The sequence below is a fragment of the Momordica charantia genome (assembly GCF_013281855.1).
Source record: "Momordica charantia cultivar OHB3-1 chromosome 8 unlocalized genomic scaffold, Mcharantia_2.0 BLBB01000008.1, whole genome shotgun sequence".
NCBI lineage: Eukaryota > Viridiplantae > Streptophyta > Magnoliopsida > Cucurbitales > Cucurbitaceae > Momordica > Momordica charantia.
Window position 1 is genome coordinate 8,962,564 of NW_028275166.1, and position 278,386 is coordinate 9,240,949.

Genomic DNA, 278,386 nt, shown 5'->3' on the forward strand with positions numbered 1-278,386 from the left:
TTATTTTTAATATAAGAAAAATCGTTATCAAGTGAAGTTTTCATTGTCATCTGATTTATCAAATATTTGAAGATATCTCCTTTTAAGATTTTCTTGTTTGATTGAACAGTCGATAGGGAAAATATTTCTTGATGTAACAAATAGTCCTTTCTTTTTAAATACCCCTCGGCCGACCTGATGCCTATTTAACCTAAATAAATCAAAATTAAATATATTTTTTCTTGAAAGATGTAAACCTTAGACAACCATAGGAAAAGGTTTGATAATCATTCATACATAAAAAAAAAAAAAGTAGATTAATATTTTAGTTCATATCATTCTAATTTTTGTTTATTTTAATCTCTATATTTTTAAAATGTCTGTTTTAGTTCATGTATTTTTAATTTTTATATGTTTTAATTGGTGTACTTTTAAAACATTCAGTTAAATTTGAAGAGATATCGTTTTGGTCACCTCATTTTACATTTATCTCGTTTTTTCGATCACTCAATATATTTCTTGAAATGTAGCTATAATTTTTATTAAAAGGTTTATGTTATGCATATCATTTGCGTTAAAACTTTGCAAACATTAACTAAAATGATCACTTTGTAAAAGTTACTTGAAGCAAAACGAATATTTTGAAAGTTCATAGATTAACATAAAGCAAATATGAAAGTAGAACGAACAAAATAATTAAAAAAAATATGTATCGGAGTCAAAATAGTATCTTTAACCCTTGGGAATTTAATACGTTTTAAAAAATATATATATATATATTTAAAAAAGAAAAATAATATTTCAATTGTATCCCTTTACTTAGTTCAAGAAAGTCAATTTCGATTTTAAAATTTCAAGCCCAACAAAATATTAAGAATTAGAAACAATATCCATAAAAATAGTTTGGTTGAACAACCAACAACTAACCATATAGTTCCTCAAAACAAAATGAAATTAAGAAATTGGATTGGAGTGATACTTTTTTTAGAAAATTACATACAAATACGAGGAAAGTAAATTGTTTGATATTATTTCAGTTGTTGTACTCTCAATTTTAACTTAGTTTGAAAATTGTAATTTCAAAACATCTATTTTGTCCTTATACTTTCAACTTTGATTTATTTTTATTAACGTACTTTCAAAATGTCTATTTTAGTAACAATTTTGGTATATTTATTTTCATTTTTGTTTCATTTTTTCCAATCACAATTTTAACATGACATTTCACTTGTTAAATTTTTTTCAAATGTAGCCATAAATTTGTAATAATTAATTTTGATTGTGTATAAGATTTACGTACGACGACAAAGAATGAACCAAAAACAAAAAACATGGGGAAAAAATTACCCAAGTTCTATCTAACTATTTGAGCCAGGTTGAATCCGACTGCATTTATAAAGAAATAAATAACAATACTTCCTTATTAATCTGGCAGTAAGAAATCCGCTACTAGTCGTCGTTAAAACTTTTACGGGTGTTAATTGATTTGAAATAAAGAAAACGATCTACGATCTCTCCCCCTCTTTGCCCTCTCATATTTGTAAAAAAAAATAAGGCTGTTTGTTCAATGATATGAAAACAAATGATTCAATGAAAAAAATAGAGTTCTATTTATGTTTTCAATATTTTCGAATATGATTTTGGTAGATTTGGAAATTGAATATCAATCTTAAAAACTGTTTGAAAGGTGTTTAATAATATATTTGTATACCGTGCATTTAGTTCAATCTAATATATTATTAATTAATTTATTAACATATATTATAAATTTTGGATCACATCATAAAAAAAACAGTTTTGAAAAACAAACCTGTCAAAAGTATATTCATTAAATCTGAAAATAATAAACATAATTTAGATGGTCTACCAAACATGTCCTCAACGACCGAGCTTGGAAAATTGAAGTGGGCTAGCCAGGAGCAAAATATGGGTGTGGCATGTGTATATGTGTTTGATAAAATTAGGGGGAAAAGAGGGGAAAAGAGCGTTGACAACGGTATTCCAAGTATATATCTCAAATATCTTTTGTCTGCTTATTTGCTTTTGGTTTTACTTAAAAGGTCCAATACCAATTAAGATAATTATTTTCTCTTATATACTATGAATCACTTTTTTGTTTAACTAATGTGAAACTTTATTTACATTCGTTCCGATTCCGGAGGCATGAGTGATGGTTGAGACTCGGAGGGTTCAAAACATGTTGTGTGTTTCTGAATTCTGATCAATGATCATATCCACAAGTATCACTTCCTCTGCTTTCCTCTCTCTCTCCACGTGCTCTCTCTCTCTCTCTATATATTCTGTTTTTGCAGCAGAGATGTGGCTGTTTCTGTACTCTCACACTCACCATCTTCAACAGTCCCTCCCACTCTTTTGCCGTTGAAATATGGACCGTTCGGTCAGTTCTTTTTTATTGCAACGAATATAAGATAGATGTTCGCTAGTTAACACGAGAGTAATTCTTCAAATATTGACGGGTTGTAGATGGTAACTGTGTTGTCTAATTACCCACCTCAAAAGAAATAGTTGTACCAAACACAACGGTTAAAATTCTTTCATAACTGCTTTTAGCCCTTGCAATCACAATCCCAACCGGGTTCGAATATCCAAATAAGTATTATAATCTCATACTTCTTATATTTGTTTAGGCCTCCTCTAATAATTTATCTATTTTGGGGGTTCTTTTTCTTTTGGCAAAGAGAATGGCATAAATGTAATTAAATGTGGATGTGAGGTTTATTATAGCCTACTGTGTTGACATTTTGATATTATGTTAAATAAAAATATATACGAGATTTTGGTAATCCATACCAACTTCAACCAAACAGAAGTAGTTTGGAAAACAGAGCCCATTGGCCATTTACAAAGAAAATGCCAAAACAGAACAAAACATTTGAGATCTGTCATACAATTGGTTAAAAATGTTTCTTTATATATCCTACACTTCAAGCTTTAATATATACATTTAAATAAAATTATAATGGATGGATAGTCCATCCATTGGTTGAAATCATCAAGCTGCTAACAGCATTTTGAAAAGTACTTTTCAAACAGCTCCTATTTTAAAACCTGAAATAGGTATTTAATCTTTAATTTGTTTTGAATGAACAATGCAGGATTGTTTTCAAGAGCAACACTTATCATAGGTAAAGATCTTAGATCTAAATGAATTGTTCATTTTGGAGTTTTTTTTATACTATAAAGATCGATGACATTTCTACACACTAAATCTCAGTCATTCTATTTTCAGATATCACATTCTCATTCCTACGAACCTCTTCGTTCCTTCTCAAATGTTTCAAGACGTATCTTAGAATTTGACCTACAACTGACATGGAGGCCTCTTTCGAGGTCACAATGTATGCTAACGACATTACATAGTATGGTATGCTTTTATGAGACATTAATTGGGAATATTAAGAGCAACAATCAGCACATACCAAAGTCCAATGGCCAGCCTACTAGTAATCAAAGAACATACTGTAACTTACCTTCCTTCAACAAATCAGTCCCATCAATACAGCTCAAATGACAAAGACTAGTTAATAAAAAGAATCCATTAAAGATTCAAATCTCTCCACTCTACTTGATATATCAACGACATCGACAACAACGAAAACGATAATATAAAAGATTATTCAACATACCAAAGTCGATCACTCCACTGTGTTGGAAAGACGGCATCAGACTACACACTGGGAATTTGAGTGAAGAAGTAGCAAATCTACACAACAGATTTCAAAGCAAGGGAAAAGGAAGAGGGTGTTTCTACATGCAAAAATATTCAGAGGTAAGCAGGCTACATTCAATATGACTGTTCTTTACATAAAACTACAGTGATAAATTATGAAAAACATCCCAATGTAATTTCTGAGAGTGACAATGAATCAATTGAAAAAAAATAATTTGGCATACTGCAAGATTTAACAGCTCCTTCCCACCGAAACTTTTAGAAGTTAACTAAAAAACTACATTTGTTAATCTTGAACCTAGTGGAAGAGAAGATATTGAGCAGCAATTTCAGTGTTTTTGTAGGGGAAACTACAATCAGAATTTCTCTCCTTAGTTCAACCCGACAAAATGTAGAACAGAACCAAATCTCCTCTCTTTTAGAAGAAACGAAAGGGTTATAAAGGAAATGAAAGGTAGAATTATGGGTTGAAAGAAGAGAAGAAAAAGCAATGTTGCCCACCTGAGGAACATAAACAACTTGCTTCCTTGCAGAATTTTTGGCAACAGCAGTTATAGACGTATGCACCAGATACCATAGGCATATCGAACTCGATGAATGAGCTTCCATGATTAAGGATCGATGAGAAAGGAAAGAACTTTTACTGACAGAAGTCAAAAAGGTTAAGCAAGTGATGTCATTTGATGCTCACCCCCACCTTATGCATAATACATGTACAAGCTGTTTGCGGCAGCACAGGCGATTGAATCTTCAGCCGGATGCCATGCTAGATGCAGCAGCTTAGTTGTGAAATCAAAGGGATTGCCATTTGCATCAACCCCTGTGCTCTCAGATCCTCCTGATTTCAATGTTTAACGATGTAGGAATATAAGAAAATATGACAAAAGGAGAGGAATGAGCTTCTAGTATAGAAGGGCTCTGAATAATTTAGTCCATCAGAAGAAATAAAGGAAACGAAATTGTGGAGAACCTACCTCGTCTGACAACTCTTGTAAAGCTACTACTAAGTGATCTCGAAGGTCTCGAAGGGGTCTGCACTTGTCTCCTACTAGCCAATACCAGTAATGACATACTTACTATAAGTATTACAAAAATCTCATAGAACTCAGAGTTTGTGAATATGCCACTTGATTGAAATACCTAGTTGGATTTTTGCTGGCTTCCAAAGTCGTTGCTTCAGTACTTCCCGGGGAACAACCAAAAACTCGAAATAAATTGCTGGGATCACATCAATAACACACATATTCATGGTAGGGATTATTGGGAGGGGTGAAAAAAGTCTGAACATACATACGTGCATAGATAAACTTCGAAATGACACAGACCTGTAGGAACCTGTAGTTACACGCGATCCATCACCACTCAGACAACACTCAAACTTGTCAAAGATCGAATCGTTTTCATATAAATCACAAAGCTGCATATGGTCATAAGAAAGTGCATTTAGTCAAGTCCAATAAAGTTGTATAAATTTTTAGCTATAAGTTTTGCCTGAATAAAGAGATCTTACCTTGGGTCTTAAATATTCATGAACTTGGAAGGTTGCAACCGGACCAGTATCCATGTTGATGTCCCATAACTGAAAAAGACAAAAAAACAGGCTGGAGTTGCAAGGAATATGTCATAAGGAAAGCAAACTTCCAATAACAAGAAATTTGAGGCAGAAAAAGGAAGAAAAATGAATGATTCAAAGAGCCGAAGGCAGGAAAAATGTTAGTATGGTATATAACTTAAAGGAATGTCATAACTTTTATCATGTTTACTTAGTCTATGTGATAGCTCATATGATGCTATACGTCATTTAGGAGCATTTTTTTCTATTCGATTTGCAACTTTGTTAACCATATGGTCAAACAACACATTATTCTCAGGCACTTCATATTCATGTATATTAATACATTATTGAGAATTTTATATACACGGTTAGAAAGAATCATCACTATGACACTTCACATTCAAATCTTAGGATGGCACTATCAAATAGTTCATGGCCTTTTAATTGAAACAGAATTGATCGATAGTTATATATACATACAAACCTTAAGAGTCATGTAATCACGACTTAATATATATCTTCCGTTCTTTCCAAATTTAACATCTGAGATGGAAGCAATTATCTCTGTGAAAAATGATCTAGAACCAGGAGCCTCTGGTTCCTCAAATCTGTAAGCAAAATACACTATTTAATCATTACAAGTTCATGTAAGTATCATACCCTACCCCCGCAAACAAATCAACCAAAAATAAATTGAAAAAAAAAAGAAAGAAAAGTTTGTTCATAGTAAGAAGATATGTACGCAAAAAAAGATACAAGCGGGGGGTGGGGACACCTACAATTTGGCATGGGAATCACATAATGCTGACTGCCGCAAATCAACTAGGCGAATTGAGCCTTTTGAACTGCTATATGCCAGCATGTTACAATGTGTAGGGTGAAACTCAGCAGATGTAATCACCTCTGTAAAAAGATGCATGTACATAAAATATAAAACAAAGGTGAAGAACTCATACGCATGCATCTTATTCATGAAAATTCATATTCCATGAGTAAACCAAATAAGCATGGATATTATAGAAGAAAATTTTCACTGGTTCTCTAGCACACTATATAGTGAAACTGTGTACTACATCCAAAGCTATTCATCCACGGTTTTATGTCCCCCCCTTGAATGGGTGTGATGATGTGCAGGAGAAATCTCTTGTAATTCTGTTTTATAGTTTTGATTTTCTGTTTTTTTTTTCTTGTTTGCATTGCTCCTTTATTAGGGGCGTTCTTTGTAGGCCCTAAAGAAAGGCACACTAGTGAAATTGGAAAACTGGCATAAGATATAAGAGCTTCTTAATGGCCCTTCCTGTAAACATTTTTCCAAGGACATATTCCACTCATGTCATCACAGAGCTCATGACTAAAGAGAAACTAGCACTATAAATTCTAAATAATAAATCCAACACAAAATATCATAAATATCATTATGCAGAAGCAAGCCACAAGGAAAACAAAAATGGGCTTACCAGTTAAATCCTCCATGTTAGCAGGCTTCACATCAACAATGTTAAAACTTTGATTGCTAATTTCCATGTTCCAAAGATTTATCCGTAGATCATCAGCCGATATAAAAGTTTCACCATCACTATAAAATAGGTAGGATGTGTGAATACAATAGATATATGCATAATTATTAAAACATCAAATACCATTAAAAAAAAAACAGCAGGTTCATAATCTGATTGCTACTGTGATACATGATACTTTAGAACCTTCAAATCCTACATCAATCAAGGGAGGGGAAAAGATAAGAAGAGTAGCAGCTTAGTCCTTGTACAACATTTAAACATGTATCCAAACGTCTGGTAGTACCTGTTATTCGAGATAGAGTTGATATGATAATCGTGAGCATGAGCATATACTCTTCGACATCTAGCAAGAAGGCTTGTCTCGTGGCTAGTTAACTAATTTCACCAAGAACAAAAATATTATTATTAGTTGATAAGATTAACAAGGAAAAGGAAAATGAATAGCAATCACAATCACGAGTGTCAAACAATAATGTAACAAAGGAAAAGGGTAAATGAAGTGCACACAAAAAAACTCTCGGCTTTCTTCAGAAGTACACAAAACAAACCTTTAGTTTTAAAAATGCAAATCAATCTTAATGATTATATTGCATAACAGAATTTGGGAGATGTAGTTTGGTCAATCAAACATCCAATTAGAGTCACAAATGACAACAAATTTATTCAACCAGTTGCTGTTTCCAGATCTCTAATAATTAAAATTTTGGGAATAGTGTGAGGTCATGGCAGGGGACACATCCCTTGTCCCGGTCCGTAAAAAATTGGAAGAAAAATTTCTCCCATCCCCAACCTTGTCTACCTCTTGAACAAAGATTTTCTACAATGATTGTGGCAGGTGCATTCATGGCCCCACCCCCATCATGATTTTTGCCACCCATATCCAATTTTCAACTGTAACTTCTCAGTGAGATACAAACATAAAATTGATTGAAAACTTGAAAATGGTAAGATGCACATTTTTTGCATTTTGTCCTTTCAGCTATCTTTCACCACTACGACGGTACAAGAAGTTAAAAAAAGAGTCACAACTCGAAATGTGGAAATGCCCAGTCCAAAACCAAGAGAACACAAGCAACTACCACTTGTAGACGTAGTGACGAAATGGCCCCCAATAGGTCATTGCTGGGATGATTATGTAATCCATCACAGGATCCTCCATTTGGAAGATGTGGCATAGGACTGCTTGAAATACTTGAACTAGCTATACATCCATTTCCAACGGCTTTGGAAGGGTCCACATTCATGTTGGATATTTTCTTGATCTTCTTTTCTTGCACCTGGTCAAACATCAAAGAAAGAAGCCAGATTGAATAACGAATGATACACTTGCATAAAAAGTTTAATGACCTACAGAAATTTTCTACTATTCCATGACTTTGTGATAGGGCTAAAAATAAAAATTACTGCACTACACCCTTTTCCAGTTGACATGAGATGAGACTAATATGAGAGAATATAGTCATACCAAACAGTACAAAAAAAATGTAGCAAGAACACTAGAAAACAAATATATATATATATATATATATAGCGTTTCTATTTTCAGCTGTTCTTTTAAATTTTGAATTACTTATTATATTAGGTTTCTTAATTAGAAACTGATTCCTGTTCTGGAAACCAAGTCCTTAGTTTGGCATTAGTGCTTGCTCAAAAGTCAAAACTTAGGTATAACTACTGACCACCAACTAACTGATATTTGCAAGGAAGTAGTTCACTATCATATATATACGACGTCAGTTTCATACCTTCCAAAACTTAATGGTTTTATCATTAGTAGACAATAGAAAGAGGGCTCCATTGGCTGTTTGGCACCATCTGATTTTGTTAATTTTCTCCTCAATTTCCAAGCTCTTGAGATAGTCAAACTAAAAAAAATGCAGCCATGGTATGAGTACTAGAATAATAATATCAAAGCTATTAATCTGAAAAGTAAATAATTTTGCAGATATAGCAGAAGAGAAAGATTGCCTCGGGTTCATGGCTCTGGAACTCTGTTTTATAACGGAACTCAGGATGCCTACTAACTGAATGATCCATTTTCTCCAAGTCCTTTCTCATTCCTCCATGCTACAAAGACAATATATGAAACTTCCATAACCAAGAGACTAGAACTAATTCTTGATAGTGAACGCACAAACAAAATCAACAGAGGTCAAAAAGAACTAACATCTTTTCTATCTGTCCTCTCAAAAAGAACCACTCTACCACCTCGATCGCCAGTAGCAAGATGGTCGCCAGTTTGATCAAACTCAATGGCTGAAATAATATCAACTGCAGAGAAGCAACCATGTAGGGAAAATTAAGACTCATGTGGCTCTTAAAATACTACAGGAATTATGGCAATACTGCATGTCTACGCTTATGCTCTCAGCCAGAATCTACATCAAAGCCCATGTGCTCACCCACAACAACTACACGATTATAATTCCACTGATTTTGTCTATTATTTCCTGATTGTAATATCAATTTACAAGGCACAAAATCAACAATCTGTATGAGTTTACAAGCCTCAATTCGTCGAGCAGGCTAAACCAAAATCTAAACGGAGAGGGGAGAGCCACATTACCAGACCTTGTAAATAGCCCAATCCTAGTTTTCATGATGTTAGGCAGGGAAATATTAAGGTTATTTCCAACTATCACCCCCGTGAATAAACTTATTTCTATACTAAAAGAGCTGACGCCGATACTTCAATGCATGCAATATAAGCACTAACTTTGAACACAGCTGCAACCGTAACTTGCCGGATTAAGTTTCGTACTACTAAAATAAATCGACAAAGAACTAATGCTGCATAATCTACGAAAGGTACAAACTCCATATGGAACTCAAAACTATTCTGCAACTGAAACCCGCTTTACTCCCATATCGAACCCAAAATACCGCACAACAAATTACACTAACTCGACAACCCACAAGATGGAACGTGAATTACTCGGAACCAACCTGAAATAGATCAAAGATATGAAAACAAACCCTAACTACAACTGATGCAGTGTATACCGATTGGATCCAACAAACAAACCATAATGGCATGCTCAACAACAGTACAATGTGAAAAATACCTTCCTGTACTTCTTCGCCGGCGGTACGTTCACCAAACACCTGCGAGAATTTCCACTCGAGAGGCTGCGAGGAGGCCGCCGGAGCTGCCACGACTTCATCGCCACCTTTCATATCTCCGGGAGACTAATCCAACTCACCCAGATACAGAAGGGAAGAGGGGGACAATCCACCAAATCCAATCACAGCATCAACCGATCGCTCTGGGTATACATCATCACAGCTTCAAAAACTCATCAGAAAAACAAAACCCCAGAAAACAAAAAAGGCGAAAAAATGATCCGCTAGATTCCCGATTCAGCCATAGCGAGCATGGAAATGCGCAGACTCTGTTGGAGAAAGTTGAAGCACTGTGTGCCGAATTCGCTCTCCCAGTGGGTGGGAATCTAGAGCATATAGTAGAAAAATTATGAGGAAAATTTATGGGATTAGAACAGTGTATGAGCAAACCGTTCCTTCGGTTTGTAGAACCATAGAGACACTCTCCTTCTGTGTAGCTCTTCAATTCAATAGCCAAGTTTCTTTTTTCTTATTTTTTCTTTTCATCTTCCCTTTTTTTAATTTCTGTTCTGTATAATCTTCGAGGGACATGATAAAGTGACCAGCACGTGCGAGATGGCTGCCCTCGAGGGATTTTTGTTATCTTTTAATTTTAAAATCTGCTATTCTTTTTTCAAATTAGGGAATTTTGTTTTCATTCCCGTGTTATATATATATATATATTTTTAATCTAACAGTAAACTATGTTTAGGTTGACGACTCCAAATTTTTTTATTATGGATATAGCATTGAGCTCGCACATATATATTTATTTTAAAATAAACTTAAGATTGAGAATGATAAATATAATTTCTTACTATGTTTCTAATCCAAAATTTTAATTATCCATGCATCATCGAACACACACATAGATTTATTTGTTTTATGAGTTTAACAATACGTAGATGTATGAATTTTAATCTTCAACTTTTTAATCGATACTATATGTCTTAATTGGTCTAAATTGGCGTTACATTTTTTTTAAATTTAAATCATTACTCAATAAAAATATGATTTATTCCTTTTGTTTTCATGTTAATATTTATAGGATTGATTGCAACACATGCTTCTTATTTGTTTTTTTTATGCAATTTTTGTAAATATAATCTTTTTTAAGTACAAATATAGGGATGAGATTCAAACTCACAGTTGATAAGTGTATTAATAATTTGAGTTATGTTTAAGTAGGTGCTTTTATAAATACTATTTATAGATTATTGTTTAATAACGCATTGCAATTGCTATAATTATTTTTTTAAAATTAATATTCACCTATCCTATTACCACTGAAAACAAACACTTATAGGTTCATATCTAACATCTAAAAAAATAAAAAATATATATTCTATCTCTTATAGCAACTAATGAGAATTTCAAATTTAAAAGTGATGGATATATAAAAATAAATTGAAACAAGCTACAATTTTTGACAAATATTATTATATGTACATAGTCTAGGCTTGACTTGAGAAATTTGAGTCAATGTGAGATGATTTTTTAAAGAAAAATCTTGAAAGGGTATTATTAAAAAATCATTTTTTCTATAAAGTGATTTTTTTAATTAATGGACTATTAAATGATTTCTAGAAATGGTGCTTTAAAAGATAATTTATAATGATATAAGAAAAGTTCTATGTTTTTTTTTATCGATATGTATTTAAAAGTAGATTACATTTTATATTGTTTATAAAAAGTACTATAAGAAGAAAATAATAGAAATTATTTGTTGAGTCATAACCTCATTTTATTAAATTAAATTAAATTAAGTTTTGATGGTATTTAGTGACGAATAAAACTTCTTTGGAAAAAACAACTTTGGAAATTATTCACTTTGGAAAAAAGGTATGGCACAACATTTGTTTAAACAATTGTACTTTATTAAAAACAACTCAAAAATAAAACTTCTTTCAATACATAAAATTACGAGATTTTTAATTTTTTTTTCATTTCCACTCATATTTAGAAGGACCAGTTTGTCTAGGCCCCTTTAATAACCTTCTATTTAAAAATAAACCTAGATAATTATTTATGTTTTTTTTTTATTTTTTAGAAACATTCTAAAAATTTATTGAAATTTTGGAAACAATTTTTCATTGGGTATTAGAACCATGCAATTCTATTTTTCTTTATAAAAAATGAGAGAAAATAAAAACAATAAACAAAAACGTTATCAAACGAGCCATAACATTTTAATTTGTCGTTTTCTGTTTGGTGACGGGAAATACATACGATATTATGAAGTTTGAATCTATTTCTCTCAATTTACTCTAATCCTTTTACATCAATGAGACATCAATGATAGTTTGGTTTTTTTTTTTCTTATACTTTCAAAATATGCATTTTGATCCTTATATTTAACTTTTGTTCATATCAAACGGTTCGTTTTAGTCTAGGTACATTTCAAACAATTTAGTGAATAACGTATTGTGCTAAAATTTATGATCAAACTAAACGAGTTAAAATTGAAAATGAATGGATCAAAATGACCAATTTTAAAAAGTACAGAGACAAAAATGAAAATTTCAAAAGCACATAGACTAGAGAACCAAATTTGAAAGTATCATGACCAAAATAAACGTTTTTAGAGTATAGAAATCAAAATGAAACAAAGCTGAAAAACACAGCAATTAAGAAAGTATTTAAATAAATTTAAAAAAAAAACCCCTCAGAGAAGGTGGTCTAAAATAGAGGAAACCGAATGGCCCATTTTCCAATATTTTGTTGGGCCATCTGTAAGTTCTTCTATATATGGGCCTGGCTGTATTAAAAGGCTTGCAAGCCATTAATCACTCGAATCACATCATTTTCTTCAGGTTCATTTTTTTCAAGGGAGTGCAACATGTACTCGGCTGAAACTCGATAATTGGATAGCTACACTGTAGAGTTTCAGGAGGAATAACTATATTTGCTAATATGAGCATAGTTCAAGTGAATAAGACACATTAGTAACATCCCGAAGGTCGAATCTCCCAATCCCACAGTTGTTGAACTAAAAAAAACCATATTGCCTTTTCGAGAGACCTAGAAAGGAAAAACAACGCTCTATGTATTATCAGACTCACTCGTCTTTTCTCCTTCCTTCCAGTCGAGGTTTAAACTCTCGTAGTTGACAGAAGAGAATGTCTCAAAGCAAAATTGATAGTACTACAAAAATTAGCTCGACGATTAAAACATGATAAGCTTAACGTTAAACGTTAAAACGTCCTCATTTTCTTGAGACATGGGGAATATTGTCCTTCCCTAACGAGGTTTGGGTATCTCTACATGCATTCAAAGTAGGCATGTAAAATTTAAAGGTGATTTTAGGAATTTGGGTGTTTCAATTTAGGTTTTAAGAAGTTAAAATTGAGTGCATTTTGGAATCGTGAGTGATGAGAGAATCTTTGATTCGACTCTGCCAAAATTTCCATTTCTCCACAGCCTTTTCTTTTTGGGTTTGGCTTGGAATCAAATCATCCACCAGTTTCTACCTCTGTTTCTGAGCCCACACAGAGATATCAAAGGGAAAAAAAAAAGCTATGGAAAGCAAAGGAAAATGGCCCCTGCCTCTGCTGATTTTCATATTGATATGCAGTCTCATACTCTATTCTACTTTTAAAAATTAGGTTTGTTTTCTCACAATTTATTTGGTATCTTTTTCACGTTTTTTCGATACCAAATTTTAATAACAAAAACATATTTATGGAAAATATTGTCTTTTAGTTTTCAAATTTTAGCTGAGATTTTGAAAACGAATATATAGGTAGAAGTAGAACTAGCGATTATAAACTTAATTTTTAAAAACGACCACGTTGTTATCAAATAAGACCTAAACTTTTAATTTTGTGTCTAACAGGTCCTTAAACTTTTAAATTCTCTAAAAAGTTCTTAAACTTTCAATTTTGTGTTTAATAAATCTACATATTTAAAGCTTTTTCAAATTAAATGATGACTTAATATTAAGTCATGTGTATAAAAAGATCACAAACTTTCAATTTTGTATCTAATAGATTTGTGAACTTAAAAAAATATTAAATAATTCAATGGCATATTAGACACAAAATTGAACTTTCAGGCTTGTATCTAATAGGTCATTGAATTTTAGAAGTGTCTAATACGTATTTGAACTTTCAATTTTGTTGTAACTAAAATGTAATTGAAATATGTAGCAGAAATTGCTTACCGCAAGTGTACGGGTCAAGCTTTAATAAAGTGGTAAGTCAAATACCGATATCGTCCTCTGGATTGGGTTTCTAGATCACTTAAGTACCACAAATACAATCGCTCAATTTTATTTAGAGAATCAAAATCAAATTGGAGAATATAATCAAAGGAAATAAACAAGCAATAACAAAGATAAAAACAATGGGGAGAAAGGTCTAGGGAATTGATTTCACCTATTGAATATATGAACCAACTCCTTACTTAATCAAGATTGAACGAATTATTAATTCTATAGGCCAAGAACTCTCAAATCTCAATTGCCTCTCCCGAGCGCAAGCTAATTCTCCTTACCAATTATGAAACCAATATCCCTATCTAGTTTCTATAACAAGTAAAGACTTTATTGAACAAGTCTTTTAACGACCTCTAAAGAACTTCTAAATCTCCCGATCTTAAAACCCCTTTAGTTATGCATTCCAGTTCTAACTCTAAACCACCTCTCCCGAGCGTAAGATTTCAAGTCTAAAATCAATCAATCTATGGCCAGTAGATTCAAGGCATGAAGCGTAGAGAAGCATAAATAGAACATTCATAAACATTCAATCAAGAAAACTAAACAATCAATGCATAAAGTTCAATGGCTACATCAATCCCTAAGATAAGAGGTTTAGCATTTCATATTCAATGTAAAATAATAAAATCACAATGAGAAGTCCATAACAAAACTAGAAAAATCAAGAGAAAGGAGAAGAAACTATGTTCGGCGTGTCAATCTTCCGTCCCCGAAGCGACATCCATGATCCTGAGCCTTGAAAATCACTTTCCTAAGCTCTCCAATGGTCTCCTTGCCCTCCAAATTGACCAAAAAGGCAAACTGCCAAAAAACCTCTCCCAAACTCTCCCCTTTCGATGGCTGCACAACCCTATTTTTATAAAAAGTTGTCGCGGCAGCGCCGTTGCGCTATATACAGGGTCATGACGCTACACTATTCACAAACACGAAATTTAAACTTTGGAGCGTCGTGGCACTCTAGGCTAGCGCCGTGGCGCTATTTCCTCGGGTTTTTAGCTCCAAATCTTGTTGTTATTCCATATATTGGTCACTTTAATTCCGATTTTTCTCTCATTTTGATCCAAATATGTCTCGTTTCCTCCCGATGCTTTATTTCTGCAAAATATATCTTATGTGCTTAAATTTGTCATGAAGAAACGAAAACTAACAAATAATTTCAATATAAATCTCATGAAATGTAGCTCACAAAGTATGCTATCAAAATACTCCAAACTTTTTCAAATTAAAGAATCTATTAGACATAATATTGAATTTAGAGTCTAATAAGTCTCAAAATTTTCAAATTTTTGTAAATAATAGGTTATTGGAATATTCGAAACTTTTTCATAACTAATAGGTTATTGAAATATTCGAAATTTTTTGAAATTAAACGATCTATTAGATATAATATTGAATTTCGTGTTAGTGAATTTTATAAAATATCAAATAGGTCAATGACATACTAAACACAAAATTGAGATTATACGAACCTATTAGATACTTTTTAAAATTCAACGATCTATTAGACATAAATTTCAAAGTTAAAGAACCTATTATACACTTTTTAAAATTTAGGTATCTATTAGACACAAGTACGAAAGTATAAGAAATTAAACTTGTATGTTAACATGATTGACTTACACATTTAGTCTTCAAACTTTTACAGTCGTGTTCGGTAGGTTTCTAAATTTTTAAAAAATATTTAGTAAGTTTAAAAGTGTGTCTAAAAGATTTATACACTTTCAAAAGTATTTATTAAGTCTTCAAACGAACTAGTTTGTGTTTAATAGATCTATAAGCTTAAATTTCAATTTTATACGTAATAGATCTTGACCAATTCTTATTATTATTATTTTTTTAATTTATGGACAACAAAATTGAAAAGTTGGGGTTCTACTAAGACACAAATTTAAGAAAACAATGAAGAGTAGGCTATGGACCTATAAGAAGTACACAAATTTAAAAATTTAAAGCCTATTAGATACAATCTTAAATCGTTGATCAATTAAACTTATAATTTAATCACATATATATAAATTTGGTCTTTAAACTTTCACCCTGATCTAATAGGTCTTTGTTGAGTTAAACTCACGATCTTTTAATCGAAAATAGGTACTTTAATCAATTGAATTATGTTTAAATTGATTTATCTACTAGGCCTTTGAATGGTAGAAGTCCGTTGATATAAATAATTAAACTTTCGATTTTGTCTCGAATATTTTTAGATGGCAAGTGATTGAAGTTGTAATTTTATATGGACCCAAGTCCAAGGCTTCCCCAAGTCCATTATTGAGGTGGGGAAAAGCTGTAATTTGATGAGGCAAAAAACAAAGCATGCAGTTGCAGCTGCCTTCTAAATGGGTCAATGCCGTACACTAATGGAGCTTGGTTTTTGTCTCCTCTCTCTCTCTCATTCTTCTTCTTCTTCTTTCTTCTTTGGATTCATACCCATTATCCATGATTCCTTCACTTCTTCTTCATTTCCTTGCTCATGATTTTCTCTCTCCCATGGAAGGGAAAAAATAAAACACAAATTCTCCGTCGTACTCAGGGTCGTAGCTGGTGGTCTCCTAACTTGAATATAGCTCAACAGTTAAAGACATTACTAACTTTCTTGATAAGTTGGAGATTCGAATTTCTACCTCTCACCACTATAATGCTTATGGTTGAAAAAATACTTTTGTTTCTTATACTTCGATTGAAGTAATGATTTAGTCTATCTAGTTTAAAATTTGTAACGATTTAGTTTTTGGTGTGATTTAATAAGGTTTTTTATATATGTAGATTGTCGAACTGAAGAGAGACCAACACATGTTTATAAATTACAAGGATCGAATCGCTAGATGATAAAAATCGACATTTAATTTCGATGAGATACGTTAGGGTCTAAATCATTACAAAATTTAACCTAAATTGTTGCATACTAAAATTTATGGATTTAATTTGTTATTCATTTGAAAGTAAAAAAAAAAACTAAATCATTCCAAATTAAAATTCAGGAACTAAATCATTATTTCAATCAAAATATTTACACCAATGCTATTTATAAAAAATATATATATACTTCTAATTTGATGCTGTGTAAGACTGATCTCACCCCGGGGTAAAAGCCAAATATAATATATATTTTTATAGGATCTAGAACCAATAATTTTATGAAAATTACTATGGAGAAAGAAATGAATCTAGGAAAGTAATTATGCAAAGTAAAATTTAAAAAGTTTGGACAAATTGAGGTTTTAAAATTATTTTTCATCATCAAAATTTTCCAACCCTACATGCCTATATATTGGTCCTGTCGCACGTCGTCCTGTCCTGTATGATTTCTTCTACATGTCGCAAGATTCTAACCTAATCTATGAGAATACCTCAATATATATTTAATGTCTTCAATATGAAGATGTTTTATCTTTTATAATGTCGTAAAATGTCCAATAATTCAGTCCTAGATAAAAATATAGACACACGTCGATGAATTGTTATTTTCACTTGTAAATACATGAACGAAACTAAGAAAAACTTGATAATTATGATATTGAAGATATTTTGAAAAAGGGGATAATGGGAAGGCTATATATGGATGATAAAATAAGAGAAAAAGTTGAAATTTGAGGGATTGTAGGGTAGGGAGATTTATTGTGAGAAATTTAGAAAATGACTTTTTGATTGGTTTCACATCCATTTACATCCTCACCTACCAAAACCCCAAATCCATTTTCTTTCCCATTTTGATGGTTTAATTAATTAAAATGTTCCCTTTAAATTTTAATTAACTCAAAAAGGACCACAAAAGAAGGAATCTATATCTTCCCTTCAATGCCAAAATGACAACTATTAGAACTGCTACATCAACTTATATGATTGACCATGGTGTGATGCCCATTAGGCTCTTTATTATTTCCATTTATTTTAATTTATTATTCGGTCAATGTTCTTCGACACTATTTCTATACGTTTTTATTTTGATTTTTAAACTTTTATAAAAATTCATTTGATTTGTTATGAATGTTTGGTCACGAGTGAAAGACTCCAACAACCTTTATATAAGAATGGAAGGTTGGAATCCTTACTCTAACCTCTAGTGGTAGAGTTATAATGATGAAGACTATGAATAAATTCTACTTAAAATTTAGGGGCTAAAATATAAAGTTTCAAAGTATACCAACAAAGATGAAATAAGTGTGAAAATTTAAGAAACCAAACGTATGTTTTTTGGTTTTCTCTGTAATTGATTTGTAAAAGTATATTAATTTTTAAATCTATTTAACTTTTTTGAAAATGTAGTTATCCCTTTTTGAATTTTTATAACCGGAAGATTTTGTTATGAAAATTAGAATAAAGGCAGACTTAGATATCATATGTTGCTATTACAAACTACTGCAGAGTTCTTCAAAACTGGAAATAAATATAAATGACGTAAGAAAACAACATTATAGGGATTTGAACGGGTCATGATCTTCTGCTCCGATATCATATTAAATAAGAATAAACCAGTTTAGATTGATAGATTAGATAAATTTAATTGATTTATTGGATATCTTTAAGAGGATTGATTCTGAAATCTATTTAATTTTATAGCTAAGATTTTATTTTGGAAATTACCATACATTGTAAAAAGGTTTAAGAACTATAAAATATTTGATTCTTCAATTTTTAGTTACCCAAATAAATACAAAGAGACGCAGCTGAAATCGTTTCTTATTTTAAAAATCTGAGGAAGATCCCACTTGATCTATGCCAGGGACTATTTGGGGAAGTAGAAATTGACATGAGAAATGGTCTTTTTTACTTGTTTAATCTCCTGAACAAAAAATTAGTAAAAATGTGCTTTAAAATTGTTTGGGCAAATATTCTATTTTCTTAAAATAATTAAAATATTCCTCCTCGGAAATTTTTTTTCTCAAAAACACATGTTTTTTTTAGTACAATATGTTGGGGAGAAGATTCAAACTTATATGCCAATTACCGTTGAATTATGCTGGCTTTGGCCCTAAAAACACATGTTGATGAACATTAATGTTAGAATCTAATAGATTCTGGAAGACAAATATATAGGTTAATTAATTTACGTATTCTATTATTCAGAAAGTTTAAAATGTCCATATTGAAATGATAGAAATTATATATATTTTTTTATATATTTGTCTTTTTTTTTATGATCCTACGTAGATGTTGATTCACTTCTTGATGTTAAACTCATAATATATGGAATGTTAATGAAAATGTCGACATATCGATAGAGAATTAATACCCGTTATGGTTCTTAGATTAACATGACTATTTCATAACTCATTGCATAATTGAAAATTATTTTTATTATTGACCATTTAATAGAATTATATTCAATCAATTATTTATCGTAACATTTTCTCTTCTTATTTTTCTTTTACGTACAACATTTTCTATAGGAATCAATGACTTAAATACACGCTAATCATATTAATATTTTGTTTAAATCTCTTAATTTTTAGGTTTACTATATTTTGGTCTCTAGCATTTTGCTTGTTTATTCAGTTGGTGTATTAAACTTAAAAAGCAAATAATCATTTTGGTATGTCTATTGAAGAAATAATTCTTTTTGTTAATTACTATTTACTCTATCGTTTATTATCTACTCGCCCCATTATTTGCTTTAGCCAACTTTACGTGGATCGACACAATTATTGAAAGTCTGTTTGGTAACGTTTCCACTCCTTGTTTTTCATTTCTAATTTTATTAGGAAACCAAAGCATTTGGTAACTATTTATATTTATTGTTTCTCAATTTATTTAGAAACTTTATCAAAATTGTATAAATATTTTGGAACAACCAAACACAAGTTTCTGGTTACTTGTTCCTATTTCTAATTTGTTCCAAATCATACATAAAAATATTATTTTATCATTTTTTTAATCCATGGGTGTAGAGTCATCTCATTCTACTGTTATTTATTAAAAACGAGGAAACATAAATAAGAAATAAGAACGTTATCAAACAAGTCCTAAGTTATTTAAATTTCTTTTAAGGGGTAGTAATTTAAAATCCTAGCTCCCACGTATGTTGTAATCTAGAATTTTGGCCCTTTTTTTTTCAAATGCCTCCTATTGATGTAATGTCTGGATGAGGTGTGCTAAGTCTTAGGCGACGACTTACAAACAAAACGTTGCACTAGTGTCGTGCTTGATCACGTACACTATGAAGTCAAAGTTAGTACGTAATCGTATATCTCTGAGAGGAATGAAGCTTGATTTTTATAGGGAAGCTTTGGGAAGCGTGACACTACTATTTCGACGCGTCGTACATGGTGTCAGCTAATCTTTCGATAATGGCATTTTTCTCAAGTCGGAAGTGTGTTTTCAAGCAAGTGTTCTACATGGCATGCTCTAATTCTACTTAACAATAACTTTAATACATGTCCATGTTAGTACATTCATATACATATTTGAGAAGTCACGTTACTCATATGCTACACGACAAATTAACTGCAACAATAAAAAAGTATACCTTTTCTTAAGTTCATTGTGAGAGTCCAAACATCAAAATAAAGAAATCCAAACTAAAATTGAATTCAAACCTTAATATTTAGAAAAGTTATTTCATCATAGTCTAGGAAGAGAGAGGACATGGGTTGGGAATGAAAATGTGGAAGAAGGGTGTAGAAGAAGAGCAGTACAAATCACAGAGATTTGATTCCAATTTTCAATTATTAGCCTTGGGCAAAATAATTCTTCACACAGAAACCACACTCTCCAACTCTATATTAACATAGTTTCATACTAAATTACAAATTTTCACAGCTCCCAATACCTCCAATTTCAAAATATTCCAATTCTTTCCTTGTTTAATTACTTGAATGAATCCCAAATTTGCTAAGATTTCGTGGATATATAAGTAGAATATAGTATTTTCACTGGTGCGACGGGCAACAACTTTGGTTTAAAATAGACAATATCTCATACTATTATAGACGTTTGGGGAGGATTGTTATTGTTGGAGGTCAATTATCACCTGCCACATGTTGACATCTAGAAACAACCAACTACGATGATCAGATAATTATGAAAACATTCATGAAACAATTTTAGGCAGTTCGACAGTAGAAGTTGAGTTGAGCCATATCTCACATACCGACTGATCCTTGTCATGTACAAGCCGACCTTGAAGAGCACCAAATAGGCGCAAAGCAACAAACATGTTCTCCAACAAGACGCCATAATCCTAGGTGGTTGGAGAGCCGTTGAAGTGTTATCGGAAGCTCCCTTAGAAGCGTGCTAACACTACCTCTAACACAAGGTACGTGAGACAATATTTTCTCTACAGTATTGATCAGATTGTGTACTAATTTGAGTGTCGGAGTGCAAATTTTGTTTTGTATATCCTTCGTATGTCGGTAATAAAATTCCGAACTTCACGATCGAGCTTGATCGCTGTCTTGATCAAAAAGTTATATTAACACGTTGGTAGCAAATATAGTTTAAAAATTTTGAAAACTTGAATTAGTTGAGTTTAAAAAAATTGTTTGGTTCAATAAATTTGAGAGCTATACGCGTTGTTTAAGACAATAGATTTTTAAATATGATATTTTAATATCTAAATATCTAAATTTTTAAACTTTTGATTCGATTAATATACTTCGATTAGTATATTGTTTCAAATGCATGTACAAACATAGTCAAATTTTGTAGGCAAACAAAAGACATGTCATGCAAAAATTTTTACTAAATAATTTATGAAAAATTCACGGTAACGAAAAAAACTTAACAAAAAAAAACTATAAGCTAAGACAAAACATGCCTACAATTAACGATAATGCCAAAAATACAATTAAGTCATTAAATATAATAATTATTCTAATTAAGATAATTTTATAAAATTCTGGGTGTGTTTGATTAATTAAACAGAAAAAAGAAAAAGAGAAGATGAGTTTGGACATATGTGTCATCAATTTTAATGCACGCCGATGTCGTTGAATAATACAGTGTTTTATTTGATTATTAAAAGAAATTAAAAATAAGCGAGACGATTTGTCGGCTTTCTGACGCTCCGTCTCGCACAAACCACGCATCAATCAATTTTACAGATTTTCAACGTTGATTTGATTTTTTTATTTATAATAAGCGAATTAAAAAAGTATATTAATCTTAAATTTTAAAATCTTATTTAGTTTATTTTAAGTTTTAACTAATTAACTTTGAATTTTCCGAAAAAATCAATTTAGTTCTTGCTATTAATCATTTAAATAAAATATTATATTTTGATACATGCATATATTTTTTTTTCATTTACCTGATCAATTCATGTATGTACAAGTGTGTAAAGTCATGTGTTACAGGTCTTATATTTTCTAACGAATTCAGAGTATTTTTATTTGATTAACATAAAATTAGTGGCAAGGATTAGAATAATTTTATATGTAATGTTTATGGGTAGAATATAATATTTAAAAGGTAAAATACTAAGATGAAATACCTATAAAAAATGAGGATGAAATAGGATTCAAAAACTAAATTGGTTTAAAATTTACTACATATTTGAATGTTGGATTGAATTTGTTGGTATGTATATGCTTATATATATTTAATTGTCTACTACTATCATTTAACATGTCAAATTATCACTTATCAGTTTAATTTGTTGGGATTGGTGGAGCCAAACCACAATCGAATCGATGAAGATTTGATGAACAATGAATGGTGAAATGCATGAGAACTATATATAGGCATGCTAGTTGAGGAGGCATCGTAGGTTGCAAGAATCAGAGCATTGAGATGCTAAGGACGATGTCTCAACGTTGTCACAAGGGAGGTGCGTAGCATTGAGACGCTATAAACAATGTCTCAACACTCCAGTGCAAGTTATTATAAAATTACCTTCGTTTTGCTTAAGTTTTCAGCAGCTGTGAGGATTCAATATCATTATGGGGTAAAGAAGGATCAAAAATCATTAAAAAAAACTTTCGGAAAATTGAGAAGAATTTTGTGGCGTTAAGAGGCGACGACTCGGGGTGTTAGCAACACACAAAATATGGCAGATCAAAATCATTGTTTGGGATAATTAGTTCTCGATTACTTTGTGAGTTCTTTTATTCATGTACCTAAGCACAATGTTAAATACTTAGAAGCAAGAATGCTTTTGTTGGAACCTCTAGAAGGTGTACCGTAGGGAGATATTGTGAGTGCTTGTATCAAATTCTCATATAATGGAACCCGCATCTGAGTCGAAGACTGGACGTAACCAATTAGAGTGAATCAATATAAATCTGTTGTGTCATTTATTGCTTTACCTATATTTCTGTTTGTGTTGTGTGATCGACTTTAATTGACTAGCTATAGTTATAGAGAGAAACATTGTGCGGAGCGCCTAATTTCCCAATACAGTCAACATGCCACTGTTAATAACTAATGATTTGACTTATAATGTTGGAAGTTAAGAAGCAAACTTGTCACTTTTACTTGCATAATACCACTTTATTGTTAGTTATTCCATGTGAGATAAATTTTAAATGATATATACTCGTGAGTCATAAAGTCTGTGTAACTTGAAAATTAAGAAGTCGTATTTTGTTAGGTTGATTTGCTTATGGTCTCATTGTTACAGGTTTACTAATCACATACACTACACACCTGGACTTGTGAAACCTATATTTGGTTTATATAACAAAAAGCTCATAAACCAATCATATATTATATAAATTTGTATTCATACGACTCATTCATTTGTGCAATTTAGTTCAACTGTTAGGTTGGTGGCTTGATCCTAATCATCAAGTAAGCTCTTTTAAAAGTCAAAATCGAAAATACATTGTTGAACATAGAAATTAAGTACGACAAACTAGCTGTGCTATCTCTATAGATAGCATTTTGTTGCTGGTAATAGCCCCAAGGTGTTATAGAGTGACCCAACACCTAGAATATTGCCTGCGCTACGAACGTAGAATGAATTAGGGTAATTTATAAACACAAATCTTATATTCTTTTATGGTGCGCATAAGCATTGCATGGTGATTAAGGGCTTATAAGATAGATTTTATGAGAAGAAAAAATGGTGAGTAAATACTCGGGAAGACTTTTATGAGCTCATATGTAATCTCCATCAATTGTTAAAACATAGGCTACATTGGGTAGACCGATACAAATTCAATATAGTCTTTATCAAATTTATTTCTAATTGTGTCATTTTATGTGTCACACATATAAAAATATAGATTTTAGATCCGTTAAACTTTCAAATTCCCAATATAATATGTATTACATGCACTTAAACTTTCAAACCTTTAAGCTAAGTAAAGGTAGATTTATTTAAAATCATAGCAACCTCTCTTGAATTTAAGATATATCAATATAAAAATTGTGTTAAGATAAGATGTGAAATATATATATAATGAATATCGTCCATAAGAATAAAAATATAAATACATTGTATAATAAAAAATATAAAATATAAAATATATTTAATTCATTAAACAAGTATAAACATGCATGAAAACGTGCGTTGTATTCCATAGTCGGTTGATAATAATAATAAGATTAACCACTAACTATAATTAATAATATAACAAAACAAAAAAATGCATTATTTATTTATTTTTGTCTTCTGGCCATAATAAGACGAAATAAATAATATAAACTTGATTTAACAAAATAAAATTTAAACTTTGGAAGAAAAACGAAATAAATAATAATAGAAAAAAAAACTTTCGGAGGTTCGAAAGCTGCGACACGATCCGGGATACGTGGCACCGAAGCCGAGGACGTCAGCCGCCAAAAACGCCGTCGTCTGGTCACTGCAGCCGCAGAAGAAGCAGCTGCTACAGTGACCCTACCGTGAGGTAAATCCCGTCACCGTCTTCTGACGCGGCGATGAACGGAGGAAGGTAACGCGCCGCGCCGCGAGCGTGAGCCGTGAAGACGGAAGACGTTGACGGCGTCGGGTGGGCGAAACGGTGACAGGTGGACACGTGGGTGGCGACGGATGGGCGATGGGACAGTTGACGACGACTGCTAACGGCGAGTGGACCCCACGTGGGGGCCATGGCGCTTGGGGACAGTGTCGGGGGGTGGGCATTTTTTTCTGTTCTTTGTTTAAATGCTTTACTAGGGATTGTGGTTGAGTTCACGTTTTTGCATTAATGACAAGTTTCAAAATTGAAACTGGGTTTTCAGATGTCTTGGATAAAGAGCCCTCTATCTTTGCTGTATTTACGATTTTGGGTCTTTCAACTTTCTTTTAAAAAATTCGAACCTAAAAGCAGCGTTGTTTGGTATGGAGTGGTCTGGGTCGGTTTTTTAGTTCTTCCCGATGCTGAAAATGGAGACCGATTTACAAACCAACGGTTTACCTGCATGAATTGGTGCCGATTGAATCAATTGTCAGTTTGGCCGATTGGTTTGTCGGAAAACCAATAATGCTATTTTTCTTTTCAATTCCGTTTTTTTAGTTTATCTTCATCTTTTTCATTATTTCCATTCAATTTGTCCAGAATTTGAATGAGGGTCGAGGGGTTTTCGAAACGTAGAGGAAATTTGAGGAGGAGAAGAGCGGGAGGGGTATATTATTGTCCGTCCGTCGATCGAATTTAGGGTTGCATGATTGTCAACCGACAATTGAAACGGCAAACCAAGGAACCGACCAACCAACCTCGGTTCTGATCGGTCCGAGCAGTTTTTCGAATCTCTTTGCTCACCTGTACCTAAAAGTTCCAAATCTAATAATATCGATGGAAATGTTGAAATCTTAATTTTAAGTCAATAGATTCATAAAATGTAAATATTGATAAAAATTACTAGAAAAATCATCAAAATAAAACAACTCACAGCAAATAAATATTTCACACTTTTTAAATCTAATATCGAGTCGAAACGACTTAGCTACCATAATCGCATTCAATTGAAGTAACTTGATAGGAGATCATTACGACCTTTTTCCTTTCTTTTTTTTTAAACTCCAAAGCACTTTGGCTCAAACATTTATGCAAAATATATATTATCAAGTCACACTTTTCCCAATATACCTAATAATCATACACTATGGTACGGCCACATGAAAAGTGGATCAATTCAAATAAGATCATTCCATCCATCCACCTTTTTTTCCTCCAAACCATACTCTATATTTTTGTTTCATCAACCAACCCTTTAATTCAAATCAAGTATTTTAAAAAATAAAGTTCATGTTCATGGGCCCCATTTATTTCTTCCAAGTATATTCTTCTTTTTTTTTCAAATTATAATATTCTAGCGCCCTTGAGACAACGAACACAAAAATTGGGAAGGTTAATTCTGTAATTACGATTAAAATGGAGGGCCTTTTTGAAAATGGGCAAACTAGAACTTGATTGGGCAAGTTGCAGAGGAAACTGATTGAGCAGCAGGCTGATGAAGCACAGAGACATGCTTGCATCTGCACAGTTTGTGCTAATCTTTGGATTTATTCAACCTCTTTCCCACCCCTCTTTTTGTTTCCTTCAAAATTTCACTTTTTGAATTAAAAACAGCTCTGTAATTTGTTAATGATGTTGGATTTGGCTAACCCCATTGAGAAAAAATTAATCTTTCTCCACTGTTACATGTAAAACTATCTAGAATCATATGATGTGAAAGTTTTATTGGCATAAAATGTGATGAAAGTTTGTGATTTATGAATCTTATTGATGATTTTGACGCAACTTTGAAGTTAAATTTCTCTATCCTCAATCCACTCTCTCTCCAACAGACACACCACAAAGCTGATCGATTGTTCTTTTCACTCAAACAGTTTCTCTCTCTTCCCCACCCTCTCTCTCTCTCTCTCTCTGAAGAAACTTTTGTACTCATTATCTCAAAAAAGGTTTTCAGGAGCGAGGGTTGGGTTGGATGATGGTGGTTGGCAAAAAACGAGAGAGAAATTAAGAAAAAAGAAGAAGAAAGAAAGAAAAAAGAAAACCCAATTATGTTTTTGTTTTCATAATTTGGCGCTTACTCTGATTACCCTTACAAAATTCAATCTATCCTCTCTTTTCGGACCCGTTTCGGCTTCTTCCTGCGGCTCTGGCTGGCTTGACGTGAAAGAAGAAGGAGACCCATCAGAGGAAAGTGGGGGAAAAAAAATTCAGAGGTCCTCGCTAAGATTTGGATAACAAGTTGTTTCTGGGTTTTGTTTTGTGAGCAGCTTTCGCTCTGTTTCCTTGAAGATTTCAGGGTTTTCAATCGGTGGGTCGATCGAAAAACTGTGTGCATTTTAGTGAAATGTTGAATGCTATACTTAGTCCTTTTACTGACATTGGATCTTTGTGATTTTTGTTCCCCCTACATTTTTCTTTTCTATCTCTAGGTAGCTTTTGGATTTGATCAGATTTGGCTCCGGACATTGTTGTCGCTGGTCGTTTCGATGAAGCTTTATTTGAGGCTGATTGATTTCATTTTTCATCTGGGTTCTGTCTCAACTGATTCATTCACCTCTCATTCACTACCCATCAACAAGAGCGAGCTGGGTTCTGTCGTGTCACTGACTCCAATCCTTTTTTAAGAATCTTTTTCCGGAATTTCTTCAAATCCCTGTAGACCGAGGGCCATTTTTGGTGATTTGAAAGCTCAGGGGAGGTGCTTAGCTTCGAAATGGATAGAGAAATCTAATCTGCATGTGCATCTCTTTCCTTGTTTTCTTTACAATTTGTTGCCAATTATCTCCTGATTCTCTCTGTTCTTAAGTTTCACAAGGGTTAATGAAGTTTTTCGGTATCAGAATGTCCTAGATTATGCTCTGAAACACTGATTAAGATAAAATGACAACGTGGTGATGGTAATATATATAAATTGGTGTGAAAAGGGTCGTGTCATTGTAGGCTCGGGATTAACTGGACTGAATTGTGAGCATGTCGGTCGTGAACATAACTTGAATCCAACATTGTGGGACAGATCAATAATGCACATGTTTCTGGATTTGGTCCTTAGCCATGTCTTTGAGCAGCAGCAGTGGCGATATCTGCTTCTTGGAGTTTGAGAGTTGACTTTCTTAGAGCGTAGGAAATTTTCGACTAATCGACGTGGTAATGAGTCGGGAGCAGAAGCGGGGGAAGCAGGACAAAGGTTCTGATGATGTCCAGAAGGTGATTGTTGCAGTGAAGGCTTCCAAAGAAATTCCAAAAACTGCTCTGGTTTGGGCGTTGACTCATGTTGTTCAACTTGGAGATTGCATAACTCTGCTGGTTGTTGTCCCTTCTCAAAGCTCTGGTATGCTTTTTTGTTTCCCTTTCCCTCATTTTGATTTGTGCAAATACTTATGCATTTAGTGATGATCCAAACTTGATTTCCTCTTATGTTTTTCATGTCCCTGTTCTTGGTCAGTCATTTGTTCATCTTCCCGAACCGGTTCTGCCATTAACCAGTCTTCTTGAAAATGTTGTCGCTAAGTTTCTGCTTTTTATCAAACATGCTTCCAGATCTTACACTCTGGTTGTGGAGGCTGTTCTAGTTTCATGGGATTTTGAAATGTTCCAAATGATTGTTAAAAAATGCAGAAGGAAAGTTCCAAACGGGAAGATGAGATAGGGCCCCTACAATTGTTTACTGGGCTTCATTTTCATTACTCAATTAGCAGATTACTAACAGCACCATGTCCTTCAGGTAGAAAATTCTGGGGTTTCCCGAGATTTGCTGGGGACTGCGCAAGTGGTCACAAGAAAGCTCACTCTGGAACAAGCTCAGAGCAGAAATGCGATATTACCGATTCCTGCTCGCAGATGATCCTGCAGCTTCATGATGTTTATGATCCAAATAAGGTAATAACCTTAAGCTTCCTCTTGGTGTTTTTCTCATGTTCAAAGAGTTAATTCTCCAATTGGATGACTCATTTCTTGAAATGAAACTTTTTCTTTTGCAGATAAATGTGAAAATCAAAATTGTCTCGGGGTCGCCCAGTGGGGCCGTTGCTGCTGAGGCTAAGAGAGCTCAAGCTAGCTGGGTTGTGTTAGACAAGTAATTTTCTATTTTGCTCTCTTCTAAGTTTTCTCGAATCTTATTTTTTGCTTTTATGTTTTGGGGTTTTTTCTTTCTCTTTTTGCTACAATGTGTAATGTAATTCTCAAATTGTTCCAGGCAGCTCAAACACGAGGAGAAATGTTGTATGGAGGAGTTACAATGCAACATTGTCGTAATGAAGCGATCACAGCCGAAAGTTCTTCGCTTGAACCTGGTTGGCTCTCCTAAGAAGGAATCAGAAGTGACCTCTCCATTACCTTCTGATATAGATGAAGGGTCTGAAAGCCATCAAAAAGAAAATAACGATCCTCTGGATTTTATTCGGGGACCAGTTGTGACGCCGAATAGCAGTCCAGAGCTGGGTACACCTTTTACCACCACCGAAGCTGGAACATCGTCTGTGTCAAGCTCAGATCCTGGAACTTCACCATTTTTCAACTCTGAAATGAATGGAGACACAAAGAAAGAGGAGCTGTTTGTTATCAAGGAAAATAAAGAACTTGATGCTGCCAGTTCAGATTCAGATAGTGAAAATTTATCGGTATCTTCAGCGAGTTTAAGGTTCCAACCATGGATGACGGAGTTTCTAAGTTCTCACCTTCAATCCTCACAACATATAAGTGGAAGGTCACAGAGATGTGATGACAGGAATCAAGTATCAACAAGAAAATCTTTTCTACCAAAGTCTTCAAAACTCGAAAGAGAATCTAGTATTGGAATTTCAAGCCATAGAAGCGACAATGACTTCCACGGGGACGTACGAGATGCGGTTTCGTTGTCAAGGAACACGCCACCAGGCCCCCCTCCATTATGTTCAATATGTCAACACAAGGCACCAGTTTTTGGAAAGCCTCCGAGGTGGTTCAGCTATGCCGAGCTGGAGCTCGCTACTGGTGGATTTTCACAAGCCAACTTTTTGGCAGAAGGAGGATATGGATCTGTTCACAGAGGGGTACTACCGGACGGGCAGGTGGTTGCTGTCAAGCAGCACAAATTAGCTAGTTCTCAGGGAGACCTTGAATTTTGTTCAGAAGTTGAAGTTCTTAGCTGTGCACAACATCGAAATGTCGTGATGTTGATCGGCTTCTGTATAGAGGAGAAAAGAAGGTTGCTGGTTTATGAATACATCTGCAATGGCTCATTGGATTCTCATTTATATGGTAATCTTTTGACCTCAACCACTTGAAAATGCACTCATTCAGTTATTGCTATACAATGCACATTTCTATTGATACAAATTACATTTCAAAGCAATGGAGTCTCTTTTTAGGGTCTTATTATTAGTACACAGATGCAATGGAAGAACCCCCACATTTGCCCATCTTTGTTTTTTCCCTACCTAACAGTTCTTTATTTTGATTTTTTTGTTAAATTCTTTTGTGAGTAAGTTTTGTGATGCATATTCAGGACGCCAACAGGAGCCCTTGGAATGGTCTGCACGGCAAAAGATTGCCGTGGGAGCTGCGAGGGGGCTACGATATCTACATGAAGAATGTAGAGTGGGTTGCATTGTTCACCGGGATATGCGACCGAACAACATTCTTATTACCCATGATTTTGAACCACTGGTATGACAATTCCCCATCTTGGCTAACATCTGTAAAATACTTCTCATGGTATTCATGGATCCATCCTCCAGCAGTCAAATGTCATTTTCTTTTCCAACTTTGTGGTTTTCCTGTTTAGCTTAATACATCATAAACTACAGTACAGCCCACAGCCTACGAAATTTTGGAATTGATCAAGGTTTTTCTCTTTTTCATCAATGTCTGAGTTTCATTCTTTTTCTACAAGGTTGGAGATTTTGGCCTCGCGAGGTGGCAGCCCGATGGAGATACGGGTGTCGAAACAAGAGTTATTGGAACATTTGGGTAGACATCTGATCATATCTCATACCTTCCCTCTAACATGCCTCGTCCACATATCCGATTGACTAAGTTATTGTTCTATGGTGTAGGTATTTGGCTCCAGAGTATGCTCAGAGTGGCCAAATCACAGAAAAAGCTGATGTTTACTCCTTTGGGGTGGTACTGGTGGAGCTAATCACCGGACGAAAAGCCGTGGACCTTAGTCGGCCGAAAGGTCAACAGTGCCTCACTGAATGGGTAGGATAACTTCTCTGACATTCACATTCTTACCCAGTTAACGACATAGAAGCTATACCGTTGCTAACTGCTCATACTTGCTTTATGAATTAGGCGCGCCCATTGTTGGATGAACTGCTCATTGATGAACTCATTGATCCAAGGTTGGGAAATAGCTTTGCAGAGCATGAAGTGTACTGTATGCTGCACGCTGCATCGTTATGCATCCGAAGAGATCCTAACGCAAGGCCACGAATGTCGCAGGTGAGACACCACATCTAAAACCATCTAATTAGACACGACATTGACACACTTAGCACTCTTTTTTGTTCCCCGTAGGATTGTTCGGCGGATCGATAGGCTAGAATGGAAACTGCTGGGTATATTTTGAAAGATATTATGTTTCTAGTCAGTAGAGAACTTGTAGTTTTAGTAGTTGAATACAGTAGAAAACAAAGTGTCAAAATGTTTGTTAGTGAAACAAGTGAAGGGGAGTACTGGTCCCCTTGGTGACAACTAATAAAGTGGCCAATTAGATGCAAATTTCCCATCCCCCTATTTTGTATTGTTTCAAAAAGGAAAAAAAGATAAGGGAATACTGAAACTTGTGAGTAATCTGCATCTTGATTTGGAGGCATCAAATATGATGGACCACATCTTCTCAAGACTCACCATTCATTTCCATATTAACTGTCAAGGTTTTACGGATTCTGGAGGGCGACCTTGTCGTGGATGCTAATTACTTGTCGACTCCCGGGTACGACGTGGGAAATCGGAGCGGTCGGATATGGACAGAGCAGCAGCAGCAGCAAAACTACAGTGGCTCCTTATCAGATGAGACCCAAGAGAGATTCAATGAGAAGGTTTGTGTTGAGAGTTTAAGAGCAGGTTATTGGGAAAGGGACAAGACAAGGAGGAGCTCAAGTGGAAGTGATTTGTAAAGTGCTTCCTTTAGTATGCTGAATTTGTACTTCCCCAATTGATTTTTTTGGGTAAATTCTTTTTTCTTTTCCTCATTATATGCTTTTGTTTGTTTTGTGTATAGTAGTAGTAATAGTGGTCAGTGGAGAATAGAGGGCTTTTTTTTTTTTTTTGGTATTTTTTGTAGGAAAGTAGTGTAGTAGTAAAGCCTGTATGATCATTTCCTAACTTCAAATCTGAAGATGCTTTTATTTTTTTTCCAAATCAAGGAAGCTGTTCTTGAGGTATTCACGGGCGCGTCTCACCTCCCATTTCAATCTCCATCTTTGATTCACGTCAGAAATTTGTGGAGATCAGGTTCTCTGCTACTAGTTAGTTTTCGCTTATTATTTTAAATAATTTTTAATTAAATGCTTAATTCTCAATAATAAATCTCTATTTACCTGATTAATTCATGACATTTAAAGGACCACTTAACAATAACAAAAGCATAATGATATTTCATCTTATTTCTATGAGATATGTGTATTTTTTAAAAAGGAGGTGGAACAAGGCCGAGCCCAAAATATCCTCCATCCTCATTCCATGAGAATTCTCTATCCCGTTCAAGATAGATCTCCGTGGAGAAAATGAATTCTTTTAGTCTCAACTTTCTCCTTTTATCTTAGAAGTCCAAAATCAACTAGTTCTTGCTAATTGCATGTTATTAGTACGTTCTTATGCTTGTTTGGTTGTATTTTATAATGTTTGCATGATTTCGAGTTCGAGATCACTTTACTTTGCATTACTTTGTATTGGAGTGCTCAACTTTCCGAAAGACTTCAAACTAAAAACTTCCTAACATTTCACTGTTTTCTTTTCTTTTCTTTTTTTAATAAAACAGAACATTTTCTTCAAAAGTAGATAGAAAATACAAATTAAAATAGTTAAGAATTAAAATGAAGGGTAGCAATAATTGCTAACCATTCAATTTGAACGGCAGAGGAGATGGGAGAAGGCCTCAATGATTAATAGCCATACAATTAAATCAAACTTCGATAATCGTGAAGAGTTAGACGATGTAACTTGCAATATGATCCACATTAATTTATATTATATTTTTTTATTTTAAAAAAAGCAAATATGATATGTATATTTTAGTTGTCAGTAATGATGCCCCTTTACGCTCATGTTACTCCATTTTTAATTTATGATACCATGTTTTGAGAGCCTCACTATTATTTTAAAAAGAAATTCTTAAAGATATTTTGCACTCGATTCTATTTCAGGGAAGAGATCCCTCGTCTTCTTGAGAAACATGTACGATTAACAATAATTGTATTTTTTTTCCATTCAACGAGCAGAGAGATCTGAGCTTTTGATTTTGGAGAGATAAGTAATTTATTAACGAGTTGAATTATGCTCTGTGGACAATGATAATAAGACATATTATTGAATGTAAGAATTCTGTATATACAATCATGTGATATAACAAGATGTCATAAAGTTTCGTTAAAAAACACATTTGGTCCCTATGTTTTTAGTGAAGTAACACTTTAGTTATTGTATTTTCAAATTGGTAACAATTTAGTCCTTAAATGTAATATGTAACAATCTAGTCCTCATAGCTTAAAATTTGTAACAGTTTAATCCTTGTTATGAAAAAACTCATCAAAGTTAAGTGTGATTTTTGTATCACATAAGTGGGTATGTATTTGGGTGTAAGGATCTGCAAGTCCTCTTAATTTTCTATTTATAGAGAATTCATATACTTGATGAACGACTTGGAAGGTAGAGTTTGATAAGAACAAGGATCTTCAGTAACTTTCATGGTAAACATTGTCGAATAGACTTTTCTCTTAGTATATATACCTTATCTAGTAAAGCACAAAACAAAATAGTAGTCTTCTCTTTCCTTATTCAAACAATTTTCTTTTTTGTTATTTTTTATTTGGTTTTTATCTACTACCTATATAAGAAACTTTATTAAATCTTAAAAAAAAAAGAGTTCACATAGAGATTAAATTATAGCCAATCCGAGAGGACGTGAAACTTAGAAACTATAGTTGTTAGGAACTAAATTGGTTGATTTTTAAAAAACTAAATACAGGGAGGGATGGATGTTTGGACAAAGTCACCTTGAACTAAATCATATCTAAATGATATATATAATTGTTTAGATATTGCATCCACTACTAATACAAAATTATAAATCTTAATTAAACAAATGATAGGTTTATCTTAATTGCATTGTTATTAACATTTTTCTAAACAAGAAAATTCTGCAAAGGAGAGAGAGTCTTATTAGGCCCCCTTGTTATTTCCGCCATTAATGACCAAAATACAATTTTTTTTAAATATATTTGTCTAAAATATGGGGAGCATAAAGATCATCGCCCTTTTTTGCAAACTGAGGAAGAGACAATCAACTGGTAAAACTTTCTCATAAAAACTTGAAATTAAAAACTTAATATAGACCTATATGTTTTGTTTTGTTTACCAATCTTTGAACTTTTTTGGGAGCATAAAAGAAAAGGTATGAGCGGAGATTTGAACTTGGACTTTAGAAAAAGAAGGGGTTATACATACTATTTAAAGTCTATGTGTAAATTAGTAAAAATCTAGATTTAGATTGAATAATTAAGGTTAAATTAAAGTTGTTTAATAGAAATATAAAACTAACCATAGAAATGAATAACAAATATTTATACAAAGTTGATAGGTGAGGCAAATAGAATATTTGACAAGAATATAAAATTGAAATCTAAATCACTGAAATTGAGATTTTAAGAGTTATTATATTGTTACAGAATGAGAATTAAAGTATTAAACCAAAAGTGATGGAAAAAAAAAAGTTAAATTTATTCATCAAATATATTAAAATGAAGAAAACAAAAAGGTTAGTTGCATGACTCCATAAACTGAATTGTAATTAGAGTGAATAAAAGGAGATATAGTTGGGTTATCCAATTCAACATTGAAATCACAAATCAAAATCAAGCGAAAAAAAAGAGTCAACAATTACAACTCAACATAAACTGTCACCAGAGAGAATCAGAAAAGAAAAATGAAAAAGAAAAGAAAGAAAGAAAGAGAAACCCTATTTTGATCACAAAAATGAAAAATTAAGTGGAATTGGAAAGCAGAAATCGAACAGAACGGAACAGAACTACATGATTTCATCAATTTTCAATTGGAAAAGAAATCGAAGAAGAAGAAGATGGAATAACCTCTACAAATCAAGATGAAGATGCAGTAGCAGTAGTTGCGATTACGATCACGATCCAGGCACAATCAATCCAGCAGCTTCTTCGTCCAAGTAAAGATTCTCCGTCTTCCTCACGGCGGCGTGCGCGACCACGAGGACGGCACCAATCAGCAGCGCGATCACAATGTTGAGCGTGGCGTTTGTCAAGAACAAGAATCCGATGGTGAGGAGCGACAGAATCAGGAGAACGATCCAATCTTCAATCACGCGGCCGACGAGAATCAGAGGCTCGTCGCGGAGGAAGTAGAGGAAGAGCCATAGGGCCATCATGATGGCGAGGACGATTAGGGAAATCGGATGCCAGAGGAGGCTGAAGAACAGAATCACGAGGAAGACGATGGCGTAATTCATACGGAAGTAAGAGAGATTGGTTCTGATCCGAGCGAGAGTGTCGTGGAGGTTGGAAGGGAGAGTGAAGGAGCGGTAATCGGCCATGAGCCTCCATGGGCGGCGGTGGCCGAGGCCGTCTTTGAAGCGCTGTTTGGCGCGGGAGATGTACTCGAGGTTGGCGGCGACGCCGGGAGAGGAGGAGGAGGAGGAAGTCGGAATGGTGCCGTAGTTGGTCATCGTCGCCGGAGCCGGAGAAGGGTTTTGACTGGTTTTGGGGGAATTTGGAATTGACAGAGAAGAGGAAAATGATTGGGGGATCTGAAGCAGAGTCGGACGGCAGAAGAGGGCAATAAATTGCCGAAGTGGATCCCAGTTATTAAAACTCTATTTTTTATTATTATAAATTAAAAATCAATATAATACATATATAATTATTTACCAATGAAAATTCACGGTGTGAGCGAAAAAAAGTAATTATCATGTTCAAAAAAACAAAGTAATTATCATGTCATAAGCTTCTTGTCGGCTAATTTGAGTGAAGGGTACAATTATAAATGGTTAAAACGTAAGAGATTGAATTAATAATTTTTTTTTTGAATTTTATGTCGTAAATATGAGTTTGAAATTTAAAGAGTGGTTTCATGGGGCTAATGGTTAACCACTATCTTGAAATTTAATTAATGTTATAGTTGGTTAGTTTAAAAGTATTTAATGTTTAGAAATTAAAATATGGTTAGTTTAAAATTATTTAATGTTTAGAAATTAAAATATATACTTAAATAAGATTAAATGTTAAGAAACGGTAAAATAATAGTAATTTAATCGATATCGATTGCTGTATTAGATTGGAATTGATTTGAAGCCTTAGAGGTAAGTGTACAAGAATTTTAACCATTTTTAAGTGCATAGAAAAAGTTGATTATTTGTGAATTTAAATAGGAATCTTATTATAAAATTTGATTAAGAGCAATTTCAAAATTAACCTTAAGAATTTAAGACAAACTTTTAAATAAGTGTGTATATATACACTACTTTTTTTTAGACAATTTTTTATAACAACTATTTTTGTTAACTTTTATCGAATAATTTAAAATAAATAAAATATAATTTATGATTTAAATAATTGTCCTTTAACCAATCTTAAAATTAATATATATATATTTTATATCGAGCTTGAAATTAAATATCAACTAGTCATTATAACTAAATTACACGAGTTTAATATTAATTTACCAAACATTGTGACATAATTTTTTCATTTTTAGAACTGGAATTTGCTAGACACTAATATACTTCGTATTACTATAATTGTCAAAAATTATTTAATAAGCTTATTAAGCCACAACAACCTGAAAATAAATCTTAAATTGGTTAAAACTCGACTACTGATAGCTTAGAATGAATAAACTAAGCTCTGACTTGTAAAAATTTAGATCACAATCAATTTAGTAATCAATGTCATTATATGTTTTTTTTTTCTTTTTGAGAAATATAATATGAAACATATGGTTTTTAAAAGAAGTTGGTTGCTTAACGGTTGTGAAAAGCCCTCGTGGCATTGAGACGTGGCTTAAGCAACAAAAAATGTCAAAGAAACTTATCATATATTTTGCTCCTAAAATTTTTAATTTTCTTTTAGAATAATTACTCTATATATTTTAATTGATTTATATATTAAAAAAGTCGAATTGATTCCTGGAAATTTATTATCAAATGGCATTAGCTTATTTTAGAACATTTCTTATCTGTTTTGAATATGATTGATTACTTGATTTGTTTTTTTTTTTTTAATTTAAATTCAATTGATTTAATATTGTTATATTATTGTCGAAACTAATTAATTCAAATTGCTTAAATAACTTCAATTATTTGAATTTATTTTGTAGTTGAAAGACTTTGAAGATTCAAATTAGTGGCTCCTTTTCTCCCTCACTCGAAAAAATTATTTCCACTGCATTTTTTATTAGGAATTTAGACGACTAATTAAAATATTAAGAACTGCATTTGATAATCTTTTTTATTTAAAATGGTATACTTATATATTAATTTTTTTTGTTCAGTTTTAAACATTATACTTTTCATATATATTTTGTTATCACTTTATTTTCCATATTTATACTTAACTATATCATTGCAAATTCTTTTCCTTACTTTTTAGAAGTTCTTTTAATCCATGTAAATAGTATACGATGACTTAATAATTTGGATAGAAATTTTAACGTTGATAAAAAAAAAACATAAAATCCCAGCATGACTTGAGTCAACCCAAAGACAGTAGACGCAAGATGCACACAGCCCTATCTCTCCCAATACCAAATGCATTATGTGTTTACGGAAGACTCCTATTCTCCCAAGTCCCAATTTTCATGAAAACAGACTTGAACATTCTAAATGGTAAACTGTTAGACGAAACTGACAAACTAACGTTTTATTTGCTTAACATAATTCAATTTTTGTGGAATTTCTTCTTTTATCATCGATTCAACTTTGATTCGACCCTATGACTGAGTCAAATCGAAACTGATTACACCTCCGGAAGAATCCATCCAAAATAATTGGGAGAAAAGGGTATCTTCATAATTTGCCGTAAAACAAATCAATAATTTCACATGCTAAGAAAGTGCTGAAAAAGTATGGACCATCACAAAAACCAACTTTTGGGCATAAGATTGAGGAGAGTCCATAGAGGCATCTGATGGAGGTGAGCATAGGTGATTCCCTCCTCTATTAGATCCAACCACTATTTGAAACAAGATATGGGTTGGAATCTAGTGCGGACAAGACCACACTAACCTTGGTGGGGACTCAAAGGGCAATTATAATAAGAAGACGGCAAAGAAGAGCCCAAGAAAGCCAGCAAGAAGCTTAGCCAATGTTTGGGATATTACAAGAAAATTTGGACAAACCCTTTTTTCTTCTTTCTAAAGATCCCAATGTTGGAATATCATTGATTTCAATTTGGATCAAGAAAAAACTTTTTTTTTTTTGGTAGTTTTGATTACTTTTTATGGTTAATCACTTTGGAATTAGATTTGTTTGGCACAAAGTTGTATGTTTTGATGATATGGTTTTTGCAACAAATCTAATAACTTTGGCGCAATATTATGGGTATTAAAATGATTGAATTACATAGTAGTTTTTATCTTTTGATTATGGTTTATTCGACATTTATGTCATTTAGGGTTCGTTTGATAACCATTTCGTTTTCGATTTTTGGTTTTTAATTTTTAGTTTTTCAAAAATCATTTTGAAATTCTAGATAAATTTAAAAAAAAAAAAAACTAGTTTTCAAAAACAGGTTTCGGTTTTTCAAAATCCGATTTTTTCTTCTAATACTCAACTTTTTTTTTCCTTTCTCATATTTATCTCTAAAAACTTTTTCCCTCTAAAATTTTTTTTCTTTCTAAATTTCTCCCTACAAAATTTATTTTTCTCTCTCTCAAATTTTAATATTTTGAATATTTATTATTATTGGGCTCTCCAAAATTTTAATCTCTTAGTATTTTTATTTTTTATTTTTTTTCCAACAGATCAGTTTCATTCCTCCCTCTAAAAATTTAATATTTTTCTAAACTTTTTTCTCTCTAAAATTTCGTCCTTTATAACTTTTGTTTCTCTTCCTAATCTATTTTTTTCTTCTGAAAATTATATATTTTTTTCTCGTTCAATTAACTTTTATTTATGTATGTATTTATTTATTTAAAAATTATATTTTGAATCTTGTTTTTATCTTTAAATTTTTTTCCACTATAATTTTTTTCTTTCTTTCTATTTTTTATTTAAAATGTCTATTCCTCTTGAATCTTACTTTTTTCTCTAAAAATTTTCTCTTTTTGTTTTTAACTTTTCTTTCAATAATTTTTTTTTTCTAAATCTTTTTATTTATCTCTCTAGAATTTATCTTCCAAAGGTTTATTTATATATCCTTAAACTTGTATTTTCATGTCTCTACATTAGGGATGAAAAAAATTTCTGTAGAGTCGGGCCTCGAAAATAAAAAATGTATGTCCCGATCCCATCATCGATTCCATTTTTTAAATAATTAATATATATTATTACACTTTTTTTATTTTTTAAATTCTAAAAATAATTAAAAAGAATTATAAAATCGATAATTTTTCTCGAGAACATTTTTAAAATGGGCAGGGTAAGTCACATTGGTTGAAAAAAAAACATAAATTTGGGATTGATTTTAAGGTGTTATCTTGATTGAAAAACAAAAAAGTAACCAAAAAGAAAAAGACAGAAAAACTAGGGTCGAATGCAACGGACTTGTCTATTGATTTCATGTGACACGTTTTCAAGTGCTACAACACAACTTGATATATTCCACTTTTGTTAATATAATTTTTACGGATATATCGACATTTTCGTCTTATTACAAGAAAGTCGATAAAAATATGAGAAATAACATCAAAATGTCACTGATATATGCATAATATTAATATTAATTATTTTTAACTAATTTAGAAATAGAAAAATGTTTATTCGTTAATTTAAATATTTTTTACGATTTTTTAAATTTTTCTAACTTTTACAGAAATACCTATCGACATCAATATTTTATCGATATTTCCATCAACTTGAGAACTCGACATTTCCATCGACATCGACATTTAAAACTTTGATTATTAGTGAGAGCAAATGAAAAAAGCTTCATGTGTAGAAGAGCGAGGTAAGAAGTAGCATGTAGATAGAGATGTTACTTTTTCGTCTAGGGTGAGGACGGGGGACATTTTACCCCACCCTTTTTTTTTTTTAGTTTTCAACAAAACTCTAATTAAGAAAAAAAAAACTCTAATGAGGCTCTCTTAATTCTACCCAACCTCTTTATAGTTTCCTTAGATTTTTCCTTCCCTCCCTCATTTTTCATTTCCTCTCTCTTAGCTCCCATGCTCACACTCTCATTCGTCACTCTCAAACTTTGACGAAATTTAACAACTTTCTTTTCCAAATGCGGATTACTCATGGAAATTTAACTATTCAATTTCCAAATGAAAATGAAGTTTTAGATCAAAAGAATTAACTTTTCTCTTGAAAAAAAATAAATGGAGAACAATTTTTGTGGGAAAGAAAATTCCGACTTCGATCTCTACAAAATTTCATGATTAATTTTACGAGGGCGAGTATGGAAACCAAACACTCCGTACATGTAGCTTATAGCTCCTCAAGTATACGTCAAAAAGAAAAGTGTCATTTGTACAAAAAAAAATTAGTTGGCCCTTTTCTGAAAATATCGGCACATGTTTTTGGAAATATAGTCCTTGTTGTTTTGTTTTTCAAAATATATAACTTAATGGGGAAAATACCAAATGGAAATAAACAACTTTCCCGACTTCCCATGTTGCATTCTTATTGTTTCCTTTCAATTATTATATATTCTAGAAAAAAATTCATTTTTTCCTTTTCACTCTTCATATGTCAAACATTTTTAATTTTTTTTTTCGTTTTTCTGTTTCTAATTTAAATATTCTCACTAAAATTATTATATTTTGAATTATATCTAACTCTTACTTTTCAAATCGAATCTTGTCCGGCCTTTTTATTTTCTTGTGCTCATGAGATGAAATAAGGTGGGGACATAAGAATTGGAAATGTGAACGATTCTTTCCTTTAATCTTGATCTTATATTAAAAAAGAACAAGATAATATTAATAATAAATAATCATTACTAAATAATGATTCTTGAAAAGTTCAAATAGAAACTTTTTCCATGACCAAAAGTTGGAGTTGTTTTATGAATTTAATCACGAGAAACTTTATGATCATATCAAATCAATATGGTAGAAATTCTCAACAAATCATCTTTCAGTATTGCCATTTAAAAATGGCCATTTTATTTTGTATGAAGATTTTAGGAGTTTACAAAGCCCAACTTGGCTAAAATTGGACCTAAAATATTGGGCTTGGACACTTTAGTAATTATCCAATATAGAACCCATCCCATTACAGAATTTAGAGACGCTTCAAAGTAGCAAAAAATTAATAAGAATTTTAAAAAAAATAACTTTTTTTTTCAATTTTTCAAAAGCAGTAAAATCAGAATGTGGAAGAAAATAAAAATCTAATATATTTTTAACGAACATGGAATCCAAACAATGATATACTTGATTTAATACACTAGAAGGATAAAATTGGAATAACTAAAAAAAATAAAAATTAAATTTCAAATATTTTGTCAGTACAACTCAAACGTTGTGCAATATTTTCAAACATAGCAAATATTTTTACTATCCATTACAAATTCCAAAACCTAATCTATATGTCTTTTCATTAAAAGCAATATTCAATATTGCTCCATGATATATTTCTTTGTTCAAATTAATTTAATTGTAGTTTTATCAATAAATAATAATCTTGTAAAAATATTAAAAATTAAAAAGTGGCAGGAAATAATTGATGCTAAAGACAATTACATAAACCAACCACTTGTTTGATCTGATAAGAAAGACAAATAGAATTTGTGTACACAAGCACCAATTTGGTAAATGTGATATCATACAAAGACATGTATGAAAATTTCCCACTAATTATTTCTTTCATTAAGCAAAAATGTCAGAAATGAATGATCAAAGGAAGCATTGCACCACAAGCAATGGTGTCATATCAAAATTATTGATAGTAGCTTCCAAGGGGAAAAATAAAACAAGGTTAAAAAAATACATTTGGTCCATGTATTTTAATTGAATGACAGATTTCTGAACTTTAATTTATAACGATTTAGTCCATGTATTTTCGACTTGGTAACAATTTAGCCCTTGAATTTAATATGTAATAATGCAGTTTCTCCCTGTAATTTAAAGTTTGTAACGATTTAGTCCCTACAGTAGAAAATTTTGTTAAGTTTAATAAGGATTCTAATATATGTTGATCGATAAACTAATAAAGGACCAAATGTATTTAAAAATTACAAAGACTAAATCGTTATATAATAAAAATTAACACTTAATTTTGATGAAATTTTTCATGGTAGGAACTAAATCATTACAAATTTTAGATTCCAAGAAGTAAATGGTTTACCTACTAAGATTCAACAGCTAAATTGTTACTAATTTGAAAGTATAGAAAGTAAATTGTTACAAGCTAGAGTTCAAGAACTAGATGTTATTTCAGTGAAAATACAAAGACGAAACGTATTCTTTTAACATAAAACAAACTCTTCTTTGTTTCAGAAATGTTTGCGAGTAGAACGGTAAAAATAAGTCATGTAAACATAAGTTGAAAATGGAAAAAAGTGACCAGCTAGTAAATAAGACAGAACATTATTTATATTTCCATGTTTTTCAGGGGAAGGAATGGAAATGTGATTGGAGTTGAAGAGACTTGGGCTTGAAGCATAAAATAGTGGAGCAGAGAGTTACCTCTAAGATTGACATGGAAAATTCCACAAGTTTTTCCAACTGCCAAACAGACCCTTTGCATTGAATTCCAAGCTAGCTCTCCTAGTCCTTGCTTATGTAATTGCAACACCTGATATGTAGCAGCTGACTTATATCCAACCTTATATAAGAGACTATGCAGTATACAACTCATTCCTGGATAAAAACTTGTCATTTTCTCCCCTTCTTTTCCATTCATTCTCCGCAAGAAAATTGTTTTGAGTTATGGAAATGGAGGGAAAGCAGATGTTCTTCCACGGCACGCTTGAAGTTACCGTCTTCCATGCGACAGCATACACACCACCATCGCCTCTGGATGTAAGTTCTGGATCATAAGAATGTAACCACAGTTTTTCAGTAAATAGCAGACAAAAAGTTATTAAATAATAACATAGAGAGTGATCAAAACAGCTCTTTTTTTTGCACGGTCTTACCTTTGTTTTGCTCTGTTTTGCAGTGCTTATTTTCAGGAGGAAGGCGAACCTATGTGACTGTCAAGATAGATAACAAAGAGGTTGCCCAGACGAGCCATGAATACGACCGTGTTTGGAACCAGACATTCCAAATTCTTTGTGCGTATCCATCAACTTCTACAGTCACCATTACAATGAAAACATCTCGTTCTGTCTTGGGTAAATTCCACATCCAAGCCCAACAGATTTTGAAAGAAGCAAGTTTCATGAATGGTTTCTTCCCGCTTACTATGGAAAATGGGAAGCCTAGCCCGGAGCTCAGACTTCGATTCATGCTATGGTTTAAACCGGCTGTATACGAATTAAGCTGGAAAAAGATGCTAGGAAATGGAGAGTACAAAGGGCTGAGGAATGCAACATTTCCTCTAAGGTCCAATTGTCATGTGACTCTATATCAAGATGCTCACCACCTCCCTACTTTTCAACCTCCGTTTCACAGTTCGAGTTCACCAAGAAGGCTATGGGAAGATGTATACAAGGCCATAGATAATGCAAAGCATTTGATTTACATTGCAGGCTGGTCCTTCAATCCAAAGATGTTGCTGGTAAATTGAAGCAATCGAATCGTTTTCGTAATCAGCAACTTCTTTTCCTCTACTTTTTGCAGTTGTAAACGGCTAACACACTTCTGCTAATTAGGTAAGGGATTCTCAGACTGACATACCATATGCTTTAGGAGTAAAGCTTGGTGAGCTGTTGAAGCAGAAGGCAGAGGAAGGTGTAGCTGTGAGGATAATGATATGGGACGATGCAACATCCCTTCCCATCATCAAGAATGCCGGGATAATGAAAACACGTGACGAAGATGCTTGGGCATATTTCTCACATTCGAAAGTTATATGTAGGTTGTGCCCCAAATTACACCCTATGGCCCCACCAATTTTCTCTCACCATCAGAAAACCATAACTGTAGATGCTCAAGCACACATAAATGCACGAAACAGGGAGATTATGAGTTTCATTGGGGGTTTAGATCTTTGTGATGGTCGCTATGATACCGAACAACACTCGTTGTTCCACACTTTGAATATGGAATCCCACTGCGGTGATTTCTATCAGACAAGTATATCAGGTGCCAAGCTTCAAAAAGGAGGGCCAAGAGAGCCATGGCATGATGTTCACGCTTGTGTAACAGGTGAGGCTGCTTGGGATATATTAACAAACTTCGAGCAACGATGGACTAAGCAATCAGACGCTTCACTCTTAGTCCCCACGAGCATCTTATTAAATCTGATGCCCCAGCTTGAAACAAACACCAACCCACAAAATGATTGGAACGTGCAAGTTTTTCGATCTATTGACCACTTGTCTGCCAGCCAAGTGTTCAGAAACTTGACGGTTGAACGAACCATCCACGAAGCTTATGTTGAAGCCATCAGGCGAGCAGAGAGATTTATTTACATCGAAAACCAATATTTCATAGGAGGGTGCCACTTGTGGGACAAAGATCAGCATTGCGGATGCACGAATTTGATACCGATCGAAATTGCACTCAAGGTGGCTAATAAGATCAAGGCAAGGGAGAGATTTGCAGTTTATATAGTGATACCAATGTGGCCAGAAGGACCTCCAGAGAGTGAATCAGTTGCGGAAATGCTACATTGGACTAGGCAGACAATGAAAATGATGTATAAACTTATTGGAGAAGCCATCCAAGAAACTGGGGAGAAGGCCCACCCAAGAGACTACTTGAATTTCTTTTGCCTTGCAAACAGAGAAGAAGAGGGAGAATGGGACTTTGTTCCACCGCACAGTCCTGAACGAGCAACTCAGTACTGGAATGCCCAACAACATAGGAGGTTCATGGTCTATGTCCATTCCAAGGTCATGATAGGTAAGACTTTAATTGTTCTGAATCTCATTTCTAGAGGACATTTTAACAAACATAAACATAGAAATAAATGTTGAATTGATAATCCATAAATAGTGATAGGTAGAACTAAGACTCTATTTGATGATGGTTTAATTTTTAGTTTTTCATTTCTAAAAACTATGCTCGTTTCCTTACAATTTCTTTGTATCCTTTTTACACTTAGACACCTTTGAATTATTAGACGAATTTAAAAAATAAAAATAAATTTTATGAATCTAATTTCAGAGAGGCATTTTAACAAACATGTAGGGAACATTTCAACAAACATAAACATCAAAACAAATATTGAATTGATAAACCATAAACAGCGATAGGTGAGACTAGTGTTCAGAATCTCATTTCTAAGGGGCATTTTAACGAACATAAACATCGAGACAAATATCGATTTGATGTCCATAAATAGTGATGTGGGGTGCAATAATTATTGAAGTTGCACTGATTTGAAGCAAAAAATGACGAAGAATTAGGAGCTAACCATGAACATGTTGGTGTTTGCATTGTAGTGGACGATTTGTACATTCTGATCGGATCGGCAAACGTAAACCAGAGATCCATGGACGGAGGGCGAGACACAGAAATTGCAATCGGATGCTTCCAACAGGAAAAAGATGCAGAAGAGATGCCAAATGGAAGAGACATTTCTACATTCCGATTGTCGCTTTGGTATGAACATACGCGACGCTTCGAAGAACTGTTCTTAAACCCCGAAACCTTGGATTGCGTTCAAAGGGTTCGTTCAATAGCAGACGAATCGTGGAGAATTTACAGCGGAGAAGAAGCTGCAGACATGGAAGGGGTTCACCTCGTGGCATACCCTGTGAAGGTGAATCAGGAGGGATCGGTGGAGGATTTGGAAGAAAACGGAGGCCATTTTCCTGACACCAAATGCCCCATTAAAGGAAGAAGATCGATGCTCTTGCCGCCCATTTTCACGACCTAGTTTTAATGGAGACGTGAATGGCAATGGGCTAACTTTGAATTTCCCCTGAATTTGTTCCTCCCTGAATGAGAATACCCAAGTGGGGAATTGGAGTTTGGAGGGAAAAGTTCAAATCTTTTCTATTTATTCATTTATATTGCAAAATAAATCAAGCCAATTCATTTGATCACAAAAATTTAGATCATCATTAAAACTCTATTATATGATTTAAGAAAACCTCAATATATTTTAATAAAAAAATCCTGTCACTTTTGAATGGTATCACTAATTCTCAATATATATCAATCGAGTATAACTTAACTGGTTAAAACATCTATATTTCTAGCTTCATGTGTTGTACTTGAAAAATAAAAAAATCCTCAATATATCAGGTATCTTTGAGAAACTTTAATTTGTTTTATATTATTGAAATGTTCCATTTATTCACTACATTATAAGTATAAAATATATGACATTTTTTTAGCATTTATAATATGAAATTATGGTGAATGTTAAGAAACGTTTTGAATATATATGTGGATAATACGTGGATCCCTCTATTATAAAGACTGGACATAGTTTTTTTTGTTCAATGTTGTGATCACTCCCCAAAATGGATTATCAAAATGTTCCTTATCACGTAATCATCCAAACACAAGAATGCAAAAGTAGAATAATGCTCCCGACTTAAAAGATCATTTAACAATAATCTCTTACAAGATCAAGCAATGCCATGGAAGATTTTCATCTTAACTAACATTGATAAGTGCAAGTCAAATATCTTTTGAAAAATACTTAGATTCTGATGCGTAGGTGATCCTCCATTTTTTGTTGATCACTATTAAATTTTTGATAAATAAGAAAGAGAAATGAAAAAAACATATGAAATTGTTAAAAAATAATGTGCCAAATTTTCTAGACGGGGATCATCAATTTCCAATAAATGATTATTTAACAAGCTGAATAAATGATGTGATTTTTAAATTGGAGAGTAGATGGTATTTTAGAAATTAATTCCTTAAGGTAGGTGACTATCATGGAGTTTGAACACCCATTCCCTCTCATTTTACCCTAGCTTCTTTGGACCAATGAGCTACCCACGATAGTTTAAATTAATTCTTAAAACACGATTTCGTTAAATATATATCACTTTTTAAAATCGAGAGTAAAATATATGTTGAGATGAAGAATCCATGCAAAAAGGATAACTACTACAACGATTCCGTTATATCATTCTAGCAACAACCTAAATCACTATAAGAAATTTTCTCAATACATTTTCAATAAACGGTCGTTGAATCATTGCGAAAGGCAACCTTGCAACAGTTTATATATAACTGTTGTGTGATGTATAGTATGAGAAATCCCAGTAATTCTTTGAAATATAGAATAGATAACTTTTAAATATATGGAATAGATAACATTTTTAATATAAGTGTAGAAGGAAATAGGAAAAAGACGAGATTTTTTTGTTGAATATATATATTATTGGTTCTTTCTTAAGATTCCACCTCTAATACTAATATTATCCCTACTAAAAATAGTCAATCTAGGCCAGAAAAATCAAGATAAAGAAAAGAGAAGAATCCTATGGAAAAACTTGGACCTTGTTGTACAATATGAAGACATTTTTCCATGGCGACAAATAAGAACATTAAAGTGGCCACACCCACACGTTTGCATTTTGACCAAAAAAATGTTCTTTCTTTTGTCTGTCCCAATTATTTCTTTGTCATTTTTTTTTTTGGTTGAGAAGTGATCAAAATGTTCAAAATTGGATGAAAACTTGTTCAAGAGTCACCCTCCCTTCTCTTCAACCAAACTGCCATTCTCTTCTTCATTCTAACTGTTGGGAAGCTGATAACAGTGTCTTTCTCAGCCACCCACCTAATCAAATTAAAATTAAGAAGATCAATATATGATCATAAATAAACTATGGATATATAAATAAATAAACATACACACACATATGTTTATGTTAAAAAAATAAATAAATGTTACGTATTCTTTTTTCAAATCATTGATCTTTGGGGATAGTAAAGATAAAACTTGGTTCCTCACTAGTAAGGAGCAACCGTGTCCTTTCTATCATTGAATATTTGATAATTAAAAGAAAGAAATGTAAAAATAAATAATATTCAATAATGGTAAAGACAAAGTTGCTCCTTACTAATGAGGAGCCAAGTTTTATCCTAATTGAACTACGACCCCTTTTATGTGAGGACAAAATTTCCCTCCTGAAGATTTAGGAGGAAGCTCCTCCTGAATTCATGCTTGGTCCACTAACATATAAACAAATGGATTTTTGAATTCTATATAATTCCTATGTCATCCACCTGTCTATATGCTACTAGACCACATAGAAATTCAGGAAGATCTTCCTTTTGAATCGGAGGGAAGTTTTTTCCTCTACGTGAGATGATATTGTCCTATTGAGAAATAGAAAACAAAATCTCACCTTTATGGGAATAACTACATATTAGAGATAGATATATAAATCTTATATACCCACAATTCCTAAAGGTATTGATGGTTTCGATCCTCACCCTACAAAACTATTGAACTCCTAAAGTGTTGATAGTTTCGACCCTCACCCTACAAAATTATTGAACTCAATATATATATACACAGAACATTCTCTCAAACAAATTAAAAGTAAGGAAGTTTCTTTCAAACAAAACCCTAATCTGGTACATAATTAACCAAGTTTCCTTTCAAACAAAACTGAAACTCCTAATCATATGTATCGAAGTTATGTGTAACGAAACTCTCTTCTCAAACGAAACCTAATTATATGTGTTGCAAGAAGTTACATGAGGAAGAAACTCCTCTCTCTGTCCTCTGCCACCTGCACGTGTGAAGAAAATGACATGTCTCCCCTTGCACGTGTGTGTAGAGACAGAGAAAAGAAAAAGGACAGCAGAAGACAGAGAGAAGGATTCATGTAAGATTCAGATCCAACCAATTTAATTTGGTCTGAGTCCAACATCTCTTTAGGATTTTCCAATCAATCAGTCAAACATATGTGGTCGAAGCAACTAGGAAAAAAAAAAAGATTGCAATGTTTTTTTGACCATTCAATTCAACTCAAAGCTGACCCACAATAATAATAATTCCTACAAATTCTTCTTCTTCTTTTTTTTTTTTTTTTGATGTAAATTTCAGCACTCCATTATTATTTCATGAGTTTCTTCTTTTTTTTTTTCCAGAAAAAAGTTATCACTTGATTGCTCCCCTTTTCTCATGCATGATTTATTGTCTTTTGGCCAATTTCCACATTAGTTTTAGACATTATATTGATTGCTTCTGACCCACTTTGGAAATTTTGCTGAAAACCCTAATGATTTTGCTTAGAACCCTAATTTCAGTGAGTAGAAATTAATGGTTGACTTGAAAGCATGACTAGATATAATTTGTAAGGGGGGAAGTTGTTCGATAATAAATTGGATGTTTAGAAAAGAATGGACTTTTTAAAACTCTTTTTTGTTACTTAATTTGCCCTATATTTTCAAAATAATTGATTTGAACCAATGCATTAGAAGAAATAAAAAAAATAGTTAGTAGAAACAGAAACCCTAAAGACAAAGTTGTTCAGGTATGTATAAAATATTAAATTTACGATACCATAGTGAACTCGAACACAAGACCTCATATTAGCAGATGATACTACAAGACCTTGTGTCCTCACCACTATGCCATCCCAGTGACGAAAATGCATACGAATATATGAATAACGTGTGTGTTTGTTACCTGAATTCAGTGACAAAATGGTGTAAGAAAATGGAAGCTTCAAGTCTGGCCAATTCAAGCCCAGGGCACAACCTTAGCCCCCCTCCAAAAGGAGTGAAGTTGGGGTTATTTGAGTCTTTATCCTGAAAATCCACCATTGATTTTGTCCCTTAACCACAGAAAATAATGCTATGAACCAAAAATGGAAATTAGGGCAATTAGGGCTTACTTGCCACCTCCATGGATTGAAATGGTAAGGGCTTTCAAAGTGGTTTTCATCGAGATGAACTGACCTAAAATATAAAAGGATACACCACCCTTTAGGTATTAAATACCCTTTTATCTCGATGTCCTTCATGGCCTTTCTCATCACTCCCGTTATAATGTTTCCCATCCTTAGCGTCTCCATTATAACCTAAATATTGCCAAATAAACATCTTCCATTATTATCGTTGCAATACGTTGCAATACATTGATATGATATTATTTAGTTTGAACCTGAACTCAAGTATAATTTGTCCCTATACCCATACATATGCAAGGAATCATTGTTTGGTGGAAGTTGCGTCCCATGTGGCATGACCAAGACCTCAAGGTTATTCCTTGAGGCTCCAAGCCACCCAAACTATCCTTTGGGGACTGTTATAATTTATTTATAATCATCATCGATCTTACATTTTGTGTAAATGGTAATGACAAGTAATCGTTCCACTTGGATGACTCCCCAAGCTGAGTTTTCTGTCTTTTCAACTCCATGTTTTCTTCCTGCCCATGAAAAATGATCAATCAAAAAGAAGAAAAGAAGCTAAAATAAGAGATGGTTGGGTTTAGAGATTCCACTACAAGATAAAAATTATAAAGTTATTGTTTTTTTTTTACCGTTGAAATGTCCTTATAAGACAAGAAAAGAATCATTGTTGGGCACATTCCACATTCATGAATATATCCGTCTGTCTTTCACATGATCTTTTAATAATAATTTACGTAATTTTATTTTTCTAACCTTTTTGTAAAAATAAGAGTATCATGAAAAAGAAAGAAGGAAAAAAAAAGATATCATCATAATTATTGGGGAGTGGAGAGAGAGAGCTATTTCTCTATTATTGATGTGGCTGTCACCCAAATGTCAGAAACAATCGCTATCAAATAAAACACGCTAATTATACATGGAGAAAGCAAAAATACTAATTAAAATCAAATTCAAACATTCCCATTTCTATATTTGGACAAATAAAATAGGAGGGAGAAATATCTTATACTCCATTCCTAACTTTTTTTCAATATCGGTGAGTGTCTGGACCAGCTTACACGTACCTCGACTAATCGTATATGTCTGATACTATAACATTTGATGTCGAAAAATATATAGGAATTAATTCTTAAGAAACGTCGATCATTATGTGGTTTAAACTAATTCTCTATCAATTCACCCTAGCCCCTTTTGTAAATATCGATATTATTTACCTTTCAAAAGGTCATAGCTCTTTATTAAACTCAAAAACAGATTTAAAAAAAAACAAACCTTCTATAAGCGTTATCAAGTGTTAAAAGGTGAGACTTTTATAATAAACACATTAGTACAAGATTGAAAGTTCAAATCTTCACCCAAACGTGTATATTCTAAAAAGGGATCACTTAATTCATCGACGTAATAAAACGTAACGATAGAATGCGATTGACGTACCCTTAATTGTTGAAGTGCGGCGGGGCAATCAGAAAGGTATTTTATGGCCAAAGTCATAAGGATTGGGACTGAATCTTGGCCTGGAATCATCATATCAATGACATTCTCAGCTATTAAATCATCTGTAATTTCATGGCTTCCATCATTCAGCAGAACATCCACAACATCTTTTGGGACCTTGTTATTATTATTCAAACTCTCACTCATCTTTTGCTTTCTTCTGGCTTGTATTATTTCTTCCACAAACTTAACCATTTTCCTTTTGGCCTGAGGACAAAAATTTTGAGCCAAAAAATGATTGATGTTGTGAAGACAAGTTTTAAGAGAACAAAATTGAAGGCAAAACCAATGAAACTGGCCTGTAATGATGTGTAGAGTCTGCTTCCTGGGATGTTAATTGGGAGAGCCATAAGGCCAGCAATGAATTCTTTGAACTGTTTCTTGAGAAATTCCATTTCTTCTCCAGGGTCCAAACTGATCAGTGTCTTCACTAGAACTTCAAAGGCAATCTGAAAAAAAGTTTAAAAAATTAAGGCTATGGGCTTTTGAAAAGATTTGACCAATGATTATGTTTATGAATGTTAATTAGTTCTTGGACAATATGATTCAGAACAAAATTATTGTCACCCCCATGTTTCAAATGAAAAAGCAAAATTTGCCCTCTATCGAAAACAAATTGGGTTGCTAAGAAAATAATAAGATTTAATTTCAACAGCCGAATAAAATAGCGAATCAAGAACATTAGTAGATAAGACATCTATTATCGGTTATTAGATTTTACGGTACCCTACATTGATAGAACTCAAAAAAAAAAAAAGTCAAATAAGGCTCGTAATTACGTTGATAGAACTCAAACAAAAGGTTATAACCATTTTGTTTTTAGTATTCTATTTTTGAAAATTAAGCTTATAAACATTATTTTCACCGGTGCGTTTCTTTGTTTTGTAATCTACTTTTTAAAACTTTCTCAAAATCTAAGATAAATTAAAAAAAATAGTTTTAAAACTTGTTTCTATTTTTTCTAATTTAGGTCACAATTCAAATGTATTTTTGAAAACATAAAAACTTACCAAAAATTGTGAAGAAGCCAAAATAGTTATTAAAAATAGAAAACTAAAAACAAAATGGTTATCAAACGATGTTAAATTTGAATACTTCTGCTTCACCCATAGACTAAAGATACATGCATAAGACTCAATACGAGGACGAAATGACGTTATTTAAGATCCAAAAACTTAAGCGGATAGATTATAGAAAATTAAATTAGTAAATTAAATTAGTATTAGAGAGATTTCAGAAGGTACACTTTTGGCTTCATCTTGTATGTGGATAGGATTGTGTTGACATGTAGTAGTCCAAATAGAGATAGAATTTTGAAGATATTTGTGCATGTGTTTGGTTAATTGAGCTTTGAGATGAGATGACTTGAAGAAAGCTCCAATAAGGCCATGAATTCTCCTATGCAAGCTGCCATTGATGAGCAAAATTGAAGACTTCCCCATCAACTCTGTCAAAGATTTTGGATAACATGGCACAAAAGTCCTTGCATCACTTTGCAGAATAAACCTACTCACTTCACCATCAGTTGAAACTATTGTTGGACTTCCAAATATGTGTGACTTGAAAACCTTCCCATACCTGTAAAACACACACTCGAAATAACAAACGTTAAGAATTTGAGTATCGACTTAAGTTTTTAGGTTCAGAGGTGATTTAAAATATCTATAAAGTCATGATACCAGAATGGAAGGAAGCATGAACTCCTAATTCTCAAACATAGAGGCAGGTAGAATCCCAACAACGAAAATCTTTTTGTCCATTTAGCGACGAAACATGCTTCCATCACTTTAGTGACAAAATATTTCGTCGACACAACGACGTAAACGTGCTTTCGTCGCTTTTTTGTTGCTGGAGTACGATTGCGACACCGCTCCAGCAACCAAGCCTATGTCAAAACCATTTCTTCGCTGGCTGAGTCCAACGACGAAAATATTTCATCGCCAAAGGGCATTTTTCTTGCAGTGAAAGAGAACTCACCAGCAGCGACGTCTATCCATGAAGCTTTCGGGGCGGTGGGAGTAAGCGGAAGAAACGAACTGGAGGGTTTCGCCGATGAAGGGGAGACCAAGGGAGCCCGAAGGAAGCGAAGGGATGGAGTTTGAAGCTGGTGAATTGGGCTTAAAGGTGAGGAGGAAGATTATGATTAATGTGGAAGATATGAGAGCTGCAGCTGTGATGAGCTGCACAAAAATCAACAAAGAATCCATTTTTGGATGAAGCTTTTACTCTGTATTTTTGTTTGGGATTTGCAATACTACTGTGAACCTTTTGATCTCTCTCTCTCTCTTTTTTTTTCTCTCTGTGGGGTTTTATATATAAATATGAAGAATCATATGATCACCACTCTTCAACTTTTTTATCAATTTTTTTTTCTCTTTTTTGGGTGATTTTGCATATGAATTTGCATGGGTTTTGGGCACGCGGGGAGAGAGAGAGAGATCAGAGATTATTTAATCTCACATTCACATGAAGGCACGAGAAGCCGCCCAAGCTGCCACTACAAATGGAGTACTTATCGACCCAACTTTATGTTCTTCTTTTTATATATATATATCTTAACTTTGGTGCTTTATTACATATATATATATATATAAGGTTTAGTTAATCATAATTAGGGTTTTGTTATGCAGAGTTATTGTTGGTCAAATCTTGCACGTCTTTTTTTTACTAGCTGAGTATTTATTTTGATGACCAATAAGAATATAACTCATCGGTAAATGATAATCTACTCATTTCGGGGAGATCATCTATTCTTTTCGTGGAGATTAAATATTTTTTACTCTATTAATAATATAAAGTAGAGATAATTAAATTTTCAAATAATAATAATCTAGGGATCCAAAAAGTTAATAAAGTATATACATTAACACACTCATTTTTTCTCTTGAGAGATGATGCTTTGGGATAGTGGTCTATATAGTATATGTGAGGAAAATTTGTCATCCGTTAAACATGTTTTGAGCCAATAATCAATCACTAGAGTGAAACTTAATCGCCCTTCTATCTTTTCTTTCCATTTAATTTATTCTATTTCTAGAATAAGTATCTTTAATGTTGAATCAAGAAATTGACCAAGTCCCAGAACGTCGGTTCGAATTGGATGAGTTGGACAGTGAACTCCGAATATCATGTAGGAGACCTGCAAAACAGAGTGAGCACTCCGATGCTAAAGTCAGTGAAAGTCCGAACTAAATTGAGAGAGAATGGAAATGTTTGCGTACCTTCAAATGAACGGAATGGTTGATCTATTTATAGGCAAAGACCCCAACAGTGTTCCCGACAAGGCTTCAACGGCTCTTTAAGGTTACCGTGAAATGCGACGTGTTGTCGTGGAGTGTGTCGGAGGCGTGACCGAGCTGAGGTAAGCCAGTCGGCTCAACCAATAACATGGGAACGCGATCTCTAACAAGCTTGTTCGGCTCGGCCACAGAAGGGATTCGGCTCAGTCTGGTGGATGAGCCGAGATGTGCAGACTTGGGTGGTTCTCTGCGACATCCATGAGCCACGTGTCATATTTTACATCCACGCATCGCCTGCCACATGTATGCTGAAATCTACCCCAACATTTAACTTTTTAGTGATGGTTATATATATATATATATATTAGAACGTACTAGTTAGTAGTTATAAATAAAAATATTGAGTAGTAGTTTATATTCTTCTCCTTTGGAATAAAAGTATAAGGGTGTGTTTGGGAGTGATGGTGGTCGGAGGAGTGATTTTGAAAAAAAAGATTTAAAAATAATTGATTTTTTTCAAAATCACCACCTAAGTGATACCTTAAAATCAATTTTAATTGTATGTTTTTACAAAATCAATTTTTTAATTTGTCAAGCATTATTAATGGAAATGAAAGTGAGTTTGATAATGACAAAAACTAGAACTCTCATGTTAAAAGTTTCATATTTTCACCTTCATAAATAAAAAAAAAGGTGGTTTAAGAAAAGATTTCTTTTCTCATTTTATGTTCAAAAACTAAAAGTACAATTTTTTTATTGAAAGAAAAACCTTATCAAAAGAGTTTTTTCTTTATCTGTGGTCTAAAATAAATTCTCGGAGAGGTGGCAAGTTCCTATGATAAATAGTCTCTCTTTCTCTGTCAACCTTTTTATTTTTTCTAAAAAAAGATACTCAACCAATATATTGGACATGGGAGGAAGATATAAAAGGGGAGGCTAGATGAAAGTACTCCGAAGAGAGATTGGATTTCGAAGACCATGTCAAATATGCTAATACCTTGATACCTTTCTAAATATGAAAACCTGATTTAGAGGCATTTGAAAAGAGTCCATGATTTCTTTCCAACCAAATGAACCATAATAAAGAAAACCACTGCATTACCCCAAAGCATATTGCACCGGTGGGAGGAGATAGCACCTCCTTGATGACATCCTCAATGTATTCGTGGAGTGAGAGAGACGCCGAACACATCAAGGAGGCGATTCCGAAGAGAGACTTTAAACAGAGTAGTGTAATAATAGATGGTCCAAAAGTCTCATCAAAATTAGCAATAAATAGTGCATTTATCCATCTGAATATAGCTCAACTATCTTATGTACGTATAGTTCGAATAAAAAAAGAAAGAAGAAGGTCTCTCTAGAGGTTGCATGTGCCACTCTATGACTATGTGATGGGAAATAAAAGGTATTTTTCTATATAAAAATAAAGAGAAATTTGGACATCATTGCCCATAAAATGTTTTGTATCCAACCCATTTCCCTAGCACATTCAAAGATCTCCCTTTGACCCTTTCCTTGACTTATGCTCATTTTTATGACCAATATTTCACATTCTCTCTCTCTTCTTCTTCTTTTTTTAAAGAAAAAAAAAACTATTTTCAAGAACTTATTGGGTATGTATATTTAAGTCTCTAAATGCATATTGTTTGGCAGATATCATGATCATGTCATCAAAACTCTCTTTGGACCTCATCTCCTTTCTCTCTCCAATTTGTTTGTTTCATTTTAAAAAGTTTCTTTCATATCTTTGAGAATCTCATAGAAAGCTTGGGAAAATGCTTCTTTATTGGCCTCAAAAGGAGCCTACAGCTCTGGGGAATGGGATGATTTTTTATTATTGATGCATTACTTTGTATAAACTATAAACATATAATACACATTAATTAACTTAGAGCCTATCATTTGACTTTGCATTACATTAGTGAAAGCTGTCATGCTTTTGGCTGAGAAGATACCTATTGACTCTAGATTTTTCCTAAATTCTCGAGAAGATACCTATTGACTCTAGATTTTTCCCTCTATAAATAGAAGGAAAATACTTAGAGGAACGCTATAAATCTACTCTTTGCTAATATATTAGAGGTAAATTTGAAAATTCAAAGACATATTAAACACTTTTTAAAGTTTGAGGACTAAATTACGAGGGGAAAAGATGGAAAAAAAAGATGACTTTAAAAAAAATCATTCTCTCTCCCAACAGTACCTATTAAGCTATTCAAATCTTGCACTTGGGTGTTTAGGCAAAATCTTAGCAAAACAAAAGACAGAACATGTTCTGTTCAGTGTCTGAAAAATGAATATCATATAAGTAATGAAAGGGCTGGTTTTTAATAGGTAACTTTGTAAAAGGTTTATCAACATTCCAAGTTCCAATGAGCCTTTAACTTCAAACTAAATTTGCAACAGAAGCAAAGCAAAGCAAATAGGAACAACACTTGCTGACTAAGTTTCCTCTTAAATATATAATTTCTCTTTTGCTTTTTGATTTCTGTTCAACAAAAATGATGCTACTTTTTCAAGTCAAATTTTTCCACATCTTGTTAATCTAATAAACATGTAAATCCCATTTATATTCCATGAAACTTTTGAACCGATTAAAATATAGGTTAAAAAATACTTTTAGACCCTAATTAGAGTAACGATTTAGTCCCTATGTTTTTAAATTGAGATTAAAATTTGTAACAATATAATCCCTGCTATAAAAACTCATTAAAATTAGGTGTCAATTTTTATCATAAAACGTTTCAATCTTTGTTATTTACAAATACGTTAGGTCCTTCATCTTATTTCAAAAAAAAAAAAAAAAACAAAAGTTCTCATCTATTTGTCAATCTACATACATAAGAAATTTGATTAGATCTTAACAAAAATTCTTCAACAATGACTAAATTGTTACAAAATTCAAACTACAAAAACTGGATTTTGTTATATACTATTAAAGTTCAGAAAATAAATTGTTGTCGGGCTAAATCATTATAAACCAAAGTCAAAAAATATATTTTAACCTAAAATATAAAAGAAAGCGAACAGAAACTCTAATTCTAAAGCTAGGAGATGAGGCCGACAAGAGAGTAAAAGAGGGAGAAAAAATGATGAATTTGGTCGACCAAATTCCTGTTTTGTAAACCAATTTCAGAGCTTTTAGTTCATTGAAACCAGAAGTTGAGGCATCAGACAGGCCCTTCTCTCATGTCAATCTCTTATCTTTCTTCACGTTTATCATAATTTTTCTCTCCTTTCTGGTGGGTTTGAGAGTAAACATGAGCCATTCTTCTCTGTTTCAAATTCAAATTATTGCATAAATCACTGATTGTGTTGGTCCAAAACATAGATTAGCTGTTTCCTGAGTTTCTTAATGATATGATGATGCCATCCACTGTTAGAAATCTTTGACAATGTCTCATAGAGAGGTCAGAAATAATTAGGAGATTTACTTTCTAACACACTAGAAAATATCATAAATACAGTACTACTACTGCAGGCAGCATATTTAAACAATTCGTCTCCTAAATACACGTCGACTCGAACATTTTTCGTTTGGGAGAAAAATGAAAAACTTTCTTGTACATCAAAATCCCAGAGAACTGTCACCTTCTTCCTGTCATGTGTTAGTAAGAGTGCCAGTAGATGGATCTGTTCAAAGGGTTAACTGGTAATATTGCGCATGCCTACTTTTGCAATGGCAACGCAGTGCATAAGTAGCTATATCAAGCATGTGATTGCAGGAATAATAATTGTTTGAAGTCATGGAGTTTCAAAATCAGCTCCATGGCCGTCCACCACCATAACCCCTCCCACGATCTCGAAATCCACCATGACCTGATTAACAAACAGATGAATTGTGGATAAACAAAAAGAACATTCATCGACAGGCAGAGATGTGTTTGTGAACTCCAAAAGAGGCTTCTTGATTATCCATACTTGATATTTTGAAATATTGGCAGCAATAGGAACAAGAGTACCAATTCACTTGCATTGAGAAAAGAAAACTAACCTGAGGGGGGAGGAGGCGCACCACGCCCCATTGCTGCCAGTTCAGGACTAACTTTCTGTCCAGCTTCTTCAAGAATCGATATAAGTTCTTTTGCGAATCTGGCATTAGCAGCAGTGAAGAAAGTGTATGCAGTTCCTTTTGCTCCAGCTCTTCCCGTTCTACCAATCCGGTGAACGTAATCCTCAAGAGATCCAGGAAAGTCATAATTTATTACATATTTCACGTCCTTCACATCTGCAATCAAATGACATTACTAGAAAATAATAAAAGAGAGCTATAATGGTTCATCAAAAGCTTCAGCTACAAATTTATATGACAAAACACTCAATGCCTTACACAATTCAAATGCATCCAGGTCCATGCAAATCTAGAGTGGTGTAGCATTTAGCCCTAATAAGCATGTATATTCGTTTAATTTCATATATAAGAGCAAACTTGGTATGAATGAAAAATAAAAACAAAACAAGAAGGGAGATAAAGCATCTGGTAGGTTACCCATTACCCCAAGTTCTCATATTTTATCAAGTTTTTTGTTGGGAATAAACTGCATATTTGTTTTCGCCTTTTGAGGTGATTAAATTCCCCTTCAGTCTCTTACCCTTGCCTTCATCTGGCTTTTTGACTCCCGTGCTATTGCTCTCGTCTACTGTCATGCAGGTTCCTCCTCCTTTAATTTTAATTTCTACAGGAGCCTTTACATAGGGTGAGTTGGCTTCCCTTCTTCAGATCCTTCGGGATTGTGCTTACTACCTTGATGGAGAACAAAAAGGTGTGATGCTTGCACCCTTTTGAAATACTCTCCTGCTCTTTTTGCTTCTTCTCCCTCATCTAAATGCTTTTTTTTTTTGTGAGATTGTAAAAAGTGAAGTTGTTGAAGAAACTGAGGTCCTTTACTAGGCAGCTCCTTGAGGAATTAATACCATCGACTTCATCCAGAGTCATGTTTTATTCGTCTTCTTCCTTGATGCTTCCATAATGCTTCACTCTTAATAAGCAAGTGGTTGAGCATCATAGCCACTAATTACCATAATGTACTTTCTCCTATCATATATCGACCGGTTTCTATCATCCTAGTAGCCAATTTTGCACCTTCCCTCACAGAACAATCTTCATCAGATTTTAGAGATGTGTTCTGTTCATAAATGATATTGTTAAATATGTTGGAGTTTCTGTTGAGTCCTCCTAGGGGTAGAAGCGAGTTAAACTTTTCGATGTATTGGTTATCTGCAAGTTACTAAGTCAGATAGGAACAGGCACATGTTTCAGGATCGTGTTGAGACTTGAGAGAGAGTTTGGAGTGTTAGGCAGTTCAACACTCCCCTTTGGATTTTTAACTTCTTCCTTATTTTGAGATGTTACTCTGCTTCTGATTGCAGATAACTGGGATCATAAATGTACATTTAAGGTTGTTTTTATCGGTGCCCTTGTCTTTAGTTCTTATTGTTCCTAATGAGTTCTTTCTCAAAACAAATGCATGAGTAGATATCCAATAAGTACTTAAGCCAAGTTGAAAGACGCCTTAAAATTATCACATACCTAAACCACGAGCAGCAACATCTGTAGCTGTCATTATAGGACTCTTGCCAGATCGAAATTCTGAGAGGACCCAATCCCTTTCTGCTTGACTCTTATCACCATGAATTGAAAGTGCAGGCCAACCATCCATGCGAAGCTGTCGTGTAATTTGGTCACATCCTTTCTTGGTATCCATAAAGATCAGGATTCGACTCCCATCCATGATATCCTCTAGCAATTTCACCAATCTGGAAAACTAGTCAGTACCAGTTACTTCTCATCATAGCCTGACAGACTTTTGGGAAATTATGACCTCATCCCAAAAATAAAAAAAAAAAGAATGAACAAACACAAGCACACAAACTACTCTCACTTGTTATATTTCTGATTTTCCGAGACAATATCAACATGTTGGCGTATGGCATGATTAGCTTTCAGATCTGGAGAACCAATGATGACCTGTGCAAATTAAATAATAAATTCAATTACTGTATATGGAATACTAAAGACCTCCTCATACCCCCACCCCCCCCCCCCAAGGGAAAAAATAGAAACATGAATATATCTTGGACATTACCATCCACAGCTGTTGTCCTGAAAAATAAAACTTCATTTCATGGTAGAGTTCTTTTTATATAGAAAAAACCGTAAAAAAAAAAAAGAATATTGGCATGCTACGGAAAGAGGAGTTAGAGTAAATGAACCTCACTTCCTTCTTAGAAAGTACAAGGTAAATCTTGCAACATATACTATATTTATGTCTCCTAAGAAGAATTGTGGGTTAAAGAGTCTTTACCTTGTATGGATTGTAAAGAAACTGCCTTGCCAGTTGTTCCACTTCTTTCGGCCAGGTAGCACTCCAGTACAAAGTTTGTCGATCAGGCCGAATCTGTATTGAATATAAAATAGCATTTAAGAAAATTTGAACAAATAAGCACAATACAATTTAATGTCACCACCAACTAACCCATAAAAAATGAGCACAAGTAAAGCCACCCAAAACACACATAAATGCCTGGCTCAATGGCTGGCTATCAACCAGGACTGCACCACAAGCCAAGAAAATATAACTCAGTTTTAACAAATTGTCTAGACAGCCGATTCTTTATAGTCTGCAAATTATCATACTGAAATTCTGAACCTAATTCAGGAAATCTTCTAACTTATGTCGCAAAGGAATTGAGATTAGGAAGAAAAAATAAAAAGAAGGAAGAAGAAGAAGAAGAAGGTAGGTTATAACTAATACATTTTTCAATGGATATCAACAGTCCGGACAAAATCGTTAAAATGTATATTGAACAACATCAATTGATAAAACAACTGGTAATTATACAGTAGAATAACAGCCAAACAAAAGATTGTAAGACAACGGAGGAAATAAATGCATTAATCAAGTTGCAAAACAGCCAAAAACTGAGGTTTTAGAGCAAATCAAAGATCCCACACTACCAGAAAGTTACAATTTTTTACTCGATATTTTCTGGAACTTTTACCTTAGATATATCAAACCTATGAAAAAGAATTACATACACTAATGAGAGTAATGTAATTACATCTAGAGTACAGAACTTAAACCTGTGAAACAATTTTTCGTATTTGAGGATCAAATCCCATATCTAGCATTCGATCAGCCTCGTCCAGTACAAGGTAAGTAACCCTTCGCAAGTTTGTATGATGTGACTCCATCATATCAATCAGCCTTCCCGGTGTAGCAATTACAATTTCAACTCCTGGTATTATTAATTTAAGACGGCATGATTCATCTTGCTATCATGAACAACAATATTGAAAAGAGGAACAAACACAATAAATAATTACATTGAGTAGTAGTCATAAAGATTCAGGGGGCAAAGAATAATCAATTAATCAATGATTGAATGTACTGTAATTGAACTTCAACGACCCACCTGTCTACTTGAAACTGTTCTTGTAGGTCCATTTTAAAAAGGAAAAGAAGCTACTGTGGTTGAACTTCATAAAGCCTTCTTATGGGTCACTTGAACTGTCCTTGTGGGTCATCATTTTAAAAAGGAAAAGAAGCTACTGTGGTTGAACTTCATAAAGCCTTCTCATGGGTCACTCGGCAAGAAGGAATCAAAGAATCTTCATAGAAATTAACTGTCTTTTGATCGGTTTTTTGATGCGATAGTTTATAAGGTAGTTTTTTAGTATAAATGTTTCCCTATGTTGCATCATAGTTTTCTACTATTTTATCCAATTGAAGAATTTTTTTGTGACTCCCTTGGATAGAGTTTCTCCTTCTTTTATAATTTCATACTATCGATAAAACTGTTTCTTATAAAAAAAGACAATTGAACATAAGAAGAAAATGTTCATTGACAACTCAAACTTTTGTTAGGATAAGAGTATGGACATCTTGAACTTAATTCACCATTTACCTTTCTGAAGATCACGCACTTGAGGTCCTTTGGGAACGCCACCATATATGCATGTGTTCTTGATCTTCGATGATGCACCAAATTTTGTAGCTTCTTGTTGTATTTGAACTGCAAGTTCACGAGTAGGAGCTAAAACTAACACAATTGGACCATCTCCTGGAGCTGGGAAATATTATAAAACAAAAATAAGCAGTTGGTTTTGACACAATGACCCAATTAAACATTTAATAATCTGCACATTATTTCCTTACAAAGGATTGGTTGGGCATTGACATGGACAATTGCAGGCAAAAGGTATGCAAGGGTCTTCCCTGACCCCGTTTCAGCAATACCAATGAGATCTCGACCTTTTAGAGCCATTGGCCATCCTTGGGATTGAATAGGAGTAGGTTCGGCGAAGCCAGCTTTAGCAATTTCTTGCATGACATAATCTGGTACGCATAATATGATCAAAATCTTAATAAGCAACCATTATAAAGAAAAGTTGTTCAAATAAGCATTAGTTTAGCACATGTCAAGAATGATGAACTTTAAAATAAGATTGAAATTTGAACAATAAATGAATTTTTTTTTTATAAGAAACCGAACTTTTCATTGAGACTAATGAAAACAAAACCCAGCCAGAAACAAGGGCAAACAAAAACAATAGCCCAGAAAAGGAAGCCAGGCTAAAGAAATAATGTGGCAGAATTTCAGAATTGCTAATATGAGAAGTCAAAGTTTAGTTTGAACAAAAATAGTTCTTTCTCGAGAAAAATACCAGGAAATCCAACATCACGGAAAGACTTGACTGGTTTTGGAACATCGCGACCTTCTATAGTAATTTCCCTCCTTTGTCGATACTCCTCAACCTCTCTCTCTGTCATTGCTGCCACTGATGGTGCCTCGACGTAGAAGTTCTTCTCAAAAGGAGGCAATCCATCTAAATCCACCTTTCTTGGGGCCTCAGAAGCATAATAATCACTCTTGCTAGACGAGGACCGCACTGAACTGCTATAGCCTGTAGACCCACCAAAACCTGAATCACTGCAGCAGCCAAAAAAAATGTTAAGAGACAGAGCCACATGATTTAAGAAAAGAAATAAAGTACCACCAATGCGGTTGGGTTCGTCCTAAGAAGTATAGGAAGGACAACACATCATTTGCCAACAAGAATACTAAGCTACACTCACAAAAAGACAACATTTTAAATAGGCTTATTTAAAAATGTATTGGTATGTAAAATCATATTTTAATTAGCAATTGTGGAACCAAAAGAAATGTGATTTTGATTATTGGGATGATATTGTGAAAAGTTGGCATATTCTGGCCAGGAAAAATATGGAGGAGATTTAAGTTAGGGAGTTTATTGATCTTTTGAAGCTGCTGGACATGAATGAAGAAGGTGACGACTAGGGATCCTAACTCTTCGGGCTCCTTTACAGTCAAAACAAAAACAAAACTTCGGTTGGAAAATAAAATTTATAAACAATTATCCAAATACGTTTCCACTCCAAATGAGACGAAAAAACCCAAAAATAGCTTTTAAACACAACTCTTGAACAGTGCCAAGTATCTTCAGTATAGTCGTAGTCTGAGAACGAAGAAGACGACTGTCTGTTTGAATGAATTAAAGACCTTCTTTACGAATTGTGGCTAGAGCTAAATAATATCCTCCAGAAGATAACCCGAGTTTTACAAGAAATAGTGGCACTACACTAGCAAACATTTTGGCATCATCTTGGAGCATGCCAAAATCCCTTATAACTACTAATCTTCTGTAATTAATCCCAGTGGATGTTATTGGTTTCCAAAATTGTACTCTTCGTATATTCAATGAAAACCCTTTTCGTAATACTGCTCAATTAGATATGATGTAAGAAACTCTTGGCAGCTAAACGAGAAAGCCCTCATTGTCGTGAAAATCCAAGTACAAAACAAGTAAGCTCGCGATACCTAGAAGCACTACAAAACTTAAAATTCATAGAAACCGAAACAAACCCCGCATTCCATCAAAGTTTCCAATACGTCGAAAGCAATTGCATCGAAAAACAGAGGACGAACAACGCAAGGGAGGAGAGTTACCTTCTACGGTCGCGGTAAGAAGTGGGGTCGGAGGAGCGGCCGTCGTAGCGACTCATGGCGCCGGAGGTTGCCGGAAAGAAGGTGACGGAGTGGAAATTCAAGGGTTTTAGAGGCGGGCTCCGTTCAGGAAACACGAGAAAACGAACAACGGAGAGCTCTCTCTGCAGTCTCTGCCCTTCGCTCGATCGAGCTTTGCTAATCCTACGGCTGGCTGTTCTTTTTGAGCTCACGCCGCCTATTAAAGGATGACACGTATTATGCCCCGGATCAAATAACTCCTAAATTTGCATTTGTTTAAAAAATATTCGTCATTTCAAAATAATAATTAATTTGGCCTATTAATTACGACAATAAATTAACTTTTCACTTTTTTCTTTATTTGATAATTAACTTTTCTAATGTGAAAAAAAAAACGAACTTCTAAGTTCGGGAGATGTATCAATTTAGTTGTAAATATTTAATTTCCTAAATTTGTATCCGTGTTGAAATATTTTTTTTTTATTTATAAAATAAAACAAGCATGATTCTTCAATTAATAGTATTTTTAAAATGTCAAAACGAACCTAGCTAATAATTGACATATATCTCTAACCAATAGATTGTGAATTCGATCCTCACCCTACATATTTTACTAAATAGTACTTCTAAAGTTCACTTCTTTCCCATGCTACGAGTGAGAGGGAAAATGTAAAGGCTATCATTAGAGCAGTCCAATGGAGGCTTACCAAATCCATGCGAAAAAGAAATTCGGATACAACAGCATTGATGAAACAATCCAAAAAATCAAAATATAACAAATAATGTTATCATACAATAGACCCTCTTGGTGAGTATCGTTAAAGTTTAATGAATTGTAAAATATAGGCTTAATACAAGAATTAGGGAAATTTATTTGATGGTTGATTATGTGACTTGGTTGAGTTTAATTTTTTTTTTTTTTGCATGTCTTTTAATTTTTCAATGAAAATTAGCAAGATGTGGGAGATTTTTAAATTGTTTTTCTTTTCTTTTATTATTATTTTTTTAATTTTGGATTTGATGAAATTACAAAACTTACAAAACCAGGTCCACGACTCGGCCCAGCCATTGAAGCTATGGCCCTAAATAATGAAGGCCCATCTTGCAAGTATTTGAGCCCACTAGGCCCATTAGACGCGGCTCTTAAACCCCTCGGAAACCCAGGTTCCGATTATCAAGGAGACAAAATGCTAACTTTATCGGCGACTTCGACGAGCGTGGTGGCTTCGTGGGATACTCAGCAGAGGCTTTCGTATAATCCCAATGCCCCGAGAAGGCCCGGCAAGAAACCCAGTACTCTCGCTCTCTCGCCGACCTCCCAAGCCACCGGAAACGTTACCTTAGCTGCCCCAAATGTCCGGCCGGACCAAATTGTCTCCGACCTCCTCAAGCGTCGCAGTCCCAGCCCAATTGAAGGTAAATTCATGGTGGGTTTTCTGATTTCTTTTATGGGTTTTTGGTTTTCTGCTTGAAAGTTTGAGGTTTCTTCTGTTTCGTTGATGGGAGAGTTGGGGTGTTGGAGAATTCAAGTTTTCATTGTAGTTTATGCAATATGTTCTTTGGTGTTTGGAAATAATAATTGAACTCGAAAATTGGTTGACTTGGGGCTATTGAAAAATGGGTGCAATTCAATCGAGAAACCTGTTAGCTGAAGGCCCGTTGGTTGGATTAGAAAAGTTTAATTGGTACAGCTTAGCTTGAATTTTTTCACTTTCCTAACTTGGCTTTTTATATTATGGAACACATTAGAGACATTTGGAAGCAAGTCATTCTCGTTGTTTCAACTTTCAGATCCTTTTCATTGAATTTGAGATGTGTTAATCGTTTTCTATTGTATTTACTTACAGGCAAACCAGTGGAGCCGGAGGGTCTCTATTTGGGATGTGAGCAGTGGTTGCCAAATCCACCTAAGGTTCAGAAACCTCGATCCGTGTTCAATGCAGCATCATTAGCATATATTGGTGATTGCATCTACGAGGTGCGTTTCGGGCTCTTAAACTTTTTGGAATTGATATCCTTTTGGAATGTAATGTTTGTATTTGATGTCTGGAGTCTGCAAGCATTATATTGAAATAGATAGCAACTTCCATGTCTAGAATAATGTACTATATGAATTGTGAAGTTTGGTTGTCTTCTATGTCTTACCCTGACCGTTTCTGAAATATGCAGCTATATGCTCGCAGGCACTTTCTGTTTCCTCCATTGAATATTGAAGAATACAATGACCGTGTGATGGCTGTCGTTCGTTGTGAAGCACAGGTATGTCAAGTCTTGCTTAAGTTAATCTTGAATTGAAGAAATAATACTCCAACACTGTAACAATTTTGTATTTTTATATTTATTGTTCTGTATAACCCGTCCTAGTTAACTGTAAATTGTTAGGTTAGCTTTGACTAATGTCCATGGTTCTCGATTCCTCGTCAGTCCCCCCACCCTCCATCTAGAAAGTAGAAGACTGGCAATGTTCTGCTCCGACTTCTCCTAATTTGTTAATAATCGAACCATGTTTTTATTCTATGGATGTCGAGTGTATGGCCACATAGTGTTTCCTCATATCAGCACCTTTACGTAAGATCTCTGTATTCATGTTGATTTTGTTATATTTCAGGATATTCTACTCCAGAAACTTCTTAATGATAATTTCTTAACAGAGGCAGAGAGGTCGGTTGAGTATTTGAGCATTTCATTGGTTTCCTTCATTTGGAATTTTACTGCATAGAACTCTTTATCAGTGAGAAGTTGGGAATTTAATTGCCACGTAAATCCACATTCATGTATATGCTATGTAGCTATGATTTTCTTTTCCCTGATTTGTTTGGTCTTGTAAATTTTCATGTAGGGACATCCTTCGCTGGGGAAAAAACGTTGGTTCCTCCAAAACACGTACAAAGAAGCGTGCTGGTGCAGCAGTTTATAATAGGGCGTCTTCTCTAGAAACTTTAGTTAGTCTCCTCTGGCTCTAACTTCTTCTTTTGTAATAACGTTGCTATTTCATCAAACAAAATGTTTGAAACTGATTCTTTGTACTGTCTGTAGATTGGTTACCTTTACCTGAACAATGTTAAACGGTTGGACGAAATCATGCAAAAGCTCGGCTTCTCAACGGATTCATCCTTGCAATTGATTTCAGAGGAATCAAATAGTAAGTATAATTATAAGAAATACAACCCCCTTCCATGTCTATCTGTGATTACCACTGGTTTAGTTCATCCTAACGAATAAGCAATTAAAATATTAAACTAAAGATGACCTGTTGTATGTTCACATTCCATTGGCAATTTATTACCAAAATTTGCTGGCGACCTTATAATGTTTTCTACTTGAAATTTGGCTCAGGATAAAGGAAGTACACTGATTTGTATCCTTTCTAATCTCAACCCCACATCGTGTTTTTTCCATTAGGCAACCAACTGGGTAAGTTAGGAGACAATGACAAGAGCTGATAATCGTTGAGCGGAACCATGGGACTACACTAATACTTCTAAATGGATTAGTCCATCAGCGTCTATACAGTTTATCAGAAATTGATTTTTGTGGCTGCTGGCTCTGCTTGATCTGTGTACATCTTACACCATTCTTTCCAGTTCGTAAAGCTCCGTGCAGATAGGCATGTTAGTTAGTTGACATTTGTGGTTCTTAGTTGCCTATTACTTGTACTTTGTGGGAGTTGTGTAAATTATCTTTTCAAACTCTCTTGTTATTACATCCCTCTTACCATTTTGTATTCTGGCGATGTCTCCAACTTCTATCTGCAGCAACGTAGCATGGAAATACAGATATTTGAAGAGATATTTGGCTCAAGATAAAGGATGTAATCCAGTATAAACGACGCGGTTATAAAACTTCAGTTTGGTTTGGTTTGTGTGCGTTGTTTTGGCACGAGATTATGATTCCTAAAAAGTGCCACTTTAGCTTGAGTTTGAAGAGGCAAAAAGGAAGAATAAAGTTGAGGTGAAATTACCATATTAGGACTGCTTCACAGCATGAGAAGCCCAACATGGTCCAAACAGAGCAGAAATGAAATCAGCAGAAAGCCCAAGAGAAAGGAGAAACCCACCCCTTATTCGACATCTTAAACCTAGCCTAGAAATCTTAAGTCGGGGATAGATATGGAAGAATCGTGCAGCCTAAGTTTGAATAGTTTGTGTTTGAGGTTCAGGTTTGTATAGCGTATTTGGACTGCTTCGCAGCTTGAGAAGCCCAACATGGTCCATACAGAGCAGAAACGAAATCAGCAGAAAGCTCGATAAAGGAGAAACCCACCACTCGGAGGGCGTTTGGCACACAGATTCGACATTTTTTCAGCTTTTTTTTTTTTTTTTTTTTGGTGGAGGGTTGAGTTTTGATTATGGCTCAAGTCGATACCAGAAAGAAGATAACAGAGAATGAGTGATAAAAAAAGGTCGGTTTGTTTGATGGCTCTGATTTGATGAGTCAAGTAGGCCAAACAATGGCCAACAGTTTTGGATATGGCTTCATGAGTATGTGGCAATCCCATCCCAATTTGCCCTTCATTTCATACACTTCTCTTTCACTCATAAAACAAATATGGGAATTTCAATTGGAATTGAGTTCAAAGCTTTCCCATGCTGAAGAGAGGAACTGCCAAAAAATATAAATCAATTGACATATTTGATTATTCAAAATCAAACCTATCGAATCTACTCAACTCAATCAAGTCCATTAATTTTTTTTAAATTTTGATATGCACCCTTGCGATGAGGTGGTCCATTAAATAATTTCCACAAAAATAAAACAAATCTAAAGAATTAAAAATATTATTCCTAACTGTATACTTTCTTTTTTCTTTTTCTAGTAAAACAAATTAGAGGCACGGGAGTTTGAATCTCTGACATTAGGAGAAGGAGTAGATGTAAATTAGTTATGTTCATGCTGGTTTCTTTTTTCTTTTTCTAAATGAAAAACAACATGATTATCACAAAACTCTTCATGATTTTTGATTTGGTACAAAAACATCGAGCATCGTGAATGAAATTAGTATCGAAAATGAGAAGAGAAAAATTAGAGTTGATATCTCAAAATTCTAGGCCACCCATGTCCTTTCATTTTGCAACAATATGGATGAGAATATATGTGTCATCCTCATCCTTTACAATAGTGAAACATATTTCCAACCATCACACACCCTCCTCTTATCTTCCTTTGAATCCTCAAACATAACTTTCAAAACTATTGAGAATATTAAAGCAAACAATCAACTATATTTTTGTAGCTTTAATGCACTTTTTGACACAAAAAAAAAATGCATGGATATGTGAAGGGTTTTTTTTTTTTTTTTTTTTTTTGGTTTGGACCCCCAAAGTGAAAGTGACTAGAAAAGGGCAAAAAGTCACAAATTTTAGAACATGGGTTTGGTCCCATTTCCTTCAACTTACCAAATTTCTTCTAGAATTTGTATCTTTCCTTTGTCATTGACACGTTGGTATATACGTACATCTTTATGGGCGAGTCCAAATTAGAGTATACTTTTCAATATACTCTTCTTCTTGAATTAGAAGAATTGACGTAGGTCAAGAGAATTATTAAGGAGTTTTGCTGGTTGATTATATACTAAAACCAAATCAACAGAAAGTGATCGCATAAGAAAGTAAGTACAAGTCACATGGGGATGGCGTAGTGGCAAAAATCTTGAACCTTATTCTATCAGCTACCCTGAGCTATTGAATTCGAGCCTTTTGCTGGTCACCATTTTGCTCAGTCCAAACAACGAGTCTTGGTTATAGGGATCAAATGCGTAAGGCACACCAAATCATTTTTGGGAAACAAAAAAAAAGTATAAACTTCTTCTTATTAATAAAGAGTCAAGTTACACCCCATTACAAAAGGACAAAAGATTCGGTTTCTCGTGTGTTTGAGAATACTTTTTAGAAGATGTCAAAAGCACTTTTGCCAAAATCAAAAATACATCCTACTAAAATTCTTCGTCTTCGGAAGTAATCCAAGTGCTTAATATGTTAGAAAAATTATACCAAACTAGTAGTGTTTTCAAATGAAAGACTTTTCCGACGACTACCTTTTATTAAAAAAAATTAACCAAGCATTTTCTAAAAACATATTACATTAGTCGATACTACTTTTAACATCTTAAAAAAATTCTCACAAACATATGAACAAGTTTTTGTGTTTATGAAAAAGATTTACGTAGTAAATAATAACACTAAACTTTTTAATCATTACATACAAAAAAAAAAAAAAAAAGTTTGATAGAAACCCAACGCCAACCTTTTTCAAGCAATTAGGATAAGATAACTTCATAACAATATTACATAATGCTATGGAATGCTTTGAATTGACATCAAAATCATTAAAGTGATTCATTTTTATTTCTTTCAAAATGGATATTCTCGTGGTGGAGTAGGAGTCAGCTTACGTGAGCCATTCGGATAACTTTTGGATAATTAAATTTAAACGCTCTAATTAATCCATTAATGCTTTTTTTTTTTTTATATGCCTATGATTATGACCCTTTCTAATTGACGTTTAAACCAACCTTTTTTTTCTCTCATCATTTTTCTTCTTCTTTTTGTTATGGTTTGTTTTTGGCTAATGAATGAGGTTTGTTAGGAAGATATATAAGAGTTAGTTAGATATTGATGGGTACTAGTCATTTCTTAATTTGATAGTTATTTTCGTGGAAAGAAAAAAAAAATCTCATTTTCTTTTCTTTAAGTATTTCTCTCTTTTAGTTGTCAAAAAAATTTAATTGTGGTTAATTAGTACCTAAATATTATCCTTTTCGAATACTCTATTTTGCCTATTAGAATATAATTCAAATAATTGGGTACTAGTGTCTCATCTCATGAGTGGTAGACTTTTTTTTTTTTTTTTAATGATTTTGTAAATTTATAGTCTTGTTTATATAGACTTTATTGTCTACTCCCTCATAGGAGACTCTCTTTTAAGTTTTTTAGATGCAAATCAATTTCTTCTATAACTTTTCTTTTTTTTTTTCATAAACTACAAAGTACTTGCGTCCTTTGCTAAAGGTTGAGAGTACTTTGTCAAAAATAGACAAAATGTGCAATTAGAGATGATATGGATGTAATCTTCATACTTTTGTTATAAGGAAAAAAAAAAGAAATTTGATTGCGACACTCTAACCATCATTATTATATATAAATAAAATCCTGATGAAAAAAAAAAAAAAGAAAAAAAGCTCATGCCTACGTTTGAGTGTAATAATTTAAGACTACCTGAAAAACAAACATCGTCCTTTTTCTTAACTACTCGTTAGATTTTCAAGATTCTTATTAACACACATAATAAATAATTAAATAATTCTTCTGATCAACTCTCTTTTCATCTTGATTCGTAGGTGCATTGAATTCCTTGTCTCATGATTTGAAACTCAATGCAATCACAGTTTCTTATGTTTCAACAACACTGTTGTGTGATTTTAGTAATTCCTTCTTTCTTTGCCCAAACTTTTGTGGGTCTCAATTCTCCTTCTTCCCCCACAAGGAGGGGGAGAAAATTAAGATAATACCCAAAGAAATCATTAAAAAAAACAATTTTTCCTTTTTTCCTTTTTTAATTCTTATTTTTTTAAAAAAAAATACACTTGAAGATGGGCCTAGAGCTGAGCCCACATAAAAGAGAAGCCAACATGGCCCACCAAATCCAAGTTTATAATTCATGGGATGGGGACTTCAATAGCAACTCTAATTTTGGTTGTGGCAAACTCATCCAAACTCCAAGCCAAAAGATAAGCCCTTCCTTCTCTTATTCACACACCCGTTTTTCATGGAGCCTTCTCAGTTCTTCCCTGGGTCCCACTGATTCCTTTTGCTGATGTGTCATGCTGATCTGTTTGCATTATTAGACTTTGGACCCCACTTTTCTTGCTGATGTGTTATTTCCCCGTGCTTATCAACTAGCCTATAGGCCAATAATCAAAATAGCATCCAACTTAAAAATAAAATAAAAATGATTTTTGCAATTTTTTAATTTATTCTGTTATGGTTCTAATACTTCAAATAGTTGCGAAGTGAAAGCAAAACATTTCACGTAATAAGCATTAGATTAGAATCATGTTTCTTCTATCGTGATACGACTAATAGAATTGGCTAAATTAATGGATTGATCATGGGGAAACTCCTCATCCTACTCTCCAAGGATGGTAAAAGAACAAAAAAGGATTAGATAAGATTCCTTGAGAATTTAATAATAACTGAGGGAGATGAAATTAAAAAGAAAAATTGAAACGAAATTAATTTATATTGGATTGGGAAATGGATTGAGGCTTACAGAAGTCCAGTATGGAGAGAGGGAGAGGGAGGAAATTTTACGGCCCATGGGCCAGTGGTCTGTGGGGACCACAAATAAAAAGTGCATTTATTATTATTATTATTATTTATACTACGATTATATTTTTATTTTTATGTTTTAAATAAGGAGAGAAAAGAAAAAATGAGCTGGCTTTGAAATTGTTTTCAACAAATTAAAGTGTTTCGATAATGATGGGATTGACATATGGGCTGCGTGTTCCCACCTAAACCACTGTAATTCACCCACACAATCCCTCCAATTTATGATTAATCTATAAATATGAAAAAAAAATCTGAAAAAAAAAAGAAAAATATTTTTTCAAAACTCCATTTTATTTGTTCAACCATCATAGTTCAAGTTCAACACAGTCAAAAGTTATCTAATGTTATCTCGGTTTAAAAATGGCCCCTTTTTTTTAGTACAACATTGTGGAGGTGGGAATTCGAACTCATGACCTTCTGATCATGAATATGTGTCTTAATCATTTGAGTTATATTTGGTTTGGCAAAATGACTTTAAGTCTCTCTATTTTTTTTATTGAATGATTTCGTTATCGAATTTTAATTTGTAACAACTTAGTATTTATACTTAAATTAGTAACAATTTAGTCTTTAAACTTTAATATGTAGTAATTGAGCGTTTGTAATGATTTAGTTTCTATCGTGTAAAATGTTTTATATTTAATAAGATTTATTTAACGAGTGACCAAATCTATTTATAAATTACAAAAACTAAAATATTATACAGTAAAAATCAATACTTAAATTTGATAAGATTTTATTGATGATAGAGACTAAATTGTTGCAATACTAAACTATACAGACTAAATTGTTACAACGACTAAAAGTATCTATCTATTATCTTTTTGAGTCGTCAAAACTTATAAAATTAACTATGACCAATTTGAGTAATACGTGTTGGTTCCATGTTATAAAATACGAACTTGAATCTTTTATTATTTTTTAATTCCACCATTATTTTCTAATTTCGTGAAACTGTGGCAAACAAAAAAAAAAAAGAAACAACCACCACCCTCACTTCTCTTGATCTACTTTAGATTCTACCTTTGTATATTAGAAAAATAAAAAATCATTAAATTTCTACAGTCTGAAGAGGGAATTTTGAATAAATAAAATATGTATCTTGCATAAATATAAAATTCGAGATCTACTACAATTTTTTTTTATCTCTATACAGGAATAGTTTTTATTTTATTTATTAGAAAGTCCTAAACATAGATTAAACTGTGATTCAGAGATTAGGTATCTTAATTGATTAATAAAATTTGTGGTTGACAATGCAATATCGTGTGAGGAAAATAATAATTATAATAATGTGTATGAATCAGATGGTTGCACTGGCATCTACCCTATCAAATGGCATTGACTTTTTCCACATGATATTGGAATTTTTGGACCCATCAAATTAATTGAGATTTTGGTTTGTATTGAAATTTAGTTCCAAACTCTAATCACTTTCTAACTCTCCCATTATTATAACAACATTATCACCTTACATACTTAATCTAATCACTTTTGTTTGGTCATTGTGTGAAATTAGAGGCATGTTATATATGAAGCAAATGTTTTTAAATAGGCTTGTTACTTGATTTGATTTGATTCGTATAAATTTTGTTTTGAATTTTGTACTTTGGTTAAATTTTATAAAATAATATTTATCAGTAAAGAACAATATTAATTTTAAGGAGAAATTGACTCGCTACTTTGTTAATCTTAATTTTCTCCATTGGAGTTTAATTTGTTCACTGTAATAGCGAGGATTATTGGTAAAGATTTTTTTTTCCATCAAGGTTATAAAACTTTGATATTTTGTATTTGTCGAAAATGTGAGGCGATGAGTGATTATTAGAGACTCGATACAATGTTAGTGGCAAAATTCTTTATATGATCATATTACAGGTCCTATGGAACTCGCAAAAGTGGCGACACTGATCAAAGTCATACAGAAGGTATATGAAATTGGTCTTCGTTTGCTATGGGTGGAGGTCAATTAATTATTACTATATATGGAAACTTCTAGTTCATGATGAACGTATTGCAAATGAACTACAAATATTTATCAATTACTTCATAGACCAACAAACAGAGACGAGGTCTCATCGAAGACTTTATCTTCACTCCACGCATTTGTAATCTGTTGTCCATGAGCTCGTCTATCATGCTCGGAAAATAAATACTCACAATCTAGTAAGAGGGGTACCCACTATAGGTCCATGGTGTTGTCAACGAAGATCACTTAAAAAAACGAACTATAGTGTAACTGTAAATTCGAGCGTAGCATAATTGGATAAGGCATTATTATAATCTCAATGGTCAATTGTTCAATCTCCACCCTTGCTTGAACTATAAAAATTGATATAGTTTAACTATTAAAGGAGAAGAATATATAAATTAATGCGGGAAAATAATAACTATATATAGAGGATAATAAATAGTGTGACAATTTGACTATGCTTTGGATGCTAAATGTGTGATGGCTATTATTATTAATTAATGAAAGTTATGAGGACGTAGTAGGTTAGTAGGGTTTCATAAATGGACCACGCGCACATGGTTGTTGCCTCTCTCTAATCCCAACCAACAGAGACATGACTCCACGCGCTTACCCAAAAAAAAAAAAATCGAAACTTTTTTTTTCTTTTGAAACAAAATAAAAATCGAAACTAATCTTTATTTCTTCATCTCAATTTTCTCTCCATGGTTAGAACTTTAGGGCTCAAATTAAAATTTTGAAAATAAAGTTTGATTATTAATCTAAGACTATGGTACTTGGTTTTGTTAATTTTGATGTACGTACTATTAAAAAAATGATTATTTTAATTTTTTCTTTTGCAAAATTTTAACACAAAATTTCTATCTAACGTAAATTTTTAATACAAAGTTATAGAAATACTTCAATAAATTTATTGAGTGTAATGTTTATTGAAATTACGATGGAAAAAATGAGATTATATAATAACAATGAGATTACAATGTAAATTTTTTAAAATATGGAGATTAAAATAAAAAAGAAAGATTTAAATCAAATAGTTGATACGATCTTGAATTGTTCAGTAGAAAATTTAGATTTAGATTTGGGATTCATCGATTGAGTATCATACTTTTTTTTATTTAGTAAGAACATAACTGATAAAGAAAATAAGTTTAAATTAAGGTAGAAAACAAAAAGAAGTTATTAATCAACAAATTTAATTCTTAAAAAGTAAAAGCATTGTTGTGTCACTTGTTATGTAGTTTTGTTTATTATTATTTTGAAAAGAATAGTTCATACAATTTACAAATTACAATACAACGTCTGATTATATTTGATTTTTCAAATATCATACTTTAAAATTAATATGAATAAAATATAGTTTATTGCACAGGATAGAAATTTTAGTGACGGGAGGAAGACAGTGATTTGTGTGTAGGGTTTCACTTTTACTTTTGTGAATTAAATTAAATAAATTATAAATATGTTGCTAATTTAATGATAATAATAATAATATAAAAATCACCGCCAGCCGCCAGGCTGCTACCGTTTTCCTGTTCCGAGTCCAATCGGCAACTTGCACATGGAGAAATAAAAGCCATCTATTATTTGGGCTGTCAAGCCTCCTGCAAAATTCCCATAATATCCCCCATGATTTTCACCTTATATTACCTTTTTTTTTTTTTTTGGTAAAGAGCAATTTTATATACAGATCGACTAATTTCATGAGACATCAGACAATCATTTGACTCCTCCGAACCGTGCTGGATAGTCACTTATCACTAATGTGGACCATCAATCAAGAAGGAATTCGGAGAAAGTAATCGAGAATGCGATTCGAGCGTAGTAGGTCCGGACGCTACTATTCTATCTATTTATTCATTAAGTTCGAAGAAGATCTTAATCTATAGTATTTGGTTGTTAAGGGAACTTATATACTTTTTCAACTTTGGTTATCTATGTAATTTTAAAATGTTTATTTAAATTCATGTATTTTCAAAACATCTGTTTTTGTTCTATTCTTTTAAAAAAAATGACTATCTTGATTCATATTTGGATAACTTGAACATAAATTTGATATATAATAGTATTTATTTAATACAATTTTATGGCTACATATTTCAATAAATTTTGTGAGTGAAGTGATATCCTTAAATTGCAAATTGAAATAAATAAGATAAAATGAAAATAAATCGATAAACATAGTCACCTTTTAAAAGTATAGAGATTAAAAATTATTGTTCTATACGAACCAATATTATGAACTATAGTAAAACTACGCTACCAAAATAGTATTGAAATATTTTTTTATTACTAAATTTCTTCTTTAGTTAAATGTAATTTATGGCCATTTTTTAAGTTCATTCTTAGCTCTTTTTATTAAAAAACCCCTCATATTTTATTATTTTAAATATTTATTTATTTAGCTGAGTCTTTAACTTTATTAATACGGAGCATTAAAATTTATTTATAAATGGATGACATGACGATGAAAAAATATTTTATCAATTCAAGTATAAAATATTTTATGTTGTTATTGAATGAAAATGAAATTGGCATGTCTGTTCATAAAATTGAAAATTACCTCCTTCATATGTTTCGACTTGTTATAATTCGCTGATCTTAAATGATTTGTTGTTACGAAAAATGGAGTAATGGCTTCATTCAAAAAACACATTTTTTTTTCTAATTTCACGTCGCTTTCTTCTTTTAAATTTTGTTTATTAGAAAAACAAAATATATAGAACAAAATTGAAATTACACAAAGATTATAAATGAAATAAATAAATAAAACAACAACAATATCAAGGTAGTATTTATTTGATTTAAATCTCATTTTAATATATAAACTTTCATAATTATTCTATTTTAATCCTTAAATTTTCAAAATATCAATGTTCTCGAACTTTCAACTTTCAACTTTCAAAATAGAAGGTTAAAAAGCACTTGCGGTCCATTTACTTTTGCTAAAGTAATAATTTAGTCACTGAACTTTAGCTTGTAACGATTTAGTCTATGTACTTTCAGATTGGTAACAATTTAATCCTTGAACTTTAATATGTAATAATTTAGTCATCGTAATTTAAAGTTGGTAACGATTTAGTCATTATTTTGTTAAATTTTTTATATATATAGATTGACAAACTAAAGAGGGACCAAATATGTTTAAAATTACAAAGATTAAATTATTATATGATAAAACTTGACACTTAATTTTAATAAAAAATTTTACAATAGACGTTAAATTGTTACAAATTTTAAAGGACAAAGACTAAATCATTACAAACTAAGATTCATGGACTAAATTGTTATTTTAAAATATCTATTTCAGTTTCCAAAATTTAGAAACCGAATTATTATCTTTATTTTCTTTTGAACAAGGCCGTATATAAAATAAACAAAATGTTAAGCGATAAAACAATAATAATAATTCGATAAGGACTAAAAATATTATACTTTGAAAGTTGAATAACTAAAAGAAATATTTTAAAAGTTTAAATTAATTTGTTTAGTTGGAAAAGACATAAAAAAGAAAGAAAAACGAAAAACCGGGGGACATGTTTCAGACGGCACGGGGAGGATCCGTGGTTTGGAATGTTTAGAAGACGGTGAAATTTGATGGGAGCGCCGGCCGCCGCAGGCCAGTTTTTAAGGGGCTGTTTGGGAATTGTGAAAAAGAAAAAACTTTTAAAAATCCGGTGGCTCGAACTGGGACCCACAATTTTCATGCGCACTACTGACTTTCTTCGTTACCAAGGAAAATATTCTAACTAATTTAAAAAATGTCACCTATGATTTAAGAATTTAGTCCATAAGCTTTAGTTTATAATGATTGAAATTATATATTTTTAAGTTGGTAAGAATTGAGTACTTATAATTTAATACTGTAACGATTTTGTGTTTATCATGAAACTTTTTTTTTAAGTTTCTAATAAATTAAAGAGGAATGAAATATATTTATAAATTAGAAAAATTAAATTGTTATATGACAAAATTTGACACTTAATCTTAATAAATTTTTTACGATAGGAACTAAATTGTTACAAATTTTAAACTACAAAGACTAAATCGATATAAGCTAAAGTTTAGAGACTAAATTGTTACTTTAGTGAAAGTACAAAAACTAAATGGTTACCAATTAAAGTTTAGAGACTAGATTGTTACTTTAGAATAAGTATACTGACCAAATGTATTTTTTAACCTTTATATTAAATTACAAGCTTAGTTTTCTCGTCTTGTGTTTAACAAAATTTTTTAATTTTAAAAATTGTAACTTTTAATTGTGTATTTAGTGGGACTCTAACCTTAACGCATATTAAATTTTGAACGGCAGATCTTTAATATGTTTGATTTTTTACTCTAAACTTAAAAAATGCATATTAAATTTGAGCAGCCAAACAGATCTTTAATAAGTTTGATATTTTTTAAAATTAATAGATCTATTAGATCTAGATTTTTCTTTTTCTTTTTGTCTAATAAGATCTTTAACTATTAATGTCTAATAACTTTGTGGACCTTAAAAAAATACCAGTTAGATGAAAGATATACTAAAATTGAAATTTTAGTGACATATTAGACACATAATTAAAATTTAAATGGCGTGTTAAATACTTTTTAAAGTTTATTAACCTATTAGATATAAACTTGAAAGTTTAGGGACTAAACTAGTAATTTTTTAATTTTTTTTCTTTATAGAAATAGTTAAGAATTGTTCACTCTAAATTTTAGGTGAAATCATCCATTTTGACCTTAAATTTTCCATTCTGCCCGCTTAAACTTTGAATTTGAATAAATATTATAATTAATAAAACACTTAAAATAAAGTAAAACAAACGCACAAACTCGGTCATAAAAGTACTATAATCTTGCCATAAATTCAAGCAAACAAAAACCTTCCAACTAACAACAAAATGGCTAAATTCAACTAATTAAAAGAATAATAATAATAGATAACCAACTGAGTGTATTAATTGGACAACTTATTCAAGTATAAGATTTGAATTGTCGTACTTATTCATTTTTAGAGTTAAACGGTTGAAATTAAAAGTTTAAAGTTAAAATGACTCATCAAGCTAAAGTCAACTGATGCTTAGTTTAATGGTTAGAACAACAGCCTCGTATTTATTGAATTTCACTAAAAAAAAGAATTATTTTATATGAAATTTAAATAATGTCTAAATGTTTAATTTTCCTTATATTGTTTTGCTAATTCTTTTTAAATACAACAAAAGTAAAGGGTGAGAATTTGAACCTCCAACCTCAAACAAAAAAGTTATATATTTTTACTGCTACGTTATATACGTTTATTGGTTCCTATTGACGTGAACTTATTTTACCCAATTCTCTCTCTATTTTATTCAACTTTGAGGTTGAATTAAAGTAAATAATTAATTTTTGAATTAAAGTAAATAATTAATTCAAACGCTACATATGAAAGATCATTGCAAAATATTTATAACCGAAAGTAACAGAAGTTTCCAACAATAACTCAATTAATAAAGGTTGGAAAATAGGAACTATGGAAAATTAGGCCATAGATTAATTATGAATGATTGAAAAATTAGGTTTCTTCACCAAATTGAATTGCTAAAGCCAAGTTTGTTTGAAGAGGCGTCCTAAATGATTGGTAGAGAAAAAAAAGGCACTAAACAACACCAAATATCTTCCTTCAAAGATATGCCTTCTTTTTATTTTTCTTTTTTTTTTCTCCATTGTGTGTTCATGTTCATACCAACACTTTATATTATATAATTTCTTTCCCCCCCTTTTTTAATTCTTTAAAGTAATTGATTCTTGTCTATCCTCACTCAACACTTGAATGACACGGACACTCTTTTTTATTCAAATATGTTTGTTTGGATATGATAGCTTTTTGGAGATATGTTTTTTTTTATAATAATTATTAAAAGGGTCTTTTAAAAAAATTTAAAACATAGTCTTATTTCTTGAAATTTACTTTTGTTTATGATTTCATCCATCAAATGTAACACACGTTATTTCAATATTTTAATGGGGTTAATATGTTCATATTTGTGAACTATATAATATACGCAAAATGTTAATTGACAACAAGATAGATTATATTGTATTTTATTATATTTTTACCTCAAAATTTAGTCGTAATTATAATTAAATATAAAATTTAAAATTTAGGAACCAAATTGAGAAGGAAGGCATGACCTCCAAAGACTATTGTTTTTAGTGAATTTTTCTAATGTTCCCATATTATTTTTGTTGCAAAACATAAATTGTCTATTTTAATTTTGCATTTTTTCTTTTGTGCGTGTGTGCTATCTTGACATGTCCGAGACAATGAACCTCTTTAACAACAAAAAAATACCAAAAATTTTGCCAAAAATAAAATAAAATAATCTTTTCAAATCGAGTACAGATTTCTGACGTCATAGATAACCGACCAAATAAAACTTTTATATATATGTAACTAAAATAAAAAAATCAATCGGGTCCACTATTTTTATTTTAAAAAATGATTCTTAATTAAAAAGAAACATAATTCTTAAAGAAAATAAAATGGTGAATAAAAGAGGACTTACATCATATGACAAAGTCAGTATGATATATAAATATAACTGATACAAATAAGTAAAATTTTTTTAAATAAATATAATATATATTTTAAAATTTAATCAAAATGAATAACGTGATGTCACTGATTTATATATTATCCAATTGATGTAAAAGTTAACATATATTAAACGTTATTTATAAGATAAGGGTATGGAATTGAGTTTGTCATCAAGTATGATTTGAAAAAGAAATGAAAAAATAAGACATGCAAAGGAATTTATTTATTAGATCATATCAAGGTTTTAAATATCGATGACGATGAAAATATCGATGTCTCAGTTTCATGGAAATATCAATAAAATGTCGATGCCGATGGATATTTCTATAAAAGTTAGAAAATTTTAAAAATCGTAAAAAAATATTTAAATTAATCAATAAACATTTTCCCATTTATAAATTAGTTAAAAATAATTAATGTTAATATTATATATATATATATATATATTGTTGATATTTTTCATATTTTGTCGATTTACTTGTACTATGATGGAAATGCCGATTCATCTCTTATGTCAACGTCGAACCCATAGAAACATGGATATGTCGATGGAAATGTCGACGAATCATAGATGATATCATCCATTTGTTCATTATGGTTTAGTTTAATTTTAATTTAATTTTATGATTGGATTAAAATTCACACATCATTCTTAAATCATTTTTCAATTATCTACTTAAAAACATACAATTTTTCTATATTATCTACTCGACCCTACATCTTAATATAGAGACACTAAAAAGAATTATAAGTTCATTTGGTCAGGATTAAAATAAAAAAAAGAAAGACGTGTTATGTATTTAATATGGTAACAACTTATAATATTAGAGAGACAAGATGTGAAATTTGATTAAATAAAAGTACCAGATTAAAAACTTTATGGAAACTAAGAACAAAAAAATAATAATATAATGAACTAAATTGAATCTTTTAGAATTTAAGGGATAAAATTGGTAATTTAACCTCTTTATAATATCTAAAATTCTAAATATGAAAACAAATAAATTTAATTAGGTGATGTAATTAAATTTTCTCTCTCGAGTCTTGCCCTTTCCGGCAAGTATCTCCCCTTCCACTCCCTTTTTTGAAAAGGCTTTTTTCTTTGATAAAAAGGTTCCTTAATCGTTACGCACTTAATGGAAGTGGGCATATATCATTTGTAACAAATTGTTTGGTGATAATCCGTTCTGAGTTTCCAATTTTTTTTTTAAAAAAAAAAGGAAAAAAGAAAAAATGATCATAACAAAAAAAAAGTTTAAATTTTATTTCGATGATGCACTTTAAAAATATTCATTTTAAGCCTGAATTTTTATCTAAACCTAGTCACAAAATCGAGTATGTAAACAAAAATATTCGGTGCCTAAAAAAGATGATAAGAATAATTGATATTTGAAAAATGTTGAGAGAGGAGTGTTCTCTTTGGGAGGGTAAAAAGGGAACATAAATACAACACCAATTCGGTTGTTACGAAATAGTTATTGCCATTCGAATTTATTAACGCAACTGCCAAATAAATATCCTTCTTCTCCTTCCATTTTGTCTTACTCGTGAACATGGTGAGTTAAACTATTCAAAGTGAGATAGGTGAGAAAAGACTTACATAAAGAAAACAAACACTCAGATGTTCACAGGTCCAAACTAAACTCTCAAGCTGAGGAATCAAATTGTGTATTGGGTTTAAAACAATGCTTTTATTTATAGGGTGAGAAGTAGCGTGGGTCTCACGTAACCATAAATCGTTCTAGTGTTTGTTACGCAATTACTGACAGTTGAACATCTAACCTTGGAATATGACTTTCTCTCAATCAACAATGATTTAACCGAGCTATCAAATTATCGTTGGTTGAGCTTCATAATTCGACCACTGATATTTTCGAGATAATGAAAAAGACCTGACACACCGATCGAATCTTATCTTTTGCCTGACGCCTTTAATCGAGACATGAAATATTCTAGAATTATTTACTAAGAGTAATTAAATAATCATTCCAAAGATAAAATATAAGGCGTGGTATGAAAATTAATATTAATTAGAATAAAGACGGCGAATAAATAGTAGATAATCAGATTTTTGGATTAGGTGACGTGGCAGTGGTTCAGGAGAAACCAAAGCGTGTAAATTTGAGTATTTGATGAAGAAGAACCGTGACGACAACCGACATGCTCCAAACGACAAACGTCAACAGAGATAATTGATTAAATTATCAAACTTCCCTTCAACTTTACTCTTATGAGTTTACTATTTACAAGTGGCATCATTCCATTGATCGAATTAATAATTAAACACTTACATGACACATAAAATTAAATTGTTACTAGTATTTGACACGGTGTCAACTGGGCGTTTTTACTGATCTTAGAAGGTTCACGATTTAGATCGTGTTCCTATTTTTACTATAAGGTTGAGTATCAAGTGTTGAAATAATGGTGTAAGTAAGCTGGTCGGATAGAATATTTATTTTGTAAAAATATAATTTGATTAATTCTTGCCAAATGGTGAACCACTTTGGACAACATTGAACAATTGTTATTTGAGCTCCGGCTAAGGATCATAGTCAAAAAAAAAAAAAAAAACAACTAGTACGTTCAATCGTCCAAGTTATGATATTATATGGACTTGAATCACTAGTCCTATGTTCCAAGTTATAATTTTTGGCCCGAATCACTATTCCTACATCTAAAAGGTTAGGAATGATGATATCCTCAAACAAACTTTTAACTAAACCTACCACTAGGTTTTATTAGGATTTTCTTTTAAACAAACTTTTACATATTTAAACAAACTAAGATTAATCTTCAAAGTATGTTTAAGGATAATTATGACCAATAAACAAAATTTAACGTTATAGATACAATAGTAATTATTTTAAATATTTTGAAAATACAATACGTAGTGGTTATTGAATCTTATTCAACCCATAATGTAACAATTAGTTTCAATAATTGTTGATTTATGTTCATGAACAATCCAATCCTAACAAAAAAAAATTACTAAAAATCTTATTGATATAATTAATTATGTGCTCATAATCCTACTCTTATGTATCTTAATCTTACCGTCAATCGCATTAAAAATGTGGCTAATAAAAAAAATAAGAATTTTAGCTCTAGTTAAAGTATTATTATTATGGGAAAATTGACAAAATAAGCTTCCTGTGAGCCCCTTTTAAATTTTTTAATCGCTCTTCTCAAAACAGAAGTTTTCTAGTCATGACACCTCCTTTGCCAAATGACCTCCCATGCCCCTCCTCACTCTACTACCAAAAGTTTTTAGTTTTCGTCTTTTCCTCCCTTATTTCTCTTTTTCTTTAATTCGTCTCCCTACCTCCATCTTCCTCATCTTCCTCCTTTTCCAGATTTTTTTCGAGTTTTTTCTTGTTTACTAAACCATAAAAAAAAAAAAACCTAAATCTCTCACCATTTTTTAAATAGCATAATTCTCGTGACCTTCAACAATCGTCGGCAACGGATGCATCAAAGCCGACGAAGGAGGTCGTTCGTCAAAGAAAGAGGCTCAGGAGAGGAAGAAAGTTACGATGAGATGGAGAAGGAGATAGAGAGAGAGATGAATAAGAGAAAGTTGAGAGAGAGAGAATTGAGCGAGAGAGAGAAAACGAGAGATGAGTGAGCGAGAGCGAGATTGAGCGAGAAACGATTTTAAAAATTGGAATGGAGAGACGAAATCTCAAATTTAAAATACTAAGCATTGAAGATTTTTTTAACTAAAATTTAAAATTATAAAATCGCATTAATTTTTAGTATATTTAAATTTGAAATTTAATTTAGATTTGTTTTCTTAATTGTTTTTTCCTATTTAATTATTTGAACGAATCATTTGAAAAATTAACATAAATCTCTCCTTTAATATCTCTCCTAATTTTGATTAGGATTAGAATTCAAATTTATAATTTAATTAGGTAGTCCTCTCTAATAGTAAATTTAAAATTTTATCTAATTAGGTGGAAGTATAAAAAAAAAATCATGTTTTTTCCTTAATCTCTTCCTCATAATATAAATCTGCTCCTTTAATCCTAAATTTAAAATTTAATTTAACTCAATTTGGTGGAGTAAAGAAAAAGAAAACAATCCATTTTTTCCTAACCATCCCATTTTTTTCGTTATTATCACCACTTCTTCACCGCTCTCTCGATCTCGCTCTCGTCTTTTCGCTCTGTCCTTCTCGATCTCACTCTATCGATGACGTCGCTCTCGCTTTGTCCCTCTCTCTTCTCTCCTCTCTCTCTTCTCCCCTCCCTCCTCGACGCATTTGGTTTCATGGAGAAGAAGATAGTCCGTACAGGAGGGACGTGCAAGAGATATAGAAGGAAAGTTTTTGAAATCTTGAAAATTTGATTTTAGAAGAGAGGGTGAAAGAGTTGGGAAAAATAATAAGGAAATTTTTATCTTACTTCATATGCAAATTATTCTCTCCCTCTTTCTCGCCGCCGGCAATGTTGTCATCGTTCAACAATGTCAACCGAGCGGGACCTCCACTCGTTGAATTCCTAGTGGAGATGCCAAAAACTGGTGTGTGTTGTGTAGAAATCATGGATAAGATCAAACAAATCTAAGAAATGGAGGAAAGAGGAGGGGAGATAGAAGAGAGATGGAGTCTGGAAGAGAAGAAAAAGTAAGGAGGGGTATGAAATGTCATTTGACAAAGTATGTGATGTCAGTGATTAGAAAATTTGTGTTTTGGAGGGGACGATTAGAAAACTTAAGAGGCACCTACAGAATGTTTATTTTGTCAATTTTCCCTATTATTATACCTATCAGAGCTATAAATTAAGTTAGTCAAAGTTGGCCAGAGATGGTAAACAATCTTCTGTCTGTAATTTATTTAGGTAGCTTTTATTTTCCCCTTATTACTCAGAGATTTTTACCAAAGTAATTTCATAACTTTTTCTTTTTTTCAATTTTTTTAAAATATAGTTATTGAATTTATATATTGATAAATGGTTCAAAAATATTTATTCCATAAAACTGTGATTCACTAGAACTTAGGAAAAAGAGAAAAAAAAGTTTAAATGACAATTTAGTCATGTATTTTCAAATCATTTTAGTTCTTGTATTTTTAAAAAATATATAATAAATTATTGAATTTTAAAATCTGGTCTATATGATCTTTGTAATTTTAAATGTTTTTAATAAGTCCACAAACTTTTACTTTTATGTCTATTTGGATATTTAAAGTTAATTCATTTAATTTTCAATCAATTATATTATTTCATAATTACTTTTATTTGACAGCATAAACCTTTTTTTTTGAGCGAAAGTAAACATCTTTTATTTTTTAGTACAATGTAAACATTATTAAGAAATTTACCATATTCTTAGTCCACCAAACTTACAGTTTTTATTAGCCCAAAAGGAAAAAAAATAAAAAAACTGGAAGAGTAACTTTAAAAACTATTTTTGGAGAGTTGAGAAAATAATTTATAATTTCCAAAGGTCCCAATTCACTTTCCATGATCTCACGCGCCATGATGGAGCGTGAACATCACACAAGTTCAACGGAGTTAATGGACCGGTAAAGTAGGAAAGAAACCGGCTGCATAGGGATTGAGTTAAAGAATCTTTGTAATGTTTAAAATTTAAATAAAAGAAAAAAGAAAAAAAATATAGAATCAATTTTCTTCACTCTCAGCCAAACACATCCTTCACATTTCATCAATTAAACATTTAAAATATTAATAACAAACTTTCAACTACTTTTTTTTTGTCTAAACAAATATTACTTTTTTTTTTTTTTGTAAAAACAGCCATACATAAAAATAGAATTTATTTTTTAAAATATGATATAACTAACAGTCAAATTTAAAAATTTATTATACGAAGCCAATGGTACGTAACTAATAATTTTATACTGTCTCTGATGTATAAGTAAAATTTGGATCTACTTCTAATGATTAGTAAGAAGTAGCCATATTGTTGCACTCTCCTTGAATAATTTTTAGATTAAATTACAAAAATATCCTTAAATTTTACTATTTGTTATAAAAACCTCGATCCCTTCAAAAGTTCCAATATTATCATTCATCTTTCATAAATGTTTTAAAAGTAATATTTCAACAAACTGTCATTCATATTTTGAACGAAAAATTGTACGATACAAAACCAACTCCCAATTTTACTATAAAATTTCTTTTTTTCTATTGTCAAGAAGGAGAAGTCAAAAAAAAAAGAAGAAAAAAATTGTCAAGAGTTTGTTGATCCATTCTCACCTCATGAAAATTTTTTCCCTTCTGTAATGTAACATAATTTGAAGTCAAAATTTTCAGTAGCAGTTAGGTGATTGGATGAAGCTCCGCGTCAGTGTGGGTATGGCCAAAGAAGAAAGGGTCCCACGAAGTCCTTCCTCCTCCATTCTCGAGTTTGTTTAAAAGCAGCTGCAGAGCATCTCCATTTTTTCGCAAAAGAGTCTTCCTTTTTTATTGCATAAACAAATTCAAAGCAAATCACGCAACCCCAACATCACACTCTCTCTTGTATTTTCCCACTTCCTCTTCAAAACCCCTCATTTTTTTTTCTTCTCAAGAGAGAGAGAGGTGGGAGAAAAGTGAGGTGAAAGTACTAAACAAAAGGTTCAGCCCCAGCTGGGTTTCTTTTGTTTTTCCTGCCACTGCCCCCTCCATCTCTAATCATACAAGCATAGAATAAAGGGCAACAAGGGGGAAGGAACAAGAATAACAAAAAGAACCCTCCATCTCCATTGCCTTTGGTTGGTTTAAGCTCTTTTTCACAGAGGGGGTGGTTGGGGTTATTGTTCTGTTCCATGGTGGAAATGGGGTTGGGGAAGCTCCAAATGTGGAATGTGATAGTGGTGATTTTCTGCTTATTTGGTGTTTTTTCTGTTGAGGCCTCTGTTTCCTATGATTCCAAGGCTATTATCATTAATGGGCAGAGGAGGATTCTCATTTCAGGATCCATTCACTACCCAAGAAGCACTCCTGAGGTATGTTTTGAATGTGCTTCATGGCGTGTGTTTGTATGGTTTTGTTTTTTTCCCCTTTTTTGTTATTGTTTCTGGTTTTTGGTGTGCTTTATTGGTGCCTTATTCAGATGGGCATTTTCATAGATTCTCTGGAAATATGACTATGTCTTTTCCCCCCTTGCATGTCTTGGTTTTTTCTGGGTTCCTTACACATTTTTGGAAATTTGATCTTTCTGGGCTGGTGCAGATGTGGCCAGATCTTATTCAGAAGGCTAAGGAGGGAGGTCTAGATGTGGTCGAGACCTATGTCTTCTGGAATGGGCATGAACCTTCACCTGGCAAAGTAATGGACGAATATATTTTCAGTAATTTTCTTCATGCTCTCACCCTTTTGGTAAATATAACTTAAGCACAATTTTCAAAATTCATCTTGCAGTACTACTTTGAGGGGAACTATGATCTGGTTAAGTTTGTCAAGCTGGTGCAGCAAGCTGGCCTTTATGCTCATCTCAGGATTGGTCCTTATGTTTGTGCTGAATGGAACTTTGGGTAATGCATCATTAGTAAATTTTCCTGTTTTCTTACTACTAGAAGTTGGGAAGAAGATAAAGGATAATAGATGTTCTTTCATTTATTTTATCAGTGGTTTCCCTGTATGGTTGAAGTACATTCCTGGTATCAGCTTCAGGACGGATAATGGGCCTTTCAAGGTAGGCGTTTCGTAGTCTTGAATTCGAAGTATCATTTTTGTATCGCCCCTGTTACATGCTTCTGATTTGGTTTATTTCTAAATCAATTTTCTACTTCTGATTTGGCACATTCAAGTTTCAAATGCAAAAGTTCACCACGAAAATTGTGGGTATGATGAAAGCAGAGAGGTTATATGAATCTCAGGGTGGTCCAATAATTTTATCTCAGGTAAGCAACAACAAAAGTCTCCACACTGAGAAGATAGATTCTCTTTTCTTTCTTCCACTTGATTTTCCTTAAAGTTGAAGTGACTCAGTAAAGCGAGGAAGCATCTTTCTTTTTCAATGTTTTCTACAGATTGAGAATGAATATGGACCAATGGAATATGAGCTCGGTGCACCAGGAAAAGCTTACACGAACTGGGCCGCACAAATGGCTCTGGGACTTGGTACCGGTGTCCCATGGGTCATGTGCAAGCAAGATGATGCCCCAGATCCTATTGTAAGTACTACCAGACCTTATGTTGATTGGAAATGGATTTAATAATCATTTTCCCTGCACATGGATCGTGTTTGTTGTTCTTCTGTCTGTTTGTTACATTATTGCATTACTTTATCTCCTTTAACATCTGTGAATACTTTTACAGCTTATCGATATGTAACTCCTCGTCATATTCTTCAATTTTCGTTAAGGGCAGAAAAAACATATGCTTCCATGTCTCCATCTATTAAAGATTCCTATGTCGCTTTACTAACACAGTAAACTGGAAAATTCAAAATGGAATGTACTTTGAACAAATTTTGGTGAAGTAATTGTGACGACAACACTGTTAATCATCATACTGTAAGGGGTGACTATTAAGCTTTTGTAAATTGTTTTATTACAGATTAACACCTGCAACGGTTTCTATTGCGATTATTTCTCCCCGAACAAAGCTTATAAACCCAAGATGTGGACAGAAGCCTGGACTGGATGGTGAGTTGTCTTGCTTGTATATCATCTGGTGCCCTTATAAATAATTTTCTACCTAATCATATTTGTTTCCTTTCCCTTTCTCCTTTTTCTTACAGGTTTACTCAGTTTGGAGGTGCAGTTCCTCATAGACCAGCAGAAGACATGGCCTTTGCAGTTGCGAGGTTCATTCAGAAGGGAGGATCATTCATTAACTACTATATGGTAAGTTCATTGTTGGTTGCATTTCCTAATTGAAAAGAATATGTTTGATCAGTCAACTGATTTTGACTCGTTCTTGTTCGTTTTCAAGTACCATGGCGGAACAAATTTTGGACGAACTGCTGGTGGTCCCTTCATTGCCACTAGTTATGATTACGATGCTCCTATTGATGAATATGGTAAGCTCAAAAGATTATATTCCTGTCTTTAGTGCTAAATCTTTATAAAGCTTTTGACTTTCTTATCTTGTATCATTTGCTGTGTTTGAAGAGTTGGTGCTTCAATACCTTCACCATTGGAAGAGGACAACTAAGATTTTATTAATCAATAACAAAGTAAAGTAATTTTTGTCCCCCATGTTGCACTTTTCGAATGTTTTACAAGTACGGTTTTGATAGTGACTGAACTGACTCCGAGCGGGACAGCCAATACGGATGACAAGGGGTTGGTCAAATGATGTTTGTGATTAGCCTACTTGCAAATATTTTATCTCTAAACCTCAGTCATATATCCACTTTTCTCCACAGAGGATTTTATTGTTGTGGAATATTGACCTGTTCTATTATATAATATGTAGGAATTGGTGACTTGTTCTTCCACCTTGCAACTTATAAAAGTTATTTTGTTCGGTCTCTATCATAGGTTGTATCCTAAAACTGTGTCAACCTAAACTTTGCAGGCTTATTGAGGCAACCTAAATGGGGTCATCTGAAAGATCTGCACAGAGCAATAAAACTTTGTGAGCCAGCTCTCGTGTCTGGAGACCCGATCGTGACACGACTTGGGAATTATCAAGAGGTGAACATTTTGATTTTTTCATCTGCTACTAGCCTACTTATACTTGATGAACCTGCAAAACTTAATCTCTGAATTCAATCTAATCATAGGCCCATGTATTCAAATCGAAATCTGGCGCTTGTGCTGCATTCCTTTCGAACTACAACCCAAGATCCTACGCAACGGTGTCTTTTGGTAACATGCACTACAACATTCCACCTTGGTCTATCAGCATTCTTCCGGACTGTAAAAATACAGTTTATAACACTGCAAGGGTATGGGGAAAAACTCTGAATTGTCTTTGCATTTGTGTTGGAAATGTATTCCAAGTAACATTCACCTTCTATTAATTCTGCATTAGATTTAGATTTTTGAATGAATGTTCAAATTCTTATGTCCAGGTCGGTGCCCAAACGGCGAGAATGAATATGTCCCCTGTTCCGATGCATGGAGGCTTCTCATGGCAGGCGTACAATGAAGAGCCAGACTCTTACAATGACAAAGCATTTACTACAGTTGGGTTGTTAGAGCAGATAAATACTACAAGGGATGCCACTGATTACTTGTGGTACTCGACAGAGTAAGTGAAGGATATTTGCATATTTCTTTCCCTTTTAACCTTTCCATCTCCATTCATTTCGATAACCATGACGGATTTCTATATTGAATAATCCATGTTTCTCCTTTTGCAGTGTTCATATTGATGCTAATGAAGGATTTTTGAGGAGTGGAAAGTATCCTGTTCTTACAATCTTGTCAGCTGGCCATGCTATGCACGTTTTCGTTAACGGTCAATTGTCAGGTGCACAAAATATCATTGGTTGAAAGTTCATATTTCTCATTATTTATATAACCTGGTAGATTTTGGAATGATTTTAAGTTCATCTTATATAATAGATAATACCAAACAGTGTGTGTGTAAAAGAATGGCTTTACTCCAAAATCAATGGAGATTGTCCTCTTGGAACCTCTAGAATTTACCTTTTCATAATTCATAATTCAAAAGCTGCTGGAACTCTATATTTCCTTGATATTTTTTAAGAACACAGCTTAAAGAACAAAATGAATTTTCAACTTAGTCTGATAACACATTTTTTTTATCTTAGTCTGAGAACACATTTTTTTTCCTGCCTTTTACAGGAACTGCATATGGAAGTTTAGATTTCCCAAAGCTTACATTTAGCAAGGGGGTGAACTTAAGGGCAGGGAACAACAGAATTGCACTTCTAAGTATTGCAGTCGGTCTCCCGGTAAGCTTTCGTCCTTCGAAACAGACTTATAATGCAATACAATGCTGTTCTTGGTTCCCCACTTGGTCAGTTACACGATGAAATAATATGATTGTATATTTTGCTTATTGACTTTTGATCTCTTGTGTATGAGTTCAGAATGTTGGTCCACATTTCGAGATGTGGAACGCTGGCGTTCTTGGCCCGGTTAATCTGAACGGTCTCAACGAGGGCAGAAGAGACTTGACCTGGCAGAAATGGACCTACAAGGTTTTTTTTCTTGTCCTGTACTTAACTGCCTGATGTCCCAGCATCAGAATGTTTAACATTTTACATCTTTGCTCATTCCCAATTAGATTGGTTTGGATGGAGAAGCAATGAGTCTTCATTCCCTCAGTGGAAGTTCCTCTGTTGAGTGGATCCAGGGATCGCTCGTTGCTCGGAGGCAACCGCTAACGTGGTTTAAGGTAACTTATATTTCAACATCCTCGTCTTTTATCCGCTAAGGTTGTTGGGGAATGTCGGTAACTGCATTTCCTCAACCGAAAGAGCTGATTTCTTCTGCTTAGGCTTTCAAATGCTGCAACTTACATATTTCTGATGTGTTTTTATTCAGACTACTTTCAATGCTCCTGCTGGTAATTCGCCCTTGGCGTTAGATATGAGTAGCATGGGGAAAGGACAAATATGGTTAAATGGCCAGAACATCGGGCGGTACTGGCCTGCTTACAAGGCATCTGGTTCTTGTGATTACTGTGATTACACTGGTACATATAATGAGAAGAAATGCTCAAGTAACTGCGGCGAGGCGTCTCAGAGATGGTAGGCAACAAAAGGTCCAAATTGAATTCTAAATTATACTTCTTTAGTTCTTCAAACATTGATAAAACTAACTACTCTTTGATCGTTGTTTTATTAGGTATCATGTTCCCCGTTCTTGGTTAAACCCGACAGGCAACCTGTTGGTTGTGTTTGAAGAATGGGGTGGAGACCCGAACGGAATCTCTCTGGTCAGAAGAGACGTAGACAGCGTATGTGTCGATATCAACGAGTGGCAACCAACTCTAATGAACTGGCAGATGCAAGCCTCAGGTAAAGTCAACAAGCCCCTGAGGCCAAAGGCTCATCTGTCCTGTGGCCCGGGCCAAAAGATTTCGTCGATCAAGTTCGCCAGCTTCGGAACCCCGGAAGGTGTATGCGGGAGTTTCCGGGAGGGAAGCTGCCATGCTCACCACTCATATGATGCTTTCCAAAGGGTAAGTAAAGTAACATTCGGCTCTCGTACACTCTAGTTTTCTTGTGGTAACTGAACATGAGGTTGTTGTTGCAGAACTGCATCGGACAGAACTTCTGCACGATAACGGTGGCGCCGGAGATGTTCGGGGGCGACCCGTGTCCAAACGTGATGAAGAAGCTCTCGGTGGAAGCCGTGTGCAGCTGATGAAGATATGGAAGTGTGGAATGAAAAGTGTAGAATGCAGGAAACACAGTGATTCATTTTGGGTGGATTCTCTTCTCTCCATTGGTGAAGTTGTACAAAATATACGACAGACTGATGGAAGAGAGGGATATGGAGATTGAGAATTATGAATGTGGAGAATTTATGTGTAAATAGTTAGCTGTTTTTAGTTGGCATTATAGAAATTAAGTTGGAAGAATGGGAAATTATTATTGGATTGGAAGTTTGTATGGGTCAAAGAAGCACATTGAGGTTTTGATTATTGAATCCATGTGCTTCTGTTTTTTCTTCTTTTAAAGTTGTTGATGAAATGGAAGCCTCTGGCTTCTGTTAAATTGTATTCTTGTCATTTTTAACTTCATGGGAAGTAAATTGTTCATCAATCTCTCTCTCTCTCTCTCTCTCTCTCTAACATCTCACTCTATTTCTCTCACATTCATTTAATTGTCGAATGTATTTTGAAAAAGTATTATCCTTTGAATCCTTTGTAGTAGGGGTGTTCACGGGGTGGGGACGGGAAACCTTCCTCGTCTTCGGCCCCATTTCAATTCCATCGTGCGAAAATTTATAATACATTTTTTTGGACTTAGGGAATTATTCCTCGGTTATTATTAAAATAATGTCTCAATTGAATAAGTTATAAAAGAAAATTTTGAATAAATGATTAATTTCCAGTGATGAATCCCCATTTATATGGTTAAATTCATATGGATGATCTTCAATTAGAAAAAAGTCGTTAGTCTAAATATTTATTTACAAATTATGATATATATGGGCAGTAGAGTCGAAGATGTATATAACCCGTAGGAAAAATGAACATTCCTAATTAGCTATCGCTAGAAAAAGGAATCTGCAAAAAAATTGATTTAAAACCAAAAAATATTTTAAAATGTCTTCTTAAGGGAAAAAAAAAAATTATTTCCCTTAAAACAAGTTCTGGTGCGAGCCCACGGCCCAGGGTAGACCGATTGTTCACAGTGGACGTATCTTTTGGGCTTCGGAAGTTAGTTTTGGGCCGTGAAAAGGCCCAATGCCTATTTTCGGAACAAATTTTTTTAAAACTGTCCCTTTATATCATATTCTCAAAATTTTTTTTTCGTCTTTCTTAAAAATCTCGCATTATCCATTTTTAGAAACAAATAATGAATTAAAAAAAGTTGTTAGTTTACGTTCTTCATGGGAAGCTGCTTTAGTAGGCTTTCACGTGTTTGGCTATTTTCGAAATACTTCGTGAATAAACTAAAGCATTTTTTATTCCAAGAATAAAACTTCTATATTTTTGGTACTTATGATAATAACACTTACTTTATTTGTCAAAAATTAAATTCATTTTTAAACTAATTCAGTTGTCGGTTCATTCTTCAACAGGCACGGGTCGGAGTTCTAGTCTCCTCCCACTTTGCATGGTCCTTACAGTGATATGCCTACTAAGGTGATAGGTAAACAATATGACCTTACCGATATCTCGATATCACTAATCCACAGTAGTCTTGCTCGAAAATGAAGAAATCGTCCGTTGGATTGGTCAACCAAGAAAGGTATGGTGAGAGACAAGCTTTGTTTGCTCCAATGATGATTTTTTTGATCTCATCCGTATTTCGATCCAAGAACCAAGAAGGTTTCAGTCTGGTTCCTAAACGAACATCTCTCCTACATTTGATCGCAACTAGGTACGATGTCTGATCATTTTTTGAATAGTAAGGGGCATGCCTCATTTATCGATTAGGGGTACCATTTCTTTTCTCTGTCTCGCTATACAAAACTTGATGTATAGTCTACATGGTCCCCTAGTTTCAACTACTCTTAATTCTAGTTAATCCAGTAATGCAAACAACCTTTATTCTCTGAAAATAGTTGATAGGACATTATAATTGTAGTTAAGAAATTATGTTATTTGTCATAGTGTTAGTAAAGAAAAGACAATTAAAATGGAGATCTTTTAATTTGGAGATGCTATATCATATAGAGACAAGAATTTATTAGTAGGCTGCCCAAAATTTAATGCTGGCTCTTCTTTGTGGACGAGAGTAGGTATATGTTGAATTTACTCACATTTGGGTCATGTTTGCTTCTCCCTGATTAAATGCATGGTTGGTGTGCACATACTAATAATTTATTTTCAGACATTTAGTATTTGATACGAGAGATTTCTCGTGCTCATAATTCCTACCTAAAAAATTAGGATTCTACGTTAGCTCTATTAGAAGATTTGTGAAGCTACAAACATGAATGTATAGGTCTTTTGGGAGATGACGTAGTGACAAGAACATGGAGTCTTGTGGTATCACTTACTAAGAAGTATATTATATATTTGAGTCCGGTGTGTTAAGGATCCCACATTTAAAAAGAGAGGGAACCTAACAATGGTTTATAATAGATATGAATTACTTCTTTCATTGTCAACTGGAAAATCAAGAAAAAAGAAAGAAAGAAATATTGTGTAGAAACCGAAAAACTATTGCCTATGTTTTTCATTGAAATTAATTAGAGTGGTTTTACATTTTTTTTTCTTTTTCGAAGAAGGTTTTACATATAGTTTGAGAATAAGTAGGTTGTTTTCTAATCAATAAATGGTCTGCCATCCACTCTACAAGTATTGGAAATATACTCTTCTTTATTAAATAAATTATCATGTTCTGATTTGATGTTTCAAATTGACATATCCCAAGAAAATAAACAACTTAGTCTTAGAAGGAGTTTCTGACCACTTCTGAAATACTTGAAACTATGAATGGGGTTCAAGGATTTTCTTTTTCTCCTTTCAAAGTGATACGTCGTAGACATCTCGACGTGTCCAGAACCTCGACATCGACGCAGAAGAAAAATGTCGTTTTTTCCCCAATGTCAAAGATATGTCGACGAAGTGTTGAGTAATGTCGTTTCTTTTTTTTACTTATAATCTATAAATTGATTTTTTTAATAATTTGAAAAGATATACTCACTAGTGGTGTCAAAGGATATTTCGGTTAAATAATTTGAAAATATATGTATAGTTTGTTTGGGTGAGACAACCTAGGAATTGATTTTTTCCTCAGCAAAAACGGTTTTTTTTACCTTTTGTGATGTTTTTTTTCCCAACAATTTTTACTGTTCATCAACATCACAAAAACCCCAAATTCTAGTAGTGTATGTTTCCATCTATCCTTTTATCTCTTATAAAAAGGCAACTAAATAAGTAAATCTAACGAAAAAAAATCAAATATTTTCTAAAACAAATTAAAGAGACTTCCGCATCCAAATTTGGCTCAAGATTATATGTTTATTTGAATTAAAAGAAAAAAATCAGGTATGGTATCAGTTAAATTATATCACCACTATTTGTATATAATAAATTTTATTTTTCAAATTTTATACCTATTTCACATATCTGGTTTAATTATTGAACTAAAGATTAGATTTGATTAGAAATTATTGATCAGTAACTTTAATTTACTAGTTCAAATAATTTACATGTAAGTATATACATGATTTTGTTATGACATTATCATCGTAACAACATTTTCATAGGTATATTATTGATATATTTAGATATGATGATCAACAATGATGATCTAATTAAGCTACAATTAAAGTTTTATTTACTAATTCAAAAAAATTTACATCAATATCCACAATTTCTATATTTTTTTTCTTCTGAAATATCTATCGCCATCGACATATCCATCAACATATCCGTAAAATCGGGACCTCGACATTTGCATCGACATCGACATTTTGAACCTTGCTTTCAAAGTATGGCTAGAAGTATTTTTTAAACGTGTAACTAAGTCGTTTTTTTTTTAAGAAAAGACGTGGTTAAGAAATCCAACCTCGAAAAAATCAAGGGACATAATAAAAATGATGAGATACATAAGTAAAAAGATTATGAAATGGAATTCCAGAAATATTAAGAACATCGTGACCCGACCTGACCCTAGTCGCGATTATTTGACCCTCTGATGAAAGCAAAATTATTCAAAATGTAGCTCCACTGTAATGAGTAGGTCTATTTGGATCATACTTAAAAGAGAGGGTAAAAGAAGGTGAATATTTTATATGGCATAAGCCAAACATGAGTGAAAATCAAAGGGAACTCATCGAAAAAGGAAAAAGGAGCATTAATATGAGAAATAATAATGAAAACAAGCACACTAAAATTTGATAAAACATATTAAATTGATTGCGTAGAATAAAAGGATTTACACAGAATTATTTCAAATAATAATTTTTTTTTTTTTTTTTTTTTTTTTGCTTGAGGAGTGATATTACAGCTGGATTTGGGGCACGACAGAGACGATTCTGATTTGGGGTTTTGAAGAAGTAAATGATGATAACCATAAATGTCAGATTTCTTTTATGGAGTTGTTGTGTTTACTGTAAGGAAGAGGGGAAACCAACCTGTAATTCTTAAATGGTGCCCAACAAATGAGCCCAACTAAACTCGAGAGAGAGATTGCAGATGGGTTACTTTACGCTACTTGCTGTATCGTGCATTACTTTATGCTTTAACAAGTTGAGTTATGTTAAAATTGACTTTAAGATAGGGAAAAATGTACTCGAGAGAGTTAGATTGCATAAAATTATTTTATGCTTTTTACATTGACTTTATGAGAGAAAATGTTACTTGGGAGGATGAGATGGCAGAAGAGTTACTTTATGCTACCTTTTATATCTTGCATATCAAGTTTACTTTAATTCATGTCGTGAGTGGTCAGTTGAACTATGTTCAGATTAACTTAACGAGAGGGAGAAGATTAATTACTTTAGGCTGCCCGCTACCTTGTAGAAAGATTATTTTATACCTTAATTAATTGGACTATGCTCAAATTGACTTGACGAGAGAGGCATTATTGATATAGATATCTACAATAAGCGAGGTGGAGATTTAACCCTAGAGGAGATTACTTTATGGTTAATTACAGTTAAATTATGTTCAAATTAGCTCAATCTTAACGGTCAGTTGGACTATATTTAGATTAACCTTTTTGTCGTGGTTATTAACTTTTTTTGTTTAAAAAAGTAGTACAATTTTGGGAGGATTGAATTAAGAAAGAAAGAATATTAAACCAACTTGACTTTACTAATTGAGTCAACTCAAAATCAAGAAATGGTTCCTTGTAAGCAATATTTGCCATTTTATTGAATAATTTAAAGTACAACTATACAAGGACATGAATTTAACATGTCATTCTATAAAAATACTCAACTTTTCATTCCATCACAGGAACAAATAGGAAAATTGAGATACCATTTATTCATTAGACATCACCTGATCTTAAATTAGATTCCAACTCGACGTGGGTAGATTTCTCACGTGAATTTAATTTTAATTTAAACTAAAAAAAAACTTTGCATAAATATATTATCATCTAATTCATATACCGCGTAAATCTACTTTTAACTCTTAACTATAAGAGTAAAGATGAAATATATTATAAGCTATATTAAGTTTTTAGGTTTATTGGTGACTTGTTCGAGACAGATTCCTTGATGAGCTGAAATGGTTGATCGAACGATCAGGATCTATTCTAATCCACCGTGGCAATCTTTTTTGCCACACAGTTTTTTGTTTGGAGTTCCAAGAAAACAGGTCTAGTTTCTTTTGTATATATACACACATGGGTGATATAAGGTTACAGCGAAGCCAACCAGAGGCAGCCACATAGTGTGCTCTGAAAGAAGCAAAACTTCTTCTGAGTCTTCATCTTCTTCCCCCAATGGCTTTTGTTGGGGCACAGAAATTCCATGCTATTATTCCCTTTCTGCTTCTTTGCCTCTCTTTCATCATCCTCTCTCCTTGTCAAGGTAAAGTTTCCCTTTTTATTTTTTTGGAAGAAGACAAAAGTCGAGCGGAGTGAAGAAGAAAGGAGAGGGGAGGCAATGGCCCCTCTTAGTTTGTCGTAGAATATTAAGAAAATCATATAAAAAGTTAAAGAATTTGAAAGTCTATTCATTCCTTATTGAGAAAGGTTAAATGTTTTTGCAGGGACAAACTCGTATTCAGAGTTCCGTTACCCGTTCATCAAACGGGCGAGCTCGTTTTCGTCGTTGTCATCGTCGACGTACTCATCCCGACGTGGGGAGAACGTTTACGACTACATAATAGTAGGGGGAGGCACAGCAGGGTGTCCCTTGGCAGCCACACTTTCCCAAAAGTTTAGTGTTCTATTACTTGAAAGAGGGGGAGTCCCTTTTGCCAATTCAAATGTCTCATTTTTGAAGAACTTCCATATAACTTTGGCAGACATTTCACCAACTTCTGCTTCCCAAGCCTTCATTTCTACAGATGGAGTTCTCAATGCTAGGGCTAGGGTTTTGGGTGGTGGCTCTTGCATTAATGCTGGTTTCTACACAAGAGCAAGCTGGAGGTACCATACCATTTTGAAACTCTAGATCTCTTGATTCATTCATTTCGAAAAAGTTTCGTGTTTGATCTTATAAAAATAATATTATTTTTTTAGTATAACGTGTTAGGATGAAAATAATTGAGTTATACTCACGATGACAGATAAAAATAATCTGTCTAGAGAAAGTTGCATAAAATTTAATTAGGTTCTAAATATGGAATCCAAGGAAAGAAAATGGCTAAAGATGCATTTATTTTAAACATGATCTCAAGTTATGTTGGTAGCGAAAATACCTAGTTTAGCTAGTTTTTGAACAAAAGCGCATTATTCTCAGATTTTTTTAAAATTAGTTTAAATACTATTTTAATTAGTCTTTAAACTTTATCTATTTTCTTTATTAATTATTGTTGATACTATATTGTTACATTAAATAAAGTGGACCCATCATTACTTGTTATAAGAAGCTTACTAAATTTGCATGTTTAAATAAAAAGATGCAAAAAAATACTTCTTTTTTGGGATATTATGTTTTCTAATTCTTCTTTCTTTCTTTTAATAGAGTTGGTTTTTTTTTTTCCTGTAAAGATACGAGTGGGGCTAGATTTCAAATCATGAATGGATATAGTTTAAGAATAACCATTGGCTGATAAATAAAGTTCATTAGAATTACCCTTAGAAAAAGAGAGTAAGAAAGAAAAAGAGTTCATTAGAATTAAGAAAACAATAAAAGAAAAATATTCAATACTACTCCCATCATATTACTACTTATTTGTAACTAGCCATGTATGCAGCCTTTTTACTTAAAAAAAAAATCTGGAAACTTAAACATAGTTCAATTAGTTGAATTAAATATCTTCGACGAAAAGATTAAAAGTTCAAATCTTCATTCTCACATATTTTTAAATTAAAAAAAAGTGAACCTCATTATTGTGGAACATAATTTAAGTTTTTTTTTTTCAACTTTTGAATAAAATATGTGGAGGTGGAGGTTCGAATTCACGACTTTTTGATCGGAGATAAATATCTTAACCAATTGAGCTAGGTTCAGGCTGGCAATGTCGGCTAAAATTATTTTTGTAAAAATACAAAAGAATAATGTAGAAACTTTGAGTATAGTAAGTGGAATTTTCAAACAAGTAATAGTGAAAACAAGGTCACACATTAATTACAATGCCATATATAGTACTATGAATTCAGAGCATTTATGATTCCATCTTCCCTTCTTAATGTCATAATACTTCATCCATTTGCAAAAGAAAGTGAGTTAGGTGGAGTTTGTGTGTGAGAATTTATAGAAAAGACTTTAAATATTTTGACCCACATAAATCTCTGGATAACGATTTTTAAAAATTTTTGTTTATAAATATTACATTACAAATACAGGCGCAGAGATTCAAGCCATGAAAAAATTTCTAATATGAACATTTTTTTATACTACTTTTAACTTATAATTTGCCAAATCAACCTTATTTAAGAATGATGTGATGTTTATAGAATAAAACAATATAATATTTAGTCATGTGTCATATTGTAAATGATAGGAGTATTATTTATGTAGAACAAAAAGTTTTCAAAATTAACTTAATGACTAAATCATGCATAAATTGCCGGATAACAAACTATTTTAGTTGAACATTAAGGGTCGAGGATTTCCTTTCTTATCTCTGTTTCATTCTTTTTATTGAAAAAGAAAATAGAAATGCATGTCTCCAATAACTATGAATTTAAGAATGATAAAACTATATTTTTATTTATGGCTTGGAACGAGAGCCAGAAACAAGAAATAAGAAACTTGTTTTTTTTTTCTAAAATTTATATATAATTTTGAAAATGTTTCTAAAAAAATGAGGAAAAAAAATAGTTATAGTTACTCAATAAAATTAGAAACAAGAAAAAAAAAGGGAACTTTAGCCATGAGTAGTTGGAACCTTTTATCCTTATTTATGATGTAACACTAACACTCTTGAAAAAACAAAATTTTAGTATATTTTTATCTGGGCTACACACATTTCTATGGGCCTAGAGCCAAGCCCATTTTAAATGTCAAACACTCATTTGCAGCCCAATAGAGGGCACGTAGCCCATCTCAAGTTCCAACCTAACATAAAGGCCTAAACAAAATTTTCCTTTTTAATTATATATATATTTTTCTTAAGTTCCAACCTTCAAACAAATTCAACCATCCATTTTGGAACTATGGTATGTCGACAATTTTTAAAAATAAATTTCTTATTTAAGGGATTAAATTGTCAAAGATATACGGATTAAATCCTTACAAACCAGCGGTGGGTGTTGGCACGGTGGCAAGAATCAAGTTCAAGCCTTCTTATATCCTCCTGAAGTAAACAAAAAAAAAAAAAAAACCCTTTCAAACTAAAGTTTATTCTATTTATTTCTTTATTATTATTATTTTTATCAAATTAAAAACGAATGTTATAGATATTTCACAAAAAAAGAAAAAGTTGATTAAATATTTGTATTTCGAAAACGTCATCCAGGTTCATAGAGAAAGTGGGATGGGACGCAAAGCTTGTGAATGAATCATACCCATGGGTTGAGAAGCAGATTGTTCACCTCCCCAAGCTCACGCCATGGCAGAGAGCTTTCAGAGACAGTCTTTTGGATGTCGGCGTCTCCCCTTTCAATGGCTTCACCTACGACCATCTCTACGGCACCAAATTTGGCGGCACCATCTTCGACCGTTTCGGCCGCCGCCACACCGCCGCCGAGCTTCTCGCCACCGCCGACCCCCACAAACTTACCGTCTTGGTTTATGCCACTGTCCAAAATATAGTGTTTGACACAACTGGTACGTTAAGCCACTGTGCACATAAACTGTTTGTCGAAATTTCTGTGAGAATGTCTTTCAGCACAAATTCTCTGTTTACAATTTTAACTGTTTGTGCACTCATTTTTTGAGTTAATTTGTCGATTTATAATTTGGGTTCCGAACGTTTAGTGGTATCTATTTAATTCATGTTGTAATGTCTTTGTACAGGGAAGAAACCGAAGGCAGTTGGAGTGATCTTTAAGGATGAAAATGGGAATAGACATCAAGCAGTTCTTAGAAACAGGGGGCAGAGTGAGGTTATATTGTCTTCTGGTGCAATTGGGACACCTCAAATGTTGCTGCTTAGTGGAATTGGGCCAAGAGCAGATCTTGAAAAGTTGAACATATCCGTGGTGCTTGACAGTGAGTTTGTTGGGAAAGGCATGGCTGATAACCCCATGAACACTGTCTTTGTTCCCACCAACAGACCCATTCAGAAATCACTTATACAGACTGTTGGGATTACTAAACTTGGTGTTTACATTGAATCTAGCAGCGGTTTCGGGCAGTCCTCGGATAGCATTCGATGCAATCATGGGATGATGTCAGCTGAAGTAAGCTACCCTTCTTATAAGCATCAGATTCATGATTTCATTATTTATGATAAAATGAGTTTTTGTTTGCTAGTTCTAGGTTCAATCATTCATATATTGACATGTACATTATCTTTGAGTAAGTATAGCCGTAGTTAGTGTCATATTTGAAAGTATTGCAATTTTTTGGAAAGAACAGGATGTCAAAAGCATAATGAACATAGAAAAATGTATGAAGTATTGCAATTTTTTTGAACCATATTCTGGGAAACACATGAAACAGCTACTTAAGTCATGAAAGCAATGATATATCATCATTTTCATGATGCACTGGCATTTGTGATGTAACTAGATTGGGCAACTATCCACCATTCCCCCAAAGCAAAGAACCTGGGAAGCCGTCCAAGCGTACATCAAAAGGAAGCGAGATTTACCTCAAGAAGCATTCCAGGGAGGTTTCATTCTTGAAAAGATTGCGGACCCCATATCAACAGGGCAGCTTACCTTGGCTAACACTAATGTTGATGACAACCCATCTGTGACCTTCAACTACTTTGGCCATCCCTACGATCTTCACCGGTGTGTCGATGGAATTCGCATGGCAGCAAAAGTTGTGCAGTCGAAACACTTCACAAAATACACAAAAAACACTAGGCAAAGCATTGAAAAGCTGCTTAATGCGACTGTGAAGGCCAACGTGAATCTCATTCCTAAGCATACTAATGACACCAAGTCTTTAGAGCAGTTCTGTAGAGACACTGTGATCTCGATTTGGCATTACCATGGAGGTTGCCATGTGGGCAAGGTAGTGAGCCCTGATTACAAGGTCCTTGGTGTTTCCCGACTCCGTGTTGTTGATGGATCGACCTTTAGCGAATCTCCTGGAACCAACCCTCAGGCCACTGTCATGATGATGGGAAGGTAAGGCTAAAAATTAGTCCGACTTTATTTGACTAAAATTGTTGATTGGTCTTAACAAAAACTAATAAAAACCAAAGTTAGACGTACACATGAAGAATTATGAAGTAGCAACTAGCTTATTTTGAGATGTCCTTATTCTGTAGGTACATGGGGCTGAAGATTTTGAAGGATAGACTGGGAAGGGCAGCTGGTATATAGGGATGCTTGACCTCTGGCGTGGCGGCTATCGCAGTGAGCACGTCTTGAGTGGCATCGTTGAAATGTAATTATATCTTTATCTCTTGCTATCTATCCACGTTGCTAAAATGCAGAATCTTGGCTTGCTTGCTTTGTGCAATGCATATAAGGTTTTGTTGTCCCATTTGAACTTCTAACATTCTGAGCCTACTTCAAGTTATCCTCTTCTGATATGTCATTAATTAATTTTTGTTTCTTCTCTGAAATCTTACATCTTCTAGGACATACATATTTGAACCATTTACCGTTATTTGTAACCATTTCGTTAAAAGAATTACGTCGTAGAATGATCTAGCTCTTCCCATCAAGCTAATCCAATCCTTATCTCCCATCATATCACAATAACCATTATTTAGAAGAATCAGCATGTCGATTGGTAGACTTGTTGACATGGGTTAATTCCACATCAATTTCATCTCCCTTCCCGACCAGACGAAGGAGATATGAATTCTATTCAGGCGGCCAAGCCCTTACCCTGTGTTCTCTCCAGGTCGGGTCGGAGGCGGAGATTTGATTAGAGACCAATCTGGTTAGAATGAAGAACAGTAAAAGATGGGTCATTTTCTTCCATCCCACCAATAAAAAAAAAACCAAATCAAATGCAAGAGACAAGAAGGAACTTTTTTGAAGCCTTGGTGGAACTATGGGAGTAGGTTTTGTAAATACCAAATAGACTAGAGTAGGAAAAGATATTCTTTTGATATCAGAGAATTTCCCCATATAAAAAGACAAGTGATTTTGGAACAGAAAGGCATTCCAGTGAAGACAATTTAAACAGACAATGCCACACAGAATCTTATCCAGGTTGGGATTTTGTTATCTTTTTTGTTATTTGTTTGTTTTTATGTACTTTTTGTAAGTAATGTAAAAAACAATGTACTTGTAGGAATATTGACATCAAAATAGGGTACTTTTACTTGGAAAGATAAACCAGTCTTTCCCAAAGGAACAATTTGTTTGAGAGTATTTATCTATCTAAAGGTTCTCTTTAGACAAATGTTTAAATACTATTTCAGTTCTCTCATTTTTACTTTAGTTTATTTTGGTTACTGTACTCTTAAAATTATCATTTTGGTTTTTATGTACTTTAAACTTTTGTTTATTTTATTATTTATACTTTTAAAATATTTATATTGGTATCTACTTTTAAAAAGTATCAATTTGGTTTCTATTAGTAAAATTTTAGCACACATTTTATACCCATCGAAATTCTTTAATACAAATTTATGGACACATTTTAAGAAATTTAGTGAGGGAAGTGTAATACTAAAATTAAAATAAAAAGACCAAAATGATTCATCTTAAAAGTAGATGGACCAAAATAGACGTTTCATAAGTCATAATGCCAAAATGAACAAAAATTGAAAGTACATAATCCAAAATAGATATTTTGAAAATATAGAGGTCAAAAGAATTAGTATAAAGACCAAAATAATATTTAAATTTACAGTAAATTTGGAATTACTTGGGTTTGTGTTGTGAAGTCACAAAGGACAAATCAATTTTAAATGATTCAACCCCTCAAACCAGGAACCATGTAAAGAGTAATCTATGAACTTTTTTTTAGTACAACATGTGAGGGTGGGAGATCGAATTCACAATCTTATATACCAATTACTGTTGATATATGCTCGACAACCTATATATTACTATGGGAATTCTTTAATTTAGGGGTTTTCTTTTAAAACTTAGTTAGCCAATAATAAAATACCAAGCTTTTAAAAGAAAGTCAATAATTTTATTTATCATTTTATGCAGCACATCCCTTGAAGTTTCAAAATTTGTGGACCTTGGAGAAAAGAAATACAGAAAATATCTTTCATTAATTGGTTTAGATCCGCACCAAGTGGTAGGTATGAGTATGTAACAGAAATTTTGAATTTATTAGGAATATATAAATGTTTACAAAATATTTATTAATTTAATTTTATATAAACAAACAAACTCGTATGAATTATTTGACCATTTACGAAATAATAAAACCAATGATTGCCAGACAGATAAGAATAAAGAAACAAACACCCCAACAGCCAATTTTAGGTGTAATGTCTTCACATTTTTTTAGTCTCAAACATTGTTTATAAAATTCTAAATCTTTTTTATTTTTCTTTCTTGTTTTAAAATACATTTCAAGTTTTCTTTCAACCTCTTGCCTTTTACCCTCTTGCATCATCTAGATTTTTTTAAGACCTTGTAATAAAAAGATTAGCAATTTCATATATATAAGTTTGACTTTTGAGAGGTTAATTTGAGTTCCTTTGACATGAAAACGTCTCATGGCTATTTGGGTAACTAAAGTTTTTTTTTTTTCCTTCGTCTATAGATTATGTAAACTATGTGCTATATTAAGTAGACCATAGCCTAAAATGTCAAATTCTTACTTAGTTAAAAACCCATCTAAAGAGAATGATTGAAATACAATTAAGCCAATTCTTAAATATTGTTAATCATAGTTATGCCTCCATTTAATGGACATGAGTTGTGACTGAAAAAGTGGGTCAACACCAACAAATGCTCACAATTAAATAACCATTTCTAAATTTCTTTTTTCCTTTTTTTTTCATTTCCCAGGGTGACAAAAGGAGCACTATTTAAAATGGGAATTTTCTTTTTATGGTATATAAATAAAATAGTTATTAAATTACAAATTTAGTCCTTCAACTTTTTAGTTGGTGTCTAATAAGTTTTTGAACTTTAAACAGGTTCTATACTTTTAATTGACATTTTCATAGTGCTCCTAGATTTGAATTAAAATAATGAATCATAGCACATGAAGCCATCTTTTCTTTTCTTTAGTCATGAAAAAATATAATTGGTCTGTAAACTTAAAAAATATCTAATAGGTCCTGAAATTTTTAATTTTGTATTTAAGGAGTTTATCGACCTAGCAAACATCTTTTAAAATCACGAACCTATGAGATACACAAAAATTTTATGGCCTTGGTAGACAATAGTTTCATGAATTTTAGAAGTAAAATAATTTATAGGCTAATTAAATACAAAATTGAAAGTTCATAATCTATTAGATACATGATTGAAACTACTTATTAAATATAGAATTGAAAGTTTCAAAATTTATTTAAAATAGTTGATGAATTCATATTCTAAAATTTAAATTTAATGTAAAAAGAAAAGAAGAAAAAGAGAATGGGAATCCAATTCCCATTTGGGGAAGAAAATCAAACAAAACGAGAAGAAAATCCAGAGGAGAGGGGAGGGTACAGCTGGAAATTGAGATTGATTGGACCTATTTTTTTTTTTCCACTTTCTCTCACGTGATTTGCACGCTCCGGTTTTCATGGGACCGAACCGGTGAGGTGGAGCCATCTGTATTGGTTGACTTTCCCTTTCATTTAAGCGCGTTTCCCATACTTAAATCCAACTCTCCCTCTCTCAAATTCTCTCTTTCAAAACTAACACCTATATACATAATTGAAAGAATAAAATTGCAAAAATTACCCATTAAACATGCGAAAGTGTTACAATTAAGTATTAAAAAATACACAAACCAGTATTGTTATAATCGAAACTTTGAACTAAGGGATCGTACAATTAAACTCAAAAATTTTACATTAGTATATTTCTACGTTTTCTTAAATCGAGTTGTCAGCTCAATATTAATTTGAAAACCGTATTTTTTCATGATTAATTTTGTAGTTGTAAAATTTTATAGAAAGAAATAAATTGGGTTAAATTGTAACCATCTCATAATTCGGGAGTCTGATTGTATCACATTAATTGCAATGAATTTATAAGCTTAAAGGATCATTTTCAAAAGTATTAAAACGAACAAATGAAAAATAAGAAATTATTATTGCATATGTTAGTTTATTTACTATAAGATGAATATAAAAAACAAGAAACAAATAAATGTTGATTATTTTTTCCTTAAGAAATATACATGTTGCTATATGATTGGTATTATACTAATATAAGTATTTATCTATTTTTCTCATTTGATATTTAAACTCGATACATATAATTTGGAACATAAACCTAAGTTGTACTAAATAAAAAAATGGAAAATGAAAAAAAAAAATGAAGGGTGGGGATGGAATATTTGGAGTGATTGGAAGGAAGGTTGAATTTGTAAGTAGACAGTAACGTTTTAACCAAAATCAGTCCAATAGGTTATTTCTTAATAAAAAAACAAAATATAAAATTAATTATAATTATCTTCTCAAATAAGTTTTATTTTTCAAGCAATACCTTTCTTTCTAGAGCTTTACTAGAAAAAAATGTTGTCTTTTTACAAAGATTGGTCGAAAGATTTTAAATAATGAAAAAAAAATATCCCACCTCGCCTTTAAAGAGAGAATATTTGAATTAAATTAAAAACACTCTTTTTCAATTATGTATATTTTAAAACCCAAACTAATAGTTATAGGTGACAATGGGACAACAATAATATAATTCTAATTAAAGAAAAAAATAATAACAATATAAGATCAAATCATTTTTCTAATTATTCTAGTTCATAAACGACTAGTCTATTTTAGTCATAAAATTTATATAGTTACAACATATGACCTTATCAACATCAACATATTAATATTTATATTTAAAATTATGTTATCTATTTATTACAAAAATAATGATTAGGGTCAAAATAAATATTTTCTAAAATTCAATGACTAAAATTAACATTTTGTAAGTTTAATGATTAAACTAGGATAAACCGCAAGCTTCTTTGATTTTAGAAATGAGTAAAATTGTATTCTCTAATCCTTACTACTCAACCGAAGAGCGAACAAGGTTCTATGGTCGGTCTATGACTCCTAGATATCAAAGACATTCTTAGAGTGATCTTTATGAGATCAAAATGATGGGATCCATTCATAAATTTTCCTTCCTTCCTTTCATTGCATTTCACTCAAAAGGATTGAAGGGAGGTATTTTCCTAAAAAAAAGTATTCAAACTAATATTATTTGACTGTAATAATAATAATAATAATAAATTTCCCTCTTTATTATATTTTTTTTAAAGAAAGGAAGTCATTTTTTCCATATTTCCAAATATGTCCACTTTATTTCTACAAATTACAGTCAGCCCCACTCCCCTCTGTCTCTTTTTCTGAAATTGGTTAAAGACAGAGTCCCCTCTTAAAAAGCTTCTTTAAATTCCGTTTGATCTCACAGAAATCTCCCAATTTACTGCAATTTCTCCTCAATCGTCTTCCGCCATGACGGACAGAGTCCACCCAAACACGGCGGCGGCGGCGACGGCGAACGGCGCTCCGGCGCCCAAGCCCGCTCCATTTCCGGCCACGAAGTCGCAGCTCTACGGAGCAAGTCGCCCTGCCTACCGCCCTCAGCCGCACCACCGCCGCCGCCGCAGCCGCAGTTGCTGCTGCTCCGTCTGCCTCTGGTTATCCCTAATCATCATCCTTCTAATTTTCCTCGTCGCCATTGCATCGGCGGTGGTTTACCTAATCTACCGTCCACAGCGGCCGTCCTTCACCGTCTCCGCCATGAAACTCTCCTATTTCAACATCACATCCTCTTCACTCCTCAATTCGAAGTTCGATGTCAACGTCACCGCCAGAAACCCTAACAAAAAGCTCGTGTTCACTTACAATCCGGTCTCGATTTCAGTATTCTCCAAGGAAATCGATGTCGGCGACGGATTATTGCCTGGATTCGTGCACGAAACGAAGAACACTACTCTGTTGAAGACCTCCATAATCAGCAGCCGTCAACAGCTCGATAGCTCGTCGGAGAGCACCTTGAAGAGTGCGATGAAGAGCAAGAAAGGTTTGCCGTTAGCGATTCAACTCGATACGAAGGTGAAATTGAAGATGGGAGCACTGAAAAGCCCTAAAATCGGTATTCGAGTTTCTTGCGACGGAATTTCAGTAAGCGTTCCCACCGGAAAATCGCCGGCCACCGCCACGACTTCCGGCGCGAAGTGTAAGGTTGATCTCAGAATAAAGATCTGGAAATGGACCATCTGAAAACAACACAGCAGAAGAACAATTGAAGAACAAGACGAAGGCGATGAAGAAAAGGAAGAAAAAAAGGTCTTTGGTTTTATTTTATTACCTTTTTTGTATTTTTTTTCCCGAAATTTAATTTTCGCCATCTTTGATTATATACTTTTTTTTTTAAATTTTTCGTAACTATATTTTTTTTTCTACTTTTTTGTCCAAATATATTTAGAATATTTTGTAAATGGAAGCAAGCCTGATGATTGAATTGTGCTTAAGAATTTTAATTTTTGCATAAACTCTGTTTTTATAGAAGTATTAGAAAAATTGTTCACAATGAATTATTATGATTGGATCTAGGTAGTATAATATATGATGATTATCTGATAAGTTGCAGGAAATTTTGGGTCATATAATAAAGTTTCTTTATTGTAATTAAATTATTTAATAAAGAAAATAAAAAGGGGTATAATAATATAATGATTGTTAAATGTTAGGTGATATGATGTAGTTGTTGGAAAATGCTGAATTAATTTGGCTGGCTTTATTATTTAATTTTAAGAACGTGTGCAAGGCTAGCTGTTTTTTCTTTTCCCTTTTTTCTTTTATTAATAATAATAATATGGCTGGCTGTTTTATTTATTTAATTCCTTTTGGAGTGACTTTGAGGGAGAATTCTAGAGAGAGAAGGGAGGGCATGTGATAATAAGAGATTTTTTGTTAGTACAATCTGTGGAGGGACGATTCGAACTCCATAATCTTTTGACCGTTGTTTTCTTTAGATTTGAAATAATTTAGCATATGAGTTATATAAATTTTGTTACATAAACTTAAAGTTTATGAATTTTTTAAAAAAACTATAAACTCATTTTTTTAAATGATTTGTTGGGTCTTTTTCTTTATCAATTAGATTCACATAAACTAATTCAAACCCGAACTTTTCGAGCTGGACTTAGGGTGTGTTTGAGAGAATCACTTTTGATACCGTTAAAATCACTTCAATTTTCATGAATCATGTTTGGTAAATTAATAATTAATTTTAGAAAAACATAAAATCACATAAAATTCATTTTTATGGTATTATTGGGTGGTGAATTTGGAAAATAAATTATTCTTAAATCTCTTTTTTCAAAATCATTTGTTATATTTGTTTTCTAAATTATTTACTTATATAATTCTTATTTTTAGTTTTTTAAATCACAAACTAAACTTTTAGTTGGTCTCAAGTAGTTGTATAAGTCTGTAATTTATTATTATTTTTATAAAATTGTAAACCCCTCTTTATATACATATATTCCCTTTGTGTGTGTTTTTTTTATTTCCCTCAATTTTGAATTATTGGTTACATCCTCGAAAATAAATTTGATTAAAACACGTCATCGATATATCTCAAAACTATTCATCTCATCTTTGGTACAAGACATGATTTGATAATTTCTTTGTAAGTACTAAAACACAATATCGTGAATTCAAATCGAGAAAATAATATGTTAATTTGTTTTTGAGTATAATATACAAGGATGGAGATTCAAATTAACAATCTTTTGATCATATTTTAACCAATTGAGTCGTATTCAAGTTGGCGTATAATATGTTAACTAATTGATGTATGCTCAAATCGAGCTGTAATAGTTTACGATAAGGTGTTAGAGAGAGAATATGAGAGAGAGGGAGAGGAAATTAAGGGGTAGATGCATGAGGAGGTAAAGAGAGTGGACTTAGCTTTCAAAATGAGTGGGTGGGCAAAGCTAAAAGAAAAGTCATAATCTTTATTTTGTTGTGTAATGGACTAATTAAATGAGGCAATTTTGTTGAGGGTGAGCTGTATATATTATATATAACATAAATACTTTACAAATATATTATTCTTAAAAAAAAATCAATTTGTGTCGGTGGAGAGATACTTTAATTTACTTTTTTTTTTTAGTTTTATTTTTTCTAGCTTTGAATTATTGTGGTTTTCCTTTGTTCAATCTGGTCCCACTCCCACTTGAAATTCTACAACAGAAATTACTCTCTCTCTCTTTTTTTTTACTCACCTTTATTTGCAAGTCCTTTTACTTGTACCTTATTAATTTACTTTTTGGCCAAATTCCAGTTTTACCCTTTTAAGGGGCATTTCTAGAAAGTTGGAATTTGTATAACTTGGTTTGATAATGATTTTGTTTTTTGTTTTATGTTTTTAAAAATTAAGTTTAAAAAACACCATTCTTGTTCGTGCATTTCTTTTCTTTGTTATAAACTTTTAAAAATTTGAGCCAAAATTTGAAAATTAAAAAGAAAAGAAGTATTTTAAATTCTATTTTTATTTTTTTTATTTCTTTTGCTTTTGAAATTTAGCTTAAGAATTTTTATGCATTTTTAAGAAAAATGAAAATATACCCGACAGCAAACAAGTATAATTTTGAAAAATAAAATACTAATAATTATCAAATGACACATTAGACTTTAAAATTTATAGGAATATGAGCTTAGAAGTTTTAGAAATTTATTTGATTTTTTATTTTCATTTTCCAAAAAATTATATGTCCATAAAATTCTGTTCAATATCAATATTAACGTTTCTAATACTAAATCTTTTTCTTACTTGATTTTTGAGCTAATTTTTAAAATGTCAATACTTACCCTAAAAAGTGAACTTATATACAATAACATATTTTAACAAAGGTCATCTAACAATTCTAGTCATTGACTTTATTTTATAATTATTTAAATATTATATTTTTAAAGTGAAAAAAATATTTAACCAATAATTTGTGTACTTTATTAGTGCAAAATTATACTTGACGTCCATTTCAAATATTTAATGCAGTACGATTGAAATTTCATTCAATAATTTCTCAAGAAAACATTCCATAATAATTCATTGCATACATAAGTAAAATTAAAACACTTTGTAACTCTAGCATTAAAATAATCTTCCATTTATTTTAGTTTCTTCTTATTATTATTTTTAATTTTACAAATAAAAATACTTTTCATATTAAAAAAGGGTGTGACGCATGTGCCTCAGTTGGCAAGGCATGTTGTATCTGCAACATCCAACATGCATGCATCATTACCATTCTTCATTCAATCACATGCATTAGATCTTCCTTTTATTTATTTATTTATATTTTATATCTGCGAGTGTTGTCGAGCAACAAATCAGAATTAATTTTTTTAAGATCGGTGATTATTATTGAATTTGAACTCATTTCTTTTTAATTTATCTTAAATCATTTTTGAAAATTTATTATGCTATTTGGAAAAAAAAACTGTCTTCCATTATTTTAACAATCATATATGAATTAGGATATCAACGAAATTAGGGACTAGTTCATTGATAGTTTTTTTAGAGATTATAATTACATAAAAAATTTAATCTACAAAATTTACATTTTTGTCATAAAATAATTGTAACTATCCACAATTTATCAATTTATCATTCTTTATTTACACCTAAATATTAATAAATAATTGAAATTAAAAATGGTTGATTTGGAAGGTTAGATTTTAATTCACTTATTTTATGTCAATTTATAGTTTTCAAAAATAAAAATACTCAAACAATCCTACCCAAATCCCAAAAATCCTTTTCATCTCATTCACTCGCCCGTTCCTTCTTCTGTTGGTTTCTTCTTCTTCCCAAAACACAATTTTTTCCGACCATTTACTCCGTTCACTCGTCAGTATCAGGCCATCATGTCAAGGTTCTCCGTTCTCGTCGTCGACCATTTACTCCGCTTATCCCGTAGCAGATCGTTTACTTCATTCTTGTCGCTGGCCACCCGTCAAGCTTCTCACCATTCTAAAGTCGAGGTTTGTTTCGTCTTCTTCTCACCATGATATATTTTCCATATCCATATATCTTTAAGATGATACTCATTCCTTTTACATGAACTAGTTTTGTACTATTTAACCCATTTCTGTAGAGTTTTCAAATTCGGTTTTGAACAATGCTCTCTTTCGAAACCCCATTCCTTTAGATGAACTAGTTTTGTACTGTTTAACTAATTTTTTTTCTATGCGGATATAGTTTATAGCTAGTTTAACTAGTTTAAAAATGCTACCTTTAGATGAACAATTTTTTGTACTATCTAGTTTAATTAGTTATCATCATCGAACAGTTCAGTTTTTTCGGAATCTATATTGTCAAAGAATCCATATATCATATAGGTGTATCTTATAATCAAGCATGTGTTAGGGTGTCTAAATTGATAGAGTAGGTTTTTTAAGCTTTTTTTTGTTAATTGTGATTTGATATAACCCTATCTAAGTTTATATGAGATTGAGTATTCAATAGTTATTGATTACTTATATCCGGATATGTGTAGTTTATATAAGTTTATGTGATTCATTGTTAGAATCCATATAAATGAATTAAATTTACCCAACCCATCAGCTTAAACTTTTGGGTTAAGTGGTGGTTTGTTCATTCTTTTGATGGTATCAGAGCGGGAGGTCCTATGTTCGAACCCCTGCGTTGTCGTTTCCGATTTAGAGATGCCCGGAGGACAAATTTGAATGGAGAAGTCCAAGCACTAAGAGGTGATTTTTAAAAATATTCCACACCATTGTTTTAATTTTGTACGGTACCAAGCACCATCAATTAATTTTGTTTTTTAATTTGCAAATTCAATTCTTTATGTTTATATTTAAATACCATTAAATCATCTCTCAATTAATGAGCCAACCTCGAGTTTAGTCTAAAAAAATGAGAGTATATTTAATATATAAGTAAAACTACACAGTTGGGTAAGTGAAACCTTTCCAAAATAAATATTTTCCATATCATTTTTATTCCAATTTTCAGATATGCAAATTAATTAAAGTATTAGTAATATTATTGGTGATATAATCAACCAGCTGTATGATTCAAAATAGAAAAATTTAATCGGAACATAGTTAAGACTTCAAAATAGAAAAAAATTAATCGGATAAAAAATAAAAAATGAAAAGAAGACTCACCAATTATTAAGTATTACAATATTAGTGGACTAATTATATGATTACAAAGCATATGTAAAATGAAAATACAAATTTAATGAATTTGCATAATTATCTCTGCAGAGATTTCGGCCCATTACTAAACGTAATGTTGTAATTTAAATTGCCAAACCGAGCAGAGTTCAAATGGTTAAGTATGACCAGAAGGTCATGAGTTCAAACCCCCACCCCCACAATGTTGTACTAAACAAAAAAAAATGTTGATCAGTCATCCATAAGCTACAAGTTGAAGTTCTTCAGCAAGCCGAAGAACTTGATCAACTTCATCTATATACCATAAATCAGTCCCTTACCAAATCAATGTGAGATTTTGTTTTCATTCTCCTTACAAACTAGACACTTAAAAACACAGAAACCACTATAACAAGGAGATAATTTTAATTACTTAGGGTACGTGTTAATATACATCGGTCATAAAGTTTAGGGTTTTTGGGCTCACGTTAGATCCGCCCCTACATATTGTTGTAGCGGAGATTCGAATCAATCAAATATATATACCTGAACAAATTTAACTATGCTCTGATTGGTTGTATAAACTTCATAACTATTTACTTTGTATTGATTTTATTAGGGTTTGTGCGAGAAACGCCCTTTACCAACTCATTAATTGACCTATTGTTTAATATAATATTAGAAGGGCAAATATAGTTAATTAGAAGGGTAATATTAGAGAGAGAGGGTAATATTAATAAATAAAAGAATATTCATGGTTTTAAATATCTGTCGACACGTTGATGACATATCCATGTTTTCATAGATTCGATATCGACATGAGTGGTAAATTGATATTTCCATCATAGTACAAGAAAATTGACAAAATATGAAAAATATAAACAGAATGCTACTAATATATACATAATATTAATATTAATTATTTTTAACTAATTCAGAAATATGAAAATGTGTATTTGTTAATTTTAATATTTTTTTACGATTTTTTTAAACTTTTATAGTCATCAACATCGACATTTATCGATATTTTCATTGATATTTCCATGAAATTGATACCTTGATATTTCCATCGACATCAATATTTAAAACCTTGAGAATATTATATAATAGAATATCAAGTTCTTCAAATTTGTAATTATCTAATCAGTAATAAAAAAAATTTTTAAAAGAAAGTTCTTATTTATTTTGTTACGAAATATCAATTACCAACATTTTTTATTTTTTTTTATTATTATTATTATTATTATTATTATTATTATTAAGAAATAAGCTCTTATAATCTCTCAAAATTTCATCACCATTGTTCAACGAGAAATTCAAATAAAAATAACTCCAATTAATGAATTTGTATTTATATTTGTGTATGCAGATGTTACAATCTCTAATGTATAATATTCTGATTAATTCTCTCAAATATAAACTTTAATTCAAGGGCTCGTGAACTTGTTCTTGAATCAACGGTTGATGCCTTCAACTTCTTGCTTGACGAAGGATCTTTTAAGTCTTCAACTTTGAGCTTGTTTGAAGACTTTGACTTGTTGATGAAGTTATTTGGGTTGTAGCTTGATGAAGACTTTGTGAAGTTTTCGACTTTGCCCTCGTGAAGTTCTTCGATTTTGCGTTGTTGAAGTTCTTCGATTTTGCATTGTTGAAGTTCTTTGGGCTTTGCACAGTTTGTGAAGTTCTTCAGCTTTGCAGTTTGTGAAGTTTTTCGGCTTAACAACTTGTGAAGTTATTCGACTTTGCAGCTTGTGGAGTTCTTTGGCTTTGCAGCTTGTGAAGTTCTTCGGCTTTGCAGATTGTGAAGTGCTTCGGCTTTGCAGCTTGTTGAAGTTATTCAGTCAATTGATGAAGAATTTTGCAGTTTGATGAAGTCTTAAAGTATTGTTGCTTGGGGAGGGAAGATCCAATGTTCTTGAAATCTCGTACTCCCCAATTCTTCTATCGCCTTCTACTTCATCTTCCCATCCCGTAAATGAGAGGTGACCTTTCTATTTATAGAGTTCTAGTGGGTCTTAGATGAGTCATAGGTTTAATGGGCAATGAGCTTGGACCCAATCTCTTTATGGGGTTTGATCAAATTAGTTAATTTTATCGGATGGTTATAAGAGAGACACGTAACATAATTTGATTCGTAGATTTTAAAATTAATTTAGAACACGTGTAAATTGATCCTAAATGTAATTTTAATTTTATGAGTGGCATTTCGTAATTAGTCAAAATTTCTCTGCCAACGACCATTAAAAATAAAAATGATGAGTTTAAAATATGAGGTAGAAATCATAAACGTGTAGTGAGAGGTTGCATAAATGGAATACCAAAAAATTAATGGGGTAAAATTGCAATATCGTGTGAGTTTAATTTGCTTGGAAGATTAACATGTGAGAATGCAAGAGATAATTAATATAATGCAAAGTTTGAACATAAAACTGAAAACTTTTATTAAAATGGAATATGAAAAGGGCAACAACTAATGTAAATAGCAAACCAATCTAAAGTTGGTTAACCTAACAAGGTCGATGAATATTACCATATTTGATGAGACCTGTCATGTCGAAGGAAAGAAGTAGGAGCGATGACACATAATCATAACAGGATTTCCAAATCGAGGGTTCATATGTAAATCCCAAAAAATCATCCTCACAAGTAGATAAATAGCTAGCAATTGGTGACAAGTCCGAACATAAATCTTCTTAAATATGTTCATTCAATAGTTTTTCCCTTAATATATATGTTAAAGAATCTTGGCTCATTTGATAGTCATCCAAGTACCCAATAAAAATCTGACGCGTTCAACCCACCACACTTTTGCTGTATACTTGATGGTAAAGATAAGAATGATTATCAATGACAGGCAGATAAAGTTTGATTAATAAATATGGTGAGAAGACCATGTTTGATTTGGAAATCTTCACGAACATCTAAATCCACCACATAGATGCAAAACTCTTTCATTTCTTCCATTTTGTTGCATGTTCCTTGGATGAAATCGTTGGCCACCTTCCTCTTCGAATACATTACATTGGCTGCGGGAGAACAAACAAGTAACATTGTGAAAATAAGGACAGGTGATGGATTCATCGTTTTTTTCTCTCAAAACTTTCTCTTCTACCATATGAAAAGCTTCAAGTGGTATAGTGTTGTGTATTTATACTGAAGATAATGAATCATAATTTTATTTGGAAAAAAGGTTTTCTTTATTCCCACTTGCATTAAAGAGAGTTTTTTTAAATATGAGCAGTGGGGTGATGGGATTCGAATTCATGATATGTTGATCAGAGACAAATACTAATTACGGTTGAACTAAGCTTAAGAGAGTTAGAGAGAAAACTAGTGAAGGAACACAATTCATATTTGATTTCGAATTTATCACAGATTTGATAGTTATTTAAATACTTGTGAGGATGCATACGGAATCAAGAAAGGGCGCCTTGAAGTTTCAAGCAAGGGTCGTCCTACCAAAGCCACTAAGACAAGAACATGTGATAGTAGAGATTTGAACCAACAATCTTTTAATTCGAGATATATTTATTTGAACAAATTTAACTCTAACTCTGCTCCCATGGGTTGCATAAACTTTATAATTATTTACTATTGATTTTGTTAGGGTTTGTGCTTCAACTCCCTCAACCTAGAAGTCTCACTAAGATGCCTTGATTCCCTTGTTTTTATTTTTAGTGAATATTACCAACTTCATTAATTGGTATCAAATGACCTATTGTTTTTTTTTTATTTTTGATGAATTCTTTTTTTATTTTTTTTTTGGAATAATAGAAGGGTAATATTAATATTAATAGATGACTATTACATAATAGAATACCAAGTACTTCAAATTTGTAATTATCTAATCAGTAATCAATTTTTTTTTTAAAAAAAGTTGTTATTAATTTAGTTCTAAATATCAGTTACTGGACAGATTTCAACCTATAAATTCCTATAACACTCTTTTTCTCGTACAACATGTGGGGTGGAGGGTCAAACTCACAACTTCTTAGTTTGAGATATATGTCAATTATCGTTGAACTATGCTCGCTTTGGTTATAGACTCCTACAACGCTCTTTTAATATGTCAAAATTTCATCACTATTAAAAATGATAAGTTTAAAATATGGAGTAGAAATCATAAACTTGGTGCTATTAAAAAAAAATAAAAATCATAAACCTGGTAGTGAGAGGTTGCATAAATGAAATACTAAATTAATGGGGTAAAATTACAATGTCGTCTGAGTTTAATTTACTTGGAAGATTAAGATGTGAAAATGCGATAAATATTTAATATAATACACAGGTTGAAATAGAGACAAAAAAAAAATAATAATAATAATAATAAATAAATAAAAAATAAGACTGAAAACTTTTATTAATATGGAATATAAAAAGGCAGCTACTAAAAATTTAAAATATTGCATAATAGCGAACCAATCTAAAGTTGGATTAAGCCTAACAAGGTCGATCGACGATATTACCACATTTGACGATATGTGACATGTCGAATGAAAGAAGTAGAAGTGATGACACATGATCATAGCGAGACTTCCAAATCGAGGATTCAGATGTAACTCCTACAAAACCATCCTCACAAGTAGATAAATAGCTAGCAACGGGTGACAAATCCAAACTCAAATCTGTAATATGCTCCTTCAATAATTTTTCCTTTAATATATATCTTAAAGAATCGGCAAAATTGACAAAATAAAGGTGCCTCTTAAGTTTTCTAATCGCCCTGCTGACATCACATACTTTGTCAAATGACATTTCATGCCCCTCCTTACTTTTTCTTCTTTTCCAGACTCCATCTTTCTTCTCTCTCCCCTCCTCTCTCCTCCATTTCTTAGATTTGATTGATCTTGTCCATGATTTCTACACAACACACACCAGTTTTTGGCGTCTCCGCTAGGAATTCAACGAGTGGAGGTCCCGTTCGGCTGCCGTCTGCTGCTTCCATCCCGAGCTCTTGCGCCTCCCTGGTGGCCTCTCCGACGACATTGTTGAACAAGAATAATTTGCATATGAAATAAGATAAAAATTTCCTTATTATTTTTCCCAACTCTTTCACCCTCTCTTCTAAAATCAAATTTTCAAGATTTCAAAAACTTTCCTTCTATATCTCTTGCACGTCCCTCTTGTCCGGACTATCTTCTTCTTCATGAAACCAAATGCGTCGAGGAGGGAGGGGAGACGAGAGAGTGGAGAGAAGAGAGAGGACAAAGCGAGAGCGACGTCATCGATAGAGTGAGATCGAGAAGAACAGAGCGAGATCGAGAAAGACGAGAGCGAGATCGAGAGAGAGAGATCTAGAGAGCGGTGAAGAAGTGGTGATAATAACGAAAAAAATGGGATGGTAAGGAAAAAAAGGGATTGTTTTTTTTTTCTTTACTCCACCAAATTGAGTTAAATTAAATTTTAAATTTATGATTAAAGGAGCAGATTTATATTATGAGGAAGAGATTAAGGGAAAAACAGGATTTTTCTTTATACTCCCACCTAATTAGATAAAATTTTAAATTTACTATTAAAGGAGGACTACTAATTAATTATAAATTTGAATTCTAATCCTCATCAAAATTAGGGGAGATATTAAATGAGAGATTTATGTTAATTTTTCAAATGATTCGTTCAAATAATTAAATAGGAAAAAAACAATTAAGAAAAACAAATCTAAATTAAATTTAAAATTTGAATATACTCCAATTTTTAAAATCGTTTCTCGCTCAATCTCGCTCTCGCTCACTCATCTCTCGTTTTCTCTCTCTCTCTCAACTTTCTCTTATTCAACTCTCTCTCTCTATCTCCTTCCCCATCCCTTCGTAACTTTCTTCCTCTCCTGAGCCTCTTTCTTTGACGAACGACCTCCCTCGTCGGCTTTGATGCATCCGTCGCGGGAATTATGGAGGCTGCTATTTAAAAAATGGTGAGAGATTTAGGTTTTTTTTTTAATGGTTTAGTAAACAAGAAAAAACTCATGCTTGCGGAAGACATGGAAAAGAGAAAGAAAGAAGAAAAAAATCTGGAAAAGGAGGAAGATGAAGGTAGGGAGAAGAAATAAAGAAAAAGAGAAATAAGGGAGGAAAATGACGAAAACTAAAAATGCAGTAGAGTAAGGAGGGGCATGTGACGTCAGCAATGACTAGAAAACTTGTGTTTTGAGAAGAACGATTAAAAAACTTAAAAGCTTATTTTGTCAATTTTCCCTAAAGAATTTTGGCTCATTTGATAGTCATACAAGCACCCAATAAAGACCTGATGCGTTCAACCTACCATAGTTCCACTGTTTACTTAAATGTAAAGGTAAGAATTATCAATGATGACATATAAACTTTGATTGACAAATATGGTGAGAAGATAAGTCATATTTGATTTCAAATCTTCACAAACATCAGAAACCACCACACAAATACAAAGCTCCTTCCATTCTTCAAATTTATTGCATGTATCTTGGATAAAATCATTTGCCACCTCCATTTTCGAATACATAACATCGGCAGCTACCGCACAAACAAATAACACTACAAAAACAAGAACAGGTGACATATTCATCTTTTTTTCTCTCTCAAAACTTGCTCTTCTAAAATATGAAAAGCTTTGGGTGGTATAGTATATTGCGCATTTATACCGAAGATAAATGAATCATTTTGTTTGGAAAAAAAGTTTTTTTTTAATTCTCATTTGCATTAAAGAGAGCTTTTTAGTAAGAGTGAAGATTCGAATTTGTCGGATTTTATAAGATGAATGCAAATAAAGTCTCACATTGATTAAGAAAGAGCATGATCCATGGTATATAGATGAGGCATTTTGGGTGAAACAAAAAGGAAAACTGCAAGAGTTATGCTAAAAGGAGACAATATAATACCATTGTGAAGATAAAGGTGTTATACAAACAGCATCTACTATATCACAGGAATATCAATGAACCCGATTATTGAAATTGTTAAGGATATCTGTTTTTTTTTTTTTATTTAGCTTCTTGGATGATTTCAACAACTGCTCCTGGTTCATGGTCATATCAGATGAATAAATAATCAACATTGAAAGCTACATTTATCGATATTTATCTAAAATCTACCCCATTCCCAATCCCAACACGACCATTTTCGTAAATACGGTTTCAATTATCCAAAAAAAAAAAAGAAATTTTACAATTAAGACTCCACTAAATGTTCTATGCTCTTTTAAGTAACCATCCCACCTAGAAATTAAAGCAAGTATAAATCTAACACCTCTCTTATTTAGCAAAAATGAAACAACCCAACCAGAAATTTTGTTGTTTCTTTCTGAAGTTTTTTAATTTTATATATATATATATTTAATTTTCTTCCATATTTATACTGTTCCTTCTTCACACGAAAACTCCTATTTGCAGGTGAATGAGTTTCTTGTTTCAGTCATTGTGATCACACATCCCACGAAATTACCTAATATGGCAATATCAATAATATTAATATAATATCAATAAATAAATAAAATGCATGAAAGGATGGTTATTTCTAAGAAAAAAAGAAGTGTGAAAGGAATTTGACAGAAGGAAGAAACTTAAAAAAAAAAAAATTACAAATTGGAATGGGGACTTCAATTTTCGTCGTCAAATTAATATTCTTCGCATCTTATTTAGTAAATTGTCAAATAAAAATGAAATATTTCATCTGCACCTATGAATGGGATGGAAACTTGGAGAAAAGAGAATGAAGTAATCAATGGAGTTATATATTCAAGACAAAAGAAACTTAATTAATTGTAGTTTTATTTTGTTGACAATTGTAAGATCCCTTCTTATTTACGCTACGGAAGACTTTAGATAAATTATATTATTTCAAACAAAATTAGAAAACTTTAACTTAATAAAAGAAACTGAATGATTATTCTTGAAAAAAAAACAAGATAATTTAAAATAGTCTCAATTCTATGTCAATATTATCTTGCTCTTCTACTCTAATTCTCTCGTTATCAAATAGTGATAAAAGAAATCTTCTTATTATCATCTATTAATGGGTTATTCCATATAATTTTTCAGTGAGCTCAAAATAATTCTTTTCTTATACTAATCAAGTAATTAATACAATAAAAGTAGTGTAACACATAAATAAGAGGAATATATCAAAAATTAAATTGGAACACAATAAAACTATAACGTGTGAAAGTAATATAAATCTAAGTGGGAGAAAAATTCGATTGTGAAATCAGAAAGTTAATTAATTACTAGATAATTTTTGAATTTAGTAGTCTACTTCGCTTCTTGAAATCTAAAATCTAATTTTTTTAGATTAAATACTTGTAACAGTTGATTGAAAATAAATAAGAACTCTTGCACAGAATAAAACATAAGACTGAAATAACAAAAACAACTTACTGTAAGTTAACAAGGGACTAACCTATTAGCTCAATTTTCTTGTTTGTTGAAATTTCTAAGTTAATTTTGGAAATTGAAAATTAGTACAATTATATTCCATTTCCATTTATTAGTAAATTCACTTCTTACAAGATTTTCTCCCATTGTGAATATATAGCAGTTCTACGTAAGGTTCTTCTCCTCAAATTCAATTCTAGTTTCAAACTTCCTTTCTTCTTCAAATTCAATCATTTCCATATGTCAGTCCAATTTCTTTCTTATTTCATACCGTTAGTTTTTATCTCTCTCCATATCGTGAGGAGTTCTCTCGGTGTCTTTTAACTTTTGGGACTATTGTGTCGCTGGATGGTATTCAAGATTTCATCCGAATTAGTGATACTATAGCTGCAGCACCCAACTTCAATGTGAGTAGATTTTATCAAATCGGGATCTATAGAGAACATGTTGAACTTCCGGCACAAAAAACATTTGTATAGTTGATTGGAGACATTGTTGATAATCGAAGCAATCACGCCGGTTTTTCGACTACCTCGTCTGCAACGTTAAGTGAGCTCTTAGCTAGCTATCTTCTTCCATTAACAGTCTGATTAAAATTACAAATCTTGAGGCTTCATCTTCACTGTGCAACACGTGGTAACCGTGTCATTTCATTTATTGAGAAGTGTCAGCTGGCTAGCTCTTGGGCCTGCAAAATTTTTAAATGTTAAGGACTCAACCGTAAAATTGGCAGCCCTCACATCTACAAATTAAATATGTCCATCATTATATTAGTAAATGAAAAACAGGTAATTTAATCAGAATATTAATGGAAGAAGATAGCTAGTTAAGGGCTTACTGAATGTTGCAGTGGAGGTAGTCAAAAAAACCGGGGCGTCATTGCTTCGATTATCGACAACAATAGTGGTAGAAGCATCGACTCCAATCAACAATACAGATGTTTTTTTGCGCCGGAACTTCGACATGTTCTCTGTAGATCCCAGATTTGATATGAATGTAAAATCTACTCGTATTGACGTTGGGTGCCGCAGCTATAGCATCTCTAATTCGGACAAAATCTCCAGTACCATCTAACGACACAGTGTAGCCCTAAAAGTTACCCAAGGAGAGAATTCCATGGAATGGAGAAAGAGAAAAAATGATAGTATGAAATAAGAAAGAAATTGGACTGATATATCGAAACGATTGAATTTGAAGAAAATACTTTTAACAAGAGAGGAAGTTTGAAAGTAGAATTGAATTTGAGGAGAAGAACCTATGTACAACTGCTATATTTATAATGGAAGAAAAAGCTTGAATTGAGTTTGAAGCAAAGAAGAAACTGTGTAGAAAGAAAATGCTAGAATTGAATTTGAAGGTGAGAGGAAACTACATACAACTCCTGTATTTATAATGGGAGAAAATCTTGTCGTATGAAGGTGAATTTATTAATAAATGGAAATGGAATATAATTGTAGTAATTTTCAATTTCCAAAATTAACTTAGAAATTTCAACAAACAAGAAAATTGAGCAAATAGTTTAGTCCCTCAGTTAAATACAATCACAATTAATTAAGTTCATATTCTGGATTGATTACTTAATTCTCTTTTCTCACAATTTAATATCTTCAAGTTTTCCTCCCATTAGGAATGACTTAACACAAAGAATATAATTAAGTAAACCAAGTTAATTTTTACCATTCATAGTGCAGAAGAAATATTTCATTTTTATTTGACAATTTACCAATTTGTAATTCTTTTTTCGTGGGACGTGTTAAAGTGGATTGAAGCAAGAAACTGATTCACCTGCAAATAAGAGTTTTCGTGTGAGGAAGGAACAGTATAAATATGGAAGAAAATTAAATTTTCTGGCTGGGTTGTTTCTTTTTTGCTAAAGAGAGGTGTTAGATTTATACTTGGCTTTAATTTCTAGGTGGGATGTTACTTAAAAGAGCATAGAACATTTAATGGAGTCCTAATTGTGAAATTTTCTTTTTTTTTTTATTAGATAAATATGATAAACGTAGCTTTCAATATTAATTATTTATTCGTCTGATGATCCTCAACAACACGGAGCAACTCTTGAGTTAGATCAGTAGGATTCCAGAAGCTAAATAGAAAAAAAGTATCCAAGCAATTTCAATAATCAGATTTATTAATATTTCTGTGTCAGTACTCAATTTGATAGAATTGTTTCATCTTAAAGGAGATCTTCTATAATTTCACACGTAAGCGATTATTTTTTAATTTTTCCCGTCATAGATAATAGTAAATTGATAACGAGAAAGAGAAGGGAATCACATATTTCATTAACAGACTAATCGATGTTGTGCTGCCCTCTAGAGAGAACTAATGTTAATGGTCTGGGATATGATAGCTTTGCTTAGTCCAGCGGGGCAGAAGAGGTAAAGAAGTTGTACTGATAAAAAGAAAAGTATTTCGATGTTTTTTTAATTTGATTAAGAATTTAAATATCTTCTTAAAAAAAATCTTAAGAAAACTGTAATCCAAACAAAGTTTTTAAAAACTTACTAGCTGCTCTCTTTTTCTATAGTACGTTTCTCTCATAATTGTCGTAGCTATAAAAAATAGTATAGTATTATAATTTAAATCTAGAAGAATATTATTCCTAAGAAACAAAAAAAATCAGAAGAATATGAATTATAAAAAGGGTATGAAAAATAACTCTACCTTTTTTTGCATTATAATATAATTAAAGTACAACTCAATAAATGGGTTTGAAAATTAAGTGATATAATTTAAGGTGAGAAGAAAATTTTGATGATAAAGTAACAAAATTAAGGTTATTACGAGTTTAATCCATAAACTTTGAGATTTGTCCCTTAAAAAGTATCTAAAAAGTCCATAAACATAAACTTATATATCTAAACTTTTAATTTTGTTTTTAATAGATTATACTTAATTTTTTATTTTATGCTTAATAAATCCTACACTAAAAAACATTTTTTAAAATTCACAAATTTTTTAAAAATGCGTTGAATAGGTCAATAACCTACATTAGACACAAACTTTAAAGTTCAAATATCTATTACAAATCTAGAAGTTTGAAGGACTAAACGTGTAATTAACCTAAAATTAATTATCAGACCAATGATTTCAAAAAAAAAAAAAATTATCAGATCAATTTTTTTTTTTTTTTTAAATAAGTCTAACCCCTAGGTGATATGTATTGATGGTTTCAGAAAAGGATATGTATCAGAACAATTGGGATTCCAATTGATTATAAATTTACATGAACTTATGCTTTTTTGAATTAAAAGCTTCTGAATATGGAAATGGAAAAAAACAGTGAGCCAACAAAAAGATAACATGTTACTCAAAAGCTTTAATTTTAATTATAAATGGAAGTGAACATGTCACCAAACTCACTACCAAGACCAACGTAACTTTAATCTATGTGTAAATCATCCACTAAAAAGTAACGATCCTATATTTGTATTAATGTGTAATTGTTTAGGTGAGTAGTTCAACCATTTTATTAATTTAGCATAATATTTTTGAGATTGGTTTCTATTTGGTCCTTAATTAAAATTTTACCAGGAATATTTTTAGTCCTTAAAGTTTGGAAAATGATTTTAAAGGATCTCTAGCCTCTTTTTGATCAACATTAAAAAACGCCGTGACATGTTCTAAAGAGCCCATGTGGTCTTTTCTTTTCTTTCTTCTTGGTTCTTTCTCAGTTATTTTTAAGTTTAGGCGTGTAATGATGCATACAATTTCTTTCTTTAAGCCATATAGGCAACAAATAAATTTTAATTATAATATTTTAAAGTAGGATAAAATAATTATTTAATTATTTGAAAATAAAGTTACAAATAAGAATATATTAAAAGAGCTTTGCATTTATGTGCTCGATTCGGATGTTCGTAATGGTCTGAAATCAAATTTGACTGGTCTTCTCACCATATTCGTCAACCAAACTTACTATGCTGTCATCGATAACAATTCATTCCTTTACTTTTCAATACAGAGTGGAAGTGTGGTGGGTCAGACGCGTGAGGTCTTTTTTCGTTGCTTGGATGACTATATAAACAGCCAAGATTCTTTAAGATATATTGTCAGGGAAAAATTATTGAAGGAACCCAATTTAGATTTAAATCCAGATTTGTCACCGATCTCCAGCTATTTAACTACTTGTGAGGATCATTTTGTGGGGTTTGCATAAGAACCATCCAATTGGAAGTCCCGCTATGATCATGTGTCGTCGCTCCTATTTCTTTCATTGGACATGTTTATGCAAGGATATGCACAACAATGTATTTCAGATTGCAGCTCGAACTCGGCCTCCGGACCGATCTGAATACTTGGGCGGACCTGCACAAAAAGGTGAGCATTCCGACGATCAAGTCAGTATAGGTCGGATTCCCAGTTTAGTTCGAGGTCAGAAATCATCGTACCTGATCGTGGAGTGAGGTCCTCTACTTATGGGTGGTAGTCCCGCTAATCTCGCGACAGTTACACCCGGTAATCTCGGGACCGTCAGTTACACCCAGTAATCTAGGGACTGACGGTTACACCCGATAATCACGCCGCTGACAGTAGCTCACATCGGCCCCTACCGAGCTTCCCGGTAGGTCGGACCTCAGGTTCACCTCGATCCTCATACTTAGCATCTGTCAACGCTAGTGGTGGTGATCTCGGCGGTCCGAGCTGGGCATGACTCATGAGTCATCTTGGAGCACCAATAGGGGTCCTCCACGTGTCCAGGGTATTCTCTTCCCCAAACATTGGCCCCCTCTCTGTCTGGTCCGATCTCGACCTGGCAGAGAAGTTCATTCGACTTGCTTTGGACGCGTGGCGACTTCCTATTCGTGGGAAAATATAACCGTTGCGGTAGATTTATCGTCGGAATATTCAAATATTCCGACGCTTCGGATCTTAGGGAGGATCCTAGCCGCTCGTTGATTACACGTGTACGATGGGGAAATTTTTCCGACGAGCTATAAATACCCCCAATCCTTCAGGTCATACCTTACGTTCCCTGAATTCTTGGAGTTCGATTTGAAGGTAGCTCGAACCCTTGGTAGGTCGGTCTCTTCCCTCACTTTCTCTTTCGAACGTAGTTGCCATGTCGTCCTCTTTTAGCAGCAACTTAGGATCCGATGAGGATTTAGCTCGTAGGTTAGAGTCCGAGCTCGAGGAAATAGAAAACTTTAGGTTCTCCGATGACGGGGAGGATATTGATGCCTCCACCTCGGGTCAGGGTTTGGAATACCCTTCTAGGATACCTGAGCACTACCTCGGATCCCTTCGTAGGGGGTTCGCTATCCCTGAGAACATCCTCCTTAGGATTCCGGAGGAGGGGGAGAGAGCTGACAATCCTCCAGAGGGATGGGTCACTCTCTACTTCAAAATGTTTGAGTACGGGCCTCAGACTTCCCCTTCACCCTTTCGTCCAAGAGTTTCTTTTCCGAACTGGGCTGGCTCCGGCTCAAGTGGCCCCCAATGGGTGGGGTGTCATTTTCGCTTTGGCCATCCTTTTTTGGCTACGAGCTCGGGATAGTGAAGAGGCCGAGCTGTTAGACGTAGACCAGCTCCTCGCGTGCTTCGAAGCGAAAAGGATAGCTAAGAAGCCTGGTCGGTTCTATATGTGCGCAAGGAAAGGCGCAGGCAGTATAGTTAAGGGGCCGACCTCCATCAAGGGATGGGTGAAGAAGTGGTTCTACGCTTCTGGGGAATGGCTTGCAAAGGACAAGTCAGGTCGTTCCTTCTTTGACGTTCCCACTAGGTTTGGGAACCTAGGTACGGAGTAGTTCTTACTTCTTGTGATAACTTTCTTTCTTGTTATTCAGGTCTGACTCAAATTTTGTCTTTGTGCAGTTTCAATCCGACCAGTCCCCGAGCTTACGCAAGCCTCCTTCGACACGCTGAAATATTACAAGGAGCGTTTTCTGAGGGGTAGGAAGGTCGGAACCTTGGTGACCGACAAGCTGCTGCTTGAGTCCGGCCTGCTAGATTACAATCCCGCAGTTCGTCCCATTGATTCCTCAAGGCCGAACTCCGAACTTGGTATGCCGAGCTTGCTTCCCTCCTTTTTCCTCTAACCTTGTGTTGACCCCTGTTTTTATTTTGCAGCCATGGTTTGCGGATTTGCAAGCAACGTGAAGCGCAAGTCCAAGGGCCGAGCCCATGCTCTTGAGGCCGCCCAGAGTTCGAAACCTGCCACCCCTGCTGTGGTAGGGCCAGCCTCGGAAGATCCAGCCCCAGTGATCGAGCTGGAGTCTTCTGGGGGTCCTTCGAGGGAGAAGCGCCCTAGGGATCAGACCGAGGCGGTGGACGTCTCGCCCTTGGGCGAGGAGGTGAGGGAGGAAGTCCCTCCAAAGCGAAGGAGGAAGAAGAAGAAGACCACCTCCCCCTTGGAGGTCGGAGCTCGTGGGGTCTTGCCTGCGAGCTTCGCAGATCGGGTGGACGGTCCTGAGGCCAGGATGGGCGGGACGTCCGATGTGACGACACGGTTCAGAGTTGAGCCGTCAAGTTCTGGGGTGAGGGACCAGGTGTCCCGCATCTCGGCCGCAAGTTTGGACCGCTGCCTAAGGAGGGCGTCCAAATTTGTAAGTGACCTAGGGTCCGTTCTGCAGAGGACCATCGACTACGCCGCTGAGGTAAGATTGGTGTTTTTGCTCAATTTACCTAACAGGTAGCTCGGTCTAACTTCTTATTTGTACCTTTTCTCAGGCGTTCGTTGCTTCCATTCAATCGGCTCTGGCCGTGAAGGCCGAGCTGGATGGGAGGGAAGTTCTGGCAGCGAGGGAGAAAGAGGAGTTCTCTGCTGCCTTGGAGGCTGCTTCCTCCGCCATGAAGGATGAGCTGCTGAAGGCTCACTCTGAGGTGGAAATTTTGAAGGCCGAGGTGGAGACCAAGGCCGAGCTGCTGAAGAAGGAAGAAGACAGACGCAAGGCCCAGCTCCGAGCTGCCCATGCTATCACCAAGGGCTTGGAGGAGGAGAAGTTCCAACTCCTCAAGGAGAAGGACGACATGCTCCAGGCGCTTGAAGCGAAAGAGGAGGAGCTGAAGCATGCGACTGCCGAGCTGGAGACGGTGAAGGAGCGTCTCAGCAATGGAGCCCTATTGGAGGAATCGTTTAGGCAACATCCTGACTTCGATGAATTTGCCAAAGACTTCTCTGACGCGGGCTTCAAGTTTCTCATGAAGGGCATTGCTTCCGACATGCCTGACCTTCAGATCGATCTCGGTGGTCTGAAGAAGAGGTATGCTGAGCAGTGGGCGTCTGGGCCTAGCGGCACCCCTGGCCCCCAAGCGTTGGTGGATAAGTACGTCAGAGATATGGACTCTGACTACTCCGACCTCGAAGAGGATCAGGTCGGCACCACTCAAGAGGGCGCTCCTCAAGCAGGCTCTTAGGCGACCACCCTTCAAGAGGCTTTTCGCTGTCTTTCTTCTCTTCTCTTTTGTTTTTTGTTTGTAAGTGTCAGGGCAGAGCTGCAAGGTCTATAAGCCTTGGCTCTGCTCTCCATTCAATAAAGAAGCTCCCATTTGTTTTTACTTTGTTGTTGGCAACATCTTTCCTTTCTTTGCTTTTTCTTTGAACTGCAGCCAATGTCACCTCGCACCTCTTACTTTTGAGGTCGCGCCTTCAATTAAAATAATTTGAAAGTTTGAATTTGAATCTCTGTCTAGCATTCAATCCATTGCACCAACTCGGGTGCGCGAGGACGTCTCCTTTCAGATCGGCCAATACGTACGTCCCAGGTCGGACTATGCCCTTGACCTCAAACGGGCCCTCCCAGGTCGGATCAAGGGCACCCACATGGGTTTGGACCCTCCTTAAGACCAGATGTCCGACCTGAAAGGTCCGAGGTCGAACGCGGGTGTTGTAATGTCTGGCCATTTTGCCCTGATATTCCGCCAGGCGTAGCTAGGTCATTGCTCTTCTTTCTTCCAACAAGTCGAGGTTGAGGAGCAGCTCTTCCTCATTTGCCGTAGGCTCGTAATGCTCTACTCTGTCAGATGGCATGCCGATCTCAACCGAGACTACAGCTTCGGAGCCGAAGGCCAGGGAGAACGGGGTCTCACCCGTCGATTCTCTTTGGGTGGTCCGGTACGACCATAGAACCTCTGGTAGCTCCTCGGGCCACCTGCCTTTCTTGGAGTCCAGTCTAAGTTTGATGCCTCGCTTGATGATCTTGTTGACTGCCTCCACCTGCCCATTTGCTTGCGGATGTGCGGGGGACGGGCTAAGGTGACTTATGCCAAGCTTGCTGCAAAAGTCTTTGAACTTGGCGTTGTCAAACTGCTTCCCATTGTCTGTCACAATGGCCTGCGGTATACCAAAGCGACATATGATATTTGTCCATACGAAGGACGTGACTCTGGATTCCGTTATGTGGGAGAGCGCCTCGGCCTCGGCCCACTTTGTGAAGTAATCCACAGCAACCACAACGAACTTGGTCTGGCCCTTGCCCAAAGGGAAAGGACCAATGATATCTACCCCCCACTGCGCGAATGGCCACGGGGCCGAGATGGGGGTGAGCAGCTCGGGAGGTTGGTGGATTATGGTTCCGTAGCGTTGGCAATTGATGCAAGTTCTAACGAACTTCTTGGCGTCCTGGCTGAGGGTCGGCCAATAGTATCTTTGTCGGATCACTTTGGCTGACAGCGACCGGACGCCTGAGTGATTGCCGCACACTCCTTCGTGGAGTTCTCTAAGGACGTACAGGCCCTCTTCAGGGGTTAGGCATCTCAATAGAGGCAGGGAAAAGCCGCGTCGGTCCAATGCTCCACCTCGGACCACGAACCGAGCTGCTCGCCTTGCCAACTTTCTGCGCTCCTTGGGGTCTTGTGGTGAGTTGCCCATAATGAAGTCCGCAATCGGGTCTATCCATGAGGACTCTGGAGCGTCGATCTCCATCAGATCTGGCTCTGAGATCGAGGGATTATCTAAGATCTCGACGGGGACCGACCTGGCCAGGTCGGTCTCGTACGCCGATGCTAACTTGGCCAAGGCGTCAGCATAAGAATTTTCTGCTCGGGGAACCCGGCTTACTTCGTAAGTTCGAAACTGGGCGAGGTACGATCTGACCTTGCTCAAATACTTCTCCATTCGGGAGTCTTTGGCTTGGTACTCTTCCTTGATCTGGCCCACAACCAGCTGGGAGTCGCTGAAGACCTTAACACAAGAGGCCCCCAATGCTCTAGCGATTCGCAGGCCGGCAATAAATGCTTCATACTCAGCCTCGTTGTTAGAAATCCGGAAGCCGAACCGCAAGGTATACTCAAATCGCTCGCCTCCTGGTCCGATCAAGAGGACCCCGGCCCCGCACCCCTTCTCGTTGGAGGATCCGTCGACATAGATTGTCCACGGTAGGTCGGACTCGCTCAGCTCGGAAGGTGGTGTGAGCTTGGCTATGAAATCTGCCGCTGCTTGTCCTTTCAACGCAGTTCTGGGTTCGAACTGGATGTCGTACTCACTTAGCTCCATTGCCCACTTCATCAGGCGTCCAGAAGCTTCTGGCTTATGGAAGATGTTTTTTAGGGGCAAGTTAGTGAGCACCACCACAGTATGGGCTTGGAAGTATGGTCTAAGCCGTCGGGCCGAGGTGACTAAAGCAAGAGCCAACTTTTCCATTTGAGGGTATCTGGTCTCGACTTCGGTCATAGCCTTGCTTGTGTAGTAGACCGGGTTTTGTCGCGCTTCCTCTTGCCTAATTAGAGCCGAGCTGACGGCGCTGTCAGACACTGCTAAGTACAATTGAAGCTTGTCCCCCGGCATGGGCTTGGCGAGCAAAGGTGCCGAACAGAGGTAGCTTTTCAACTGCTGAAATGCTTGCTCGCACTCCGCTGTCCATTCAAACGGCCCTTTCCTCCGTAGGACTTTGAAGAAAGGAAGTCACTTATCTGTCGATCTTGAAACAAACCGGTTCAGGGCCGCAACCCTGCCATTGAGGCACTGAAGCTGCTTCAGCGTTTTAGGTGTCTCCATCTCGAGCACAGCTTTAATCTTTTCGGGGTTGGCCTCGATTCCCCGGTTGTTCACCATGAAGCCAAGGAATTTTCCCGAAGAGACTCCAAAGGCACATTTAGCTAGGTTGAGCTTCATTTGATATGTCCTCAGAACCTCGAAGGCTTCGGTCAGATCGGAGAGATGCGACTTAGACTGCTTGCTCTTGACAAGCATGTCGTCCACATACACTTCCATATTTCGGCCGATCTGCTTGGCGAACATTTTGTTCACCATTCTCTGGTAGGTCGCTCCTGCGTTCTTTAACCCGAAGGGCATGACCTTGTAACAGTACAGACCTTGGTCTGTTATGAATGCGGTATGACCTTGATCTGAGACATGCATCTTGATTTGGTTGTACCCAGAGTAGGCGTCCATGAAGGTGAGCAGTTCGTGCCCGGCTGTGGCGTCCACGAGCTGATCAATCCTCGGCAGTGGGAAGCAATCTTTCGGGCATGCCTTATTTAATTTCGTAAAATCTACGCACATTCTCCACTTTCCGTTAGATTTTTTAACTAATACAACATTGGAGAGCCACTCGGGATACGAAATTTCTCTTATGTATTCAGCTTTCAAAAGTTTGCTAACTTCCTCAACAATTACATCACTCCGCTCCTTGTTTATAGGTCTTCTTTTTTGCTTTACAGGTCGGAATGACGGATCTATGCTGAGGCGATGCGTCATAATTTTCGGGTCAATGTCAGGCATGTCCTCATGGAACCACGCAAAGACATCCGAGTTGGATCTGAGGAAGTGGATTAGCTCCTCTCTGTCGGTGGCCCCCAGCTTGGTTCCTATGCTTACTTGCTTCTCGGGACTAAGGAGAGGAACAAGCTCGAGCTCCTCAGTGGGTGCGGCAAACTCCCTCCTCGGCAGGTCGGCCTTGAACTCGAGCGTCCCATCCCTATTGGCGAGAGTTTCAAGGGCGCAGACCGATGAGCCTTTGAGTGCGGAGGCATAACACTCCCTTGAAGCGGTCTGTTCTCCTCGGACCGTGCCCACGCCATTGGGGGTGGAATACTTCAAAACTTGATGAAGTGTCGAGGGAATGGCCCGAAATGAGTGGATGATGGGTCTCCCAAAGATGGCGTTATAGGCCGATCTACCGTCAATCACCACGAATTCGGCTATTTGGGTGACCCGAGTTTGGTCCTGCCCAAGCGTGACCGGCAAGTCGATGCAACCCTCTGGGATGACCGATTCTCCAGAGAACCCAACCAGCGGTGTCGGGCTTTTCTTCAATTACGACCTCGTCCATCCCAGGGCGAGGTAGGTCGGTAAGGACAGGATGTTAGCAGATGCGCCTCCGTCTACCAGCACCCTCCTGACCACCACATGATCAATTAAGGGAGCGATCACAAGTGCATCATTGTGGGGCAGGTGGACCTCCTTCAAGTCTGCACCGTCGAAGGTGATTGAGCAGGTCGGCCTCTGCTCCCTGATGATGCACACCTCGCGCCTGGCTGCACGAGCTAACTCCTTTCTTTTATGTCCGGACTGACCCCCGCTTGGCCCTCCGAAAATGGTATTGATGACCGCAGGTCGGTCAGTGCGCCGGGGCGGCGTCCTCGAACGCTTCTGCTCTTCCTTTTTCTCTGCCGAGCTGGTCCTGGGCTTTCCCACAAATTTCTTGAAGTAGCCATCTTGAATTAGATCCTCAATTTGGCGCTTCAACTCCCAGCAGTCCGACGTGTTATGGCCGTGCTCCCGATGGAAGCGGCAATACTTGTCCTTGCTGCGCCTCTCCGGGGCTCCCCGAAGCTTCTCAGGACGTTTGAGTAGTTTTTCCATTCTAGACTCCTCGATGTTCGTTAGGATCTCGGAAATTGGAATCGTGGTCGGGGTGAAGCTTTCGTAAGGTCGACTCCTGGTAGGTCCGTTCTCCGCCCTCCGATACTCAGCTCGGCTGCTGGAAAAGGATCCCTTGTCCTTGGACTTGGGATCTGCCTTTTCTATATCTTTTATACTTCTGCCCCGGCCGATCTTTCGTTCTGGTCGGCCGGTTTTGGTTCGGAGGAGCTCCTGTCCATCGATGACTTTCTTCGCCTTCTGAAGCACCTCGGCGAAGGTGTCCGGGGCCTCCTCTCCAAGTTTCACCGTGAGGGCCTCGTCGGCTAGACCGGTGAGAAAATAGCACATGGCCGAGTCATCGGAGCAGTGTGCGACCTTCAACTGCTCCTCCTGGAATCTGGTGACATATTCTCGCAGCGTCTCACCCTCCTTCTGTCTGATGGTGGCGAGATGGGTCGCTGTCTTTTTGTCATAATGCCGAGAAGAGAACTGGGCGAGGAACTCCCTTCTCAGCTGAGAGTAGGTCGAGATCGACCTGGATGGCAGTCTCCGATACCACAATCGCGCGCTGCCAGTAAGCGCGATCTGAAAGGCGCGACATTTGATTGCGTCTGATGCCGCTTGGAAATCCATGAGGCCTTCAAAGACCTCAACATAATCCTTGGGGTCTTTCGACCCATCATAAGGTTTCACGGTAGGAGCTTTGAACTTTGGAGGGATCGGTGCTTCCAAAACGTCCGAGGTGAAGGGCGATTCTACCAAGTCGCCATCGTTCAGTGAACCTTCTTTCTGCTCACATTTGGCCTTTAAGGCCTCCACCTGAGCGTCGAGCTGGCCCCTCAGCTGGTCGAACTCCTCCCTTGTAATCACTCCTGCAGGAGTTACTGGGTTGCGAGAGGATTCAGCCTGCTGGTTGGAGCTCCTGTGTGAGCGGGATGGTGACTGTCCTTTTCGGAGAGATGAGCCTCTCTTTCTGTTGAGGTGTTCACAGAGGTCTCCTCTCTGGCGAGTGTGTCCCTCGCTCTCGTTGTCTTCGGGATGTTCCTCCTCGACTGGGCCGAGGTGGGAACCCCTTTGCTCGCGTATGCCAACGCGCGTTACTCGGTTCTCAGATCGGGACCCTGCGCCTATATCATTTCGTTATACATTTCCTCCATGGACCGCATTTTCGTGCGCATTGCCTCCATTTCTCTCTGGAGTGCATCCAAGTTCTCACTTGTTGGGGCCGGGGCTGGACCCCGGGCGCCCTTCTTAGAGGTTCCACCTCGGCCACGGGTGGCCTTGGATGTCCTTGTGAGGTGCGCAGGTGGTAGGACAGGCGCGTTGATTCGTGCCGACCTGCGGAGGGGTTCTGTTGCTAGGCCGTCGTGACCTTGTCCCTCTACCACTGCTGCTTCGACCTCCCTCTGGTGGGCATCGCTGGCAGCTAGAGTCCTTCGATCTGCCGTATTGGTCGAGTTTGCTGGTTGAACCATTTTCGCTCGCGTATTGGTTTAAAAGGATTGGGATGACTTAGATTGTCGTTCCCACAGACGGCGCCAAATGTTTATGCAAGGATATGCACAACAATGTGTTTCAGATTGCAGCTCGAACTCGGCCTCCGGACCGATCTTAATACTTGGGCGGACTTGCACAAAAAGGTGAGCACTCCGACGATCAAGTCAGTATAGGTCGGATTCCCTGTTTAGTTCGAGGTCAGAAATCATCGTACCTGATCGTGGAGTGAGGTCCTCTACTTATGGGTGGTAGTCCCGCTAATCTCGCGGCGGTTACACCCGGTAATCTCGGGACCGACGGTTACACCCGATAATCACGCCGCTGACAGTAGCTCACATCGGCCCCTACCGAGCTTCCCGGTAGGTCGGACCTCGGCCAGGTTCACCTCGGCCCTCATACTTAGCATCTGTCAACGCTAGTGGTGGTGATCTCGGCGGTCCGAGCTGGGCATGACTCATGAGTCATCTTGGAGCACCAATAGGGGTCCTCCACGTGTCCAGGGTATTCTCTTCCCCAAACAGGACATGACAAATCTCATTAAATGTGGTCATATTGGTCAACCGTGTTAGGCTACCCTGCCTTGTTATGAACTTTAAATTGGTTTGCTATTATATGCAATAATTTACATTTTTAGTTGTTGCATTTTCTATTCCGTTTTAATTAATAAGAGTTTTGAGTTTTCTGTTGTGTGGCACCATTTCTCGACCTTGACATCTATATATACACTAAAAATCACTCTTTTTTTGTACCTATCATTTTTTCACATCTTAATCTTTCCAAACAAATGAAATTACTTCTAAATATATGGAAGAAATAAAGTTGGGAACAATTACCATATTTTAAAAATCGACGGTAATATACTAAATTTTGAGAAATATTCCTTTCTTTTAAATAATATTACATTATATTTCTAGTTCAATTTAACTATAATTCTTTAAAAGAAATAGAGATGTCGCAGACTTCCCTCTTCTAAAAGTGTTCAAGTAGTTAGCAATAATTAGTGATGTCTCTCCAAATTCATATTCAAATGTGTATTAAATATTATATATTCTTTTATAGTTACCTTCTCATATATATATGCCTTAAGGAATATTTTGCTTATTTGATAAGCACTACAAAGAATATATACCTTAAAGAATATTTAAGTGATTAATGATTAGATAATTACAAATTTGAAGAGCACTTGATCCATATTATATTATAATATCCTTTTATTTATTAAAGTATTACTATTACCCTTCTAATTAATTTAAAAAAGAAAATATTACCCTTCTAATAGTATATTAAACAATAGGTCATTTGGTACCATGAATGAATTTGGTAATATTAACTAGAAATTAAATAAAAACATGGGAAATCAAGGCGGGAAATGAGAAATTGTCTAAAAAATTATGTAAAGTTCGTGTTATTATCAAATTGTTTAGTCTTGAAACAGTTATTGAACAACTTAGTCCTACGTAAAGATTTATTCATCTTTTTTCATTCATTTTTAATTTTGTTTTCATTTTCTCTATTTTTTTACTCAGTTCAATTTCGTCTAATTTATTTTTTAAAATTGATTCGCTTTTCAACTATGTATCGCCTTTGACAATATAGTTGTATTTAAAGTACATGTTGAAATTAGAGTCTCTTTTATATATGTTCATCTTTTAACTTTTCTATCTATTCATTTTTAATATAATAAAACAGTAATATTAATTAATACTTAAACCAAAAAAGTAAAGAATAATAGTGCTCAAATTATACTTTCTAACATAATGTTTTATATAAATGACCACATAATAAGCCTAGCTAGGCCAGCACAATTAGTCAGCTAGTACTCTGCATGCAAACCAGTTCTAAAAGGTATACCAATTTATGGTAGTCATACAAATCCATAAATGAAGTTTAGTCATACAAATCCATAAATGAAGTTTTCAGTAGTAAATCTTGAGGTTTCATCTTCGTTGTGCAACATGTAGTAACCGAGCTATTTTACTTGTTGAGAACTGTCAACTCCCAAACCCATTTTGTTGTATTCGACATAAAACAGCAGGCTTATCGTTGTCCCTGACCATTCCATCCACCCTCTTAGTTCAACTACATCATTAACCCAACAAGTAGAAATCATAATAAATGGGGAGGAAACGGCAATGCAAGAGTTCGAATACACGACTTCTCGCTTTGATACTATCATAAGAATGAATAAACTACTACTCAACCTAAAAGTTTAAGCTAATGGATCGGATAAATTTAATTCATAATATATTAGATATCTAATAGAGTAGCTCCTCCATATTCGTCCGAGAGACACCGTCACTTGATACTTGCTTAACTATATCTCCGATCATATTGTTGTATTACGATTTTGGAAAGGTGAAGCAGCTTAGTTTCTGGTAATGCCCGAAGCTCATACATATATGTTACTGTCTTGGAATACGGTGAGCCCATCTCAAAAAATGAAGTCTCTGCTTCCATATATATGTCACACTCCTTGAAGAACTAGAACCAAAGATCATAATCGGATATTTCGATTTGGTTGTAATTGGTTGTGATTAATTTGCTTCTTTGATAAGCACCACAAAGACTGTCCATTTGGAATTTAATTGTAATTAAGGATATGAATCAATGATTATTTGAAGACAACGAGGAGGGTTTGGTTGATGACTATGCCGAGAACACCAATAAATCGAAACCTCTTACCATTTCTTCATTTTTGTTGTAGGCGTGTCTCAAACAACATTAATTCATCGTCAAAACGAACATAGCTCAGCGACGGTAATTGACATATATCTCAAACTAACAGGTTGTGAGTTCGAATCCCTCTCCAATATGTTGTACTAAAAAAAACAACAAAATTAATTCATCACTTTGATCCCTTATGTCAAAATTAAACTTAATCTTCTATGTTAATTTGCATGAACACTAATGGGTAGGGGCGGATGCACGTTGGTCCCAGAAGGGACTCGAGCCGTACTGACCGTTTTTTTTTCCGTAAATGTTTATCTAATTTTTTTTTATTCATGATTTTCCTATATTATTTTCCCTATTCAAATTTTCGTGAGTGGTGAAGAGGAAGAAAATCATAAATTATTTCAATTTTAAAAATGAAAACACAAAGATAAAAGATAAATTTTCTAATTTTGTATCTATAATTATTATTATATTATGTTTTAATTTTTACTAATGTTATTGTAGATTTAATTTGAAATCTAAATAGAGATGTTATTGATGGGTTATCATCTCGATAAATAAAAAGTAAGAGTAGTTTGGATAGATATTTTATATAATTAATTTAGAAAAATTTATGGACAAATCTTGGTATAATAACAAATAGTTGCTCAATATCGAGCGCCCCCAACAAAATTTCTGCATCCGCCACTGGTAATGGGTATAATTTGTATATATTATTTGATATAATTTCAAGATACACTACTACAAATTTTGATTTAGACCACGATTATATATTACACGATCTATTAGTAAAAGATCCTGAATGCTCGATTCCTATAATACATTCTAATATGATTATAACTAAAGAAAACGGTCTATATTTGTCATGCTCAATTTTTAGAGCATGATTAATGTCAACTTTAATCAATAATGCGAAGATATTTTATCCAATTATTAATTTGTTTGGAACTTTTTTTTGTTTATTAAATATCAATTTATATGTTTTATCTTTCTAGTTGTTCAGAATCCATTTAATAGTTAATAGATTTGGATATTAAATACATTTTTAATAAAAAGATTATTGTTTATAATAAGAATATTTTACTTTTGTATTCAAATAGTCAAATATATATATATATATATATATATTATTTCAAGTATGATAAAAACAATATTTTTATTTATGTTTTGGAACAAATTGGAAATGTGAATAAGAAAGAAAAAACTTGTTACGATGGTTTCCAGAATTTCTATATAATTTTGAGAATGTTCCTAAAAAATGGGAAACAAGAAACATTGGTTAGTTGCAAAATATCTAGATTTGTTAAGAAAATTGGAAACGAGAAACGGAAAAGGTATCAAATGGATCATAAGAAAATGTCATCTATATAAATATATACAACATTTATATACCCCGCCATGCTTTTCGTACAGTAGAAGAACAAGTTTTCCGAGGGAATCTGCCAACCTCTTGTCATTGTATGTTGATGACATGATTATTACTGGTGATGATTGTGATGAAATAGAATCTTTAAAGTCTGATCCCTCTTGTTGTTTTGTTATGAAAGACTTGAGCATGTTACATTACTTTCTTGGTATTGAGGTTGCTTATTCTCCAAAAAGTTATCTCTCATCTCAATCGAAGTATATAGCTTATTTGTTTGATCGTGCGCGTATCACTGACAACAAGACTGTTAATACTCCTCTAGAGTCCAATGCCCGATATTCTTCGTCGGATGGTGTTCCTTTGTTAGATTCCAGTTTGTATCGTACTATTGTTGGTAGCTTGGTCTATCTAATTGTGACTCGTCCAGACATTGCACATGCGGTTCATGTGGTTAGTCAGTTTGTCACTGCTCCTACTACATTTCATTGGTCTTGCTGTTCTTCGTATTCTCAGATGCCTTCGAGGCACTCAATTTTAAAGCCTTTTGCTCCCCTCCACGTTCTCTTTAGAGTTGTGTGCTTACTCTGATGCTGATTGGGTTGGTGATCTACAAATTGCTGATATGTTTACCAAGGCACACTCCGCTTCGCACTTTCGTTATTTATCTGACAAACTCTCAATGCTCATTGCTGTAGCATCGTGAGTTTCGGGGAAATGTTAGCATAAATATTTTTGTCATTATTATTATTTGTCTTTGAGGGTAGATTTGTCTTTTCATATTTAGGGTTAATGACCTATATAAGCATCATATTGTATTCCAAGTTCAAATTTTTTTTAATAAATCAAACCCTAATTTTATCTCCTTATGTTTTCAGGATCTATCCCCTATTCTTGTTTTTGTAATTTTATTTGTTTGTTCGGTCGTAGTCAATATTATAGATCCAAAGACAAAGGTGTCGAATGATTTTGTCCGAGATACATGTAAGAAAACTAAAGAATTGAAAGAGTTTTGCATTCCCGTGGTCAATTCAGATGCTTGTGAAGATTTGAAATCAAACTTGACTGGTCTTCTTATCATATATCCGTCCACCATACTTTTTATGTCGTTGATAATCAATATCTTTACAATCAAATTCATAAAGTAGACATGTGATGAGACAAACTTGTCAAGTTTTTATTGAATGTTTGAAGAATTATCAAATGAGCCTAGATTCTTTAGGATATATTTAATAGAAAAACGGTTGAAGGAACACCATTCATATTTGATTTGGGATATGATTTTGTGGGGTTTTTTATGGGATAGTTGCGGTCGCTCCTACTTCTTTGGATGGGCATGACAAATCTCATCAATTGTTAGGCTAGGAAACTTAGATTGGTTTTTTTTTTCCTTGATTTATTGTTATGCAATACTTTCACATTTTTTGTTGTTGCCCCTTCTTATCCATTTTAATAAATGTTTTGTGTTGTGTCACACCTTAGAAACCAAGTCAATCAAAAGCATAGTTTAAGTATATAAGACATTTAATTATTACCATAATAAAAGTCAATGGTCTAATCTTTTACTCTTGAATATTATCTCTTTCGTTTTACTCTGCAAACATATGGAGCGTGGCATCCAAGATTTGAGAGATAGGACAATTTTTTTTTCTTCTCCCAACTCTCTAAATTTAAATTGAATTTTCTCATAACAACGTCCTCAGATGGCATGAAAAAATTTATCAAAGCTAATATGTGCCTAACTTTAACACATTCAAGTTTTTGTTTCAAAAAAAAAAAAACACAGCCAAGTTTTATATTCATCAAACTTGAAATTTACAAGAAAAACATCAAAGTTCCAATGGAAAAAACGTTCATATATTTTATTGAAGATGACGTGTCTACCACCGTAATCATCAATAATCGAAGTAATTAGTTCAATATTGAAAATCCAACATGATTACTATGATAGAACCTTTCTAATCTTAAAATTGTGCGTTTATCCGACATGTCGTTTTTCTTCTTTATTCACGAAATTATAACAATGCCGACAATCAAGCGCGCGCCAATGTCGAATTTGTATAGTTTCAAAGCAAAACCCTAAACCCTTCGAAACTTGAATGACAGACCCCAAATCTTGCGCATTTTCAATTCATGCTGTATGCTTCTTCTTATCAGCGATTCAAATCAGCTTCCTTTTGTTTTCCCCAATCCTCAATCAATTTCCCCTTTCATTTTCGGTTCTATTTCAAATCCCATCTCTTCTCAATCACGTATGACGAGCTCCTTGATTCCTTTGATCATCTTCTTCGGCAATGTAGCGGGACTCAACATTGCAAACAAGTTCATTCTGCAACCGTTGTCACCGGCGCGTGTTGCTCGGCGTTCGTCGCCGCCCGGCTTGTATCCGTCTACGCCCGTTCTGGGCTTGTTTTCGATGCCCGGAAAGTGTTTGATACTGCGCCATTTGAAGGCTTGTCGAACTTGCTCTTATGGAATTCGATTATAAGAGCAAATGTCTCCCATGGGTACTGCGGAGAAGTGCTTCAACTTTATGGGAAAATGAGAAGATTAGGGGTTTTGGGGGATGGGTTTACTTTTCCTCTGGTTCTGAGGGCTTCTTCCAACTTGGGTAGTTTCAACTTGTGTAAGAATCTTCATTGCCATGTTGTGCAATTTGGATTCCAAAATCATTTGCATGTTGTGAATGAATTGATCGGAATGTATGCCAAGCTCGGACGAATGGGTGATGCCCAGAAAGTGTTTGATAAAATGCGCCTTAAAAGTGTAGTTTCTTGGAACACTATGGTTTCTGGTTTTGCCTATAATTATGATGTTGATGGTGCTTCTAGGATGTTCCTTAAAATGGAGTCAGAAGGGGTTGAACCGAACCCTGTAACTTGGACTTCGTTGTTGTCTAGTCATGCTCGGTGTGGTCATCTTGAAGGAACCATGGCCTTGTTTAGCAGGATGAGGATGAAAGGTATTGGTGCCACTGCTGAAATGCTTGCTGTGGTGTTATCTGTTTGTGCTGATTTAGCTACATTGGATAGGGGTCAGATGATTCATGGGTATATAATAAAGGGAGGTTTTGAAGATTATTTGTTCGCCAAAAACGCACTTATAACTGTATATGGAAAAGGAGGAGACATAAGAGATGCAGAGAAGTTATTTCATGAGATGGAAGTGAAGAATCTTGTGAGTTGGAACGCTCTCATTTCCTCCTATGCTGAATCTGGTTTATGTGACAAGGCTTTTGAAGTGTTTTCTCAGCTGGAGAAAATGGATGTCTATCCAGAGATGAAACCGAACGTCATAACTTGGAGTGCTGTCATTTGTGGATTTGCTTCCAAGGGACTAGGAGAAGAATCTTTGGAAGTTTTTCGTCAAATGCAGCTTGCAGATGTTAAAGCGAATTCAGTGACGATATCTAGTGTTTTTTCAGTTTGTGCAATGCTGGCAGCTCTGAATCTTGGTAGGGAAATGCATGGTCACGTGATTAGAGCTCTGATGGATGATAACATATTGGTAGGAAACGGATTGATTAACATGTATACGAAATGTGGAAATTTCAAGCCAGGTTGTTTAGTGTTCGAAAAACTTGAAAATCGAGATTTGATCTCATGGAACTCAATGATTGCAGGATATGGATTTCATGGACTTGGTAAAGATGCTCTTACAGCTTTTGATCAGATGATTAAATCTGGATTTATACCAGATGATGTCACCTTTATTGCTGCGCTATCTGCTTGTAGTCATGCTGGTCTTGTTGCTGAAGGCCGTTGGCTTTTTGATCAGATGCTACAAAACTTCAGGATCAAACCTCAGATGGAGCACTATGCGTGCATGGTCGATCTTCTCGGTCGTGCTGGTCTCATTGAAGAAGCAAGTAACATAGTCAAAGGCATGCCAATTCAACCCAATGCTTATGTCTGGAGTGCTCTTCTCAACTCTTGCAGAATGCACAAAGATACAGACATTGCAGAAGAGACTGCCCTACAAATTTCCAATCTGAATTCCGAGATCATAGGGAGCCATATGTTGCTCTCAAATATATTTGCTGCATGCTCTAGATGGGAGGATTCTGCAAGGGTGAGGATCTTGGCCAGGACGAAGGGCTTAATGATAGTTCCTGGGCGTAGCTGGATTGAGGTGAAGAAGAAGGTTTATATGTTCAAAGCAGGAAACTCAATAGAAGGTCTAGAGAAAGTTGATGAAATTCTTCATGATTTGGCTCTTCAGATAGAAGGTCATGATTTTGATGATAGTATTATTGAATAGAATGTTCAAGAAAAACATTACTGAAATCTTATGTTCTAAAGCTCTCTCAGTATGAATGAACATCAAAGAAATAGAAAGGGAAAACATGATATTACAGATTGATTTAGGAGAGATGGTGATATTCTTATGAATTTCTTTGGTGCATAGATTACCAGTGAAGTTTTATCTGTTCTAACCTTTAAAAACTCGATATTTTCACTCTTAAGATTTTGAAAGATCTTTAAATTAATGAAACTTAAAGGAATATGCACCATTCAACAAATAAGAAGATGAAAATAAGTAAAAACTTGAAGAAACTTGCACCAATCAATAGTCAATCCAAATTTAACATTTAAAGAAATGATAAACTGGAGAAAGCTTTCACTGTCATTAATTTTAGCTGTTAACTGTGAATAACTGTACAAGATAATTATAGGTAACTGAATTTCCAGAAAAAGTCGTGTCTGGTAGCACTTAAGAGAGTGGAGAAGATTGAATTCAACTGCGAATGATGAATCATCATGTTGGGAAATGCAGGAGCCTGATTACACATAAAATGCCCCTCCATGAAATTGCAAGACTCGGTGAATAGCTTTTTTGCATCTCTTCAAAACAGGTGATTTGTGCTAGCCAGGCCTGAAATAGTGTAGAACAGATCAGTCAGTGGAACAAGTTTGAGGGAAAGAACAGAAATGATACATTTCGTAAATGCAAGTTTCAATTCAAATGAATTGGAACCAAAATTGAAAAAGAGCACCCATGGCGTTGAATTATTGGAGGTTTTCAAAACAAGAGGTCAACTCTAACCATATACAAGTGTTCGACCTTATCAAGAAAATCTCTCATAAATGTAATTGTACATTCCTTTTTCTTGCATTCCAAAATGCAAAATCTGTTCGCGAAGAGTGAACTATGTATGCAGCAATTGCAAGTAACGCCTAAGAAATCCAAGAGCAATAAATATGGATCGATAAAGACAATCTAGGATGATCAGTAGTTTGCAGCTTTGAACCCCTTTTAGACGAGAAAAGGGTACATCGAACGGGAATAAGAAAGGGGATGGTACAAAATAGAGAACGCCCTTTTCTAACCGAACATAAGATAAATCCTATGTAGGTGGCTACCATGGTTTTAAACATACCCTCTAAACCATTTACTAAACCATTTACTATTTACATTGGTCCTTATTGACCACTAGCCACTAGACCAACTCACGATGGTTCAGAACATAAGAATTTATAAGACAGAATCCACAACAGACAGTAATCCATATGTTCTTTCACGTCATCATGAGGAGACACTAAACAATATATGATATAATGTTGTGAACGCACAAAATCTGGTCTTTCCATTGCTAAAGACAGAAAATTTGTACAATCAATCGAAGTTTTGGTATGTTTGGATTTCTTTGCTAAAAATCAGTTTTCAAATTCAACCCCAGAACTGAACCATTTAGCAGAATGATGACCATGAAAAAGAAAAAGAAAGCCAAAAATTTCAGACCATTGAGATAAACAGAAAGGAAACAGGGGATATATTTTGCAGTACATATAAGTTAAAGCATTACCCAATGAGGAATGGGTGAGAAGTGGCTAATGGTCACCCTTGACAAGCTCTTCAACAGAGTTCTTATACTTGCCAATTAGTTCCCTATTTGAATTGAGAATCATTAATTAGGACATCGATGAATAAGTATAATTTAATGCAAATCAAAGTTACAAAATGGTTACCACTATACCTTCGATGATTTAACAACTGTTTGTGTTCTTCCAGCTTTTTCTTCTGTCCATCTACTGTCTGCAACCAAAAAATGAAAAAATCCTCACTTTTTCAAAAATAAATCATATCATTAACAAAAACAATGTGCAAAAGAAGAGGAAAATGAGACATCTCTTTGTACCCTGGTGAGCTGCACAAAAGCAGTCCATAGGTTAATGGTGTGAACACGATACTAAAAGAGTTAACTGGTTACAATTTACATCCAACTTCATCTCTTTCCAAACAAGAGTTGTATGTCCTACTTGAACCTTTTTTCTTAGAAACCACCATCTCTAACATTTAGACATTAATGAAACAAAATTTCAAAAAATGAAAAACTGAGGTCAAATATCATCCCAAGTCGTGATGGTGCTTGAAGTAGTAATAAATATCTATACTTCAATAAGTTTGGTATATCTCATTTGCAATTACAGATTTTTTATATCAAACACATGGAGAATACATGTAGTAAAAGCGAAATGGAGTTCCAACTTACCATAGCCTTTGAGCTGAGTGATCCAGATATCGAGTTTAGTAGTTGCTGGCACTTTTCAAAATGGTTATTCAGATCGTTGACCTTCCAAAACGTTACAAGAATTACAGTATCGATTATTAGAGGGAACGATGGCATAATTGATCTTCGGGAAGAAAAAAAAAAGTTAAATCGATAATTATACCAATGCGTCCGATTGTTGATCTCTAGCTCCGTTCTCAATTGCATCCGCTAATTTCTCCACTAGCTTCAACACATGAAACATTCAAAAATACCAATGAATACAAAATACAGAGCTTATAGAACATTTGAAATTTAGGGTTTTCGTAGGCATCACGTGAAATAGATGAAAATGCGAGGCCAGAGATTGGTGTTGATGATATTGTTGCTGCTGCTGCTGCTGCTGCTGCTGCTGTTGCTGTTGCTGTTGAAGAAGCCGCTGCTGTTGCTGTTGCTGCTGTTGTTGAAAATGATACTGCTGTTGCTGTTGCTGCTGCTGGGGAAAATGTTGGGGTTGCAATTGCTGCTGGAATTGGGGCGAGGGTTGCTGCGGCTGGATTTGGGGCGAGGGCTGTTGCTGCTGAAATTGGGGGGAGGGCTGCTGCTGCTGAAACTGTTGGGGTTGCAATTGGGGCTGAAATTGCTGCTGTTGGTGGTGAAAGGGCTGTTGTTGCTGGAGAGAAAATTGCTGCTGTTGGAGATAGAGGGATTCCTGGTTGGAAAGATTAGAAGAGTTGCTGAGAGTGGGGATATTGGGGATCATGCTCCAGTTTCCACCTCCAGAGAAATCCATATCGCCCAAGATTCGAGGAATTTGAGAATTTGCCGGAGCTCCGTTCAGTTCTCCACGGACTCAGATCGACACACAAAACTCTGAGACGAATCGTCGGGTCCAGGAAAATGTCAGCAACTATTATTCTAATTTTAACCGATATCGACTCAAATCACCTTCAAAAGTTTATGGGAGGCTCAAATAACCCACCCATTCAAAATGTGCTCAAATGACCTAGGAAAAATGACAGTACTGTCCTTAGTTCAAAAAATCAAACTGTTTGCTCTCTTTTCTCTCCATTTTCGCTTCCGCTTTTTCTTGGCAATTCGTGTTGAAACAAAGTGAAAGAAATTGATTAATCATCGAGGTAAGTTTCGTTTCTTTTACATTGCTCCGTCGATTTGAATGGTTAGGGCTTCGTTTTTTGTGTGTTGAGGAGTTGAATGGTTTTTTTCCGTCGATTCTGTTTTCACGTGTGTAGATGAATGAATACATGAATGTTAATGCATCTATTAGGTATTTTTCCGTCGATTTCGTTGTCCGATTATAATTTTTTTCATTCCATGTTATTTGTTGATTTTCCTTTGTTATTGTTCTGTTGAAATTGAGGTCTGTGAGATGTTACGTTGATATAGTTCAGTTGTGTGGTGGCAGGTTGAAAAAGAAGAAGGAACGTCACTCTTGTTAATCCTCTGTTATTTTTCTCGGGTTCGACCTCGGGCGAGGTTCCGCCCGAGGTATTTGAAAAGACTCAACCTCGAGGTTACCTTGAGGTTGAGCCCGAGGTCGAACCCAAGAAAAATAACAGAGAGCACAAACTCTCGAGCGACTTTCAAATGTCAATCCTTGCTCGAGGTTTCTAAGCATCTGGAAAAGTCCTCGGGCGAGACTACACTCGGGAAATTTTTCAGAGGCCTACTAGAACCTCGAACAAGGTTTGAAATTTCTTCCAAACATCGCTCGAGGTTGAGTGTCTTTCAATTACCTCGGGCTCAACCTCGCCCGAGGTCATTCCCGAGAATTTTGACAGAAACTTAACAAACCTTGAGCGAAAGAACAAATTTCTTCAACCTCGCTCGAGGTCCATCTCACTTCGCGCGAGTTTGCCCTTCTTCTTCAACCTCCCACCACAAATATTTTAAATAAATCTCACATCCTCACACACAGAGACTAGAGACCTCAAAGTTGACATAATAATATACTCAAGAATCAAGAACAAGGAACACACAAACAGTAATCAGTTTTCCTATTTTTCAAAATATGAAATACACAAGAAACAAACTTAAATCTATGCAATGTAATTCTTGTATTCGTTCATCCAAACACCGGAAAACAGAATCGATGGAAAAATAAAACATTAAACTCCTCAACAGCGATGGAAATCGAAGCTCTAGCATTCAAATCAATGGAAAAGAACAAAAATTAACGGAGAAGGAGATGGAACGAAAGTGATTTCGAACGGAGAAGATGAAACAGAAGCGATTTTGAACAGAGAAGGAAAAGAGAAAGAGACGTCTGATAAATGGTTTGATTTTTTGAACAGAGGAGTAATAGTGTAATTTCATTTCTTTTTAAATTCAATTAAATATTAAACTGGGTCATCAAGCACATTTTGAAAGTGGAGGTTATTTGAGCATTCCAAAAACTCATGAAAGTCATTTGAGCCAATTTACCTAAATTCAGTGTGAAAAAAAAAATTAAAAACCACAGTTACAGAGTTTTTTTTTTCTTTTTTATTCGAACTCACTTGTGCTAGATATATATATTAATCGGTAGATATGTCCCAACAGATTTAGGTTAAAATCCATTTTTTATTTTAGAAATCTGATTTGTCTCTAAATTAAATTTTTTTTTTTACCCTCTTCTACAAGTTAAGTTTTTTTTTTTTTACCCTCTCATGTACGACTTGAAATTATGTTTTAATCAACTGAACTAAGCTCAACTATAATTGACACTTGTCTCTGATAAAAAAAATCTTCGAATCACCCCACCCTACTCAAAAAAAAAAAGAGAAAAAATCAAAGTTGAACGTCATAACCTATCTCTAACAAAAAAATTTCGCTAGTACAAATTTCATAGATGACAGAAAATTGAAACTGATAATTAGTTTTGATTTTATACATAGAAACATATAGAAAAATCAATTGTGAATTGGTCGACAAAATAAAAAAAAAAAAAAAAAGCAAATTTACATGAGAATCAAGAATCTATTTTTTAGCTCAGACAATTAAATGTTTATATTAGCTTTAACATAAGAATAACTTAACGGGTAAACATCTTACTCATTTTGCCAACATGAACTTAGAATAACGGTAATTGACATATGTCATCAAGAGTCATGAATTCGAATCTCCCACCCACTTGTTTTACTAAAAAAAAAAATTATTTTACTCATTTTCTAAAGGTCTAAAGTTCAATCCTTCATCTCTAATCACCAAATTGATTGTATTAAAAATAATTAATATTACATTTACTAACGGTATATACTACTTGTAAGTTTTAATTTCTAAAATGGATAATAATTTTTTTAAAAGTATACAAACGAAATTGATATTAATGACTAAATTTGTATTATAATCAAAATAAGTAAAAAGGAGGACAAATCTAAACCTCAAATTTAGTGGAGATTAGTAATATATTCTTCATGAATATAGCTTATATGTTCCTCCTAGATCCCTCAATGATCATAATAACTTTCACCCTTTCTGAAAAATGATAGTAAAAAACTCACTCTTGATACAATCCCAATTACAGATAGAACTCACTGTGGAATTTGATAAGTCCCCAAACGATTCAAGTATTTCATCATAAATTTCCCTGTTTCCACTTTCCATGGCTGCTTTAAGGCTATACCTTTAAAAGCTGAGATAAGTTTGACTTGGAAGAACCACAGCTGAAGTCTGGCTGATCAACAGAGTGTACAACAACCTCAGGATTTGGAGATTCTAACTCAACTATCACCTGTACCAGTAATAGTGTACTATTCAATGTGAGATTTTTAGTGCAAAAATAGGCCAATGGGCAACAGATAAACAAAATTGCGTATAGTTATCAAGTAAACTTGTTCCAGCTAGTTTCAAATCTCTTTTTACTTAGATAACCATTTTGTTTTTTGTTTCCTGCTTTTAAAAAGTAGATCGTAACAACTTATTTTTGTTTATCAAATTTGGCTAAGAACTTGAATGTGTTTTTAAAAAAGATGATAACATACAAAAGAAAATGTGGGGAATCGAGCATAATTTTCAAAAACAGAACTAAAAATGAAATGGGTCTGAAACGGGACCTTAGCTTTTAATTTCTAATTTCATACGGAACCTTCAATTAGTTAAATTTTTACTTTTGTGAAGATTTGTGAAAGCCTATGAGCACTCTATTGGATGCCGACTAGATAGAAGTTATTTTTTAAGTACCAGTTTTTCAATGCTTTTAAGTTGAATTTCGACATTTGTTGTCGAGTATTTTACATGCTTGATTTTTTAGGTAGGGTCAGATATTTTGTGGTTAGGTTTGAGCATTTTTTAACTTTTTGTTTGGTTAAAACATGATTTAGCAGGTTTATGAGCAATTTTGTAATAGAAATATACAAAAATTTCATACCAAAACATTCTTCCCAAGGCGAAGTATTGGAGCAGGAACATATAGGTTGCATTGTGGTCCTACTACCTGCAAAATCATCATTGATAAATGCTGGGATGAAAACGAAGCTTACACTATTTTAGTCATCCTAGAGATTTGATTGGACACAAAAAGGGACACTAGTTTACCGGCCAAAACCTTCCGAGATTAAATTCATTCACAAATGCAATCCCTTTAGTCCATCCAGCAAAGGATAGGAATGTATCTTTTCTGAGGTTCACTTTGTCTACATAAAAATAACCAGTGTAGAGTGTTGGTTCGCTCGAGAAGTTACCTGGAGAAGAATAACAAATAAACGTAAATTATATATAGGGTAAAATACATTTTTGGTCTTGAGATTTGGATTTGGTTTCTATTTAGTCCCTAAGTTTAAAAACCATTACTTTTTCTTTCTTTTTTTCTGATAACCGGGAGTCAGAGCTTTACTCCCCTATACCCGGAGGCACTCAAACCCGCCTCAAGGCTCGAACCCAGAAGACATCAAGAGTTTTTGGTATTAAGTTCACCCGAATGTTCAAACTTGAGACCTCTAAACCGGTATGACCAAGAGATCCCAAGTCCTTGCTAACAGCGCCGTCCCCTTGGGAGCTTAAAAACCATCACTTTTGGTCCCTGAGAATTAAATTCAATTTTTATTTTGTCCTAAGTTTTGAAAGTGACATACTTGATGCCTGAAATCTGAATTTAGTTTTAAATTAGTTCTCGAGGAGTTTGGTTTCGAATAGGTCCCTAAATTGAGTTGACCTAATGTGATTGTTAACACATGTCGACTAGACTTTTCCACTTAGGTAAAATAGAATGAAGAATGTCATTGATCAACTAACGGTCAACTTAACTTAGAGACTAGTTAGAAACTAACACCAATCTTTAGGGACCAATTAGAAACTAAATTCAAACTTCGATGACCAAACATGTAACTTTTAAAATTTCAAAGACCGAGTTGACACTAAATTTAAATCCCCCGGACCAAAAATGATGGTTTTATAAACTCAGGATAAAATAGCTTCCAAGTCCAGACCTCAGGGATCAAAAGTGAAACCTCGAAAAATGAAGCATATTTGAGATGAGGGGAAAAGAGTAAGCAAGGCACACGCAGAACATCAGATCAACCTTTATTTCTAATGCAGTTTTGTTTCATAAATCATACCGGACTTGACTTCTAACTCTCTGCGTGCTATGGTTTTGTGGAGTACAGAATGTGCAATCCGAGAGAAAGAATTGAATCTCGGAATCTCATTCAGGTTGTTGAAAGGAATTGAGAACATTTTCCATCCATATAGAATTCGGTCGTCCAAGTAAACAGATGATAAGATGCCCTGAAAGAGCAAGCAAGAAAGACCAGTCATAAAATAAAAACCAAAGAAAAATAAAAGGATTGCCTGTTTCTCCTCCTTGCTCAGGAGCAACTGTGCTAAATAAGACCATAACCCAGGTACAAAGTTCATCTCTTAGTTAGTTTACCTTCCTGTCAAACAAGTAGCGTCCATAGTTTATGCGACCCATATTCTCAACCTAAAGAACGTATCAATTAATACCGTACATTAGATGAATAACAAAATCAGAATTTAAAGATGAGCTAGGAAAAAGATTATCAATAACTACCCTTTCGTCCTGAATATAGAACCATAGATTATCTTTACTATAATAATAGCCAATTTCATTGAATCACTTTGTTAGAATAGGCATTAGGATCTATTCATTCATTTAATGATTTTTTAAAATAATAATGCAAAGATTTGAGCGTAGGATTTTCTTAGTTCATATTGAAGTAAATCACGACTAATGTCAAAATTTTAGCTATTGGTAGGGTAAATTTAGTCATTTGCATTAATTCTTAACAATGGCATGACAAGAATAGGATCAAGAACAACTAAGCGCAATTCTTCATGTTTGCCCATCAAGCAATTTATAGTCTACAATAACTCTTAACAATGGCATAACAACGATAGAATAGACAACAATTCAGCCCAAATTGCTCATGTTTGCCAAAAAAAAAAAAAAGTGTCAGAGGTAGGTGAGACGCTGGTACCAAAATATATAAGGTATTTGCATCGCATCTCGTATTTGGCAGGTTAAGTCGTCGGTTTGACCATCTTTCAATAATTCCGGCAGGAGTTGGCCTTGCACCATTGTTTTTAGAAGAGCAAGAGAAGAACACTTGTGCTCGATCATGAATCTGCAAATTCTTGTAGATAAGTCGGTCTAGTACAAGCTACTGGTTATTCATGAATTTCAAACTACTGAATCAAGAAGTTTATATCAAAACTAGTGCTCTAGTTAGAAAAGAAGCAATTCAAGCAAAGTTTCTAAAAAATCAAAATAAAGCAGAAATGCTTGAATAGTTCTGCACCTCTGGTATAAATAAAATGTGTCCATCTCCATTATCCTTGGCCGCATATTCAGTTGCATATAACAGAAATCCAAAACTCTGAACAAACAAAAAACATTTAGCTTCTAAGCATTAGGCATTTCAACAACCTTGAGCCATTCAAGACAGGAGTGGCACATTCCAACCTACCTGATCAACAGATTCCATTGGCAGTGGTTCTTCAGATGTAGCCACATCAAGTGGATCTATCATATGAATCATATCAAACAAGAATGCACTTTTCTGCAAGTGAATCGGTCCATAACCTATCTTTTCAATATTAGAAGGAACCGAAGGAAGTAATGCTCCACTGTAGTGCTGTATAACCCTTCGAATTGCTAAAATCATTAAATCACTGGAAGTTAGAAATTTGAAACAGCAAGAGAGTAATACTGTCAGGAACCTAACAATCTTGTAAAAGGGTATCATCGACAAATAATTCCTATAAATATGCAGCTTGAAGTGGAAATGATATGATTATTGAACTTCTACTCCTTCCATGTCACTCATCTAAAAATTAACAAAATGCGAGGATAAATAAATAAAGCATAAGTTTGTTTAAATCTAAATCCAAGCACTTCTTTTTTTGTAGAACAAGAAACTATTTCATTGATATATGAAATATGATAACAAAAGGGGCCCAAATTGGGCTACAAAAAAGCTCTCTAATTAGATAAGAGAGAGGCAAAACTATAGTGATGAAATATAGGGGAGCATTTACACCAAGATATCACTAAGAAAACTATGGAATCAAATAAGAGATGTGGAGGACGCTCCTTATCTTGGAAGATTCTTTGATTTCTTTCCAACCCAATCGTTCAAAGAAACGCCCGAACAAAATGAAGCCATAAGCAAAGTTTCTTCTTTTTGAAGGGGTGACCGGTTAGGGTATAGTCCAGAAGCATTGATAAATCGGTAGGTAAAGCCGTCGACCATCCAAAAAGAGAAAGGAGCTTTTGCCAATAACTTGAGGCTAAATCACAAGAGACAAACACATGGCCACTAGATTCGTCATGTTTTTTTGCATAAAGTGCACCAGTGAGGAGAAATATTGATGAAGGGCATACGTCTTTGGAGCTTTTCCTGTGTATTGATAGCATTGAGACTAGTTTCACATAGGGAGAACTTTATCTTCTTTGGGTAGTGATCTTTCCAGATAGCACTGTACAGAGAGGAAGTTGTCTGTTTGGTGGATGTCTTTAATGAGGAAGGAGGTGGCGAATTGTCCATGGCCACTAAATTCAAGCACTTTCATCATCCATTGTTATTGTTAGAGTATATATTAGTATATTTTATATTCTTGTATTAATATTAATTTGTCATTTACCTTCTCCTTATAGGATTAGATCAACCTTGTATATTTATCTATATATATAGACTTTAATAATGAGAATACATCACATTGGATTCTCTCCAACCTTAGTCTCTACAGTTATAAATAAATGCAACATGCTTCAACGCCTAGCCCACTTCTCACTCAACTACGTCAAACCAAAAATAGGAACAACTTCCTAGAAAGGAAATAAAATTATCTGCCAGTGATGTCAAGTTACAGGGAAAGAGTAATTTCAAAGAGAATTTATGGACCCCATAATTTGATTGAAATGGGTTGGGGTCCCCTGGAGCCACTCTCTATCCTAGTTTGGTTAGTTGAGACATTACAAGAGGGGAAAAGTAAATGTGGTTCATCCAAAAAAAAAATGCACAGATAAAGAAAAAGAGACATTGGAGAAAATAACCTTTATATTTAGCATTGTCAATGTCACCAGATTCCTTAATTGGTGCATCCTGAAAAATGCAGCCGTAACTTAAAATTTACGTTTCACAATTATGCAGATGAGTAGAATTAAAAGGAACAAAATAAGTGAAAAAGAAATAGGAAAGCAATATTAATATCATCCTTACATAATCATAAGAAGTAAGATCAGGCTTGTAATCCAACACATCACCACCTGTATTCGCTCCATTATAAAATCCAAAATTTGTTCCACCATGAGCCATCTAAAATGGAAAAGATGAAATAGTTTTTTGAAATGGCAATAAAGGAGGAGCTACAGTTTAGATATTTCAAGACATACATAAAGCACGGCTGATCCTTTCCCTGCCAAAATTTCACTCAACGCAGCTGCTGTAGAGTCGGCATCAGTTGTTGCAATATTTTCTCCCCAGTGCGTAAGCCATCCTGTGTAGAACTCTCTAAACAGATAAAAACTTTTTAAAGAACTTAAAATTTTATTATTAGTTAAAAGAGGCAAATTTTAAGAACATGGCACTCACGCAGAAAGAGGTGGAGATTTTCCGGGGGCATTGAACTTCTTCTGTAAATTAAAAATAGGCCAAGGCCTTTCACCAGTTGAAAAGTCAACAGCTACACAGTGGCAATAAGGCTGGGTGAGGTGAGGTCAAATACAGGACCAAGGACGATATCATATTGTTATTTTCTCATAAAACTAAAGAAGGAGGAAGAAGAAAAGATAAAAGCAGTGGTCATGTTAGAAAACTAAACATATTCTGATTATGAATTTACCCGAAAAGACAGCATCCCCACGAATGGTTCCTTTCTCAAGAGTTTCCCTAGTACCTCCATCTGTAGTATACCTAAACATCATTCATAGGTTAATTTCACAACAGTTAGTTGTGGAAGACAGCAAACATGCTTAAAATAAAAATTATAGATAATCAGACTACATTATTAATATAAGAAATAGTGAAATCTCAATATGCAAGCAAAATCTTGTCCTCATTCATGAGCATCCATCTGAACCATGAATTTAGATGCAAATCAAGGCCTATTTGATAAACCAATTAAGTATTCCTAGGTTACCAGCTTGTAAATAAAATTCTGTAGCCACAAGAAGCATAACAAAGACAAGTATAAGTAACCTTGTTCAACTCAAAAATCCGAAAGTGTGAGAATTTATCATTGTTATTTTGCATCATTTAGCTGAAAGTATTATTTCAAACAATGAACATAACTTTGGATAATCAGAACAGCTTACAGAATTACTTCATCCCCAAGGTAGCCTCTTGCCAACGTAACCAAATGGTGAAGGTAAGCTTGATCATCTCCATATGAGCCAAATTCATTTTCAATCTGTCAAAACAGTCCCTCTGGGGCTCTAAGTGCAATTTGTACAACCAGAGGATGTTCAAAATAAAAAATAAAATTATCATTTGAACCGAACAAGGTAGAGAACTATGAACCAACAAATTTGATGTATTTAGTATTTAGGAATCAGGATAGCTTAACCAAAACAGTTTCAGGTCATTAACCATAAAAAGCAGTAATGATAAAGAACAATAAAACAATATGTCTATAAAATTTGTAATATCTGTATGTGTAAATATATATATTAATGCTTGGCCTCGTCACTGGATATAAGGAATCCTTTCGCGAAATATGAGTTCAATATTTTCAACATCATTATTTCATATTCTCATTCTCTCAAGTACAGATAAGACCATAATAGTCAGTCATGTTGTCTTACGTTTTCAAGACTGCTAATTAGATTCGAAAGTATAACTACATCAGTTATACTAGACTGCAAGAGGTATTAGTAGCCAATAAAGCCTTGACCTCTTTCCTTTTCTTTTTATTTTTCCTTTTCTAGTCACGGAAACTGAATTTGGTGCATGAAGAGTGAAAGAGGACCAGAAGACAACCCTAAAGGATACCTAAAAGAAAATACAGAATGTTTCCAGTCTTGTAGGACAGTGCCTAGAAAGTCCTTAGTCAACAATGTACATAGACAATCCATCCAATTTATATACACTAATTATGAGAAGCTATGCCAAAAATAATAATTTTACATACCTGGACCATTATAATAGGACCTCCATTGTTGTAAAGAAGGGGAGCTATCTTTGGAAGAATAATCCACCACCATCTTTCAACCTATAAACAGTTTGTACTAAATATTAAGAAAAAAATAGAATCTTGAACAGAGGATGGGTATGCAAACAAATGAAGAGAAAGTAAGAGCCCAAAACATATGCACCAAGCAAGCAAATCTGAAGCATAAGACACTTCTTTAACAAGTTAACGAACTTGGGCAGCTGGAAGGATTGGCTTTCAATTTTACACTTTTCTAATGCAAAATCTGCTCATATATGAAACTATCGCACAATAAAAGAATTTGTTCATGAAAGTAGTTCAATGTATAAGACAAGAGCCTCAACATGAGTCTTTAGTATCCATGAATATAGTATATATGATATTTCCTAACCCAAATCTTTCCAGCTGTATAAAAATTTATGAGGCATGAATACTAAATGTAAATGAGACGACCATTTTCATAAATGGCTTTAACTTGTTTTACAATTGAAGTTGACATTTACTGAATTATCACAGGGACAGAAATATTAAGAAAGAAAATTGAAATAACAAGAAGGGAAGAACTATATATGTTATCAAAAAAAGGAACCAAAGCATGAATATAATTGGAACAGAGATTCAAATAAGAACCACACGAAGTTATATAATAGGGGTGTTGAAGGTTACACCAGACCTTTTAACTCAACAGAATAAAGTATCATAAACCTAATATATTGCAAGTACGTTTATCTTCCTACAATTTTTCAGCACTCGGAACATATTTTCCAACCAAATCATAAGAACACAAATTTCTCATAAAATTATTAAAGCATCAAGTAAACACCCAAGAAAAGGTTACATACAAGCATAATACTGATTCATCTCGGTATCATGTGTTGAACTAATAGATTGTTCTCAACTTACTTGTAAGAGTATAATAAAAAACACATACCCATTGGAGGTAACCAGGATCTGAGGATCTTAGTCTAGGAACAGGATTTTTGGTAAGCAACCAAGCAGGAAAACCCCCTAAATCCCACTCTGCAACAATAAGATTCTTTTTCACTGTATGATTATCAATATTGCAATTGTATCATCATTAACAATATTCAGGTCATGGAAACAAAATTGTTAATGAATAGAGTCCTCCGAACCAATTAAGAAGACCGTAGTTGTACAGACTGAAAGCTGTATGCTAGACCAAGACTATTAAAAATCTCGAGAGTTTCATAGATTTGATATAGTGGTATGGTCCTTTTAGTTCAACCAAGCTATCATGGATCCAAAAACCATTGAGCATACTAAGATCTTAAATATCTCATGAGTTTCAGATAACTAAATATTTTAAGGTCGATTGGTCAAATAGTAATCTCAGTTTTAAGTTTCAACCCTAAAGAATATCACTCGAATTGATGAAATTTTTTAGTCTCGCCATAAAGAGTTGTACATCAAATCAATAGCATTTTGTTTTTAAAAATCAGTATGTATACAGATAGAAAAATTTATAGCAAAAGAAGTCATAAAGGCAAGGATCAAACGGCATGGCCAATAGATAACAAAAAATAGGTTTATGACCTTCCTAAAATATGTGCAAAATACTGGGGAGAAGACACTAGGCTTCACAAGAAAGAAGAGCGTGCTCCTTCTGAACCAAAATACAACTTTGAACTGTTTGGACAAAAATTAATGACAATGAGAATGTACCTGCACATATATAAGGCCCTGCCCGGAGCAAAACTAGAAAATCTAGCTTCTTACAGAGTTGGAGAAACGATACTATGTCTGCAATCCCAGTAAATGTGAAATTTCCAGGCTTTGGCTCATGCAGATTCCAGGGGATGTAAGTTTGGATCGTGTTTAAACCCAATGCCTTTGCTCTAAGCAGCCTGTCTTCCCAGTACTGCAAGTGTAACATAGTTTCACATCATAACAAGTAATGTGGAAGAAAATAAAGCAAAGTTTTTAAGGTCTAGATCTTCAGGACAACTTTATGCAAGAGGATAAATTGATAGAATGCCCATAACTGAGAGCATTTACATCCACGTTATACTATTACTCTATTACAAGGATAGGAATAAGTGCAGAACAAATACCTCGGGAAGAACTCGAAAGTAATGCAAGTCGCCACCAATAATCTGGAATGGCTTACCATCTTTCCAAAACATGTCATCATCAATCTCAAACTTTCTAGTATTAACCTGATACAAATTACAAATTACCCAACTGCTTGAGATTGAGAAATGCTGAACACTGCCACTTCATCTTAAAATGTAAACGTTAAGTGCAAAGATGAGGCCGGCCTCAAATTTTTACGAGGAGGGGCAAAGATCTTTATTTGTACAAACAAAGATTATATATATTCAACAAATATTTGCGTTTATAATTACTAAAATTAAAAAGTTAATTATGAAATAATTCCTTCTGTTAATGGAGTCAAACTACGCCCAACGAAAACAAATTATTCCACAATATCTAGATTTTTTAAATTATAGAAATTCAAGGGGAAACGCCATCTTCATATAACGTGGCCTCGTCCCTAATTTATTGCAGTCATCATGCAATACGACCCGTATGTTTCACAACCCGGCTTACTTCAAATTACTTGCTGAAAAGTTCAAGTTACAGATTCACGACCCAAATTCCAGGAAAGTATTCAAAAGGGTTTAATAACACTTGCTTCTTCAAGGGCTCAAAACACCTGGGACATCATGTAAATCCAATACGTAATCAACCTACCAACCAAAACAGAAATATATTCTTGACTTCCTCGTAATCGCAATAGAACATAATCGGCCATACAAACCCGATTCAAGTTCAGTACTAAGCAAATTTGGGATCCGCGAAAAAGGGTAATAGTACACCCAGGAATTTCATAAATGCCAAAACAACTAATAGACACTTACCTAGATGAATAACTGATAAAGTAATGAAGTCGAGAAGGAAAATTAAACACTACATTGCGGGAAGAAAATCTAGCAACCTTGTTGAATTTAGAACGAGCATGGTGATGGCGGGAGAGGTGGTGGGAGGAAGAGTGCAGTGAAGGGAGCGGAGCAAATACTGGAACGATCACTCCAAAAGATGTAAGCGAGAGGATGAGGAGGAAGAAGAGAGAAGCTCTCACATGTCTTCTTGCCATGGCTGAAAGCTTAGAACTGTAATTCATTCAACAAAATTTGATTTTGTTTTTGGTTCCAACATTCTATAACTGTTAACTATAACTCTCTTGTAATTCTCTTTTTTTCCTCCTCATATAGCTCCATTATACTCTTTAGTTATGGTTTTTTTAACAGTTTATATCCATTATTCTGCAGTTTAATTTCTTTTAGTAGAAGATTGGTATGGTATAGGAATTTGAACTATGGCGGCACGTTGGATAGAAATTCAAACTCACCATCTTATCTTTTTTTTTACTGTAGATACTGTCTTGACTCTAAATTAGGTTCAATCGGTAATTATACAGATTTAAAATAAAGGATAGTTGCAGGAAAAACAAATAGCATCATCTATCAAAAGGTTAGAAAGTGGGCCTAAACATGTAGGCTGGCCCATCTATAAATAGGCCTCATGGCCACTTGGGTCAAATTCCCCAATAGGTTTCCTTTTTCTTTTGACAAAAACCATAGGGTGTTTATGCAATATTGTTGATATAATTGGAATCTAAGTTTTTCTTTGGTCTAAATTCTATAAAAGGATTTTTTAGTTGAATAATATGTGGAAATAGAGATAAGAAGCTTTCCCTTTTAATCGATAATTTATGTCTTAACTAGTTAAATTATGCTCAGATTCGCTACAAAATTATTATCATGGATACGTAAAACTAATTATTTCTATATATAGACATATTTTTTACATTTTTCTACTCTCTTTGAGACAAGAGGTTGACATGATGATTTACTTTATTTTACCAATATTAAAAGGTATTTTATGAGGGATACAATAAATTTTAGAAATAAATTCTTAGAGTTTTTCTTTTTGGAGAAATATACTATTAGATTTGCAACTTTGAACTCCAATCGGGTGATGTTACAAAGTCGAGATATAAACCTTCCTTATCTATGCTTAGCATCTCCAAAATATTTTTCCAATCATTTTTACCAAAATCTTTGTAAAGAGAGAGACAAATAATTTTCATAACAAAATGCATTTTGACATTATATCATCATTTTCATTTTGTCAGTGGAAAAAATAAAAGAAAAAAGAACATAATAAGCTTGAGAGATCGAAAGAGAATTTTTGAACTCTCATTCATTGTCAGTCACATCAGCATCATCTAGAAGCAATGCAAGGTCCAACGACATTAAAGAGTTAAAAGTGAACAGAGAAAGTAGGTATTCTCGCGGTACTAAACAATTTTCCAACATTCTCCATCCCTAAAATCTTTGTTAGATTGCTAAAGTGTCAAAAACAAAGGTGGAATAAAGGTCAAAGGTTACAGAAGTCAAAAGAAGAGATGGTTTTGGGAGTAAGAGATGAGAGTGAAGTGGTCAAACTCTCAGATGGGGAATCCAAAGTAAAAGGTAGCATTGTTTATGGAAGAAGTTGAATAAATGATGATTGGAAATGGGAAGTCAACTGAGGTTTGAATTATTATTATTATTCCAATTTTAAAGGGTAGTGGCTATGCCCTTTGCCCCTTTGTCTTTGTCTTTTGCCTTTGGCCATGCCCACACCCACCACAAAAATATGTATGCAAAGGGACAAACCAACCCATTCTTTTCATTCATTTTTCTAAATATACTACACAAAAAAAGCATCTTTAAAACCCCCTTTTCTTTTCCACAACCATTTTCCCCTTCTTTACACTATAAAATAAAGGTCCAAGTTCAATTTTTTGTTGTTGAAAATGTTGATTGTTATGTTTTCTTTTAGGAAAAAAAAAAAGAAAAATTTTCTTTGTCTAAACCCTAAACCCGATTCCCTTATGAAGCTGGTGAGATTCGGACAATCAAATGGACGATTAAGTACTCATATGCAAAAGTGTCGCTCTTATAGAACTTTTTTCATCTTCGACCTTCAAAGTTCTCGTTTGAATATTTGCTACTATACCTAAGTTGTTGTTCTCTACTCAATAATTGAAATGCATTAAGTTGAAAAATGACGTATTAATATGATTCGTATCGAGTCTTGATCTCGATGGAAAGTTGGGGATGTTGTTGTTGCTATTGTGATAAAGATGGGAAAGGAGATGTGGTAGCAAAAAGTACTTTTAATCCTTTATCACCAAAGTGTCCCTTATAGACAATGCCAACCTGGGAGGTCAAGTTAGGGCTCGGACAAAGTTGCTCATCCTCTCAAATTATTCATTTGGCAAAACTAAAAGATGTACCTTTTTCAAATTGTTTTGATACATAGTTCATATTAGTAGTCATTTTCATCCTCCATAGAATTATTTTTTTAATCAAATTTAGCCAATCTTATAGACCGACTTTTTGATAAGATGAATTAAAAAAAAAAAAAGTTCATGGGTTCGGTTTGGATTGAGTCGGAGTACTTTTTAAACCCAATTCAATTATTCAAGTCGTAAATCTATTCAACTCAAAACAACATTTATTATATAACGAACTCAACTCAATTCAATTATGATGAAACATTTAGGTCAGGTTATTTTGATTTATTCGAGTCATTAAGTTAATGTTTATTTACATGGTGAAATTATATAACACTCCAAAATCTCAAAAACTTGTTTTTAAAAACGGTAATGAGTTACTTAATGCAGTAAAACTAAAATAAAATATATCCCTACATAATTTTATGATAAGTATAATAAATAATTTCGTTGAAGTTTGTTTGATTCAACCTAAATCTATTTTATAACTATTTTATACGAATTCTTAACTCAACTCAAACCAAACGAATTAAATTTACAATCCAACTCAAAATCGTATAAATTAAGTTGGGTTCATCGATTTTTTCGAATCATCAGTTTAGCTCACGCAGTGAGTAGAAATTTGTTGGTTAATTAATGTGTGGGGTACAAAAGGCAAGTGGAGAAAAGAATGGTAAAAAGATAAAAAGAGGAGCAGAGCAGAGGGGTTTTTTGGGAAATGTGCATAGAAAAGAAAAAATTATTGATTTTCAGGCCACACCCTTACTGTTGTGTCTGCTTCTCTCAGTAGAGGCCCTCCCCATGGCCATATCCCCACACCTCACATGGACCAAATAAAAAAGAAAAATAAAAAAGGTTTGTCTGTGTTCTTAAGTGGCAAACATTTATAACAGAGAATGGTATGTTTGTCTATTCTCGTGTTCATCATTTTGTTAAAAAGCAAAGCACCATATTCTTTCTCTCTCTCTCTATGAACCAAAAGTTTTAATTTATTGTCTCATTTTGCAGCTTTGATCATATTTTGGGATCACTCAACAGAGACTTCGAAGCTTTTTCTTGCTGAGGTACCTTAATTTTGAGTTTAGTGCCTTTTTATTTGGTGTTTAAGTTTTGAATTCAATTTCTACTCGATCGGTCCCTAGTTTGGATCGGATGTTTGTTTGGACCATGATAGCTCATACATGTCAATTATGGTTAAGCGCTATATTTATGTTGGCATATTATAAATTCTTGTGAGGTTCTTATCTTTTGAATGTGGGATTCTTAACAAAATATAGACGTATCAAAATCCAAATAAGTTCAAATAAATATCCAGTCCAAAAATGAAATAGGACCAAAATTGGTTTTAGATAGAACACTATAGATATTGATATATTTGACATTAATTTATATTTACTTATATATTCACGCGGTAGAAAAATATTTTATAATACTTCAAATAAGTGATATGACAAAAAATAATAATAATAAATCTCTACAGTTCCACGGCATAACAAAATGTGGACTAAGATTTTTTAATGCTTGTCTTGAAATATCATAAAATACGTAAGTATATAAATAATATAAATTAATATTAAATAGTCACATCAGCATCTTAGCCTCAAGGATCAAAAGTGGACCTTAATAGAAATTCAGAAGTAAATGTATTTGAACATTTTGAGATCGACCAAATGGCAACTAAGCTCAAAACTCATAAATGAAATGGTAATATTTGGAAATCTAGAAAACTGGAATCTAAATGTGAAAATTATGTGTAAAGATGTAATATTTTGAAATCTAAAAACCAAATGGTAAATATAAAACTCAAAATTCACCAAATACATATATATTTTACCCCTTCTTCTTCTTCTTCTTCTTCTTCTTCTTTTTTCCGTCAAAAAGGAGGATCCAATTCCAGATTCATTCGGGGTGTTATAAAATTAGGCCCTTTTAAACCCTTTTTCCAAAGTGCTTTCTTTCCAAGTAAATTTTTAAACAATTTGAGAGTTCATGCAAATGCAACCCCACTCCCCACTATATACATTCCCTTTATATATATATATATATATAATAATTGACCTATCACATATATATCTCTAGAAAGGGTGACAATCTCTCACATCACACTAATTAGTCTTCATATAATATATAAATATTATTTACCATAAAGTTTCCAATACAGGGAACCACTTTTTCTTATCATAGGCTAATTATCACATTTTTGCATGGCCCTTAATGCCCACCCCTTTAATCTCTCTCTCTCTCTCTCTCAAGTAAACCACTTTATTTTGAATGATAATTTGTAAACAAAAAATGATGTTATACATATTGAAATTTTGTAACAATTTTATTAAAGAGATTATATATTTCATCAAGAACATTATTATTATTATTTAATGGATACAAAAATTCTTGAGAAATGTGATGGACAGTGATCCTACCTTGGGATTGATTCCCAGTTGCACCCACATCAGGTGTCAAACAGCATCTCTCTCTTTTGTTTAGCAAAAAAGAAAGAGCAATGTCCAAAACAACCCTAACACACACACACATCTTCCTTTGCCCATCAAAGATTCTTTTTCATTTTGAAGAATCCTATGCTTACTCTTAACCTAAAATACCCCTTCTCTCCTTTTAACTTTATACCTGGATATACCAGGCGGGTAGTTGGGTGTGGCGTGGTGGGTTTGTGGTTGAATTGGGATACCCTTCTCTTCAGTTTGAGTTTGGGGACACGTAGTTGGGACTTCTCCCTCCCTCCAATTTGGGGACGAGTCCTGCAACGTTGATTACAGTGTTGGTTGGCCGTCGACACCTCCAATGATAGGAATCCAACTAACGAAGCCTCACGACATCGTTTCTGAGTTATTAAAAAAAACCTTTATACCTGGATATAATACTTAAATATTTAATGATGATTTCAACATCTTAAATTTTCATTTTTAGATGGGGAGAGTGCATGCTTTTCTTGTGTGGTCTTTTCTTAATTAAAAGGACTTCCATTATGCAAATAATAGTATTGTGATCAAAACCCATTAAGAAACTTAAACAATTTCCAACTTTAGATCTTAATGTATATACATGGATCTGTGTATATTCTTAATTAGGACAGAGAGATACTTAGTGCTGTTTTTATAGTCTTTTTTTCTTTCTTTTTCAAGAGGACTTCTATTAATTATGTGCAAATAATAATTTGAAAAAACCCATTAAAATGTTCTAAATTAAAGTACTATCCATAATTAATTGCACATAAAATACATGGATTATTAGATATATATGACACAATATTGTTGTTGGTACCTATGCAAGGAGTCATCGTTTGGTGGAAGTTGCATCCCATGTGACTTAACCCAAATTATTCTTGAGACCTCAAGTCATCCAAGCTATTTCTCGGAGACTAAACAATATAATTAATATATTTAATCATATGATATTTTTTACTTCATTTAACGTAGCAAATTAAATACATATATACCTATTGAAGTAGGAAGATTTAGGCAAAAAAGATAGTGAATGGTTGTCAATTTTTAAGAATCAAACACGCAAAACTTGATAATTAATGATAAAGGGGCTAAGATTTGACAGAAATCAAAGGGCCAACAGACATTCTCTTATATATATCGATGAAGTGGGGAAAAAGGGCAAACTTTTTTCAGTCCAATCAACCTTTTATTTTGATAGAAAATCTTTCATCTCTAGGTTTCTTATTTAAATTCTTTTTTCTAAAAAAAATCATTTCGCTAAGAAGTATACGATAAACATATAAAACGTCCATTTTTTCTATACTTTCAATGTTTATGTTCAATGAACTAAGTACTTTTGAAATTGATATATATGTTTTGATATTGTACTTTAAAAGAAATATATACTACGGTGACGACTAAAATAGTCTAGAGACTAAACTGAACAAAATTGGAAAGTACATAAATTAAAGTCGAAATTACGAAGATAAAAATATTATTTAAATTCTAAAAATATATCATATGTAGGAGAAATATTCCATCAAATCAACCATGGCAAATAGTTTCTTCACAAGGTGACTTGTTGGTTAGCCGCTTCAAATTAATTTGAAATCTTAAAAGAGTTGTTTCCAGGTTGTTTATAATCATCTGAAACAAATATTCAACGTTTGAATACTTTTTTAAAAAGTTTTGGACTTTTTTGAATTAATTGTTTCGAATTGCACATTAATCTTAACATTCACAAGCTATCATTTCATCTTAAAAAGCTGTCACAAACAAAATTCCAAAACTTTTCGTGACCAAGCAATAATTATAGTTAAAAATATATTAAATTATCATTAACATTTTCACAACTTTTATAACCTAAACTTTTTTACCCAGTAGAGATATAATATAATATCTAGGCGAGGGCTAAAAACGTATTATCAAATAATAATAAATTTACTCTAATTTAACATCTTAAACTTTTTATAAACAACGCCCATATTTAAACATAATAATAAATAATACAATATATAAATTTGTTCCAATATATATACACACACAAAAATAGATAAGAACAATACCTTTCTGCTGATGGCAATAGTAAATTCCTGGTATATGTGTTCACTTTTTGAGAAAAAAAAATAATAAAAAGTCTCTATTATTCTCTATTTCTACATTTTAATTCTTATATGTGAAAAAAATTAGTACAGACACAATACGAAGTTTACTGCTGACCGATCAACACGAAAGTATTGTTTCAGAGATGATAGAGAAAGGTTTAACCTAGGTTCAAAGTGCATCAAATATTGAAGTGTGCTTGATGACAATCACCCACTAATTGCTTCTTATACCTCTACATACTCCAATTTATGAGCCCAGCTAGGGTTTCTAAGCTTTCCAAATGGGTTTTCTAATTGAGTTTTGAGAATGCCTATAGAAAGTCAATACTTTGGCTCCTCCCCTTAACCCTTTAACACCGAGGACTAAATTTTGTTCACACTACTATTGAAAAATTGACAACTCAATAATTTTTATAAAAAATTCTCAGTTTTTTGCATTTTTCTCCTTTAGTTGTCGAATATTCAAAGGTGGTAAGGACATGATTTCTCTTCACCGTTAAGAGCCAAGTATTTTCTTTACATAAAAAAATGAAAATATTTGGCTTTTCACTAGTAAGGAGCAACCTTGTCATTTCCACCATTAAATATTTAACAACTCGTGAATTTTAAAAATATATGTTTTTGCATTTCTTTCTCTTAATTATCAAATATTGAATGGTGGTAACGACAAAATTGCTCCTTACTAGTGAGGAGCCCAATATTTTCCCGAAAAAAAAATCCTTGATTCAAAAGACACATGACATATAACTAAGAACTATGATCATACATTGAAATATACATAATATATATAGCCATAAATACAAAAAGAAAAAAAAAAAAAGAAGACAGAAAAATACGATCCAAAAATTCCTAATTCAAGAAGTGGTGGTCCTTTCCCCTTAGGAAAAAGGACCCTTAAAAATGCAATCAGAACAAAACCCAAGAATTCAAACATACATACATATATATATTATATATGTATATTATGTATTCCCATAATGGATCTAACCTTGCCAGGGCTTTTGAATTTGAGTTTGGGAATTGGTTGTCGTCTGAGCCACATTGATGCAGTTACTATAAGCTGCAATATTGTTCAAAAACTCACTGTGGGAAATGGCTCTGAGCCCCAAGAAATCTCTAGTACTCAAATTACCATCTTCAGCCGCTGCAGCTGCTCTTGAAATCCCACCAAACGCGTCTTCACAGAAACTGTTCCTGTAGGGTGGCAGAGCTGCAGCAGCAGCAGCAGCAGTGGCAGTGGAGGAGGACAAATGAAGCCCAAAATTACAGCTTGTAATGGACTGATCAGCAGGTGGATTGTTGCTGTTGCTGCTCATGGTAGCGCCCATTTGAGCTGCTTTCTGGAGAAGCGCTGTGGCTGACATGTGAGGAGAAGGAAGGTGGAGAGAAGTGCTTGTGGGGACACCATTGTTGCTGTTGTTGTTGTTTTGATGATGATGATCATCAAGCCAAGGGGGGATGAAATTGCTTGAGTTTTGTAGTGGTGGTTCTTTTTTGAGGGGAAATGAGGGGATGTGGTCTAGAGGGGTGAAATGGGGATGGTTTTGGAAGGTGTTTAAGTGAGAGATTAGAGGTGGAGGGTTTTGATTGGCCATTAGGAGGATTGGGTTTGGTGGTGATGATGATGTAATGGCTCTTGCACTCTCCTCTGCTAATGCATCACAGAAAGCTCTGTGGGTTATGAAACTATCCCTCCTGTGATCACAACAATGAACCCATGAAAATTAAGAACAAGAAAAAGACATACCAAGTAAAAACAAAAGCTCATTATATTGTCTCTCAAAACCAAGCATATATATACAATACAATAATACAAGACCAACTCTTTTGTCGATGTATATATAGAATCGTGTCAGATCTCGCTTTCTACCAACATGAACTTAGTTGAGCGGTAATTGTCACTTTGGTCTTGAGTTTGAATCCCTCCACCGTCCCTGCTGGTTGTACTAAAACATATATATATATATGTATATATATATATATATGTATATATATATATATATATATATATTTCTGAATTCTATGTATAAAACTTTACCCCATATAGTTTTTGGGGTTAGGAAAAAGCTGCCATTTTTGTTTTATTTATCGGTTTTTATAAAAAAAAATATCATCGCTTTGATCGCAACCGATCCATCACACATCTTAAAATGAGTTTTCTTTTTTTCACCCAAGAAATTCCTTCTAATAACCCATGTGACAGTGAGTATGTATGTAAATAAAAGATTAAATTTTACCTTAATCCGTAAATTCAAATTTCTTGGATTAATTATTCTAGTTATCTTATATTGTTAAACTAAAAATACCTAGTTCCTCACGAGTGATGAGTAATCTTGTAATCTTGTTACCACCATTAAATATTTGACAACTAAAAAAGAGAAAAAATAAGAAATTTTATATTTTAAATAGTGAGTTGTAAAATATTTAAGGATGATAAAAAACAAAATTTCTCCTTACAAGTGAGGAAAGTGCCTTTCCTTGTTAAATTATCTTATAGCTTAAAGTACAGGAAGGGAAAAAATTAATATTTCTCATTAGCCATTTACATTCATAAACAAACATTCTCAACCTACTAATTAATTGAGATTTTAGGTAGGATTCTAATTTGGTATGGTTTAATTTACGAACACACACGAACAAAAGTTCAAGATCACACGAGTCAGTAAAATCTTACGAATATATTTTTACCTCGAGAAAAGGGTTCCACAGTCACATCTGTACTCTCTGGTGCCACAAGTCTTAGAATGTGCTTTCCAATCTGATTGAACTGCATACCTCTTGGAGCACTTATCACATTTCCATTTCTTTTCACCATGCTTTCTGCAAAAGTGCTTCTTGATTCCAGTCAAGTCCCCCAATGCCCTTGATGGGTCATGGTGCACACAGCTTGTCTCTGGGCACACATAAACCTTCTTCCTTATCACCTCTTTGTTTGCTCTTTGCTTCAGCTTCCATGGCAGATTGTGCCCTCTCCTGTGCAGCTGAAGATTTTGATCCCTCTGAAACCCCTTGTTGCAGATCTCGCACAAGAATCTGTTTGTCGCCAATAGCGCCTTCGGAGATAGCGCTATTACTTCCGCATCCGGGTCTGCACCCACCACAATTGACGACAACGACAATAACAATTATTCGATCTGTAATCGAAATTGACTGAAGAAGCTAGAACAATCCTGGCTATTACACCGTTGGATCTAAAAAAACAAACCTGGATTCCCGGGGAGGTTTCTCTTCTTCTTGGGGGGCGGTGGGGCGGAAAAGTACTGGCCGGAATAGTTGGCCGGAAGCTGATCGGCCCGGTTGCCGGAGCAGGCGCTGGCTTCACCGGAAGCTGAAGTTAAATTTGACAAATTTTCCTCCATGGCCTGAACTACTTCTTCTTGTTGAAACAGCAAACCTTTAATCATCCTAATATATAACAACAATCAATAGACAAAGATTAATCATCCTAAGATTAAGCAAAATATATATATTGGATCTTAAAAATTAGGAGGTAATTATAAGAACAAAAGACAAAGAAGAAACTAAAAGAAGTAAAATCCAAGTGAGAAAGTGAACAAAATTCACTCCCTCACCTCACCTCTTTGAATTTGAATCTTTTCTTGAATTTGGCTGCGACCCAAGAGACAATTTTTGGTTCTTTTTCTTTTTTTCTCAATAGCTCATAAGAAACAAGCTTCAAGCTTCATATATATGCATGAAAGAGAGAAGTTGAAGAAACAAAATCCTGGGTTTGGTTTTTGGTAGAATATATATTAAAAATCTTGATAATACCAAGGGAAGAATTAAGTAGAATAATATCAGCCACCCAAATCCAAATATGAACAAACCAAAAAAAAAAAAAAAAAAAAAACCAGAAAGAGAAATAGAGAGAGAGAGGATTACCTTGAGTTTGGGTTTGTGGGAAAATGGGAAATACTGAAAAACAAGTCCAAAAGACAAAGGGTAAGAGGGAAACCTTACGGCTGCCAAACCCTTGATGTTGCACTTTCTGTCTTTTCCTCTGTTTTTTTTTTTTTTCTCTTTAAATTATTGTTGCAGTCTCTGTAATAAATTAAATTCTTTTCTTTTGCCAAAGTTTTATTTTTCTTAAATACCCTTTTCTTTAATCTCTCAAAAAAAAAAAACCTTTCCCCTTCTTTCTCTCTCTCATGTAAAGCCTATCTTGTAAAAAGAGAGTATCATTTTGTATATACCTTAGAGTTTTAGAGAGAGAGAGAGAGAGTTTTTTTTTTTCTTTTTTCTTTTTTTTTTGCATATTGGTTTCTCTTTAGAATTTAGATCCATCATGGGGAATAATGAGTAGATCCTTTTCCACAGCTTTCTCCCAATTACAGTGGCATCATTGATCCACTGATTAAAGATCAAAAGCTTACACTTGAATTCACTAAATTCAATTTTCCCTCTCTCTCTACTCAAATTTTATACGGACTTGTCCAAGACATGGACATCAAAAGACGTCGAAAAGAAGAGGAATAGAGCGAAAAAAGAAGGGATGAAGGTGATTACCTCTTTAATTCCATCTTATAGAACGTAAATTTTTTGGTCATCTTCTGTGAAAATTTCTTAGAGCAAAGAACGCAGGTGAAATATGAGTAATCTACTTAACTTTTATAAAATATACCTGAGATTATTTTTATTTGCTAAAAAAATTTTAATGAATTTACTTATTTAATAAATACAATGAGAATATACCAATAAACATACACACTGCATCAAAAACTTCTAGCTGAAGTTTTGTTCTAATGTAAAAGAGTAGGTAAAAGCTTTGGTCTTTTTGGACATTTTGTTTTCTTTGCCATTATGAACCATGTTTTAAGTACTAACCAATGTTAAAATATTGATAGGTTGGAGAGATAAAAGGATCAAAAGAAAAAAAGTGAGTTTTTTTTTAAATGAAGATACTAGTAAATACTTTTCATAAAATATTATATTTTGTACAATGAATATTCCATAATTCATCGAGGGGACTAATTAATAAGTTCAATTAATTAACAACATATATTAATTAATTCTTGGGCTGCTACTTGGGTTTATATTAATTAATTATTTCTACTTGACGATTTAATAATTACGCACAACTCCTAAAGTTGTGATCAAATTAAAGGGAATTGAAATTAAATACTTCCCATTTCTAATACTAATTTCCCATGAAAAAACCTTCTGTGGTATTGCAGTTTCCAAATTGACAATGAGTCCTAAAAATTTGGCGCAAGACGACGACGCATTGAATTCAATTTGACTGCCACTGCCATGCATGTCCTTCTCAAAACATTTGGTACATTACTGACTTCTATGTAATTTTATTTTCATTTTCATACTCAATATTCCAAAACAACAATCCCTTTTTTCTCTTTTTTTTTTCTTTAGCCCAACAACCATATACTACAAAAATTCAATAAACACAGTCATAAGATCAGAAATTTGAAAAAGTTCGAGGGTCGTTGTAACATTCACTAAAAACAACCTTATTTCGTATCTATTAATTTATCTTTTAACTCATCGACCTAGCTTTTAGATTGATTTGTTATTTAACATGGTATTAAAGAAGTCCACAAGGGATGTTGACCATGGCCCGCTTGATAACAATTTCGTTTTTTATTTTCTAATTTTAAAAATTAAGTTTAGAAACACTACTTCCGAGTGTTTCTTTGTTTTGTTATCTATTTTGAAAAATATCTAAATTTTGAAAACTAAAAAATTTATTTAAATTTGGTTAAGATAATCCAAATGTATGGTTAAGGAATATAAAAAAAAAACATACTAAATAAATGTTAGAAATCAAGGATAATCTCAAAAAAAAAAAATGAAATAGTTGTTAAATAGAGTCTGAAATGTCTATAAATTTATTGTTAACTTATCAAAGTGTATTATATATATATATATATATAATACTTAAGATTTTGTAATTTTTATGGGTTTGTCCCCTTTTTTATTTTTAGAATTGAAAGATTATATATATAAATGTTTTACCCTCCCTAAGTGTATATACATAACTTTCAACTTTATACTTTGCATCTACTACGGTGATCTTGTTCCTCTATGATTTGGAAATTATTAACTAATTAATTTTATCTTCATAGTTTAATTAATTTATTAATCCCTTTATTAATCCCCATTAACACTGCCAATGTTAAAAATTGTTCTCAAAGCAGCCTACCATATCTGACCAATCATAACAACATGGCATTTCTTTTTTTGTTAGTTTAATACCACTCAGTATTAATGGTGGGAGATATACATCAATAAAATTAACATGTACAAAAACGAAATTACAATCTTTAATACCGATACGATCATAATTCAACTAATCAAAAAATTATTACCTATCTAAAGATTGATGGTTTGAAATCTTCTCAACCCTAAGTAAAACTAAAAAAAAAAAGAAAAGAAAAAAAAGAGCAACGTGTAGATTTAAAAAATATTATATCTTTTTCTGGGAAGTCTCTCACATGATACGTTAGTATAATATATAGTGCATATGTAACACGTTTATTTTATATAGCAACGAGTCATTTTGAAATATATGAAGTAGCTAGTAGATTTTAAATTTCATTGATGTTCATGAACATGTCTATTTCAGTTAAATTAATTCATAAAATATTTTCAACTCAATATATATGTATCACGTCATCATTATATGTCCATAATTTTTTTGTATTGTGGTAAAAATGTATATATGTTGAGAAATAAAACGATTAGTCCTGCAACGAGAATTATCCGTCGAGGATCTAACTAGTTTTTTCTTTTACAGACGAAGTAAATCATAGTTTAATCAATAATAAAAGAAATACGAGATAGAGATAGAAAAGCAAATATCAAAAAATATACCTGTTTGCTTCAAGCTTAGGACATGTCTAGTCTTCTACAAATACAAGTTCTATTACGATGAGAAGATTAAAATATGTCTGACTTTTACGCTCTACAACACTTTAGATATTACAACAATGACTACCTATCTTTTAAGCACTACGATAATAACTACTCGAGAATACAATATAAAAAATTTCACAAGAATCACGAGAACGATGCTCTACAAACTTACATAACTCGTTTCGTCTCTTCCTCCCTGCACTGTTGTCCGACTTCCCTTATTTTTTGGCCTTCGATGTGCACCAAACCTAAATGAAAAATAATGCTTTTATAAGGTAGATTTGGTGATACATGCATATAAAAGTATATACAAAGATGGGAGGGAGGAACATTAATTTTTGTGAACCTGTTTGGTAAAACATGGACATTTTTATTTTGATATATATAAAAAGAATGGGTTTTTTCTTTTTTGTGTGTGGTTTGTCATTTTCTTGTTTTATTCTTTCAATGATTTGGTTTTTGAAAACTATAGCATTGGCTAGACAAAAAGTCTCACAATATTATGCTCCACCCAGCTCATCCACACCTCCAAATTAATCATAATTTCTTTTATTTTTCCTTTTTTCTTTGAAGGAGACTATAATATTAATATTTATAACAGCAAATAATTGTAACATATATTTAAGAGAAAAAGTAAATTCCAACCATAGTTTAAATAGATGAGGCATCTATTAACCAACTCAAGGTCAATTGGTTGGATTTCCACCGCGTAATTAATAAGATTTTAGAAGAAAGATGTTATGCATTTCGTATTTCATAATTTAAATTCTATCACTGGACTTGAGAGGTGAATTTTAATACTTGTAACCAACCTGAGTTTAGCTTTAAGGCATTTTAACTCCTTCACTAAAGGTCGAGATTCGATCTCTCATCTCAACATTTGCTGTACTTCAAAAAATAATTTTAATTCTTATCTTTTGGATAATTAATTATCCTTTTTTTTATTTTAAATTTATTTATTTTGAAATCCTTAATTATATAGATAAAATACATTTTCGGTCTGAGAATATATTTTCATTAATTTGATCCCTAAATTTAAAAAACTAACAATTTGATCCGTAACCGCTTAGAAAATAATTCTAAAAATTCTTATCATTCAACTAGTTCATTTTGGCGAGAGAGAGAAAAAATGTCAAAGTTAAAAATAATATAAAATTAATAAATATTATCTTATTATCAGAAAATTATCAACACTCCAAAGATTTTTTAAAACTATTTTTTCTAAAGAGGGTCATCAATGTTGGTTTTTTAAGCTTAGAAATAGAATAGAAATTTATGCTTAAAAGATAAAAATGTATTTTACTCGAAAGTAGAATATTTATTATAAAAAAGTATGAAATAATATATCTTTCTTATTTGACTAAAGTCAACTCACCGCACATATTAATTTACTTTGGTCAAACGTTCTTTTGAAGATAAATTTTTCTTTTGTTTAGCAAAATCTTACTTTTATAATAACTTTCAAAACACACCCATATTTTCTTATTAAATTTCAGATTTTATAATACTTTTGCAAAGAACTCACAATCTTGGTGGCATCACCTTATTAATGTTATTGTAATGACAGCCTAAATATTGCAAAATGAACAAACTATCCCATTCAAATTTTTTCATCAATTTTTTATTTTCTAAAATTCAACTGCGTCGACTCACCATTGATATAAAATTAAAACTAAAATTTTTAAATCGTTCATATTATAATTATAAAAAGTTGTTTCATAACCAAACATTTATAAAAAGTTTCACGTACATAAAATTATAGTTAAGTTTAAAAAACTATATACATTTATATAGTTTTCAAAAGCATGTTTTTGTTTTTGAAATTTCACGAATAATGTGGAAAAAACAAAACATAGAGACAAATAGGGAAGGAAAACTAATGTAAACTTTAGAAAATGGAAAACAAAAAAAATTTTACGATCTTTTAGTCGGAAATAGGTGTTTTAATTAACCAGTTGAACTATGTTCGGATTGGCAATTTAAAACAAATTTGGTAGGACGTGAATAATTTGAATATATTATATATATAATAATTAATAATACAAAACGACATCGCACATGACAGTTTAATTTACTCTATGGAAGCCATCAATGTCTCGCTGATTAAGAGATGGAGAGAAGCTCAACATTCATACTCCATAATACAACTAATTATAATATAATATGATTTATTCCAAGTTCTAAAAATGTTTTAATTATTCTGATAAAAAAATGTTTTAATTATTTTACATTTTCTTTTAATGAACATATGCATGTGCATGTGCATATATGCCATGAATGCATACACAATATATCACATCACCTTCAAAAATAAAATCGTGAATGTTATTTTTTTCACTTTTTTTGAAAGAAAGTTCGAAAACAAATATTGTTCCTTCATGTTCTAACTCACCAAACCATTTTACATTCTAATTTTGTGTGTGTATATATATATCACTTCAAAATATCAACAAAATAGATATTTGAGAGACAAAGAAGATTAAAATACATGTGAGTTTTTTTGTTAGTACAACATGTAGGTATATACCAATTATCGCTGAGCTATGTTGGTTTTGGTAGTTTTATTTTTTCTTTTTGAAGATAGAGATTAAAATACCTATGATTATAAGTTATACTATGGTTGAGTTATATGTCGTTAACTTTATTTTTCTTTGATGTCAATTTTGTCTCTACGTTTTTCAATTCAATCCATCTATTTGAACGTATTAATCTTAATGATTGGATGAATATTAAAAAACTATTAACCACAATAATATACTATGTAAGATATCAATGTCACATCAAATCACATCAGAACTAGTTTGATAATATTTCTATTTCTTGATTCTTGTTTCTCATTATTAGTTTTTTAGGAGTATAAGTATTTAGTAACCGCTCATTTTTAAGAAAGGTTTTCAATCAACAAAATTCAAGTTTCTTGTTATTATTATTTCCAATTTTTTTCAAAACATAAATAAAAGTATTATTTTATTAAAATATTATTTTTCAAATAAAAATTTCATTTTTTTAATTTTAAATTTTTTAGGAAACGAGAAACAAAAAATGGTTACCAAACATATCTCTATTTCTTTTCTCGATAGAAGAAAGAAAAAAAACAAGAAACGATGATGAAACACAAGTTCTTATTTTATATTTATTAAGAAAGAGAAAACAAAAAAAATATAAAATATGAATGCTACTAAACCAGTCTTATTTTATATGCCACATATAACACCACTCAAAAGACAGTTGAAATTAACCAATTTTCCTTTTTTAGTACAACAAAAAAAATGGACCAATTTGAATATAGCAACTAAATTGAAATTCTAAAAAATACAATTGCAACAAAAAATTAACATAAAAAGGTGTAATTTATAACCTCGTGTAACTCGAAAAGGTGAAAATGGAGAATGAAGTAAATTGTAAAAAAGAAAGGGAATGGATTGGGCTGTCACGTAATATAGCATCACCACACGTGAGCGGTAATATTCTTGTGGATCACAGCCTAACAAAGTTCACGAGCGAGCATACTAGAGGAGAAGGTGCGGGTCCCACGCTTAATAATTGACCAGAACGGAGCCCACGACAATGTCAAAAAATCAAAAGAAAATTAAAAATAAAAATAAATTCGATTGGCCACCGATATCCGATCCATGTCATCAATGCATCTTAGATATTGATGGAAATGTCGAAATTTCATTTATATGAAAATGTTGATAAAAATATCAATAAAATATCGATATTGATGAATATTTCTGAAATAATTATAAAAATAAAAAATTCATAACAAACATTTAAAATGACGAGCAAGCATTTCACTCGTCTTAAATAAGTTAAAATTTATTGATAATAATATTATGTTCATATTTTTTATATTTTGGTAATTTTTTTTTTTTTTTTGCAATGCTAGAAAAATATCGATTCATCTCTCATTTCAATATCGAACCTATAGATATATGTCAAAGTGAGCATAGTTCAACGGTAATTGACATATATCTCCAACCAAAAGGTCATGAGTTCAATCTCTCACCTCCACATATTGTACTAAAAAAACCTATAGATATATGAAAATGTTAATGGAAATGTCGATATTTTGACGAAAATTTAACAACTCTAGAACCTAGATGCATCACGCGAAAATGGAGACTTGGAATGGAAAGCTTATTGCTCCTTCCACGTAAATCACTATCGTTGTTAAACTCCTTTTTTTTACTTACTATCATAGGGAGCATCCATGCCCTAATCGGACCCCACCAATTATAATTGTGTTCGAGATTGAGTAAGAACTTAGAGTTCATGCGTTCATATTCTATACACGAACCTACGAGTTTGCTTATCTTATAAGTTGAAATAATAGAATTACATTACTTTTAATATCCAACAGAATATCAAAATCAAGCTTTTCAAAATTCATTTTTCGACCTAGTAAAACTATAGATTATACATTCTCGTGAATCAAAAGTGGTTCTTTGCATACATGTTAAAATGGGACCCTCTCCACATGTCATGTACAATCTCAATGTCCATTCGACTCTCTATTATTGCATAAAAATCGATTTTATTCTATACTACATTTTCATAAAATAAAAATATTTGACCAGATTTAATCAACTTGGTCTCATAATAAAATATAGCGACAGAAAACTTCCTTTTTGGAAAGATGGATTTTTCAAGATTGGAAATGTCTCCTAATAAACCAAAAATGAGGGAAGGTAATGGGGGAGAAAATCAATTTTATTTTATATCTTTTTTTTATATATAAATGGGAGTCGGAGCTGCTCCCCTATACCTAGAGGTATTTGCGTCCATCCCAAGACCTACGTCAAGAATTTTTGATATTAAGCTCACTAAAAGGTTTGAAATTTTTATTTGATATCCTAATCCAAAAACCTAATATTATACATAAAAGTTATATATTTATTAATAAAATGTACACATATTTACGAATACTTCTATAATTTTTTATTTATTTTTTATTAAATGTTTGAATATATAGCTTGTAAGACTAGTCAATGTTATCCAATTATTATTTATTTACAAAAGGAAACTGAATTAAGATCAAGATGGGAAGAAAATTTGTCTTCGTACCTCAATTAGTTAAAAACATAAAATAATAAATATTTTTTATTTTCTCCCACCTACTAAATATTTATCTATTAATAGAAAATAATTTGTAAGGTTGAATTATGAAGACACGAGGGTGGGTCCCAAATCCCAATAGGCCAATAAAAATCCATGTCTATGACTCTATACACGTAGGGTTGGTATTCCAAGCTGATTTTTCTTCATTTATTTCTCAAATCTTCATTTTGAAGCAAAGTTTTTTACTATGATTATCACATTTTCCAATATATATTTCATACCAAAATCCAAGGGTTTTTATTTCCTTTTCTTCTTACTTTTCCTTCTTTTAAGGAATAAGTTACATCGAAATTTTGAAATTTGAAATAAGTAGAGTTTTATGGTCAAATTTTATTAGTAACAGGTCTACATCGTGAATAAATAAAAACAAGACTACTTTGATAACTATTTTTTGTTAAGTAGAGTTTTAAACTAAAAAAAAAGTAAAGGTTTTAGGGTCTTATATTAAAATGGGTTCTTTAATTAAATATTTAGAATTATTAAGTTAAATTTATTTTACATTTTATAAGTTAATAATAATAAAATAATATTTTCATTTATGATACGAAAAAAAATCTAAACAAGAAACAAGAAACAAAAATTTTACCAAGCACTTCCTAAGTTTGAGGTCTCTTTTACACAATAGTACAAAAGCGAAAGAAATACAAAATAAAAATTCTAATGTTGTTTGAATTCTATTGTTGGTTTATGGTTTTCTAAATATAGGCTTTATTTTAAACCATTTCTTTTTCTTTTTTTTTTTTTTTGTTTTGAAAAACGCTTTTGACAATCAAATTTTAAAAACAATTAAAAAAATTTTCTAACATTTCGTCTCTATAAATTACCTCTCTAAAACTGTCACTCTTATATCCGTACCTTTTAGACTCCTTTTCTTAAAAGAAAATCAAACAAAAAACAATAATAGTAGTTGTTATTTGTTTCCAAAGAAAGAGTTTTATTTGTTTGTTTGTTTTATTTCAATTATTTAAATTAAATTTAAAATATATAATGTAATATTTAAGAGACCATTTGATAACCATTTCATTAATAATTTTCTATTTTTAAAAATTATGCTTGTTTTTTACAATTTCATTAGTAAATTTTTTACCTCTCTTGAAAACATATTTGAATTCTTAATCAAATTTAAAAAATAAACACTACATTTTGAAAACTCTCTTTTTGTTTTTTAACAAAAGAACATATAAGTGCAAATAATGTTTCTAAACTCTTCTTAAAAAAAATTGTTTAAACTTAATTTTTGAAATAGAAAGTCAAAAACCAAACAGTTACCAAACAAAGGTGGGAGTTGAGGAATCTCAACCAAATTTTGGAAAAGTATATATTTTTTTTTTCAGTGAAAGCACTTTTCTATAAATAATTTTCAAATAAGCAATAATTAATTATTAAGTACTTCTAAAACCACTTTAATTTTGAAAAATGTCTTTAATGGACTAAACTTTTTATCCCTTCCAAAAGTTATTCCAGACTCATCCTTAATCTTTTAGACCCTTCACAATTTATAAAATTCTCGATTAAATCCTTACATTAAAAAAAAACCTTAATAAATTATTGTTTAATTAACATATTTAGATATTCGGACATATCAATTAAAATAAATAAATTTTGTTGTTGATAGAAATATCAAGTTTTATGTGTCAAATAACATTCAAGCACGTGGTGTCTACGCATCCAAATATAATAAACAAAAAATTTAATGATGCATTACCTCTTTCATAACAAATTCCAACCATGTTTCATGGAATGAGCTAATTGAGAATTTCAAACACATTGAAGATCAAAAGGTTCAACCGGTAGAAGGTTCGAGTCTTCCACCGCTTACTATACTAAAAAAAGATGATCAAATTGAAAAATGCCTAAAAGGTTAGGGACCAACCAAAAGTTACAAAGGGGAAAAGAAGATTTGAGAGCAAATCACGTCGTATTTGTTTGTGTATATATAACATTTTTATTGATTTAGTTAAATGAGTGAAAAAATGGAGACTAACAGTAATAAAAATGTTAAGAAGAAGGAGAGTTAGAGGGTTACTGGTATTCGAAGCCCATCGTAGCTTAGTTGAGCGTCCACCCCTTCAGTCTCCTTCAATTTCATCAGATAACTGTTTACCTCTTCGTGATCCATTAGATGCATCATACCTTCATCAATATTTCCCATCAGAAATCTAAAAATATTTTGTAATGAGTTGCAGTCAGAGAGAATGAATCGGAATTTTTTTTTTTTTTTTTTTTGTCTAGATATCTGTGAGTATGTTGACTAGCTTGCGCTTCGACTAATCTCAAAAGACAATAGAGTCACACTACTATACTTGGCTGTTAAAGTAACTCGTAGCATATTAAATTCTAGGTAGGTGACTGCTATGGTTTGGATCTACTATGGTTTGGATCTATCCCTTCTAAATCCTTTACTCTTTTTTTTATAACTAGGAGCCGGAAATTTGCTCCCCTATACTTAGGGGCACCCGTGCCTGCCTCAAAGGATTTTTGTATTAAGCTCACCAATATGACCAAGAGACCCAAGCCCTTGTCAAACGGCTGCCACTTGGGGCTTCTAAATCATTTACTATTTACAATAGCAAATCAGAAAAACATATTATAGAGGGGAGGAAGAGAGGCAGAGAGAGGAGAGTTAAACATACCGGTGAAAAAAGTTCTCTTTGGTTGAATTTTCCTTACTTCTTCTAAAGCCTGAAACAAGAAGATTGAAGAAGAAACCTTGATTTTCTTTCCTTTTCTATTTTTTTTGGATTATGTTCAGAAAACATTGAATGAATGTGAAGACTTACTCTTGGAAGTCCAAAGTGGGTGGAGGAAGATCGATCAGGCCGTAAAGCATCCTGAAAGTGACCACAAATCACAACTATTATCTTATTCTCCAATCTCCATTGTATGTTTGTTTCTAATGGAAGAGAGATGGAGAGAAAAGGGCAGATACCAGAATGAGGATTTCACAATCTTTCAACAGTGGATAAGTTTCTTCAGGTATTTCACTAACATCACTGTCCAAAATAAAAGCCAAACATTTGTAACTTCCAAGCAGATGAATGTTAGCTTCTGATCGTATCTTTTGAGATGGAGAATCATATATTTTACTTACTTACCTAATGTAACAAACATTTCCAAATCGAAAACCCAGCGAACGGTAGCCACGACCATGCCACACTGGTAAAGGGGTCACCTGAAGAAGGAAAGGGGACAAAAATTAATATGAAGCTATCAGATTGACATAGAAGTAAGCATTTCGGGTCAACAATCATAAGTTCAAAGAGTATCAACTTTTTATCTGAACTAATTTAATGACACATAAACTTCGATTAACAAATAACAACGCAACACTGCCAACATGCTTTCATTATTTCACAAATGTGCACCATTAAAAAAATTAGCAAGGATCACTAAATGATTGCACGCTCCCTTCTATTTTGCACCACCCCTTTTGCAGTTCAAAATGGACGAAATGACTGAACCAGAGTTGGTCCAATCAGTTTAAACTTAAAGTATACATGTTGCTCAATTCTCACTTTTCTAAAGTATAAAATTGAAAAGTAGTCGATCCGTTCAATTCGGTTTAGTGGTCAATTTTCTCGGTTTGGTTTTTATAAAAATTATCTTCAATGTTGATTCTTAGTTTTCTTAAACCGATACGATATTTCATTCGGTGAACTTGGCGCTGGCTAGCCGACCAAAAATGACCAACTTATACCCCCTATAAAGCTGAAAACCCTAGATGATAACTAACTCAGATGCCCACGTGCCACGTTAATTTCTACATAAACCTTAACAAAACTATGATCACTTTTTCAGATGGACAACCCTAAATCCACCTCTAGAGCTTTGGCAATGTATGGTTTTACTGTTAGGTGCATTAGAAAAACTAAAAGAAAAGAAAAAAGATCATCATATATACTCAAGAATAAAAGAAAAATGTTCTTAAGAAAATTTCTGCTTTCAGTAATTGAACAGTATATGCAATCTTAAAATTTAGAGGCTCGAAAAAGAATCCAATTCAAAATTAAAATTCCTACCTTCAAATCATGGACTACAAAAGGCTCCCCAGGTATGATATTGAACTGCAACTCTGAGACCGCAGCACCGGGTAAGATCACACTTGTGTCCACCAAATAGTAATGAGTCTTCTTCATCACCTAAAATTATTTCACTTTATGTCAAGTATCACAAAATAATAGAATTAAACAATGAAAAGGAGGCAATTGTGAAGCCAGGACCTCAAAATCACGCTGAGCCACATAAATTGGAACAGAGGGCTGGACATTGTTTGTCCAATCACGAAGATCATCTAGACCTAATGGGAAAAGGCAGAAAAGGAAATAACAAGAAAGAAACAGTGGTCAATGATTAATTAGTTGACGGCTACGTAGAAATAAAAAGAAGGTCGGGGATCGTAGGAAGAGGAATGAAGTATAAAAAATGTAATCTATAATTGAAACTTTTTTCTGTAATCTAAAATAAGATTAGATTGCAAGGTATTCATGTTTGAGACCTCCAATTGCATCAGCATGAGAATGAGTAATAATAACCGCATCAATTGTTCTTATCCTGGCAGAAATGCAACTAGTTATAATGAGGCAAAAATCATATGAAAACAGAGTATGGCATAAGATTATGATCGGGAGCGCTACGACATACCAAAAAAATAGAGACATACATACCATGAAATGTAGTATGTATTATTTTAGTAGTTGCCAGATCTTGGTTATATGGTAAAACTAACATGTCAAAGAGGGTATTGGCAAACAAAAGAAAATTGGAAATCAATACAACAATCAACTGGTTTCTGCATTGAAATTCATGAAACAGAATATGAGATGGTACAAGAGAGGGATTTCTGTCTAGTATCTTCTACTGGAACATCTACGGGGAAAGGAAAGGTAATCCTCATTTGGCATATATGCATAATATGCAGTTACCCCTTCACCATTTTTATCCACATCATACACAGACTAAGATAGCGATAGCTTACATGCCCTTCAATTAATTTCGTACGACAGTTCTAAATTGTGTACATAATTTGACAAAGAAATTTAATATCCTACAAAGGCAGCTACCATAATTAAAACTTGTGGAATTAAAGGATATATGAATTTATGACTTGCCCTTTTGATAATTATTCATGGAAGTACAACAAAAGAAACAAAAACTTGCCCCAAAAATAAAAACTCACACATACTTAGTATGGAAGTACAAAGGAATGAGGACACCAAACAAAAAACATGAGAGGCAAGAAAACTATTAAAAGGAATGTAAAGCTTTACAAGTAACCATAAAACTAATTAATTTGGGTCATAAAACTCTTAGCAATAGAAGTGCATCTCGATCAAGCCAAACATCAGGAGAAACAGAGTAGCTACTCAATTTACGTTATATAAAATCTTGAACTTAAGCAAACAAAACAATTACTGACCCGAATGCTGGAAACCATCGAAGAGCACTGTGGTAGAAAAACCTGCAAGAAAAATATAGAACTCTCACAATAGCCATGGACAATTTATAGCAACAGTTGGATAAATTTATAGCCTCGTTTGTTTTGTTTCAGTCTGGATAAGAGATTTCTACTCCCTGCCCTTAGGTTGTTCTGTTTCCTTCTTTTTAGCCTCTTTTTTATAATTTCAGAAAAAGTTCAGAAAAGCACTAATGTACGGAATAAAGGTTAAGAAATAAAAATCATATGACTATAATATACTAACTTTCCAACATCTATAAGAATGTTACGACTTCCAGAGGGTCCAGGATATCGAACTAGGATACTGGTATTAAGCCGCCTGTTCTTATTTCCCGGTTCTGCAGCTTTGAAGCATACCTAAAAGAGGAAAAAAAATCATAAAATGCTGTTAAGGGGTGTTTTTTAGATCACGGGTTAGACTAATAACTTGGAGTTTAAAAGTCAAGTCTATGCTTGGTATGTGGATTTGTCAATACTAAGGCCTACATAAACTCATATCACATCAACCTATACTTATAAAACCCAACTTTAATAATATATACTGACTTTTAAAAATCACAAATCTACCAACATTTCTATAACCTACAGGCTACAATCCTCTCAAGCCCACTACTAGTAGGTACCATTAGTTTCCTTCTTACAATAGCTTCATTTGGAAGGAAGGAATGTAAGCCACTGTTACACATTTTGACATTAATCAGAAAATTCACTTAAGCCAATAAATATGAAAACCATACCGGGCATTTCTTTACAGGATTAGTCAGGCAACTCACTCGCGGGATTCCCTCGCTGGTACCTGTACCTATAAATATGATTTCTGATTCATTGGAGGGCAACGTCTCCCGATCAAACTCAGCAGCAGAAACTGTAAATACAAAGTATGAATAACCACACATAACATTATTCTAAACCCACAAACAACAGTATAACGATGCAACCCTTAACATTTTGCCTATTCTCGCCGTCAATTAACAAAATACAATAGAACACAGTATTAAGGAAAATCTCGTACAATTTTCCTCTTGAAATCTTATAATAGAACAGAAAACATGGAAGGAGCGAAAAGGTTAATGGGCCATGCAAAGTCCACCACATACGCAAGCTTAAAAACTCTAGAATCATTGAAGCGGAAATTGAAATTACCACACAAACAATAAAGATAGTGAAGAGAAATCGAATTGAAATAGAAAAAATAGCGAGGAGATTTTGCAGCATATAAGATTCTCGGAAACAGTGAGAAATGCAGCTCACCGGATTGAAGGCGTGCTTGGGCAATTCGTCGAAAGGGAGAAAACCCTTTTCTGGAAATAGAAAATGCAGAGCTTCTGAGTTGAATTTGGACTCGGCTTCCGAGAGCGGCAAGATAGGCCATAGAAGTGAGTGGAAGAGCGGTGCCCACCAACAAAACCATCGAAAAGGGTTCGGTTTCGAAATCGTTGAGAACGCCGTTTGATGGGAAGAATGAAAATTTGAATTTCCGATTTATTTGGAAAGCATTTCTTGTAAGTGGACGGTAGCCGGCGCAAACAGAAGTTCATCAGACTACAGAGCCCGCGAAGAACTGCCGGTGGCGAAAATTCTTTTGCCTTGCTGAAATAATGATTTTTCCTTTTTCTTTTCTTTTTTCTTTTTTCTTCAAAAAAGTAAAATTTTGAAAATTACAGTAAATCTGAGTCTGAGCTTGAATCTCGAGTATTAACGTACAAGTCTCTTGCCACTGTACCAACCAATATTCTTGAGTTTGATTAAGTTTACGTTAATTTTGCAAAATATTGAATTGCATGCAATAACCCTAATACCTCTAAATTTTCTAAAAATAACCAAATTTTTGTTTCAAAATTCCTCTTCTGTCAACTATTTCATTAAATGAATGTAGGGAGTGACGTGACAAATACTTGTTAAATAGGATTACACATGATAAAATTTTCAAGTTTTATTTATATCCTGAACTTTAGGTTTGAATCATACCTTTTATCATTTAGAAAAATTTTAATTTTAACAATCGTCTCAAAACAACCATTTTATCAGCATCCCCACTTAAAATAGAGATTGATTTATAATTCCATGATGACCTCTTAAAAAATAAAAATAAAAATTCTTAGCCACAAAAAATGACATTATATAGTTTGAGGGCAAGGGAACAATTTTGGGGACGAGTAAATTATTGTTTCTTTTTCGTGAGAAACTAAGGGGTTAAGAAGACCACAAAGTATAATGTCCTCTTAATCGACCTTCCCTCTTAGTTTGATGATACCAAGATTGGAGAAATCCATCATCAAGGGATAGTTATGCAGCTTCTCCTATTTTTGTCACTTGCTTAGTGTCACAACTATATTAGAAGAGAGTATGTTATGACGCCCACGAAGGGGACAAGTGGTGGCAACATGCATGTATTGACCATTAGACCATGTTTAGGGTTGAGAGAGAGAAAGGTGTTGTGATGCGACCAAGGAATGCATCACCTAACACACCAAGAGAATGTGTTTAAGAAAGCCTAGCTAAGACGCAAGTAAAATTGGAAGCAATAACAGCATCAGTGGAGTCAACGACAATTTCAGTAGAGCTAGTTGAGGCTCTGGGCCATGACCCTAAAAGTTAGAATTCCGTTGAGATTTTGGATGAACAACTTTATAGTTAGATGCATATTAGTGAGATATGCAAGCATGTCAAATTTCGCGAAGTTCAAATGCGTGCCCTATGCTAGCGAGTGACTCTTCACCATTTTGCATATACATATCTGCTAGAGCAAGAATGCCTTAGAATGTTTTTTAAGGGAGGGCATAGTGCTAGCTCTCCACCACTTGGGAATATGTGCGTCGGGCATAGGTGTGATGAGCATTACCGCGCTCCCGAGCAAGATTGGGAGTGCGAGATAAATGGGAGCGTGTGGGATGTGTCGCTGCTCAAATTAAGGCTGGTATGGAATGACTTTAGAAATTTTGTCAGCTCTTACAGTCGGCGTCAAATGTTTGATCAAGATTTTGACCAAGTTTGCGAAGATCGGCTCAGGCGATGATGGACCCTTCCAATGAGCTGATGTGTTGTCAAGTGAGAGACTTACAAAAGAGAGTAAAAACTTCAATGCTCAAGTCAATAGCTGGCCAATCTATACTCGAGAGTGGATATAGTTTTGCGTACCTGAAAATGAGGTGGGAGGTCTATATTTATAGGGTGGAGCTTCAGGGATCCGACAAGCCTCCAATAGCTTTTCGACAGCTCGATAATCGCGGTGTGTTGTCGTGGATTGTGTCAGAGTTAAGTTCCTGAAGGAGTATCCATTGATCGACACGACTGGCAACTCAGTCGATCGAAGTGGAAATTGGTAGCCCACCTCGACTTGTATTTCAACCGACTAAGGTAAGAAATAGGTCGGCTCGACCTCTATGGCTAGATCTGAGGCGAAAATCCTTCCATTAATCAAATTTCTATACTGACTCATCATCATTTTATGAAAGATTGTCACGTGGTCAATAAGACATATATTAAGTGAGTAAATATTGCATGATAAAATAATAATAGAGACCAAACTAATTCTTTTTTAAAAGTTGCACTACTTATGTAGAAAATTTATAGACAAATTTCATTCTTGTTCTAGAAGCTCACGTACTGATACACTATTATAAATTACTTTGGAAGTTCGAGTACCAAACGAAAGATGAAACTAGAAATTTATAGTTAATCTGAATTAGTTCAACTGATTAAGACACCTATCTCAAACTAAAAAAATCGTGAACTCAAATCTCCCCCATGTATTTAAAAAGAAAAAACCTAGAACTAGAAACCTATTAATTGTTTATGATCCAAATATAAATGACTAAATTATACAAATTTAAACTTTGTCAAATTAGAGTCAAAAGCTGGAACTGTATTTCTGACTATGCATAGGGTGGTGCTGACGTGGAGATGACGTGGATTATGGCGGCGTTTTATCCTCAAATCGTATGGGTCATTTTGCAGAAGCGAAACGAAGAGGAAAGCCAAAGCCATGGCCGTTCTTCTGCGCCCACTGTGGCTGTGCGGCTCCTTCTCGCTCGTCTTCCCATTTCCCAAATTTCAATCCACAAGAACTTCACTCTCGCTAGAATTCCCACCGCCACCGTCCTCCCCATCTCCTCACTTTCCCACTTCTCTCTCAATTCGCTCTCGTTTTTCCATTGGTGAGTCTTGATTCGAAGATTTCCCCACTTCTAATCCTTCTGTATCCACTTTATTAGCTCTTGTTTGAGTTTTTTTAATCGAATTGATTCTGGGTTATTCTTAATTTTTTTTTGAATTGTTAGTTTTTTTTTTCATGTTTAATTCTTCTTCCTCGTTGTTGTGATAAATTCCGGTTTCTGAAACATGTTGGTTTCTTCCGGCAGTTTCATTTGCGACACCCGAGAGCCAGGTGGGCGAGGAGCTCGATGCTGATACTCGAGAATGGGCGATGCAAGGTATGTTTAGTTCTCTTACAAACAATATTTAAATTCCTAGATTGAAACTACCGTGTTCATGGGGTTTTAACTATTGAACAGCCTTTGTTGTCCTTATGTTCTTTGATATTTATTACTTAATTAACAAACGCGTTCCGAGTGTGAAGGTCTCAAAAGCAAAACTAACAATAACTGGCAGTGGGCAGTGGGCAGATACTTGAAAATTCTTTAAGGACGAATGTTTGTGATTCTAACAATAGTTTAACGTAGAAAACATTAATTTGTTACCAGGTATCCAACATTTTCGGTTGTTTTAAGGAGATGATGACATTATCTTTTCTAATATGATATATTGCCTTTTTTTTCAATGAAAAATTAAGCTTCGAGTTTTGCTGAAAAACCAAGCGTTCGTTAAATTAAAACAATATAATGTATTTGATCTCACTGCCCAAGTGATCAAATAAATATTCAAGTCTCATGTTTGGCTTCAGACGTGAAGCTTTTCCGAGTGTTAAAATTTGGTTATTAAGAGGTCACCAATGGTTCTTTGAATGATTGGTTAACCATCTTGATGGGGTGAAAAAAGAATAAGTGACTTACTAGTTGCATCCATTCATCAAACGTGGTCAATGTTTATGTTATACAATGTTCAGTTTCAAATGCTGCCATATGAATCTTCACATGAATGATAATTGATAAATTGCTTGAGCCTGTTTATCGTGTCTGTTCTGGTAATCTGGCAACTAGTGAATAACATCCCTTAAAATATTTATCGCGGCTACTTTTAGGACCCCTGCAGGCTGTTTTGTTGTCCCAGATTTTGATTTTACAAGTCAACTGTACTGATCGATGCATCTGATTCCCATTTATCGATTTTGGATTCAATGATGTTTGCAACACAATGCAAATGATATAACCAGTGCTTGTTGTTGCTGACAGATTTTTATTCCTTAAGGAAAGAAGTGGAAACAACCTCAGAGCGTGTGGAAGAGATAAGAAACTCTGCTGGGTTGTTTCAGTTGGATCAAGAACTTGCAGATTTGGAGTCGAAAGCGGCCGACAATGCTTTGTGGGATGACAGATCTAAGGCTCAACAAGTTCTTGTGGCCCTCACTGATGTGAAAGATAAAATAAAGATGCTTACTGATTTCAAAACACAGGTAGTGTATATAGCATGCAATTTAATCTTTAGAGAATACTCCATTTCATTTGCTAAAGTCACTTATGTAGACATATATGGAAGCCCTAAATTGAAAGAGTCTAAAATTATAGTAAATGATAAATGACTAATAAAGCCTTGGATCTTAGGCATCTACATCAATTTACATAATAATATGCATGTTGTAACAATCACCTCAAGTTGGAGCAAATATTAATCATGCCTAACTTGCTACAAAGCTACTCTATTCATACCCCATTTAAAGATTTTGTTATCAATATCTCCTGCTAGTTCTCCGATCTTTATATATCATGTAGACACCACTTCTATTTGCTTACAAGTAAAATGACAATTAACTTCCGTATATGTAGTTTGCATACATAAGTGCAAGTGTTTGTTGGATGGCTGTCTTAAGGTCATAGTTCACCTAAGTATAACATGGCTATGGCCTACTCTGTATTTTAGTTGGAATTGCAATATTTGATTTTAAGGCCTTTCCATTGGTCCTGTGGTCATGTAGAGAATGTTCTTTTTGTCTATTCATTTTCTTTTATGAGCAATACAATGGAAAAGGGGACTCTATACTTCTTTTTGGAACAGTACCCTTCAGAGGGTAGAATAAAGCTTGGAAGTAAGCTATTTTAAGATAATGAAACTTGAACTGTATATCTAGCTTGGAAGTAACCAAACTAATCCGTAGAAGCCAATTGGATAAATAGCCTATCCAAGTTTTTGAAAAGTGAATGAAATCATCATCTCAGGTGTGGGTTGCGTTATGATTGATTCAGGTCGAAGAAGCAGAAACAATAGTTAAACTGACTGAAGAGATGGACTCTGTAGATACTGGGCTTCTTGAAGAAGCTGCTAGTATTATCAAAGACCTAAACAAGGCACTGGATCAATTTGAATTGACTCAACTTCTTTCTGGTCCGTATGACAAAGAAGGCGCTGTCATCTCTATCTCGGCTGGAGCTGGGGGTACTGATGCACAGGTAAATAGTTAAGGTCTTATTGTGGAAACTGTTTTCAAAATAATTTTTTAGTTTTGTGTTCAAAACTGCTTCCAAGAAGTATGGTTGCGTGTGCATTTTTAAACTTCCAACTTTTTCACTTACTTCTTCGATATTAAATTTTTGATAATCTCCAGTGCAGGATTGGGCTGACATGCTTCTGAGGATGTATGTGAGATGGGGAGAGAAACAAAGATACAAAACAAGAGTGGTCGAGAAATCTGCAGGAGAGGAAGCTGGAATAAAATCAGCTACAATTGAAATCGAGGGTCGATATGCTTATGGATATATATCTGGAGAGAAAGGAACACACCGGATAGTGCGACAGTCTCCTTTTAACTCGAAAGGACTTCGACAGGTAATTATAACACTGCCCCCTGGTATCCCTACTACTTGGAGTTATCAAGGAAAGATGGACGATAGAGGGTGCATAATGTCATTATGTTTTAAACTTCTTATGAACTGTAAACTTAAGGTGGTTTTGAGCCTTCCATACCGAGTTTAGAATCTAGGGTCGACTTCTAATGTATGATGCTGCTTCCTTGGGATAGATTGTTTGATGGATGAACCTCTCTATTTTAATACGAGTTCTATGCAGACAAGTTTTTCTGGTGTGGAAGTCATGCCCCTCCTTCCCGACGAGTCCATGGATGTTGAATTACCAGAAGAGGACCTGGAAATAAGTTTTTCAAGGGCAGGAGGAAAAGGAGGTCAAAATGTTAACAAGGTTGAAACGGCTGTTCGCATTACTCATATCCCAACAGGCGTCACGGTTCGCTGCACAGGTCTTCTATACTCATTAATCATCATTGTTTATGCCACCATGAAAACTTGATGTCTGTTCTGTTCGTAAGAGTTATTGTGTCCTCAATTTTTAATCAAAATTGTTCAAAGCCACCACCACTTTTAGCAGCATAATTTCTCCTCAAGTTGTTGATGGAAATGTAATGTTATCATGGTTGGAGTATTCATTTTCTCTGAGAATACATTTCATCCAAATGTTTCTGGAAATGTTTGGCATTTGCTTGCTACAATTTACCATCTTTAAAATCTTTGGATTAGATACACGCAACCCGGGACCATTCGTACCGAGTGGACCATATATGTTTTCATTGACAATCATTGACAACAAACCTTTCAAACGTCCCCATGTTGCATGGTTTTAAACTGATGGTATTTCATTCATCTTCTCAACTATAATGCAGAGGAGAGATCACAGCTAGCAAACAAGATCAAGGCGTTAAGCCGATTGAAGGCCAAACTCTTAGTCATAGCAGAGGAGCAACGTGCATCGGAAATCAAGCAAATACGAGGAGATGCCGTAAAGGCCGAGTGGGGGCAGCAAATAAGGAACTATGTGTTTCATCCATACAAGCTTGTGAAAGATGTTAGGACAGGATATGAGACATCAGACATTGTCTCTGTAATGGATGGTGAATTGGAGCCCTTCATCAAAGCTTACCTGAAATACAAATACAGTATGGCATTGTCTACTGGTGGGGTTAACTAAAAACCAGCATAAACTAGAATAGCTGTCTTTGATTGATGTTTTATATGTTGTATATTGCAGGCTCTGAGAATTTAGATTTAGATTTTTTTTTTGTTAGTTTTACCTGTAACGATATGGGAGATCTCTATTCTAAATTATATGCATTTTATATCATGCGCTTGATTTTAAATATCTGTTGACACATCGACATTTCTGTTGACATGTCCATGTTTTCATAGGTTCGACATCGACATGATGGGTAAATCGATATTTCCATCATAGTACAAAAAAATCCATAAAATATGAAAAATATCAACAAAATGTTACTCATATATACATAATATTAATATTAATTATTTTTAACTTAGTTAGAAATATGAAAATGTTTATTTGTTAATTTAAATATTCTTTTATGATTTTTTAATTTCTATAACATTTATAGCAATATTTATTGACATTGACATTTTATCAATATTTCCATGAAATTGAGACATTGACTTTTAAATTTTTTATGAACTCCAACTTATCTACAGAAGATAGCACAATCAAATTAGTATAATTGAAAACATTGAAATTTTACACACACATATATACACATTTTTTTAATGTTTCAATGATATTTATTAAAATATTTTAAAAATGAAACATTAAAAATTAAAGTTAAAATTGTACTTTAAGAGAATAAAGCGAGGATTCGGATTTTTTCAAGTGAGAAATAATAGTTAGTATAAAAGATTGGAATGTAATTAATAATTCAAATTAATTTAGAAATAAAAAAAAAGTATAGTTAGTTGAGAAACATACAATCTTGAAATATAGGATATAGAAAGAAAAATAATTCGTTGTACTGAAGGAAAAAGAGAAAAATAATTTAATTAATTTTGAAATAAAAAAGTATATAGTTATATGAGAGAGACAAAATCTGAAAAATATATGATACAGAAAAATGTGATGAGATGCTTTGGGAAAAATAAAAGGAGGAGGGTTGCAAAATACTCAACTGCCCTAAAAAGTTGATTGATCATTCCTTTGCCATACTTTTTTTTTTTTTTATGTGGCACTGTAAATATGGCCACTAACCAAAACTTTCCTAAAAATCAAATTTGTAAGAAGAAAATGAAAGTATAAAGTTTGTTATTCATTATTTGATGAGTTAGTATTGATTTTCTACGATTAAGATCTGCTTTTGCTAATCTAATTTCTATTTAAGACTTTAGTTGTTTAAAATCCGCACGTATATCTAATTTGGTAGCAATCTCCGCTTAGTCATTAGGGTACAAAGGTTTGAACTTCCGACCTTCAAGAAATTAGTAGATGTTATTTACCACTAAGATAAGTTCATGTTGACAATTAAAAATGACTATCTAGCATTAATAAATTAAATTTTAATATTATGAAAAAATGTACAAATAGTCTCTAATCCTATGAGTAGTTCTCAATTTATTCCTCAATTTTATATAAAAAGTTTCCAATTAAGTCATTCGAAAAAAATAGTTGCTAAAATTTGTTAACATAAGACGTTAGATCATTAAACTATTATTTTATTAACATATTTAGATATGTGAATATGATATTCAAATACTACCTGACACATAATCCAACTTTCTCATCAACAAATTATCTAACTTATCCTTCAACTAAACTTCTTTCTTCTTTTAAATAATATGTCCACATGTCCAAATATATTAATAAAACAACACTTTAGTTATATACATATATATATATATATGTTTTGTTAACAAAGCTTAACGTTTTTTTTAAGGATTTAGTGAAGAATTTTCAATACATTAATGATAAATTAAAAATTTTTAAAAGACTCTAGATCAAATTATGAATACCTAAAAGATTAAGAACAACACAATATACCTAACTTTTAATATATATATATATATATATACATTTTTTACTTTGTTTTTTTTCCCTAATAATTTGAGATAGAAGAAATAAAAATACTCTTTTTTTTTAATAAAACAACATAGAAATTTGAACACATAACCTTTTAATCAATAATATATATCTTAATCAGTTGAGCTATGCTCAGGTCTGCAGATAAAACAATTAACTTAACCTAAAAGATGAAGAACTAGAAATTCATCTGCAAAAGTAATTGAGATTACTACCAACCAATTCTTCCAACGAGATCTCATCAATTTTTCATCTCCAACTTCTTTGTGATTTGATGTTGCCATATTGGCTTCACTAGTAGATGAAGTTGAAGGTAATGGTTCTATATTGTTTCAATTCAAAATATTAGAGACTATACGATATATTTAGCCAAAAATATATTGTTGAAGAATAATATCTTTGTAGATGGATGGATTGATTCCCTCTAAAAAGTAAAGAAGCACAACAATCAGCTCAAGTTGTTTCATTGTACCACAAAGATGACAATGGAACTTTCCACGTGGCACTATAGTACTGGTCTCTCTCTCAAGACCCCAAAAAGAAAAAATAAAGTAGAAAAGAAAGTGCACCAAATAAGTTTCATAGTGGCCATTACTCATTGGCCACCCCCCTACCATCCCTCATTCATGTATTACCATTTATTTTGGTAGTTCTTTCTCGATCAATTTCCTTTCATATATAAAATTTGCGTAGAATTCAAAACATAATGGATTAAAATGAAAAAAAAAAAAATTACAAAGATTGGAATATACCATTTTAAAGTAGGACTAAACTAAACCAAAGTTGAAAGTGATTCCTAATTTGACCAAACTTTGCAATCCAAAAACAAAGATTTGATCTTAATTTAAATATGTTATTCTATTCTAGTCTTTGATCTATTCTAATCTCCAACTTTTCATAAAAGAATCCAACACACCCTCACCTACCACCTAATGTGGCTCAAATACTTTGACCATTATAAACATCCATTAATCAAATAATGAGAAAGTGTCAATATCAAATTTACTGTAAATTAATAACAAAGTTTCAAGCAACAGAATTATTTTTTTTAATTTAAGAATCAAAATTGATTTGAACAATTAGTAGTAACCTCTACAATGGTTGAAAAAAACAATAATAACAAATAGTCATTACTCTTCTTTCAAGATTGTCTATGTTTGAATAGTATCTCTAATGTTTTAGATATATCAACTTGATATAAATCAATCTTTTAGACTATGTTAAGTGAAGTTCTCAAATCGTCATGATCAAGTTTCTTGTTCCCACTACAACTTGTTTAGTACTATAAATTGAGGGCATGAAAATTTGAAGAGAGAAGCAGGTACCCGTATACTGGTTGGCATTTACAATTTTTTCTAAAACATAAATAAAAATGAAGTAAATTACTCGCCAAAATAGGTAAAAATTCAAGACAAACTAATGAGAGACCAAGCAGAAAACAGAGAAGGGAAGAGGAAGAGACATAATACAATAAGATGATAGGATAAATAATGAGCAGAATACATTTACATGGCAAATGGACCAGAAACCAACCAAACAACAAAAACTCTATACATGAAAACTCATGGTGACCATCAAAAAAATACATGAACAAACACTCACTCCTCACTCCCCTCTCTCTTTTCCCTCCAAACAGTAGCCAATTTTTATATAATACAAAAAGCCCCTCCTTCCCAAACACACACATCAAGATTCAACCAAACCTTTTCTCTACAACACAAGGCTTGTTTGTCTCTCAACCCACCCCCCACTGTCCCACAAGCTACCTTATAAGAGAGAACCCAAAAAAGAAAAAAGAACAAAAAAAAATCAAATTTGGATGATCACCAGCAAAAACATTTTTCTTATATTTACACTACAGATGATGGATCTCAAATCCTCTTGCATCTCCTATTTGGAAACTTTTTTCCCTCTGGTTGTTAAAAAGTCTTGCCTGTGGTTGTTGAAAAGTTTTGTTGCACTTTTAGCTCCATTCTCTATTTACACTTTCCCTTGATGGAGGTTTTTTTTTTAAGCAACTGCAGGGATCCTAGAATTCTGGCGGTCCCTACTAAGACAATCGAATCCTTCTACTCTAACTGCAGCCGGCTTTAGGCCGAACTTCATCCTCGCACACCCTCCTCCCTTGTGGGCTGATGATGATGATGTCGAGGATGGGGATGAGAGACCTGACGGGGAATATGCCGGGGGCAATGCTGGCATAGTACTCAGTTTCTCATCCCCAAACCGGGCATCCTGGATTAATGGGTTCGAAGCTCGGCTCGGCGGAGACCCACTATAAAATGGGGGTGACGAAGCTACATGGCCGCTAGATTGTTCCGACCCCTATGGCATAATTCAAGGATACAATCAATCATATTGTAAAGACGTACGAAAAAGAAAGTCTGAGATCTAGACAACAAACCTTCAAGAGAGAAATAATTGAAAGGAAGTGAAACACAAAAGACTTTCTATAAGAAACTGAAAACATGTGAAATACCAAAAAAGGATGCTTGTACTTCGATCAAAAGCTGTGACAAATTTAAATCTCTCCTAAGCTTTTAGTAAATGGACAAGACACAATCAATTTCAGAAATATATGTTTTAGCCCTTAATTTTTTGGATATTTTACAATTTAGTTCCTAATGTTTTAACATTTCTCAATTACACCCTTTGGTCAATGAATGTTAAAGTTAGTTGATGATAAGCTTACAAGGCATTGGCCATCTAAGAAAGAAGTTTTTAGTTCATCTCTAAACTCACTAAATTATAATCAGTCACATCAACTTAAATGTGTTAAAAAACAACGGACTAAATTGAAACTTGTTATACTAATTGAAGAAACACCAAAATATGTTAGACTAAAACATATATTTAGCCTTTAATATATGTTCGGCTATAAGGTCAAAGAGTTATCAGTTTCTATAACTAATGGCCAAAACAATATGAGGAATGAGAAAGAACTTGCCTTCTTTAAAATGATGTCAAGGAGATCTGCCCCAGCTTTTGAATCACAAACCTCAGTTTGGTGCCATCTTAAGGGCTGCTTAACATGATTGTTGGCAAGAATCGCGAGTCGCCTGGGCTTTGGACAGACAACTGGGTCCTTCAGATCAGAGATCGAGGCAAAGCCCCTAGTCTCTTCACATGAGATAAAGGTGTTCTGCTGAACAATAAAATGATTCATCTTTGAAACTGGCTGATCTGCAGAAGAACGCCTACACGATAGAGAAAAACGAAGTTGAGATACAAAAATCCTAATACATAGTCAGATCTAATGGAAAAATTGTCAAAAGTCTATCCTATCAAAGCTCAAAAATCTCATATGGTAACAAAGGATAACAGATCGTATAGCCAAACAACAGATCCAAATCTCAAAGTGTTGATGACCAACAGATCTGAGGTAAAAATCAAAATTTCGCAGAACTGATCAAATCATGAACAGAAACCCAAATTCACAACATTTCTTCACCAAACTTAGAACCATCTAGACCTTTTCACGAAACCCAAACAAGATCTTCCATTAAAACCTACAGATCTGAGATCTAGACCTTGAAAACCACGAAAACAAAGAACAGATCCTGAAAAAAAAAAAAAAAAAAACCCTCAAACCTTTTTCAGAATCAAGTTAAAAGCGAGTTTGGTCTCTCCTTTCCCTTGCGAGGACAAAACCAAGGCAAAGACCACAACATCGGATATATAGATTTGGGAATTAGGGATCTTGACCCGAAGAAAATCCTGGAGACAGCTTTAAACAACAAAATCAAAATTAAAATGGAGAAGACCAGCTAAGAATCGTCCAGATCCGGGAAAAACGAGACGAAGGGGTAGCAAATCTCGACCAAATATAGAAAAATCACACAACGGCCGGAGGAAAAAAAGACCAAATGCAAATTTTTTTCCTTTTTATTTGTTTTTTTGTTTTTGGTTTTAAATCCATAGCAACCCTCAAATGATTTTGACATACAAAGGGGGAAAAATCAGTGTGGATATTGTTAAAAATAGAGTAAGATCAGATGGGTTTGTAGAGAGAGAGAAATTGACCTGAAGGAACCCGGGGCAAAGGAAGAGATGATAAAAAAGCTGGAGCTTTGAGCCACCGCCACGGGAGGGGAGAAAAGCGTTAGAATGGAGATGGGTTCGATTTATAGCAGGGGCGACGACCAGAGAAAACGACGTCGTTTTGGGGGGGTTTTTTTTTTGGGAAATTGAAAAAATTAAAATTGGAATTTTTTCTTTTCCCGACAAAGGAAAATGATGAAGGCGTGTAGCTTTTTAGCTGGCATTGAGTAGTTTGATAGTGCAGTAATTACGGCTATTCCTTTTCTTTTTTTTTTCTACCTTTTCTTTTTACTCTAGGGTTATGGCCTTATGGTTAAGTGAAGTTCAAATGTGACTTTTTAAATTAAATTATGCAAAGTGGTAGATTTCTATTACTATTTTTAATAGCATTTTAAATCTGAAAATTTTGAGCTTGGTAAATTCTGAGGAGTTGTGTAGCCTGTATTCGGGAGGTAAGTTTGTGTAGCATGAATTTATGTTATGTAGTCTGAAGTTTGGGTCATTTGATGTTGTTTTTTACTTTAATATAATTAACCTTTTTTTACCATTTAAAGAGGTAGTTAATTTATTCATTTTGAATTTGATATTTGTTTAATTTATGTTTTTTTTCGTGGATGGTCATATGTGAAATCGATGTCAACTTTTTTTTACCATTTAAAGAGGCAGTTAATTTATTCATTTTGAACTTGATATTTGCTTAATTGATGTTTTTTTTTTTTTTGCTTTTTTCGTGGGTGGTCATATGTGAGATCGATGCCAGATGCATAGATATAAAGAAAAAGAGATTATGGAGAAAGATAAAGAGAAAGTACAGATAAAAATGGAGAAAGATAAAGAGAAAGCACAGATAAAAATAGACGTAGTGGAGATTAGAGTTGAAAATTGAAACGACTGCCAATTATGAGATAGAGATCTTTGGTGTTTAATTTAAAAATATGTGGGGTAGAGCGCTGTTCTACTCCAAGGTTTCAAGGGATGGTGAGATATTCAAGCCAATTTGTGCCAAACTCAAGACCAAATGTCCCTAATAGTTTAATCCTCTTTCTCCCATTAAAAACTTCTAATTGTAATAATTAAAAATTTACATTTCTAGAGTTGTGAAAATGACCCAATTATATGGATCTTACGATTAGTTTGTTTCAGTCTCGTGGGTGGTTTTAAGATATTATTTGAAATTGAGTTGGATCAACTCGTATTCAACGCATTAGATTGTAATTGTGATTGAGTTTAGATTGATCAAAATGAATCAATACATTAAATAATCATCGGTAATTTTTATTATTCTCACAATATTTAAATCATTAAATAATCATTGGTTATAAGGTTTTTGTTAATGATAAAAAAAAATACACATCCAAGAGTTATTGGGGTTGAGTATGTGAGAGGAGGGAAAATTGGCTAAGAATAATTGAGGGAGGGTGCTTCACATTCTCTTTGGTGTTTTTGAGCATAAGAGGCAAGTCTATTCTTACTATTATTAAAGTAATTATAAAAACTTTTCTCCCTCTGGACTTGTAACAAGACGAGCAAATTCAATAATCATTTCCTCAAATAAAGTGCCACCGAATCTTTCTTCAAACAATTACTCATTCGTCTACTCTCAGATAGGAACTACGCCGTCGTCATACTTTGATAGAGCACACTTACATATTACACTATAACTATATCCTATGAGACTCGCCACTTCTTTGTTCAGCACTCGATGATTCACCGACATAGTTAGGTTTAGACCATGGCTCTAATACCACGACAACGGTACCCCAAGTACCTCGAGCATCTTCACAATGATATGATATTGTCCGCAAGGCCACATAGTTAAAAAAAAATCAACAATTTTTTAAGAATGGATCTTTTAGACTTTCGGGTTGGTGTCAGATCATTTCAAGTAGAGGTGGCCGAAACAGTACAGAGTAGACTTTAATACGCACACGCAGGCCCTTACTATAGGTTTGATTGAAATATCATGTCATCATTTTATCAATCTATTTAGTTCAGGAGAAGAAATTTTAGACTTAGATGTGCACATGCATTTCCATGAAGGGAACTTTGACATTGCCTACTCTAGCTACATCCAAAATACATTGATGAAATAGATATATTTGAGCTATCACTAATACGGAATCTATTTACTCTTTAGCTATCGAAAGGTGCTATGAATACTAAAGAAACAAACAAAAGAAGAATGCTAATAAATTTCATTACCAAATGTCCCACTCTTAGTTGCAACAATCTGTGGGATAGATGCCATGATACTAGATATTGCAAAGGCCAGATTAAGGCGGAAACATTAATTTCTAAAACTTTCGAGTTATGACTTTTAAGGCTCGTCTGGTAAGGTTATCGTTTCCAATTTTCTTAAGAATTCTAAGAATTTTGTAACTAATTTTGTTTCTTGTTTTTTCCTTTTTAGAAACATTCTCACAATTGTATACAAATTCTCGAAACAACCAAAACAAGTTTCTTCTTTCTTGTTACTATTCTCGATTTATCCAAGACATAAATGAAAAGATTGTTTTATCATATTTGAATTCATAGATGTTGGATCCAAGCAATTCATTTTTCCTCGTTAAAAATGAAGAAACAAAACGTTATCAAGCGGACCCTTAGATTTAAATGGATTTGGTTGGATAAATATTGGTTCATGCAAGAAAAAATGTATAAGATTATTGCAGTTGTTATATAATACACATTTGAAATCTTTTTTAAAGACGAGTCATCCCCAAAATGCTTGTTGTTCAGGACTATATTATATTTGCATGACTGTTGTGCTTGTTCAAAACTATATGGGAAGGATTTCTTCCTTCCTACACAAAATCATTTAGTAGTGTTATAAATAAAAGCCATATTTGGCTTAGTGTACCTATTTTATTTTATTTTTGAATACCACACTATTGGTAACGGTGAGAACATCGATTTGAACTTATGACTTATTGGTCGAACATATGTGTGTCTTAATCAAAAACTCAAGTTGGCAAGTAGATTTTAATTTTACTTTTAGGTAAATTCAGTGAATATGCGTTTGTTAGATTTATTTTGAACACTATTTTCATATTCTATGATCTGGAAATTTTGAAAATAATATTTTTATGTTTTCAATGTTTTCAAATTTTGAATTTGACACCTTAAAATGCATGATTATACTAATTCCTAAGTTAGGTGGTTATCATGGTGTTTGAACTCATTCATTCTTAATTAATCTTAGTCAATTTAGACCAGCCACCCATGGATTTTTAAATGAAAAATTAACTATAATAATTTATTCATGTAAAGTTTTTTAAAAATAAAATTAGGTTAAATTATTGATTTATTTTATATGATTTTAAAATTTAAAATTTGGTTGATGTGGTCTGAGTTTAACTTCAATTTATGGCGAAAATTTCAATTTAATCTATATAGTTTTATTAACTCTGTCCGACCACTGCAATCTCTAAGTTATATTTTACCCGCTTGAAAATCCACTCATTTTTTTTTTATAAAGTATTACTTTATCTAGCACGGTAAGTTAAATAGAAAATATCTACCTTATTATTTTGTAAATAGAAAATATGTCACCAATAACTTGATTAAATTTATATAAAAAAAATGATTAAACCATACTAGACAAATTAAAATTTAACGAAGGTGAGCATAACTTACGTTGTCGGATAAAATTGAGAGCGACATATGAACCAATTCCCAAAAACACGAGTCTTTCCCTCCTCAACTCGATAGACCGGTGTAGCATTGAGATCAATTCATCTGGAATTCAACCAAATGACGATTTGGTTGTAAAAAATTCATGTAGCTAGAGAGTATCACAAGTATAGATTTTGACCATCTAGACTTGCCTCTCGAAATCTCTCTCCCATGATAGGTGGAGTCAAACCTTTGAGTTTTACGATATCTACCATTAAACTTCTAGCTCGCCACTTCAACTAGTCATAGACAATATTCTAGAATACTAGTTTGCCTCAAGAATCTCCTCTTCCGTACTCACGCAAACACGTGACCTCGTTCGAAATCCAACATCTAACATTAGTTGAGCAAAATACTATTTACGGTACAAATCTCTACTTTGTTGGTAGTAAAAAACTTAAAACTTTCGTAAGAGGTTTTAAAGTTTAAACAAAAAATAAGTAGAAGAAAACAAAAGAAATACGAAAGTCAGATTAGATGGGATGTAAGCGAAAGTTGTATCTCATAAATTTGTTGCGTGCAAGAAGAGTGGAGCTGAGCTGAGCTGGGGGATGACATCGAAAAGCATGAAAATGGGAGGGAACGGAAGAAAGAGGAGAAATGGCAGAAACCAACAAAAAAATGGGCAGTGGAGAGGAAGTGGAAGAAATGACAGCAATGGCAGAGAAGAGATAAAACCCACATTCTGATTAAGCCCCTCTTAGTCTTCTCCCCCTTTTCGCCTTCTTTCCCTGCTTCTTTCTTGTCTCTATTGCGATTTCTGAGTGGAAAACTTGTACGATTCCTTTTCCTCACTTAACTTTCTGTCGGCCCCCTTTTATGTATTTGTTTATTTACTAACTTTCTGGGTCTGATGAAGACGCCATTATCGTTCTTTCCCCCTTCTTGCCTCTCGCCTCTCTGCACCTGCCATGGGTTTCTCTCCCTCCTCTTCTTGCCTTGCCAATTCCCCCTTATCAATTAAGGTGCGTTTTCTCCAACCCTCTTCTTTAATTTTCAATTGATCTTTCGGTTTATCTCTGTGTGGCTGTTTTGGGTTGATTAGAAATCAGATCTGTGGAGGGTTTCTTCCCACCTGACTCTTAATCTAGTTATGACGGTGAACTGAGTTGTCTTTTGCTTTCTAAATGAGGTTCCAGGTTGCTTTCATGCTTTATTTAGCAGCCATTGGCTCGCCAGATTTTGCCCCTTTCCTTTTCTGCTTATTTAGTTGGAGTTATTTGCAGATGCTTGTTTTGGTGAAGGGATGCTTGTTTTGATGAGTTGGGAATTCACTGACTATAACCATCATTGTGTGAAATCCTGATAACAAGTGGGAATCATACTCTTGGATTAGCTTAAAGTTTTTGTTACTTGTTCTTGCTCATTCATGTTTTTGCTGCACACTTTCCATCGGTTTAATTAGAGATTTAATCATGAACTTTGAATATTGTGTATATTTAGCCCCTAAACGTAAAAACAAAGGCTTCATTATGTCAATGAGTTCTAGATTATGCTTCTATTTAGTATTGGTTGTTAACAGTATTAACAAAACGTTGCCTGACATGCCTATTAGATACATGTTGGTAGATTTTGATTGCTCCCAAATGTTAATATTTATCATGGGAAGAGGGAGGAAGGTGATGGGAAGTGACATAGGGAAATTGTTATTGTGGTTCCCATGACTTAGTTACGCTTACGATATAGTATATCTAATGTGTGAATAAGTATATATTTTGCTTTAGCATGAACTGGAGATACTCATCCTTTATGCTGTGGAATAGGTTTGGCAATAGGAGAGATTCGGGAGCTCTCAATCGCTCCAATCATTAATAATATATGAATTCTATCGTTGACATGATGTGACAGATTGTTAGCTAGACTAATAGATATTCCACGTTTGTGTTTCGCTAACGGTGCTTTTTATAAGCTCGGGTCATCTTCAGAATATGCAGAGAGTTTACTTTTTCATCAGCTTTGGGTCATCTTCAACAGTCAACTTATATTTTACTAATGTGACCATGGTTTCAATTATACTACATCAACGAATGCTTCTTGTTTGATGCTTATGCTCATGGGCACACTTCTCAACACACGTGTTTTCTAAAATTTTTGATTAATCATGGCTTTTTGTTGGCTCTTTCCTCAAACTTTGTCTAGCTATGACTATACTAAACTTGAACACTCTGTCATCGGCTGTATTTGAATATCCAAACTACCAAGTACCACATTTTGTTCTGTGTTAAACGTGACTGTTTGTACCAAGTTTCATGCAACTTAGTCACTGTTAAGTAAATAATTAACCAAGTTTACTATTTACTTATCGGTGTCTTAAGTAGCATGAAATACTTCTGTGACCCTAAAAATGCTTTTCAATCCTGCTTGAATTGTTTAGTTCTTCTGTTTCGTGATTTAAGATTTTTGGCTTAGTTTCCTCACATATTCAACTATGTTTCTTGGAGCTTCCTCATCATGAAAGTTCATCTTCTGTTTAAAACTTGGGGCAGATTACAAAGCCCTGTTGTGATGTCAGAATTGGCCAAAGATCCTCTATCTCTACAAGAAGCCATAAGCCCAATCTTTCAGTTAATGGTTTGACTGCAGATGTGTCATCAAGAAAATGGAGTTTCATTACAGGATCAAGGATTCTTCTTAAACCAAAACTTGCAGGAGTAGATTTGTCCAAGAAAGCCCACGGAGTACACGCTTCATGTAATCTCTTTGCCTTTTGAGCATTTTATTTAAAATTACTGAGTGCCTTTAGAGTTGAATAACTAAAATTATCTCAAGTGAATGGCTGATACTTTGCCTCGACAGTACTGCACATGATTTGTTTCCTCGACAGGAGTGAATTTAGAAGTCAAAGGCATACTAATGCTCGAGCTTCTGCTCCCCTTTTCCTAGTTCCATGAAAACAATGTTTGGCTTGGATGTGTTTAGCATATAGCTAGTGTTCCGTTTGAGCGAAGATCAAACTTTTCTTTCGAGTATGATTGGGTTCTTGTGGTGGTAGAATCTGGTCAACCGGGTGTACTAATTTCCAGCATCTTGTGAACCTTACTTCCCTTATGTTTTTTGCAATTGTCATACTTATTCCTCGCTTTTCGGAGAGTGATAGTAGAGGGTGGGTGTCTTGGATGAGTTCAAGTTTCTCAACGTTTCCTTCTTAACATTTAAGTTCAGTGAGACTTGTTTTCTCAATATACTCTGTCACCACACCTCATTTGGCTGTGTACATTATATTTGAATAACTTCATGTTTGCATTTACAGGGTTGGCAAATGCTCAAATTGCTAGCAATGCTTTTACTCTAGGTACAGTAGCTGTTCTCCCATTTTATGGCCTCATGGTTCTGGCTCCAAAATCAGAATTGGTATGCAAAATTTCATAAATGTACTCATTTTTGTCCATCACTTTTTACATTAGCTCTGGGGTATGTTTACTTATTTATTTTTTCTCTTTGCACTCTTTTTCTTCGATATTTCATCTCGACAAATGGAACTTTTTTTTCCTCTTTATGCAGACTAAGAGGTCTATGCAAAGTAACATACCATATGTGGTGCTTGGGCTTCTATATGCTTATCTTCTGTACCTTTCTTGGACACCCGAAACCGTGCAGCTTATTTTTGCCAGTAAATACTGGCTGCCTGAGGTAAGTTCTTAACAATTTGAGAAATTTGAAGCATCTCGTCTCGTCCCGACCCATCCATTTGTTCTTCAACTCATTGTATGTGGCTCTGTTAATGTATAGCTGCCTGGAATGTCAAAGATGTTCTCCAGTGAAATGACATTGGCTTCTGCTTGGATTCACCTGCTGGTTGTGGACCTTTTTGCTGCAAGGTCTCTCTCTCTCTCATTAGTTGATTCATTTAGTTATTAGGAGCATGTATAACTTATATCTCAAGCCAACATTTTATATATATTAGCTGAGCATGCAATTTGCCTTTGACCTAGTTTCAATGAGTTTTTTTCTTGAACGGAAATTGCTAATGAAATTTGTTAGTAAAACTATAAGTTTGGTACTAGTCCATCTGTACTTACAGATGTAGATTGAACTTTTAATCTTGTATCTAATAGATCTATATCGTTACCTGGTAGATATAAAATTGAAAGTTCTAATAGAAACCCAGTTAGAAACTTTTCATTACCATTTAAGTACCAAATAAAACCAAATTTGTAATTTAACTAAGGATTTTTCAAGAGTGAAAATTTGAGGGTAAAATTGTAACTTTCAAAAGGTTAAAAGGCAGAATTGAATTTAACTACATATTTTAAGGGCATTTTGTATAATTTAGCTTTAAGAGTTTTTCAATCTTTTAATAGCCATCCTCTAAACTTTCCAGGCAGGTGTTCCACGATGGACTCGAGAATCAAATTGAGACCCGACATTCAGTCTCTCTTTGCCTCTTCTTTTGCCCCATAGGAGTTCTCATTCATGTTATCACCAAAGCACTAACCACAAGATCTGGTCCTGCAAAACATGGTACATAACAAGGCAGAGTAGATCAACTAGTGCTTCACCCATCCCTTTGCAATTTGTTATTCTAAGCTCCGATTTGCCGATGCCATCTGAATTTGAAAGTTATGTAACTTTTAGCACAGTATTTGATGCCTAGGAATCTATGTTTGGGTTCAAAGTTCAAACAGATTTCAAAAATCCCAGTTTATAGAGAACTTGAAAAAAGTTCGATTTTGTGTTCCAATTACCATCTACCGTTCTACTGATCCTCAAAAACTGCACCTAGCAGCTGAATCAACGGAAAATCAATCTCTACTACAGATGAGAAAGAAGTGTGCAGTCTAGATTATCAACTTCTGCAAGATCTAGTTATCTTTCCTTCTACTTTAAAAACGTACTACGACAGAATAATTACAGAATGATTAATGAAATCTAGGAAGTTGAGATGCAATAGAAAATTAAAGAATGAACAAAGAGCAAAGGAATTCCATGGTGTGAAAACTGTCATTGGTTTACAGGTTAGTAGGGTTCTAAGTACAGATCAGAAATCCAATAGACACGTAAATTTGAAGCTAAAGTGGATACAAGTTTTGAGAACCTTACATATGGTCAGCGCTAAAATTCGGAAAGAATTGTGAGAGACTGCTTGCAAAGCAGACTGTACAGGGCATGAAGGCGAAAAATGTGATGGGCATTACGCATTTGAGTACGGCACATTTGGCAGCCAAATAAACAAGTGTCACGCCTGATAACAGTAATAAAATTGGGCCAAACCACCATCTCCTGATTACTGTAGGCAACGTTGTGATGTTGAGATCAATAGACCGAAAGGAAATGAGTAAATGGCCACTATATTTGTCAATGATAAATGAAAATCAATCATTTCACTAAAACAGCTGGTCCTCTTGGAGAGTAGTAGTATAAAGCAATCAAATTGACACAACTACTTCTGAAGCTCAAATTCTTTATCGTATATATGAAAGCAATTATTAACAAACTGCTAATATAATATTAAAACAAATATAGGTCAGCGTAGTATGAACATACATCAAGTTGGAAGTGATGGAATCTGATCTTGGTCGTCCAATAAACCATTTGATGTATCAGAATTGCGAGAAGAATCTTTTCTGCTGCGGTCTAAAGAAGTTGCTTCATGTATCCCTACAGACATTCGCATTTGGTATTATTTGTCAATCCAATTGAAGAACTATGAAGATTGGAGAATGAAAGGAGACGGTGATGCCTAATTTCATCTGTTTCCCTGTACAGATTCGGTTAGTAATAAACAAAATGGTTGAAAGCTTGATCATACCAAACCCCAAAATTGAGCAGCAGATAATGAAGCCGATTAGAGAAAAATCCATCTTGTATAAAATCTCCAGTGCAATTATGCTTCCACCAGCCACCATCAAATGCCTTGGAGAAGAAAAAACCATGTGCAATCTACAAGTAAACAAGAGTTGTCATGTAAGAATCCCCTTTTTGAGAGTCCGCCAAATGAACGAAACTGATGGGTAATAATATGTAATGCAATGCAAAAATTAAATTCTACAAGTTTTAGCTGACTGTATGAGACAAAGTATAGTTTTCAGATAAAGACAGCACATACACAGCCAATCGAACCACCAACCATCACATGAATTTTGACATTTTTCTCAGAGCATGCCAATTTTTACAAATTACAGTTATGTCACACAGATTGCTAATGTAGTAAAAACACTATCTCCCTTTATAGAAAATATTATTTATCAATACTGATGCGAGCAAAATCACGAAGGAATCCATCTTCATTCCAAAATGTAAAAGGCTCTTCTTAGAAAGATCGTAGACACAAACACCAGCTACACCACTCATCTCACAATCCATCCTCATTAGTAATTAGCTATTTTCATATTTGGAGGTTATAATCCTTCAGCTTGGTGCAAGAATGAAACATGTCAACATGCCAAGTACAGAAAGAGAGGAGAATGGGGGGGAACAAATACTGAACATTTCTTCATGAGAATCCCAATTATTTTGATTTATATTGTACCTCTCTTCAGCAATGCTGTCAACGTAAAATATCAGAATAACACCAAAAAGTATAGTGCTTAAAAATGCCCAGGTGGAGAAAGGAAGCTCTCTGCTGTTATCAGAAGTTGACCCCTGAAGTTATGATAATGAAGAAAAATCAAGCACTACTACTTCAGGAAAAAGAGCATTCATTAAATATTGCTGAAACTTACAATTATCATATCCCACATGGCTATAGGAAAGAGAAAACAAGTTGCAGAAGCCATTGTTATGGCATGAAGTCGTCTTTTAAGTTGATTCTGAAGGCGCATTGTAACAAGAATCACATATCAGAATGCCATTGGTAGCTTACATAACAAAAAGAAGGATATTAAGTGAACTCAATATTAGTCAACACCTTAAGTGAAACGCGGCGAGCAATGACCCTTCTCAATGCTGATAATATTCCAGCAAAGATGGGAATTGTCATTGCTTTCATACCCAACACTTGTTCAGTCTGATCCTCAGAGACAGAGCCATCTTTCGCAGGTAGTCTCAAATTAAAGTTTACAACAATTTTGATATAGAAATGAAAATACAGAAAGATTTAAAGAAAGAGGGGAAAATAAAATAACATTAAATTTATAAATAAAGAAAAAGAAAACCATCAGAGGGTCACAACTCTCACAGCAGCCCCTTCCTTCATACTTACACAGTTACAGTTGAACTTTCAAGGATATAGAAGGGAAAACGTGTGGCCATGGCCCACCCTTGTGATAAGAAGTAGAAAGATACCAACATTGCAAGGAGACCGGCAGCCTGATATGATATACCAAAGGGAATCAATTATTCATCTAGAACCTAAATAACCTACCATAACAAGTGTAAACCTCTCAACTTAAATTGCAAGCCTAATTCATGATAAAATTAGAAGAAGAAGAATTCAGATAAAGCAAGACTACTACAAGATACATACATTTACTCCCTACAACCTGCCTGCTGTAGATATAGGGATGACATGATAATAAAAAACTAACAATGTCGGCATAACCTTTAAGAACTTAAATTAAATTGTCGAAGCCCTAACTTCTATGCTACTTCTGACAGTATTAAACAAATACAAAGAAGCCCAAGAATACGCATGTATATTAAAACTACCTTTTTCCAAACAAAGCCCCTCCGACCATACAAAACAGCAGAAAGCACTCCAAGGACAGCACCAGAATACTCCACAAGTATAGCCCTAAAATAGAAATTTTAAAAATAAAAAAGACAATAAATAAATGGACCACATGGACCGAAGGCAAGAGAAAAGCAACAAGGCACTTATAGATACTCCCATTGCATCCTTTTATAAGTTTCTAAATCACTGTCCACATGAGCTCTCAATGACTCATGGTACCAGATAGAAATACACAGTGGTCTGTTCATTTTTTTAAATTCAAAAACAAAAATCTATTGATAGAATGTAGTGTATAAAAAAAGGGAAAAAAAGAATAGGTAACAGATAAGAAACCCTCAAAACATAAAATAAATAATTCCAACTACACAGACTAGCAAAAGCGAAGGTCTACTGATTTGACATTTCTACGCCAAAGAATTAGAGAATGAAAGAATCAAATACATGCCTTGAAGGAAGAACGAAAGAACATCAAATTCATATAAAAGTATGAACCAGAATGTTTTGCACACTGACAATGAAGAATATATTATTCAAAGACTAATAAATCACACTTGCACATACTATGCCAAGAAGGAGATGAAGAATAATAAGGTAAAGTCTCTTCTATTGTTACAGGTATTGAACCTTCTTTCCATTGCGAATTTTCAAAGAGGTTCAGTTAAACCAAACAACATCATGAAAATAAAAAACAAAGGTTCTGAATAAACAGATGAGAATTTAATAAGAAGATTTACTTAAAACAGTTGATTTCCCAAAGGGCAAAACTTTAAGATGAACTGTTCTGGTGGGGTAAGAATCTGAATAGTATTTATTATCCGATCCTTCTTAATCTATTAACAACTTGTAGTTCTAGCATTTCAATCTAACAATGAGGTTAAATTATCTAAAAACATGGTTACCTAGAGCCATATGCTGAAAATTGAAACAAACTCTTGATCAATCTATAAGGTTATGACATGGAATATAAACTATCTTATTAAAAAGTGTGATTAGATTTATATTCATCTAGATTAAATAGAATTTTTGGGGCTGTTTCCCATGAAAAATTTGAGTCCGTGAGGTGAATCTGACGTAGTTAAGTAGCTCTTCATAGCTTTTCTCGATTATTAGCTACCACATCAGAATCCATGCATGATTCATGTATGTGCCAAAATGAAAGAGCAAAGGGTACATATTTCTACAGGCACCCACCTCAGAGGTCCACATGCCTTAAGGCCCTTTCCCCACATGATAAAGTATAAAGCTGTTATGCCACCATTTATCACAGAAGGAACTACCTAAAAAAGCAAGTTAGATCTAAGAAAAAGCTGATGAAATAATAGTATGAGAGGTTATAACATTTGGTTCTTACAGCTAAATTTTCCACTTCACCTGAGTATTTGAAAGGGGTTTTCCCTTCCAAGGCTTTTGCAAAGTCAAGAATATGATGGCTGCTGGGGCCAAACAACAAAAGAGAAAAAGTACAACTGAAGCTCCAGTCTGGGAAAAATAGCGATACATGGAATAGATTGACCATATCCGAAAGAAATTTCCAACTACATGGACTATCTGCAACGGTGTATGCCTGCAAGAAGGTCAACTCACCAGCATGAAATAACAATCATACACAAAGATAGCATAAACGAGCTGGCTGCCTATTGAATCGATGGAGCTGTACAGAACTGTTTTGCCAACAGTTTGTACACCAATGTTTGCCAGAAGTTGATAGTGTTGAATACAGGAAAGGGAAAACAAGTATTGAACACTGATTTTCCTCATTAACTAAATTGGACGAATAAGACTAATGTAATCTTTTCGCGCAAGTGATTTCATCTCTTCCCAATTCATCATAGCCCCTTCCCACCAATAAATTTTCAATAAAACTTGAAGTACATTTACAGTGTTGGCCATTCAAGCTCCTTCGAACTGGTGAGAAGATCAATTACAACAACCTGCATTGTCCCTGACTACGGACAAATCCCCCCCGAGCAGAAACTTCCCATTTTCGGACGTAGCGGAAATCGAAAGATTCAGAAATTTTCAATTTCCATCCCCATCCCCGAGAAGCAAGGAATTAACAAATTATAGGTAGAAAACCTGAAATGAATCGAGGATCCTCGATCCTCAGACATCGGCCTTGGTGACATCATTTTTCCGAAGGTGACCGCCGGTGAATCGGCGCCGTCGACAGAGGAGGAACAGCGAGCAAATTAAGAACAGGTCGATTGAGAAACGATGGAGTTTAATGGTCGCATTCGGCTCCGGCACCACCGTCTTGTGCTTCGGTCCACTGAGCTTCTCTTCTTCAGCAAGAAGACCGACGATTCTCTCTCTCTCCATTTCAACTGGGCCGCGTTTGGGCCGTACCAAAGCCCAATAGCTAGGAATTCGTTGGTTTGGTTAAAGGAAAAATAATAGTAATAATAAATTAAAATAATAATTTCATGTCATCGAATTGTGATCAATCAAGAGTGAGTTATATAGGGTACATATTGAATGAAAATAGCGTAAGTATATATTGTGAATGTATATATAGAATTAGTTATATATCGTATAATCTTATTGAAAGGTATATACAAAATATTATATAGTTTTTCAAAAGGTATATATCAATTAACCTACGTTAATCATACATCATGACAGGTATATGTAGGTATTAATATATCAAATATATGATATATGAAACGACTCGTATTGTCTATATCGTTGAGCTTGACGTTAGCGCAAGAGTAGAAGACTTTGACGCCCTTCCTTTCATATTTTCTAACAACCGTTGCCTACAATAATCAATAACTATGAAAAAATATCCCAAAAACTCAAATAATAGCTATTAGTATGGTATATGCCACATATACTATATTTCTAGTCGGTATATATTGGGTACATATAATTTGTAATATTAGATAATACTTCAATAGTACTATTTTTTATGAAGTGTATTTTGGGAATATGCTGCATGAACTTTTGTAATATTAAATCATACTTCTACGATATTATTTTGTAGATAGCTTATAGTATTGTAAATTAATGAAATTACTAATATGAAGTAGTTTTTAGGTATATGCTGCATATATATCATAATAAATATATATAATTATATAATCTAATACTTTATCATATACCAATAAAAGGTATATATTATATTGGTTAAAAAAGAAAAGGTCATGTAGATTGGATTAAAAAGTATATAAAGTAAATAATTATTGTTGGAAAAAAGAATTACAATCGGAAAGGGAAATTAATCCGCCAATAAATTATGGATTGTCGGAAAGAATAATAGTAACTTGAAAAAAAAAAAAAAGTGGTTGAAAAATGGAAATAAATCGTCGAAAAAGGGACGAGTCCTTGGAAAATTAGAAAAGACCCCTAAACTAGTGAACTAATGTCGTCATAATTATTTAAAAATGGGAAGGAAAATAACCCTAGAAATATAAAGATTGAACGAAACTGCCGCCGTAGCTTGAAAGAAAGCTTGAGCTTGGATGAAAATGGAGATTTCGTGATTTATTTAGGAAATTTAGAAACAATATTCAATTTAAGCAATTAAAATACAAAATAAAGGTTATTCAGCGACAAATATTTAGCACTTAATACAAACTTTTAATAAGAATTACAAAGTATAATATTAAGTGATAATCAGAAATAAAATTTTTAAAAATTATATAGTAAATGTAAAATATGGAGCACTCGTTAAGGGAAATTTGAGGACAAAACTAGATTGTTAAATATTTAAAATAATGGACATTTGTGAAATATAATTTGACTTAATTTAATATTTTCTATTAACTATATAATTAAAGTCTCCTTTAATAACCATTATGTTTTTAATTTTTATTATTTTCAAAATTATACTTGTTTCCAACCATTTTTGGTATATTTATCACATTCTTTTAAATATATTAGAATGTCAAAACGAGCATAATTCAACAATAATTGATATATATCTCTAATAAGGGGTAAAAAATATTTGAATTCTTAACTAAATTTAAAAAATACAAAAAATCTTTATAAAATAAAAGTTACTATTTTTATTTTACATTTTTAAATTATGAAAATATTTTAAAGATTAGATAACAAAATGAAATAGCTATGAGTAGGAGTCCAAGAACACGTTTAATTGCTAATATGATAGCCGATCATAGTTGAGTAAGGATTTTAGGTGGGTCCAAAGTGAAATTGGAGATTTAAACTTTCAACTAGATATTGTTGGTAACTAGAGACGGTCGGTGCCTAAATAAATTAGATTATGTTTTTTTTTTTCACCTTTTACTCATTAATTCTTAGGTGTTTTTTTTTTCTCCCCTAGTTAGAATTTTCAAACTCAATGACATAACAAATAACAAATACTGCCTTGACCTACATCTAAAGATGAACATAGTTAAACTATAGAAAATACTTTATGCAAAAAGTCATAATTTTTCAATATACTATTTTGTTCAAAGGATTTAACAGAATTCTAAGCCAATTTGAGCGTAGTTCCATCAACGACTTTTCAAAGAGAAAAAAGAAATCGGTGTTTCGCTCCATGCAACTCTTTCACTATGAACCAAATCTCAATCCCGAAAGAGATTTTGGCACTTGTGGGAAAACAGAAAGAAGAAAAGGAAAAAAAATTTTAGAGAAGAAACCATCCGAAGATTTCAGCATTATTGTTCTTTCCATACAGAATCAGATATGCCCATTTTCGAGCTTCCACCACGACCTCATACCCATCTCATATGATGGAATCAAATGATTGGTACAGATTTTTAGAGGATTCTACAATGGCGATCGGCAAATGATACCGATACACCATTCTGCTGTGTCCTCGTGTCGCCATGGTAAGCCCCCATCACTGAACACCACATCTTCGTATGCAATGTATTCGATGAAATGCCCCAATGACTGTTCCCCCCACTGTTTTTCCATTCCCTTTAATCAAGCCATGGCCATCGGATCTTTTGCCAATCGTTTGTCCGTAGGGCCGATTCGGTTAGCCCCCAATTATAATTTCTGTCTGTTTTCTTTTGTTCTTGTTCAATTTATTTGTGGGGTCTTCCATAATTTTTTCCTCTGTTCTTCATAGCTGGTGGTCGTCCTTCAACCACCAGTATATGATACATCCTCCTCCTTGCCTGAAGGAGAGAGCCGTTTGGATTTTGGAGAAGGATGGGGTGTGAAATAAAAGTGGATTTTAGAGAGTATCTGGTTTGGTCCACACCCTATGATTTGGACGTACTGTGAGACGTCCCTGATGAAGTCTGCAGTGCCTGGTTGTTAGCAGACAGGCCTGTTAATCATGTAAAAGCATGATGATCTTATTTATTGTGGGTTTGATTTATTTGGTTTTCTAAGGTTTTCTTTTCCTTATTTATTTTTGGAGCTTTGGAATAACCATTGAAGGGTGGAAGGTAGGTAATCATTTGCTGGGTCAAGACATGGCTTGAGTTTAAGCTTACAAGGGACAGTGCAATTAAGAACCATTTATTTGCATATTATATTCTTCATATGCTTTAACGTTGTTCTTTTTTCTTTTTTGTTTTCTTTTCCCTTCCTTCTAATATTTGTGAGACTCCGGGACAATTAAGAACACCTCGATTGATCACATGGAATCACATGATCCTACTACAATTAGTTTTCAAACTTTGAGGATTTTGTATGTTAGGTAGGTGGCCGTTACAGTTTGAAGTATTTCCTCTAAGTTCTTTACTTTTCACTTGTCCCAATAGCCACTACGCCAACCTAGGGTGGGTACTCTGCTTTTGTATTTTAGGCCATATTCTATATTTTATGTGTTCTTTTCTGGCCACAAAACTTCCACTCTTGTTTCACAATGTTTTTATCTTTTGGAAAGTTTGTTGAGTTGTGCATGAGTTATCATGGGACAAATGAAAATAACATAGCGAGAACATCGTGGATCAATTTTGCCTCGATTGTTGCCCAACACATCTATAAACGTAATCTGTTCTTTCTTTACTCATATCACTCCAAAAGTAAAAGCTATGGACATAATATCTTCTAAAAGTAAGGCTCTTTCGGCTCACACAATCTTTGTGAAGTACACTGAATTTAGTGGTGGATCATTTGGGAAGACGGAAGATTAACTCTTAGTATTAAGACTAAAGTACTGCACCTAAAAGTATGAGAATTGGTTAAGTGTATTTCTGAATTGAAGACCATTCAATGTCTCAACATATAATAATTATTCAAGATCAAGACACGCTACAAAAATTTATGATATTTGTCTTTATCAATACAAGTCAACTGTTTTTCTCAATTGAGTTATCTCTAAATTGACTTAAGTGGCACTAGAGATACAAATAATTCTTCTTTTTTTTTTTTAGAACCGGAAGTCGGAGCTTTGCCCTTATACCCAGGGGCACCCGCGTCTGCCCCAAGGCCGTATACAACTAATTCTCTGTTATACACATGCATGATTATTGGGAAATCCAAATCACAAAGTGATACAATCCAAGGAAATTGGTACTCTTGACTTAGCTATACTAATGTAGCATACTATTTAATGTATTTAGCTTGTGTTCAGTAAGTTCTTGTTCTTCACTTTTGCCATGTCTTGACTAAACCTTCTTTTTACTTAACGGACATCTTTACATTAAACCATCACTTTTAATCAATCTCATGATAAAATCCTGTTCTGCATAGTTTCCTTTAGCGTTTGAAAATATTTCTGGTTTCATGTTTATTTATTTATCTGTATTGATCCGCATTTAATAATTTTGTGATCGTTGAGTCAATAACCATCATTGCAACTTTCACCATTGGAAAAACAGAATATAGGAGGCATTAGATAATGTAGTTACCTTCCATTTGATCGTTTTAGAGTTTTAAAGAGCCCATTCTTTTGTCTGAAGACAAAAAATGGCAGTGCAATGTTGAAAGAGAGAATCACAGTCTCTCAAGCATCAGAAATGTCGAATTTGACCAGATGTCATTCCATCAGCTGTTTCAACCAGTAGACATACATGATTTACAGACAAGATAGCAAAATCCCATCAAGAAGCTGTTAAAAAGCCCAGACCGACCCGACATTGACAATATTAGGTATTTGGTTGTACTGTTCTACTATCTGCAATTTACAGTAGGTAGGTGTAAAATCGATACATCACTCTCTGGTAGTTTTGTTTTCAGCGTTTTGTGGACTTGTGCAAAAAACACTATCTTGTTTGCCTAGAGAGAAAGTGAATATAGGAAGCAAATTCATGTGATTTGTGACAACAGATAACTAATGCCCCATTTGCAGTCAAAAGGGCTACCCAAGTGGAAGCAACTGTGCTCTCTTTATCATTTCCTCATCTGTTTCTCCATCTCCTGTTCCTCATGTGATCTTGTCCCCTGCAGCATTATGCTTAAACCTTAAACATCAATATTTCAACACTAATGAATAAAGAAAGCACCAATATGGATTCCATACTTAGCAACTAATTTATTTTATGCCATTTTATTGCTTGGGAATCTAGCCTTGTCCAGCTGAACCAGCTTAGTTGATCCACCATTTTCCTAAAATATTAATGTTAAAATAAGTCTAGACAAAAAATTATTTTTAATACTTCTCCTTTTTTAGGCAACCTCACTCCTAGCCAATCAACACCACATATTTTTGGTTATCTATCGACATCCTCTTGACATCCTTCTCCTCTTCTTTCCCTCCTTCCTCTCCTTTGTTGAAGGAACGTTTTAAATTCTCCTTGAAGTCTCTAACTTTTTACAGAGATTATCCAGTGGTACCAGTGGAGGAGAGAAACACGATTGGTAGATGATGGTTGTATTTCTTGGGTAATGAGTAAAGGCACGAAGCAAAAAGGTGAGGCGAGTGAAGAACATGTGTGAACTGAAATAAATAAGGGTATATAAGTTTCTCTAGTTCTTTTCATTCTCCTAGTCATACTTCTATCTTTGTCAAAAAGGAAGTAACTTTGCCAAAAAAAAAAAAAAGAAAAGAAAAAAGAAAAAAGGAAGTAACTTTCTCCCGCCCTTCCATAAAATGGACTTCTAAATAAATCAAGTTGAATTAGGCACTCATTTACCCAACAGTTTCAATAGTAGAAAATAAAATGTCAAAAGTTAATAATCTTTTGTGAAGTTGTTGGAGTACCAAAGCTTTTCTGATAGCTCCCACGCCAAAATTTATGCCTAGAGATGAACATGCAGCTGCAAGCTCCATTGAGAGAAACTGAATTTAGGAACAAAGCAAATATAGATCAGTGCTATAAGATGAAAACATTATAAATTCTTATGACAATTTTTTTCATTCTCCACCTCACCTCAACCTGATTCTGTAGTGAATGAACGTAATTGATAGTCTCATCCAACACCATTGCCATACCCATTGTCTGTAAAAAATGATGGAAGTTTTATTTGAACTTGGGACTCCAATGTTTTGGTAAACAGGACCAGAGTCCAGGAAAGGAAATTACCTTGTGGCAACCTGGAATAAGGTTTTGCAAGCATTTTAATTTGTTGTTGATTTTCTCTCTTCTCACCTGAAATATAGAAAGATCATTTTAGTATTGGATTCTTCATTTCATGATTTTCTTTATAGGGGACCAGTACATTAATCCATAAAACAGATTATATTTAGGAAGAAACATTATATAATTCAGTAAGATACCCTTTCCGCTAAACTGTGACTATCTGTAGCTTGACCTCTTTTTGCTCTAACGTGAACTACTTCTGCAGGCTTTTTTGGTTCTTTCTCACAGTTCCTTCTTTTCCTTCCTCCTCTTAAGTTCTGGGTGAACAAAGAAACAATAAGAACGCACATCTAATAGTCATGGAGAGAGAAAGTAAAGTTTAAACCAAATAGACAGAATTTGATGAAGAATTGAGACTTGCTTTCAAATTCCTAGCATTACTACTGTCGTTTCCAAAAGCTGCACAAGGGGTTTCTGAGCTGCTTTCTGATACTTGCTTTGCTTTTATCTTCATGGTTTTTTGAGCCTTATCTACCATCAGACTGCTTCGAGTTATTGCCGGAAACTCGTTCTGACATTTCACTAGAGTAACACAAGGAAAATCGGAAGTCAAGCTTGGCGTTGCATTTTCTGGTAACTGGAAATTGTAACCCAAGAAGTTTTCCACTGAGAACTCTGTTTCATTGAGACCCTCTAACATGCTCTCTGTCATATTAGAGAACTGGTTTATGACTTCCATATTCAAACCCCTTTCTTCAGATGATGCTTTGGACGACTCAAAGTGATGCAGGTCTTGTCTAAACTCTGTCATGACTTTGTTTCTCAAAGCTTGCTGGCCTAACTATTTATATGAATCATTTAAATTGAACTGGCCAATAAAAATCATACATTTACCGTTTGGACGTGGATGTAATTTATGTTTTCCTTCAAAATTAAGTAAATGAAGATCATTGCTAGATAGCTAGCACCTGTGATCTGCCTCACTGGTCACAACCTCATTTTCTGATGTTGAAACTCGCTGATAAGTAGGGTCCATGATAAGGATATACATGTTATCCAATATGTATAGGCATATGTAAGCATCTATGATTGGATTGATTTTCTATTGTTTGTGGAAATAGAGTGAGATTGATCAAGATTTTAGTGTAAAGAGGGATAAAGCCATAAAGAGGAAAAATTAAGATAAGTATACAGATCTTGTTTATCTCGAATCTTCTTTTGTATGTCTTAACCTTTTCCAACCATGGCTGCTTTCATATTTTACCCTTCCTCCTTTCTTGAAATACTTTAAAAAACGAACAGAAGCTCTCTTTTGAGAAGGCTAACTAGATTACTGATGAAGTGAAACAGAAGCTTGCAGGTAATCCTTAAATTTTCAGAAAATTTCCTACCATTCTGATAATTGTCCAAATGATTCTAGGACAGAACATATTGGATGTATTAAATTTCTTGGAACTGGTTGGATGATTAGTGCCTGTTCTTGAAATGAAAATGATGGAAATAACATTGTTGGCTCACAACTACTATTGATTGTGATGTGAAGCACCAAAACGAGCTGAAGAGAAGTCACTTTCTTGAAACAGATTTTGCATGCATGATTGTAGCTACTCACTGATAAGTTTCTATTTTTAAGAAAACCATTTTATTATTACTATTATTATTTTTTTTTTTTGTGGTTATATGTTTAATAAATACATATCTGACATCTGTCTTAGATAAAGTTTGATGAATAGTTGTGTAAACTGGTGTGAAGTCTATGAAGTAAGTGCTAACTTTTAGAATCTGAGTTTGATTTGGAGGTAGATGAAGTTGGATGAGTCTTGTCCTTCCTAAGGTTTGTAGATGTGTGTTGAAAATGTCATTTGTCCTTTGCTGTTAAAGATTTTGAATAAGAACAACAAAATTTAAAAATATCTTTGTACTCTCTGTATTCTTGAATCTGAAGTCACAATCACCACTGTCATTTTTTCTTTTTTGAATGTTAGAAGGCCTTTACTTTGGAAATTGTCATAAATGCTTTATTTTCGCCCATCCCAATTAGCTTCTATAATGGAACGGATGACCAGCAAGTTTGTGTTTGGTAAAATCTGGTCATCTTGTTACTTGTCATAACCATTTTCATAACTTTGGTTTTCATGTGGGGCTCTATCTTACATGAAAGGACTTGAAAGTGTGAGCAAGGAAAGCAAATTTCCTCTCGGCTCTCGAAGCATATGCAACTTTGTTCATCGAATGCTTAGTTTAGGATCGGTAACAGCGGATTTTGCAAGGAGCTGCTGGTGTGTTCATAAAAGATGCTGATGGAGAAATATAACTGTTGCAACTAAAAGTTTCTATGCCCCTTGTAGGAATGATCTAAGCTCTGCATGTGCATGGTTTTGAACTTTTGAGTGTCCTCTTCGGACCTTTTTTTTTAATCTCTGTTGTTGCATTTTTCTTTGTTCTTCTGCCGTAACTCTTTCTAAACACAATTGAATGTCATTTTTTTCATCTCTTTCGATTGCTCGAAACAAAATTTATTCAAAAGTTCGATCATAAACTATTCTTGTATTTTGTTCAAAAAGCATCTCAAGTAGGTGTGGCATTTTTCGGTTGCTTTCATTTCCAATAATATATGTGAAATCATAAGCAAAGCTAAGAATCCAAACTTAAACCCGTTTTAGAGTTCATAAAACAATTCTTTTAGAAGAGAGAAGTTAACAATTATGAGTTATAATCTCACTTATTTATATTGTTAAGCAAAAAATAAATAAGGGACAAAATTGAAAGTTACTTAAACAATTCAAGTAATTAATTATTTGGAATATGGGTTCTACTGCCTAATTTTTATTTACTTATTTTTCCCCCTCTCTATTTTTTTTTCTTTTTTTATTTCTTTCCAGCATTCCTTTAAGTTCATGGGTTTGATCCCATAGAATTTTGACCCATTTTCCCATTGAACGAAAGGGATTTTTTTTTGATCAAAAGTACTATCTAAAATCTTCATTTTTTCCCCTCTTTCCCTATCCCTATCCCACAGTACAGTGTTTGAATCAATAGAGAATCTTTTATTATGTATCTATATGAATCTTTATGGGAACATCACACATTGATCAATCAAAGGGAGCATCATTGGAATTTAATTCCCTTCGCATGTCGGAACAATTTTTTAAAATCAATTTTTTTTAAAAGGTTGGAGGTTCAATCTCCCATCTCCATATCTATTGTACCAAACTAAAAAAAATGGTTAAGTTACCAATTTAGTCCATAATATGACAGTAATATTGTAATAGGTCATTGAACTTTAAGAAATGTCTAATAAATATCTAAATTTTGTATTTTGTATTTTATTGATATATATACTTTTAAAAATGTCTAATAAATCATAGACCTGTTATACAAATAAAATAAAATAAGATAAAAATTGATAGTTCAAATACTAAGCTTATATTTTATCCCCCAAAATTATAAAGAATTTTTCCGTAATCATCTTGTTAATTGTCACAAAAATGATGTGCTATCGTTGTAGGTTCCCCTATGAAATATATAGGATACGGAGGAATTTTAGTATTTTTATTTTTATCTTTTTAATACAACAAGTTGAGAAGGAGATTCAAACTCACGACCTCTTTGTTAAAGATATATGTCAATTACCGCTGAGTTATTCTTGTTTTGACGAATGAATTTTAGTTTTGATTGTTCCTCGCGGGTAAGAATCACTCGAAATGAAAATTTTTGTTATTAAGCCCCCTTCTCAAATCTATGCAAATTGTGATAGAAAGCTATATTTAAAGGTAAGAAGTTGCTCACGTTTGGGGTCTAAGTAGTTATAGTTGCGTGGTTTTTTGGGCGCTACGGTGCTAAGTATTGTGCATGCCCAATAACTTGGCACTTCACATATGCACCTTATTTAGACTGTTCAATATCTATGCATTTTGAAGTTCTCTCATATTTGATTTGAAATTCATCAATTAAGTGAATTATCAGAAATTTAGAGATGTGAAAAATCATGTAAGAGGGGAAAGTTTTCAATTTCTTTTCTAGATTTCCAGGAAATAGGTAAAAGTTTTGAGTTTTTTTCCTCTCAATAACATTTTTTTCTCTTCTAAATTTTCCCTGAGTATATGTCATGTAAGTTTACCGTAGTCAATTTTAACATTCACCAGTTAAAAAAATGTTAAAATCCAAGTGATTAAATTAAAACCTTTTAAATAATAGGACTAGATTAAGAAAAGATTCAAATATTATAGACGAAAACATATATTTAATCTATTACAAAATATATGGAATTTAATCCATCATGGGCCTTCCACGTGAGGAGCCAGCCCAAAGAAAGTCATCCTCAACTATCTCCCATTTACTCACCCTTCTATTAATGTTAAAAAAAGAAAAAAAAAACAATTGGAGTGGAAAATATTCAAATTTTATTCTTGCCAAATGATTATGAGAATATCAAATGGAGGATTCTATTAATTATAGCTTCCTCAAAACCAACAATGATAAGAAAAATTTTAGAGACCATAGATCTAAAATACAAAGAAACTCAACGAATTAGCTCTAAAAGCACTCTAAATTCAACTTTTTATGATGGAGTAGATTTAAGAGTTGTTTTTTAGCTAAAGTATCTGCCTCTTTCGTTCAATGATCTACTAACATGCAACAAGAATTATGGCTACTTCATTTTAAAATAGTTTAGAATTTATGCAATGTAATAATATTAGTTTCCAAATTCGATGAAGCTTGCGTTGTCCAAGTTTGGATAGAAGAACACATGTACTATAATCGTACTATTATTTTTTTTAGTACAACATGTGGGGTAAGAGATCGAACTCACAAACTCATGGTGAAGGTATATGTTAATTACCGCTGAACTATGTCTACCTTAACTCATTATATTGTTCATCACATAGAAATCTTTATCATAATTTGATTTCATTAAATCTAGTTACAATGCTAACAAAAAATAATAAAAAATAAAAAATAAAACAAGTGGGCAATGAAAAAATATATATATATATTTTTTTTGCAAAGGAATGAAAATATAGTACTGGTAGTTAACAATACTACCAATGAGGAAAATGACATGGAAAATGCCAAGGGAAAGAAGTGTGTGCCCATGGACCATCTATCACTTTGGTGGGAATAAATAACCAAACTATTATTAAAAAAAAAAACTATTCAATCTTCTAACATTGAAAATTAATTAATTACTTTGTTCTGCTTTGGTTTATGTACTTATTGGAATTAATTTAATAATTAATTCATATGTGGGTAATAAATTAAAGAACAATTATATTTGAGCTATTTAATTAGTATAGGAGTGATCTTGATTATAGGCTCATGACTTTCCATTTAGGTGTGGCTTCCTGGGTAGAAACGAACTCATTAATCTTAGGGATTATCGGAAACCCTATGATTAACTTATAAATTTATGATTATGGTTCCAATACACTATGCTTCTTGAGCCTCTGTTTTCCATCAAAAGTATTACCCATATTTGGTCTGGATTGCATAGTCGAGTAAGATCACAAACCACAGTTTCATGGTAGTTCATGGTCAATCTACCTAATGCTTCCAGGTAATTCTGATCTCTTTATAGATTTTGGTTTTCTTCCATGCTTAGATACTTAATCTTGATTGTTTTGGAATTTTATGACTTCTAGAATAATTATGAATTAATATTTCTTTAATTTTTCCAACTCTACTTTAAAAATATCTATTTTAGTATCTATACTTTCAACTTTTGTTCATCTTGGTTCATTTATTTTTATCTTTTTCTCATTTATTTCAATCATGATTCTAGCATGACATTTCACTCATTAAATTTGTGTTAAAATTTTGAAACTAAGAACAAAATTGATCAGTTTTTAAAAGTAGTTAGATAGATCATATATGTCAATTACTACTGAGATATGCTCACTTTGACGACCAAAATAGTATTTAAACCTTAAAATTAATTATACTCAATAACCATATCTAAAACTATTTTCTAAATCTGAGAACTAAAGTGTTACTTTTCAAACCACTAAATATGAATCAAGACTGATTGATCAAAAATATATTTTTTAAGCTTTAAATATGTTAAAACATCCACACATTTGTTGTGTTGTTTACTTTCTTATAATATATCATTATGAATTATAATATTTTCTATTTCGTGAACTATCACCTCTCTTCAAATCACAATCAATATTCAATACCACATGGAAAAAAATAGATCATGAAATGATGAAAAGAGACAAGGGGACATCTTCATTATCTCACTCAAATTAAAAATTAAAAAAAAAGGTAATTGCAAAAGATACTTTCCAATTTATAAAATAGTATCTTTTATCTAAAGAATTAAAATTTCATGATTTTCCTAAAATTTGACATGACTGGATGAATCTTTTCTCATCCATTAAAATATTATAGGTTTTCAAAACGTTTATTTTAAGTCATGTGGTATTTCACTTTTATTCATTTTAATTTTTTGGTTTCGAAATATTATATTTTGAAAGTATATGAATAAAAATAAATTAAAATCGAAAATACTGTGACTAATAAAATATTTCAACCTTTAAAAAAAATTACCAAAAACAAACATAAGAGTAACTTTTGTAATTTAGTTGGACAAAAATATACTTCACATCTTATTAAAAAAAAAAACATATATCATAAAGAATGATGAGGATAAGACTCTGAATCCGTTCATAGAATGGATAAAATCTGTCATTTTCATTTCTTTTTAATTTTTAATGTAATATCACAGAAGAAGGTTTAAATCTACCAAAATTAACGCTTCAACCAATTAAATCATATTTAGGTCAATATAATATATAATTTGTTTATGAAATAATAACTTTTTAGTTAAATTAAAACTTCAATTCATTCCCTATTTAATCCATGCACAATATTTTCAATAGATCTTTGAATTCTTTTATACTTTTAAAAAGTTTTTAAAAGAGTTGTAAATTTTCAATTTTTGTCTAATAAACTTTTATCGTTAATTCAATCAATAGTTATATTCACACAAACTATATATTATTCAAGAAAATTACCTAACGAGTTAGACTATAAATATAATGACATATAAATAGTAAACAAACATAACTGTATTAAACACAAAATTAAAATTACATGAACTTATTGTAATTATTTTAAAATTTGGAAACTAAACAGATATAACTAGACTTATATTAGAGTATAAACATTAAATAAATACAATTTTGGAATTTCAAGAACTAAAATTATTATTTAATATTTCTTTAATAATATAACTACAAATATACGATGATAAAGATTTGACGGATTACTTTACCTACCTTAATCAATTAAGTTACATCTAACATAAGATAAGAAAGTTGATTTGATACCATAAATATCACATCTTTCTTTCAATCATATAATTAATTTAGCCTAATGATTTGCATTGAACTATGTCACCAACCATCATAAAATGAAATTATGAAAGTATCAAGCCATGAAATGATATAATCATGTTGGCCTTTTTGGTACCATTTTATTTGTTTAAATTAAAATGGAAAAAGATTGCTATGCAAAGTCTGAAATGGGTTGTGGGTTTGAGTCAATATAATATACTCGATTGGTGTTTTATTTTTTAAGTAAATTTCCAATATTCCATTCTTAATTTTTTAAACTTATTGATTTTATCATTAATGTATTGGAAATTATTGATTAAGTCACCCCATAGAAAGATTTGATAAAATTTGTCGGAAAAAAAAATTGATATATCAATAAATCATTGTTGTACTAACGATAATATATCGAAAATGAATTTTGTAGAAGGGTCGGTTAGAATTTTGTCAATTGATAGATTGAGTTTCTCGCTGTCAACATGTCAATATGTTAATAAAATAATAATTTAATACTACATCAACCAATTTTATCAACAAATTCCAGTAAATTACGAAGATTACTTAATTTATGTATATTAAAGATAAAATTAAGAATTTTAAAATATAAAATAAACTTGGTTGTATGCATTAGCTTAACTCACTCCTAACCTCCCTATACAGCTAGAAAGAACACGTAATGAAAACAGTCAGGTTCAATCTCCCTTAGGACCCATGGCTTCGTGCCAAGTATCATAGGGGATCCGGATTCGAATACTCTTTTTTCTTTTGATGGAGAGAAGTGAGCTTCATTCTTGCTGCTCAAGATGGTCAATTGTCGCTGTCGGCTACCTAGGCCTGCCCGCTTCTCGACCATCTCTCTACACTCTTTCAAATTCCTATTTTCATTCATCCCGTTAGAACGATTACCTAAAATCTTTATTTTCACCTAAGAAATGCACCAATAACAATTTGTGATGGTTTTTTTGTTGGTCATGAAATTTTATCATTACCGTGTGACAGTGAAAAACATCATAAATATCGAAACAAATTGTACATCTCCATTTTTTTCCTTATAAAAACCACCCCATAACCATTTGTAACGTTTTTTTTTCATTCACTTTTCTTTACTTAGGGGTCACTGAAACTCAAGAACATTTGATATAACTTAGCCAAGAGAAAACAAAGGGATGAGTGACAATGGAGAAATGAGAATCAATTGAGTTTGGACCATTTTTCCTTCTTCTTTTATTCCTTGTTTTCTTTCTTTGCTTTTTATGTTCATTTCATCCATATTCTGCTTGGAAAGCTACAGTTGAAAGCTCATTTATTATTGTATTTTTATTGTATATTTGTGAATGATACAAAATTCCTCTGCCAATTGGTGTGGACCATTTTCTTTAATTTTCATTACACTCAACCACTTCCTCTTGTCAATTGAAATCTAGACTGAGGAAGTGGGGACCAATTGGAAATTTTGTTCCATGAGATTACCTTATGCTATACCAATTTAATTAATATTAGGAGTTGGTACAACGTGACTCGTATTTTATCGGTATATCATATGCTATAAATATTTAGTTAGCTTTCAAAATTTTCAGGGAGATCACCATGTTGCCTTTATACTTATTTTAAACGAGTTGTTTTAATGTTAAACTTTCAATTTTATTTAATTAAACTCTAGGTAAGAAGAATGGGTGGTTAATGTCTTCTCAAAATTAAATCAAAAAATTATTTATGAATCAACGAATAAATCACTTAGAATTCATCTAAAAAAACTCAAAACTAAAGTATATAAATGCCTCAAAATTCAACCATGAAAATATGTCAGCCTAATTGCAAAGTCAAGTAATTAAAAAAGCACGTAAACTTATAGTAACAGAATGTAGTGATTCAAACGCAACAAAATTTAAAAAGATTTTTAAAAACTTTATAGGAATAAAAATAGTCTCATTCGATCCTAAAAATATTCATGATTAGTATTATATATTCTTTAAAAGTTGGAGACTTTTCGTGATTAGTATTATTCTTTAAAGTTGGGAAACGTTTTAAACTTAAGAGTATTTGATTGTGTCTAATTAGTCCATGAATTTAAAAAGTGTATAGTAAATTGATACATTTTTAGTCACGTGTCTAATTCAATTAATTTGATTTTTAATTAGATAAAGAAATGTGAAACTCTAACCCAACAAGAAATATGAATGTATTGATCCTAACAAACTATGAAATACCTTAAAATTAATGTAAGTTAATTAGAATCATGATTCTCAATACACCATGCTTCTTAGAATTATTGATTCTTTTTTTAAATGCACAAGTTCTAGTTTGATCTTACTCAATAGTTACTTAATTGTTTACGTCTATGGATTCAATGTCTATGGATTCAATATCAACATATAAGAGACGAATCAACATTTTTATATAATCGGAAAAAATTGACAAATATAAAAAATTATAAAATGTAAACAAAATATCTTTAATGAGAACATAATTTTAATAATAAAAATTTTCAATTTATTTAAAATTAGTGAAACACTTCGTTATTAAATAAATAATTGTTGAAGAATTTTTAATTTTCATGTGTCTAAGAAATATTTATAATATTTGCATTGATATTTTCATAAAATTGAAACAAAATTGGAACTTCAATTTTGTTGAAGGATAAAAATGCAGTATGCCACATGGACTATATCGAGAAGAGATGATCGCACGTTACTCTTTCATACTTCTACTTACTACCATGCTCATTAGCTCGGCCTCCAAAAATATAGTCTACTTGTGCCCAACATATCATTTCCGAAGCTCGCTCCACCACGGCATACTTCTTAAAGCATCCATACCGAGTTAAGGAGCACAACCAGTTACGACCTTGTATCAAACTTTACAACACCGGTAACGACACGGTCTCTCCCCCAATGCCTATAAATACCCTATCATTTCGCTCGTAGGTAAGCGCTTATATATGCCTTGAACCGACCTTTCAACTCGAACTATAGACTAATTTGAGCGTGAGTGTTTGTTCATTACATGTCGGTATTCTTACATAGCTCATTCCGTCAGCTTGGTCAAGAAGCTCGACGTAGATCTCTGACCTTTTAGTATTTAGTAACAACAAATATTTTCGCTCGACATTTAGAATCTTTACTACAAATATAGTATCGTCTCGAAAAAAGAACAAAACGGATAGAAATCATGTATAATTATTTCTAATTTCTTGTCGGATAATTGGAAAAAAGAAAAAGGAAATCCAAAGAGGAAAAATCCAATTCCGATGGTATGGTAGCACCGACAAGAGCCCATTTATGATGGGAAAATGTTAGAAATAAAATAAACAAATGAACAAAAATTCAGCTGGCGAAAACTCTTGTCGTAAAACTGCTAACAGTTGTGGCGGCGAGTTGCAAAGCGTAAAAGCTACTCGCAGCGCGTGGGTTTGAGTGAAAAGAGGGTCATGATTTTTCGAAAAAGGTTTGAAAATCACGCTCCCAATAGCACACCGACGTAGACCCGACGCCATTACCCTAACACAACACAACAAATTTCTCTTTCATTCTTCAAACTTCTAATACTCCTCTTAAATTATTTTAGTCAAAAATTTTAAACATATAAAATATCAATATATCGATAAATATTTATGAGAAAGTTATATTTCACCTTTTTTAAGTAATTTTATGGTTTTTAATATTAGATATTGTATTAATGATATTTTATCGATTTTTTTGCAATATTAATTGATGTATCTCTCAATCTCATGTTGATGTCGACATGCAAAAATATCTACGAAATTTTTACGCCTTGCTTGTTTGATTATTTTCTTTTGCTATAATTTACTTACCAAATACTCGATTTTAGACTGATATGGTTAGTATGTTGAGGTCATGTTATTAATATGTTAAAATCAAAATAAAAGTTATAACTAAAATGGTGATTAAATATAGATATTTTGAAAATCTAGATTCTAAAATAAAATTTTCGAAACTTCAAGGATTAAAGTGGAATAACCTTACAAATTTAAGGATTAAAAACAAAATCATTGTAGTTCTTGTCATAGGTTACTTGTTAATTAATATGAAGTAATTAAGTAAATAATATGGACTTATAACATGTGTCTTGTTTTGATGTTGAGTGTATATATATGAGCTACACTGATTAGTTGAAACATGTATTAAGTAGGGGAATATTAGATGAAAAACAATATTAATGAGCAAAATGTGACTTATTGAAAAAAGAAACTATTTTTAAACATTTTATTATTCCTAGACAAATGTAGAATTAAAAGACTATTATTATTATTATTATTATTATTATTATTATTATTATTATTGCATACTAAAAGTTTCAAACTTAAATCTGATTTTGGTTTACCTAAAAATAATAATAAAATTAGTTGAGTCCAAAAAAAAATTAATAGTTGTATTATATACACAATACCCTATATATAAAAATGATTTAATTTATGAAGGGGAGAAATATGGTTTGGACAATATTTTCCTCCTAATTTTAATAAAAAATATCAATTTATGCCAATAGTCAAAATATGAGAGTTTTGAAATCGTATAAGAATCTTTAATCACGTTAGTTTGAATATAGTTGATTATGATATTAATAACATTTCTTAAATTAATGTCAAGTTTAATTCAGTAATAATTATTTATTTATTTGTTTTAGTATAACATGTGGAGTGGGGTCGAACTCACAATCTCTTGATTAAAGATATATGTCGATTATCATTGTAATTCAGAGGTAATTGATACTTATCTTTGATCAAGATGTCACGGGTTCGAATTTTCCACTCCATTTGTTATACTAAAAAAACGTTTCTTAAATTAATAAAAAATAAAACAATAATAACATTTTTTTAAAGGTCATAGATTTGAACAACTTTCTATATTAGATAAATATTCTAGAATATCAGTTTTTTTTGGCGTTATATCTGTCAAATATGATTTTTTAAATAGTTAATTATATTAAAATTATTTTTGTCAATTGCTTATATTTAGTTTTAATAGATAGTCTTCAATGCAATAACACCATTTAAAAAAAAAATAATTATTATTATTATCGACGACGTGACTTCTTTTAATATTGGATTGGTCATGTGTGCAAGAGATAAATACTATTAAAAATTCATAAGTTAATTATATTTAATAAACATACATTTCATAGTTATCTATTTTTAAAATTACTGATTTTTATTTAAATGTATTACTTCTTAATTTAAAATATATGTATTCTTATTAAATATTTAAATCATATGTGAGTTGAATTTTCATTATTTATGGTCTAAGAATGTTCAAATAGTTTACCTTAGGTTCTAAAATTTTAATAAAACATTGTTTTAGTTTTTTCATGAATTTTTATTAAAGTATTTTATAGAAATCTAACATATATTTACCTAATCATACCATCCACTATTAATCAAATTAACTCACCATACATTATATATATATATATATATATATTTAATATTAATGATATTAACGATAAAACTTATTAGAATTAAAATTGAAATTGTTATAGGTGGACCTACTGCATGGACCATTCATCTGGGAACATGTAGTTGGGGTTCAACTAAATTTATTAAGGACAAAGTATGACTAGTAAAGTTACTTAATATGACTCGAAAGGGAGACCAACTCGATCCCTACTTGAGGATGGGCGATACCCCAATTGGAATCGTATTGGCAGAGCCTACAAAAAAGTGATAAGCGTCAGCGAGATAATGGCGAGTGACAAATTTGTATTTTCCAAGGCTCCTTTATAATAGGTAGAGCTCCATCTATCTAAACACATGCAATTTCTATGAACTTCACTGAATTTTGGATTGACACCAACTCAAACTAATTACCAACTTAAATTTCAAAGTATACATGATTAATACCGCATGGTATAAGATTCTGTTTGTAGTTAGTCAATTTGCTAAATTTGAAGTTCACACTGATGTGTCATCTTATTCAAAATCCAACATAAATAGAAATTAAAAACACATTTTTTTTTGTGAGAAATTCAAGGATGAAATTGGAAAAAAAAACTATTTTTTTCCTAAAAAAATGGCGTCAAGTAAATAAACAACACCACTCAAATTTAATAATAGATTTGCATGTACCCTAAAATAAATATAAAAATTCAGGAGGGTTTGAAAGAAGGTCAAGCAAAAAAAAAGTCAAATAAATTATTAAAAACAATAAATTTTATCTAATATTATCCTCGGCAATACACGTGACAAAATATTAGTTAAACACAAATGTTTACTTTCCAAATAAATAAAAAATAAAAAAAACACACAAAAGTTTGAAATCAAATGAAAATTTTGTCTTTTATCCACTAGAATTATATAAAACCAAACATTATTAAACAAATATTCAAATTATAAATAATAATATCAATATTTTCCGATTTGTCGTCTCGTCTAGTTTCGCTTCCACTGCGCGTGGCGTTTGAACTTCGTTTCACTGCTCTGCAACTCAGAAGAATCGGCTCCAAAAAGTCTCCTCTTTCTCTCTCGATTTTTGGAAATGAGAGAGACATTTTTGCAGGGGCAGCGCCTCGAGCATCAATTCTCTTGGTTATCGCGATTATACGACGTCGTCTCACCCGGTTTGCTCCCCTTTCGCCGCTTTTGAGGCTCTCTCTGCTCTGAATTCTGCTTCCTCTGCTCCGTTTTTCCCAATTTTTCCTTTTCTTTTCGCTTCTTGTTTGTTTGTTGTGGAGCGGTTTGTTTGTGGCGTTTGCGTGATGGGCAGAGTGAGTCTTAATTAGGGTCAGAGGAATTAGCCAGTGGTGTGGCTGTAATCTTCTGAAATCTGCTGAAGTTTTCGTGGTTTGGCACCGTCATTTCGTCGTTTTTCTATCGCTGCAACTGTAATTTTTTTTTTGCCTTTCTCAGCCTTCAGTACTCTCTCTACCCTTTTTATTTCTCAGAAACCCTTCCTGGGTAGGGATTTCTCTTGCCTCCACACCTCCCATTGCTCCATTATTGTACGTCTTCCGTTTTTTCTTTTTGTTCTTAAAGCTGTTTTTGTTTCTGCGTCTCGTGATATTTTTGCTTTCTCTGGAGAACCTGTTTCATTGAGCATCATAGCCATTTTTGTACGGTGTTTTTGGGTTGGGTTTTTGAAGGGAGTGCGATTCAGTGGAGTTACAAGGCTCGGAGAATGTAGTTTTAGGATTCGTTTGAACAATGCAGAAGCACATTTGGAAGAACTGAGGCAGCCCCGTGGCAGTTTTTGGGGTCTTTGTTAGAGAGTTTGATGGAAAATACAGGGAGAGCATCGTCTTGTTTGGCTATTTCAGAGAAGAAGACGCATAAGCCTGGTGGGTGTGTTGGCGTTTTCTTCCAGCTCTTTGATTGGAACCGGAGGTTGGCTAAGAGGAAGCTCTTCTCCAGGAAATTGCTTCCTCCAGGTTACCTACTTTTATATTTCTCTGTATAACAGGGCTTCATTTTGTTCTATTGTGTCTTTTTTTCCTTTCATTCACAACTTGAATAGATGCTTGGCTTACATTTTCTTTATCTAGATTCTAGTTTGAAGTTTAAATCTGGTTCTTTTGTGTTTCGCTAGCTCGAACGAAACAATCGACTAAGAAGTTCAAAGGAGGCGAAAAGATGCCGGTTTCGAAGAATCATTTGGTATTTTGTTATACTCTTCCACGAATAAAGTTCCTTCTTTGTTCTACTTTTCTAAGTAGGTTTGTTTTATTCTTAAGCTTATATTCTTGCCCTTGCCATTTTTGAGAAATAGATTGCTGATGAAAATAGAGGTGGTTTCCCAAATGTCAAGAAGAATGGGAATCGTTGTACCGATATAGAGCACAAGAACGAAATGCGAGTACCGGGACTGGTTGCAAGACTCATGGGTCTTGAGTCGATGCCAGTTTTAAGTCGAGAAAGGCCGAAGAAGACTGGTTTTTCTAATCCTTGTGACAGTGTGGAAAAGAAAATTGTGGAGGAATTGAATTTGGAAAAGGCAAGTGCAAAAGTTGAAGCAAGGCCTCTAAAGCTTCAGAAGACAGGACAAGAGGAGAGAAAGGTGATGAGACGAATAGGAGCTGAGGTACTGCAATACAAGAGTGTTATGTCGCGATCGAGGAAGCATCATCCTCCAAAATTTCCTTCATCGGCGAAAAGTCCAAGGCTTCCCTCAGGGAGGAATGTGTCTAGAGCCTCCCGGTTGATCGATGTTGCTAGCAAAATATTGGAGCCTGGCTTGCAGGCATCAAACAGAGCAAAATCTGCCATCACACTGCCAAAGTCTATGCATTATTCTCCTAATGAGGTTGTACCGAGGGAAATTGGAGTTGTACCATTGGAAGGTTATGATTCTTCACAGTCCTTCATGGGACAGGCATCATGTAGAAATTGCAATAATTTGCTGAAAGTTGAGGTCTTCAACAACATTGTGGAAGAATATCCATCCACGATTCCGCCACACGATTCAACTTATGCCAACGACTCTTTGCAGGGATTGGGATGGAGTGAAATGATATCCCCTGAATTGCACCTCCAGCGAGAAAGTGATGAAGTCTTCCAAACCAATTGTGATCAACCTATATCTTTTGATTCCAAGCATAATGAATCTAAGGGCTGTATAAAATCCCAACTCTATTCTATTGCAGGAAGATTGCCTCTGAACAATGGATCACCATTTCCATTGTCCAGGCCTTCCGGCCAACAATTCAAGCTTAGGACAAATGAACCATCAGTCGTCAAGCATTGCAGTCAACCTGAAGTTCGTATGACATCGGTCAGGGATGGGGTATCACCTAAGTCGAAGTCAAGTATTCTACAGAGCAGAAGAACCACCATATCATCTGCGAATACTGTTGGCGAGACAAAAAATTTTGTTGCTTTTAATCGAAGTGTTAATGGCTGCAGCAGAGGAAAACTGCCTGCTAAAGTGGAAAATTCTAAGTTTAGCGTAGGAAGGAAATCTTTTAATGGAGGAGAAGATGTCTCATCTCAGTCAGGAACCTCTCCAAGGAAAAGGAGGACTGCACACTTAAGTGGACATATTGAAAGCAAAGATGCTGTTGATTCACCTGCTACAAAACAACGATCCCCTCAGTGCGATAAATTGCCTAGAACGAGTTCAAGAATTCAACGGAAATCTCTCCCCACAAAGCAGCCTTGTGCCGCTAATAGATTAGCTGGTCGTCGAGAAGCCGGTGATAGAGTTTGCAGAAGGGATACTGACACTGTTTCTTTCATCTGTGATTCTCCCATTAAGCAGAAAGCCACAGCTGCTACAGAGATGAATGAGAGCATGGCAAACGAGGGAAATATGCCTTACCAAAAGCCATCCTTGTTTGGAGGAGAGGCCATAGATATCCTGGAACAGAAGTTGAAGGAATTAACTTCTCAAGGAAATGATGAGTCAGCGTCGGGTTCTCCATTGAAGAAACCCGCTTCTGTAATCATTCAGGAGCTGATATCTGCCTTAGCTGCCGCACAGAAAGTTTCTTTGGAGGGCTCCAACATGGATGTAACTTACTGTGTAAGAATCCTTTCCGTTCTATTTACTTTTGCTCTTTTTTTTTTCCCTTTCTGCAAAGTAATCATTTTTATACTGTGATTGCTTCCTATATATTTCATCATTTTATATCGTAAGCTTCTCTTAGATTAATAAAGATTGGAATATCTGGATAGTTGATGAAAGTTGACTATTAAATGTTAGGTAAGTTCCCAATTAACCTATTAAACATTAAGGGCCCATTTGGTAACGTTTCCATTTCCTTTTTTTTAATAAAGAAAAATATATAATTGCATGACTCCCAACACCCACGGATACAAGAATGATAAGACAAGATTTATATTTATGGAAATGGTAGCAAGAAATAAGAAACTTGTTTTGGTTGTCAAAATTTTTATACAATTTTGAGAATGTTTCTGAACAAATGAAAAGCAAGAAACATAAATAGTTGTTAAATGCTTAGATTTCTTAATAAAATTGGAAATGAGAAACTGAAAATAGTTAATTTGGAAACGTTACCAAACTAGCCTAGAAGGCTGAGTTTCTTGAATCTATAAATAGTTAATTTGGTCCTTCTTGAAACTGAAAATGGCCTAAAAGTAGATACCCTAAATTAAATACCTGATGCCAGTGTTTTTTTTTTTCGAAGTTGCATATTTGTTTCTGTCAGCACCTAATATGATCTTGCAAATTTAGATGAATTTGATTTTATGGTCATGTTAGTCTGTCAATTGGCTATGCAAGCATGCTTTTGTTTTTCGATGTTTAAAGCACCTTCCTGGAAGGTAAACTAAACGCAGATATGCAAGCTTGCATTTTTATTCTTTTGGTAATATCATCTTATTCTCTAATGGATGTTTAAGATTTAAATTAATTTTGGCTGATGTGGATACCAATTCTGCCTTTCCAGGATGATTCAAATGAAGAACGGCTCACGAGAACGTCCAAAGGACTAGATCATCATAGCCCGGGATCTGTTCTTGAAGCTTCATTCTCGTCCAGTAGCCTGGATGAGAGTTCAGGTAAGAAGTGAAATTTTGTTGTATCCAAAATGCTCAATCTCTGCTCTTTGGAAATACCTCCATGTGAATATGAAAATAATTAGTTGCTTTATGGCATTTTCTTTTCCATTATAGGATGCAGGATGCCAGCTGAGTCTGTTGATTGTTCTATCGATCAATCACAGCAATCTGAGCCCGATGCCGATCTTTTAGATTCTGCAACGTCCTTGAGCGAAGGGAATCTCGGGAGTGAAAGGGTGACCGAAGTCTTCGATGCTATATCTAGCATACTGCAGAGCTATAACCTTACCGGTATCAGATTGACCGGGAGTAAGCTCACTCATGCCAGAGAGGTTATGCTCAACACCGAAATTTTGTTCGGCAGGTACGAAAACAACCTTCTCATCGTGCCCCCCCTTTTCGTCGACGAACTGGAAACATTCACTTGCGAAATGTGGACAAACTCAAGCAACATGAGCAATTCAGAGAACAGCAAGGAGGTAAACCATCTAAGAAAGTTTCTTTTCGACTGTCTGATAGAATGCCTGGACTCAAAACACAGCCAGTTCTACTACGGTGGATCCAATGCTTGGACAAGAACATTCCCAGCACCAAGCGCGAGAGTGGTTATTCAAGACGTCGAGAAGAAGATCAAGAAATGGGGGGATTTTGTTGGGATGGTGACAGATGAGATAGTAGAATGGGAAATGAGCCATTCTTTGGGGAAATGGAGTGATTTTAGCATTGAAGAATTGGAAAGTGGGGCAGAAATTGGTGTGGAAATACTTCAAATATTGATTGATGAAATTGTAACAGAGCTTTGGGAATGTAGGAGGGGCTGATTTTGAATGTCATTTAGTAGTGTTGTTGTAGGTTTTGTGTACAAATGGATTGGAGGATGAAGGTGAATGTAATTTGTAGATGTTCATTGTTGCTCCCATTGTGTTCTTGAATAATTTTGAAAGCAGGTTTTTGCAGTTGGCTCAAATCTGTTCATCTAATTTTCAGATGTTTATTTTAAGCAGCTATGTTCATTTCTTTGGTCTTATGATTATTATTATTTTTTGAAAATCCTTTATTAATATTTATACCTTTTTTACAATTTGGTTGGTATGTATATGTGAATTCCAAGCCAAATTTTAAAAATAAAGAACAATTTTTTTAAATCTACATTTTTTTTAGACGATGAAAATGTTCATAGTAATGTCAACATTTCCATTGATACTTCCATATATCTGTAAGTTTGACAATTATGATAAAGAAATGGACAAAATATATATAAAAAAAAATGTAACTGCATAAAATCAATACCCATTACATTAATGATGATTAAACATAGATTAATAATAAGATTCTTTTTAATCTCACTTCATTATTTCCGACAACTTCAGATATTCATTACAAATAAAGAATCAAAAGTACTCTCAAATCCAATAACGGTAACCAAAAAATAAAAAATAAAACACAACAAACCCAATTCCACCAAAATGAAGGAAAAAAAAAGTGGAAGAACAATAATAGTATTCAATCTTCCATTGAAAATCAATCACTTGTTTCATTTTTTTCAAATCTGTCTAATTCCCAATACAGTTTTCCCTTTCCTTCCTCCTCTCCTGATTTCGCCATTAATGGCGTTCGCCGCCGCCGTAGAAAACCCCTTCAGCTCTTCAAATCCGGCATAACTCTTTCTCGCCGCCGTTAACCCACCGCCGGCGCCGCCCCTCTTCTCCCCGGCACTGGCTGACTTACTCCCTCTCGAATTAGACAGACCCTGCCCCACGTTGTTCTTCCCCCACGTCTTCCCCGGTGGCGTCATCTCCATCACCGGCGGCAGCGCCGCCGCCGGTGGCTTTCTGTTCTCCTTCCTCAACGCTGCGGAGAAATCCGGCACCGATTGCGCCACCGCCGCCGACCTCTTCCGAACGGTTTCCGAACCCAGAAACTTGACCTGCTTCTTCGCCGGCGGCGTGGGTTTTTCCGGCGCCTCGCCGTCGCAGTACCTCGCGTTCCTCCGCCTGAGCTTAGATTCTCTGAGCTCTGCGTAGGCTCTGTACCTGGGCCCTCTTTCCATCGAAAAACTCCCCGCCGTGAGCCGTAGAGAAATGGGTTGATCGGCACCGGAGTTCTGGTGGAGGAGTAGAGATCTGGGGTCGATGGCGTGGAAGGGGAGATGGTCGATTTGGTCCGCCATTGTTGAATGCTTGAAGAAGCTCTGTTTTTTCTTTCTGGGTGCTCTGTTTTTTTGTTTAACGAGGTGAAGACAAGAGATTACTAAAAGCTTTGGTTTTTTCTTCTTCTTTTGAAAAAGGAGAATTAGGTTTCTCAACGGTCTGAAATTTGGGTAAGAGGAAAAGATTCTGTGATTTTCGATTTCACTTTTCTATGCTTCTAACGTTCTTATTGGGGTGTGGGGTCCTCCAAAGTTTAAATCTTTTTGATCGACTGTGGACCGTTTGATTTGTGTTGTGAATTGTGATTGGCCCTTTCATCTTTAATCTATTAAAAATTCTCAATCAGATTCTCGGTAGAAAAATAACGGTGAATTTTATCGAGCAAAAGTTGATGCATCGATATTAAACTATCGTTTTATTAACATATTTTCACACGGAGCTGGACATGTCATTTGGACATTTCTTCCTAGTGGTATGTTAACGCGGTGTTGTAAAATAATAATTCAAATAAAATTTTTTTAATATATTAAATTTAAAGATTAAAATTTTACAAGATTAACGACAAAATTACATTCCCATTATTAGCAAACTTCGTTTCTTCCAAAGTTGTGATTATTGCATTGCACCAAAATCACTTGAGATATAACTTAATTATTTATTATACTATAATTTTATCTCTACTCAAATCTCTTATCTAATTTGCAGAGTTATGTTTAGCAAATACCTAATTGGATCTCCAACAAATCTTACACTACTAGAATTACTCCATCGCACTACTTTCTTAGATGTTACTACTAGCGTAGGAGTGAACAAAAAATTTCGAAAAGCCAATCTGATCGCAGCTGGTTTGATGAACGGTTCGATCGGTGTCGATTTTGTAAAATAAAAAACCGACCGGCGATATGTGGTACAATAGTTTATTTAAAAAATAATTTAATTTTTGTTCAAGATTAAGTTTCTTTTTCTTTGTCTCACGAGGTTTTTCTTGTCTATCTTGTTGGAAGCTTAACCTTGTGTCAATTTCAACCAAAATCTTGGTCGGTTAGTATTGTAGAGCCTTCTAAAATTGTCAAGCTCCGACCAACGAGAACCAACTTATCAGTTGTTGACATTAGTTTGAGCCCAAAATCGACCTGATCGACCAATATGCACTTCTAACTCAGCATGAATCATAGATCAATACTAACATGTATTTAACAAGCCTCTCCTACCATTCAACCAAAATTTTGCAAAGCCAATATAGGTGGTTACTTAAATTCCTGTAACATCATCAAAATCTAGTGCAAGAGTCCAATCAAGCTTTTAGTACGTTTTGTTTGCAAGGTTTGAATCATCCAAAGAAGTTCATAAGATGATATATTCCACCCGGCAGCCTCACACCATCAATGATCAATATTTCAAAATAATTCCAACACCCATTGAGAACATTGATATTCACAACGATTAAAGAGGAGGGACTCAAAGATTCATACCAGATTTGGACTATGTTTCAAAGTACCTTTAGCTTACCAAAAACATTTCTATCAGAATCATTATGTTGAAGTAAAACATACTTATAGAATGCTTCTCGCCCGATTGATAGATCAGAAAACACTTTCAAAAGTGTAAAACCAAATATCGAAGTGATTTCATCAGTTATTTTGAGTTGTCCTCCCTTAATTTGTTCTTATATCGTAATATTAGCCGAACGAGAGTATTAGTGAAAATGAAAATGAAGAGAGCAGTCATGTTTAGATCTACTTTAGAAACTACGACTACTTTTATAAGCGACATTTAGATAATTGCTTTTCCTACGTTATTTTGAGTGTTCCTCCCTTAATTTGCTATTATGGGTGGTCAATTTTTTCAAAAATGACTAAAAGTTGTTCATCATGGTGATTTATTTCCTCCCTTTCTCATGCAGAAGTTAAAAGAGGTAAATCTATCAATAATCAATTTGTCTACTGCATTTCTGTTCTACAATGCAAATTCATGGGCATATGGACACAGGACACTAATCATATTCTGGTAAACTGAGCTATTTAGCTTTCCTTCTCTAGATTTATGAACACTGAATCAGCATATTCATATGGTGCAAACACAATTTTATGTCCAGCCTCTTTCAACACCAATTCATTTCTATCAGAGTTGATTATCTAACAAATATGATGAAACTCAACAATCTTTTTCCCACAGAATCAAACCTTATTATACTTGTATTTCTGGGTCAAGTTGAATCTGTTGACTCTTTGACTAAATCCGTTCAGTGCAAGAGTTCTCACTGCCTCAACCCCCTGTTCCAGTGCCGCATCGATCTGTTCATGTCACCAGCATTAGTCATAAAATTTCTACCAACAACTATATCGTAAGATCATCATGACATAATGCGAAATGAACACATTTAGAGGGAAATGCAATTTTGAAGTTGTCGTGTATGGCTGCGACCGATGAGGTAATGCAACACAAAACTGAAGTAGAATGCAAAGGTAGTCTGTCTTACCTGTTTTCGCTCAACTGAACCAAACTTCTGGAGAAGAAAAGCTTTCATGTCCATAGTTCCAGGTGGGTTTCCAATTCCTATAAAATAACAAGAGCAATATGGTTTATTAACGCTACCTGAAGTAGAAACCTTAATAAGCATCTTCAGACTTATGTTAACTGAGAGTCTGAGATACATACCAATGCATAGTCGGGGAAACTCACGTCGGCCATCCAGATGTCCCATTACACTCTTCACCCTGTATGAGTATGACAAGAGGAATCAATTACAGGTTTTTATGTCCATGCTGTGTAAAAACGTACAAGACTGCATTGGGAAGATACCAATATGTAATATGTGCGTCAAGTTTACAATGGGAAGGTGTTGGATATTGGAGAAAAAAACTGTATTGAGCTATACTAAAGGTCTCAGGTCTATTTGAGAGTGCTTTTAGGATAAGTACTTTTAATTATAAGCACTTCAGTAAAAGGTGCTTGATAACAATTTTTTTGATGGTTATGGACTCTTAAAAGTGTTCTTAAGTACTTTTCAGTTAAGCATGTAGACCAAAAGTACTCTCTACAAATGAGAAATAATGATTTTGAATGGGAAGTGTTAACCAGGTCTAAACATAGCCTAAAGAAGCAATTTACAATTTGAGAAAGAAGGTATCCATCGATACTGGAACAAAGAAATAATAAAGTGAAACCTACACTAAGTAATATTTCATAAACATACCCATTATGATGGCCATGTCCTCCTTTTGGCTGTAGCCTGAGAACGCCATTTGGCAAGCTCATTTCATCATAAACCTATAACGGAAAGTATATGTAGTGGATACTTTCATTACAATGTAGCCATTTTGCAAAGAGATATCATATTGCAATTCGTACCAACAAGATATGCCGTAAAGGTATTTGATAATGTGCAGCAAGTGGTCCAACCTATAAAAATTAAAACAGAAAGTGAGGTGAAAAGATGACGTTGCTACAGACTAATTCAACAAATGAAGGGAAGATTCATAGCAGATAGACAATTGGACACATGTAGCAAAGTTAACACTAAACAGAAAGAAGCATAGAAATTTAAGAAAAGAATCATTGATATATATGCAGGGCTCAAAATATCCTAACATACGTGACTCATCTCGACATACTTATCTAACTGCAACATTGATACTATGGCACATTGTTTCAAATGAAAACAATAGAGATATCCTTAGGATCGTTACTAAGTTTGCAGCCTTACTAAATTTGTACCATGTCTATTGAACAAAAGAAAACAAGAGAGATATGAGTAGACAAACCGATTCTCCGCAGAAATTCATGTAAGTCTGAGGCTTTGCCAACAAAATTGGCACTTCTCCAATTGAACCTGTACTGATCATTCAAGAAACTCAATGAATTTCAAATCCACATTAGATGGAAACCAATTCAATAACATATAAGGTAAGGCAAAAAAAAAAAGGCAAACCTATTCCAATCAGAGCTTTGGATTGAATTGTGTTCATCAAAATGTCCTGCGCTTGAGCAATACTATCAATCATTTCGAAACCAACCTGAACAGAACAACCCAAGAGGACAATGTCATGAAGTGTCATTGCAGATTCAAAAGTACTACTATCAAAATCCACCTTCAAAACGCACTAAAAAAATTCAGTACAATAACTTTACGAAAGTTGAATTACATTGTGCCTAGTTCCATGGTACTTATTTCCAGGGTTACCCAGTCCAACAATAAGCCACGGAGTATACTCCACTTTAACGCCATTATCATTGTCAAGCAACGAAGCTCGAACGGAGAGTCTCGTCGGAACTAGACGCTTTCGCAAACGAGGACGGAAATGGGCGCTACTCGAATTGGACAATAAGCAAACACTTTGGACCGATACTGCATATAACATTTGAAACCTACACCGGGAAAGAGAAAACCCAGGAAGAATCGTGTGGTTTCATTGAATTTCTCCAGGCGAAACGAGAAGAAAAAACAAAAAAAGAGGCAATTTACGGAATCAAAAGCAAATTTCAGGAAAGCAAAGAAGATAAAAAGACTGAACCTGCGCTTGAATTGGATGTTTCGATTGAAAAAGAAGTTGAGGAGCAGCTGCGGAAGTTGTTATCGGCGTAGAAGACGTAGAACACGCACCCTAAATTCAGTTTTCCGAAAGCAATTTTGAAGATTTTTCAATAGGGAGGGAGAAGAAGGCGTTTCTAGATAGAATCCCCACCTCGAAGCCAAGCCTCAATTCAGCTCATTGGTTAAACTATAAATTTATTGCATGAAATTAATCAGCTCCCCAACTTTAAACAATTGTTATTATTGGAAAATTTAATAGATCTTCTTCAATATTTGACAATAAATACATAATTTTTATAAAAATTAATAAGTTAACTTTTTTTAATAATGCTATTTTCAAAAGTAATTACGAAAATGTGTCATTTTCCAAACTATTTCCAAAAATAATGTTTTGGAAATAGCATGTCGTTTCTTCAAGAGACGATCTGTGAAGTGGCAAACGCTCGCGTAAATTTTTTTTAAAAAAATAAGGTTTGGTCTTGACGGGATTTCGAAAAATCCCGCCTGATCGTCTATTCAAGAGACGACAATATGATTCTAGACAAAAACAAAACAATTATTATATATATATAACACAACGTCATCACTCGAATATCACCACTCAATCCGTGACCTTTTAACTTATAAGACGGTCTCTTGTCCACTGCGCCACAGTATTCATTTTGTTATTAAACGTTGTGTTATATATAGGGGTGATCATCTGTCGGTCGGAGTCGGTTTTGGACTCCAACCGTCGCCGACCAGCGATAAATTCGATTTCCATCGGTCGGAATTCATCGGTTTCAGAAGGTTTCGCGATTCCGACCGATCAACTACACCGACGGTCGGTCGGTTTTGATCGGTTTGGTGAAGAGGAAGGAGAGGAGAAAAAAGAGAAAAAAAAAGGGGAGTAGAAACGGGAGAAGAAAAAGAAAGCAGAGAAGAAAAGAGGAAAGGGTGAAGAAAAACAAATGCCAAAAAAAAAAGAGTAGAAACGAAAAGAAGAAAAAGAGAAAGGGAAAATGGAGAAAGAAAGAGGAAGATGAACCTTTACAGAAATAAACCAAATGAAAAGAAAGGAGAGGAGAAGAGAATGGAAATGGGAGAGAGAGAGTAGAAGAGGGTGAAAAGAAAGCAAAATGAGAGATAAAGTTGAAAGAAAGTACGAAATTAAAATTTTGAATATAAAAAAAAAATCATATTACATTGGGAAACCAGTCGATGCTGGTTTCCAATGCACAGCTGTGTACCGCGTTTACATCTTTTTTCAGTGCTAATGAGGTCGGTCGGTTTCGGTCGGAAGTCAAACTTCAACCAAACCGACCGACAACTAGTCGGTTTTATCTCCGAAAAACCGACTCCGACCGGTTGATTTAGTAAACCAATCGACCAACGCTAATTGGGTCGGTTTTTGGTCGGATCGATTTTTTGGAAGATTTTGCTCACCCCTATATATATATAATAATAATAATAATAATAATAATAATAATAATAATAATAATAATAATAGTTTTGTTTTTGCTTAGAATAATATTATCATCTCTTGAAGAGACGATTAGGCGGGATTTTTGAAATCCCGCTATACATGTCGTCTCTTCAAGAGACGATTAAGCCTTATTTTTTTAAAAAAAAAATTAACATGGCACTTACAAAACGTCACGTTAGCTGGTCGTCTCTGGAAGATACGACAAATATTTGCCACTTCACAGGTCGTCGACCTGCTATTTCCAAAACATTATTTTTGGAAATAATTTGGGAAGTGACATATTTTCGTAATTAGTTTCGACAATAGCATTATTAAAAAAAACCTAAGAGATGAGGGGTGGGGAGAGAAAGTATCCCAATAATATATTATTTAATTAATATAATTTGCCACAAATAATTTAATTTCCTGTTATTTTAATATTAGTAAATTAACGTAAAAAAATTTTGAACAATTTCTCAAATTTCCAAAACGAAAAATATTGATTTTAAAACTCAAAAGATGGAATAGATGCCTAAACATGGGAGTGACTCAAAGAGTTGACAGCCACTGCAAGCTTGACAGCGAAAAGAAAATTAAAAAAGAAAAACTTACATTATTTATGAAAATTTCCCGTACTTTCACCGTTTAGTGTACAATTATTCTAAAGGCATTTCCATGTTCGGCAAGCGGTTGAAAAGATTATATATTATCCCACATGGGATGGGAATGTACAGTCAGAAGAGAAGTCTGACGTGGATCCACAAAGGCAAGAGCTATATACTATCCCATTTGCTTCCTTCACCAAATTTATTACATAATCCCAATCTCTACCGACCCTCATTCCCAAATCATTGTTTTTTTAGTCTCCTGTTTTAAAATATAGTTTCCATTTTTTAATTTTAATTTAAATTACTCTCAGTTCTTTAAAAAATGTTCGTTTTACTTTATATAATTTCAATTTTATTTCGGTTTAGTTTATGTATTTTTAAAATGTTTGTTTTAACTGCGGTACTTTTATATAACTTTTAAATTTGTTTTTAATCTTAGTTTTATATCATACTTTCGATACAATATTATATTCAATATATTTCTTGAGGGGTATAATCATGATTTTATATTAAAGAATTTTCTTTGTGTGTATAATTTTTATAAATAAGGATTAAAATAGTCTCTTTTTAAAGTACAGAAATCAAAATGGAGATAATAGGAATACGAATACTAAAATCAACCAAAATATGAAATAACAGAAACTAAAATAAACATATTTTAAAAGCACAAAGACATCAAAATATTACTTTAATCTTAATTATATCCACATTTTGCTCACCTCAATGTAATTAATGATAGATATAAAAAAAAACGTAGTTAATGATAAAATCTCTAATATTGTGGAAGTACCTATAAACTTTTTAATATTCTGGTAATACCCATTCTTTTGTTCACCAATAATTTTTTACCTCTATAAATATCATTTTAAAGTTGGTAAATGTTATTTTTAATATGATATTAACGTAGTAGATAACGGATGGGAAGAGTATCCATATTCTCATAGTGCTATAAATTTTTATCACAGTTTTTTCTTTTGAAACAATAAATTTTTACCATAGTTAGTGCAAGATAATATCAGTAACCTATTTAATTTTAATATTCAATCTTCAATAATATAGGATATTAGGAATTGTACAATGATATTCACTTATTTTATGACGTAGTGATTAAAACCGATCTTTAGAACTAAAAAGAAATGACTGAAATTACAGATATAAAAAACAAACGAACAAAAGAAAAATTACAATCAATATATCATTCCGTTTGATAGTTGCTGTAGTTTATTTTTTAGTTCTATATTTTTTAAATAGGTGAGGGATATTTAAAAAATAAATGTAAAGTTTAAGAATATTTTCTTCGATAAAGTGATCCTGATAAATTGACATATATCTCGAATAAAGAGGTTGTGAATTTGATCTCTATTTCTACATGTTGTACACTTGTACTTTCAAAAAAAGAATATTTTTTCTCAAGGAAAAAAATTAAATTTTGATAGGATCAGGATGATATTTAATTTGATATTAAAGTTACCTACTTAAAGAAAATAATTAAATGTTGATTAATTTCTTACTTTAATTTTTAATTTTAGCAATATTATTAAGTAAAAAATTGGCAACACAAGCATCAACTATCTTACCTGTTAGAGGTTGAATCTCCCATCCCTGTACTAAAAGTATCTTTTAACAGAGACTAAATTATTTCATAAATATTCATAAACTAGATTTTTAAAAATCTGAAAGTATATAGACTAAACCATAATAATTTAAAGTTTAAGAATAAGTAATTACGTAGGTACATTGGATAAAATGGAAACAATACAGAGAAGAATAAATAATTACTTTAATAAAAATACATCATGGAAAGTGTTTTTAGATCAAATGTTATTTACCCTACTTGAAAATATTAAAAATCATATTCAAAAGTGATATACTTCTAGGGGAAAAAAAACAAAAAAAAGGGGAAAAATGATATTTAACTCTAAAATTATTATGTATGTGATTTATGAGATTTGACACCGTCGTAAAATTTTATCTATTCGACGGTTTGTTGCGATGCTTCAGCCTTCAACTGTCGAGTAAACAGCGGGATCCTCATCTTTTCGAATCATGTGAATGTTTAGTTAATTAATGCTTCAAATTTACGAGAAATCCAATCCGATTCCGATTGATGGAGCAGAGATAAAAGAAGTAGAAACAGCCCCAAACCATCGGATTTTTCTGTTTGCTTTACTTTCTTCCAATTTTTCTCTTCTTAGTGAAACGCCATTTCTCTCTCTTTCTGCGGATTTTTCAAAGCATTTCTTCGCTGTCACTGACGAGATCCACTAAATAGAGAGGAGGAAGAAGAAGAGATACAAAAGGAATTTTGCAGACACCCAAATCAGAAAGCTACTAACCGATTTGCTTTGTGGGTTTCATCTACAGTAAGTTTCTCTCTGTTTTTCCTCTGTTTTCTCTAAGATCAAACCATTACTTAGATCTCCAACCCATTTTCTCTGTTTTTTACTTACAATGCACTCAAAGACTCTAATACCCACTTGGGTTTTTGGGATAATTCATTAATTTAGTTTGAGTTTCTTTCTTTGGGATTTTATTAGTTTAGGGGTTTGACTTTGTGGGTGTGTGGAATTTTCTCAGGGGGGGGATAAGAATGCAAGCTTCGGCGTTGGTAAATAGTGGCGTAAGTTGTTCTTCTGGGTTTCAGAACCGAAGGATTTTTCTGGGGGAATCTGGTGGGCGTTTGGGATCGGGAAGGCTCCGAATGTCTGAGAGGAGGGGTTGCTGTGGTCTAAGCTTCGGCTCTGAAACTATGGAGACTGAGATGAGACGTTTTCGGCTTGGATTTGATGGCATTTCTCGTTCCTCTGCTAAGTTTAAGTCACTCAACACCCACGCTTATGGTACTCTTTATCTTCGCTGTGGTTGATTCAATTTTGTTTTGGATTCATTCTTCTAGAATGTAACTAAAGGAAGTTGACTTTGGCCAAATTGATTCCCACTTTTGGCCCAACTCTAGCTGTTCGCTTTCCATTTTGAGCCAATCTTTCTTCTTGTTCGTTTTAGTGGTTTTCTGAATTTGTTTTGTTTTACTGAAGTTGGTATGCGATTGTTCCTTGAAGTGTTCATATGTTTTCAATATTGATGATATAGATGTCATCTATATCCTCTGTTTGTGCGTTTGGTAGGAGTTTTGAATTGGTAAAAGGTAATAAAACATATGCTGTTCTAATAACAATTTAAAACATTTTAAAGCGCTTTTAGAATTCATTTTTCAAAGGTGCTTCACTTACAGTCAAAGGGATTTTGAAAATTTCTAAAACACTTTTAAAATGCTTTTGGATCGCCTCCTTCAAAGTTGCTTATTAAAAATGTGGTTCACTTAAAAACATTACTTTCAACATTTATTCCAAACTCACTTTGTGTGTGTTTTGCATCAGTTTCAACTTCTGAAGGCCTTTTTCTGCACAGTTTTATTTTAAGAAGTTGTTGATTTACCTGTGGCGAAGTGATTGTAGATGCTTCATGCTTGCCAATGTTCGTTGCTCTGGTTCCTAATTTTGCAGTTAATTGCCATGTAATTTAATTATGACAATCCTTTATAAGCCGATTGTGGTTCGATGTTGCCTTCACATCTTTCTTTGACATTGATAAAAAAAACATCCGTCCTTAAAAAGACAGAGTTGTACATAATCTTGTCTTGGGTTTCATGGGTTTATTGCTGTGGTGATTTCTCCCAAGGACACTCTCACTTATTCCTTCTTTTCTCTATTACCTACAGAATGACGTGTGGATTTTGTGCAAGTAATCAGATTGCTGGACTATCTTTCGATATGCTGTTCTGTTGTTATACCTCGATACTCATACTATATGTTTAGTTTATGTGGCTCTTTGCAAAAGATCTTTAAATCCATGCATTTCGAGATGTATATTCCTCGCTATTGATATTGAAGTTTTAAGTATATACATGTAGATCATAATATCGCTAACTTGTTGGTAATATATTTCAGATGAGGATGTGGAGGGTGTTGTTCCTGCCAAGCCTAAAGGCAAACCTTCTGGCACTGTTCTGCCATTTGTCGGTGTTGCTTGTTTAGGAGCCATTTTATTCGGTTACCATCTCGGGTACAATTTTCATGGAGTAAATATATTAAAAACCTGCCTCACCACCCAGCCTCCCCCTCTTCGAAAAAGAAAAAGAAGAGGAAAAAGAAAAAGAGAACTGAGAGGAAAAAATGTCAGTGCATAACTTATAATATAACTCTGTGTACGGCTTACAGTTATGTTATTTGTTTCAGGGTGGTAAATGGCGCTCTTGAGTACCTCTCCAAGGATCTTGGAATTTTGGAAAATACTGTAGTACAAGGCAAGGATTGTAATATATTTACTAGAATCTCTCTCTCTCTCTCTCTCATACACACTCATAGTTTATGCATCTAGTCGTTTTTAGAAGTAAATTTTCAGCAACATTGCTTGCTTGAGTTGATGAATTGGGAGGTTCTCTAACTACCATTTTTTGTGAATTTCAGAAATCATTGTAATTTATCTTCTCTAATTCCTTCTTAAACTTTCAGTTAAGCTCTTAATATTGTTTCTTCTCGATGACTATTGAACTCAAATTTTCACGATATGACATATTTTTTAGGATGGATTGTTAGTACACTCCTTATTGGTGCCACGATTGGATCTTTTGTTGGTGGAACATTGGCTGACAAGTTTGGCAGAACTAGGAGTTTTCAGTTGGATGCAATCCCGCTCACGGTAGGAGCAATTTTAAGGTCGGTATCTTACGTGACCATATCATGTTGTAATCATCTTTCGAAAGCGATGCGTAAAGTGTGCCAAATATTTTCAGTGCTACTGCCCAGAGTGTGCAAACTATGATAATTGGGCGCCTGCTTACTGGTCTTGGCATCGGTATTTCATCAGCTATTGTGCCACTTTACATATCTGAGGTATCTGTTTTTGAGAGTTTTTGTTACGTAAATTTCGATATTATGATCAAATTGCCATTTTTTGACTTTGTTTTACATTCTTTATTTAAAAAAATATGCAGATTTCACCAACTGAAATTCGTGGAACACTAGGATCTGTGAATCAACTTTTCATATGTGTTGGAATCCTTTCAGCATTGATAGCTGGATTACCTTTGGTAGGAAACCCTGCTTGGTATGTGTGGCTCATATCTATTAATTTTCCCTTCCACTTCTTTTTTATGAAATTCTTTACTGCTTTGATTTTATATTTATTATGATTTATGCTTGCAAATAAATGAAGTGAGTTTATTTATTTCTCATCTAAATTATATTTGTAAATTGGAGGTTTCAATAATGGTAAAGGATTAATACAAAACTATTATTTCTGTTTTTAGCTTTTTGATTTATGTAACTAATGATGATTGACCTATATATTAATTGGGATAATTATAATTTATAAGAATCACCAATTTACATGCTTTTGCCACATTACAATTTTTTTTGGGCAAATTATTTTTGTAATTATTAGGTCTTAGTTATACTTAGATTTTAAACCTGCCCTATAACATATGTTGTATAATATAATAATTTATATGTAATGTATAAATGTATTATATTTAATACAAATTGAAATTTATATACTATATATAATAGTAATTCATATTAGTTTCATTTTTTAAAAGACATCACGATTACGTACCAAGGAAGTAAAATAAAGAGTTAAAAGATTAGCTTAAAAACTTCTAATTTAAATTTAAGAAATATTAATTAGAACTCTTAATTTTTAAAAAGCATAAAATTTCAATAATAGTCTTAAAAAATTAAGTTTGAAAAGAAGGCTTGTTGAACAAAAAATTTGTGTTAAAAATATAGTATAAAAAGGTTGATTCAATAGGCCGATCCAAACTCGAGGTGTCCCTCGTGGCTTGTGTATGCAATAGGCTGATCCAAACTTTGATTCGACGAGCCTCATTGGCCGGGGGTGATGGATTGGGCCTAGGCCTTGGTGAAAGGGCTTGTCTATCAAGCTTGGGTCACCAACCCTTATGGCATCCTTATCCACACCAATGTATACATTTTGTTTAGCCACATATTAGCATCATGGAGATGATACTCCCAAGTCCCAACAACTCTTTTGTAGGGTTATGCATTTTATTTGATTGGCCAGCTGCAAATCTAGCATAATTTAGGCCCCCCAAAAAAAAAAGTTAAAAAAATAGAATGCACGATTATTAGAACTTAATATGACTATCTCGATCAACATCTATGCGATTATTTCTTTTAAGAAATGCTCTTTTTGCAACTACTTTAACAAATACATATTCACAAGTATTTTAGAAAATGAGGATATTGGCTCGTATTTTCTTGTTTGTTGATATCTATTGAAATTACATTTGAGAAAGGATAAGAGGACCAAAGATATTGATTCGTTAAAAGAGCCAGTACAAGGTCGACCTATATCAATGACGGTGTTTCTATTCGAGTAATGATTTAGGTTCTGGATTTTTGGATATCATATCAAAATACTCATCTGTGAGAACTCATCTTTTAGTATCATTTGTGATGTGCATTGATGAAAAATATGTGGCTCAAAAATTTGAATACTGTTTTATCCATGTAAAATGAATGTACATATAATATTCTCCTTGAAAATCGTTCACTAAATCTCTTTGCTCTTGAGACTTGAGATTCTACATAGGTGAACTGAATTCATCTAATAAAAAGAGATTGATGTTTGCTAGAGGATTTACTTGACTTCTACACCCAAAAAAGAATTTTTCTAATTCATTCCATGTTATGAGCATATAAGTGTATCCTTTTCTGATTATTAGCGTAATACTTCTTTTATCAGGTGGAGGACAATGTTTGGCATTTCTATGGTTCCAGCCGTTCTATTGGCCATTGGAATGGCAGTGTCTCCAGAAAGTCCACGTTGGCTTTATCAGGTTACCATAAATCAATAATTACTCACTAGCTATTGAAGCTAAGATATATGGGCACTACATTATTTTCTAGTTATACATAGTTGCATGTACTCCGTAGTAAAGCGGTGTGGTGAACAACACTTTGTGCAGCAAGGGAAACTTCCTGAGGCCGAGAGAGCCATAAAGACACTCTATGGAAAAGAGAGAGTAGTTGAAGTTATGCAAGACTTCACAGCAGCAAGTCAGGGTTCGGTAGAACCTGAAGCAGGGTGGTCCGATCTGTTTAGTAGCCGCTATTGGAAAGGTAATCTCAATATTTTGGACAAGTTCTAGTTATCCAACTATATTTGTGCTTATTGGCCTCTTGGGTTGTTTTCAATCACTTAATTCGATTTGCATTTAATGTGCTTGAGACTTGTGCTTCATAAAAATGAATTGGATGGTTCATTATCATTTTGCTGTGTATCGTTTTTGGCATGAATTTTAAGATAAAGTTCATGTTGTCATCAGTGCTTAGAGAGATTAATCCTATTCAGAAGTTGAGATGGATATCTGTTGCTTTCCATTGGTTACGACTTCTATATTGCATTTTGGGTCGCTTTCTCTTTTACTCATATGGGATGTGATTACTGCAGTCCTATCAGAATATGTACCCTTTACCAGTTACCACTAACCTATTTTGTTGCAGTTGTTAGCATTGGAGCTGCACTCTTCCTGTTCCAGCAGTTGTCGGGGATCAATGCTGTGGTGTATTATTCAACATCGGTATTTCGCAGTGCTGGAGTTGCTTCTGATATTGCAGCTAGTGCTCTTGTTGCAGCAGCAAATGTCTTTGGTTCGTTCTTAATCATTTTTTTTACTAAAGCTTGTTTTATGCATCAACACACCCTTTTGTAAAATGGGGTGAAAAATAATCTTCCAGGCACCACTATTGCATCTTCTTTGATGGACCGTCAGGGACGGAAAAGTCTTCTGATCATTAGCTTTTGGGGAATGGTATGTTATTTACTTATGTGCTCGTTACAAGCGATTAATCCGTATATCTCTTGGGAGATGACACTATCCTTGGTGACTGTTTATAGGCTGCTTCTATGTTGCTGCTCTCTCTGACCTTCAGCTGGAGTGCTCTGGCTCCCTATTCAGGCACCCTGGCAGTTCTCGGGACTGTTCTGTAAGACATCCTGACTTTATCCGCGTTCTTTGAGATGATTAGCTTATATCTTTCTTTTGTCATGTTTAGAATATGAATTTTGAACTTTATTTGCAGCTACGTGTTATCCTTCTCACTTGGGGCAGGTCCAGTCCCTGGCCTTCTTCTACCAGAAATATTTGCCTCGAGAATCCGAGCGAAAGCAGTTGCTTTATCTTTAGGCACTCATTGGGTAAGTTTTTAGAAATAGTGCCGCTTTTAGTATCAGTTTACCTACTGGAAAGAGCTCTTGATATCCTATCAATTTCACTTCCTTTGTCATTTATTTCATGGCACTATAATAAACAATAGACTTCAACCAAGAGATGAGAAATGCAAAATAGGAACCATAAGATTATTAAAGTTCACAAAGTTTTCTTTGCTCATTATTTTCTCCCCTATCCAAAATATGAAATGAAATATAATAATAGATAAGAACGAGCCTGACATGCCCGCGCACACACAACATCAGGCTCTACGGAGACCTTAAGACTCAATTTACGTGCTTTTGTTCGTTCTACTATAGTGAATTTTATTGTATTCCTCTATCAGATCTCAAACTTCTTCATCGGCCTCTATTTCTTGAGTGTTGTAAACAAGTTCGGCATCAGTAAGGTCTACTTCGGATTCGGCTTTGTCTGTTTGCTTGCTGTACTGTATGTAGCTCGTAATATCGTTGAGACGAAGGGGCGGTCGCTGGAGGAAATAGAACAAATACTTAGTGCCACAGCTTGATGGATTTAACTAGAAGCATGCGGCGATAAGTTCGAGTCTATATTTGAGTTTCAGTCATCCTCCATCTACGGTGGTCTGCCGTTCTACATTGAACGGTATGTCCTTTTTTCTCTGATTTGTACCATCAAACTATACTTTTCTTTTTGGAGGTCAAGTTGTGAACGCTGATTGTTCATATTGGTAACATTAGCTGGAATTTTGAGCATAGGGACATTGCTAAAGAACAATGGCACTTTGTTTTCTTGATCAATTTAACTGAATAATCCAGATGCTGGACAGATAAACTAAATCGAGAGAAATAATAGAATCTCCAGGGGTGCCGAGGCGTCTTTGAAAGATGTTCGATCCTTTGCTAGGTTCAATGTCTCATTTTGAGCATAAGTTTGTAAAGACTTGTAATTATTCGATAGATCTCATGCTTTTTTTTGTATTATATACTCTTTCATTTTTCTGCTAATTTTTTCGAGTTTTATTGAAGTCTTAGATTTGAAGCAAAATTTGGCAGGAAAATATTTGGGGCTAAAATTCTAGGTTTGTGGTAACAGAAGGGAATTTTAATTGTAATTGATGTGTTTGGCCCCAATTAATGAGTTTAAATGTGTTTTTATTTCGTGTTTTAAAAAATGAATGATTTTTTATTTTTATTTACTTTTGTTAAAATAGTAAATTTTAAAAATTTGATTTCATATGCTGCGAGTTATCATTTATGTTTTAGTTCGTGATATTTTTTTTTTATTTTAAAAAGTTTAGTTTAGTCCTTGTTTTGACGTTCTTTAATAATACTATGGTGATGGATGAATTTTAAAATTTACTGATAATAAATTGAGATGATATGATGAAAATAGTGAGTGGACAAAAATTTAGAAGAGAAATTAGGTCATCTGCAGAGTTTCTAATTCCTCCATGTTAGAAGTTTGTTGAAAATTTGATATTTTTTCTGTGGTTTCTATTTCCATGAAGTATCAAACCAAATAAGTTCATCGTCTAAGAATATACTTAAAAAACGTTAAAATGTTAATTAAAGATTAATTAAAATGAAAATTTTAAAATACTATAGTTTATAGGATAAATTACCTTTTTAGTCCTTTAGGTTTGGGTAATATGTCCACTTAGCCTCTAAGTTTCGATATCTCACACTTTCATCCTTCATTTTAGAAGATAATTCGCAAAAATATATATTTAACCTTTATCATTGAAAGTTCATTTAGTAAACAAAATAATATAATAGCTATTTTATGGTAATTAAAGTTAGGACTTTTTGACTCCAAGAGAATAAACAAAAGGGTAAAATATATTTTAGTCTCTAAATTTCAAGATAGAAGTTTATTAGCCATGAAAACAAATTAACGTGTAATAATGTAGCAGTTAAATGGATGAGTGGATTCCGCTTACTTGGATAATTGATGAGTGATTTCTTGGAAAAATAGAGAAAAATGTCACATCAACTCTAAAACAAATATAAATTTAATATATTTTGACACTATAGAAAGTTATCTTTAAAAATTTATTATGTGATTTTTGCACATATTTGTGGAGTTTTTCCAGTAAAATTTCGGTATCTAATTTTTTTGTAAATGGTTACTAATTGGCGTTCCTCAAGCATATACACCAAGAATAAATCTATAAACGTGAAGCTAATACTACACAACACTTCAATCCCAATAATTTTTAATCATTTATTTAATGTTATTCGTTACCCGATCATATTAACTTATGTACCCTTTAAATAATTTCATGATAGCTCAACTAATGATTTTCTAATGATTGGTGAACTACCATTTACTTTTCATATAGTGCTATTCAACTCTCCATTTTTTCACGTTTTTATATTGTTATGCTATTTGACCAATTATTAAAACAAGAAAATTACAACTTCATCGTAGCTCATTAAAAGATCGTGAGTTCGAATCTATATTCTTCCATGTTATACTAGAGAAAAGAAAACTAAAACCATGTTTTTGATTTTTCAAATAATTGAATAATTATTGTGGCCATTTGAATATTATAGTTTTTAAAATTTCTTTTGACCATCTAAAGCTATAGTTTGTAAGCAACAAAAAAAATAATCATGGACAATAATAGCTTTTAAGCAAGATATGAGGACAAAAAAAAAAAAAAGAGAGAGAGAGAGAGAAAAAAAATGTAGTTATATAGGCCTTTCATGATTTCTAGTTTCTTGTTGTTTCTTTTTCAATAAATGAAAATAGAACTGCATTAGGGAGTTGCTTCTTGATTTCTAGATTTTTTTTTTTTTTTTTAATTTTTATTGATAACCATTTTTTGTTTATTATTTTTTTAAAAATTTAAATTAAAAAAGTACATTTATTATATGAAATTTAATTTTAAAATTATAAATATTAAAAAATTGTTATGTTATCTTTATCTTTTAATATTTAGTTTGCATTTTATAAGTCAAGAACAGTGCTTCCAATGGGAACACACCACAAGAAGCTTGACTTTATTGTTCTAAAAATTTCTTCACAATTTAGAAACATTTCTTGAAAATGAGAAGCAAAAAATAACTACCAAATGGTTATGTTTCTCGAAAATTCAAAACGAAAAAAAAAAGGAACATTATCGTTATCAAATGGGTTGATGAGAGAACAATTGGATCATTCCAAGGTGGACATAAACTAATGCTAATTTTCCTTAAAAGGTGAAAAACTTCTGATGAGAGAATTTAGCAAATTTCATGTCTTAAAACAGCTGTGATGGATTACTAGTGAAGCAAAAACTTACCAGACTTGTTCCCAAACATAGTTGGATTTGGAAGCACATGTCCAAGTTGTTAAAATTAGTTTGGAAACTAAATTGGGACAAACTTAATAATCTAAATTAAAATAGGTCAAAATGAGGATAAAGAAAGTTTCATTTTTATTTTTATTTTTTCAAAGAACATTACATCAAAAACAAGGTGGCTCAAATCTCCTACTCCAATGAGATAAATATGTTTTTAACTATTAAACTTTGTTTGTTGTGGCGAAAGTAAAAGAAAAATTGTTAGTTGTATCAGTTTTGGTAACATTACTATATAATTTAAATTGAGTTTGAAGAGAACTCTAGATTATATCTTCGAACTTTATCGTTTTTTTACCTAAATTATAAAATACGGAGAAAGAGTAAGAGTGAGTAAATTAAAAGAATGCATAGGTAGATTATAATACTACTAAATTAATTAAAGGAAGCCAAAGTTTGGAGTTTGAAAGTCAAAATGGGAAAATGGAAGCCTTTTGTTTTAAAAACATAACTTCAATTTTACTCTAAGTGAAGGTTGGAGATTGCTTTGGAGCCACCCTTCTCCCAATGTTTGATTGACCACACTAAAGAAGTCTTTATTTATTATTTATTATTTATTATTTCAAGAAGTCTCCTTGTGGAATTTATAGGATTTCAAATTAAGGGTTCAAAGAATAAATACAAAAGCTTGGGGCAATGCACCTTATAAACAGGCTAGTATATAGGTACTCACCTACCAAGATTATCCATTTCTAGATGTCTTTTTTTTTCTCTTCATTTTATAAAGTTGCGCCTCTTGTTTCTATCATTTTTATTTACTTTTTGTTATCACTATGATATATGTAAAAGACGTTATAATTTTGTATAATTATTTATTTTAATTTTATATCTTTTTTTAACTTATGAAGTTAATAGTTTATAAACAAGGATTATTTAAAATGTTTTCACTTTGTAATAAAATGTACTAATGAAAAATTTAATGGTAATATTGATGATAATTAAATAATCAATTTTTTTAGAATAATTAAGTAACCAAATTTACTTAAGATAGTAAATAGTGAAAAATTAAATAAATTGTTGATAACATTTTCTCTACGGTAAAATTTATGTCGAATGAATTTGTATACTCTTGTTTACACTTTGATTTCCTTGAAAAGATAATTGAATATTTATTTTAAAAATTAATCGTTGGAAAAAAATAGATGGACAAATGTATTAAAAATATTTTATATATCCTTAAAATAATATTTCCTAATTTCAAAAGAAAATGGACTTTTGTAAAATTAAATAATTAGTTTATAAATTATATATTTTTTTTAAAGAAAATTAAACTCAACCAACCAAACAAAGTTTAATAAATCTAGTTTAACAAAACACAAACTTAACAAACTTAACAAACCGAGACTTAACACCAACCAAACATAGATTTAACAAACCCTAGTTTAATAATTAAAACGAGACTTAACAAATTTAGACTTAATAAACCATGTCAAAACAACGAACCAAACATCCCTAAAAAAACAAATTACAAAAGGATATTATTGATCAAGAAGTAAGATCAACTAGAACTTTGTTGTTGTCTGGTTGATTTGGAAAAACATGAAACCTAAATAGAAAATCATCTAAAGGTAAATTTATGACTAGACAGTAAATAAAATACTACGGTTGATTTTCACAATCCTACTTGTTTTCGGAATTGGCCAAAGCATTAATGTCTCCAAGACTACTTGAAGAAGAAGATATCCTGCAAGGTAAGGAGTTAAGGCAAGGAGTTAGCACTCCGAAGATTTTGTCAGTAATGAGTTTTAGAGTAATCGTGCTTAATTCAAAAATTCGTATACCTCATTTCTTCAATATTTTGGTATTATTTTAAAAAGATAACCATTGATATCACGTATGAAGATCGTGTCTATTTAACAATTATCTTCAAGATTTGTGGGAAGAATTGCACCTAGAGACAGTGAAGTTCGACAAAGATTGTTTGAAGTTATAATTGTTCGACATGTTCGACATACTCTATTTGCCTACCGTCGAACCGTACTTCATCGTTACTCTTGATTAATAGACTCTTAGAAGCTTTTAAATAAAGCTAAATACACTATTTGAAGGATCGAGAATCATTTTGCAAATTCCTCACTTCACATTTATTATCAACTTTAATTGACTAAATTTTTTCCTTCCTTAACTTTGACTCTCAAAAGCTAATTTTCTTTGCGCGTAGAGTAAGTTGTAGACCTAACTACAAGAGTTTGACTCACATGGCCCTATATAATATTTGATTTTGCTCAATCAAATTATAATAATAAAACTTCAAATTGGGGTGACAACTTTTACAATCTTGTTCACATTTTTTTTTTGTTCAAATCTTGTTCACATTTCATTATTATGATAAAAACATATTATATCATTGATAACATATGGATGATGAACGCTTAAAGGATTAATTAGTGGGACTATATATTGAATACGATTTTTTAATTACCTTTTTAAGAACAGAAGTACAACAAAATTGTATTTGTACAACTAATTTTTTAAGAGATATTTTATATTGGTATTTAAAAAAAAAACTCTTCATTTCAATTTCTAAATTTATCATATTATAAATAGTGATATGGAAATTGATTTCTCCAATCCAAAGATCAGAAAGAACCTCTACTTTAGTGATATTCATGGTTTTTTTTTTCCCTTGAATTACAAATTTAGTTCCTGGATCTTTTAAGTGGTATGTAAAAATTTGTATCAAATAGGTCTGGAATTTTAAAGTGACTAACAAATTTGTACCAAAAATAATTTTATATCTAATAGGCCTATGAATTAAAAAAAAAAAGTGTTGAATGGGTCCATTACTAATTTAAAATTTTAGGAACTCCCATTTTAAAGTCAATTCAACACCTATGATTCCTCTATCTTCCCACATGCAATGCAAATTATAGAAATCAGAATGAAAAAAAGACAAGCTAATTTGTCTTTGGAAATAGTAATAGTTTTTCAAAGATTATATATTACTTGCCCCTAAACTTTCAATGCATTCTATATTGGCATCATTGTGTAAAGCATGCCAAGTTTGAAGTTTCTTAACTTCACACAGTCCTTTAAAGGCTAGTTAGAAAAAATATTAGGCGTTTACCGATGAATATTCATCTTTTATTGATTACCATTAAAATTTTGATAAATGCGAGAGAGAAATATTAAAAAAAAAACTTTTTCAATTTTTATTCCTATGCTTATATGTATTTCATGCTATTATACATAGTAAGATAAAATTTATTGTGATTCATTAAATATAATATACTTTTTTTTAGTATAACATGTGGGGTGGGAGATCGAACTCACAACCTCATAGTTGGAGATATATGTCAATTATCACTAAACCATGTTCATTTTGACTATAATACAAGTTTTATCATTGCTAGATCGATCCATTTAACGATGAATAAGTAAATAATGAGAGTTTTTTTTTTCTACAAATAGGAAATGAATAAAGTTCTTGGAGAGAGAAAAAAAAAAACAAAAAACCGTCAAAATTTTTGTTGGTGCTTAGTTGTAAAGAAGAGTGTTAATGGATTAAGCACCTAAATATATATTGTTCCAATATCTATACATACAAATAATAAAAAAAAAAAAACTCCCTCTCTCTAATTATCACACCAAAAAATTACTCTTAATTTGAAAGTCGGCAACTGTTTTTCTTCTTTTACATTTTTCTTAATTAAAAAATGTCTCATTTTAAAGTCAATTCCTCACCAATTATTTCTCTATCTTCCCCCATATGCAATATATTATCCAATTATAGAAATCAGAATAAGAAAAAAAAGACGAGCTAATTGCCTTGGAAATAGTATTAAATTAATACTATTAATTCTAAGGGTATGAAACATAGAAATCTGGTTCTATAACTTCACTTTCAAGTACTCTCCAAAAATATTTGAACAACGCTCTAGTGGATAAAAGACTTATTTACGAAATACATTATTGAATCTCTACACCTATATATACAAATAAATCCAAACCAAAACTCCCACATCTTTCCCACCACTCTCTCTCTAGATTGAAGAAAATTAGAAGATGGGGTTTGATCAAAAGCAGCCACAATGGATTCCCAAGTGCCACAATCCCCATTTACACCTCAAACATGTCTTCCATTTCCTCTTCTTTCTTGTAGGCTTCTCTCTTGGAATCATCCTTTGCTTATACTTCAAAACATTCTCCCTCACTCCCCAACCTCCTCCTTCTTCCTCCCCTCCGACCCCGTCTTCTCCGCCACCGCCACAACCGCCCTCCCCTCCGCCCCCGACGTCATCGACGACGATTCTAGTCTTATCTAACGCCTCTTCAAGCGTTTCCCTTGAACAACAAAGCTCTCTCCTCCACAACATGACCGACGAGGAGCTGTTCTGGAGAGCAACCATGGTTCCAAGAATTGAGGAGCTCAATAACTCTGCTCCGAAGGTGGCCTTCATGTTCTTGACGGCGGGGCCTTTGCCACTGGCGGTTCTGTGGGAGAAGTTCTTTAAGGGCCATCATGGGTTCTACTCCATTTATGTTCATCCACATCCTTCTTATGCTGATGAAATCCCTCAAGATTCTGTGTTTTACGGTAGAAGAATCCCTAGTCAGGTTAGTTTCTTTGGTTGCATACAACATTATATTTTCCGTGTTAAACTTTTAGATTGGTGGGTGATTTAACATCAGGTACATTAGGGTGTCTGATATTTAAACTTTTGTAAATTTTTGTTGAGGACAATGATATCCCTCGTACTCTAAGTATCTCCACAATATATGATATGATATTGTCCGCTTTAGATATAGTCCTCACAACTTTGTTTTTGATTTCACTTAAAAACCTCGTACCAATGGAGATAACTGTTCTTCCTTATATACCATGATCACTCATTTCCCTAACCAACATAAGACTTTGTTTGTACCTACAAACCCAACAATTTTTACTGTAATTCTTTTGGATGAATTGATAATTCAATAGCAATACTATAAATTTAAGTTTTCAATATATATATATATATTCTCAAATAGAAGATTTCAATGATGGTATTTTTTTTATAGATAATCTTTAACTATTTGTAATTTGAGAATAAAATAGCCATTAAACGGGACTTTGTTGATAAGGATATATAGTTCATATTTTTATTAAAATTGTCTTAAAATGTAGAAATATTGTTGAAATACGTGCAGCTAGGTAAAAGTTTACTAGTTGTCCGAAGAGTTAGAACAAAAGAAGGGTTCGATCCTGGCTTAGAAGGAAGAAAAAATGTTTTGGAGATAGCAAAATTTTAAATTATATTTAAAAATACATATTTATTTTATGATATTTATATATTTACCTCATAATTTATTTACCTTCTCACGCTTTTAAAAAATTGATTTAAATACTATTTTGATTCATATACCATTCATTAGTTTTAAAGTCTTTAAAGTTTCAGTTTTTATTCACAAACTTTAATTTTGGCCTTTGGACTTTTGAAAGAGTGACGGTTTTGGACACTACATTTTCTTTTTATCTTGTTTTTCTAATCACACTTTTTAGTAAATAATACTACACTCAATCAGTTTTTGAAATGTAGCCATAATTTTGTATTAAAGAATTGCATTAGTACAAAATTTGTGTTAAAGTTTTGCAAACATGAATCAAAAAGGTTGATTTTAATTAAAAATACAAAAATCAAAATGAACGTTTTGAATGTATTAAAATTAAAATGAAAAAAATTAAGAGTACAAAGACCAAAATTAACATTTTAAAAGTGTATAGACCAAAATGATCGATGAAAAGTAAAATAGTATTTAAACCGAAAAAATTATACCCAAATTTTAAAAACTAAAAAGAGTTACTTTGACTTGTATATGCAGCCTGTTTATTGGGGAACTTCAAGCATGATAGATGCAGAGAGACGGCTTCTAGCCAACGCCCTTCTAGACTTGTCAAACCAAAGATTTGTTCTCCTCTCAGACTCTTGCATTCCATTGTTCAACTTCAACACCATCTACAATCATCTCATCACTTCAAACCTAAGCTTTCTCGCCTCCTTCGATGACCCGAGGAAGTCCGGCCGCGGCCGCTACAACCCTAAAATGTCACCTGCGGTGAACGTAACCGATTGGCGAAAGGGTTCCCAGTGGTTTGAGATACACCGCAAGCTTGCCCTCCGCATCGTCTCCGACACGAGGTACTATCCGATCTTCAAGAGCCATTGCCTCCCCCCTTGCTACATGGACGAGCATTACATACCAACTTTGGTGAATATGTTGGAGCCACAGTTGAATTGTAATAGGAGCATTACTTGGGTTGATTGGTCCAAGGGAGGCCCTCATCCAAGAAAATTTGGATGGAATGATATAACCGATGAGTTCTTGAATTGGATAAGGTTTGAATCAACATGTGATCAAGATCATCATCAAAATTCTTCCACTTCCATTTGTTTCCTTTTTGCTAGAAAATTTTTGCCAAACACTTTAGAGCCTTTGCTACGGATTGTTCCTCTATTGCTTGGTATTGATCCATAGGAAAATTGTTGTGGTATGATGACTCAATTTGTAAATTAAAAGTTGGTTAAAGGCATTTCATTTAAAGTCGGAATTTGTTATACAGGAAAGTATATATTATCAATATTCATGGAGTTTGATCTCAAAATCAATTGGTGTAATTTATTAGAAACATTTATTAGGTCTCTTACCTTTTCAATGTGAGATTCTTAACATGTCTCTTTAAGATCGTGATTCTTTTGGCTCATCGATGTTGATCGGACGTTCGTTTGCCCTTTTTAGACAATGATACCATATTAATATTCATGGGTTTCATCTAAATTAACAATGAGAGGAGTGATCCATGTCTGTTTTAAACATTTATTAGATCTCTTTATCTTTTCAACGTGAGATCCTTAACATATATATGAGTAGTAGAAGTATTTTAATGATTATGGTTGGAATAGATGATATTTGATCCAATCTATATGACCATTTATCTTTTGTATTAAGGATTCCACATCGAAAAGAAAATAGACGTTACAATAGTTTATAATAACATGGGCTATTCCTATTATCAATTGGTTTTGAGATGGAATCAAAGTGGTCGTGGAATTCTTATAAAAATAGAAAATGACCCAACTTTGAGGATCTCATTACTCATCTCCTTATTTCAGTTCATCTCTACGAATGTCCCTCCACCGCTCAATAGGTAAATGCTCCTATAGGGATGTTCAGGAGTGGGGCGAGATCGGGGTAGGTATTCCTTGAAGGGAATTCAAAGAAGGTAAGTCATTTTTTCGTTAGTTGACTAGTAGTGTCAATTAACTTTAAGGATCATTTGAAAACATTTTTTGAAACTAATTAAAAGTAATCATTTTGAAATTCAAATGACTTAATAGACATTAATTTCAAATCTCAAGGACAAAAAATGTTTTTTCTTTATTTTTTTTTAAGTATGGTTAATATATAATTTTTAACTAGTCTAGTGTGAATCCCCTGTCAATAACTAATTGACTATGTTGCTTGAGGTTAAATAATCCTCGGATAAGTACTATGTGAAATGTCAATTTTTAACTTAATAGGTTGAAGTAAATCACTTATTAAATATATTGAATGTTAATCATTGATCATGTTTTAATGCAACTCAATTACTAAAGATATTATATGCAAATTACTTGATCAGTTGAACTATATTCAAATTGGTAGATATGTACGATGTGTATAAGTTTTAAATAAATATTTATATTTAATTAACTAGCATAAGCAAACATCAATTCTCACAATATATTGGAAATGATAAAGAAGGCTATTTTTGTCCATTTTGTACAAGTTTGGTGGCTGGGCCAGTCTTTTTCTCAAGTTTGGGCCTTAATAAGGTCCTCTCTCTTTTTTTTTTCTTTTATAAATATCTTAGAAGCCCAGCCCATTTCTTATATCAACATTAGAGTTTTTACTTTTTTAAAGTTATTTTTCTCTCATCTCTCTCATAGTTTTGCCTTCTTTTCGAGTTCTCTTCGTCTGATCATCTTCCTCTTCTCTTCGCTTCTTGCCACCACTTTTTTCTTCCTCTTCTCTTATCTTGCTTTCGCTAGGTCGCTCTCCCGGAGATTCTATTTCGGCTAGCTTTCCCTTTGATATTTCGATAAATTTTTCCTTGTGTGGGATCTTATTTATGTATTATAGTGTACGGATCTTGGAGACTACGTTCTTGTGAGATATTATTTACGTTTTAGTATGTGAATTTTGGAGACTTTGTGTCCACTGGTTATGGGATCTTAATAATGTTTCAATGTATAGAGGGAATGAATCTCATTTTTATTTGATTTCATATGTTTTACTTGATTTTAATGGATATTAAAGTATATATGTTACATTTTTTTTCATGTAATGACACATTTCTTCCATATAATGACACGATAAGGAATCGATGGAACCGAACCAACCCAACCCAATTTTTATGGGTTGAATTGGGTTGAGTTTGTAATTTAATAAATGCTAGTTTGGGTTAGAAGAATACCCCAAGGATAGGGTTGAGCCTAACATGGCGTTGCACCCAACCCAACTCAACTCATGAACACTCCAGTAAAACATTCAAAACTGAACTATAAAATTCTCACAACTTATTTATGAAATTACACAGGTAATGTAAAAATGCTCAAATTCACTAAAAAAAATATTTGACAATATGAATTAGATCCTACAAAATATTCTTGTAAGAACGCTCATAGTTAACCATAAATCTTTACAACACTTGAGAAATAATAATTAACTGAAAGTATTAGTTTACAACTTAACTTACTCAAATTTAGTATTCATTTTGATAAAATTTAGTCTAAACGACTCACTGACTGAAGCACAGGAGAAAAAAATATAACTTTTCTCTAATAATTTAATATTAAAACTTAAGTAAACAAAACACAACAATTATCTTAGCTTTAGTACTTAAAAAATGTTGGTTGTCCTTCTTAGTCCTGCTTTTGTAATGATCTGGTTTCTTTCATTTTTTTTAATTAAAATTTCACCATGACACTGCATTCACTAAATTGTAAGTTTGATCTTATGGGAAATTGAAACTTTTAAAATCATAGGAACCAAATTGAGACTATAGCGACCAAATTTATATCTTAACAAAAGAAGTTGCATATAAAAATTAAGATTTCAAAATTTTCCTATCTTTGCCTCTCTAAATTTCTAAAATTGAAGGCCATATTTAAACATTCCAAATGTAAAATTTTGAACTTTGCCATCTGTTTAAAAAATTTCTCTATCATTTCAAAAGTTTTAACTACTATCTTTGACTTTTCATAAACGTTTCAGAAATACCCTTTGAACAAACATCCGTTAATATTTTGAATCGAAAGTCGACGTGACATAATTTAGAAAGATATGATAATTAGCGTGGAAGCTTGTGTAGATTAAGTTTGAAAAGAGAGGAAATGTTCACTCTTAAAAGGAACGATTAGGACAAAAAAGATAGATAATGGACAAACAAACCGATCTCTAGACAATAGAGAAAAAGGACTTTTTAATATAAAATTAAAATGTTAATATTGAACCTTTTAGAAAGATAGAGATATTTTTGAAACAGAGAGTAAAATTTGTTTGCTAGGCCCATTTCGAGTTGAACCAAAAACAAAGAAAAAGCCGAACAAGGGTGTGGTCTTAGCTTATAAATGCTACGACAATAACTTGAGCACGTAGAATTCGCAACTTGCAAGGCTTACAGGCTATTGCCTTGCCACAGACACAATACCACAGTGTACGAATTGCTTTTTCTTTAATTCATGATGGAGACATCTGTATTGTATTTATTTATTTATTTAGATGAAGCACACATTTTTGGTTTGATATGTCACTCTAAAAGAATAAATTCAATCAACTACCTGACATCCACGACATAGATGTCGGATGTAGGTGTTAGATGGTTTGAGTTAAATGTCGATGTCGATGAAATTATTGAGATCTTAAATCCGTAACTTACAAGGTTTACATGTCAGTCTTGTCACAAACCACAGTAGCATAGAGTGTAAATTATTGTTGTTTTTTTTAATTAATACCGTGGATATCTCTAATTAAGTACGTACGTACGTAGGTATGTATATATATATATATATATATTCTCTGTATGAACGATATTTTTCCGTCGGACATGTCACTCTCAAACAGTAAATTCAATTAACTAATGGACATTTGCGACGTAAATGACGTAGATGTTAAATATCAATGTTGATGAAATTATTTTAAATTCGCAACTTATAAGTCTATTGCCTTGCCCCGGACCCCAATAGCAAAATGTACAAAATGCCTTTTCTTTAATTAATGATGGGACATCTATGCTTTTTTGTCTTGTCTGAACCACATTTTTTCTGTTGGATATGTCACTCTCAAACATTAAATTCAATCAACCAGCCTGGCATCCACGACGTAGGTGTTGGACATGAACGTCATGTGATGTGAGTTAAATATCAATGTCGATGAAATTATTGAGATCTTAAATAGACTGAAATATTTTCGTCTTAGATATTTTTGTGAATATCACAAAAAAGAATTTGTTAAATTATAAGTTTAGTTCATGACTTTTGGATTGTATGGAATAGTTTTTTAATTTTCAAATTTATACCAAATAGGTTAATAAAGATTGAACTTTAAAAGTGCTTAATAAGTTACTAATATTGCCTTTAAATGACTATCTAAATATTAAATTAAAATGTCAGAATTTTATTGGACACAAAATTAAATCCATATAATAATATCGAATAGCCAAATACTTATTAGATAAAAAATAAAAATTTAGGGTATATTAGACATTTTAAAATTTAATAACCTATTAAAAACGTTTTAAAATTTAGGGATCTTTTAAACTCTCCTAAATTGTTTAATAACTAAATTTGTAATTAAAAAAAAAATCATAAAATTGATGTGAATTGCTCGATAAATATTTGTCTATAGTTTCAATATTTTTGTCATTTTATCTCTTCTATTAGGTGGAACCCACAATTTCCTTATTAATTATTTTGCAAATTTTATTTTATTTTTTCCATCTACCTACCAACAATTTTTATTCTGATTAATAAAAATATATATATTTATATAAATGGCAAACTAAAATATGTGTTTTTAAATATTAAACAAATAAAATAAGTTTCATGAGGGGGAAGGCAATTGCGTGGCTCACCTTCTTGATAGAGATAAAGACAAAATTTGGCTTCAGGATTGGCCTTCTGAGGTTGTGATGTAAGGTTTTATTTATTTATTTATATTTTAGTACAACAAACGGAGATGGAAGAAAAATTATAAGTTTTTTATTATAAGTTTTTTTATTAGAGATAGATGTTAATTATCGCAGTTACTAAATAAAATATCAATATTCAAATATCAGTCTTCCAAACAATGGAAGGTTTTTAAAAACTATATATTTTGTTTTGAATTTTTTGTTTTTAAAATTTAATTAAGACAAAAAAAAAAAACATACCACTTAGACTTATGCGCCTCTTTTGTTTTGGTATCTTCCTTTTAAAATAGTTTTCAAAATTTAAAATAATTAGTTTCTAGATTTTAATTTTGTTTTTAAAATTTTAACCAAGAGATCATTTTAAGATAGAAAAATCAAACATAATTTTTTAAAATGAAAAATAAAAAGTGAAATGTTTATTAAATGAGACCAAAACCTGAAGCTTTCAAATTAAAATATTAAAGCGATGACATGATATATAACTAAGCATAATATTGTTTAATCATTTATCTCATTGAAATAATGCAAAATAGTCTATTAATATTATCTTAAAAAATGCTCTCAATGAAAACATTGAAAAAATCTCGAATAAGCCATGTGTCCAATTAAAAGTAAGCTAAATGGATATTTTAAAAAAGATTTATAAATTGAAAATAATTATAAAAATATCGAAAGGGATATGCAACAATTATAAAAATACCAAAAGATCCTTACACAAATAGACACGAGGAATGCATGCCTACCTTATAAAAGATTTAAAATAAAAATAGAGGGAGAGATATTAGGGATCGCGAGAGATAATAGGGATTATTCTTCAAATAAATAAAATTTTATATCCTCTCTGTGTTAAAAATTTTCAGTTAAATTTCTTTTACAAATAACTAGTTAGATTCACATTATTGCACGTGGTTTAGAAATTTTGGAATGTAATATTTTGTGGTGAAACCATAAAAAGCTAAAAAGAAAAAATTGATAAAGGTAACTGCATAATAATTGGATTATTATTCCATAGTAAATAAATAAAAGTTAAGAAATATTATTTTAACACAATATTTTAGATTAAATAATTATTAATTTTCTTCATTGAAAAGTATAATTTATTTTTTATAACACAAAAATATATGCGGGTCAAGATTTGTATGGAATGAAGAGTGGAAAGACAACTCAAAAAATATGTTGATATTAACAATAAAATTTTTTCTTCATCCATAAAAAGAGTATTTTTCCCCATCAAATCATGTGAACGATAGAGTAGTTATTAAAAGTAATTACAATTGAATTAGATAATTCTATTTTTTTCTTTTGCTCTATAGAATTTTTTCCAATCTCTATTTAAAAAAATATAAAATCTTAAGTTTTTGAAAAAAAAATTGCTAATGATTTTTTTAAAGAATTTATTCTTATTTTTATAAAATAATATATTAAGTTATATTTTAAAATTTTAACATATATTTTAATCATAATATGTTGTGAATAAAGTATGATACTAATCAAATTTTTTTTTCCATACATTCTAAAATCTAAATTTTAAAATTCTATAGTTAGCACACAGATTTATTTTTCTGTTTTTTAAAAAACAGTTATCAAACCTATATAGTTTTTGTTTTATAAAAACAGAGAAACAAAAAATCAAAATTGTTATCCAACCGATCCTTAGTTTTTTAAAAAGATTTGCCTCTTATTTTTAATTTTTTTTATGAAGTTGCTTCTTATTATTATTATTTTCAATAATACTTCAAAATTTTTAACAAAATTTTATTTAAACAAGGAAAGTAAGACATTAAACAAATTTGAAAAGAAGTTAATGATACCATAAAATTAAACATTACAAATTTTAGGAAAAATAAATCATATGCATAGTGTACAAAGTTTCTAGTATGACAATATATTGGAAAAAAAACATCATTAGGAACCTTGTTTTAAGAAAATATTTGAAGTTAAAAAGTTTTTAACAACAACATTATATTGGAAGTTAATATATTAAAGTTTAGAAATATAATATGAAGAGTAAAAAAATGTTCAATATAAATTAGCAAATAATTAGTATGAAACATTTTGTTTGAATAGTGAATGTAAAGGGTTTTAGAAAATAAATTACAGTATTCAAATTATTGAGGACTTAAATTTTTATATGATCTCGGGTTCTGGTTGATTATCCTTGTGAGAATATGATAGAGTCTCTTTTTGTGATGTTCTCTTTTGAATAAACCAAAAGATTTTGGCGAAGAGTCTAAAAACTCATTTCATAATTTTTGAATATGAAAATAAAAAACTTATCTTGTAGACCCATGCGAATCAAATGAAATTGAACCAAAGCATCCTTAACCATTTAAAATAGGACGATAGAGGCCTAAGTTCATATATATAATTCATCAACAATTAAAAAATAAATAAACGTCGTCTTCATCGTCACTAATGGAGGTCTCCAATTTCCACAACTCTCATTACTTTCATCTTTTTTCATCATTGTCAATCACTTGCACTACCTGTTTCTGCCCAACCACACAATTCTCCCTCTCGAGGGAAGGTTTACAAGTAGTGTCTCGAACATGAGTTTTGAGCAAAAGAAAAAAAAATACATGGTTTTCTTTTCTTTTATAAATGGTTTGCAATCACACTTATACGCGGATGGATGCATCACTTTGTCGTCGCAACTCTTTTAGATTAATTTATCTCAACAGACACCTTCAAATAATCGTGTCCCGTGAGGAGTAAAATGAGTATATCTTGAAAAGTTGAGGGCAAAAATTAATGAAAGGTAAATATTCTCCAAAAATTAATGAAAGGTAAATATTCTCCTCCCTAGTCCTATATATAGTATAGATTTGTTAAAATTTATTAACAAAAAATTCATAACTAATTAAATAATTGTTTTATTGAAACTTTTAGATCCGAAAATGGTTGGAAATGTGGAGCCAAAACATGCTTGAAGAAAAGAGTGAAAAATAGTTGAGGTTGTTGTAGAGCTTTGCTGGTCAATGGTACATCATGGAGACATTGTGTACATCGTTTCAATGTTGCCACAGATAAGAAGAAAAAAAAGAGGCGTGTGGACATGTCTTTGACCCTACATGGATTTGTGCGTTGTCTCAACACTACAACGATATATTTAAACATCATTTGCTTCTTCGTTTAGGGTTGGTTGAGAGTGATAAAGAATTAAGGGCAATGGTAGTTGTTGGCAAAGCAGTGAAGGAGAATGAGACTCTTGGGCAACTTGTGTTAGGGGACTAGGTGTACTGCATATTAGCATATTTTTCCCAACAACTGGTATTAGAGCTGTAAGGAAAGTTATGGAATCAATTGAGAACTCTATTTTGAAGGAATTATGAGGTTCGAGGGAGTAAATTTTGGTTTTTAGAAGAATCAGATGAAAGATTACTTAACCTGCAAGAAGATACACAAAACCTTGTACGAATGACCACTTGAGATGATGGATAAAGAATGGACAGAAACGGATGAATGACAGTTGCAACTATAAGACTATGTTTAACGATTAATATAGTGAGTCTTGTGGCGAATGAGACAACGGCGATAAGTCTGATGGAAGCAATGAAGAACAGATATGAAAAATCCTTTGTCAACAACAAGACATATGTCATTAGGAAATATTTCAACATTTGCATGGATGAAAGGCGTCGGCCAACTCTTACATAAATGAAGTCACTAACCTGATCAATGAGTTAGTGTCTGTGAAGATTACCTTTACTAATGAGGTGAATGTTATTCTTCTATTGACTTATTTGTCTAATAGCTAGAAAATGATGAAGAAGGCTATGTCTAATTCGTTAGGGAACAAGAGTTTGAAATTTTCTAAGATTTGTGATGCTGCAATTGCTAAGGAGATACATAGGAAAAAGAGTAGAAATTCCGCATCCACTTCTAGTTCCAGCACTTCTTCGAGTTCAACACTTGCGATTTAACATAAAGGCAAAAAAAAGAAAAGGCAAAAGAAAACAAAATGTGATCATGAAGACAGACATTAGAGACATAGTAGGAGTGAGAATAGAGAGACCGAATGTTTTTAGGCAACATGACTAGACTGGTCTGACTCCTATCACATGGGCTTTAATGCCTAAGTCAGCAAGGAGAGTAGATGAATAATAGGATTTCAGTGTATCACCCGGGCTTACGTTAGGGTTAGGCAACATGACTGATTTATAGTCGTTTGGAAGGTTTCAGAACCTTTTAAATGAGCCCTACACGTTTAGTTTTGCATGCCCAATGATTCATAGAGAGATCGTCCACTAGGCCCCAAGCACGGTATTCGATCGGTTGGCATAGGGACCGGGTGGAAGAGATCGGGTCGTGTCTTGGCTCGAAGACCAAGACAGGCGGCTGACGTCAAGGTGGTCTCGGCCCCAAGGTGCGTCGACTTTCAAATTGGGCCGGTCCCATTCGTCGATGATCTTGGGCTTCCTCTTATTTTGTGGTCCGACCTCTCGTCTCGTCTGGATCGTTTTCCTTCCCTATAACAGCAGACAACTATGACATGGTGAGGACAAGAAATGGCAGGCTCTCCAAGACCAGATGAATTTGAGATATTGGTCTGAAGATCGACAGTGAGACTCAGTTGATTCTGAATGATGTCAGGTTCATACCCAACATTATATTGAATTTAATATCTACATGGAAGTTGGATGACAATGATTGTAGAAGTGAGTTTGCTGAAACATGTGGAAACTCACTAAAGGATTCGAGTTAGTGGTTATTGGCCACTTGACATCTACCGTGTACACAACTAGCTAGATTTGGTGTTGCAAAGTGATCTGAGAGATTGAGAGACAAAGAATGCACAGAGCTATAGATGGAGATATGGTAGACTAGTAGCATTGACAACCAAGATAGATCCATTAGTTAAAGTTCAACAATTGGAAGGTTAGAAAAAGAAAACGAAGAAGAGTTCAGTTTGGTCGATATTAAGCCTATTAAAGGACTAGATATATTGCATATTAGACAAATTTTTCCTAACATAAAAGATGCGCTCCAATGCTATATGGGTATGAATTTGCTTATCAACAAATCTAATCCATATATTTGATTAACAAATTTTCATATATCTAAATATGTTAATAAAGCACTAATTTGGTGACACATTGGATTTATATTAATAACTTTTAATAATTGTTTTAGATATGGGCCTAAATTTAAAATTTTGGTTACGTTGATGGTAAATTTGAGACTTTTAAAAGATGAATGACTAAATTGAAGAATTTCCAAAGATTAGGCATCATGGAGTATATTTAACTCGATTAAAACAAACTAAACCCTAAAATTATATATAATGTAATGAATTTATTAAAGCAAAATTTTTAATATGTACTTTTCTTTTTTTTTTTCAAATATAGCATAACTTTTAACATTTTTTCAAAATATATTTTACAATATATTTAAGTTTGACTTATTAATTTAAATTATACTAGGTTTCGAAAAATTTAAACTTTTTCTTACTATATTTAAAAATTCATATTTATCTCATGCTACTCAATAAATAAACTATAAACCCAGACATAATCTAAAATAATAAATTTAATATGATCTTAAAACTAAAATTTCTTGAATTACATTAAGAAAAAAGATGTTCTTTAACAAAATATTTTAAAACATCGGTAATTTACTTAAAATTTAACATGTAACATTTGAAATTAAATAGGAAATATATTATTTTGTTTGATATATATTATGAAATGATTTCTTAACTATTGCTAAAAATCAATAAACTTTACTAAAAGTTTAAAAGTCATATTTTAAAATAATAATAATAATAATAATAATAATAATAATAAAATATTAGTTTCATTAATCGAATATTAAAAAAATAACATACCTTTTAAGAATACTTAATATAGGATAAATATGATCTTTTTAAGTGTGGAGAATAATTCTATTTCACTGATAGATTTCAAAATAGTATAATAGAACTCTAAATATTAGGAAATACTTTATTTTAGTCCTTTGATATATCGATATTGTTTATTTTAGTCCTTTGATATATCGATATTCAACGCAATAGAAAAATGTGGTGGCATGCATATTTAGAAAAAAAAATGATGTGGGTTTTTCTTATCAAACATGCCCAATATATTTAATTTATCAAAGAAAATAAAAAATCACCATTTTAATTCATGAAGACAGAGAATATATTGAGGCCCTTGAAAGCCAATGGACCAAAAGCCCTCTTTTATCAAATATGCAAAATATATTTAATTTAACAAAAGTTTAGGGGCCAGCGATCTGCTCCTTGACAATAACAGAAATTTGTTAGTAGTTAGCATCTTTGCCATTAAAAATTAAAATTATGCCTTTTTTAAGCATAATTTAAAATTATAATGGATGTTAGTAGATATATTAGTACATTACGAATCGTTGGAGGCAAAGACACATGTCGATACATGATATAACCAACAATGATGAATTAACATGAAGATCCACACGTAGAAGTAACTACAACTTAGACCTTCATAAGAGGTCGAGTCGAACTATCGGAGACAGTTGCGACTTATGTTGTATGAGAGTTGACCTAAGTCTCATACCAAGGTCGACGTCTGGGTTATCAGTCGAGTCGAGCTTAAACTTCTATATCAGATGTCAGAGTCATCAGTCGAGCTGATCAAATTAAGGACACTTTTGCATTAATTGAATTCTGGCATCGTCTACGACAACATGCTGCGATTCTCGAGCTGTTGGAAACTTGTCGGAAGCCCTGTTAGAAGCTCAAACTATAAATAGAGACCTCTTGCCTCATTTTCAGGTACACGAAACTATATTTCTCTTGAGTAAATATCGACCGACTACTGACCTAAATGTCGAAGTACTTATTCTCTTTTACAAGTCCTCTACTTGCTAGCATGTGGTCTTGAGGAGTTAGAGCCGTAGACTTGGTCAAAAATCATGATCAAACAACTGAGTAACCAGTGTATTGGGCATATCTGAATTGGCTATTTTTACCATTTTATAATTGGATATGTTATTTCTTTCCTAAAGTAATATTCTACAAATGACAGAGTAGCACATCCAGGTTTTCTAAAATAAATTTAAAAGAAAGGTTAAATTATACTTTTCTTTTTCTCATAGGTAAGTCAATTCATGGAAGTTTCCATTTTGTCATTGGACTAATTAAAAGAAAAAAGATGCAAAATTTGAAAGTATAGTCTATGTACACATTACAATTCTGGTTGATTTGTTAGAATGAAAAGTTATTTACTTATAAAAATTGAACGTAGATATTAAAAAAATCAAATATAACTTTTCAAAAAAAAAAAAAATCAAATAGAAGAATTGAAATATATATTATAGTCCTGAATAATAATTTTAGAGAAAATGATAGCTTTTAATTTTGAATAAATGAAGAAAAAGATACAAACTAAACTGTAAAGTTTTTCTTTATATATCATATATATATAGTATAAGTTAATTAGAATGATCCTAATTATTAGGTTAAAAATAGTTGAAATAAGAAATCATATTTAATTGAAAAAATCAATGTTACATCAATCTACATTAATATGACAATTAGTGTCATGTCATGTCGACCCACTTCACTGTGGTATATCATATTTTTCTATTATCAATTAATAGTAACATAAAAAAATAATTAATCAAAATGTTGAAATGAAATTAGAAGTTTTAATTTTATAAAGATAGCTTTAATGGTGGAGAAGGTAGGCATTTGACAGCCCTTACAATGACAATAGATTAAAGAAGGATTAACTAAAAAAATGAAAATAAAAAAAGATAAAAAAGCAAAAGCTTTTAATTATTATGTTGCCTCATAAATTATCCAAACAAATAAGAACCCTTTTTGGAAATATGAAAAAAGAAATGGGAATGTCCTTTTCTTACCCTTTGTAGCCATTCAATAAAATATAATATCAATCCATATATTTTATTCCCAATTTATGTGCCCAAGTGAGATATCATGTCCATATCCATTAAACAAATCTAATAATGATAACAGTAATCTTTTTCCCAATTAAAAATTAAAAAAAGTATCTGTCTTTTCTTTTTCTAAAGAAAAAAACTTATTTTATTCCATTTATAACTTAAAATAAACCCCTAGGTTTAAAGATCATGTTTTGGATCCTAAATTTTGATTCCTTAAGCTATATAATATATATATTAGTCACACCGTTAATCCTTAAACAAAAAATTCAAACCAAATATCTAACCTATTACCATAATTTCTAGCACTTATTAGATCAAATCATCGTCAAAAGGTTGGAGAGATTCGAATCTCCACCGTCACATGTTATTTAATTAAAAAAAATACTTATTCATAAAACTATATGAAATCAAATATTCAGATTTTAATTAATGACTAAAATAGCTCCTCAACTTGGATGGGAGGTTCGAATTTCGTGATATTCTTTTTAATTTTTTTAAGGTATTAAAATAAAATATTTGTAAATTTAGAGATTAAACATTTTACGTTAAAACTAAAATTAAAAAACTAATTCATGGGTGGAGGTTGGTTTTTGCTTGGCACGACCATTGTGATTCGATGGATGATAGATCCAATAATAGTCGAGTGTTTCTGACCAATCAGGGACAAGCTGGCTTTATGCCTTTTTCATTATTTTATTTATTTATTTATTTATTATTGAAGAATTTAAGCCTTTTCTTTAGTGCCACATAAATTAATAACTAAAATTTTATGGCATTTCATCATGTCATCCTCAACCTCCTAATTTTTTGAAAAAAAAAAGGTAATTACTACTCTCTCTTTGTTCCCCCAAACCAATCAATTTCCATCGCAATATAATATATGCATGAGAGAGAAATTTGACTTTCTATTTTATTTGATTAGTGAGCTAATAAGAGATTGTTTTAGTCATTTATGTGATTTCTTTGTTCATTTATCTTATAATATATATGTTTCTGGTGCAACAAGTGTTTAGCTATAATTTAGTATAGGTTAATTGTCGAGTTTTGATATGGATTATTTAGGTTTTTGTTAGGAATCCTCCACTAATAAATATGTAAAGTTTAAGAACTAAAACTAAATATTTGAAAGTTGAGAAATTATGTAATTTATATTTGAAAGACGACAAAATGTTTGAAAGCTTAAAGAGGGCCGAATTAAAGTGAATATGAAAGTTCGTCATAGGCCAAAATAGATTTTAACCCAATAGTTTGTTATGCAAAATTGTAGGAATAAACAAAAATTCTTGGAAGTATAAGGATTAAATAACATAAAAAATAATAAATATTTATGTGATTTTGGGTGTATTATAATACGGTTTTATATGAATCTTTACGTAAGGATATAGGTGGGGATTCGAACTCAAAACTTTTTGATTAGAAATATGTGCTTCAAGTACCAGTTGAACTATGTTCATGTTGACAATGATACATAGTAATTTGTGACCAGATATGAAAAAAAAATTGTGTATATTGTAATGTTCTAGTAAGCAATTTGATATTAGATATGAAAATGAAATTATTGGGTATATTGTAATGTAAGTAGTAAACAATTTGATATTGTGTATAAAAAAACATATATTTGGTAGACTGCAATCTAATAGTAAGCCTTGATATTGGGTATGAAAAAAAATTGGTTATGTATAATATTGCTGCCTATTTAACAAAATAAATATTTATTTCTAGGTTAAAAAACATATTTGAGTCATGAACTTTAATTTTTAACGATTTAGTCCATGTATTTTCAAATTCT

At 33.2% G+C, this 278,386-nt stretch overlaps 25 protein-coding genes, 2 long non-coding RNA genes and 1 pseudogene across 40 annotated transcripts; 14 read left to right on the forward strand and 14 right to left on the reverse strand.

Annotated features, from left to right (window-relative positions):
- Nucleotides 1-3,762: 3,762 nt before the first annotated feature.
- LOC111016921 (serine/threonine protein phosphatase 2A 55 kDa regulatory subunit B beta isoform) lies at nt 3,763-10,366 on the reverse strand. 2 transcript variants are annotated; one of them, XM_022292495.2, is made up of 14 exons: nt 9,811-10,366; nt 8,913-9,016; nt 8,714-8,812; nt 8,491-8,610; nt 7,825-8,022; nt 7,029-7,120; nt 6,683-6,801; nt 6,005-6,128; nt 5,710-5,833; nt 5,181-5,249; nt 4,996-5,087; nt 4,811-4,888; nt 4,645-4,718; nt 3,763-4,508 (listed from the first exon to the last, which is right to left on the reverse strand). In XM_022292495.2, exons 1-14 carry the CDS (start codon nt 9,920-9,922, stop codon nt 4,369-4,371), a joined length of 1,545 nt encoding a protein of 514 aa, XP_022148187.2. In that variant the 5' UTR covers nt 9,923-10,366; the 3' UTR covers nt 3,763-4,368. The 2 variants fall into 2 exon arrangements, with proteins under 2 accessions (XP_022148187.2, XP_022148188.2); XM_022292496.2 differs by having other exon boundaries at nt 4,645-4,715; nt 9,811-10,365.
- Nucleotides 10,367-26,582: 16,216 nt separating this feature from the next.
- On the forward strand, nt 26,583-32,245 carry LOC111016903 (inactive protein kinase SELMODRAFT_444075). The gene is made up of 10 exons (XM_022292468.2): nt 26,583-27,209; nt 27,331-28,229; nt 28,623-28,777; nt 28,879-28,973; nt 29,094-30,136; nt 30,384-30,544; nt 30,771-30,847; nt 30,934-31,081; nt 31,175-31,324; nt 31,759-32,245. Exons 2-10 carry the CDS (start codon nt 28,049-28,051, stop codon nt 31,999-32,001), a joined length of 2,253 nt encoding a protein of 750 aa, XP_022148160.1. The 5' UTR covers nt 26,583-27,209; nt 27,331-28,048; the 3' UTR covers nt 32,002-32,245.
- A 2,653-nt stretch (nt 32,246-34,898) lies between these two features.
- LOC111016960 (PRA1 family protein F2 pseudogene) lies at nt 34,899-35,907 on the reverse strand (annotated as a pseudogene).
- A 6,749-nt stretch (nt 35,908-42,656) lies between these two features.
- On the forward strand, nt 42,657-46,484 carry PLDEPSILON (phospholipase D alpha 4). The gene is made up of 4 exons (XM_022292562.2): nt 42,657-43,255; nt 43,395-43,955; nt 44,050-45,244; nt 45,787-46,484. The coding sequence occupies exons 1-4, from the start codon at nt 43,163-43,165 to the stop codon at nt 46,221-46,223; spliced, it is 2,286 nt and encodes a 761-aa protein (XP_022148254.1). The 5' UTR covers nt 42,657-43,162; the 3' UTR covers nt 46,224-46,484.
- Nucleotides 46,485-47,667: 1,183 nt separating this feature from the next.
- On the reverse strand, nt 47,668-54,146 carry LOC111016959 (3-epi-6-deoxocathasterone 23-monooxygenase CYP90D1-like). The gene is made up of 8 exons (XM_022292563.2): nt 53,653-54,146; nt 52,920-53,253; nt 51,975-52,124; nt 51,616-51,882; nt 50,607-50,696; nt 50,161-50,346; nt 49,953-50,074; nt 47,668-48,089 (listed from the first exon to the last, which is right to left on the reverse strand). The coding sequence occupies exons 1-8, from the start codon at nt 53,880-53,882 to the stop codon at nt 47,993-47,995; spliced, it is 1,476 nt and encodes a 491-aa protein (XP_022148255.1). The 5' UTR covers nt 53,883-54,146; the 3' UTR covers nt 47,668-47,992.
- Nucleotides 54,147-58,317: 4,171 nt separating this feature from the next.
- Nucleotides 58,318-65,092, reverse strand: RH20 (DEA(D/H)-box RNA helicase family protein). Its single transcript, XM_088127895.1, has 10 exons — nt 64,887-65,092; nt 63,583-63,848; nt 63,074-63,253; nt 62,823-62,984; nt 61,999-62,153; nt 61,220-61,312; nt 60,797-60,882; nt 60,445-60,671; nt 58,909-59,142; nt 58,318-58,733 (listed from the first exon to the last, which is right to left on the reverse strand). Exons 1-10 carry the CDS (start codon nt 64,940-64,942, stop codon nt 58,675-58,677), a joined length of 1,518 nt encoding a protein of 505 aa, XP_087984021.1. The 5' UTR covers nt 64,943-65,092; the 3' UTR covers nt 58,318-58,674.
- A 968-nt stretch (nt 65,093-66,060) lies between these two features.
- LOC111016851 (uncharacterized) lies at nt 66,061-68,628 on the forward strand. Of its 3 annotated transcripts, none has more exons than XM_022292393.2 (7): nt 66,061-66,320; nt 66,752-66,882; nt 67,074-67,163; nt 67,513-67,565; nt 67,744-67,846; nt 67,941-68,046; nt 68,241-68,628. In XM_022292393.2, exons 1-7 carry the CDS (start codon nt 66,092-66,094, stop codon nt 68,243-68,245), a joined length of 717 nt encoding a protein of 238 aa, XP_022148085.1. In that variant the 5' UTR covers nt 66,061-66,091; the 3' UTR covers nt 68,246-68,628. The 3 variants fall into 3 exon arrangements, with proteins under 3 accessions (XP_022148085.1, XP_087982970.1, XP_022148084.1); XM_022292392.2 differs by having other exon boundaries at nt 66,062-66,320; nt 68,307-68,628; XM_088126844.1 differs by lacking the exons at nt 67,941-68,046; nt 68,241-68,628 and having other exon boundaries at nt 67,744-67,882.
- A 19,541-nt stretch (nt 68,629-88,169) lies between these two features.
- BGAL1 (beta galactosidase 1) lies at nt 88,170-94,416 on the forward strand. The gene is made up of 19 exons (XM_022292474.2): nt 88,170-88,726; nt 88,953-89,048; nt 89,142-89,254; nt 89,349-89,415; nt 89,531-89,623; nt 89,753-89,896; nt 90,282-90,370; nt 90,466-90,571; nt 90,660-90,747; nt 91,248-91,366; nt 91,456-91,620; nt 91,747-91,925; nt 92,038-92,147; nt 92,486-92,595; nt 92,734-92,844; nt 92,931-93,041; nt 93,191-93,396; nt 93,494-93,830; nt 93,905-94,416. The coding sequence occupies exons 1-19, from the start codon at nt 88,547-88,549 to the stop codon at nt 94,013-94,015; spliced, it is 2,535 nt and encodes an 844-aa protein (XP_022148166.1). The 5' UTR covers nt 88,170-88,546; the 3' UTR covers nt 94,016-94,416.
- A 5,217-nt stretch (nt 94,417-99,633) lies between these two features.
- HTH (Glucose-methanol-choline (GMC) oxidoreductase family protein) lies at nt 99,634-105,086 on the forward strand. Its single transcript, XM_022292396.2, has 6 exons — nt 99,634-99,817; nt 99,999-100,380; nt 102,858-103,168; nt 103,358-103,743; nt 104,075-104,643; nt 104,787-105,086. Exons 1-6 carry the CDS (start codon nt 99,730-99,732, stop codon nt 104,839-104,841), a joined length of 1,791 nt encoding a protein of 596 aa, XP_022148088.1. The 5' UTR covers nt 99,634-99,729; the 3' UTR covers nt 104,842-105,086.
- A 4,883-nt stretch (nt 105,087-109,969) lies between these two features.
- LOC111016867 (NDR1/HIN1-like protein 13) lies at nt 109,970-111,106 on the forward strand. The gene has a single exon (XM_022292420.2). The coding sequence runs from the start codon at nt 110,064-110,066 to the stop codon at nt 110,832-110,834; it is 771 nt and encodes a 256-aa protein (XP_022148112.1). The 5' UTR covers nt 109,970-110,063; the 3' UTR covers nt 110,835-111,106.
- A 13,066-nt stretch (nt 111,107-124,172) lies between these two features.
- LOC111016874 (uncharacterized) lies at nt 124,173-125,462 on the reverse strand. Its single transcript, XR_002602228.2, has 2 exons — nt 124,928-125,462; nt 124,173-124,777 (listed from the first exon to the last, which is right to left on the reverse strand). It is a non-coding gene; the product is annotated as an uncharacterized LOC111016874 (long non-coding RNA).
- A 2,714-nt stretch (nt 125,463-128,176) lies between these two features.
- LOC148209476 (uncharacterized) lies at nt 128,177-131,728 on the forward strand. Of its 2 annotated transcripts, XM_088127940.1 has the most exons (3): nt 128,177-130,098; nt 130,165-130,691; nt 130,765-131,728. In XM_088127940.1, the coding sequence occupies exons 2-3, from the start codon at nt 130,167-130,169 to the stop codon at nt 131,449-131,451; spliced, it is 1,212 nt and encodes a 403-aa protein (XP_087984066.1). In that variant the 5' UTR covers nt 128,177-130,098; nt 130,165-130,166; the 3' UTR covers nt 131,452-131,728. The 2 variants fall into 2 exon arrangements, with proteins under 2 accessions (XP_087984066.1, XP_087984067.1); XM_088127941.1 differs by having other exon boundaries at nt 128,177-130,691.
- An 11,669-nt stretch (nt 131,729-143,397) lies between these two features.
- On the forward strand, nt 143,398-145,785 carry LOC111016857 (Pentatricopeptide repeat (PPR-like) superfamily protein). The gene has a single exon (XM_022292403.2). It carries the CDS (start codon nt 143,505-143,507, stop codon nt 145,629-145,631), a length of 2,127 nt encoding a protein of 708 aa, XP_022148095.1. The 5' UTR covers nt 143,398-143,504; the 3' UTR covers nt 145,632-145,785.
- Nucleotides 145,786-145,941: 156 nt separating this feature from the next.
- MED9 (mediator of RNA polymerase II transcription subunit-like protein) lies at nt 145,942-148,801 on the reverse strand. The gene is made up of 6 exons (XM_022292407.2): nt 148,199-148,801; nt 148,046-148,108; nt 147,865-147,945; nt 147,349-147,407; nt 147,178-147,260; nt 145,942-146,246 (listed from the first exon to the last, which is right to left on the reverse strand). The coding sequence occupies exons 1-5, from the start codon at nt 148,652-148,654 to the stop codon at nt 147,203-147,205; spliced, it is 717 nt and encodes a 238-aa protein (XP_022148099.1). The 5' UTR covers nt 148,655-148,801; the 3' UTR covers nt 145,942-146,246; nt 147,178-147,202.
- Nucleotides 148,802-151,238: 2,437 nt separating this feature from the next.
- Nucleotides 151,239-161,719, reverse strand: BGAL17 (beta-galactosidase 17). Of its 3 annotated transcripts, XM_022292557.2 has the most exons (19): nt 161,432-161,713; nt 160,545-160,649; nt 160,156-160,351; nt 159,404-159,492; nt 158,452-158,532; nt 157,637-157,731; nt 157,165-157,235; nt 156,915-157,005; nt 156,716-156,833; nt 156,543-156,638; nt 156,377-156,425; nt 154,788-154,975; nt 154,620-154,697; nt 154,299-154,445; nt 153,731-153,781; nt 153,417-153,585; nt 152,398-152,543; nt 152,231-152,296; nt 151,239-151,594 (listed from the first exon to the last, which is right to left on the reverse strand). In XM_022292557.2, the coding sequence occupies exons 1-19, from the start codon at nt 161,615-161,617 to the stop codon at nt 151,481-151,483; spliced, it is 2,136 nt and encodes a 711-aa protein (XP_022148249.1). In that variant the 5' UTR covers nt 161,618-161,713; the 3' UTR covers nt 151,239-151,480. The 3 variants fall into 3 exon arrangements, 2 of the variants coding, with proteins under 2 accessions (XP_022148249.1, XP_022148250.1); XR_002602240.2 differs by lacking the exons at nt 151,239-151,594; nt 152,231-152,296 and adding an exon at nt 152,653-153,308 and having other exon boundaries at nt 152,406-152,543; nt 161,432-161,719; XM_022292558.2 differs by lacking the exons at nt 151,239-151,594; nt 152,231-152,296 and having other exon boundaries at nt 152,404-153,308; nt 161,432-161,719.
- A 7,351-nt stretch (nt 161,720-169,070) lies between these two features.
- LOC111016852 (protein indeterminate-domain 7) lies at nt 169,071-172,358 on the reverse strand. 3 transcript variants are annotated; one of them, XM_088128104.1, is made up of 4 exons: nt 172,209-172,358; nt 171,532-171,731; nt 171,015-171,414; nt 169,071-170,021 (listed from the first exon to the last, which is right to left on the reverse strand). In XM_088128104.1, the coding sequence occupies exons 2-4, from the start codon at nt 171,728-171,730 to the stop codon at nt 169,310-169,312; spliced, it is 1,311 nt and encodes a 436-aa protein (XP_087984230.1). In that variant the 5' UTR covers nt 171,731; nt 172,209-172,358; the 3' UTR covers nt 169,071-169,309. The 3 variants fall into 3 exon arrangements, with proteins under 3 accessions (XP_087984230.1, XP_022148087.1, XP_022148086.1); XM_022292395.2 differs by lacking the exon at nt 172,209-172,358 and adding an exon at nt 171,899-172,154; XM_022292394.2 differs by lacking the exon at nt 172,209-172,358 and adding an exon at nt 171,904-172,153.
- A 9,634-nt stretch (nt 172,359-181,992) lies between these two features.
- LOC111016985 (Metallo-hydrolase/oxidoreductase superfamily protein) lies at nt 181,993-187,369 on the reverse strand. The gene is made up of 12 exons (XM_022292606.2): nt 187,024-187,369; nt 186,510-186,637; nt 186,017-186,129; nt 185,734-185,775; nt 184,813-184,868; nt 184,538-184,614; nt 184,337-184,456; nt 183,413-183,489; nt 183,247-183,310; nt 183,098-183,148; nt 182,951-182,999; nt 181,993-182,450 (listed from the first exon to the last, which is right to left on the reverse strand). The coding sequence occupies exons 1-12, from the start codon at nt 187,181-187,183 to the stop codon at nt 182,332-182,334; spliced, it is 1,056 nt and encodes a 351-aa protein (XP_022148298.1). The 5' UTR covers nt 187,184-187,369; the 3' UTR covers nt 181,993-182,331.
- Nucleotides 187,370-189,713: 2,344 nt separating this feature from the next.
- Nucleotides 189,714-194,016, forward strand: HCF109 (high chlorophyll fluorescent 109). The gene is made up of 7 exons (XM_022292601.2): nt 189,714-189,929; nt 190,134-190,205; nt 191,124-191,344; nt 192,132-192,335; nt 192,496-192,711; nt 192,952-193,138; nt 193,559-194,016. The coding sequence occupies exons 1-7, from the start codon at nt 189,758-189,760 to the stop codon at nt 193,861-193,863; spliced, it is 1,377 nt and encodes a 458-aa protein (XP_022148293.1). The 5' UTR covers nt 189,714-189,757; the 3' UTR covers nt 193,864-194,016.
- A 3,194-nt stretch (nt 194,017-197,210) lies between these two features.
- LOC111016920 (uncharacterized) lies at nt 197,211-199,929 on the reverse strand. 2 transcript variants are annotated; one of them, XM_022292494.2, is made up of 3 exons: nt 199,771-199,929; nt 198,695-198,944; nt 197,211-198,072 (listed from the first exon to the last, which is right to left on the reverse strand). In XM_022292494.2, exons 2-3 carry the CDS (start codon nt 198,911-198,913, stop codon nt 197,758-197,760), a joined length of 534 nt encoding a protein of 177 aa, XP_022148186.1. In that variant the 5' UTR covers nt 198,914-198,944; nt 199,771-199,929; the 3' UTR covers nt 197,211-197,757. The 2 variants fall into 2 exon arrangements, with proteins under 2 accessions (XP_022148186.1, XP_087984251.1); XM_088128125.1 differs by lacking the exon at nt 199,771-199,929 and adding an exon at nt 199,339-199,721.
- A 4,094-nt stretch (nt 199,930-204,023) lies between these two features.
- ABA4 (abscisic acid (aba)-deficient 4) lies at nt 204,024-208,144 on the forward strand. The gene is made up of 7 exons (XM_022292492.2): nt 204,024-204,238; nt 204,323-204,428; nt 205,950-206,154; nt 206,714-206,814; nt 206,965-207,093; nt 207,193-207,281; nt 207,785-208,144. Exons 2-7 carry the CDS (start codon nt 204,375-204,377, stop codon nt 207,930-207,932), a joined length of 726 nt encoding a protein of 241 aa, XP_022148184.1. The 5' UTR covers nt 204,024-204,238; nt 204,323-204,374; the 3' UTR covers nt 207,933-208,144.
- A 214-nt stretch (nt 208,145-208,358) lies between these two features.
- On the reverse strand, nt 208,359-213,375 carry LOC111016918 (zinc transporter). 2 transcript variants are annotated; one of them, XM_022292490.2, is made up of 11 exons: nt 213,152-213,375; nt 212,447-212,639; nt 212,267-212,352; nt 211,051-211,135; nt 210,633-210,711; nt 210,311-210,441; nt 210,126-210,212; nt 209,933-210,045; nt 209,213-209,343; nt 208,948-209,061; nt 208,359-208,690 (listed from the first exon to the last, which is right to left on the reverse strand). In XM_022292490.2, exons 1-10 carry the CDS (start codon nt 213,202-213,204, stop codon nt 208,949-208,951), a joined length of 1,071 nt encoding a protein of 356 aa, XP_022148182.1. In that variant the 5' UTR covers nt 213,205-213,375; the 3' UTR covers nt 208,359-208,690; nt 208,948. The 2 variants fall into 2 exon arrangements, with proteins under 2 accessions (XP_022148182.1, XP_087983677.1); XM_088127551.1 differs by having other exon boundaries at nt 208,359-208,749.
- Nucleotides 213,376-215,500: 2,125 nt separating this feature from the next.
- LOC111016971 (uncharacterized) lies at nt 215,501-220,463 on the forward strand. Of its 2 annotated transcripts, XR_015793173.1 has the most exons (4): nt 215,504-215,874; nt 217,378-217,516; nt 217,906-218,897; nt 219,731-220,463. It is a non-coding gene; the product is annotated as an uncharacterized LOC111016971 (long non-coding RNA). The 2 variants fall into 2 exon arrangements; XR_002602244.2 differs by having other exon boundaries at nt 215,501-215,874; nt 217,378-218,897.
- LOC111016970 (uncharacterized) lies at nt 217,964-220,276 on the reverse strand. Of its 2 annotated transcripts, XM_022292584.2 has the most exons (6): nt 219,887-220,276; nt 219,663-219,782; nt 219,469-219,534; nt 219,316-219,384; nt 219,147-219,224; nt 217,964-218,386 (listed from the first exon to the last, which is right to left on the reverse strand). In XM_022292584.2, exons 1-6 carry the CDS (start codon nt 220,274-220,276, stop codon nt 218,336-218,338), a joined length of 774 nt encoding a protein of 257 aa, XP_022148276.1. In that variant the 3' UTR covers nt 217,964-218,335. The 2 variants fall into 2 exon arrangements, with proteins under 2 accessions (XP_022148276.1, XP_022148275.1); XM_022292583.2 differs by lacking the exon at nt 217,964-218,386 and having other exon boundaries at nt 219,075-219,224.
- A 12,720-nt stretch (nt 220,464-233,183) lies between the features above and the next one.
- On the forward strand, nt 233,184-238,270 carry TRM22 (DnaA initiator-associating protein). Its single transcript, XM_022292500.2, has 5 exons — nt 233,184-234,182; nt 234,341-234,408; nt 234,521-236,272; nt 237,159-237,270; nt 237,385-238,270. Exons 1-5 carry the CDS (start codon nt 234,029-234,031, stop codon nt 238,089-238,091), a joined length of 2,793 nt encoding a protein of 930 aa, XP_022148192.1. The 5' UTR covers nt 233,184-234,028; the 3' UTR covers nt 238,092-238,270.
- Nucleotides 238,271-238,544: 274 nt separating this feature from the next.
- LOC111016939 (uncharacterized) lies at nt 238,545-239,709 on the reverse strand. The gene has a single exon (XM_022292535.2). It carries the CDS (start codon nt 239,438-239,440, stop codon nt 238,814-238,816), a length of 627 nt encoding a protein of 208 aa, XP_022148227.1. The 5' UTR covers nt 239,441-239,709; the 3' UTR covers nt 238,545-238,813.
- Nucleotides 239,710-241,422: 1,713 nt separating this feature from the next.
- Nucleotides 241,423-244,154, reverse strand: LOC111016856 (chloroplastic group IIB intron splicing facilitator CRS2-B, chloroplastic). The gene is made up of 9 exons (XM_022292402.2): nt 243,935-244,154; nt 243,566-243,788; nt 243,352-243,436; nt 243,185-243,252; nt 242,772-242,822; nt 242,617-242,690; nt 242,079-242,137; nt 241,900-241,976; nt 241,423-241,714 (listed from the first exon to the last, which is right to left on the reverse strand). The coding sequence occupies exons 2-9, from the start codon at nt 243,779-243,781 to the stop codon at nt 241,598-241,600; spliced, it is 747 nt and encodes a 248-aa protein (XP_022148094.1). The 5' UTR covers nt 243,782-243,788; nt 243,935-244,154; the 3' UTR covers nt 241,423-241,597.
- A 3,808-nt stretch (nt 244,155-247,962) lies between these two features.
- PGLCT (plastidic GLC translocator) lies at nt 247,963-255,375 on the forward strand. Of its 2 annotated transcripts, XR_002602234.2 has the most exons (15): nt 247,963-248,369; nt 248,584-248,846; nt 249,954-250,068; nt 250,242-250,309; nt 250,589-250,721; nt 250,799-250,898; nt 251,000-251,112; nt 252,772-252,865; nt 252,995-253,148; nt 253,533-253,679; nt 253,767-253,840; nt 253,927-254,015; nt 254,112-254,226; nt 254,586-254,863; nt 255,037-255,375. XR_002602234.2 is itself a non-coding variant. In XM_022292481.2 (14 exons), the coding sequence occupies exons 2-14, from the start codon at nt 248,597-248,599 to the stop codon at nt 254,766-254,768; spliced, it is 1,635 nt and encodes a 544-aa protein (XP_022148173.2). In that variant the 5' UTR covers nt 247,963-248,369; nt 248,584-248,596; the 3' UTR covers nt 254,769-255,375. The 2 variants fall into 2 exon arrangements, 1 of the variants encoding a protein (XP_022148173.2); XM_022292481.2 differs by having other exon boundaries at nt 254,586-255,375.
- Nucleotides 255,376-261,543: 6,168 nt separating this feature from the next.
- LOC111016883 (Core-2/I-branching beta-1,6-N-acetylglucosaminyltransferase family protein) lies at nt 261,544-264,141 on the forward strand. The gene is made up of 2 exons (XM_022292437.2): nt 261,544-262,121; nt 263,367-264,141. Exons 1-2 carry the CDS (start codon nt 261,570-261,572, stop codon nt 264,018-264,020), a joined length of 1,206 nt encoding a protein of 401 aa, XP_022148129.2. The 5' UTR covers nt 261,544-261,569; the 3' UTR covers nt 264,021-264,141.
- Nucleotides 264,142-278,386: the final 14,245 nt, after the last annotated feature.

Excerpts from the sequence above, each read along its gene's own strand:
- LOC111016921 (XM_022292495.2), bottom strand. The coding sequence starts at position 9,922 with ATGAAAGGTGGCGATGAAGTCGTGGCAGCTCCGGCGGCCTCCTCGCAG. Across the intron at positions 8,023-8,490 it reads AAACCATTAAGTTTTGGAAG|GTGCAAGAAAAGAAGATCAA; the intron begins GTATGAAACTGA and ends ATGTTTGACCAG. Across the intron at positions 4,509-4,644 it reads TACAAGAGTTGTCAGACGAG|GAGGATCTGAGAGCACAGGG; the intron begins GTAGGTTCTCCA and ends CATTGAAATCAG.
- LOC111016903 (XM_022292468.2), top strand. The coding sequence starts at position 28,049 with ATGAGTCGGGAGCAGAAGCGGGGGAAGCAGGACAAAGGTTCTGATGAT. Across the intron at positions 31,082-31,174 it reads AACAGTGCCTCACTGAATGG|GCGCGCCCATTGTTGGATGA; the intron begins GTAGGATAACTT and ends TTTATGAATTAG. Across the intron at positions 31,325-31,758 it reads CAAGGCCACGAATGTCGCAG|GTTTTACGGATTCTGGAGGG; the intron begins GTGAGACACCAC and ends TTAACTGTCAAG.
- PLDEPSILON (XM_022292562.2), top strand. The coding sequence starts at position 43,163 with ATGGAAATGGAGGGAAAGCAGATGTTCTTCCACGGCACGCTTGAAGTT. Across the intron at positions 43,956-44,049 it reads TCAATCCAAAGATGTTGCTG|GTAAGGGATTCTCAGACTGA; the intron begins GTAAATTGAAGC and ends TCTGCTAATTAG. Across the intron at positions 45,245-45,786 it reads CCATTCCAAGGTCATGATAG|TGGACGATTTGTACATTCTG; the intron begins GTAAGACTTTAA and ends TTTGCATTGTAG.
- LOC111016959 (XM_022292563.2), bottom strand. The coding sequence starts at position 53,882 with ATGGATTCTTTGTTGATTTTTGTGCAGCTCATCACAGCTGCAGCTCTC. Across the intron at positions 50,347-50,606 it reads CATTACCATTTACACAAAAT|GTTATAATGGAGACGCTAAG; the intron begins GTAAGATCGATG and ends GGCAATATTTAG. Across the intron at positions 48,090-49,952 it reads CATTTTGTCACTGAATTCAG|GTGGGTGGCTGAGAAAGACA; the intron begins GTAACAAACACA and ends TAATTTGATTAG.
- RH20 (XM_088127895.1), bottom strand. The coding sequence starts at position 64,942 with ATGAGTCGCTACGACGGCCGCTCCTCCGACCCCACTTCTTACCGCGAC. Across the intron at positions 60,883-61,219 it reads TTCTTTACAATCCATACAAG|GTCATCATTGGTTCTCCAGA; the intron begins GTAAAGACTCTT and ends TAATTTGCACAG. Across the intron at positions 59,143-60,444 it reads TGTTGCTGCTCGTGGTTTAG|ATGTGAAGGACGTGAAATAT; the intron begins GTATGTGATAAT and ends ATTTGATTGCAG.
- LOC111016851 (XM_022292392.2), top strand. The coding sequence starts at position 66,092 with ATGCTAACTTTATCGGCGACTTCGACGAGCGTGGTGGCTTCGTGGGAT. Across the intron at positions 66,321-66,751 it reads CAGTCCCAGCCCAATTGAAG|GCAAACCAGTGGAGCCGGAG; the intron begins GTAAATTCATGG and ends ATTTACTTACAG. Across the intron at positions 67,566-67,743 it reads TTCTTAACAGAGGCAGAGAG|GGACATCCTTCGCTGGGGAA; the intron begins GTCGGTTGAGTA and ends ATTTTCATGTAG.
- BGAL1 (XM_022292474.2), top strand. The coding sequence starts at position 88,547 with ATGGTGGAAATGGGGTTGGGGAAGCTCCAAATGTGGAATGTGATAGTG. Across the intron at positions 89,624-89,752 it reads GTCCAATAATTTTATCTCAG|ATTGAGAATGAATATGGACC; the intron begins GTAAGCAACAAC and ends TGTTTTCTACAG. Across the intron at positions 90,371-90,465 it reads ACAGAAGCCTGGACTGGATG|GTTTACTCAGTTTGGAGGTG; the intron begins GTGAGTTGTCTT and ends TTTTTCTTACAG.
- HTH (XM_022292396.2), top strand. The coding sequence starts at position 99,730 with ATGGCTTTTGTTGGGGCACAGAAATTCCATGCTATTATTCCCTTTCTG. Across the intron at positions 100,381-102,857 it reads TACACAAGAGCAAGCTGGAG|GTTCATAGAGAAAGTGGGAT; the intron begins GTACCATACCAT and ends AACGTCATCCAG. Across the intron at positions 103,169-103,357 it reads TATAGTGTTTGACACAACTG|GGAAGAAACCGAAGGCAGTT; the intron begins GTACGTTAAGCC and ends GTCTTTGTACAG.
- LOC111016867 (XM_022292420.2), top strand. The coding sequence starts at position 110,064 with ATGACGGACAGAGTCCACCCAAACACGGCGGCGGCGGCGACGGCGAAC.
- LOC148209476 (XM_088127941.1), top strand. The coding sequence starts at position 130,167 with ATGGTTTGCGGATTTGCAAGCAACGTGAAGCGCAAGTCCAAGGGCCGA. Across the intron at positions 130,692-130,764 it reads CCATCGACTACGCCGCTGAG|GCGTTCGTTGCTTCCATTCA; the intron begins GTAAGATTGGTG and ends ACCTTTTCTCAG.
- LOC111016857 (XM_022292403.2), top strand. The coding sequence starts at position 143,505 with ATGCTGTATGCTTCTTCTTATCAGCGATTCAAATCAGCTTCCTTTTGT.
- MED9 (XM_022292407.2), bottom strand. The coding sequence starts at position 148,654 with ATGGATTTCTCTGGAGGTGGAAACTGGAGCATGATCCCCAATATCCCC. Across the intron at positions 147,946-148,045 it reads ATCAACAATCGGACGCATTG|GTCAACGATCTGAATAACCA; the intron begins GTATAATTATCG and ends ACGTTTTGGAAG. Across the intron at positions 147,408-147,864 it reads CACTCAGCTCAAAGGCTATG|ACAGTAGATGGACAGAAGAA; the intron begins GTAAGTTGGAAC and ends TTTTGGTTGCAG.
- BGAL17 (XM_022292557.2), bottom strand. The coding sequence starts at position 161,617 with ATGAATTACAGTTCTAAGCTTTCAGCCATGGCAAGAAGACATGTGAGA. Across the intron at positions 156,426-156,542 it reads ATCTTACTTCTTATGATTAT|GATGCACCAATTAAGGAATC; the intron begins GTAAGGATGATA and ends TGCATTTTTCAG. Across the intron at positions 153,782-154,298 it reads CAAATACCTTATATATTTTG|GTTGAGAATATGGGTCGCAT; the intron begins GTACCAGCGTCT and ends TACGTTCTTTAG.
- LOC111016852 (XM_088128104.1), bottom strand. The coding sequence starts at position 171,730 with ATGATTAAAGGTTTGCTGTTTCAACAAGAAGAAGTAGTTCAGGCCATG. Across the intron at positions 171,415-171,531 it reads AAACCTCCCCGGGAATCCAG|ACCCGGATGCGGAAGTAATA; the intron begins GTTTGTTTTTTT and ends TGGTGGGTGCAG. Across the intron at positions 170,022-171,014 it reads TGTGGAACCCTTTTCTCGAG|GAGGGATAGTTTCATAACCC; the intron begins GTAAAAATATAT and ends TTGTGATCACAG.
- LOC111016985 (XM_022292606.2), bottom strand. The coding sequence starts at position 187,183 with ATGGTTTTGTTGGTGGGCACCGCTCTTCCACTCACTTCTATGGCCTAT. Across the intron at positions 183,149-183,246 it reads ATTGTGAAATCCTCATTCTG|GATGCTTTACGGCCTGATCG; the intron begins GTATCTGCCCTT and ends GGTCACTTTCAG. Across the intron at positions 183,000-183,097 it reads CCCACTTTGGACTTCCAAGA|GCTTTAGAAGAAGTAAGGAA; the intron begins GTAAGTCTTCAC and ends TTCTTGTTTCAG.
- HCF109 (XM_022292601.2), top strand. The coding sequence starts at position 189,758 with ATGGCCGTTCTTCTGCGCCCACTGTGGCTGTGCGGCTCCTTCTCGCTC. Across the intron at positions 189,930-190,133 it reads TCGCTCTCGTTTTTCCATTG|TTTCATTTGCGACACCCGAG; the intron begins GTGAGTCTTGAT and ends TTCTTCCGGCAG. Across the intron at positions 190,206-191,123 it reads TCGAGAATGGGCGATGCAAG|ATTTTTATTCCTTAAGGAAA; the intron begins GTATGTTTAGTT and ends TGTTGCTGACAG.
- LOC111016920 (XM_022292494.2), bottom strand. The coding sequence starts at position 198,913 with ATGAATCATTTTATTGTTCAGCAGAACACCTTTATCTCATGTGAAGAG. Across the intron at positions 198,073-198,694 it reads TTGACATCATTTTAAAGAAG|GGGTCGGAACAATCTAGCGG; the intron begins GCAAGTTCTTTC and ends ATTATGCCATAG.
- ABA4 (XM_022292492.2), top strand. The coding sequence starts at position 204,375 with ATGGGTTTCTCTCCCTCCTCTTCTTGCCTTGCCAATTCCCCCTTATCA. Across the intron at positions 206,815-206,964 it reads TGGCTCCAAAATCAGAATTG|ACTAAGAGGTCTATGCAAAG; the intron begins GTATGCAAAATT and ends CTCTTTATGCAG. Across the intron at positions 207,282-207,784 it reads GTGGACCTTTTTGCTGCAAG|GCAGGTGTTCCACGATGGAC; the intron begins GTCTCTCTCTCT and ends TAAACTTTCCAG.
- LOC111016918 (XM_022292490.2), bottom strand. The coding sequence starts at position 213,204 with ATGATGTCACCAAGGCCGATGTCTGAGGATCGAGGATCCTCGATTCAT. Across the intron at positions 212,353-212,446 it reads AACCCCTTTCAAATACTCAG|GTAGTTCCTTCTGTGATAAA; the intron begins GTGAAGTGGAAA and ends TTGCTTTTTTAG. Across the intron at positions 211,136-212,266 it reads AAGGCATGTGGACCTCTGAG|GGCTATACTTGTGGAGTATT; the intron begins GTGGGTGCCTGT and ends TTTCTATTTTAG.
- LOC111016970 (XM_022292583.2), bottom strand. The coding sequence starts at position 220,276 with ATGACAGAGTTTAGACAAGACCTGCATCACTTTGAGTCGTCCAAAGCA. Across the intron at positions 219,783-219,886 it reads GTAATGCTAGGAATTTGAAA|AACTTAAGAGGAGGAAGGAA; the intron begins GCAAGTCTCAAT and ends TTGTTCACCCAG. Across the intron at positions 219,535-219,662 it reads GTCACAGTTTAGCGGAAAGG|GTGAGAAGAGAGAAAATCAA; the intron begins GTATCTTACTGA and ends TCTATATTTCAG.
- TRM22 (XM_022292500.2), top strand. The coding sequence starts at position 234,029 with ATGGAAAATACAGGGAGAGCATCGTCTTGTTTGGCTATTTCAGAGAAG. Across the intron at positions 234,183-234,340 it reads CAGGAAATTGCTTCCTCCAG|CTCGAACGAAACAATCGACT; the intron begins GTTACCTACTTT and ends GTGTTTCGCTAG. Across the intron at positions 237,271-237,384 it reads TAGCCTGGATGAGAGTTCAG|GATGCAGGATGCCAGCTGAG; the intron begins GTAAGAAGTGAA and ends TTTCCATTATAG.
- LOC111016939 (XM_022292535.2), bottom strand. The coding sequence starts at position 239,440 with ATGGCGGACCAAATCGACCATCTCCCCTTCCACGCCATCGACCCCAGA.
- LOC111016856 (XM_022292402.2), bottom strand. The coding sequence starts at position 243,781 with ATGTTATATGCAGTATCGGTCCAAAGTGTTTGCTTATTGTCCAATTCG. Across the intron at positions 242,691-242,771 it reads CTTTACGGCATATCTTGTTG|GTTTATGATGAAATGAGCTT; the intron begins GTACGAATTGCA and ends TTTCCGTTATAG. Across the intron at positions 241,977-242,078 it reads GTTTCCCCGACTATGCATTG|GAATTGGAAACCCACCTGGA; the intron begins GTATGTATCTCA and ends GTTATTTTATAG.
- PGLCT (XM_022292481.2), top strand. The coding sequence starts at position 248,597 with ATGCAAGCTTCGGCGTTGGTAAATAGTGGCGTAAGTTGTTCTTCTGGG. Across the intron at positions 253,680-253,766 it reads TGCAGCAGCAAATGTCTTTG|GCACCACTATTGCATCTTCT; the intron begins GTTCGTTCTTAA and ends ATAATCTTCCAG. Across the intron at positions 254,016-254,111 it reads GCAGTTCTCGGGACTGTTCT|CTACGTGTTATCCTTCTCAC; the intron begins GTAAGACATCCT and ends CTTTATTTGCAG.
- LOC111016883 (XM_022292437.2), top strand. The coding sequence starts at position 261,570 with ATGGGGTTTGATCAAAAGCAGCCACAATGGATTCCCAAGTGCCACAAT. Across the intron at positions 262,122-263,366 it reads GTAGAAGAATCCCTAGTCAG|CCTGTTTATTGGGGAACTTC; the intron begins GTTAGTTTCTTT and ends TTGTATATGCAG.